Source organism: Schistocerca americana, chromosome 2, assembly GCF_021461395.2.
Source record: "Schistocerca americana isolate TAMUIC-IGC-003095 chromosome 2, iqSchAmer2.1, whole genome shotgun sequence".
Lineage (NCBI taxonomy): Eukaryota > Metazoa > Arthropoda > Insecta > Orthoptera > Acrididae > Schistocerca > Schistocerca americana.
In genome coordinates this window covers 512,215,859-512,504,216 of record NC_060120.1, presented here as the reverse complement: position 1 = coordinate 512,504,216, position 288,358 = coordinate 512,215,859, and positions in this window count along the sequence as shown.

The window sequence follows — 288,358 nt, the reverse complement described above, 5'->3', positions numbered from 1 at the left end:
CACGAAAAAAGCTAAATTATATTGTCCAGTGTTATGGGTGAAGTTAAACAGATCTTTCTCTCAGACCATGCTCTGGAAAAGTCTGTGCCTATTCGGTTACGTACAGTGGCGGATTTAAATTTTGCACCATATTATATGCGCTACCCCCCCCCCCCCCCCCCTCCCAAAAAAAACATGTTTTAAGAAATAACTATTACTCCATCACTTCACAATTGCCGTTTTGGGTGAGAGCACTGTGAGCATTCCATACTCTGCTATTCGTTGTTCTGAAGGACGCATCAGCGGTCTAGTCGCGCTCAATCAAAATACAGGGTGATTCAAAAAGAATACCACAACTTTAGGAATTTAAAACTCTGCAACGACAAAAGGCAGAGCTAAGCACTATCTGTCGGCGAATTAAGGGAGCTATAAAGTTTCATTTAGTTGTACATTTGTTCGCTTGAGGCGCTGTTGACTAGGCGTCAGCGTCAGTTGATGCTAAGATGGCGACCGCTCAACAGAAAGCTTTTTGTCTTATTGAGTACGGCTGAAGTGAATCGACGACAGTTGTTCAGCGTGCATTTCGAACGAAGTATGGTGTTAAACCTCCTGATAGGTGGTGCATTAAACGTTGGTATAAACAGAATGAGATTTTCACTCTGCAGTGGAGTGTGCGCTGATATGAAACTTCCTGGCAGATTAAAACTGTGTGCCCGACCGAGACTCGAACTCGGGACCTTTGCCTTTCGCGGGCAAGTGCTCTACCAACTGAGCTACCGAAGCACGACTCACGCCCGGTACTCACAGCTTTACTTCTGCCAGTACCTCGTCTCCTACCTTCCAAACTTTACAGAAGCTCTCCTGCGAACCATGCAGAACTAGCACTCCTGAAAGAAAGGATATTGCGGAGACATGGCTTAGCCACAGCCTGGGGGATGTTTCCAGAATGAGATTTTCACTCTGCAGCGGAGTGTGCGCTGATATGAAACTTCCTGGCAGATTAAAACTGTGTGCCCGACCGAGACTCGAAAGGCAAAGGTCCCGAGTTCGAGTCTCGGTCGGGCACACAGTTTTAATCTGCCAGGAAGTTTCATATCAGCGCACACTCCGCTGCAGAGTGAAAATCTCATTCTGGAAACATCCCCCAGGCTGTGGCTAAGCCATGTCTCCGCAATATCCTTTCTTTCAGGAGTGCTAGTTCTGCATGGTTCGCAGGAGAGCTTCTGTAAAGTTTGGAAGGTAGGAGACGAGGTACTGGCAGAAGTAAAGCTGTGAGTACCGGGCGTGAGTCGTGCTTCGGTAGCTCAGTTGGTAGAGCACTTGCCCGCGAAAGGCAAAGGTCCCGAGTTCGAGTCTCGGTCGGGCACACAGTTTTAATCTACCAGGAAGTTTCGTTGGTATAAACAGTTTACAGAGAATGGGTGTTTGTGCAAACGGAAAAGTTCTGGACGGCCGAGAATGAGTGATGAAAATGTAGCACGCATCCAGCAAGCATTTGTTCGCAGCCCAGGAAAATCGACTTGCAGAGCTAGCAGAGAGCTGCAAATTCCACAATCAACTGTATGGAGAGTCCACATTGGCAATTATCTGTCCGTAACTACCTGAACGTCAACTACCCAAGGCGATGGATCGGCCGCCAGGCAGCCCGTGACAGAGCACTTCATCACTGGCCTCCAAGAAGCCCTGATCTTACCCCCTGCGATTTTTTCTTATGGGGGTATGTTAAGGATATGGTGTTTCTGCCACCTCTCCCAGCCACCATTGATGATTTGAAACGAGAAATAACAGCAGCTATCCAAACTGTTACGCCTGATATGCTACAGAGAGTGTGGAACGAGTTGGAGTATCGGGGTGATATTGCTCGAATGTATGGAGGGGGCCATATTGAACATCTCTGAACTTGTTTTTGAGTGAAAAAAAACCTTTTTAAATACTCTTTGTAATGATGTATAACAGAAGGTTATATTATGTGTCTTTCATTAAATACACATTTTTAAAGTTGTGGTATTCTTTTTGAATCACCCTGTATAATATGGGTCATGAAATGTATTTGGTGTACGGCAGCGGATAAAACAAACTTAAAACTGCATTGTGTTAACACATTCTTCTGTCGAAAGACAACAGAAACGAACACGAGGAAAATAACTTTTCTTTTATGGCCTAAAAATTCAGTGGAGTGAGTAGGAGACAACTGATTTTTGTTATACATTCACTTTGAATATGTTCTTTTAGCCGAAGCCGCTGAAAATGAAAAAGTTGTATTGCAATCTAAAAATTGAAGCGAACGTGTCATACATGAGAAATTAATTCGTACTTTTACAGGGATGCGTTCAAAATTTAAAATTAAACTGTCGTTTTATGATCTAATAATTTGAATGTGTAGCAGATAAAACAACACGTTCGTTATTAATACATGAATCTATAGGAAAGCGTACCCTCCGATAACGTATATTACCACGATAACTATACATTTCAACAGACGCCAAGACTACGCATCGTTGTGATATACTGCAGTATCAGTATGACTCGACTGCACAGCGTCGAGCGGCCTGGGTCACTCGGGTATTGTTTAGTATTGATGGGCGCCTTCGGTCACATCTGCACGTTTAGTCCCACGTTCTGCCATCGGCAGTTGTAAAATAAAAAGGTAATACGTAGTTTGCAAATCTAATGAATGTGCTCTAAGTTATAATAAAAATCACATTATAATCTTAAATTTTTAAAACTAATCTGAATAAATAAACAAACTCACCAATCAGCAAAATTTTCGTCTGGCTTTGGTAGCAGAAAACTCTTGATCATATCTTCATAGTTCAGACGGTTATCAGTTAGGTGGTCGGCTTCGATATGAACAATGGACAAGGCGTTCAATCTCTCCTCAGACAACGAAGAAGTAGAGACGATTTCAGTCTTTTAAGAGCCGAAAGCTAGCGTTCTGCTGAACAATTTGTAAATGCCATACATAGAAATATTATAATAGAAAATGTCAACATTCGGAAACATGGACTGTAACCTCTCTTTTCGTAAAAATTTACTCATTTCGACTGGTATATCACTAATCGCAGAAAATTTCAAAAGTTCCGCGAAATGTACACATTCACTACGGAAGGAAGGCTCTAAATCTGTGTCATATGACGCTTGAAGTTTTGCTGTGCGTTCAGCAATATCGTCAGGTGTACTGTTCTTAAGGTTACTAAAAACTGTGAAGTAGTCCAACAGTGTTCTATAGCTTTCCTACCTCCTCACTAATTCGGCGCACAAGTTGTCGAGTAGTGGGAGATGTTTCGAATCTAAATTTTTCCCTTCCAGTCAGAAAAACTTCTTCAGAGTCCGCTTCTTCGTCGTCATGAAGTTTGTTTTTGTGATTTTTTATAGGTGCACTCATAGTCTATAGCAGTCACAATATCCATGGATATATTTTCGTAATAGTCGAACATGCCATGAATAGATGCAATAAATCCTACAAGTGATTCATAAAATTCATACACTTTTTTAGACTGTATCCAGTTCCAATCGTACTACGCCACACATGAGCACAAAGCTTTTTTCTTTAAACGCGGCACACGAGCACAAGGATTTTTCCTTTAAACACCGGGAAATGAACTGACCAACTCGGATCACTCGACGCAACTCTGCTAAGAAAGAACGACAATGCAGAGTAATTTAATTTCATAGTCTCCTGTTTCTTTGTTGTCAGCCTGCCTGCCGGATGGAATTCGTCTCGTAAAGAAAACGGGACAGTCCCTTTTTTGGCTTCTGTTTCCCGCGTCGCTGGAATGTTGCCTAGGACGCCAATATGTTCTGAATATTCTTGACACCGTCTTTCTAATTTAAAAAGCAAGTAATTTTTGCAGTTTCTTGCAGTGAGGTGTGCTGGATCGATTTTTATCCCATTTATTCTTATAACATTTTAGCGCTTTCTGTGGGCAGAGAAGACAGACTACAAAGTTTAAGTAGTAGGCTTGCTGGCAGTTGATGTGGTGTGTTGTCGTTAGTGTGAACACTGCTGTTATGTCTGCACGGAAATGCACCTTTTGTTCCAACATAAAATAAAAATAACCTTTCCTCGAAGAAAAAAAAGCTTAGTTAAGAAGTTTAATATAAAATTTGCAATGCCTCGTACTATTCGATTGCACAGAGTGGGAACTTTGATATCGTGCAGGCTGCAGCACAATAAATAAGACAAACGAAATTTGGTTTCTTCTTCTTTTTTCGTCAAAAATGTAACTAAGTAAATAAGTAAATAAAATTTTTAAACTTGTGAAGTTTATTTTGCACATTGTTAGATGTTCTGCTTATGTTCTTTTTGTATGAACGTGTGTTTAAAAATATAAAACATTCCCAGTATCAACATGTTTTGTTAAACGGGTGTCATTAAATCAAAGCCCAGATATTGAAGACCACAGAGCTTTCATATTAATTAGAGTTATGGGGGATTGACTTGTTTCTTCCCCGTAATTTCCACAAGAAATTTAAGTAGAGTCGGGTTTTATATACTGAGACCCAAATTTGTTACAGTATTTAAGAAACTGCTGATTAGTTTATCACAGCTTTTCAGGGGTCCCGGTATTTTCGCGGGAAAATATGATGGGGTTAAGTAGAAGCCGACAACATTCTCGGAATAATAACATTTCAAACATTGTATTGTAGATTGCCGTCCTGACAGCTTACTTCAAAATGTTTTGGACAACCATGAAAGTGATGCCAGACAGAAACCCAATGTTAAATTTCTGTTCAGTCACCAAGTAAACTATGTGTTTTTCCAAGTCGTATTGTCGAATTTCGTTCTTAAGGCTCATTTAAACTAGCAAGTTGTTTAACAATATTAAAAAATTTTGTCGTTTGTAAGCGCAGTTATTTTAAAATGTAAAAGGTTAAAATGAGTACAGAGCAAGAAATGCCATCCCCCTTAAGGTGCCACCCCTAGGCCCGTGCCCAGTGGGCCTATATGTGAATCCGTCACTGGTTACGGACGGAAAGACCCGGCGTGGCTTAACAAAGAAATTCGGAAAATGCTGAGGTAGCAAAGGTTGTTGCCCTCTCGGTTCAAAGGAGAATGCGCAAATGGAGACAGGCAAAGGTTAGTAGAGATTCGAGCTTCTGTGAACAAATCTATGTGCGAAGCAAACAACAACGACCAACGCCATACCTTAGCAAAAGATCTGGCCAAGATCCCGAGCAAGTTGTGCTCATATGTAAAATTGCTAAGTGGTCCTAAGACCAGTTTGGTGTTGCAGTAGAAGATAATAGAAGGAAACTTAGAGTTTTAAATTTCACTTTTAAGGAATCGTTTACCCTGGAGAATCAAAAAAGCGTACCGTCATTTGACCTTCGCATAGAGTCCTGTATGGACCACATAATAATAAGCATCCCTGGCGCAGAGAAACAACTGAAAGATTTGAAAGCAAATAGGTCACCAGGTTTGGATGGAATTTCAGTTCTGTTTTGCAAATAGTACTCTACGCGATTTGCCCCATACTAAGCTTGCATTTATTGTGAATTTCTTGCCCAGCGCAAAGTCCCAAGTGGTTGTAAAAGAGCGCAGGTGACTCCTGTATATAAGAAAGGTAAAAGAACGGACCATCGAGATTACAGGCCAATATCCGAAACTTCAGTTTGCTGCAGAATCCTTGAACATATACTAGTTCGAATACAATAAACTTTCTTGATACGGAGAAGCTATGTCCACGGATCATCATTATTTTAGAAAGCATAGCTCATGCGAAACTCAGCTTGTCCATTTCTCACATGGTATACTACAAACTATGGATGGAGGGCAACAGGCAGATTCCGTATTTCTAGATTTCTGAAAAGAATCTGACACGGTGCCCCACTGCAGATTGTTAATGAAATGAAATGGTCATGTGGCACTGATGGGTAGGTATTGCCACCTGGGGATGTTCAACCACGAAGTGGCAAGTCTTTCCAGTTAATGTTACGTTGGGCGGCTTGCATGTTGATATGATGATGAGCACAACACAACACCCAGTCCCTGAGTGGAGAAAATCTCCGACCACGCCGGGAATCGAAGCATGGCCTGCTGAATGGCAGTCAAACGTGCTGACCACGCAGCTGAGGAAGCGGAGACTGTTAACAAAGGTACGAGCATATGGAATAGACTCCCAGATGTGTGAGTGCCCTGAAGACTTCCAGGGGCTTCTTAAGTAATAGAGCCCTGTATGTTGTTAACGGCGAGTGTTCAGCATGGACAAGGGTTTCGTCAGGAGCGCCCAAGAGAAGTGTGATACGACCGCTACTATTTTCTATATACATAAATGATCTGACGGACAGTGTGGGCAGCAATCTGCTGATGTTTGCTGATGATGCTGCAGTGTACGGGATGGTGCTGAAGTTGAATGATTATAGGAGGATACAAAATGACTTAGACAAAATTTCTAATTGGTGTGATGAATGGCAGTTTGCTCTAACTGTAGCAAATGATAAGTTAACGTAGGTGAGTAGGAAAACCAAACCTGTAACGTTCAAATAAGCATTGGTGGCGTACTGGTTGACACAGTCACGGTATTTAAATATCTGGGCGTAACGCTGAAAACCGATATTCAATTGAACGAGCCTGTGAGGATTGTGGTAGAGAAGGCGATTGCTCGACATTGGTTTATTGAGAGAACTTTGCGGAAGTGTGGTTCATCTGCAAAGGAGCTTGCATATGGGACACCAGCGCGACCTATTCTTGATTGCTGTTCGAATGTTTGGGATCCTCACCATGAGACGTTGAAGACATTGAAGCAATTCAGTGGTGGGCTGCTAGATCTGCTACCGGTAGGTTCAAAAACATGAAAGTCTTATGGAGATGCTTTGAGAACTCAAATCGGAGCGACGTTCTTTTCATGGAACACTATTGAGAAAATTTAGAGCATCAGTATTTGAAGTTAACCGCAGAAAGATTCTACCGCCACCAACATACATTTTGCATAAGGACCTTGAAGGTAAGGTACGAGAAATTAGGACTTGTATGGACGATACAGATGTCATTTTTCTTTCGCTTTATTTATATAAGAAAGGAAATGACTAGTAGTGATACAGGATACCCTCCGCCATGCACCATACAGTGGCTTGTTAAATATGTATATAGATATAGATGGTTATGAGTCTACGGTATCCGAGTGTGTGCATGAAGGGCAGATTGCAGCTTGGCAGCAAGTGAAGTGCTGGTGGAGTCTGAGCACACAGTGTGAACCATGGACTCCCAGACTGAAGTCAGCCATGTAACGGCTAATGGGTAGTTAGACAGGATGATACGCATCTTGTTGACAACTGGCATGGAGTACTTTTCAGAGCCGGCTGTGGATGGTGGCAGACACTGCCTAGCTGGAGAGAGAAGTATATGTGGCCATTTGATCCAGCCCTGTTATGACAATATGTCACCTTTGACGATGCAGGTGCATCATGACAGTCAGACCTTCTTTATATAAAGAGTGTTCCAGCCTCAGCAGCAAGCAGCAGGGTTAGTCTTGTAGCAATCAGACCCTCTCTAGTGCGAGGACAGAGTCTTCAATCATGTCAGCCCGGCATCTTTCAGCTTCTCGTCAAGAAATGCGGTGAAGGTTTCTGTTCACTTATCTGTAGGTTACAGATGTCGTTTTGAAAGTCAGTAGAGCAATTTATTGGGAGAGGATTATCGATAGGACCCCCTCTCACTGGTAGACACCAGAGGGGGATGCCACTACTCTGGCCAGGTGCCTGAAGATGGTACTGCAGGAACTACAAGCGAGGAGGTATAATTCACTTGCGTAACTGCCAGAGGTCAATGTGGAGGGAGTAATGGGAATAAGTACTGGAGATACTGCCGATGATCTGATCACAGTAGTGGCTAAAGTCGTTACCGTTAAGATGAAATAAAAGTGATCATACTTTATCTGAGCTTCAGAACATGAGAGACTGTAAGAGACATTAAGTTACTGGATATTTCTTTCCTGAATTAGGCTATCACATTTCGGTGATAGGGGAAGGTGAGTGCTTCCACAGTTGAAGCAGAAAGGTTGTTGCTGACATGGTGAGTTTTAATGAAGTCTCCACATCCTGGGATTGTCTTACAATAGGAGCCTAATAACTGGAACAATGGGAAGTACCGGGTGTAGATGGGAAGAGATATGCCTGGAATGTTGGCATTTAAAGCACTGGATTGGAGAAGGGAAATTTGGGTTCACACCAGAATGCAGACAATGATTTTAATTTGATCATGAAGCGAAACACTCTCATACGCATGGATAAACGATCCAGTTTTAACTTTTTAATGTTCGGATATTAAGTTGCCGTCTCTTTAATCTAAGAATAGATGATCAATGCAGCTAGCCTCTATTTCCGTGTAATGTCTTGTCTGTGTAGACGTGTATCTGTGTCTTTAAAATCCCTTCACCTTCACACATAAGTCTATACAGTAAAGTAAGGCCCTCCCAGTTCTTGGGTGATCCGTGATAATACAGGCGAAAAATTAGACCAATGGAGGATTATTAGTATTATCTCTGTTTTCATTCGCTCTCTCTCCTTCTCTCCTTTATCTATGTATAGTTTTTAATATAAGATTTCATTACGTGATATGGTGATAAAAAAATCTGCCAAATAGAATCTTTGGTGGAGTACTTCGTCTTGGTAATCAGCGGCTGGCTTGCTGTAAGAGATCTTTACATTTATTATTACTGTTAAACACTGCAGTCAGTCGGGAGAATCAATCGCTTGGACAATTTGTTCCTTTTACGAAAGATTGCGAATTCCAGATGTGTACGAAGCCTTTTTGGACGATTTAACACAGACTCAGTGATTGCAGGCTCTCTTCGAGACAGCTGAAACTTCCCCACTAATTACAGGGCCAACGTGATCAACAAATGATTCAGAAAAAACTCAATCGTTCATTCACTCTAGAACAAAAAAGTCACAAACCTTATTTATGGAGGAAATCGTGTATTAAATCCATCTCCATTACATGTCCAGATCTCCGGTGATTCCACGCCTTAATTATTGTGTACTGACGCATTCAGTTCTGAGAGACAGACGAGTCTCACGGCCACTGGCTGATAAGTTTAATTACGGGCCAAATATCCGCCATGGTGCCACTTACTCCGAACAAGGAATATCCTGCCGGCCGCGGTGATCTAGCGGTTCTAGGCGCTCAGTCCGGAACCGCGCGACTGCTACGGTCGCAGGTTCGAATCCTGCCTCGGGCATGGATGTGTGTGATGTCCTTAGGTTAGTTAGGTTTAAGTAGTTCTAAGTTCTAGGGGACTGATGACCACAGATGTTAAGTCCCATAGTGCTCAGAGCCATTTGAACCATTTTTTTTAAAGGAATATCCTAATTGGCACAGTAAGGTCAGAGCAATGCCAACCTGTCCTGGTGATCATTGCCCAGGATTCCAGTGCTTGCAAATGGACAGGCACCTACTCCTTGGGATGTTTGGAGAGGTAACAGCTCAGGCATCAATAGAGCATTCCCTGTGTAGCCATGGGCTGTCACAATACGAGTATCTGACGACCCCCCACATGGATGGCTACCTTGCTTGTTTTGGTATGAAAAATTGGTGTACGGCGTTTTTCGGCTTTCCTATTTTTCGCATAAACATGCTTCCTGATCTAACCTTAGAACTCCTAGTGTTCTTCGGGGAGTGGGGGTTTGCCACCTGCAGGTGAGGACGTGGTTCCCCTTTTCGGCCTGTGCTAGCTCCTCCAAACAGTCTGGCCAACCCATACTATCTTGTCAAGCCCTAAATCTGTAGTTGGGGATTTAAACACGATAATTTAGCGAAAAACTCCTCTTGTATTGGCAAGGCCTTAGTTTTTCAAGTGAATCTCTGGATATACCAACTGTTCACTGCGCTGAGACATTTTTCGGGTATTCGTAAGGTTTGCAACATAAACACACTGCTCGTACACACTCGCAGATGAGTGGCCAGTGAGACAAGCCTTGTACAACCACAATGATCCCAGATACCTAAAAACAGCAAAATAAAAAAGCTTCCAGATTCCGCTTAGTAATATGGCCCCTGAAGTCTGTTGTGTTACAATACCCGTGTAGAGACTGTACAATGAACACGTATGACATTGGGGATTCTGATGCTGTAGGTTCCTAATGTGTGTGTGTTTACCATGGTCGGCAATGAGTGGATAAGTCTGAGGCATCATTATGCCATGGAGAGGGTGTGATGTAGGTAGGAAAGATGGGCTTCATAGGACGGCTTCCAGTTTGGGTGGCTGTGGATTTCCAGTGGATATCCAAGCTGATGTGTGAGTATTACACATTTATAATTACTGTTGGAAGTTTGGATGTAAAGTGGTTCAAAAATGGTTCAAATGGCTCTGAGCACTATGCGACTTAACTTCTGAGGGCATCAGTCGACTAGAACTTATAACTAATTAAACCTAACTAACTTAAGGACATCACACACATCCATGCTCGAGGCAGGATTCGAACCTGCGACCGTAGCGGTCGCCCGGTTCCAGACTGTAGCGCCTAGAACCGCACGGCCACTCCAGCCGGCTGTAAAGTGGTGTGTAGGGGATTATCAGTAAGGGTGCCATCTAAGGGGGCATTGGTGTCAGACGTGCAATTGGTGTGGAATAGTAACAATGTCTCCTAGCAAGGTAAAACGATGTGTTATATACGATGCAGCCAACGGCCTGGTTCCTGCCAGATCACCGAAATTAACCCCTGTCGGACTTGGGTAGCACTGGGACGGATGGCTATCCGCATCTGCCGAGAGCTGTTGGCAGGTAGGGTGCACTCGACCCTTGTGAGGTCAATTGAGGAGCTACTTGCCTGAGAAACGAAAAAAACAAGCTCGAGAAATATTTATAAGACTGTCGCGGAACTGACTCTTGTTAATGAACGGGAGAAATGCCAATCACAGAAAATGCTGGAAACCGTCATTTCGATGCTCCAGTCGGTTGCTGTCACATGGCTGTGTATGTACATCTCCTTCATACTCTGTTCCGAGTACTTTGCTTTGTCATTACGTTTGAATGAGTGAAAAGAGCAGAAATGTTTAGTGATCAGCGGAACTCTAAACAAACTAGTACTCACGATAGAAACAGGAATGCTCTTTCTCGAGTGTTAGCGAAGTAGAAATCATGGAGAACATGTGCGGAACTGTTTGCTCAAAGTTTAAAATTTTGGCAAAATCTCTAGCAAAGTCTACAATCCAAAACATGGTGTGAAAATGGCACGAAACAGGCTCTGTAACGAACAAAAACCGCAACTATCGGAAAAGAGACCGAACGCCAGAAAACATTCTTCGAGTGAATGAAAACATAAAATAATGTGTGACGAAATCTCATTGCTTTTTATCTGTGAAAGTGGGAATGAAGTGAAAGTCGTGTCGAAACATTATCAAATATTTCCTGAATTGTATCCTTACGTTTTACTGTTGTCCATGAGTTAAAGCGTCCAGATGAATTTTCGTATGTTGAGTGCCATCAACGGTCTGTGAGTGAAGAGGAATGAGAACTTTTGGATCCTCAGTTTTTCATTTCTTCAGAAGCCTGGTTCTGGCTGTCAGGGTACGTGAACTCACAGAACGTACGCCATTATGCATCAGGAAATCCGCATTAGTACTCTGAAGAGCCGGTGCATAAAATATCAAGACTGTTGTCACATGATTCTTTCAGCAAACTATTAATGCTAACCAAACTATTAATGCTAACCAGTAGGCCCAGAAACTGTTTAATCCAAAAGCAGAGCAGCTCCTAGAAGATGAACGACTGTATGGGTTCAGTGACACAGAAACAAGTTTGTCACGAGTGCTTGTTATGAGGCAGCGCAATGTCATGGCCCCATCGATTGCATAATATCTGTACCTGTGACTTTTATCTGTGTGGCAAAGTGAAGGGTCAGCTGCACTCAAATGATCCTGACACACTGGAAGAGGTACACCAGAACAAATGATATTGCTGCTAGCTCTTAGGCAGAGCTGCTACATTTGTCTCACAGTTTGATAAATCGAGCACAGCGCTGCATCGACGTCATTGGCGGCCATTTCCAATATCTTTTGTGATGCTAGATGCTAATTAACGAGAAACAATCCCGTGACAGTCTTGTTGTAAATATTTAACTTGGCCGTTTTATTCGGCTAACGCTGTACATGCCAAAGTTACAATTTAGAACGCGAGCAGGGGATGTTGAGGTTGACAGCAGTTATACGAGGGGAGATTGCGTGAGCTATGTGGTGGGGAAGATATAATGAATATGACGATAAGATCAAATACGTATAGTGGCACTGGCATTCCAAGACGAGACTGAGGTTGAGGTGCTCAATGAGGTTTGTAAGAGAGCTTGGCACTGTAGGGGAATGTTCTCTAAGTAGCAAATACGAAGTTCGCTTGCGGTTATAGTGAGTTTGCAGTCTGTAGAATGTAGAACGTAAACAAATCTATCGACTAGTATACGTGTCATGCAAGAAGGGGAGGGGGACAGAAGGGTTTCGCCAAGCTTGCAGGTATGGACTTGGTGCTGGGAAATAGCGTGCCGGAGCAGATGTCTGTCTGAATGAAAGGAATGGATGTTTTGGAAGGTTGTACTGATGTCGTGCCATTAAACAGAGCAAAAGAGCCAGTTGACATGAGAGAAAGGAAATGTGAGAAAATGGTCTTGTTAAAAGAGAGGGTCTAGGTGACAGAATACAAAACAAAACCAATTGTGGGAGTATGTGGTTTGGAAATTAAGACGAATCATGGTGTCAGTGGCTAGGCTCATTTACTGAAGGAGTTGGCGGTCCCGGAATATGTGTATATTTCTGAGGACGTGTTCATGACGTGAATTATACGAGGGGCTTTCAATAAGTAATGCAACACATTTTTTCTGAAAGCAGGTTGGTTCTGTTCAGGATTCCAGTACACCATATTATTCCCCAATCTTTTGGTTACAAAACGCTGTTTTTAAACGTAATCTCCGTCCAATACGTCGGCCTTACGCCACCTTAATCGGCCTGTATGCCCACATTGTACCACTCTACAGATCGACGTCAAAGACGTCTTGCTGATCAGTACCTCCATATCTTCTGTCTACTGTTACCAGTGGAGTGCATCCTTCATTGGGCAAACAGATGGAAGTTAGAAGGTGCGAGATCCGGGCTGTAGAGTGGGGGAAGAAGAACTGTTCAATGAAGTTTTGTGAACTCCGGTCGTGTGAGGTCTTGTGCTGTCATGGAGAAGGAGAAGTTCGTTTGCATCTTTGTGACGACGAAAACGCTGAAGTCGATTTTTCAGTTTCCTGAGGGTAGCCCAATACACTTCAAAGTTGAACGTTGCACCATCAGGAAAGACAGCAAACAGAGTAACTCTTTAAGGGCCCTGGAAAACCGTCGCCACGATTTTACCGTGTTGTTTACAGTTCGAAGTGATGAACCCATGTTTCGTCACCTGTGACCACGTTACACAGAAAATTGTCATGATCAGCTTCGTAATGCGCAAGCAATTCCGTACACATGGCCCTTCATTTCTCTTCATGGTCTTCTGTTAGGTTTCGAGGAACCCAGCGGGCACACACATTTGAGTACCCAACTGGTGGACGACTGTGTCAACACTACCAACAGACATGTCCAGTTGAGCAGTGAAGTGTTTCATTGTGATAAGTCGATCACCTCGAATGAGAGTGTCCGCCCATTCCAAAATTCCAGGAGTCACCACTGTTTGCGGGCGACTGGCACGTGAGAGACTGGACAGGTTTGCGCGACCTTGTTGCGATACTGACAGCCGTCTCGCCCAACGCCTCACCGTGCTTTTGTTAATTGCCACGTCTCCATAGGCATTCTGCAAGCGCCTGTGAATATCTGTGATGCTCTGGTTTTCTATCAAAAGAAGGTCAATAACAGTCAGTAACAGCTCTCTGCTTGGGAGGCACTTGCGTTACAAACGCCATTTTGAAGTCTACGTACAACTCCGCCACCTATCGGAACTTCATGAAACTATAAGGGCTAAAGTGGAAATATTCCACGAACAAGTTTCGCGTTTGTTTCAATCGAAATTGGGCGAGAAAAAGCGTAGCATTACTTACTGAACGCCCTTGCATCCTCTGCTGTAGGAGTACCACGTACGGTGTTTCACCAATATAGTGGTTCTGCCGACAGGAGGGACAGGAAGTTCAGATTTCGTGGGTCAGTGTTTGGATTTGCATTTTGAAGAGCCTGCGCTGTTGCAGTGATGATGTGTATTAGAAATATAAGAGGAGTTTAAGTTAGTGTAGTGTTTTAGGAAATGGTTTGCTTTGGCTCTAAGCAGTATGGGACTTAACATCTGAGGTCATCAGTCCCCTAGACTTAGAACTACTTAAACCTAACTAACCTAAGGACATCACACACATCCATGCCCGAGGCAGGATTCGAACCTGCGACCGTAGCAGCAGCGCGGTTCCGGACTGAAGCGCCTAGAACCGCTCGGTCACAGCGGCCGGCGGTTTGCTTTGGAATGAAGATAGAAGGTGGGTTTTTACAGTATTCCACCTGTCTGTAATCAACACAGAAGTTCATATTAGGTACTATACGCAAGGGTTTCTTCTAAGCCAAATTGGAGTTATCATCTCACTTTGAAAATTTCATATTTTTAACGTGAAACAATTTGAAATACGTCTGACATACCATGATTTCACAATTATTTTTTTAGCCTTGGGGTGCGATTGTGTCGAATATTCAACCAGCGCCTTATTGCTCCTTGTAAACTTAGTTAAAAGAGCAGATTTGAGAGTACAGTCAGTATATGTAAATAAAGCTATGGCACTGTTGTTCAGTTCTGTTAACAGATTGATTTTTTCTTTATTGATGATGTTCCAACTAGGAATTCAAGACACTTTGATATTTGCCCAAACTTTAAATGCACAAAAAATATTCGACAGAGCGCAAAAGTCGAGATTTGACCGTTGACAGATTTGTTTCTCCTTTAAAGTCCTTAATTCTGCTTTCTTGGAAGTTTTGCCCCTTGTAAAATGTTGCAACAGCTCCGAAGTTTGACGGGAAACTCTTCTGTCTCTGAAAGTCCCTTTATAACTTTGCTCGACGCTATAATGCTTTCACTCCGTTGTGTGAGAAGCGAAAGCCAGCGCTGCAGATAAAGGAATTACGGAGATAAACTTACGCTTCAAAGCTCTCTGGATTCTTACAATAACGCAGAAATGCATATACCTTTATATTCAAGGGAATATTGCTGTAGTTGATAAATGCGATGCGGACTCAGAGTTTCCGATAGCATATCTTTTACTCAGTCTGCAGAAGGTGTAACTTGTGGAGATAAACAGGACACTAAACGTTCTTGCTATGTTTTTAGCTATGTGGAACTACTTTTAGTGGCACTCCTTCGTTTTCTAAAGGCAACGAGAGATTAAAAAAAACAGTAGAATTACATTTGGCTCCAGAATTAATGGAAAAGACGTAGTAGCTATTCTCCAGAAAAAGTCTTAGTTTGCTGTTTTCAACTTCCGTTCATTATATCTCGCTATGATCTTGATTTCCTGGTTCTAAGTCGAGTGGACGACTTGAGCCAGAGACTTAAAAGGATGTATGATATGCTAAGTTATCCACTCCAGATAATTATAGTTCGGGGTCAGGGATTTTCTCTGCCTCGTGATGACTGGGTGTTGTGTGATGTCCTTAGGTTAGTTAGGTTTAAGTAGTTCTAAGTTCTAGGGGACTGATGACCATAGCTGTTAAGTCCCATAGTGCTCAGAGCCATTTGAACCATAATTATAGTTGTAGAAGATTCTGAAGTATTGGTGTAAGATTCAAAATAATTCCCGCCTCTCCTCCTCAGCTCCATATATGAAACAATTAAGATCCTAGTGATCAGCTGAGAAAGCATTCACAACAAAATTGCAGAGTTTGAAAGTTTGAAGCACTCTTATAAAATACCGATAGTAAAGCTCAGATAATGCTAGGCACAGAAAGCTGACTAAAACCAGAAATTGACAACAATGAGTGTTTTGGAATAGTTATGAATGTACGTCGAAGGATAGGCTAACAGGAAATAGAGGTGGTGTAGGCCCTTCTACTCGTTGCAGTAGACAAGAAATTTGAACCCACCATCACGTTTAGAAACTGAAACTGTATGCGAGGTAGTTTGGATACAGCTCAGTATGAAGGGTGGACAAAACCTTATAACCGTATGTCTATAGGCATCACACATACTGAGATGTAACCGCAAATTTTAGAGGAAGCCTCAGTTCGGTAGTACATACTTTTTCCGATCATATAGTAACTACTGGAGAAGATTTCAATCATTGAGACATATGGAATAACCCCAGTTTTGTAAGTGGTGGACGTGACAATACATCGTGCACAACCATACTAAATAATAATTCTGAAAAATACCTCAAGATAATAGTTCTGAAACCGACTTGTGACGGAAATATATTAGCTTTGCTGGTAACTAATAGACTTCGAAGATCTTCACGCTGAAAATTGTATCTGTGCGTATGAGACAGTTATTGAAACAATGATTATCGAGGTACAAAAGCTGTCTAAAACAAGGAGAAAGCTTTTCACGTTCAGGTAAAGAGGCAGTAGCATAATTTTTCATTGGGAAACTTGATACATTTGGCCCTGTGCCGGAGCATTTACAGGAATTATGACTCGAGTTTAGAAGGATAGCTGACCGTGCACTCGGTAGGATATAGTACAACATCTTATGTTGGGAATGACCTTCCATGGTCTTTGTAAAGAAATACCTAAAGAGTGACTACTGCACTATACATTTGGAATAAAATATCGGACTATAGACAGAAAAAACCTAAATGAAACGCGTTTGGCTCTCAAAGGACCATCTGTCATGTCATCAAGGACAACCGTAGCAGAATACTACCGAAAGATCTCACAAAATCAAAAGAATTTATGATCATATGTAAAGGCAAGCAGTAAAGGAAACAAAAGAAAAATTCGAAGTAGGAATTAAAATCCATGGAGAAGAAATAAAAACTTTGAGGTTCGCCGATGACATTGTAATTTTGTCAGAGACAGCAAAGGACCTGGAAGAGCAGCTGAACGAAATGGACAATGTCCTGAAAGGAGGATATTAGATGAACATCAACAAAAGCAAGAGGAGGATAATGGAATGTAGTCGAATTTAATCGGGTGATGCTGAGGGAATTAGATTAGGAAATGAGACACTTAAAGTAGTAAAGGAGTTTTGCTATTTGGGGAGCAAAATAACTGGTGATGGTCGAATTAGAGAGGATATAAAATGTAGACAGGCAATGGCAAGGAAAGCGTCTCTGAAGAAGAGAAATTTGTTAACTTAGAGTATAGATTTAAGTGTCAGGAAGTCGTTTCTGAGAGTATTTGTATGGAGTGTAGCCATGTATGGAATTGAAGCGTGGACGATAAATAGCGCAGACAAGAAGAAAATAGAAGCTTTCGAAATGTGGTGCTACAGAAGAATGCTGAAGATTAGATGGGTAGATCACATACCTAATGAGGAGGTATTGAATAGAATTGGGGAGAAGAGAAATTTGTGGCACAACTTGACTAGAAGAAGGGACCGCTTAGTAGGACATATTCTGAGGCAATTTAATATTGGAGGGCAGCGTGGAGAGCAAAAATCGTAGAGGGAGACCAAGAGATGAATACACTAAAGGGATTCAAAAGGATGTAGTTTGCAGTAGGTACTGGGAGATGAAGAAAGTTGCACAGGATAGAGTAGGATGGAGAGCTGCATCAAACCAGTCTCTGGACTGAAGACCACATCAACAATGTAAAGGCTGTCAGTGGGACCAAAGTCGGTGTGAAGACACTCACGGAAGACACAGGAACTGAAAATGAATGTAGAAAAGCAATAGAAGAAACGCTGAACTTGGTTTCCAAATGTTACTTTACAAACGAAAACCCAGAAGTATTGCCCCAGTTTAATTCTCGTATCACTGCAGGAATGAGTACAGTGTTATTGGTTTCGAATGTGCAGGCTCTCATCAGGAAGTTGAGTAGTCTCTTGTTTAGGGGGCATACTGAGTTTTTGCTAGAACTGATAACAGGAGTAATGGGGGTACCTTCTTTATGGACTTTGAATCTGAGACAATTTTCTCATAAAAGAAACATCTGTGTTGTTCAGTTTCTGCTAGGGGATAAAGTGTAGCATACGTAACGCTTGCAAACCTCAATGGAGTCCTTGAAAGTAGAGTTGTAGCAACTAAATGCATTGTAACATTAATAAATATATCCTGATGTCAATGAAGGCACAGTATGAAACCAACAACGTATTTATATGGATGTATTCGTAATTTGCGTTGAATCATACATTAATTTGTTGTCCCACTGTAATAAATAGTCAGATAAAACCTTAAAAGTGCATGCTGTGACATTAGATACCGATAACGTGATAATCTTCATGCTATATATAAAAACACCGGAGAAAAAAAAATTGTCGTCGCCAGGGAACACCGTGTAACACCACCTACGGGCTTCATGATTGCCTCAGTTCGACGAGGAAGAAAGTCCAGAAGCTTCGTCGGGTATGTCATACCCAGCTGGAGCACTCACTGATGATTAGATCCGGGGATGTTGATTCATACCTTTCAACTGCTGTCTGAAGTAGCCCTAGACATTTGAAGTTCAGCCATTCAGTCGAGGTGCGACAGGGTGCCATAGAGCTGTTTAAACCAGGAACACATGTGAGGAGCACTGTGGAGGTGATTAGCATTATCTTGGGAGATGGGAGTGTTTACAGCATACTCTTAAGGGAGACACAGAAAATAGGGCAACACTTGGTCACCGTGAAACGTCCCCTTTTGATCATTTATACATGACTGTGCTTAACCTGACACACAATATTTTTTAGCGCAACGCAATCTGACTTTCAAAATTCCCTACAAAAGAATGGCCCTGACTAACATTAAACTATACCTTTCACAAATCACTTACCTCACAAAAATCTTCGCTGCTCAAGCTACTGCAATACAGCGAGTGCCACTACTGCCAGCTAAATAAAAGATTCAAACTAAGGAAGGCACTAACTACTGATAGGGATAGTTAGCAAATGAAAGATATTAGTAGAGAACAAACAATGTATTTACCTTGATATCATCATATATAAATATAGCAGTTCATGACAAATTTCAAAACTCCGCCATCTCTCTCCCCACATCCACCACTGCTGGCGGCTCACCTCCAACTGCGCAACGCTACGCGCTGTTCACATCCAGCTGCCGCTGCCCAACACTACAATGGCAGACAACAATGCAAACTACCCACAGACTGCACACAGCACAGCCAGTGATTTTTCATACAGAGGTGGCGTTACCAATAAAAAAAACCTAAACAGCCTACTTACAACCGATAATGATAAAATAAACATTTTGGCTTTCTTGATAACCCAAATTGGTGTGGTGAAGTCAAAACATCACAGAATCATCCCCAGCCCGAGCTAACCAACCACCATTGCGGATTAAATACCTGATTGGGCTGTCGGCTCACTCGATGCCTTGCATCATTTGAAAAAGAGGAAAAACTGTGACTTGAAGGACGACACTTTATACCTGCAGTCTGCTGCTATTGTCTAGTTTAGTGGAGACGTAGAGCTTTATGTGCCACTGTGAGCAGGTGCCTTTTGCGAGGAACCGGTTCCATATATCCATTTCATCTACTGCATGCATGCGTGCATGCATACATTGTATGACCTTCAGCGTGTTTGTTCCTAAAGTGGTAGAGATGGACCGCCTGCATTTTCTGACAGCAGCTATCCCTGTTGTGATTGAAACCTTCGTTGCCGGGAAATCGTGAAACTCTTTCTGGCTCCTGTTGGGTAGGATCAATTTACAACAGTTATTCCTGCGCCGTGTTACATGGTTGCGAGTGGTGCACGTTGGACAGTCTGCGTTGATACACCAACTAATCGAGCAATTTCATTCACGGTCTGGTCATCAGTACGTTCGAACACGGTAGCTTATCTCTGCCGTTGTGTTGCTTTTCCACGTCTACCCATCTTACAACGGACTGTCACATACATACCATTTCACGGCCATGAGCGATGTCAGCTGTAGAGGGTCACGTGACCGTCTGGTGCCAGTTCTATACCATCTACAGCGCTCTATAGCGAACAGCGTACTGTTTTTACAGGGTAACTATTCGTGTGGTGATCGTATGTCATTATGAAACATTTATTACTTTTTCTGCCGGATATCACAACTTGAAGTTTTTCCTGTTACTTAATTTCTTACCCTTCTTAATGTTACAGTTGAACTACTGAATTTTAATCGTCTGTATCTATAACAGTGAAAATGTTGACAGTTTTTTTAATCATAAATAGGCATCATGTGAGCGAAGGCTTCGTCATCTTCAATTTCCCAGTATGTGACCACGTCCTCATGTGTTTTGTTTAGGCTACCAACTGTTTGGACCACTGTGCTGTGCTGTCTGATGGAGGCCGCTTGCAGCGACGTCTGAAAACATAGTTGCACATAACAGTGGCGAGAGGGTCATTTACCCAGAAACATTTTACTGTGTATGTAGTCGTCACGTTTACAAGTCATCACAAAAAGAACACATTTGCCTGTTTTCAGTTTACAATAAAATACTATGAAAACGCTTTTCGGCTTGTCCTACAAGTAACAAGAGACGCATCTCCGGCCAGGTACATATTATGCAGTCCAAGAATCTCTTCAGCTGGCAGCGACTGGCACGCTTTTTTTTATTGAGAAATTCTCTTTTGGAGAAGTAAAAGCTGTTATGTAAAAATGAATTAGTTCTCAATATCGCAACATTAATGGTGAAATGCTAAATAAATCATACTGTGTGGAATTACTTGGTGTCTAGCCACGAGTCAAACAAACATTGCGTCAGCAAATAGACAAACTGGTCCGCTACGATATAGTTTGCATACAAAAGCACATTCCCTTATGATGATTTGCAGACGAGAGTACCAAATCATTTAGATTATTTCCCTCATTACTGTCCTTTGAAATATTCGTTTAGAGTAATTCACCTAAAGTCAATAAAGCGCTTATCCAGCCAAAGCGAGTCTTAAGAATACTGCGTCTTGAATATCACATTTTGAACTACTGAAGAAGTTGTTGTTGTTGTGGTCTTCAGTCCTGAGTCTCGTTTTATGCAGCTCTCCATGCTACTCTATCCTGTGCAAGCTCCTTCATGTCCCAGTACGTACTGCAGCCTACATCCTTCTGAATCTGGTTAGTGTATTTATCTCTTGGTCTCCCTCCACAATTTTTACCCTCCACGCTGCCCTGCAATACCAAATTGGTGATCCCTTGACGCCTCAGAACATGTCCTACCAAACGATTCCTTCTTCTAGTCAAGTTGTGCCACAAACTCCTCTTCTCCCCAATTTTATTCAATACCACCTCATTAGTTATGTGATCTACCCATCTAATCTTCAGCATTCTTCTGTAGCACCACATTTCGAAAGCTTCTATTCTCTTCTTGTCCAAACTACTTATCGTCCTTGTTTCACTTCCATACATGGCTACACTCCATACAAATACTTTCAGAAACGACTCCCTGACACTTAAATCTATACTCGATGTTAACAAATTTCTCTTCTTCAGAAACGCTTTCCTTGCCATCGCCAGTCTACATTTTATATCCTTTCTACTTCGACATCATCAGTTCTTTTGCTCCCCAAATAGCAAAACTCCTTTATTACTTTAAGTGTCTCATTTCCTAATCTAATTCCCTCAGCATCACCTGATTTAATTCGACTACATTCCATTATCCTCGTTTTGCTTTTGTTGATGTTCATCTTACATCCTCCTTTCAAGACCTGTCCATTCCGTTCAACTACTCTTCCAAATCCTTTGCTGTCTCTGAAAGAATTACAATGTCGGTAGCAAACGTCAATGTTTTTATTTCTTTTCCATGGATTGTAATACCTACTCCGAATTTTTCTTTTGTTTCCTGTACTGCTTGCTCAATATATAGATTGAATAACATCGGGGATTGGCTACAGCCCTTTCACACTCCCTTCCCAACCACTGCTACCCTTTCATACCCCTCGACTCTTATAACTGCCATCTGGTTTCTGTACAAATTGTAAATAGCCTTTCGCTCCCTGTATTTGACCCCTGCCACCTTCAGAATTTTAAAGAGACTATTCCAGTCAAATTGTCAAAAGCTTTCTCTAAGTCTATAAATGCTAGAAACGTAGGTTTGCCCTTCCTTAATCTATTTTCTAAGATATGTCGTAGGGTCAGTATTGCCTCAGTGTTCCAACATTTCTACGGAATCCAAACTGATCTTCCCCGAGGTCGGCTTCTATCAGTTTTTCCATTCGTCTGTAAAGAATTCGTGTTAATATTTTGCAGCGGTGACTTATTAAACTGATAGTTCGGTAATTTTCACACCTGTCAGCACCTGCTCTCTTTGGGATTGGAATTTTTATATTCTTCTTGAAGTGTGAGGGTATTTCGCCTGTCTTATACATCTTGCTCATCAGATAGCAGAGTTTTGTCAGGGCTGGCTCTCCTAAGGCTACAGTCGTTCTATTGGAATGTTGTCTACTCCCGGGGTCTCGTCCAGAGGACAGAAACTATGAATTTAGTGACGTTAATAGTGAAGCGAGTGACGGGTATGTTATAAAAATTACACGAAAATGTGACAGTGAATGCAATTTTCCAGTGCGGGCACTACAAAGGCGTGGTTTGGACGTTCATTTCGAGAACAGGTCGTAAGTGCGACACGCGTAGGCCGCCGTGCGGTACTGGCAGCTTCTCTAGTGTTAGAAGATGTTTTCGCAGATTGCGAGTATGATTAGACATCAGCCGTACAACCCACTGGCGACACACGAAACCTTGCGCCGGACCGCGACCCGAACCCAGACCCGGTCCCCCCCCCCCCCCCCCCCCCCCCCCGGCCTCTCTCCCACCTAACGCGAGCCGTCGCCCCACGACCTTAGCCATCCACGCACGACCCCCGGACCGACACAAACCTCCGTATGTCTCTGTGTGCTCACGTCCTGCACTAGCACACTTGCTGTGAATATGGCACAGGGAGAGACTTTATTATTATTGTCGTGGCCTGTCCAGGCATGTATTACTGTTCTGCAATGTCTGTATTTTATGGTCTACCATGTAATGTCCTTACGGAATGACGCAATCACTGGCGCATGTCCAATGTCGTCCGGCGCAGATTCTGATGTGCCATTCCGACTTGGCAGTACAGACCGTACGGAGACCGGGTCACTGCAACCGACTACAACCAATAAATGGCGAAGCGACGAGTTTGTGATTACAGATGGTGCTCATCCTGTCGATGGAAACATTGCTTTGCGGGAAGTCGCAGAAAGGAATTTGAAATACAAATCTGACAAACCTATTGGGGAAGACAAGTAATATACGATATGTATAAGAGCCAAGAAGGAGCAGTAAGAACAGATGATAGGGATCGAAGTGCTCAGATTAAAAAGTGTGTACGACAGATGCAGTCTTTCACCCCTCTTGTTCAGTCTGTTCGTCGAAGAAACAATGATGGAAATAAAAGATAAATTTAGGAGTTAGGTTAAAAATTAAGGTTAAAAAATATCAGTAAGATTCGCTGATGACATTTCTACTTCGATGAAAGCGAGGAAGAAATACAGGACATACTAAAGGGAATGAAGACTCTAGTGAGCACTGAAATCACGAGGTACATGAAATGTAGCAATTCTGCTAACTTGGAAGCAAAACAAAGTATAAGAGGCAAAGCAAGAACAACATAAATGCAGACTTGTATAGAGCACTTGTATAGGGCATTTCGGGCCAGGAAAGGTCTGTTTGTGTCAAATATTGGCGTCAGTTTGAGGAAGAAATTTCTGTGAATGTGCTTCTGCACCACAATGTTGTATAGACATAAGAAAAGTAAAATCGTATGGCTTCGTTGGCTGCGAGACCCTGAAGGGCAGTATAAGTCTCCTAATTGGGTAGGTTGATCATTTACATCGTGCAACTGACACCTTTCCTTCGCAAAGTGTATGAGTGGTGTGTTAAGTTTATCTAATATGTGTCGTTGACTGTAATTGGTTTATGTGTAATGTGGTGTCATGTTTGTGTTGGATGATGATGAGAAAAGGGAGAAACCCAGCGCCACTAAATCGCCTGCTCCTCTTGAGCAGCACCAAGGAGTCTGTCGAGCTTAATGTCACCATCCAATGAACAGTTCATCAGCAACAGTGTCACATGTCCATACTCCATAAGACGCTGAGGAGAGGTCTGGAATTTTATCAGGACATTGGCGCAAGGTCTGGTGATCAGGAATCTTACGCTACCACTCCTCCTTCCATTTGCTGGAAAACAACGGGAAAAGCTGCCAACAGCGCGTGACTCACTGAGACAGTTACTCATGCAAGCAAAATTCTTACCTTCGAAGAATTAACAGGGCCCAGTGCATGCAATGAGACAAGTTCATTGGCTGTATGGAAGTGACTCTCGGACCGTAGGAAAATCGGAAAAGAAGAGCTTGTTGAAGTGTTGTATGATACAGAACTACATCCATACCATTACACATTAACTCAGCACTAGTGGCCAGAAGACCGCATTCAACAAGTACACTTTGGTGAACGGCTTTTGCTAGGTAACGAACATTTTATTAATAACGCGATGGCGAATCTAGCTTCACTCGTGAAAGTATTTTCAACCTGGACAACAGCCATTATTGGTTGGAATGTAAACCACATGTCACCTGTGAAAGTGGCTTTCAGGCATGCTTTGGCATAAACCTGTGGGCTGGAAACATGGGAGGAGTGCTTTTGAGCCCTTATCTATAGCCGGACAAGTTGAATGCACCCCTGTATCGTAAAACGAAGCATTTTCAGGGAAATGGATTGGTCATGGAGGTCCAGTGTTCTGAGCTCCATGATCCCCGGACCTTAATCCACTAGATTTTTATTTGTGGGGACACTTAAAGGAACAAACTTATAGTACACTACCTATGGATGGTCACTATCTAATAGCTCGCATGCATGCCGCTTCGGCAATGGGGGATGAGGGTGGGTTGCGTACGATTCAGCAAAGTATGGTCCAGTGGCTGGTGAAGTGTTTGCAAATAAATGAAATTATAGGGTGTGGCATACACTTAGGTCACAAAAGTTATGGGATAGCGATATGCACATCTACGTCCGGAACCGCGCGACCGCTACGGTCGCAGGTTCGAATCCTGCCTCGGGCATGGATGTGTGTGATGTCCTTAGGTTAGTTAGGTTTAAGTAGTTCTAAGTTCTAGGGGACTGATGACCACAGATGTTAAGTCCCATAGTGCTCAGAGCCATTTTTTTGCACATCTACAGATGGCGGTAGTATCGCGTACACGAGGTGTAGAAGGGCAGTGCATTGGCGGAGCTGTCGTTTGTACTCAGGTGATACATGTGAAAAGGTTTCCGATGTGATTATGGCCGCACGACGGGAATTAACAGACTTTGAAAGCGGAGTGGTAGTTCGAGCTAGACGCATGGGACATTCCATCTCGGAAATCGTTAGGGGATTCCGTATTTCGAGATCCACAATGTTAAAGTGCACACAAAATACTAAATTTCAGGCATTATCTCTCACCACGGACAACGCAGTGGCCGACAGCCTTCACCTAACGACCGAGAGCAGCAGTGTTTGCGTAGAGTTGTCAGTGCTGACAGACGAGCAGTAATGCGAGAAATAACCGCAGAAATCAATGTGGTACGTGCGACGAACGTATAATTCAGGGAAGTTCGGCGAAATTTGGTGTTAATGGGTTATAACAGCAGACCACCGACGCGAGTGCCTTTGGTAACAGCATGACACCGCCTGCAGCTCCCCTACTGGGCTCGCGACCATTCGGTCGGACTCTAGACGACTGGAAAACCGCGGCTTGGTCGGATGAGTCCCGATTTCAATTGGTAAGAGCTGACTGTAGAGTGCGAGAGTGGCGCAGAGCCAACAAAGCCATGGACCCAAGCTGTCAACAGGGCACTGTGCAAGCTTGTGGTGGTTCCATAATGGTGTGGGTTGTCTTTACATGGAACGGACTGTGTCTCCTGATCCAACTCAAACGATCATCGACTGGAAATGATTATGTTCGGCTACCTCTTCCAAAATAACGATGAGAAATTTTTGTGGAAGATATTCTTAATGTATGTGAATTCCTAAGGGACCAAACTGCTGAGGTCATCGGTCCCTAGGCTTACACACTACTTAAACTAACTTTTGCTAACAACAACACACACACCTATCCCTAGGGGAGGACTAGAACCTCTGGCGGGAGAGGCCACGCAATTCGTGACATGGCGTCTCTAACCGCTCGGTCACACCGCGCGGCTTTTGAGGATGACAATGCGGCATGTCACCGAGCCACAATTGTTTGCAGTTGGTTTGAAGAACATTGAGGGCAGCTCGAGCGAATAGTTCAGCCATCCAGATCGCCCAACATGAATCCCACTGAATATTTATGAAGCATAATCGAGAGGTCAGTTCGTGCACAAAATCCTGCACCGACAATACTTTCGCAATTATTGACGGCTATAGAGATAGCATGGCTCAGTACTTCTGCAGGGGCTTCCAACGACTTGTTGAGTCCATGCCATGTCAATTTGCTGCACTATACGCGGCAAAAGGAGGTACGATACTTTATTAGCAGGTGTCCCATGACACTTATTACTTCAGTGTAATGTGTAATTCAATGTACCCTATCTATTCTTTTTTTTTGTGACTCTCTGGGTACAGACCATGATACTGCATTTGTCGGCTTTATTTGTGTCATGGACGAAACAAAGTGCTCGTTTACATCTCTAAGTAGTTCATGTTACGTCTAAATGCTTAAATGAAGGTAACAGTAACAGAAACAAACACACAAGACACCGTATTTTGGAGGTGTAAATCGAGTACAATTTGATGCTTTAACGGAAAAGAATTCGGCGCTAATGCGACTCGAACATTAACGAATCTGCATATCTGTTCCCATGGCATTACCTCGTCTCACTTAGTTAACGGCACAGCTCCAGCACAGCGCAGAGTTCACACTACCTGTTCTTGTCCACTCTACACGCAGTTATAGCGTCGCCAGAGCCGCGTTTTTTAATTGTATTTCTATTAAATCTACTGGCGGGACAAGGTTTTCATACATACACTTTTGTCTTGAAGTGGGATGAGGAATCAACAAGTGCGGAATTTTTTCTTCACCCTGTACATTTTCAACAAAAAACTGGGGACTCTAGGTGCAAGTGCTACTTTGAGATGAAGAGACTGGCAAATGATAGGAGTTCATGACGGGCTGCATCAAATCAGTTGATGACTAATGACGTCCAAAGAAAATAAAACTTAAGCAACCAGTAGAGGAAACTCAAGAGTGGGGATTAATGTTCAGGAGAAGACATAAAAGCTTTGAGTTTTGCTGAGGACGCTGTAATCCAGTCAGATATAGCAAGAGGCTATGGCAGATCAGATGGTACAACTTCAAGCGTAGTATCACCACAACCAGCTGTTGTTGGTTGGTTGGTTAATTCTAAAGCAGTTAAAGGTATGTGTTATGTGTGTTGTCTATCCACATATAATGATGACCATGGCACTTTCGTATAAAATCTATTCACAAGTTTCAAAAGGTTTCACGAATTTGTAGAAAAGCATATGAATTACGAACTGAAAAAAGATGCAGTGGAAAAGTGAAGTAATTACATTAATTTGTTGTGACAAACAAAACTAAGAATAAAGAAGAACTGGTCAGTGAATATCTTGCGAAATTAGAACAAACTAATCGCACTAACTAGAGATCAATTGTTTCTTGCGTAGACTTTTTGTACATTAATTGTATTGCCTTGATGAGGAAAACAAATTCAAATGCTGTTTTTGACGATTTATTATAGTTTGGAAAACGGTTAGGTGACGAAACATCGAAGAAACATTTTGAAAGTGTCTCTAAAAATGCTACCTTCGTTTCACATACATCACAAAATGATTCAGTTGATCCATACTCTGAAGTACTAAGAAATGATTTCATTAATACCACCAATAGTAGCGAGTCATTTTCGATTGCCTCAGACGAAACAATAGACCAATAGATACTTCAGACACAAAAACTTTTTCTTGCTATTGGTTATGTTAATTCTGCAACTAACGTTGTCAAGGGGACTACCTTGAATTTACACATTTAACAAGGATGGATGTGAAACATATTTTGACACGGTAACATGTACTTCATCTGCTTGGGATTTAAATATAAATAAAATGATAGGACAAGGTTACGACAGATACGCTACAAAGGTCAGAATAATTGACGAAGTACAGAAGGCAATTGCTGAGAAAAATCGCAAGGTATGCTTCTATCATTGTTCTAGAAGTAGGTTTAATTTAGTTGTGAATGATTTTAACGCCTTTCCAGAGGTTAGAAATACCACTGGTACTATCGAAGAAACAGTTTCTTTATTCCGAGGGTGGGGGGTTATGCAAAAGGAAGTCCTAGTTGTGAACCTTAAAAATTAAAAATCGATGTCAGACACTATGGTCCAAGAAGCATAAGCCTATAAGATACTTTAATGAACAGTTTCTAGAAATGGCTGCAACATTAACAGTTTTACACAAGAAGGAGATCGCAAAACTAGACAAAAGGCCTGGCAACTCTACTGCCAACTCACTTCTTCAACAACCGTTGCTACCTTAAAAGTCGTAGACAATATTCAGACGAACTATAACCTGTCACCAATATTCTAGAATCAGTAAACAGTAAACAGAAGTTTCGAAATATATCCAAAACATTGTGAAACTATTAATGGGTGACGGAGAAAATGAGGAATCTGAATTTGCAAAGTTCACGAAAAGCGCTGAAAACTAGTTCAGTGCGCCTGGAATAGGTGTCACAGGCATTCAACAACCGTGAGTTGTTGCACGACAAATGCATCGTTCGATTTAGCTGTCAGTTTCTGCCACTCAGTATTACAATGCATCTCTTTTTATTCTGTGTTTGGATTCCTTAGTTCAGCTCTTGCAAGAGCGATTTTAAAAAGAAAACAAGGCATCTACTGAGATCTTCTGACTGCACCCAAAGATAGCGACATCTCAAAGCGACGCAGATATGGAAAGAATAACAGAAAATATCAAAATATTTTATGATGATCTAGATAATTTCACTGAAGAACCAAGCGTGTGGATCAGTATGTGTAAATGCGATGCAGTAACTGAGAGTGATATTGCTCAATTAACCCTCGCAATACCAAGCCATTTTTAGTAACCTGTATTACCAATTTTTTATGGTGGGCACAAATTTAAAAATAATATAATTATTATTATTATTATTATTATTATTAAGCATTACAATCCATGAAGGCTTTTTGCTGCAGAATGGACAATGTTGAACCACTTTGCTCTGTCTTTACAAGTAATTTGCCACTGTCTGTCATGTCCTAGTTTTCTGAGATCGTCTTGAATATTGTCCAAGTATCTCATGCGTGGGCGTCCAAGAGGTCGTCTTCCGGTGGGAATCTCTTCAGTCACTTTCTTGATGGTCCTGTTTGGTGGTGCTCTGATGACATGCCCTATCCATTTCAGTCTTTTGGCTTTAATTTTGGCCACTATATCGGAGTCTTTATATAATTTGTAAATTTCATTGTTATTTAGCAATCTCCATTCATCACTGATCCTATCTCTTATGGGTCCAAATATTTTTCTCAAAATTTTTCGTTCAAATACTCTTAATCTGTTTTCCTCTTTTTTTGTGAGAGTCCAGGTTTCAGATCCATAGGTGAGTACTGGTATAATCAATGATATGTATACTTGTAGTTTGGTGTTCCTAGAAATTAACTTGCTTTTGAAAACTGTCAAGAGACTATAGTAGCATTTGTTAGCCTTCTGAATTCGTGATTCTATTTCAATTTTTATGGAGTTGTCAGAGGTTACTATTGTACCAAGGTAATTAAATTCATTTGTCTTTGTGAAAGCTGTGTTATTAATTTGCAGTACATTATTATTTGATGGATAGCGGGATAAGATAAAGTACATTGTTTTGTCTGTATTCAGCTGGAGGCCTGTGCCATTTGTGGCTTTAATTAATTGTGCTGTAAGAAGCTTCAAATCATTCTCACTGTCAGATAATAATGCAATGTCATCAGCGTATGCTACAATGTTAATTTTGCTTTCCAGTTGTGCTCCAATTTGTAGTAGCTTTACTTTTTGGATTATTCTATTGATTACTATGTTAAAAAGAACTGGTGAGAGTGAATCCCCTTGTTTGACTCCAGTTTTAACCTCAAAGTCTTCAGAAAGTTTGCTAGCTACTTTTATTTTGTATTTTGAGTTTAAAGTGCAAGATTTTATTAAATTTATCAATTTGTTAGGGATGCCAATCTGCCTCATGCACTTCCATAAATATTCCCTGTTGATACTGTCAAAAGCTTTTTTAAAATCAATGAAAAGCATATGTACATTTTGATTGAATTCATATTTCTTTTCACCCAACATCCTTAGGACATATATATTGTCAATAGTCGATCTGTTAGGTCTAAATCCACATTGGGCATCATCTAGGGAGTCTTCAACGTAAGGGCTTATCCTTGCTAACAGTATATTTGTCAGAATTTTATATGTTGTGTTTAGTAACGCAATTCCTCTGTAGTTTCAACAATTTGTTGGGTCCCCCTTCTTGTATATAGGGCACACAAATACTTCTTTCCAATCATGTGGGACCTGTTCCTGCTTCCAGATGTTGGTGATGATTTTGTGTAAGCAGTTTACAAAAGGAAATTTACTGAGCTTCCATATATCTGTGTCTATACCATCACTTCCAGGAGCTTTATGTCTCTTCAGCTTCTTGATGCTTTCTTTAATTTCTGCTAAGCTGGGCTCTTCGTCCGATGGGTCAGCAGTAAGATATTCATTGTCATCTTCCTGAGAGACGCTTATAGTTGGAGCATTTAGTAACTCATTAAAATATTCCTTCCATCTGTTAGCAATGTCACTTCTTTCTGTTAGCAAGGAGCCATCTGGGTCTGTTATGAACTGTCCATAATTTTTTATATTCCCACTTTTAAACATATTTATGCTCTTGAAAAATCCTCTGGAGTCTGTGGTACGGTCATTCTCAGCTCTTTTTAATTTGTAATTCATAAAATCCCTTTTCTTTTTCCTAATGAGTTTCCTGGCAAGTTTCTGTTTCTCTTCAAAAATAAGTTTGTTTTGTGTTATTGGTTTTTGTAGGAATTTTTCCCTTGCTAATTTTCTATCTTCGATAGCGTTCGAGCACTCAGCATCAAACCAGGGGTTCTTAGTTGTAGTAAAATGTCCCAAAACTGAGGTAGTTGCTCGTGTGATATTTTCTTTCAGAGCGTTCCAGGCTTGATTAGTATCATCATTGTTAATTTTACTTTCCACTTCAGGTTTGTGTGTTTCTAATTCTCTAATGTACTGGTTGAGAATGTTTGGGTTTTTCAGTTTCATTGTATTAAACCTAGGAACACCATTTAATTTAGACCATTTATGTCTTGAGAGTGAGATCTTGAACTTGGCTTTTACAAGAAAGTGATCCGAATCACAGTCTGCTCCCCTTTGACTTCTGATATCATGTATGCATTTATGATGTTGTTTTTCGATTAATACATGATCAATTTGATTTTTTGTGATGCCATCTCTTGAAGCCCATGTTTGTTTATGTATATCTTTATGTGCATAATATGTACTTTTGATCAACATGTTTTTGGAAGTGGCAAAGCTAATAAGTTTTGTTCCGTTTTCATTACTCTGCTGATGTAGACTATGAGGTCCAATTGTAGGTTTATAATGATTTTCATGTCCTAACTTGGCATTGAAATCTCCTAGAATTATTTTAATTGAATTTTTCGAGAATGTATCATATACCTGTTCCAATTTGTTGTAAAATTCTTCTTTAATATTGTCCTCTTTATCCTCTGTTGGAGCATGGCAATTTATAACATTTAAAGTCTTATATTTGCATTGAATCGTAATGTGAGATATCCTTTCATTCACTGCCTCAAATTTCCTAATAAAAGGTAACAATTTGTTGTTTATTATAAATCCTGTCCCTAGTGCATGTATTTGTGTATCATTTCCCCCATACATTATTGTATACTTATTTTTGTTTATACTTCCATTACCCGTCCATCTGGTTTCTTGTACTGCAACTAAATCCATTTTATACCTTTCAAGTTCCTGTATGACATTTATCAGTGATCCTGATCTATAGAGACTTAATACATTCCATGTTCCCATATTCATAACCTTTAAATTTTGCAAGTTCGTCATCAAGTTTGGTGGCCCAGCATTCTTGTCATTCTGATTCGTAGCAATCCATTTTCTCCTACAGGATCCTGTGATAGGGTCGCTGGCCCTAAGCACAACCCCCAACCTGGAGGACCAGGGTCTTGATTTCGGGGATGCCTACCCCTAGAGCAGTTGCTTTCACTTCAGCTAACGAACTTGCTCTGCCCGGCCTGTTGGTCCGCGGGAGGTATTTGATTTCCCTCCTACCACCCATATCTGGGAGGCGTTCCCCGATCCGCCACCTGGGGACGCGCCCTCTAGGAGTTACAGGCTCTCCCGAGGGAAAATAATATAATATTGTAATAAAATAATTGTTCTTGAATTACATTAATAACATACTTTTGAAAGATCTATTGATGCACAATTAGGATGCAGAACCTGAATATTTCTTTTAAAACTGTTTTCAAAAATGCATTTTATATCTTTCACTTACTTCATCATCTAAGTTTACTAAGTCTAATTATCTTGAGAAAAATTAGTAGTAAAAGTCGTTATAGTACCACTGAAGTACGTTTTACTATAATTAAAAAATATTACAAAAACTTGAGGTAATATACAAATAGCTTAGGTACATAGCATAGTTTTGTGAGAAGAATTATTCACCACTTTCTTCGGAATCTACTTCACCCTTGGAAAATACAACAGTTTTTTGCTTCCATTTGCCACATGTGTATCTCTTACAATTGTTGCAGATAATTGTTGTTTTCTTCACTTTGTTGTACTTTTCTGCTTTTGAACGGCTTTCACTAACGCACAAATGATGTCTACCTTTACCTTCATGAGCTTCCTCTGCACCGAAGTTCTGCTTGATTTTCCGTCCGAGAATACCCTCCATACTTGAAACTACAGGCTTTGGCAGTCCTGCAATATTTATAGCCCTTTCTTAAATGTATGGTTTCATGAGGTGAAGTCCTAGTTCCAGAAGAAAAAGTCATTGCTTGTTATGTTTTTTTCTTATTCCCGTCCTGGAAGTTCAACAAAAATAGTGTATAACTATTTACTGCTGCTAAGTTCACAAGTGTACAGAAAACAGACAGCGACCACCTTCTTGTAGCCCTCTTAGTTGAATATTTGATCCATCGTGTCAACGCTACCTTTAGTCTCATTATAATATACATTTATAACTGTTTTCGTCTTAGTGTCAGTAGGTGAACCAATTGCACCGTCATAATGTTGAGATGAGAGAAACAGCAAATTGCTTTTGGGTTTCTCACGGGGGATATAAGAAACAATTTTGATTGTATTATTTCCAGTACTAGTATCACTGAAAGCAAATTTACTAGAATGTAATTCTCGTCTTGAGATATATTTCAGTTCTTGAGGTAAATGTTTCCTATTAGCTTGTAATGTTCCCACGGGAGTTAGCTTGTGGTTCCTCCACAGATCTTCGGCCAAATGAATTGAAGTGTGGCGTCTGTCTGTGTTGACGTTTGGCCCTGAGTTAGGTTTAGGAACCACCAGGCGTTTGACCACAGCTGTAGTGGAATTTGATTGTTGTGTACCACTATTTCTTTTCCCAGCATAAGGCTCCATGCTGATAACATATCAGGTTTTAGCGGCTGTGAGCACTCATATAAGTATACAGTGTTTACCAGGTTTTTCCTTCATGAAGACCTTGAAAGGACACCTGCCACGGAACAATGACAACATTTCATCAATAACAGTGTGCATCCCTACAGAATAATGTTTTGGCAGTAATTCATTCTTTCACCAAAAACTTCTCGTATTGCAGCAAACTTATCATGTTTCCTGCGATCGCTTCGCGACTCTCTGTCATCAAATCTTACTATTTTAGTAAGCTGCTGGAAACTGGTTCAGTTCGTAGTAGCAGTATAATCAAACCTTCCTTAAGTAACAGATGACTCACTGTCGTTTTCCTTCCCCATAATAATAAGTAGCCCTAGATATGCCATGAATTCAAGTCTGTCTGTCTTGGGTATTTTCTGCCTCAACACCTCCTCATTGGTATGCTTCATTATGATGTTGACATTTTCTGGAGACAACTTTTCAAATGATTCTCTTATTGTGTCCACTTTACCTTCGTCTTTATGCCTTCTCTTTCAGTCACTATGTTTTGTGCTAATCGTCTTCTAAGGTGAGGAGGTTTGGAGCTATAAATTTTTCCAGTGCTTGTAATATACTTGTCACTAAAATGAGATTTTCACTCTGCAGCGGTGTGTGTGCTGATATGAAACTTCCTGGCAGATTAAAACTGTGTGCCGGACGGAGACCCGAACTCGGGACCTTTGCCTTTCGCGGGAAAGTGCTCTACCAAGAGCAGCTTGCATGCGAAAGGAAAAGGTCCCGAGTTCGAGTATCGGTACGGTATACAGTTTTAATCAGCCAGGAAGTTTTTTACTTGTCACTAACCTCGCAAGCTGCGTCATCAGTTTCACGTGCCCAGAGTTTATATTCAGCGTCTGTAGGTACTCTATCACTGTCCACATCCTCGTGCACTACACATTCCTCTTCGGGTTCACTCACTACATCGTCAGTTTCATCAAATTCAATCTGATAATCTGTAGAGTCTTCCAAAATCTGTGGTATTTCTCTGTCAGTAAGTGAATGTCGATACATTTTTAATCACAGTTGTATCTAACACTGGACTAAGTGCCACTGAACAGGAATCAATAAAGAACCAAAGGAAAATGAATCATTGTTGATGCCATTGTTGCTGTCAACCCGGAGAAACATGATGTCCATGTGTTCTAAGGTCACGTAATGCTATCATTTATGGAGTAAGACGACCAATGGGGGGAGACTTTTATGACCAACTCCCTTAAACTTAAATTTTCCGATTAAGCTTAAACGAAAAATGTAAAACAATCATATAATCTGGAAGAAGACTTCATTAAAGACAATAAATATTTTTTACAAAAGTACACAAGTAAAAAGAAATAAAGTACCTGAGTAGATTTCAATATTTTCAAACAGTGGGCATAAAGTACCCGCCCCCCCCCTCTCCCTTGGTATTACGAGGGTTAAGCTTGATTGACTTACTGAATAATGGCAAATTCCCTTCCTCTTACAGCCCTAAAGATAGCCCTTAGCTTGCCAGCAGCCACGTACCCCGTGGTAAGATCGTTCGGGTACTTTTATCACATTTATATTTTGTTTTGATTGTTATTACTTAATGAGAAACACGTCACACAGTTTCTTAAGTAGGAGCCAAAACGAATTACGAGGCCAATCCGGAAAGAAGGGTTACAAGAATTTTTGAAGTACAAACAGTAAATTTATTTTAATAACATTTACATACATTGTAGTATAGGCGTTGCATTATTTTTCCAAATAATCACCATTTACCTCAAAACGTTTTGTCATCCGCGAGACTAGTTTTTTGATTTCTGTGTCATAGACGTCTCCCGCCGCCCTTTTCAGCCAGTTCTTCACCTAGATTTTCATCTCGTCGTCGTCGTGGGAAAAAGTGTTTTCCACGAAGGTGTTCCTTCAATTTAGTGAACAGATGATAGTCACTAGGTGAGAGATCGGGACTGTGAGAGGGTAGCTTAAAACATCCCAACCAAACGAAGTCAGCATCTCTTGTGTTGAAAGAGCGGTGCGCGGACGGGCGTTGTCATGAAGGAGACAGATTACCTTTGCCTCAGCATCCAGGAACTTTTGTTTTGTATGGATCCCCGAAGTTTCTTCATTGAATCACAATATCTTGCAGCATTATAATTTCAATTCGTTCCAAAAAATCGGCGAGCAGAACCCCGTTTCTGTCCCAAAACACTAACACCAAGATTTTCCTCATTTTCCTCGCTGTTTGCTGAGTTTTTAATTTTTTGGCTGAAGGAGAATGAGTATGGTACCACTGCACTGATTGTCGCTCGCTTTCTAGAGTATGGTGATAAGCCCAAGTTTCATCTCCTGTCACTCTAGAGTTGAGAAAAGCCCCGCCTTCAGTCTCAAAACGGTTAAGAAAGTCGCAAGCGGTACGGACTCTGCTCATTTTCTGTGCTTCGGTAAGTATCTTGGGCACACAACTTGCGATAATTTAGTCGATCAGCTACGATTTCATGAACAACGGTTCGTGAAATGTTTGGACAAACTGCTTGCAGGTCGTCAATTGTCGAACGGTGATCAGAGAGAAGATGTTCTTCAGTTTTCTGCACCACATCATCAATCACAACAGACGGCCTTCCGCTTCGGTCTTCATTTTAAATTTCCAATCTTCCGAAACTGAAATTCCGTACTTTTTTCGTCACATACTGCCTTGACATTATGTCCTCTCGGCAAACTGATGAATCACAGCAGCGTTCATGTCTTTAGCATTTAGGTAGCAAATTGCGGCGCGCACTTCGCACTTGGCGGGAGCTGGAGTGAGGACGCTCATTCCTAACAGTCAACACAACGCTAATTGGGAATGCTTTTTCCTTTCGCTGGCTTCCCGTTACACGGACATTCCATGCTAAAGCTACATGTATTGTAACCTTAGCTTCCGGATAACCCTCATAAGTTTATATTTAAATAATGCAAGGATGTGAGTAGTAAAATTTTGCACGTTATTAATATCAGAACGGATTTCCTTAATCCCATGCTAGTATTTGCTCTTAACATTAAATTGATAACGAAGCTGTAACAGTGTTTCAAACTGCATTTATATTTTAATAAAAAATAAAACAGGCGCATTATCCTTACAATCGAAATTCACAAAATTTGTGACTGACATTTTCTCTAATGAATTTGTCGTGGATTATGGAAATTATTTGTACGCATTTAGTTTATTACTGTGGAGAACAGAAAGCAAATGCCTGTTTTTACGCTTTTCAGGGGACTGCTAGAGAAAAGTGTAAACGGAAAATACAGGAAGTCTCACAATACACAATCAAGCGGAAATGAACGAATTATTCTCACTGACCTTTACTTTACACAACTGAAAAAGACAAAATAAATCAATTGTTATTACTTGTTTTGAACAGATATTAATTCTGCTTGTCTCTCAACAGTGTGCATTTGCTGACACCGCACTGTGCTGTAAAATATGCCTTTCCAAGAGCACACGAGGAATTCCGCCCCACGTAAACTCTTAAATCTCCCCGATATAAACTCCAAATGTTAAACATTAATAGTGGGAAACAAAATGTGTGAAATACAGCAAATGCATTTACAACCGGTGTGGAAGACACTAGAGCGTTTTGCCAATAAGAATGTAGCATTTCAAACGAATCCACCCTTTGAAGAGTTGTCATATTTTATTTCAAGAAAATGCGTTTCTGGTCTGTTTTATTTCCCTCCTATCTGTGACTATGCGCTGTTGCCGCACTGCGACCAAGTGAGAAGTTTCTGTCAGTTTGATTTTACTTCAGTATTGCGCGTCAGAGTATGTGTTAACCACGCGTGCATTGATCGATACGGCATGACGGTAAAGAGGTGGTAACTGATCAGTGACTGATAATTAGCGAGATAATGATCCCTTTGTTGTAATAGTTTGAAATGATAATGGTTTGGAAATGAGTGGCCTCAATCCTTTAGCAGCCAGAAGACTTACCTGTATTTCCAGGCTGTAATCCTATCACATGTCTCAAAATTCCAGATGTGGCACTTACGAGACATTCGACAGGAAAGAGAAAAATTCCTTACCAGGTTGAAGGTTGGGATGCCAGTTTCGCAGCGCAACTATAATGAAATATGGGGCATGTCACATCTCGCTGCAAGGTTATGTTCTGTAGCACCTGCAGTTTCTGTATCTTTCGTGAAGTAGCATAGACACACTCGGGACGTCTGTACTCTAAAATGGGGCCGTATCACTTGAAATAATCATCCCCCAGTCACTGTATAACGTTATTGTAGAACACTATTCTGATGTGTATTCAATGAAGCTTTCATTGCAATCAAAGTAAATTTGACCAACTATACGGAATTGACGTTAATGATGTGTTTTTTGCCAAATTATTAATTTCAATTCAATTGTGTTCACTGCCTGAGGAGTAAATATTATGTAAAGTAGCCGGCCGCGTTGGCCGTGCGGTTCTAGGCGCTCCAGTCCGGAGCCGCGCTGCTGCTACGGTCGCAGGTTCGAATCCTGCCTCGGGCATGGGTGTGTGTGATGTCCTTAGGTTAGTTAGGTTTAAGTAGTTTTAAGTTCTAGGGGACTGATGACCACAGCAGTTGAGTCCCATAGTGCTCAGAGCCATTTTTATGTAAAATAAACATTAAAATTTATTTTTATATACTCAAATAAAACATTACAACTGCTGTTGACTTGTGCTTAATTCATAAAATGATAATGACGGCCTAGTTCATACGTGAAACAGAAATGAAAACACTTACTTTTTTCTTTAGAGCCAAGACATATCCCAATCTGAAGTCGAATCGGCGTAGGAAGATCCCTGACAGTTGCAGAAGGCTGGGCACGATGCTTCGCCCGCCTACCTCAACAAATCACGTCACAGGATTTTACAAACGTCTCTGCGGCAACACCTCAGTGCTGTCACAGATATGAATGACTACTGTTTACGCCTGCAGCCGTAGGCACCAACAGCGCTGCTAGCTGTCAAGAATCTTCACTCGATTGTAGTACCGTTTTCCTGGGATACGCTACAGACACGGGATACGGCAACAGACGTTTTGGCTAACGATATCTACAATTTGTCTCGGATTTGTTGACCAATTTCGTTACACCTCGGCACATGTCAATCCTTTTCATGTTGACGGTGTTCTCTGCACCAGTGCTGCCAACATCAGCGATATAACAGTTGTGGTACCATAGTAGAGTGGAGAAGTCTTATTGTCTTATGTCTGTCACTTTACGAATAAACACAATAACGTCATGAGTGCGATGTAAACACGGATGTCTCTACAATGCGCTTTCACGAATTCTTATGACTTATACCAAAACTGCTGGTCGATACGAAACGTGCACACGCCTGAGTTGTCAGTGGTGCAAGACAGACAAGGAAACATTCCTCCTCTCTCGTCACCTACCTTGCGGCGTCTTCCTTCGCTCCCCGCACGCCATCGGCTAACTAATCTATACAGACACCGTTTTATACTAATAAGCCGAAAAATTATGGCCACGGACGGAGGATCATCCTAGAGAAGATATCGGCTGCAAATATGGAAATCCATTGAGATAGCGACTATGACAAAAGGCAGATTATTATTATGCGGAACCTGTGAGCGAGTGTCTCGAAAACCACGATGCTGGTCGAATGTTCACGTGCGACTGTCGTGAGCATCTACGGGAAGAGGTAGAAGGACAATGAAACTACCACCAAACGCTAAAATGGTTGGAGGTCCACGACTCTTCACAGAATGTGGGGTTCGGAGGTCTGCCTGCTCTGGAAAGTAGGATAGATGGTGATCTTTGGCATCTCTGCTGAAAGAGCACAATACTGGTGCACGTGCACGCATAAGTGATTCGGAGCACATCGTTCATCGTATTTTGTTGAACATGCAGCTCCGCAGCAGACCACCCCCAAGTGATCACATGTTGACCCAACGACATTGCCAGTTACGAATGCAATGGGCACTGGACCATCGGGATTCGACCGTCGATCAACGGAAACGTGCTGTCTCTTCGTGTGGAACACATTTTTGCTACAATAGGTGGATGGTCGTCTCCACAAATCACGTCATCGAAGTGAACGGCGGCTCGAAACATGTAGCACACCACGGACACGGGTTTGTGGGAACAGTATTATTTTGTGGGAGACGTTGTCCTGTCCTTGCACAGGACCTATGGTAGTAAGACATGCTGACGGCTGCGAACCACCTGCATCTCTTCGTACCTGATGTCTCCTCCGACGGCGATGTCATCTTCAGCAGTATGATTGTCCATGTCTCGGAATCAGAACCGTGCTACAGTAGTATGAGCAGCATTATAGTGAACTGGCGTTGACGTCTCGGTCACCAAATTCGCCTGATGTAAATCCTACGGAACGCACCTGGGTAACTGTTGGGCGGCATCAACGAGTACGCAGATCAGCGGCCCGTTATTTACGCGAATTACATGACCTGTGCGTAGACATATAATGTCACATACCCCCACAAACCTACCAACAAATTGTCGGATCCCTGATACGCAGAATCAATGGTGTATGTCGTTCCAAAGATCGAGAGACAAGGTATTAAGCAGATGGTCATAATGTTTTGGCTCATCAGTATATGTTATCCACTATCCTACAGGTCGTGTGTCAGTTTCCACATAAATCGATTTGAAAATCGATGTTGAAACTTGTTGTAGCTGTTCAAAAGCGCAAAATGTGGGAAATGTTGTCAGTACGAAATTTTTAATGGTAAGAAAGCAAATGACAGAGAAGTAGCGCTTACGACGGGACCAAGAGAAAATAACGTAAACGGTGAGAAAGCATAAAATCTGTGAATGTAAAACCGTATTTCACTATAGTTATCATGTTGGATTGTTTGTGTTTGTAACACTGACCAGTTACTTAAAGTGCACGGTAGGAACTAATAGGAGAAAATGATCAGCAGATAATAACGTCCTCAAAATTTCCACATCACATGTAAGAAAAAAACTGTTTTACCCCTAGTAACATGAAAACGAATGTGCATCCCTGGATTAAATCACCGTCTTCTCCGTTCAAAGTATGTCTGTAGTAACTAATTGCGATTTATTTTACATTAGAGACACAGTTTTGATAAATTACTACAGTCTTCAGTAATTTTGATGATTTGTACATAATGTGTAATTTAGTAGGCGTATATGCCACAGCAAACTTCATAGCACGTAGAAAACAATGGTACGTGATACGCCAAAGTCATCCAGAAATTTGCGTGCGATACTTCGTATTTTTAACAGTCACGAGGTCAAATGTGGTATGTTACTGATTCGTTCTACCTTTCTCCGTAATTGTCATCCTCATAAAATCATTCTACAAATAAAAATATAACAATGAAAATCCTGGGTTCACCTGAAAACATGAACGTAGTTAGTTCATAGGGCGCATGTGTCCCACTTCACCGATTTTCAAAGTGAATCAACTAAAAATATTTTTTGGTAGTGAACATGTATGATTGATCATAACAAGAGACAGTTTTTTTGCCCTTTGTTTTTCAAATATATGTGAAATAAATTTTCACTGCGAAAAAGGTATCTAGAAAATAGTGTTTCATAGAAGACAGAAGTACAGAAAATTTCTAAAGGCTGTACGATAGTATTTGTTCATGATAATAAAGCAGTTCTAAAATGTTATGAACTGGAAATTCAGTGAGCACTCCGAGGAGATTTGTTTTCTTCAGAAATCTGCGTTTTATCCTGAGGTTCAACGCATAGTCATTTAGCTAGGCTTTATGGTCCCTGTTTTGGCGTAAAGGATAATCCAGACGGGCAGTCACACAGCAGTCTTTGATATTACTAAAAAAGTTTACTAGCATCTAAGCATAGCAAAGTGTCCAAACGTGTTTCCTATTTTAATTACTATTTACGTGCTACTGCCGACGGTGCTGCTATCTTTTGGTTGCCATCCACTAAGCGATACTGATACTTTAATACAACATGTGAAGCCATCAATTGTGTTCACTGCATGAACAGTAAATATTATAAAAATAAACGTTAAAATTAATTTTTATGCTCTCAAACAAAATTTTAGCGAAACTGGCAATAACAGTATAAAAAAGCATCCTAAATGTCTTTGTTGCTGGTTATGTTCTTCCACAATAAACGTTAGTTGAATTGGTCGCAGATGAAGGAACTGTAATGCCGAGAAAACTAGAAACCAGTATTTTTCATTTATTAAACAATTTTTACGCGTTTCGGCGTTATTCGTCGTCTGAATCCCGGTTCAGGTAAAAACCAGAGGATTACATAGTTAAATGGTGCCTTTCAACGAACGTGAGCATCGCACACCTCTGAAATGGTAGTTGAATAACAACCACGGAGTTCAACAAGATTTAGCATAGGTAAAATAACACTGATAATAAAATTTGCGTTTTCAAATTGTAAGGGAATTTTTGGCGACCTTTACATTTTTCGCCTATATACGGCGCATACCGCTGTGCCGGCATGCGTGGGGCGAGCGGGTTTTTGAAGTGCTTCTGCTTTGTTAGGTCGCGAACCGCACATTTACACACAGACGCACCGATGAGTGGAGGCAGTCTCTCAAGAGGACCAGTGAAAACAGACAACTGTAAATAACAGTGCTGAATATTGCGGCCATTGTAACGGTATACCACTCTGACACAGTAGAGTGCACCCAGAGCGCTGGAAATGCTTCAGTAAATAATTAACTTCGTGAAATAACATTTAAAATTTACTTATGAAAATGAGAGAAGCTCATAATGGTGCTATATTATGAGCAAATTACGCCACATGGAATAAGAGGAATTTAGAGCGTGAAATTTACAGAGAGTGAATAGGACCAAGATCGCCAGACGGTTACCATGAACACGACAAAACTGCTGACGTTGCAACACTACAATGACGTTTGAAATCTCCGAGTTAGGGCTTAAATAGCGGCTCGGTAAGGTAACTATAAAGCAATAGATAACGTTGTGGGTACATTTAAGCACAGCTTGCGATTTATTGGCAGAACGCTTAGAAAATGCAATGGGCCTACTAAAGAGACTGCTTACACTACGCTTGCCCGTCCTCTTCTGGAGAATTGTTGTGCGGTGTGGGGGTCTGCATCAGATAGGATCGATGCAGGATGCTGAAAAATTTCAAAGAAGGGCAGCTTGTTTTGTACTGTCGCCAAATATGGAGGAGAGTGCCACGAATATGATAAGCGAATTGGGGTGGTAGTAATTAAAACAAAGGCGTTTTTTTGCGGCAGGAGTTTCCCATGAAATTCCAACCACCAAATTTGTTCTCAGGGCGCACACTTACATAGCGAGGAATGATAATGATAGTAAAATAAGAGAAATCAGAGCTCGCATGGAAAGATATGTGTTCGTTTTCCGAGCGCTGTTCGATAGTGGAGCAGTAGATAAATAGCTTGACGGTGGTTCGATTAACCCTCTGTCAGGCAATTAATTGTGAACTGCAGAGTAATCAAGTAGACGCAGAATGAAATACTGCAGAATTATTCTTCCTCTTATCAACGAAACGTACACTGTAACGAAATTAGTGGCAAGACTCGAAGCCGGATGTTACCTCTGTGGAACTCTGAAAGTAGGTCAGAGGATTACCTAGATGATGCTATGAAGCTTGTATCTATAATTCTAACGAAAAGAACAGTTCCTGGTTATATTTAAGGTCCGAGTTTTCGCTATGGTTCGAAAGAATTGTTAATCTGTCCGAATTTTTCGTGTGAAATATGCTTTTCGAGTTTTACTATGTCTCTTCTCATTCACAACATATTTCAAGGAACTGATGAATTTCTAAATCAGCACCTCACTGTTCATTAGTACAGCGGAAGCCTCGTATACACTTTACAATGTTGCTGCGGTGCAATACCAACTATAGCGTGAATCACTCCATTGTTTATTTTATGTGGTATATGATGATTAGTGCACTAAACAGATATCGTTTCTCCGTGGAATATCACTAACCAAACTAAGCGACAATTTAAATATGTCTTCTTCTTTTCTTCTAGATCCATACATTGGTCGGCAGTAATTCTTCTTTCCATATCTTCCGGAAGTATCTTCAGTTCAGAATATCCTGTCAGTTGCAGATTATGTTTTATCTGTCTGGTGTACTAAAGTCTTGGTCTTCCTCACGATTCTTCGGAGGAATTTTTCCTTCTGTTAATTTGCAAGGAAGATAAAAGTCCGTAAAAAAATATAATCTACACTACTCAAAAGAATTAAAGCGTCATTTTTTGAAACTCTGTCATTTCTTCTCATGACGATGCAGGTTTGAACATTGGCTTAATGTGGTTTCAAGCTTTTACACCACTAAAGAGGAATGTTGCAGGCGTCCAACATCTACCTGTAATGACGTCAAAACAGGCGCCCTGTGACGTCACTCTCGGGCTCAGCGACGCTTCAAACAGCAAGGTGTCGACACATGAGGGAAAAAAAGCCCAGGGCTCAGGAGTTCATGTGTTAACGGTGGATTAATGAGGCCACATTGGCACCAGGTATCATCACAATTCCGCCCAACGCCACCGTCGACGATTCATATGATGGGAAGGTCGTCACACGACCTCACCACTCCCCCGCCCTTTTTAACATCTCACCCCTTCTATTGACGCATCTGCGATGGAGTTCAGAACCATGACGTCCTACGTGGTTTGTGGGTGGCTAAGGAAAACATTTCAGACACCCCGCCATTCAGAAAAGACACGAAAAGGCCTTAGGGGGTGGTGTATAGGGCGTCAATGAAATCACCCCTTTCCTTGTGGCGTTCATTTCCACTCATTTCGCTGTCGGAAACGACAGTTTGCAATGCAGTGTGCAACAGAACGAAGTTCTTGGTAACCTTTCGCATTTCTGGCAACGCTTTACTAAGGACATTGTCAGGCTGCAACCCCACTGAATGTGTTATGACCCCTTTGGAAGGCAGCGCGACCACAATTTTTACTCTGGTATACAGGGAGGAAATATCAAGAACCATTCAAAACCTTTCGATGAAATGTGAACGCGACCCAAAGCAGCAAAGGGTCTTTATGCTTTTCCAGCCCTCCTATTTCGCGATCTCCTGCGGCATGATCACGGGATGGTGGTCATGGCCTGTATGGGGGGGAGGGGGGTATGGGGAGGAGAACGACATTTTTCATGTGCATGAATAAAACAACATGGGTTCCTCCACAGACCTCTTCATTTCGGCAATTTGATACCAATGTGACCTCACTGATCCATCTCACATGAACTTTCAAGCTCTGGCCTTTTTCTCCTATGTATCGACATAATCGACATTATGCTGTCTGAAGCGCCGCCGAGCCCTAGGGAGAAGTCGCAGGGCGTCACACCTCACACCTTTGCACCACTATAGAGGACGACGGACGGGGGAGGGTGGGGGGCGACTTTGAGCGAAATTTTACGCTTCCCTGTCGCAATGGGTGAAAACAACGAGAGTTCAAAATAAGTGGCCCTTTAATTCTTTTGCGCATTGTAAATATAATATATGTTATAAATACAGAGAGATACTAAAAAAATGCTCGTCACAGACCAGATTTCTAATGCCAAACTATGACTGTACTAAACTGAGTGGCGTACATCTAAGAACAAAGCTAATTATGGGGTACGTTGACACATTGTATAGTGTTCTCTGTGCACTGACGAGCCAAAACATTATGAATTACAGGTATGTTGACACACTGCATAATGTTCTCTACACACTGATGAACCTAAGCATTTTGACCATTGCTCATCGTGAGATTGAATGAAGCTTGGTGACACTGTGGGCACTTGAAGCGGAAAGGAAAGAATAGGGTGACCCAAAAGCCCGTTAACATTTGAAAATTCACCAATTTACAGAATAATGTAAGTAGAGAGGTAAAAGTTGCTAAACACGCCTGAAATGACATGAGGTGTTTTGAAATCAAAAGCAAGTGTACAAATCGGCCGACAGATGGCCCTGGACAGCAACACATCAGTGACACCACATGAGAATCATGTATAAAATGAGCTGTAGTGAGACAGGAAGTCCCAATGTGGCTTCCTACCTTCCTTCTCTGCCAATGATCTCCTCCTCCACCTGACACACCTCCTTTCCACTCTCCTCAATTCCTGTCGCTCCGCCATCTTTGTGTCCCTTGACCTTGAATGTGCCTACGATCGTGTATGGCATCCTGGCCTCCTCTTCAAACTCCAGACTTACAGTCTCCCCATCAACTATATTCGTCTGATAGCTTCCTTCGTCTCTCACCACCTGTCCTATGTTACCATCCACAACTCCAACTCTTACGCCCTCTACCCCTCTGCAGGCATGCCCCAAGGCTCCGTCCTTTCCCTCTCCTCTACCTCTTATACACGATGGACATGCTGCAGCCCCCACCACCCGTCCATCTGCTGCAATATGCCGATGACACCGCCTTCCTTGCTCTCGTCCCCTGCCTCCAATGTTCCCAGCGCCTCCTCCAGTCTCACCTTTACCTGTTCACCCTGTGGTGCAACCAATGGATCCTTAAGATCAATCACTCCAACACCCAGGCAATCATCATAGGCTGGACCATCCCTTCCTTCTGCCTCCTGAATTTCTGCCTTACCACCTATGGCTGCCCCACTGCCCTCACTCCCACCCTCAAGTACCTTGGCATCACCTTCAACTGCTGCTTTTCCTAGACCCCCCCCCCCCCCCATCTCCTCACAGTCCAAGCCAAGGCACGTAACTGTCTCTGTCTCCTGAAACTCCTCTCTGGTCGAACATGGCGATTAGACACTTCCACTATCCTACATACCTATAAGTCCCTCATCTGCCCCATCCTATGTTATGCCCACCCCGCTATGGATCTCCACCCCCCCCCCTCTGACCTATTACAAATCCCTCAAAATCCTTGAGCACCATGCACACCGCCTCACTTATCACATCTGTCTCCCATCTCCCATGTGTGTCATTTATGGTCTGATTCTCTTCCCCCATATCCTCCTGTTCCTTGAATGAATACAGGTCCTACATGTCTCCCACAAACTGGATCCCCCCCTATCTTTTGGTTTCCCCCATCCTCTCCCACCCTAGCCCGCTGGTGCATCTGTACCACAGTGTCCCACCTGGTCTCCATCTCCACACTCTCCATACCCTCGCCCAAGGTGGCTTCTGCAACTCCCCCTCCCAGATGATGTCCTCGTGTCTTCCATCTACCCCTCCTACCAGATCTAATCCCTCCTTCTTCCCCTTCCCCTCCTCAGGGCTCCCTCTCTGCCTCCCTCTCCCTCTTCTCTTCTTCCTCCTTTTCCCCTGCCAATCACCTTCTTTCTCCTCTTCACCCCCCCCCCCCTGGGCTTCCGGCTCCTTTCCTTCTCCCCTCCACCGCCCCCTCCTCCCCCTCCTGGTTTCCCCCTACTGCCTCTCACCCCTCCCTTCTCTTCCCCCCCTCCTACCCTTCACACGGTGGTAGGTCCCCTTCGGTGCAGTGATTTTTAACGTTTTCGTTGTGGTGTCAGTGTTTCTCAGTGCCGTGTGCAATGCTACATTCCACCAGCACAAACAGTGTCGCCAGCTCATTCGTGTTCCCACTGCAGTGTTTCTTTGTTTTCGTGTCGACTCACAGTGTCCATTATATGCATGTGTGTGTGGCTCTCGTCTATATTGTTTTTAAATCTATCATTTATACTCATCTACTTTTGTTCTTGTTTATTCACCATTCTATGTTGTGTGTTCTTTTCTCCTTTGACTGTGTTTTTCTGTAACTCACTTGGCTGAAGAGTGGCGTCTTGTGCTGCTGCCAACCCACCCCGTTTTGGGGAGTGAAATAACAATCAAGGAAACAAAAAGACAGGGAGTGATATGCGCCAGCAATCGCGTATGTTGGCATTAACAGAAAAGACACTGTCAGTGAAGCTTTACTATCAGAATGGACAATCCGCTACTGCAGCTTTAAGAGCCTTAATACTACCGTACAGCATGTTGGTTCAGTTGACGCCGCTTTCATTGGATGTCGTCAATTTTTACGTTTTGATCGACACAAACGAATTCATCCTTTAGAGTTCTGGGATGATTTTGAAAATGTCTCACCTAATGCGATCATGCGATCAGAACGAGAGAAAATTTCTTTCATTAGAAGTCATTTGTGAGGATATGCTTTGCGGTGGTCAGCTGACGTAATGATTAAATGGAAAAGTATTTCTGATTTTAAAACTGCATTTCTTAATGAGTGCTGATCCCACAACAAAGAAAACGAAATTTTGAGAGAGTTTTGGAGTGGTAAAAAGTTTTGTTCTAGGTCGTGAATCAGTAAAGGAGTTCTCTAGAAAGTGGGTTTCGCGGCTGACGAAAAGATGACACCTAAAATGATCTTGGGACTAGAAGGTAAGCCACCTTGTTATTAGGAGAAAAGAATCATTTCCGCTCCTAGAGATAATGTGAATAGGTTCATTGAGTATATGGAGCGAGTAGAAAGAGTAGCTGCTGCTGAAGAGCCGGTGCAAAGTAATAATAGATCTTCTATCAGTCACGTAAACAGCAGAAATACTGACAGTGGGAACGTGAATGTTAGAAGTATGGGGGTTCAGAATACAAAATGTAATTATCGTGATCAAGGCCGTAGTAGAGGAAGACCGGGTAGACAGCCACCTCGCTTTCGCAATAATTATGACGAAAGCGGAAATGTAAATAATGTGCCGTTGAGACAAGACGGAGAGCCAAATACTACCCTATCTGCCTCTGTATCGAATGAACGCAAGAGGCCGCTCTTGGGAAACTTAAGTCCCGACTGTGAGGAAATTGGTGCTCACAATGCGGAAACAAGTAACGCAGCGAGTAACAAGAACACATACCACAGTTAGTCGGCACACGCAAACCGATAACAGGGATGCTGAAATGGCAACAGAAAGTACCAGTGATGTGCTAGACCACTCGCATTATATAGCTGATAGGATTTTGGAAACATTAGAAAAACGGGTCAAAGAGGAGAAAGAAAACGCCACGGATAGCAGAGAGGAACAAATTAATGGGGTTGAATCTGATACGGGCGAAGATAAAATAGAGACTTACATCTTCGACAATGGCGGCAATCTAAAGGCTAAAAGTTTCAGTAGGGGAGTTAGAATCAGTTTTGCAAGAGGGGGTAGCAATAATAATGATGTCAAGGGACCCATTAGCTGTATTGACTTGCCAAAAACTGTAGAAGCTGACGACAGTGTTATGGATAGCAATGTTGCGCAGGTACTCAGTTGCTCAAAGGCAGAGAGTAGTTTAGCTGACGTGGACAGGTGGACCGGTTTGAAAAGGCAGCTGAATAGAGATTGATGACCATGTGAATCTTAGCGTGAATGTACTTGCAACAGAACAAATCTACTTTAGCTGGAAACAGATTGAAAAGGATTTACTAGAAAACTTTTATGAGGAACCTGTTCAAGCTAGGATAACTCACCCTATTACAAAAACTAACATCTTAGGAGTAGCCGTGCGTTGTCTTCTTGATAGTGGCAGTAAAGCAAGTGCTTTATCCTAAGCATTCTTTCATTATTCTCCTAATAAGTGTGAATTAACTGTCATGAGAGTAAGTGGTTTAAGAATAATAGGTATTTCTGGAAAAATTTCCAGACCAGTACAGCACGAAGCTTTAATATCAATTGGTGTAGGTGACATAATAATAGATCATCCATGTTTAATCGTGCTCGGTTTAAAGTCGAGATGTTAATTGGCGCAGATTTCTTGACAAAATATCAGGCAAGGATTCATTTTGATCAGAACAATTTAGTATTAATATTACGTGAATCTCAGGTAGTTAAAGAAACTTTAATAGGAAATTATATAGGCAGTAGTAATGAAGGATGGGAAATGCCTATTACAGTAGTAAGGAATAAAGGATAGTTGCAAGAAGATACTGAATTCGGTAATAATATGCAAGATGCCAATGCGGAAGGAAGTACATCCTGAAAGAAGTTGAGGCTAAGGCACAGTCAACAAATCAAATTTATGATAAAAGAGCCTTAGACAGAAAAAGAAGACATGATGAAAAATCTTCCACCACTAGTTTTAGCATTGGTGAACTAGTGTTAGTCAAAACTAAAGAAAAATCTAAGAATATTTCAGCGGAAACAAAGAAGTTGACGCATGAAATTTTCACTCTACAGCAGAGCGTGCGCTGATATGAAACTTCCAAGCAGATTAAAACTGTGTGCGGACCGAGACTCGAATTCGGGACCTTTGCCTTTCGCGGGCAAGTGCTGTACCAAGTGATTTCCCCAAGCACGACTCACGCCCCGTCCTCACAGCTTTACTTCTGCCAGTACCTCGTCTCCTACATTCCCAACTTCACAGAAGCTCTCCTGCGAATCTTGCAGAACTAGCACTCCTGCAAGAAAGGATATTGCGGAGACATGGCTTAGCCACAGCCTCGGGGATGTTTATAGAATGAAATTTTCACTCTACAGCAGAGTGTGCGCTGATATGAAACTTCCTAGCAGATTAAAACTGTGTGCCGGACCGAGACTCGAACTTGGGGCCTTTGCCTTTCGCGGGCAAGTGCTCTACCAACTGAGCTACCCAAGCACGACTCACGCCCCGTCCTCATAGCCTTAATTCCGCCAGTACCTCGTCTCCTACCTTCCTAACTTCACAGAAGCTCTCCTGCGAACCTTGCAGAACTAGCACTCCTGGAAGAAAGGATATTGCGGAGATATGGCTTAGCCACAGCCTGGGGGATGTTTCTAGAATGAAATTTTCACTCTATAGCGGAGTGTGCGCTGATATGAAACTTCCTAGCAGATCCTTTCTTCCAGGAGTGCTAGTTCTACAAGGTTCGCAGGAGAGCTTCTGTGAAGTTGGGAAGGTAGGAGACGAGGTACTGGCGGAATTAAGGCTGTGAGGACGGGGCCTGAGTTGTGCTTGAGTAGCTCAGTTGGTAGAGCACTTGCCCGCGAAAGGCAAAGGTCCCGAATTCGAGTCTCGGGCCGGCACACAGTTTTAATCTGCTAGGAAGTTTCAAGTTGACGCATGTTTATCAAGGACAATTCAGGATGATAAGTAAGCGTCATGCAAACGCATACCGTTTGGGATACTCGAAAAGTATGAAAGAACTACGTCTACGAAACACTGTAGATCTCAAACGCTTCAGAGACGACAGTAACTAGTTTTGTAGCGAATCTGTGACTCTGGCGGGTACGCAGTTGGGTGTACTATGCGGTCCCATCTGGACAGAATTTTATTTAACTTTCAGGTTTCATTCTCTTCTTCTGTCCTATCATAGTGAGTAAGGAATATATGTCTTCATGTTGTACATATGTCATTAGTTTGTATGTCTTCCTTATAAATAAGAATGATTCCCGAAAATGAGTATACCTGAATGATGACTTACAACAGAATATGAGAGTTAGTTTGCAGTAGTAAATTCTAAATGTTAAAATAACAGTGGGTAACTTTTGAGCACCAATGATAGAAAAATCATGGCTGAAGTAAATACATAATAAATGAGATTCATGAAAAGGAGTAGTAACTGTAAAATACATATACTTTGCGGTAAGAGAAGTAACTGAAACTGAAAATTTCTCAAATCTGGAACAATAAAATCTCCATAAATTAATAATTTTAAGTTGGGAGTAAGGTTGTCTGATGGTAAGAGAGCGTAATGATATGGTGCCACTAGAGGCAAGCCAGAGAGTTTTGGTATTAATGAAAGAAGATGTGTGGAAGTGGTGTGAAGATCACACCAAATACATACGTAAATAATGAGGTCAGTAGGCTGACGAAGATAAAAGGGAGAAAGAAGCGCCAAAAGAAATGGATAAAGGAAACTAGAGAGAAATAGGAATAATGAAATAAGTAGGCTAACATTACGGCTAAGTGGTGAAAAATTGATGAGTAATTCCCGGGTCTCGTAAAAAAGGTTGAGAAACACGTAGACTTGCCTCAGGCAGATGGTCAGTTAACAGATAAATATCGACAAATAAATGCAGACAACAATACAGGTTAACGAACTTGTTAAGAAATGCGGATTGTAGAGTATTGTTATGTTATAATAAAAACAGTTTCGTATTATGTGTGTGACAAAGCGAAGTAACTGCTGTCAAGCAAATGACTTCTTCAGCATACTAGTCCGTACAATAATTGAGCCACATGAATTTGCAAAGGCTACTCGATTTTCTAAGTAAAGCAATATCTAAAGTAATAAAGTAAATTGCAAAATAGCCCAAAAATGTGACTATTTAAGAACATATGTTGACTTTCAGAACATATTTGATATGATATTACTTTTTTTTGCTAAGTTCGTGATTCAGGCTTCATAATGAAGGAAAATGTCGCAATTTTATGACGCAACGTATTGTCAATAATCATTTTGAGAAAGTTAATAATAATTTCCCAAATACTAAGTTGAAAAAAAGAAAAGAAATTCTTTCTAGTAACTTCTCAATTATTTATTTGAACTATAGAAGGAAAATAGCATATAGAATGTGTTCTTTCTTAGATGCAAGTTGAGAACAGAAGCTTAGGCTATGCTATCTGCTTCTCAGGGAAATGGAAGCTTCATGAAAGTCAGGCTACAAGCTGTATTGGAGAAGGAAGCAAGGACAGATCTACAATGAATTCTCCCTTTCCTTATAGTAATAAAATACATATAATGGAAAACGCTATGAAGTGATTTCCCACCCTTTACCTCAAATGTTTTAGTGAAAGCGGTTCGTATGGACGATCAGATTAATGCCTACGATTGTGATTAAATGAGAGAGCACTGTAAAACAAAATGTAGTGGTGTTTCTCTTTCAGGTAAAGACTGAAAAATCTAAATCATAAAAGTAATTTTTATAATAATCGAAAGTTTTGTTTCAACTTTCTATGTAATTTATGTACATGGTTTGTAAAAATCCAATATGTCATCTATTTCTATGTATATGTATATTTGTTTCTATGTATACATATGGTTAAGGAAATTTTTGTTAAAATCAATTTCATTTGAAAGAGATCGCTCATGTTTCTAATATTTAATTCTGTTCAAAAATAAATTTTGCGCAAAAACAAATAAGCTATGATGTGGAGAAACAAGCGCTGTATCATTTGAGTGATACAAAGGCGAGCAAGTGTACCGATACTTTCCCCAGTTCACAGCTAGTAACGCCACATCATCATAACGCGCCTGTGCGTAGCATACAAAGTATTACGTCATAATCTAAGAATGAAATTAAAAATTGAAATAACTTTTCCAAAGTTTGTCACTGTATGCGTCAGTATATTAATATTAAAACTGTTAAATCTCAGAATGATCACATGAATATGTTTCGCCAAATACGTACATTGTTTTAAGAGAAAAATAAGTGGCGCTAAACAATGCAGCTAGAAAGCTAAAAGTTGTTCAGAATGTGCAAATGTGTGTCACAATCAACTGTTACAAGTCTCGACTTGATCGGAGAAATATTTCGTTCAATTCGAAAAACCAATGGTTTGTCACCAGGGTGCACTTCATTATAACTTTCTCAGATTACCAGTATCTCGAGAACGAAGTGAGATCGGGAAAAATTTTCGTTGAAAATCTTGTATGGTTTCTGAACTCTGTCCACTGGTGAAATTTTCGTGAAATTGAAATGGCCTTGATATTCTTCAGTAGGGATTAACCTGAAAGCAAATACCGTTGGCGTTAGCGGAACCCAATGTACACCACTTGGGTGGTGCCGAATCATACACCAGCATTGTGCTTGTGCCGGCACAATCAGAGAAGAGAAGGGTGGAGCTCTGAGGCTAATTAATAATCGTCAGTGCCGGGGAATCTGAAATCCTGACTGGGGTCCAGAGAAATTTTACCTCTGGAGTCTGAAAATGTCTCGTCTGTGCTCACTTAGAATGATTCTTGACTGGCGTGGCTCTCATAAATTCTTCTGATATGGACTTTGAAAAAATTTGTGTTAAGGGATTTCGAAAATTTCCACTTCGTCGAACTCTGACGAATTTCGCCTCGTGGGACCCAGAACAATCTCGTCTCGCGAGATTCTAATTGAGTTCCTGCGATGTGAAATTTTTCCAAATCCGCACAAACAAAATTATTCTCAACACGAATGTTTGGAGCCCATAAGAGAAAAATTTATCTGAGTCCCTTGCCTCGCAGTCGACTGTCTCGGACCCGTCTTTCGTTTCTGCCTTCTCTCCATTTTTGAAAAAAGGACGGATTATCATGGGGTATTTCATTATTTTGTTATTTACGTCAATATCGAGATATGTAAAGGTAACACATCCGTTAGACACCTAATGATTTTCTGAGAGAGCGCTTCGTTCTCGAGATACTGGTAACCTGGGAAAGTTACAATGAAGTGCCCCCTGGCGACAAACCACGGGTTTTTCGAAAAAAATGTTCCATAGAAACAATGCGTATTTTTTCACGTAGAATACGAATATGGAACAAAAAATAGGGGTTACCATTTGCAAAAATGAACTTGATCTTGGTTTGACCTGGAAAACAGGGTTCAAGGTCATTTCGAGGTTTCACATGCAGGATGTAATAATAGGGTAGTGCCAAACTTTCATGAGCATCCCTCGCACGTGGAGGAATAAAATGTGTTACGGGGACATGGGTCCGGAAGGGCTTTGTTTCACGTTAGTGCTCATTTTCTGCTTGTATTCTATAAAGCATTTCCAGATCCATGTCCAAATAATATTTATTTTTCATCCTGTACGTGTCAGGAATATTTCCTGAAAGTTTGGCGACTCCTTTCTGTTACACGCTGTCTAATCGCGTAGACTCTCAGACTCTACATTTCTAATTACTGCTCTACTGCGCCAGCAACCTAACGAAGTATGGTGTTGGGCATTTCTTGTATAGCTCTCACTTTCCCATTTCCTGTTGCGATCGGAAATCGTGCGCGGGAGGATGGCCGTTTTATACCTTCAAAAGTATGAATCAGAAAAATAAAACAGCTTCAGCTGTAAAACACTTTCATTTTTAGGCACTATCGGTTTCGCAGCACTTAGAGCTGCATCTTCAGGTGCAAATCTGTTTATAAGTGGAAAAGCAGTCATGTACAAAAGTACACTGAAGAGCCAAAAAAAACTAGTACACCTGCCTGATATCTTGTAGGGCCCCCGAGAGCACGCAGAAGTGCCGCAACACGATTTGGCATGGACTCGACTAATGTCTGATGTAGTGCTGGAGGGAATTGACACCATGAATCATACAGAGCTGTCCACAAATCCATAAGAATACCAGGGTGTGGAGCTCCCTTCTGAACAGCACGTTGCAAGGCATCTCAGATATGCTCAATAATGTTCATGTCTGGGGAGTTTGGTGGCCAGCGGAAGTGTTTAAACTGAGAAGAGTGTTCCTGGAGACATTCTGTAGCAATTCTGGACATGTGGGGTGTCGCACTGTCCTGCTGGAATTGCCCAAGTCCGTCGGAATGCACAATGGGCAGACATGAAGTTTACGTACGTGTCACCTATCAGAGTCTATCTAGAGATAACAGGGGTCCCATATCATTCCAACTGCACAAGCCCCACACCATTACAGGGCCTCCACTCGCTTGAACAGTCCCCTGCGGACATGTTGGGTCCATGGATTTATGCGGTCGTCTCCATACCCGTACACGTCCATCAGATCAATACAATTTGAAACGAGACTCGTTCGACCAGGCAACAAGTTTCCAGTCATCAACAGTCCAATGTCGGTGTTGACGGGCCCAGGCGAGGGGCAAAGCTTTGTGTCGTGCGGTCATCAAGGGTACACGAGTGGGCCTTCGGCTCCGAAAGCCGGTATCGATGATGTTTCGTTGAATTGTTCGCACGCTGACACCTGTTGATGGCCCAGCATTGGAATCTGCAGCAATTTGCCGAATGGTTGTACTTCTGTCATGTTGAACGATTCTCTTCAGTCGTCTTAGGTCCTATTCTTGCAGCATCTTTCTCCGGCCGCAGCGGTGTCGGAGGTTTGATGTTTTACCGGACTCCTGATATTCACGATACACTCGTGAAATGGTCGTACGGGAAAATCCCCACTTCATCGCTACTTCAGAGATGCTGTGTCCCATCGCTCGTGCGCGGACTATAACACCACGTTCAAACTCACTTATACCGAGCGAGGTGGCGCAGTGGCTAGCACACTGGACTCGCATTCGGGAGGACGACGGTTCAATCCCGTCTCCGGCCATCCTGATTTAGGTTTTCCGTGATTTCCCTAAATCGTTTCAGGCAAATGCCGGGATGGTTCCTTTGAAAGGGCACGGCCGATTTCCTTCCCAATCCTTCCCTAACCCGAGCTTGCGCTCCGTCTCTAATGACCTCGTTGTCGACGGGACGTTAAACACTAACCACCACCACCACCAAACTCACTTAAATCTTGATAACCTGCCATTGTAACAGCAGTAACCGATCTAACAACTGCGCCAGTAACTTGTTGTCTTACATAGGTGTTGCCGAGCGCAGCGCCGTATTCTGCCTGTTTACATATCTCTGTATTTGAATAGGCGTGCCTACACCAGTTTCTTTGGCGCTTCAGATTAAATATTCCCAAAACTAAGATGAAACAGTAATGAGAAAATGTACTCACTGAAGTCAATATATGTTGTAAGCATATCGTATAATATATTGTAAAAAATTAGCTTTGCGAATTATTGTATACAAGAAAAAATAGCGTTGTATTAAAAACACTGTGAGATATGTCATGAAAAATAAGTGGATTTGTAAATAAAAGAAATACTGTTAATAAACAATAAAAATTATTGTAAAAATTGTGTTGCAAGAGAAGAAGTTGTTAATAATAAATCTGAAGTTCATTTGCTATATCACTGTTATTAGTTAGAAAGTCATTCACCATAGAATTATTGCCTGTAAGAAACCTGAAACTCTGCCCATGATGCTAAGACCTCGAGTGAAGAGGCCTACACAAAGCCGTGCTATTTATAAAGGATGATAAGTGGGAGAGGGGAGACCTCGATTCATATTGTTCCCATGGTTTCCCGCCATTCTGTTGCGCTACCATTGGCTGACAGAGATAAGGAGTGGTTTCTCGACAATTTTATGTCATGTGACCATTACCACTGAACCACACAATTTGTGTGGTGGGTTCTTGTGGGTGACATTGATCAATTCCCGGTGGTTCTGCAGGGAGAGCGGAGTTGAAGTGGCCAATTAGATCAAGTGAGTAACCTGTAAAATCCTTTCATTCTTGGGCACGGTTTCGCAGTACTTCGACCTGCATCTTCAGGTGGAAATCTGTCTATAAGTGGAAAAACAATAAATAATCACAAAACTAAGATGAAACATTAATGAAAAATGTACTCACTGGATTCAATATAATCCCAAAACTAAGATGAAACAGAAATGGAAAATGTACAGCCGGCCGGAGCGACCGAGCGGTACTAGGCGTTTCAGTCTGGAACCGCGCGACCGCTACGGTCGCAGGTTCGAATCCTGCCTCTGGCATGGATGTATGTGTCGTACTTAGGTTAGTTAGGTTTAAGTAATTCTAAGTTCTAGGGGACTGATGACCTCAGATGTTAAGTCCCATAGTGCTCAGAGCCATTTGAACCATTTTTGGAAAATGTACTTGGTTCAAAATGGCTCTGAGCACTATGCGACTTAACTTCGGAGGTCATCAGTCGCCTAGATCTTAGAACTAATTAAACCTAACTAACCTAAGGACATCACATACATCCATGCCCGAGGCAGGATTCGAACCTGTGACCGTAGCGGTCGCTCGGTTCCAGATTGTAGCACCTAGAACCGCAGGGACACTCCGGCCGGCGGAAAATGTACTCACTGGAGTAAATATACACTATGTGATCAAAAGTTTCCGGAGACCTTTCTGAAAATGACTTACAACTTCGTGGCGCCCTCCATCCGTAATACTGTCAGAGACATACGTTCAGTCAGGTGCTGGAAGGTTTCTTGGGGAATGGCAATCGATTCTTCACGGAGTGCTGCACTGAGGAGAGGTACCGATGTCGGTCGGCGAGGCCTCGCACGAAGTCGGTGTTCCAAAACATGCCAAAGGTCTTGGATTCATGTCAGGAATCTGTGCAGGCAAGTCCGTTACAGGGATGTTACTGTCGTGTAACCACTCCGCCACAGGCCGTGCATTATGAACAGGTGCTCGATCGTGTTGAAAGATGCAACCGCCATCCCCGGATTGCTCTTCAACAGTGGGAAGCAGGAAGGTGCCTAAAACATCAATATAGGCTTGTGCTTTGATAGGGCCACTCAAGGTCCAATGTTTACTCTCTTTGTACCACGCGAGGCGTCGTTTGGCATTTACCGACGTGATGTGTCGCTTATGAGCAGCCGCTCGACGATGAAATCCAAGTTTTCTCACCTCCCGCCTAACTGTCATAGTGCTTGCAGTGGATCCTGAAGCAGATCGCAATTCCTGTGTGACGGTCTGGATAGATGTCTGCCTATTACATATTACGACCGTTTTCAACAGTCAGCATTCTCTGTCAGTCAACAGACAAGGTCGACCTGTACGCTTTTGTGCTGTATGTGTCCCTTCACGTTTCCACTTCACTATCACATCGGAAACAATGGTACTAGGGAGCTTTAGGAGAGTGGAAATCTCGCGTACAGACGTATGACGCAAGTGACACCCAATCACCCGACTACGTTCGAAGTCCGTGAGTTCCTCGGAGCGCCCCATTCTGCTCTCTCACGCGATTTTGTAACAGGTGGGTGAAGAAAAGATATAATGTTACAGGTGGGTGAAGAAAAGATCTACAACACACGACCGTTCAGAATCGACATGGGAAGCCTCAGGGGGTGGCATAATGGGCGTTAATGAAACCACCCCTTTTGCTCGGAGCGTTGTCCTGTACATTTTCGCTTTATATAGAAAACCTGTGAAATAGCGCTATGTGCTTGCAGGCGGGAGGGAGGGAAGTATGCGTCTGTTGCCGACGTTCTTTGCACGACGTATCGTAAAGGAAAGTACATAATCCGATTTAGGTGTATTGTTTTATTTTAGGGTGCAAAAACAATCAGGGTCATACCAGCTCATGTCAGAAACGTAGAACACAAAGAGAAAAAAGGAGTTACAAACGACTACACGTTAAGCCTATCGTGAGAAGGAAAGACAATTAAAAATAGAGACTTGGAGAAAGGTCCATAAAATACCCCACAGAGAAACGGAGATCCTGAACTAAAGATTAAGTGTCCTTCGCCATATTGCTACTACGGATAAAAAGTAAAACGCAATCGACAGCCCAAGCGTCGTTCGCTGAAACGGCCGATAACTCAAACGGCAAATATAAATGAGAACATAAAAAGTGGTTTAAAAAAGGGCATTCCGTCAGGAAATGGCGAACCGTCAAGGGAAGAGGGCAATGAGCACAAAGTGGTGGAGGAGTACCACTTAACAAATGGCGATGGCTAAAAACTAGTGTTTAGTCAACTCTGTGTAACTTACAGATCTTGAGTGGAGAGTTATCGGTAAATAAAGGTAGATGGTGAAGTATTTGGACAATATATTGGTATGTGCAGATACTAGATACTGCTAATCATGAGGTTTAGTCGTTTCGTCACTCTCGGCTTAGTACGAGGTGCAGATCTTATCATATGACTTAAGCTCTTATAATCTACAAACTGTTAGGCTAATACGTCAGCGAGACGTCATTAAAAGACGTGAGTGTCTGTATACTGGCAGCGCTTCCTTCTGAGTTGGGTTAAAACTTAAGGGAAGAGTTCTGGGTTACTGTCAAGCTATATATAGATAATGAATTGCACGTGGCGCGGTATAGCAGTGGCAGCCGAAAATGACGTGTTCGATGTTCTCCTCCTCCTCAGCAGTCACACAGGTGTGTTTCAGTCAATTGTAGACGACAGAGATGCTGTATGAATCTCCTGTGATTGAAACGGAGGCGAAAAAACTATGATGAGCAGTTTTATGTGATGCATCCCAAAGGTGTACCATTGCTGTGCAGGGATGCAGGTGCCACCTGTTATTCCATCAGTTTAATTTACCGTCACACTTCTTTCTGAAGGTCTGTTTACTGATCATGGACATACGTTTTTCTCCCATGGTGAATAGACCTATTAGTGAGAAAGTTGACCTTTTCATTTTTTCTGATACCATAGTGTCGTGGCGGTGTAATTCTGAAATCCGTTCTCCTAGCTAGTGTTAATGGCTGCATGATTCTGTGTCAGCAGCAACGCTGGGCGCGAGTGAAACTGTGAGCTCCACTCCATAACTTCCTGAGGAAGTTGGTATTGCCCATCGTGGTGTGCCTTTTCGTCGTCGCATGCGTTATCAATGCTATCTGAATTACGTTCTTCTTAAGTATTGAAGCAGAACTGTGCATTACCTCGTTGTCACGTTGGACACTAGGTTAATGTGGCGCCAGCGTAGACAAGGGTTACAGGTACAGCACAGGGGCTATACGTGAGGCAGATATCAGCGAAAATCGTAGGCGCTTGTTTATAGGCAACACATACTTCTGAGCAATATGTCGCTTTGTATTCTCTCTTAAGGGAAACGTTCAGGGCAGGATGTTTATTAGAGACATAGATTAATTAACATGTACTAAAAATCCCTTTCTCTGTACAGGCCGTAGGAGCTTGCGGTAATTATTTTCAATTATCTAGTAGAAACTGGGAGCTCCAAACTTCAGTATATTTCGCATTTGTTTACGGCTATTGCGGTTAGAACAAATGAAATATTCATATTTTTCAGCGTAAATGTTTTTTTTTGCCGGCACTGTGTATTTATAACCCTGAGAAGAAATTCTTTTCCTTCTCTTAGACCAGTATATCTTCCATATGTCTAATGCAATAGCAATTAGTAGAAAATAAGTTCACTTATTTCAGTTTTGTTTTATTATGTTTTATTTACAACTGCATTAATACTGAGTCCAGAAGTTCAGCGAGCGGGCGCGTGACATCATCTACACTCGTCAGGGACACCTCGGTTAGATCGCTCTTCCACCGTCCTGTAATAGACTAAGCAGACAGACGCCACAGTGTACTTCCGCGTCGTTCGCAAACAGCTTCGACGCCGTCATCACCTCAGCTCTTACACTTTCAGAAACTTTTACACGGTAGCAGCGCCGTCTTCATCGTACACAATTAAATGAAAGGCTCCGGGAGGGGAAAAAAAAGAGCATATGAGCAAGAGCTTACTGTGAGTCGTGGGAGCTCGTATGTGCTCAGACACCTTGACATACCTTCGCATCGTTCGCAAACATCTTCCACGCCGCCCCCTTACCAGCTTTTGTACTTGGTGCGACCTATAATGACGTCGTCGTCGTCTTCAGTAGATCAAAGGGCCTGAAAAAGACAAGAGCACATGAGCAAGAGCTTACTGTGAGTCGTGGGAACTTTCATGTGCTGAGACACTACGGCATACCTACGTATCGTTCGCAAACAGCTTCGGCGTCCCACCTCTTCAGCTTTCACTCTTACAGCGACTTGTAATGACAGCGTCGTCGTCTAAATACGTTCTCTTCTGCAGCATACTGTCTACTCGTAGACACCTGTCTCTGAAGCACTGCCTAAACTTTCCAGCGTCTTTCCTTATATAGAAGTACGACAATGCTAAGCTTGGTTTCCGTGGAAATGTGCTCTGACAATATTTCTTCACCCATTGTCCATTACAATACCACATGCATGTATCGATACCACAGCACATTGGTGAAAGATAAAGCGAGGAAATATACACTGGCTCACCAACTGCTCCTATGGTGGATATTTTGACTGAAATCTTGGTGATTGTAATCCCCAGATAGTTTCTACGTAAATGACAGACACTAACCAGTGCACTCCGTTTTTATTGTCCTTGTGCTATGTAGGCTGTACCAATGTGTTCCTCCTTTTAAAAAGGATTAGTCCAACGTGATACACAATATTAAGTATTTTAAATATTACTGAGAGAGGTGGAACAGTTCTTAAGGCATCAGAGTGATATTCGGATGATATTAGGTTCTGTTGTAACTGCGACCAGGACGGTCACGGGGTAGCAATGACGGAAAGCGCGGCGGGACCCGCGGAGAGGCCCGCGAACAACAACACAACGGGAGAGGACGGACACGACCAACGAAGGACAGAACGAATACAACAAGATCGAACAACGGAGTCACAAGGAAACAAACACGTCCGCTCGTACACAGAACAAGGAAGAAAGCTGTCAAGCGCGAAGCGAGGTGTAAACCGACGTACGCGAGATTAGACTGGCTGGCTGAGCTTTTTTTTTTTTTTTTTAAATTTCGATTCCCCCCCGAAGGGGGCGGGCTGGCAGCAGCTTAGTATGCCGCTCTTCAGCCTACAGACTTTATTTTAAAAAGGTGAAGATAATACATGATAAAAAACAGGCGATAAAATCGAAAACTTAATGGGTAACATGGCGAAAAAATCGTGGAACTTAAAACAGAATAAAGGGATGATAATGCTAATAAAAATACATACGAAGCAGACAGGTGAAATAATAGACAGACAAAAAATATAAAAAAACACGGCGACAGTCTGGTTTCTGTTCGCAAAGGACATAAAATTCACACCCGGCGACAGCATGGCTTCTGTTCGCAACACGGGAAAAGATGAAACAACACTGAACAATCACTGGAACACTGCACTAAAATACGACATACCGCAGCCGAGAGCACGTGGGGGGAAACTAGACAGATGAGGGGAAGATAAAAAAGGGGGGAAGGTGAGAAAAAGCGAAGGGGGGGAGGGGGAAAGGTGCCAAAGGAGGATGAGGACCCATAAGAGGGGTGGGGGTGCTGGGCAGACGCGACAGGGAGTGGGGAAGGCAGAGAACAGGAAAATACAAAGGGACTCCGGGGTGGGGGGGGGGGGAGGGAGGTAGGGAGAGGTTAGGCAGGGAGAAACACAGGATGGAAGGGAGAGAAGAGGGAGCCCAGGGAAAGGGTGGAGGAGAGGGTGGAGGGTGAGGATCAGAGTTGATAGGAGGGATAAATGGAGGGAGAGAGGGCATCATCCGGGAGGGGGAGTTGATGGAAGCCACCTTGGGAAAGGAGATGAAGGGTGTAGAGATGGAGGGTACGGGGGACACAACAGTGAAGATGCGGGAGGGGGCGGGGATGGGAGAGGAGAGGAGCAACCAGGGGGTGAGGGGGATCAAGGCGGCGGGAGGTGTAGAGTATACAGATATGTTCGAGGAATAGGAGCAGATGGGGGAAAGGAATGAGGTCATAGAGAATCCGCGTGGGGGACGGGAGCTGGCTGAGCGAGAGGCCGGCGCTTAAGTACGCTAACGGGGGCGCCGCTATTGGCCGCTGGAACCACGTGTTCCACTGTGGCGCCCTCACACTAAAAGTGGGCCAGCTTACGGCGCGATGGTGCAGAGACCTCTATGGGTCTTCGACGTCCATGACGTCTGGCGCGGATTCAAATAAATTCCGCGGCGCGCGGTACCAGAGGTTCAGTTCTCTGGATTGTGGTCTGAATATTCTTATTTCGCGGTTTTTTTCACAGCTTAACACAAACGATTACTCTTCTTTGCTACATTGTCACTCTCTTCCTGTGACTGTTGACAAAGATACATTAAATCCTAAGCTTCCTCTCTCTTAAGTTTCTCTGTATGTTACAAAGCTAGACTTCTGGTACAAGAAGTCATCGTCATTCAGTCAACAGCCTTGTCAAAGAGAGTGGAGAAAATGAAAGAGTTTCAGGAGAACCCTCTTGCTCCTGGGAAATTGTCCCTAAAAGAAAGAATAATTATCAATAGTCACCGATATGGCGAAGCTGAAGCCACGGGAGACCATAGCACTGAAGATGCGCACTGTGTATCTACAAGAAAAGTGTCCTGTTATAAGTGGCGTGTCACATAAAACGAGTCATAAAGCTGATGACCCCCTCCCCCACGAATGAAGTAATTTTCTTCATTTACATAGTAGGCATGAGGCTACTAAACAGACAACTTTGGTTCGATCCTAGCTACTGGGAAACTGTTAACACAGGTTGGAAGACAGCTGCGGAGCTACGTGGCGTCCCTGCAGTACTCATATTCAGAGACTGCTTAAGCAGAAATGAGGATGCAGACAGTCGCTATATCAGTGTCCTATTCGACGTTTCAGCTATAGACTTCACTTTATCGAGATGTCAGTTTCTGCATCGCTTTATAGGCCTGCGTCTTCACGCCCGCATGTACCTGTGAGGGAGAAGGAATAGGTGTGTAGCCTTACTAACACCTTTAACGAGATGCACTGACAGAAAAAGTAAAGCACCTGGAAGACCTGGCCGGATGTCAGCGTAACTGCGTACGCGTGCACACCATCGGCGGGTATATAAATGATTAGACTAGCAATTCTCTGTGACAGGTAGAACAGGCACCAAAGTACGTTAGTCCTCTTCGTGTTTAGTGATTTTACCAGGCCTGGCAGGGTAAAATACACGGGTGTGCACAGCTAAAGAAGTTGCGTGATTACTATGGCGGACACGGAGACGCCGTATACTCGTGTGAAACAGTGTTATCAATAACAGTTTGAAAGTGACGTCATTGTGATTCTCCATTTGGCTGGCTAGTCGAATTGTGCAATATTCTTATTTGTGAGGGAATTGCATGTGACAGTGGCCCGATGGTTGACTGCAAAGAAAGTGAGAGCAGGAATACTCTTCATCAAGGTTCCAGTCGATTATGTAAGACGATCACAAGGGAGGATCGCTGTATTTTGCAGCAACCACACGTAACATCTTCACATCTGTGCCAGTCATCGAAAACAAGTAAAGGGCTCCCAGCAACTGTCTGTGTCCTCCCACATCATTTGCCAGAGACTAGGAAGCAGCCAGACTAGAGAATTACCACCGCAATAATAGCTTACCCTTAACAAGACAACACGTTTGGAGTGTGCTGCGACCGAGCAGAATGAACTGTTGATGAATGGTATTGCATTGTGTTCAGAATCAATATTCTGTACGGCCCTTGCTGACCATCGCCGAGAAATATGGCGGCGACCAGGGGAGAGGTCCCATTCTTCCCAAGGTTTTGGAGAGGCACATCGGTGTTACTCCACATTCACATCTACATACATACTTGCAAGCCACTGTATGGTACACGGCGGAAGATATTTTTACCACTACTCGTCATTTCCTATCCTGTTCCAACGCAAATAGAGCGAGGGAAAGACGATTGCCAATGTGCCTTCGCGCGAACCCTAATTTCTCTTATTTTCTCTTTGCGTTCCGTATGCGAAATATACTTTGGCGACAGTAGATGCGTTCTTAATCAGCTGAAAATGCCTGTTCTCTAAATAGTGTTTCGCGAAAAGGACATTGTCTTTCTTTCGGAATTTGCATTTGAGTTCACTAAGCACCTCTGTAACACTTGCGTCTTGTCGAACCCAGCGGTAACAAATCTGGCAAAACGCCTCTGCATTGCTTCGTTGTCTTCCTTTAATCCGACATGGTGGGGATCTCAAAACTCGACAAAATCCACAAGTATTCTATACGTGGTACCTTTTGTAGATGGGCTAAACTTTCCTAAAACTCTCCCGGTAAACCGTAGTCGACCATTCGCTTTCCCTGTTACCGTCCTTATTTGCTCGTTCCGTTACATATTGCTCTGCAGCGTTACTCCTAGATAGTTAATCAACATGACTGTGTCCAGCAGTATACCACAAATAGCATATTCGTATATTACATGATTGTTTTTCCTACTCATTAGTTGTAACTGACATTTTTGTACAGTTAGAGCAAGATGCCCTTCACCTCACCAAACAAAAGTTCTGTCTAATGTCATCCTTCTACAGTCACTCAAAGTCATCCTTCTACAGTCACTCAATAAAAATCCTTTCGCATACAGTATACTGTCATCAGCCAACAGTCGCAGATAGCTGCTCACCCCATACTTCAGATAGTTTGTATGTATAAAGAACAAGAGTTATTCTATCAAATTTCCGCTGGTCAGTCCTGATTATACCCCAGTCTGTGATGAACATTCACTGTCTAGGACAACGAACTGGGTTCTGTTACTTAATAAGTCTTCCGTCCACTCAAATATGTGAAAACCTATTCCGTAGCAGGCCGCGGTGGCCGAGCGGCTCTAGGCGCTTCAGTCCGGAACCACGCGGCTGCTACGGTCGCAGGTTCGAAATATGCCTCGGGAATGGATGTGTGTGACGTCCTTAGGTTAGTTAGGTTTAAGTAGTTCTAAGTCAAGGGGACTGATGACCTCAGATGTTAAGTCCCATAGTGCTTAGAGCCATTTGACCCATCTGAACCTATTCCATATGCTCAGCAGACTTTCGTTAACAATCTGCAGTGTGGCACCGTGTCAAACGAATTCCGGAAATACAGGGACAAATGGATCAGCTAGCAGGCCGGAATGATAGGCGTAATTACGACCTAATCAAAATGAAATGCAGGAGCAGAGGACAGGTAGCCAGATGAATGATTGGCAGATGGAGGAAGGAAGTTCTTTATTAGATTACAGTCAATAAGAACAGACCGAAGCGACATCGCACTGGATGTCAGGTAGATGACATAAGAAAACATGCAGACGCATGACAGATGCGTGCAACCAAAGACAATAATACTTGGAAAAGCATAGAGGGAGAGACGGGCTTTTATCCATCATTATAACTTTGTTTGATAAACCTGTTCATTCAATTCGAGAAAATTACACACTACTTGACAAAAAATTCGAAGCACCCAGGAAAGATGAAACTTCAGGTTTCTTGACAGTGTAATTGATGTAACTTCATGATAGATTAACACTGTGTGCCAGACCGATTCTCGAGGTCGAAATGTTGAGAGATTGCAGGGCACTCTCACTTCTGATACGGTGTCGTGCCGCTTAGTGTTCTTAGGGAAGATGATCTTTATTATTTGTTTGCGATACCTGGATACGATCTGACTTCATTCATATGATGAAATGGTTGGCAGTATTTAACGCTCTTGCTTGTGTGCTCTAGTGAAGGAACCGTGGTAAGCTTTACCTGCCTTCCAAGGAAGAGTGTGCCGATTTAAACGACTGCAGTAAAAGGGTATGGCGGCCGAGGGCTGAGGGGAGCGTATTTTCTACGGAACCTGGGTGAAAACATTTGTGAACTGACGAGTTCCTTGGTCTCATTGTGCCGCTTCGTGGTAGGCTGACAAGCGCCGAGGAGTCGCTGCAACTATGTGCAATGTGTGACCAGCAATAAAGCAGAGGTTGGGCCATTGTTACGCTTGAAGCCGATGAGTCACTGTGTGTTTCTTTAATTTCCGTGGGGCAGGTCAGTGGCACCCAGACGTACAGACTCTGCTGCAAAACGTATTTGTGAAGGCACGAAGGTCTTGGCGAGTTTATGGCCTTTCTTTGGACAGTTCGAAATGGACGCAACAGGGCAAATAACGATCTTTTTATGGAGGGCTGTGGTTCCATCCAAGTCATGTTTTTAGGAAAAGACACGGCGTAAACGTTTGGGAAAGAGACTGAGAAGATGAATCTTTTTTTCTTTACTCCCAATTAATTTTTAAAGTCGCTGTGTGGTCAAATCTGTGCATGCAGAGCAGGGGGGCTCTCTGCCAGCTTCGAATGCCGCGCTCCAGCTCGTGATTGGCTTGTGCTAAAGTGGGAGTGGCCTAAGATGTAAATGTGCTCTGCTACGGAGCTGGCGAGGAAAGCTGAGAGAAAGAGAAGAAGTCCTCTTGAACTGGCGCTTCGCTAGTAAAGAACCGCAGGTCTTTACCTAAATGGTGAGACTTGTATCCTTTTCTAATGTGCCGCTTAGAGCGTGTGCCAGTCACCATCTGATCCATCAGAGGTACTGCTTCTAGCATCACGCACACAACGAGTGGTGCGTGGGTGTACTTATTTGTTTTGAGTCGGCCGTCTAAACAGTTGACATATTCCATCACGCATAGCCATTACGCGCAGTCAGATTGGTTTGGCAGACCAACAAATGGGTCCACCTGCACACTGGAATCCACCGGGGCTTCAGAGGCTCATAGGGAAGTACCTGCGTTCCGAATTATCTGAACGTGAGACCGCGTGCTTGAATTTCTCGGGCGCGCATAATTAATAACAGATTGCTGCCGTCCATGACTCCAGTCGCCGAGCGCATGATAGTGTGCCGGCCTGACCAGCAGGAAGGTAAATTATTAGTTGTTATGGCGTATCGCTCCAATATATGCTTCTCAGCACCCTGTTCTTTAGAGCCATATTTTTCGTTATGGAATAATAGAGTATAGATGTTTGATGGTAGTGTAGTTTTTGGGCCATACCACGGATTCACGTGTATGAAGTCAGATAAAGCGATTAGTGTTCTGGTTAGTGTCGCGTGTCGATCCCCAGCTGAACACTTTGTTCACCATAGACTGCATATCATTGAAAGCGTTTGTCCAAATAAAAAAAAAAATGATTGTGCCGTTTCTTTAGCCATTTTTTTGTCTTGTGATGTTAAGAATGAATAAATCTATTGTTTTTTAGACCACAAGTCCTCCTAGTGTTCTGATTAACATTACCTTACCATTTTCATAAAAATATTGATTACAATTAGGTTAGTTAGGTTTAAGTAGTTCTAAGTTCTAGGGGACTGATGACCTCAGAAGTTAAGTCCCATAGAGCTCAGAGCCATTTGAACCACTTTTTTGAAGTAAACACGAAAAACACTAATGCACTCTGGTGGTCTATTACTAGTCACAGAGAATCATTTACATACCCGCTAGTGGTGTATGCGAGTGCGATGTTACATTCACATCCGGCTATGTCTTCCAGGTGCTTCAATTCTTTTACGGGCAGTGAATCTGAGTGATTTCCTTGTCTGTTCAGGATTGATTTTGTACTGAGCTGTTCATTAACATTAATTGCCAGTGATCAAAGGAGTTCCGTCTCAGACATACAGAGAGTGCCTATTATATCGATTTACGAGAAGGACTATGAAACGAACTCAGAGAATCAGCGGTCTTAAAAGTAATCCCTTATGACACTGTTGTCTGAAAGACAGCAATAATAAATATTTTCTTTCTCCATGGGACAAAGGTGCTTAAAATATCTGTTCACCGTAAATGTCAGTGCTGAATGTGTATGGAGTTCTATTTTATGATTGTGTTGTCAATAACAATAAGGGGAAGTCGAGCTTGACATCCACGTTCGAATGAGACATCTGAAAGGTTTGCAGTTTAACCCGGGTCACTGGTGCAAACCCTGGTGAGGGGGAACAATACGAAACCACTCCTCGTCGCCTTGTGTGTCAAATACTGCTGGTGAAAAGTTCTTTCACCTCCAGGATTTGAAAGGACTACCTGCTAGTCGACCGCCACCGCAAAAGCGTAGGTTAGCAGCTTTGGCTACAAACGGAGTAGGGTTGCTATTATTCACTCTGTGTAACTTGTACCTTGATTGTATCTAGGAAAGCGCCCTGATATCAATCCAAGTTTCGCAATATCAGGTGATATTCCACTACTGGATTTTCCCCCTGCTTTCACTAAACGTAATTTTCACGTCTGTCAGTAACTCGTGTACCAAGAAATGTCAAATACCACCCTGGCCCGAATTCCACGGTAAACTGTCAACTACACTGACGGAAAAAAATCGCAACACCAAAAGATGGTTAATGTGGAGTAACGAGATTTCGTGAATACATTTGTGTAGGTAGTATATTTAAGTGATTAGTTTTGTATCCCGCCTGGGAGGCGGCGCGTGGGTAAGGAACAGGAAAAGGAAAAGGTACTAATCTCTCGGTACTGCAGATACAGTTAAGGCTCCTTTACTAGCGGATAACATACGCAAACATATTAACATAACTTGCAAGGTAGTGCGAAGTTGAAGCGAAGTGTCCTGGCTGTCTGCACCTGATCAAATGGGCTGAAGGAGTCGCGGAGCTCGTAGACCTCGACAGCACCGGCTAGAGGGCGCTGTCGTCTGTGTCTCTCGTAGTGCCAACTTGAGAAACTATTCTGTGGTATCGTTGCTATCGATACCACAATTAGCATTGTAGATTAAAGTAAGCACGAAATAAGGCATTGAAAACGTGAAATGCTGGTACATTAAATACCAGTGTAACCATCAGAATGTTGAATGCAAGCATGGTAATGACCAGAAGTCAATTTGTGGCATGCAGCTCCGTGCCTGTTGCACTTGGCCGGTCAATACAAGGAAGATCAGTGCTGGTTGTGGATGACGTTGTAATGTGATGATGTCCCATTTGTGTTCGATTGGAAACAGATCTGCTGATCGAGTAGGCCAAGGCAATATGTCGAAACTCTGTAGAACATTTTGTCTTACAACAGCGGTATGTGGGCGAGCGTTACCCTGTTGGAAAACACCCCTGGAATACTGTTCATGAATAGCAGCACAATAGGTCGAGTCACCAGATTGACGATTTGCAGTCAGGGTGAGTGGATAAACCACGAGAGTGCTCCAGCTGTCGAACGAAATCGCACCCTAGACTATAACCCCACGTGTAGGTCCAGGGACTCTAGCATGCAGTCAGGTTGGTTGGAGGCCCTCAACTGGTTTCCTTGTAACAAACACACGGCCATCACGGACACCGAAACAGAAGCGACTTTCATCAGAAAACACGACCTCCATCCTGCCCTCGAACGAGCTCCCCCTTGACGTCACTGAAGTCGCACAAGACGGTGGTTTGGAGTCAGTGGAACGCACGCTACAGGGCGTCTGGCTCGAAACTGTCCTTGAAGTAACCGATTTGTAACAGTTCGTTGCGTCGCTGTGGTGCCAACTCCTGCTCAGATTGTTGATATATGTGCAGTACGATACGCCGGAGCCATACGCCGATCACGAGGGTCTTTCCTCACGATAGTGCCACGTGGTCGTCCGGAGCCCCGTCTTCTAGCGACCTTATATTCCCGTGACCACCGCTGCCGACAGTCATGTACTGTGGCTACATTCCTGCCAAGCCTCTCTGCAGTATCGCCTCGGCCTTGTTCTATCATCTCACCAGGTCCAATCTCAAGGGTAACTGACGCTCATGAACGTTACAGTGTGCATTTAAAGCAAATCTAATGTCCATCCTCATAGTGGTGCTGCTGGGGCCACTCTTTTGCGACTGGCGCGAAATTTGAATAGACAACATCTCCCAGGTATAGAAACGCGCCTGCCACCTTTCCATTATGGCGTACATCTCCTTGCTGTTGCGATTTTTTTCCCGTCAGTTTAATAGCGCAAGGAACATTCATTGCGATTTAACGTTCTGTGCCCAATCACGTCGTTAGAGGGTGAGCACCGTCTAGGACAGGACAATGTGGGAAAGCGAACCGGTCAAGACGTTTTCATGGGAACCATCTCGCCAACAGGCAGGGCCGTCATCGTTGGGATACTGGGTTTGTTTCGTGAGGGAACAGAGTTTTAATCCGTACATGACTATCCTGTTTACATAAACCACATCAAGAAAATTTCACACATGCTCAATGGAATATAAGTCGGGGAAAAGGTGGGGCAGTCCATTCACCGCTTATCCTCTCGTTCCAAGAGCTCCCCTACCTGTGCAGTTAGATGCGATCGCTCATTGCCATTCATAAAAATGAAATCAGTACCGAATACACTCCTGAAAAGACGCACATGGGGCAGGAGTATAGTGTCAAATAACGCTAAGTGCTGGTCGAACAATGTTCAGAGATTTGGAGGTCAGTACGTCTTTGCAACATAAGACCTGTACCATTCGAACGATCTTGTTAGACATTGCTGGACGTACCTTCATATGGTGATAGTGGTAACACGTAATGCACCCAGGGACCATGAGCAAATGTGTTCGTTTTGGTGGTGTAGGTGTTACGGCGTGGGGAGGCATAATGTTGCAATGGCTCACTGACATCCAAATGTTTGAATACGGCACACTCGCAGGTCAACGTTATTGCGACACTAGTCCTTCCCCATGCGCGTCTTTTCAGGGGTGGATTCAGTACTGACTTTATTTTTATGAATGACAATGCGTGATCACATCTAACTAGGCAGGCGGGGGAGCCCTTGGGGCGAGAGGATATTTGGCGAATGAACTGGCCTGCCCATTCCCCCGACTTAAGCCGCATCGAGTAAGTATGGGACATGTTGGGAAGACGTACTGCAACACTTCCGTATGCACCGACGACCATCCTGCAGTTGTCAAACGTACTGTGGAGGATTGGAACACCCCACCACAAGAACGCCGTGCCAACCCTGTGGCCAGTTGCAGAGAATGCATTGCCGTCCGTGTTGATCACGCTCTCTATTAAGAACCATGTCTCGCTATTTGTAATATTCATGGGGCCATCATGAATGACGCTGACTTCAATGTAATTGTTGTCTGTGGATAATAAAATCATTTCCGTTCGTCTCGCTGCGTATGTCTTTCAGTTACCTACTGCAAAATACAGTCGCAGCTCTTTCTGTGCGTGGTCCAAGTTTCATAAAGCTATTATACTTGGCAGTGACACATCATGTGAAAGTTACTGTCACCCTTAAGTTTTGCACACCTGTGCACAGTCACAGTAATTATTATGAAGCGAAGTATTATTATGAAGTGCATGGCGAAGAGCACTTTTCATCGTACCACGTACTGGGGCAACTTTCCGATCTATTCGCATAAGGAGCGGGGAAGTATGATTTCTTAAACGCCTCTCCGGGAATTGCAATTAGTGTAACTTTGTCCTCGCGATCCGTATGGGAGCGATACTGAAGGGGTCGTAATAAATTGCCAAGTTCCTCATTCCTGAAATCTTGCAATTAGGCTTGCGCAGAATAGTTGCCTTCTATTTCCAAGTATCTACCTGTTCCCTGTTCAGGTTTTTCAGCGTTTCCGTGATGCTCTCGCGTGGGTCAAATAGACCTATCACCTTTGGTACTGTCTTTATTTTTACAGGTTCAATATTCTCTATTAGACCTATTTCGTGTATTACCCATACATTTGAATAGTATTTTGGAATTGGTCGCACGAGTGTTCAGTAAATAGTATCCATTCCATCGTAGACTGCATTTTCCCAGTACCCTATCAATGAACGGAAGTCTGCCATCTACCTTCCATACGACTGAGATTCTGTGACCATTCCGTTTCATTAAATGTAACTCCATTTTGGGATCAGAAGCGTGGAACAGCGGTTGGGCGATGAAATGTAATAATGCAGCACCAATTGATATTGTTTTACTGGGCAACCAGTGACGACGTGAAACTTGGATCAGTTTGAAACCTGATAATCGCAGACAACTTGTTTGGAGACACATCGAACCCCTCCAACACTGTGTCTTACATGTGCAATAATGGTGGAGTGATGTTCTGGGGTGGCATTACGTGAGGTGACTGTACACCCCTCGTGCTTGTTGAGCGCATTATCACTGCTCTGCGGAATAGGGATGAGAATGTGCTAGCAATAGTGACAACGTATCACCAACATTTCGGTGACAATTTTATCCCGATGAATGATGATAATTTGCATGCTCATCGTGCTGTTCTCGCAAACACGCTCCCTCAACATGCCACGCTCTCCAGAATGGCATGGCCTGTCTGTTCCCTAGACATGAGCATGTGTCGAATAGACGGAACTGTTTTTGGACGCCGACAATGACCACTGACTTTGTGAGACTTTCGCAGAATTACCATTGACTACTGGGACAATCTGGACCAAGGCTGGCTTGCCAACTGCAGCGATGGTATGCTATGCCTATCATCAGGTTAGCGGCCACTAAAGGCCTTCACCCGATCAAGAGAACATTTTACAATGTGTTGACATTGCTGAGATGTGCTGTGAACCCCCCCTCCCCGTCCTCCAAATTGGAAGTAGACGATTATTTCGTCACACACTTTTTTTTGTTTGGTGATTGAAACACACTACAGATGAACATATACGTAGGCTTTCGTTAATGTGTGTATTTGGGCTACAATCTAGTGAGCCCAAGGGAACATGGACTCCACATTGGGCAGATCTAACCAATTACGTTCTGCATTCTTCTACGATCTACAGTTCGACGTGGTGCTAACTTTGTGGATACCGACATTGGACGCAATGGAGAAGTGTGACTCGACCGAGATGGCACCACCTCCGTGATGGTTCCAGTGGGCACTGGCTGCAAGCGCAAGCTTTGGTCCAGTGGCGAAGTGTGCTCCTCCTACTGGAGGATCCGTCTCCTTTCGAGAGAGAGTTTCTCCTCCCGCTAATACCAACTGCAGTAGGTATCAGCAAGTGCCTATCACCTGGTTATCGGGCACTAGAAGTATGTAAATACTAACTTCTGCGAAGACCGAATCTGCTTCATAACTGATGTTGACCCACAAGCCGAAAGTGCTTATCTGTGTTCTTTAAATGTATTGTTATTTGTAGGAACAAAGTCCTGAAGAAACGTGGAGAACAAACACTGATGCCTGTCGCCTAAGTCAGCTGCAAACAATCAGGCAGGCCATTACAGGGGTCGCACTGCTATTGAATAGCGCGTATGACGTCATCAGGAATACTGTTCTACTGCGAAAGTTTAAGACCAACCTCATGAACTGTTTGTTATTAAGCGCAAACACATTATTAAGCATCACTTAAATCTAAAATTATAAGACATAAACACTTGTACGTTATAATAATAGCCAAATTCAGAAATTCAATGCAAAGAGTTTAAACATTTTACTCCATTCATAAATACTCACTGTAGCTCAGGAAGATGACAATGCAAACAACTGAAGATTTCTCTTTCTTGCAAGCGTTTTTACGCTTTCTGTTTCAGCTTTTGTGTTCAAGTGCCTTATTCTAATGAAGGCTCTTGTCCTTAAGCAGAGAGAAACCGCTTTGTGATGAATTTCAGGAAACTCTAAGGATATTGTAGAAATTAAGTTTTGTGCCGCTCCGTGACACTGACTTACATCTCACCTATGAAAACAAAATTTCACTTGAAACTCCTTTATTTTTTTGAAGAGTCAGTTGAACGAGAGGTGAACCCGCATCTGGAGGTTACGGAGATCCAGTATTACCGGTGATGTAACTAGAATCCAGAGGAAGTTTCTGAGACTGGACCCAACGAACTGTGGATGTGCTTGCATTTAAATGCTATGTACCTCTCAAGATATTTGAGAGCATCCTGGAAGACATAGTCATTTGTGATTCCCGGTTACTGCAACAGATCTAGTTCCCTGAAATTTGTGCATTCCAGTTCAACTGTCGTATTTCTAGTAATGTTAATACACAATTCGCATGTGATGAACTTGATGAAGTACTGTTCAGTTTCTTCTGTTGGAGAAACATGTGACGGCACTTAACTAGTACTCTCCATAGTGGATGTACTTGCCATCTGTTGTGTACATAGATCCGCGTAGTCAGCGCGTACACAACTTTCCCAATAGAGCGCGCCCCGCTAAGCACAACAGCGCAGGTGCAGCGCTCGTCCATCTTCGCACTACGAGATGGCGCTGTCTTAGAGACAGACCAAATCCTGCTTCCGCCGATCCGCGAATTAATATGTAACGCAGCCAATGAGAATGCTGCTAATGTAGAACCTTTTCTCCTCGCGGATCACACTCGCGCAGTGATACCTGAATGCTCGAGGTATTATAACGAGTGTACAGACCTCTGATTAGTCAGTCTGCATTAGTCTGCATCAGTCTGTAGCCAAGTTTCAGTCTGCGCCTAATAAGATTATCATATTCCTGTACATAGCCATGAAGAGAAATGTATGGACCCTTTGTCAGGTATCAGAGATATGTGAGAATAAGATTAACGTACCAAGACCAAGGAAACTTCAGATTGTCAATTGTAAATAGCATCCAGAATCAAGTTAAGTAAGGTTTATGATTGTTATTATTTTAATAAATGTGTATGAAAATTAATCAAGTTCTGTTTAAAGTTGGTCACCGTCAATCTGCTACTCTAAGTGTGCAAATGGCATTTCTATCGTCTGACTTAACGGCAGAAGATAAAAACGCCACGATAAGACCACGAGACATATTGCTGACACTCGCCTACTTCGCTAGAGCGACAAGTCAAATAATCTGATGGTGTGTGTACCGAAGGTCTTACAGTACGCAAACCACACCAACAAGGGGATATCTTCTGTATTTCCAGCATTTCCAGCCATTATTAGAAGCCACATTCTATTTTTCACTTCTGAAGGTGTTGGGCTGTTAGTAAAATGTACAAGCAGCTGTGTGCTATTCGTACATTCTGTCGAGCCCATCCTTTTACTTCTGCGTGAGCCTCCGTAATGTGATGTGGTATGCTCAGATCCGTGCTCCGTGTTCCTAATTTGTTTCCAGAAAGCTTCTTGTTGAGGACTGATATTCGGCAGAATTTCTCCATCCTCAGAATCTCAGAAGCTCATTTTTAAGTCCAGTACGTAATCTTTGGGACGGAAATGATCCGAATAAATCCTTGTGTTATTCACATTAACAGGGCCAGCTCTATCACAGCGTGACATTCATTTGCGCTGTTGTTCTCTATCTTTCGGAAATCGATGATAAACGAAATCTATAGTTTTATACGAAGCATTTTTACATTCATCAATAGCACAATTATTTCTTATTTTCTTCACAGTACTATAAAACGGCCAGCAACAAGCATAGCTAAGAAGCTACTGGATTTTATTTATTTTAGAAGAGGAATTTGGGAATTTGCTTGCATAAAGAAGGTGCATCATATTTCACGTGTAGTGTGTGCTCACCTGTCGCTTCCCATATTGCTAATGACGCCACGCCGTTTCGCCAGCAGTCAGCGTGGGAAGCTAGTGTGGTTCAAATGGCTCTGAGCACTATGGGACTTAACATCTAAGGTCATCTGTCCCCTAGAACATAGAACTACTTAAACCTAACTAACCTAGGACATCACACACATCCATGCCCGAGGCAGGATTCGAACCGGTGACCGTAGCGGTCGCGCGGTTCCAGACTGAAGCGCCTAGAACCGCTCGGCCACACCAGCCGGCTAGGTAGTGTGGCATGCCCCGCCTGTCGATATTCTTATGAAATGGAGGAAATAGTCCGTAGAGAGAAGAATTTCGTTTGAAAAAATGAAAACCTTAAATATGAGTGACTGGGCGTTAGTATGAATTACTCTCTAATAAGAATTCAGTCGGAAGATAAGGACTTGTTAATGGAGTTTAACACTAACAAGTAAAAGTAAGAAAGGTGAGTTCATGTTCAGCCTGAAGGACTTACTTTGTTTGTTCAAATGGTTCAAATGGCTCTGAGCACTATGGGACTTAACATCTTAGGTCATCAGTCCCCTAGAACTTAGAACTACTTAAACCTAACTAACCTAAGGACATCACACACATCCATGCCCGAGGTAGGATTCGAACCTGCGACCGTAGCAGTCCCACGGTTGCGGACTGCAGTGCCTAGAACCGCACGGCCACCGCGGCCGGCCTTACTTTGTTTGTCATAGATCTCTTGCCGTATACTTTGCGAATGCCCCGAAACCTAATTAAAACCTTTTTTAGTTTTGTAAATATCGGTTGAAAGCAGCCTGCTTAAAACAGTCTGTCCAAGATCAGGGCTACGACGAGGAAGTAACATAAATCTCATGTTCCTCAGCGGCTACGTTGCATTATCTTATTTCGTAATAAGAATCTCTTGTTTGGTTATAACGAGGTCGGAAAATGAATAGGTTCTGCTAATGAGCACCTCCTGGCGTGAAGTTGCATGTCTCCTTTGTGCTGCACTGCAAAAGGTACTAGTGTTGTTGCGAAGCCGTACAAATGAAATAATGACGAACAGTATGCCACTGTAAGAGTCCTTCACGTAACGATGAAGTACAGCCTGGACTATGCTCTAGATATCTGAAGGTGGTCTGTTTAATGTCTTTCTCTGCATCTAGTTCTTATGTTCCTAGATACTGTGAGAAGTACACGTACCTCCTGCTTCACTTGCCTTTTTCCTCAAACCTGAATTTTACCTTGCATACTCTGTGCCACCATGTTGGCTTACAATACGGTTCGGCTTCATATGATGATGCTTTAAGCAAATAAAGAAATGATTTCATTGAGACTTTAGTTGCTAAACTTAAGCCATCACACTGATATACGAGTTGGGTAAGTGCCGTCGTTAAAAAATCAAAAGAATCAGCAGAAAATAATTAATGTAGAGTAATGGAATTTTTGGAATAAATTTACCGGATAACATATTCAAGTGGTGGCCGGGCCTATATGGTGAGCTGGAGCCAATAGAAACCCGGCGTAGGAATCAGTGGTTAACATTGCAAGATCACAGGTTAGTGTAAGCGCGAGATAAGCCATTGCAAATGTAAAATGCTGGTGCGTTAATAACATGCGTAACCGCCAGAATGTTGCATGCAAGCATGCAAAGGTGCATGCATTATGTTGTTCAGGTGCTGAATGTAAATTTGCGGGATGGAGTTCTATGCCTGTTGCGCTATGTCGGTCAATACAGGGACGGATAATGCTGGTTGTGGATGTCGCTGGAGTTGTCGTCTGATGATGCCACAGATATGCTCGACTGGAGACAGATGTGGTGATCCAACAGGTCAAAGCAACGTATCGACACTCTGTAGAGCATGTTGGGTTGCGACAGCAGTATGTGGGCACAGATTAGGGATTTGTAGGTCTTGTATTGTCCAACAGTTTATTGAACGTAACTTCTTCTACAATACAATAGCTGGCTGTACAATAGATGTAGACGTCCGTCGATCTAGCCGGAGATGTGGTTCCTCTCGGTCGGGTGGTACTTCGATCGGCGGTGCAGTACAGCGGCTTCGGTGATATCTTCTCGGAGACTCTGCTATAGCGGTGTCTATTAGCAGCGGACGAAGACTGGTCTGCCTTCGACCGTCCGGGCCTATATAGTGAGCTGGAGACAATAGAAACCCGGCGTAGGAATCCGTGGCCGGATATGTCGCGGCGACCTCTGCAAGGAAAGGTTCTTATTAATCGACTGGAATCTTCGGCGTGTTTACCTTACCTGATGTCTTCGCCTGTTTGGCTGTTGGTTTGTTTCCCTCATAGCGTGGCTATTATGCGGTGCTGCCTGCCAGTTAGGGGAACCCGATGGCAGACAGTACAGTAGGTGTGGAGGATGGTAGAGAGGTTCAACCCCCATGCCGGCCAGAGAGGAGTTTGAGGAGTCGTAGTTGGTTGTGGGCTTTGGATTGGATAGAGGATTGATTTTCAGGAGCCACTGATTAGAAGATGCGGCAAAAAGATCAAGGTGGTTCTGCAAAAGGCTTTGGGACCGTTGAAGGGTAGGAGGCGTGGGCAAGGAAGGCGGTGTCATTGGCATACTGCAGGAGGTATACTGGAAGGGGGGGGGGGGAGAGCTGCTGTAAATCTCTGTGCCCCATATAGAGAAGTCATGTAGCACCAGCATTGGGGAATGAAACACAATTGTGTATATTTATGAATAGCAAGTCGCATTGTAGCCAACAGGAACGTGGGAAATACATCGTAAGATATTTTTTATGAAAGTAGTAGGTGGTATGCGACTAGAAATCCGAATTTCTCGACGAAAAATTATATGCGCTAACTCGGAACGATAGCTTGATCACCTACAGGTCTTCGCACGAACTGCTGTATCGCGCAAGCCAGTGTGCTATAGCGGCGATTGGCGGCATCGTTGACAGTAGTGTGTTTCGTGATTCTCTATCTTCGTTCTCGAAGCCTCTAGTCTGTCCCGCACACCACTCCTGGGACATGACACTGCCGCCGCATCGGACCGAACACTGGTCAGACGTTCCCATAGGATCCAACGCAAGTGTGTGGTTGAATTTATCACGTCCGATTCCAAGTCGCAGAGAAAATTTCTGAGATCAGTGGTGAGTCAACTGTAGGATTTTGTAGCATGTTTTGTATATGAATTGGTGATCATCCATGGTTCGGATCGAATGTCCGTCTGCCGTTTCATCCAAGGATTTACCGAGGAGTAACAAGTATTTAGGCGCACTTGTACTTTGAAATTCGTGGCATATGAAGTATTAGTTGTATATGACATAAAGATATACTTCCACATACATACAATCGTACAGTGAAAACACAATAAACAGCTATTGCGCGTTTGTACTTTCACTAAATTTTAATAAAGTCTATTTTACCATCTCTGATTTTAAATTGTTTGATTCTCCTTCACATTATGAACAAGTTTTTTTGCTGTGATTGCCCGATCTATAAGGTAATTCGTAGAAAACTGTATTAAGTCTTAAAAGTTCTGGTCAGGTAGCAGCTGGAAAATTTAGCCCAATTACCTTATTAAATTCTGATTACAGGATTACGTTGCTGGAGAAAGTTGTTGCTGACCATACAAGTTACATTCCTAATCGTAGTATTCTGTCTGCTGTAGCTAAAAAGTTGTCATGTTGTATGAGTGTCCGATGCTACTTCTCTTCTTTATGCTCTGGCTTTTCTGGATTTCGACAAGGCTTTCGACCATGACAGCCATGGCTTTCTGTTTCATGTACTGGAAGTCGTTGGGTTCACTACTGCCGCACTAAGGGTCTTGTCTAATTTGTTTATGGGTATCCAAGCTTTGGTGGCTGTCATTGGCCAACTGACATCCCCGGTTAACGTCCGTAGGGGGTTTCCTCAGGGAAGGCCATTTTCAAGTCTTTGTCTGTTCTGCCACTTCTTCAAAGGATAGCCACTCATTTACAAGGATGGACAGGAGAGACGATCTCGGTGTCGCATACGCGGATGATGTGATGGTATTACTCCGCCCTGCTGGTGAGAATACTTTTCACCTTGTATCTCGAGCCAGCATCAAATGTCGGTTGATGAATTTATGCTGCCATTTCGTGGACAATGGTAATCAATTGACATAAATCTTTGGGGGTCATAATTGACCGTTCTCTAATTAAAATGGCTTCACTTAAATGGAAGTTGGTTACGGGAAGATACAAAGTGTAGTCCTGCAACATGAACTGTGTTTCCTTAACCTGCTTCAGAAATTTTGATCCTGGATACCTATCTCTTGTGCAAAGCATATTATCTATCTCAGGTCTTTCCCCCTCCCGCGATGATGGCTAGGAAAAGGAAACGACTGCACAGGCGCCGACTCCATAAGGCCTGAGGGGACCCGAGCCCCCTCAAAAATTCGTTTGGGGGGGGGGGCAGTGACCCCCGAGTAATTTAAGAAAGTCATTAGTTATATTATACTTTGTAATATCACAAAATTATGTTGGTATTTTTTATTTTCGATTGACGATAGTTTCCATTTAAAATACATTCAGTAACGAGCTAAAACAAATAATTATTACGGTATTAAGTAGGTTAACTAAAAACGAGTGGTGTGAATCATGATAGTGTTACGGTGCTGTGGGCACACCTAGAATTTGTCCAGGTGCGCGAATCTTCAGGTAAAGTCTGGCGCTGGCAGGCCAGTGCTGCGGCCGCGGCAACATCAAAAGGACTGGAGCAGAAGCACCTGGAAGCCTCTGCCTCGCGTCGCCTTGACGCTTTGAGACGTTACGACGCCGCGTCTATATAAAGCCCAACCTGCTGTCGCAGTCATTCAATGGGGATAGTTTTGTTCAGTGCATGCTGCAGATGTGTTTAGTGTTCCGACTTTAGTGACTAGTTGATTATTTATATGACTATATTTTATTCGTTACTTTAGTCTCTTAGTGTATTGTGAATTAAGTTTGCAATGGATAAATTTGTTACCAAAAAGGCACGCTTGGAAGTTGATGATACTGCAAGTGAACCTCCAACAGTTATCGTGTCGTCAATTGCTTTACCGTCGTCAGACGAGAACCGTTCACAGCCGAAACCTGAACAATCCGGTAAAGGAAGATCTTTTCAGAAGTCTTGGTTGATCAAATATACATGGCTAGAATATGAAGCATCTACCGAAAAAGCTTTTTGCAAAACCTGCAAAGAGGCAGATGCTAAAAATATATTACAATTTTCTCCAAAAAAAGAAAATGCATTTACTTCCGTAGGGTTTTCGAACTGGAAAAAGACTTTGGAAAAATTCTGTCTTCATCAAAATACGTTTACGCATAAATAAGGTGTTCTGAAACTAAATTCTATCACTAACCGAAATGTGGCCTCCCAATTGAATGAACAGATAGATAGTGACATGAAGAAAGGTCGTTTAGCTCTTGAGACAATTTTTACTACCGTGTAAATTCTATGCAGACAACGACTAGCAATTCGAGGGCTTGAAGATGTAAACTCAATTTTTTTTCAATTCTTGGAACTTTGAAAGAATGACATACCCGAGTTTAAAGATTGGTTAGGGTGTTCGTGGTATAAGTGGACCTCCCACGATATTCAAAACGAGATCATTGATCTACTGGGAAAGTCTGTGTTGAGAAAGGTATTGGCTTCAATCAAGAAGATTGAACATTTTTCTTTTATGTTTGACGAAACAAGTGATTCTCCGATTCACGAACAAGTGTCATTTTGTATTCGTACTGTCGATGATTCCTTATCATCAACGAATACTTTACTGGCTTATATGAGACCTCCAACACTGAAGCACAAACTCAGTTTAGTATTTTAAAGACGTTTTGCTTGTCTTTATTTGTCAATGGATAACTTAAGAGGACAGTGCTATGATGGTGCCTCGAATATGAGAGGTAAGTTCAAAGGACTAAAAAAGTTAGTTTTGGATATACAACCAAAAGCACGTTATGTGCACTGCACTGCTCACAGTGGTTAGACTTGGCAGTTGCAGACAGTCTCCGCCATCTTACGTCTATGAGGGATATTATGGCTTTAGCCAAGGACTTAATGAACACTGTAAGGGAGTCCAACGTAAGGATGGGACTTTTCAGAAGCATACGTTGTGAGAGCGCCAACGACCAAGGTGGTCTACGACACCTTTGCCCGACTCGATGGACTATGCTAGCTTCTAGTATCTTGAGAATACTGAAAAACTTTGAAGAACTTCTAGAGTTTTTTGAAACATTTTCTGCAGAGGACAAAACAGAGGCAGGTTACAAATGTGCAGGCTACGTTGAGTCAATGTTACAATTCAAGACTTATTTATGTTTACGTCTTTATTGCCATGCAGTGAATCCAGTAGAGGATGTCAATGAAAAAATTCAATGCCCTCATCTAAGTGTTGTTGATCTGGAAAAAATAAATGACGGCTTGATTTGTATATTGAATGGAGGGCGTGATAGTTTTGAACACTTTTGGGAATTGTGGTGATCCTTCGCTTCCTCGGAACCGAAGTATACCAGAGAAGTATGAAAACGATGAAGCCAGCTCACCGCACACTTTAAAAACCCCAAAGCAATACTACAAAGCTATTTACATTGAAGTTTGTGAAAAGGTGCAATCTTGCATTACTGAGCGGTCTGATTCAACTGGACTGACAGAGATCATTGCAGTTGAACAAGAGTGCTTGCTTTTAGTAAATAGAGAAAAAAATTTAGAAAAATAAACTGAGTTTTTCAAAAATGACCTAGACATTGAGAGACTGCGCTTACACTTGAATATGTTATCCGATAACACTAATAAAAAACAACTGGTCATAAAAAACTTGTGTGATTTAAGGAAGTACATTACACAAGAGCCTGCAGTTGGAGAAATGTTATGTGAAGTAGTGAAGTGCATTAAGCTTCTCCAAGTAGCTCCAATCACGATAGCAACAGCAGAACGGTCATTTAGCGCCCGAAGATGTCTGAAGTCCTATTTCCGATCTACAATGGGACAGAAGCGATTGAACAACTTGGCTGTTATTCATGCCCATCGAGATGTTTTGGATGAATTGGATATCCGACCAGTCATCAAAGACTTCCTATTCAGTAATCCAGTCAAACTGTCAACATTTACACCTTTCTTTCATTTAGAGCAATATTAAAAATCTTAATAAAATAAAGAATTAAATGCATACACAATGTTAAATTTTCAGTTTCGGAATATTAGTAGTAGTTTAGTACCGTATTACTATATTAATATAGTACTGTATTAGTTATTCTCAAATACTTAAATTTTTTAGGGTGTAAGACCCAATTAAAACCCTCTATTTACATACTTTTTGACTGAAAGTATTACGCATATTGTGTTAACTTTATTAACTGTATTAAAGCATTAACTTTGAGATATTGTTTTTATTTAATGATCCCTGAGCCTTATTCAGAATAAGCTTAAATTAGCTATTTCACTTATTAATCAAAGTGCTATTACTGTGCGACAGCAATATTTTATGTTTTATTCTTTTAATGATAGTTTACGATTTATTTAAATATAATTTCAGTCTTTTCAGAGCTATATATTCACTGCTCTGTAATAATCTACAAGCATGATTATTACTGTAAATTAAATTATCTTTTTACGAAAATACCATGTGTGTTTATGTTTTGTTTCCCTTTTCAATGCCAAAAAAATGTGTCAGGCTTGGCGAGTTTCCCGGAGTGTCGAGTTGTCGAGAGCCCATTTTCTCGGGGTTCTAGTGCTGATCACATGACTCTAAAATGCTTAAAAAACTTTAAAACTCACTATTTTTCATCTAAAATATAGCAACTTTTGCGGGGCAAGACCCCCAGTATGCCCCCCCCCCCCCAATATTTTTTATAAGTCGGCGCCTCTGCCTGTAACTTCTTCGAAGGATCGCTGCTCATTTACGAGGATGGACACTCTTAGGAGAGACGATCTCGTTGCCGCATACGCGGACGATGTGATGGTATTACTCCGCCCTCTTGGTGAGATTCCGTTGCTCAAGGCTACCGTGAATACCTTTCACCTCTTATCTCGAGCCAGCATCAAATGTCGGTTGATGAATGTATGGGGTTATTATAATGCTGCCGTTTCGTGGACAATGGTGATCAATCGACATAAATCTTTGGGGGTCATAACTGACCGTTCTCCAACTAAAATGGCTACACATAATTCGAAGTCGGTTACGGGGAAGATACAAAGTGCAGTCCTGTAACACGAACTGAGTTTCCTTAACCTGTTTAAAAAATTTTGATCCTGGATATCTACCTCTTGTACAAAGCATACTATCTATCTCAGGCCTTTCCCTTCCAGCTAGGAAAATGAAACAACTGTCCAGTCGTTTGTTTTGGAAGCATTCCAATTTTAGAATAGGCTATGAGGTGGTTGCGTGTGCACGTCGCCTCGGGGCTTGGGACATTCCGATATTCAAAGGAAAGCGTCTGTGTTATTTGTTCCCCGACGGTTGCTTTAGTGACTGCAGTCGGACAGTCTGCCGGCCGCGGTGGCCGTGAGGTTCTAGGCGCTGCAGTCCGGAACCGCGGGACTGCTACGGTCGCACGTTCGAATCCTGCATCGGGGATGGATATGTGTGATGTCCTTAGGTTAGTTAGGTTTAAGTAGTTCTAAGTTCTAGGGGACTGATGACCTCAGATGTTAAGTCTCATAGTGCTCAGAGCCATTTGAACCATTTTTTTCGGACAGTATTGGGCTTCCTGTTGATGTCGGTCGACTGAACTTTCAGTGAAAATACGTCCACAAATTTTATATTACTGTCAGTTACTTGGTAACTGATATGCCACAAAGGCCGCATCTCGCTTACAAATTTTTGTTAACGCACGGCGCCTGTTGAGAGAGCATTGCCGCAAACGTCTTGGAAAATTGTGGGATTTCATCTTAGCCTTCCTGATCTACAATTGGCGATAGCGTCCACGTGGTATCACGTGGTACAGGATGTGCTGTATGCCATTGAGCGCCTATTTCGTATTCGACTTAGTGGCATGTATCAATGCAGTCGCTGTCCCGCCAGAGACACGTTGCAACATAGATGTACCTGTCGTGGTCACGAAGCGAATTGGCACTGGCTTAAAAGACAAATTTCTTTTTTGAGTCATCAGTCTTCTGACTGGTTTGATGCGGCCCGCCACGAATTTCTCTCCTATGCCAACCTCTTCATCTCCGACTAAGACTTGCAATCTAGATCCTCAATTACTTCCTGTGTGTATTCCTGTCTCTTTCTTCCTCTACAGTTTTTGCTCTTTACAGCTAACCTCTAGTACCATGGAAGTCATTCCCTGATGTCTTAACAGATGTCTTATCATCCTGTCCCTTCCCGTCAGTGTTTTCTAAATATCCCTTTCCTCTCCGATTTTTCGCAGAACCTCCCCATTCCTTATTCTATCAGTCCACCTCATTTTCAACATTCGTCTGTAGCATCACATCTTAAATGCTTCCATTCTCGTCTGTTCGGGTTTTCCCACGGTCACTACCATAATATGCTGTACTCCAAACGTACATTCTCACAAATTTCTTCCTCAAATTAAGGCCTACGTTTGATACTAGTAGACTTCTCTTGGCCAGGGATGCCCTTTTTGCCAGTGCTACTCTGATTTTGATGTCGTCTTTGCTCCGTCCACCATTGTTTATTTTGCTGCCTAGGTAGTAGAATTCCTTAACTTCATCTTCTCTGTGACCATCAATCCTGACGTTAAGTTTCTCACTTTTCTGCTACTTCTCATTACTTTTGTCTTTCTTCGATATGCTCTCAGTCCATATTCTGTATTTATTACACTGTTCATTCCATCCAGCAGATCATACAATCCTTTTCCACTTTCACTCAGGATACCAGTATCATCAGCGATTCGTATCATTGATATCCTTTCACCTTGACTTTTAATTCCACTTATGAACCTTTCTTTTGTTTCCATCATCACTTCTTCGATGTGCAGAGTGAACAGCAGGAGCAAAAGACAATATCCTTGTCTTACACCCTTTTTAATCCGAGCACTTCGTACTTGTCGTCTACTGTTATTATTCCCTCTTGGCTCTTGTACGTATTGTATATTAACCGTCTCTCCCTGTATCTTGTCCCTATTTTTCTCATCTTGCGCCATTTTACATTGTCGAACTATTTTTCTAGATCGACAGATCCTATGAACGTGTCTTCATTTTTATTTAGTCTTGCAACGTCAGATTTGGCTCCCTGGTGCTTTTACCTTTCCTAAAGCCAGACTGTTCGTCATCTAATACATCCTCAGTTTTCTTTTCCACTCTTCTGTATATGATTCTTAGGGATGCATGAGATGTTAAGCTGATTGTACCATAATTCTCTCAACTGTCAGCTTTTGCAGTCACCGGCATTGTGTGGATGATATTTTTCCGAAAGTCAGATGGTATGTCGTCAGACTCATACGTTCTACACACTAAATTGAAAAATCGTTTTGTTGCCGCTTCCCCCGGTGATTTTAGAAATTCTGATGGAATATTCTGTATCCCTTCTGCCTTATTTGCTCTTACGCTCTCCAAATCTCTCTTAAATTCTGATTCTAGTACTGGATCCCGTATCTCTTCTAAATCGACTCCTGTTTCTTCTTATATCACATCAGCCACATCTTCCCCCTCAGACAGACATTCCATGTACACCTATCCGACCTCTCCTTTACAGTGGAATTCCCGTTGCACTCCTACGTTACCACCGTTGCTTTTAATGTCACCAAAGGTTGTTTTGACTTTCCTGTATGCTGAGTCAGTCCTTCCGATTACCATTTCTTTTTTGATTTCTTCACATTTTACATGTAGCCATTTCGCTTTAGCTTCTCTGCAGTTCCTATTTATTTCATTTCTCAGCGACTTGTATTTCGGTGTTCCTGAATTTCCCTGAACATTTTTGTACTTCCTTCTTTCATCGATCAGCTGAAGTATTTCTTCTGTTACCCATGGCTTCGTCGCAGTAATCTTCTTTGTACCTACGTTTTTCTTACCAACTTCTGTGATGGCCGTTTATAGAAATGTCCGCTCCTCTTCAACTGTACTGCCTACTGAGCTATTTATCATTGCTGCATTTATAGCCTTGAGAACTTCAAGCGTATCTTGTCATTCCTTAGTACTTGCGTGTCCCACCTCTTTGCATATTGATTCTTCCTGACTAATCTCTTAAATTCCGGCCTACTCTTCATCACAACTACATTGTGATCTGAGTATGTATCTGCTCCTGGGTATGCCTTACAATCCAGTATCTAATTGCGAAATCTCTGCCTGATCATGGTGTAATCTAACTGAAATCTTCCAGTATCACCCGGCCTTTTCCAAGTATACCTCCTTCTATTGTAACTCTTGAACAGAGTACTCGGTATTACTAGCTGAAATATATTACAGTACTCAATTAGTATTCCTCCTCTCTCATTCCTTGTTCCAAGCCCATATTCTACTGTAAGCTTTTCTTCTACTCCTTCCCCTACAGCTGTATTCCAGTCCCTCGTGCCTGTTGGATTTTCATCTTCCTTTACGTACTGTATTAGCTTTTCAATAGCCTCATATACTTTCTCTATTTCTCCATCTTCTGCTTGCAACGTCGCCATGTATACCTGAAGTGTCGTTCTCGGTGCTTCTTTGCTGTCGATTCTGATAAGAACAACCTTATCACTGAACTTTTCACGGTAAGACTCTTTCTTCCTTACCTTCCTATTCATAACGAATCATACGTCCGTTATACTATCTTCTGCTGCGCCGGCCGATGTGGCCGAGCGGTTCTAGGCGCTTCAGTCTGGAACGGCGCTGCTGCTACGGTCGCAGGTTCGAATACTGCCTGGCATGGCTGTGTGTGACGTCCTTAGGTTAGTTAGGTTTAAGAAGTTCTAAGTCCTAGGGGACTGATGACCTCAGATGTTAAGTCCCATAGTGCTCAGAGCCATATCTTCTGCTGCTGTTGATATTACCCTATGCTAATCTGACCAGAATTCCTTGTCTTCATTCAATTTCACTTTACTGGCACCTACTATGTCCAGTTGAGCCTTTGCATTTCCTTTTCCAAATTTTCTAGCTTCCTTACCACGTCCAAGCTTCTGACATTCCAGTTAGAGTTTCTAATTCGATCGGGTGAGGCTGCCTTTTTGGCTGATATCCTGTTGCGTAAAATACAATTGCATGGCTGCTGGGTCTCTATGCTCATTGCATTGTTGATGGAGAACCAACTCGCATTTCGCTAATATCTGGCATTGCATGCTAGAAGTGTCTGCGCCTGCTACAGCATCGCTACTCATTCGACAATGTGTTGAACCTAATACACTGAAGAGCCAAAGAAACTGGTACATCTGCCTAATATCGCTTAGGCCCGTGCGAGCAAGCAGAAATGCTACAACACGACATGGTATGGACTCAAGCAATATCTGAAGTAGTGCTGGACCATGAATCCTGCAGGGCTGTCCACAAATCCATAAGAATGCCAGGGCGTGGAGATCCCTTCTAAACAGTATGTTGCAAGGCATCCTAGATATGCTCAATAATGTTCATGTCTACGGAGTTTGGTGGCCAGCGGAAGTGTTTAAAATCAGAAGAGTGTTCCTGGAGCTACTCTGTAGCAATTCTGGATATGTGGAGTGTCACATTGTCCTGCTGGAATTGCCCGAGTCACTCGGAATGCACAATGCAAATGAATGGCTGCAGTTAATCATAAATTATACTTACGTACGTATTACCTGTCAGAGTCGCATCTAGACGTACCAGGGATCCCATATCACTCCAACTGCGCACACCCCACACCATTACAGAGCCTCCACCAGCATGAACAGCTCCATATGCTGACATGCAGGGTCCATGGATTCATGAGGTTGTCGCCATACCCGTACATTCCATCTGATCGATACAATTTGGAACGAGACTCGTCCGACTAGGCAACATGTTTCCAGTCGTCAACAGTCCAGTGTCGGTGTTGACGGGCCCAGGCGAGACGTAAAGCCAAGGGTACACGAGTGGGCCTTCGGCTTCTAATGCCCATATTGATGATGTTTCGTTGAATGGTTCACACGCTGACACTCGCTGATGGCCCAGCATTGAAATCTCTAGCAATCTGCAGAAGGGCTGCACTTCTGGCACGTTGAACGATTCTCTTCAGTCGTCGTTGGTCACGTTCTTGCAGGACGTTTTTCCGGCCGCAGCGATGTCGGAGATTTGATGGTTTACCGTATTACGGAGATTTGATGTTTTACCAGAACACTCGTGAAATGATCGTACGGGAAAATCCTCACTTCATCTCTACCTCGGGGATGCTGTTTCCCATCGCTCGTGCACCGACTATAACACCACGTTCAATCTCACTTAAATCTTGATAACCTGCCATTGTAGCAGCAATAACCGATCTAACAACTGCGTCAGACACTTGTCTTATGTAGGCTGTGCAGCGCCGTGTTCTGACTTTTTACATATCTCTATGTTTGAATTGTTTGAATATGCATGCCCATACGAGTTTCTTCGGCGATTCAGTGTATTTCGTCGTCAAGGTATCAGTTGAGTTAGTCGGTCCTTGTGTTTTTTTAGTCATGGCCCCTTTTGGGGTAAACTGTTTCGCAGTTTTTTTCATTTTTGTAGCCCTGCTGATCTTGTTAAAAAGACGAATAAGTGCCTCGTTTCCTGGGGGCAGGGTCGCTTGGTCGAGTCTCGCTGACAGTATTTTTTTTCTTTTTTCGTTATCGTTTGCCTTTCTCTTGAATCGAGGAACAAAACAAATTTTTCCTCTCTCAAGCATGGTTTCAACTTTCTGCTAGAAATTTCTTCTATAATGCCATAAAAACGAGGAAAAATAGGTGATTAAGGAGACAACTCACGTAGGGGGAGAAATCCGGGTTCGACTCTTAATCTGGCAAAAATTTTCATTTGTCACCGGTGAGTTAGCTCAATTCCCAACTGCACCTAAATGTCTGCTATTTCTATCGTCATATTTTGGATTTAACTGACGTCATCGTATTTCAAACGTTTTGCTTTAATATATTTTTGTCTGATTTGAAGAGTTCTGTGTGTGATAATCTGCATACGCTTTCGAAAAGGTGTATGTAGAAGTACATTTTTTGTGTATGGTAATCAAGGAATGAGGTAGCGAATTGACAAAGCATTCCTTTCTGAGTTTCTCATACTAAAATGCGACACTGGAAACTTCGGTGCAATACCCAGCTTTAGGTACTACCAGCCGCCATAAGTGATTTGAATTGCGCATTCGCCTTCTAGTGTTTTTAAAGATAAACAAATTCTTTAGTGAAGTGACGACGATATAATCTGATAGCAGGTAGTCCAGCAGGTTTTGCTCGACATACCAACAGTGCTTCCCAGCGAGATTTTACTCGTTTGCTGTGGGAGGTCATTATGCGGAGTTCCACAAGTGCTTCATCACCGTGGTCCCCTCTGATTAATGGCTGCCCACAATTTGCCAGATACTTGCATACCACGCCGCTTTTAATGATTCTTTCTCGAAAGAGAAAGTCACACAGTAGAAGTCTTTGACAATGCCCGAATGAGGTCACCATTGTTTTATATGGAGCTGCTGAAATTCAAATTCTTTTCTCACCTTCGAACCGGACGACGCTTCCAGAATAAAAACAGTCTTGGTTGCGAAGTTATTTAATATCAGTGACGCGTTGCACCCTTTTGGGGCATTATCAGATAGTGTTTAAGCAGCTGGATGTAAAACCTATTCTATGGGTTACATATCCAGCTACTGTAAAACTATCTGATGATGCTCCAAAGGGTGAAACGTGTCATTGGTATTAAATAATTTCACAACCAAGACTGTTTTTATCCTGGAAAAAATCTAAACTGATTTCTGTAGCACCTGGACACAATGGAATGGGATAATGTTTGCTGTAACGATTCTTTACAAACAAAGGAGAGTGACCTAGTCATTCGTCCTTTTCTGATTTTCCCGTCAGTATTTAGGAATCCTTTACTTTCCTATGTAGCACGCACGTCCGCATTATCGTATTTTATACGTTTCTGTCTGGCACATAGGGATCGACTTAATGGCTCAGCTCTTTCGAACACTCACCCCGACATTGACTGTCCTATTGACGACGTAATTAACCAATTAGCCAGAAAGAATAGGCGAATAGAATTCATCATTTTAGGAAGAGAACCATAATTGTAACCTTTTTACATCATAAAATGGCATTGTATTGTGTATGCGTATAATCAGTTTAAATAAAGCTTTCATAAACTTTGCATGTGACTTGATTATTTTTTATTACGGTAAAAGTAAACGTAGCTCAAGATACTTTAGCGACTCGTCCTTTAGGTTTTTCTGTATCCGCCACTGCTTCAACGTAAATAATGAAGCGACGAGGTGGAAACCTCGCTAACATGGAATATTTTAGGCATCTCTTGCAGCTGTACATCTACTTCCATATCCAACATCGGTACTTTGTGCCAGGAAGGGCTCTCAGTAAGTGTGCAGGAGTCTCGGAGTGAACCAAAGCGATGCTGTTCGGCAAATCAGTATGGAAAGACGGTAGGGGGGTTAGAGTGTGGCATATTCTAAGCTTATTTCTGTTCCATTCATCGAAAGAGTGTGGCAAGAATGGCTGCTTGTTCATCTCTGCACGAATTGTTATTTCTGCATTTTTTCTTATTGTTCTTTGAATCCGACAGCACCTACTCTAAAAAGCTACCCTAAAGTACATTGTAAAGTTCACAAAGAAAAACAATTTCCAATTTAATAATTTCTTCTGTCTACAAATGGAAGGCATTCTAATGTGAAGCACAATTTCATGTAAGTGCTGACAACCGCTATTTCCATTAATCAAATTGAAAATGAAATTTTTGCAGAAATAACTGAAGCAGAGAGAATTTGAAGTCTTTTACTGATATAAATACAGATTTTGTATGTCTCCACGGTGACTGAGATGAACAAATAAATAATTTATGTGTGACTTTTAACAGCATAAAAACACAAGATTTATTATGGAAATGGAAACAGCAGAAACCACACATTACCTCAACTTCAAAGCCACAAAATCTAACGCCAACCCAGCTTCATTATCTTATAAAAATCAACAACTATACGTATGTGAGTAGACATAAAAGGAAGAAAAAATGTCCCAAGATGATCAAAAGAATGGAAGCAAGATATTCACACTCACACATAACTTACCATATACATTAGAAGTATACATTATTATTTCATTATGTTCATTATATTGTGTTTAATATTTAAACACACATACGAACTTGAGCCTAGAAGTGCTAAGATAAGATTAATGGATATACATAAAACGTAATAAGTAATCAGTCTTCATCCTTTACTTATAAATAATGTGAATACGATGTTAACCTGAAAGTACTGCTATCACATACGCTGGTGTGCTGAATTTAACAACAAAGTATCTTTCGCGCTATGTGCCACTGCCAAGTAACATAACTCGATGAAACTCGGGCCATACATCGAAAGAACTGCTACAATATGGTACAATGAACACGCAACGAGACGAACAGAGACGCCACTATTATTAAAACAATTACACTGAAGTCGCCGCAGTTAATGATGGTCCCCTGGGCATTGCAAAAGGCGATACGTGGTTCTTAGCGGGCGTGTTATCAACACTAACGGGAATGCATGCTCAGCAACATGCTCTCATGCTTGCTACAAAGATGATAAGGAGCTCTTATGGCAGGACTACCCGTTGATCCGTCGGTACTGTTGTCACCTGCTGGATGGTCGTTGGTGCACGTGGATGTGCCGCAGCATGTCTCTTCAAAGTGTCCTACGCATGATGGTTAGGATTTAAGACAGGGGGACGAGCAGCTCAATCCATTCGATGAATATCAGATTTCGGGAGTCCCTCTACACGTTTAGTTAAATGCAGCCGCGCACTATCGTTCATAAAAATGAAATCTGAGCCGAATGCACCCCTATAAAGACGCACATGGGGAAGGTGTGCAGTGTCAGAATAGCGTTAACCGCTGAATGTATCGTGGTCAAAAATCTGGAGGTCATTATGGCCATGCCACGTTATGTCACCCACACCCTATCAGATGCACCACCAAAACCATCATGTTCGACAATGTTAAATGGTTCAAATGGCTCTGAGCACTATGGGACTTAACATCTGTGGTCATCAGTCCCCTAGAACTTAGAACTATTTAAACCTAACTAACCTGAGGACAGCACACACATCCATGCCCGAGGCAGGATTCGAACCTGCGACCGTAGCAGTCGCGCGGTTCCGTACTGAGCGCCTAGAACCGCTAGACCACCGCGGCCGGCTCCAACAATGTTATTTGGTGCATTATGTGTTACCTCCTCTCGCCATATGAGAGTACGTCCAACATTGTCTAACATGGTGGCACAGGTGTCATGGATTAGAGTGGCACAATGTTGCATGGCTGTACTAACATCCCATCTTTGAACGCGGCACACTACGCGGTCAGCATTAGTGTGATTCTTCACTCCTTCCCCAGTGGGTGTCTCCAGTGAGTCTGTGGATGAATGGCAGGCCATTCTTCTTCAAAAGCCGAAAACAGAGAAGGAAGCAATGTTGAACGCTGAGACCTGAAGCGGAGTCGACGCTCTAACTCATGCCACAGGTATTACAACAAAGAATTTGTATCCAAAGTTGCTGGTCCAGTACTAACTGCATGTTTGAAGTACGCAGGTGTTACACTGTGTTCAGGTGGGTACTCTGGACATGAGAGTGAACTTCAGGAATTTTGATATTTGGAAACCATTGCTTCACAGGTGCTACATTATGACAAGGTGCATTGTCATGGTGATTCAATCAGTCATCGTCTCCGAAATGTTCCTCCGCTGTAATACTGTAAAATGTATTCATATCATTCCGCGTTTATTGTTTTATTAAGAACAATAAGAGGACCACATGCTGACTACGAAAAACACCTCCATACCGTAACACCACCTTCTACACACTATACTGTTGGCATTACACATGGTGGCAGGTCTCCAGTCATTTGCCAACCGCAAATGCTCCGATCGGATATCCACTGGTTATAGTATGATTCATCACTCCAAATCACTGGATTCCAGTCAAAAAGTGTCTAGTGGCGTCGCTATTTACCCCAACTAAAGTGTCGCTTAAGGTTCACCATAAATGTGTGGCTTGTGAGGAGCTGCTCGCCCATTGTCCTTATGCACGATCAATGTGCTAGCTGGACTACTGGTAGCAACTTGGAGCTCACGAGAGCTCTTTCCGCAATGCTCGACGGTCCCTGTCCCTTAGTACATAAAGTCTGCCTGATCTCGGTTTAGCTGTGGTCGTTCCTTCGCGTTTGCACTTTACAATCGCAACGATAGACTTGAGCGGCCTTACATCTACATCTACATCCACACTCCGCAAGCCACCTGACGGTGTGTGGCGGAGGGTACTTTGCGTACCTCTATCGGTTCTCCCTTCTATTCCAGTCTCGTATTGTTCGTGGAAAGAAGGATTGTCGGTATGCCTCTGTGTGGGCTCTAATCTCTTTGATTTTATCCACATGGTCTCTTCGCGAGATATACGCAGGAGGGAGCAACATACTGCTTGACTCCTCGGTGAAGGTATGTTCTCGAAACTTCAACAAAAGCCCGTACCGAGCTACTGAGCGTCTCTCTTGCAGAGCCTTCCACTGGAGTTTATCTACCACTATAACTATATGATCCTGTGACGAAGCGCGCTGCTCTCCGTTGGATCTTCTCTATCTCTTCTATCAACCCTATTTGGTACGGATCCCACACCGGTGAGCAGAATTCAACCAGTGGGCAAACAAGTGTACTGTAACCTACCTCCTTTGTTTCCGGATTGCATTTCCTTAGCATTCTTCCAATGAATCTCAGTCTGGCATCTGCTTTACCGACGATTAATTTTATATGGTCATTCCATGTTAAATCACTCCTAATGCCTACTCCCAGATAATTTATGGAATTAACTGCTTCCAGTTGCTGACCTGCTATATTGTAGCTAAATGATAAGGGATCTTTCTTTCTATGTATTCGCAGCACATTACACTTGTCTACATTGAGATTCAATTGCCATTCCCTGCACCATCCATTAACTCGTTGCAGATCCTCCTGCATTTAAGTACAATTTTCCATTATTACAAGCTCTCGATATACTACAGCATTATCCGCAAAAAGCCTCAGTGAACTTTCGATGTTACCCATAAGGTCATTTACGTACATTGTGAATAGAAACGGTCGTACTACACTCCCCTGCGACACACCTGAAATCACTCTTACTTCGGAAGACTTCTCCCCATTGAGAATGACGTGCTGCGTTCTGTTATCTAGGAACTCTTCAACCCAATCACACAATTGGTCTGATAGTCCATATGCTCTTACTTTGTTCATTAAACGACTGTGGGGAACTGTATCAAACGCCTTGCAAAAGTCAAGAAACACGACATCTACCTGGGAACCCGTGTCTATGGCCTTTTGAGTCTCGTGGACGAATAGCGCGAGCTGGGTTTCATACGATCGTCTTTTTCGAAACCCATGCTGAAACCTACAGAGAGATTTCTAGTCTCCAGAAAAGTCATTATACTCGAACCTAATACCTGTTCCAAAATTCAACAACTGATCGACGTTAGAGATATAGGTCTATAGTTAGTTAGAATGGTTGAACTGTCTCTGACGGATTAGTTACTTAGGTATCATCCAACGACTAGTCCAATGACTACCAACCGAAGCACACTGGCGTTACTGCTTCTCTACTGACAGCGCAATGCTCGCCGTCTCCTTTTATACTGGCAAGTCTATCCCTCCGCATTACGTAGTGGTGTCCGGATACTTTCGTTCAGACAGTGTAGCTCTCTGAAATTTCTAATTGTCTTCTTCGCCAGTTTGGCCGTAGAGTGATAGCCTGTCTTGCGAACTGTAACAGGACACACTGGTTTCTCAGTGAGGGAAGTTGATGAGCATTCGGTCTGTGTAGTGGTGCAGCAGCATTGTCCGCTGGGGTGGTGGGAGGAAGCAGCCCGCATTGTTCAGCCCACTGCAATAACAGACAGCGGGCTTCAGAGGCGCTGTCATCTGTGACGTCCGTATAGAGCGGCTTCACATGCTGCTCTGTAATGTAGCCAGGCATTTACCTGTCGGCCTGCTGTTCCTCTCAGATCGAACCGTGTGTCCACAGGGACACAAGGTACAATCATACTGCCATGACAACCTTGTCGATAGATGTGATTCTTCAATTTCTCCAGGCGTATTTCATGACGAAATAAACCTCAGCTGCAAAAATAGGCAATAACAGAAAAATATCTGACCAAGAAAAGAAGTGCTGTGGTTCACAGAACCCGTATCCAGTCTTCCAGAAAGCGAAAAATAGTGTCGAACAGAACTGGCAGTTTACGTAACACAGAATTTGTGTTGAAAAAAAGAATAATAAAAAACCGAGACAGTAAAGGGCTATTTGAAATTGGTTGAAAATAAGTGAGTATTACATGAAGAGGTATAAAAAACAACAAGCAAATAAAGAAATGTGTAAAACTGATGAATAATCGCAGAAGAGAGGATAATATTACCATTGGGGACGCCAGAGTTGCAGTACCGAAAGAGTTCTATTCGGGAAGTATGCTCACATAAAATGGTCGAAACGATGAACTCAGGTTGAGCAATTTGTCGACAGAATGAAAAGCTTGCGACGAAAGAAGTCTGTCACTATCAAATATTAAAATAAGGCCGAGAAAACAATTTGTAAAACTCTATATGGGGGCACGACATTTTATTAATTAAGCTGTATTATGTGGTGAGCGATGAAATTGTGCCTGTTTAAGGAATGTCTTGCGAAAGGCGCTACCGCTCGTAGCGCCTGAAATGAAATTATCTTTTGTGGTATTTACTGGGCGATTTAGTTAATCCTGAAGAGGGAATGGAGATATTATCCTGCGTCCGTAACATTACAGCAGCATATTACGAGGCCATTACGATCGCTTACTTACGTCCTACATTCGAAGGATATTTACGATATGTCCAGGTGCCACGCACACCAAAAGACATTCTCTTTATTATATGGTGGCTTGCATTCTGAACACTCGAAGACTGTTCCGGAATACCGACACTGGACCGAAAGCGAGAGAGTCGCAACGATACTTCCTTTCTGTTTCTCAGTGTACAAGAATCTGTTTTTCTTCATAAAAGTCTCGCTCATCTGTCAGGAAGTGTGGCTGCGACACTGCAGGTTGCCATAAAAGCAAAGGAACACCACAGCTGTGCAAAACTGACATCGAGTCATACCAGAGACAAGGAACCCGATAATATCTGATAACAAGATGAAATGTGAACTGTTGAAGCTAATCACATTTTGTAAATAACTAAGAGACAGTGCTGTAGAGTATCTCCTTGTCTTACAACTGTGAAGTAATACGGGAAAACGTGTATGGACACCAATCTCGTAGTCTTGCAGCTGTGAAGTACCATGGCTAAATGTATCCGGATATGTTTAGCCATGGCACTTCACTGTTGGAAGAATACGAGATCTGCGCATTCGTCGGTAACATCACAACGATAAATTTCGTGGAGATGCTTTCAAGTCTTCCATTTAGTATCATGTGAATGCTTACATGTCCCATTAACTCTTCAATTTCCAACTTTTGGACCATCAATTATATCTTACCCAGGAAAATTGATCAGGGTACTATTAACAGAAATTGGAACATGGCGATTAATAATATTCGCTTTGCACAATAGCGGAACGCCCGAAGGCATAACTATCGTAAGCGCTCATTTCATTGTGAATTAATGAACTTACCTATGTAAAGAATTTGGGTCCACATGAAGGGAATAGTAAAATTTTTTGCTAAACTCGTGGTGCGTTTTGTTAGACCGTGTCAGATTCTAAAGGTGCCCACCCTGACTGGTCTCCCAGTTTAAAATTTATCTACTGGTAAACTGCATAGCGTTCATCTTAGGTAAAGGTTGGTGCATCGTATGATAACTGTGACATCAGTGGAGCTCAATAAAAAATAAAAAAACAAGAAAGGGTAAGGTACTCTGGCCGAATTTACTTATCCCCCCCACCAAAGGTTTAACTTTTTTGGGGGGAGGGTGATTGGGAATTGGGCCGTGCGAGCTTTCAGTATGTAACAGAAAACTCAATTCAGCCAATTTGCCTGTGGCTAAGCAGCAGCCTGCTTAGTGTTCCACCAGAGGGTACATAAGCGGTCTGTTTGCGTCGCCATATCGCCACGCCAGATCATCACGGCTTCAGTTGTTGCCGACAGATAACAGGAGATTGTCCCACTGGCCATTGGCGGTTATGAGGGACATGGACGCTGCAAGCGACTGCTGGAACTGAACAACACTTCGAGGGATGGTCCGTACTGCCAATATGTCAGCTGACATGCCTGAGAAACACGTCGCTCGAATCTGGTGGAACACGGGCTTGGTACTACGTCTGTTGTTTCATATCTGCGGAAACTGCAGGCAGTGTTGAATGACTTAGCCATATAGACTTGCTTAGTGAGTATTTTAATGTGTAGACTGTACGAGAAGCTAGTTGGAGTTATCTGCTGTACCGTGGTGTCGCCATACTGTGCGATTTATGCTTCACTTATCCCCAGTGTTGCCTACAACAGCGATAGTTATATTCCTTTGTTTTGCTTCACGTTTGTGACTGTTACCTATATGCTCTGTGAATAACTCGTGAATAGTAAAACTTGTGCTTGTAATGTCTATTCTGCACAAATACAAGTTCAGTTTTTCTGTCATGGTTGAAACCGTGTGAACGTTCTGGTTCAAATTATATTTCACTTTTAGATGAATTTTTAAAAAGGCAAGCTATGTACAATGCTGAGGGTTTGTCTGATTTTGTTAAAAATATTTCCGGTTAATGGATTCGAGCCCTATTTGTAATTTAGGAGTCTTGTTTGGGCTGGTTTGTGTACGCAAGGTTAAATATGTTACTATTATTTGTAATGAGCTGGGTGTTGTCTCTTAAATTTATTTGTGAATGTTTTATCGTCAATTTATTTTATAGTGTTCTTTAATAATGGGTTATTGCCCGTTCCGAACTAATAAGCAAATGTCTAAATGTTCATTTGTGTTAGCTTACAGGTACGCAACATCTGCTAATAGAAATAATTTTCTCTGTGTTTTAATTGATACTGTGCTTGTTAATCTGAGGTGAAACAAGACCATGTGGGTGTGATCAAGCTTAATATTTCGCTGCCTTCCATTAAACTGTTCAATTTCTGATTCTAAAATTCTATTGTTCATTGCTTTGCATTCCTTGAATCCTCGTAGTTTACTGTCTCCAGTTCAGAAAATGGTTCAAATGGCTCTGAGCACTATGGGACTTAACATCTTAGGTCATCAGTCCCCTAGAACTTAGAACTACTTAAACCTAACTAACCTAAGGACATCACACAACACCCAGCCATCACGAGGCAGAGAAAATCCATGACCCCGCCGGGAATCGAACCCGGGAACCCGGGCGTGGGAAGCGAGAACGCTACCGCACGACCACGAGATGCGGGCTGTCTCCAGTTAAACTGTTCTACTTCTAATTCTAAAATTGTACTGTTCATTTGCTTGCATTTATTGAAGTTTCTCAGAGCTACTAAAGATGTAAATAAATGGTCTTTCCGGTCCAAATTATTTTGGAATCTGGCATCGAAGCACTCCCGGCTTCTCGCTAGCTCATTTCTTTATAGATAGCTGCGCTCTCCGTTGGAAGGTCAGTTCTGTTCTGACTGTACGTTGGTGTCAGTAACAAACATGCTTGCAATTGTAAGCCGGCCGGAGTGGCCGAGCAGTTCTAGGCGCTTCAGTCTGGAACCGCGCGACCGCTACGGCCGCAGGTTCGAATCCTGCCTCGGGCATGGATGTGTGTGATGTCCTTAGGTTAGTTAGGTTTAAGTAGTTCTAAGTTTTAGGGGACTGATGACGTCAGATGTTAAGTCCCATAGTGCACAGAGTCATTTGAACCATTTGCAATTGTAAGTGGTGTACTTCACTGGCGACCTTGCCTTTGAATTTGAACTGAATTGTGGTTTTGACGTGACAATATGCTTATTCCAGTTCAAGTTTTCATCAATACATACACCCAAAAATTTGGAACATTCTATTGCCGGCTTCTGTTTACTGTCTCTTGCTTATGTGGTGCATCCATTTTTGGTATGCATCTAGTTTTTGTGTCGAACAGGATGTTTTGAGTTTTCTCAAAATTAAGGGGCAGTCATTTTTCAGAGAATCACTTCATAGTTCTTTGAATAACAATACCTTCTACTGATTGTTCTGTAATGGGATTTTTTGTAACGGCGTATCATATACCTGGAGTACCAATTCTGCTTGATGACTGTTAAGTGGAAGGTAACTCATGTATATAAGAAATATAAGTGGGCCAATAATGAACTCTACAGGACTTCCTTCGTGATTTCTCCCCTGTCACTAATATTTTCTCTCCGTGGAACATCTTTTGAACTACTGAGGACAATTCTGTTTGCTAAGTACGATGCTCAAGAAATGGTTAAAATGGCTCTGAGCACTATGGAACTTAACGTCTGAGGTCTCCAGTCACCTAGACTTAGTACTACTTAAACCTAGCTATCCTAGGGACATCACACACATCCATGCCCGAGGCAGGATTCAAACCTGCGACCGTAGCAGTCGCGCAAGTTTGATGCAAATTAATTGTTTGTAAAGCTATCAGTTCCATAAACTTAAGTTTTTCAAAATCAGTAACGTGATCGACTCAGTCAAACATATTGGAAAAAGCAAAAAAAAAAAAAAAAAAAAAAAAAAGTCGTCTGTGGATATCTTATTATTTATGACTTGTTATATTTTGTGGCTGGATCCATAAATAGCATTTTCAATCTAGCTACCGTTCTGGAATCCAAACTGTGGTGTACTAACTGAATTGTTTGTACTTAAATATGAAGAATTCCTTTTCCAGAAACAGATGATTCAGGGATGTGTAAATAGGTAAGCTCGGTGAAGAGGTTTGGACGACAGGTAGACAGCGAAGCATCCTTCCCAACAAATATAGTTAACAGTAACATACTTTACCAAAGTACAAGAAATGGGAGACCAGTACCAACGTTTCGCTTTCACCTACGACTGTTCAGGGAAGACAGTCCTTAAATAAAGCTGGTGTCAGCTGACGGACGTGTTACGTAGTTTAAAGGACTCTGCAGGCGACAGCTGCATCCGAAGGGAGGTAAGCGCTGACGCAAAGCGCGTTTAGCGCAGTGCGGGGTTCTTCTGTCTCGGGTCGCCTTACTGTCGGCTGCAGTGCACCCCGTTTCATTAGCCAGAGTACTGACCTTTCTCCTTCTATACAGTTACTAGTACTGAGGATTAATGTGCTTTCCGTTGCAGAGACACGGCAACGCCATTTTAATCCACTTCGCATACGTGGAAAAAAGTCGCACGTTTCTCGTGGCCGAGGACAGCAATTACTCTGCTCGAGACGTGTACCATAGCTGCCTTAGAAACATTAAACTGTGCACCAGTACCGCTACAGGCAGTAGAACGGCTCATACCAGTTCATTGTTTTTCTCTTTTTCTGAGCGAAGCAGATCATCCCATTTGTTCTTGTTTTTCTCAGGACCACGTTTAACCTACTACGTTAGTAAATGAAAACGGCGGTATTGTGTATGTTCTACAGAATTCATTGATAGCTTTATGCAGACTCCAATGCTTCATCTTCCGCTTTTTCCTCCCTCTTTCTTTTTTGCTCTCCATTTTCTTCCATGTGTTTTTGGAGCTTTTTTTTGCCTTGGGAAATTTTCCACCACTTTGGTTCTCTATCTTACGCTGTCTTCAATTTATTGCTTATTTATGTCAGTTTCTTCTAGGTCTTCGTGTAATGTCTTAAACCAGTGTGGTTTGCCTTTTGTATTTTGAACGTGCTGTTCAGCTAGGACTCATTCTTTGAATGTCTCCAGACAAGATTACTCGTCTTTCTCTAATTTCGCCTGTATTTTTTGCTGCGTGATTGCACACTTCTAAGTTCCTTCTTTAATTTAAATATTTCCACCATTGTAACGTTTCCTAATAACTGCCATACAATCTTTCCCTTTACCTGATTCCTTCGTTTTTACTGATCCTGAACTTAGAGATTCTAATTCATATGTGCTTTCTGGTCGAAATACATTCTTTTAATATGTACATTTGCATTTCTAGAGAATGACTTTTCAGTATAAAGTCCTTTTGCCAAGTGAAATGCCGAGTCCATATTTATAATCCAATAATCCAGTAATTTATAATCTTTCTCTGATGGTTTGTTTCTTTATCACGACAACCTGTTGTAAAGGGGAAATACAGTTCATCCAATCATAAACATACGACTCAGGACGCACAGGTGGCGGCTAAGATCGGGTCGTATACATTTGGACAGCTGAAATCAGCTTGACAGGAGCACGTGGAGGGCCAGTTTCACACTATGCTCCATAGAAAGTGTTGTCTCTGGTATTCAGCCGATCGCTAAGGTAACTGCGTGACCGAGAAAACCCTTCCGTTGGGGAGCACAATTCTCATGACCGCTTTTCATGTCCAGTACAAAATTAAAACTTACCCCAAAATTAATAAATATTGAACCATATGTGTTACTGAATAGCCAGTAGACTCATTTGAGGCGGAAAACATGGGCGATTACGCATGTGAAGACGCGCCTTGGATATCGGCATTAGTCTATACGTTACTGAAAATTAAATGTTATAAATAATTCCTGAATTCTAAAAGTGGGTACCTCGGCAGTACGTTATGCGATTGCAACAAACGAGAGGTGTACGGATACATCTCGTAAAACTGTATCGCACTGTGACAGTTGATTCGCTGAAAATATTCATATATTTAAATAAGAGGCCGAAAAATGGATTTCGCACAATTGAAAACAGCTTTTCCTAGAACATTAAAAGGAACGATACTGCTGGAAACTTCAGATTTATAGAAAATTATTTAATGTATAATTCAAACTGTTTGTTAATATTTACACTTACAAATCCGAGAACGGAGGAAAACTGTAGAAATCACTGTTTGGAAACCAACTATGGTATGTAAAAGAAATCTGATAAAAGCATAATATTCCTCACAGAATTTTCGTATGATCTGATTTAACTTGTGTGCATAAAAGGTTAAAATTAAGAACTTCAGCAATTTTCACTTTCAGTAGTTTAACTGCCTTCAATAGCGCTTGACCAAGGTTTCCTGGGTGATCAGTGACTAGGTTCGGACGCCGTTGGAGGCGGTCAGACTGTGTTAGTTAGTGCCAGGAGAAAGTTTTATCTGATGAGGGATGGAATAGCCGCTAATTCGCTTGTATGAGTTATTCAGAGTTCCTACTTTCGGACATAGATATTTTTCATCATCTGATCACTTGTTACTTTTAGAGCTGCGTGTGATACAAGCCGCACTTAAAAGTTTTCATTGTGTAGCCATTGTGGAATTTGTAGTTTGATATACTGTGTAACTTTAACGGTTTTCTGAAGATAGCTCACGCAATAATTCGTGGCCTCCAAGATCTTAAGAAACTCGGTCAGGTTCCGAAATTAATTTATTAATAACTGTGACTTCCGATTTTCCTTTATTGTTATTGGAAATAAACTCGAATTGGTGAAACTTTAAAAAAAATACGTGAGTGCGTACATAAATTTTTCATAGCAAATCCTCCCTGCATTTATATTAAATAGTTTGGTGGAACATTGGGTACATTGCGACGAATGTGAATCGGCGCCCCATGGACGAAACGTAGCCGAACTTGTAAGTCCAGCCACATTTACGGCGACCTATTGAAATTTTTCTGCTGTGTAACGTGTGGATAAATCGTTTCATGTAGTAGCACATGGTGGCTCCGAGCTATACATGACTTGTGGGTGGTTTAGAACTTTGATTTTTGGCTAGTTGATGAGAGAGGTTATATTATATTTCGTCATCCACTCTATATGCACATTCCCATACAACCCGCAGAGTCACATTTCAGCCTTTAATTAGGCTGGGTTACTCTTGCTAGATACTGATGTTCAAAAAATTTGTAAAATCTTTAGTACAAAATCATTTTAACTATCTAGAGCGCAAACAACATGCAGCATTAAATTTGATAACTAGTTTTAACTGTTCAAGCAATCATCCTCAGGTCTGAAAGGACAAGCAGATGTTTTCATACCTTGTGATTAAGTTTTATGGTACAGTTTTATTGAAGGAAATTCGTACTAAATATTATTTATAGTAACTGAACTTCGTCGGATGAGAAATACTTCATTTCATCACAGAGATGTGGATTTTCACTTTGTACCACTTTTATTCAATCTTTCGGATATCCCCTACTCCCAAAATAAATTGTATTTTCTCTCTCTCTTCTGATTTATCGCCGCATAACAAAGAAGCCGTTTTACGGTAAAGGAAAGCGTTGTACCTTGAGGATAATGTACCTAGGAATGTACAATGTTTCCTGATCGATGTTTGAATATAGAGACCGATTTTAGACTCACATACCGGGATGCGCACTAGAGGCCGCCATAAGCAATTTCCTAAATTTCTACCTCTTTGATTCTTATGGGACGTGAGGCTGTGTTTTGTACAGAATTTGTAAATAAGAGGGTATTTTCAAAACTTCTCCACAGGGCACATGGGCATTAGTGGAACGATTCCTACGCACCACGCCTTAGTTGCGAGACAGACTTTCAGCTATCACTACATGTTGTCACTGCAGTAATAATTTGAGTTTTGAATGAGATATTCCGATTTCAGATGAGAGAAAATCCCACGTAGTAACCAGCGATCTTACATCAAAATTGAAGGATTCCGGGGAAAAACACATATCGAAATTCACAATGCTCAAGTTTCAGTTTGTGGGGATAGTGTACTGGATAGAAGCACGGTTTCACGGTTGGCTTCTCGTTTCCGTGAAGGCCAGACAAGTAGTGAAGACAGCCCAGGCAGTGAGCGGCCGGTAACTGCAACAGACTGCACTTCCGCTGTCGCTAATGACAACATTTTGCAACAAGATCAACGAAAAACATATGAAGACATTGCAAATGAAGCAAATGAGTCTGTATCTTCGGTGCTCAGAATCATAAGCGAGAAACTAGACGAATGAAATGTCGCTGCAAAATGGGTTCCTCACGAGATGAATGAAGAGCAAAAAGCAAATCGCAAGAGAATCGCACAACAGTTGCTTCAACGCTATGAAACAGAAGAAGATCAATTTTTAAATAGGACTGTTGCAATTGGCGGAATATGGATTCGAGGTTCTGAGCTATAACTGAAATTTCAGTCTTCTCAGTAGGAACATTCTGACTCCCTTAGACCAACTGTCCAAGTCAAGCTGATGATGATTATGGCTTATGACAAGATTTGAATGGTAGCAACAGACAGTGCCACAGGAACCACCGCAACGGGTTGATACTATAAAGACTTTCTGCTAAATGTTTTGCGGCGAAAGATACAGTAAAGATTGTCCGATACTTTCACAGGTCTATTTCTAAACCCTCGTGATAGTGTACGACTGCATACTACCGAACCAGTAAGCAGAGGTTTGAAGAATTTTGGATGGGAAATCTTTAACCATCTACCCTATAGTCTTGATATGACTACACCAGCCTTAGATTTGTTTCCAAAGCTAAAGAAACCATTCCGATGCAAACGTTTTCAAACCATTGAGGAGGTTTCTGAAGCAGTGACCCGAGTAATCAGACTGATCAACAAAAATGGCTTGCTAACGGGAATACAAGACTTGCCGAAATGCTGGACCGCTGTTATTGAGAAGAATGGGAATTACATGAAGACTCTAAAATCATTTTGTGAAATAAAAAAAAAACAATTGAAGTATAGTTTATGAACTGTCCCTTGTAAATATATGTATATATTATTTGGAGAGAACTGAGTTTTCTCAGTGTTTTACATGTCTTGAAAACGAAAATCTTGTTACTAGGTTTTTATAATACTTGTACTTAACTTGCTTTCGCTGATTGGCCTTTGGTGTGTAGTAGAGAAAGTAATAGACTATTAAATACAGTAGTGGAAAGATTTTTTCGACTGCAACGCTTTTAATTTCAATAAAACATTTGTTCCTATGTGCATGAACATTTCATATTTGGAAAAATCTTACTTTTCGGAAGTATTTTTTGTAACTTCAGATAAAGAAAGCAGCAGACAAAAAAAATGAAGATTATCTTTTAAAAATGGAGTAAGAAAATATATTGAATTTCTATTAAAAAGCTGGTTAGAAGCAAAAGTCTGAAAAGTCTTCCAAGTTAAAACACATTTGTGTCTGTGCTGAGAAAGAAGGCGAAAAGGATCAGTGTTCGTAGGTTCGCATATAATGATTAAACAAAAATAAATGAAAGCTAACGGAATGACTGGACCGGTATTCATACCATATTTTCTGAGGACGGATGTGGGTTAATCATATTTTAATCTCCTGTCAACATGGACATGTTAAAGCCCGCAGATTTCCGAACATGATATTTTATTGACAAGCAGATCATAGAGAAACTTAATAGATTTATATATTTAGTGTGCAGTATTACACATGGAGCAAACAATGAAATAAAAAATAAGTTAGATTCATTTAACTATCTCAGTGGAACTTTACGCTGGACACTGGAAAAGGAAGTACACAGAGATACCATACTGAAGTCCTATAAGGCTGTGACTGCAGCAGCGCTGCTCTATGGATGCGAAAACTGGACCCTTAAGAAGAGAGAAAAAAGAGAATAGATGCATGTGAACTGAATTTCCTTAGATACGTGACTGAATATACTTCGATTGATAAAAGAGATATGACATCCGAACTGAACTGAATGTGCAAATCACATTTGACGTAATGAAACAATATCAGTCAAGAAGTAAATAACATATAAACCGTATGCCAGATGCAAGAATCACTAAAGCCATAAAACAATACAAAACAAGAGGTAAAAGATTTTTACGAAGACCAGTGAAGAGAAGGCTTCACTAATTTTGAACGGATGAAAAGGCCCAATTCTTGATGTAGACGACGATAATGATGATGATGATGTTTTATTTATTTATGCATTTATTCCACCCGGTGAGATTAGGGCCATCATGCAGTCTTCCACATCTAACCAGATCTCATGAGTGAGACAACTTTACAATATGCGTAGTACGCGAGCAGAACATATAATAGAAACGGTAAACCTAATGATTTTAATGAATTAAGAAATGTCTGTCTTAGTAAGATGATATTAAGCAATTTCTCACTGTGTTCTTGACGAAGGCGATGATGAAATCTAACAGAAATGTATGGCAGCAGTACTGGAGGAATAAAATGTAGAGAAGTTGACCGGTCAGGGAAAGAGTATGAACAGTAAGGTTAGTAGAAGAGCTGCAAGGAACAAAACGATATAGATATGGATGAGTGAAGAATGTTGAGAATGTGATAGATACTGGTTTACTGCTGGACAGAAGAACAACTTGGATATGCCAAGAGGGAAATTCCTCCGATTGCAATAGATATAGCTTTAAACTGCTCTTGAATGGTGCAGCAGAGGTTTGGGTAAGACTCCGTTTACGGGATAGTTTGTTTCAGAGTCGTATGACTCCAAAGGAGAAGACGACAGAAAAATGTTTAGTGTTATGCTTAGGTTTTAAAATGGTTCAAATGGCTCTGAACACTATGGGACTTAACTTCTAAGGTCATCAGTCCCCTAGAACTTAGAACTACTTAAACCTAACTAACCTAAGGACACCACAAACATCCATGCCCGAGGCAGGATTCGAACCTGCGACCGTAGCGGTCGCGCGGTTCCGGTCTGTAGCGCCTAGAACCTCTTTGCCACCCAGGCCGGCTGCTTAGGTTTTACAACGTAGCTCATTACACGACATTTTCTACAGTAAGAAAAGTTATGGAAGTTGTTTTCACGTTGCAGAGAAGACAACATGTCACAGCTTCTGAACTGTAGGCAAAAAATTTCAGGTGATTTTTCCCAAATAAGAGCTCGTAGCATCATGAACTATGGGACATAATGTCTCCGGTCTTTCACTGCTATTATTTAAAATATGCCATCCATATAGCTAATGGTGTGCAGGGCTGATAGCCACAACTGTTAAATCTGGTCAACATGTTATCATGAGCAGGTGAATAAACCAGTGTTATACCGCAGTTTAAAAAAGATAAATACCAGAATTAGAGGGACTGGTTTACTGGACACAGCATACAAGTTTTCACTAGGACCCTGAAGAGCAATATCAGAGAGCTGATTAAGTGAGGGAAGTCATTTTCCTGTGTAGGCGGTTTTTATTTTTGAAATAATCATTTCACCCTTGGCGCCGGCCGCTGTGGCCGAGCGGTACTAGGTGCTACAGCCTGGAACGGCGCTGCTGCTACGGTCGTAGGTTCGAATCCTGCCTCGGGTATGGATTTGTGTGATGTCTTTAGGTTAGTTATGTTTAAGTAGTTCTAAGTTCTAGGGGACTGATGACCTCAGATGTTAAGTCCCATAGTGCTTAGAGCCATTGATTCATCCTTGGCTGTTAGGTACTTTCGCACCCTTCGGCATTTTCAAGCTACCTCTGTCACTTGCATCACAGTGAAAATTATAAGGTGCCGTATGATTACAGTTTCTCACTTTGACGCCAGTAACAGCGGTAGCTAAATTGCCGAAGGTGCTAAATTAGCTAATCGTTAAGCATGAAATGAACTATTTCTTTTAAACATAAAAGCTTCCTACCCTGGAAAGGGGCCCTTAAGAAATTTACATCTGCTGTGGATCTATGTATACAAAAGCCTTTGGTTCTTATTAGATGAAGAGCAAGTGAGTGGAGTAAGATCTACAACAGATGCAGTATTTGTGACGAAGCAGATCACTGAAAAACATGCAGAATTAAACTGAGAGAGCCACTTAGAATTTGTTGACCTGAAAAGGTCTTTGATAAGGCTAATGTATTACTACAAAAAACTTAGTCGTAAGTAGCTCTCGCATGATGTGTAATTGCCAAGTAATATAGCTCGATGAAACTTGGACCATAAGTAGAAAGAATTGAAGGTGGTGCAGAAGGTAACTGAAAGGAATCATCGACGACACGAACAGAAATTTCACAGCCCGGTCCATTTGCAGAGTATCCCCTCGTTCTAAGAGCTGCTCCACTTGCGCTGTTCGGTGCGATGCGCATTGTCATCCATAAAAATTAATTTATTACATAATAGACGCACGTGGGAATGGAATGCGGTGTCAGAATTACATTCACCTGTGAGTGCACTGTGTTCAGAGATTTGGAGATCAAAATGGTTTAAATGGCTCTGAGCACTATGCGACTTAACTTCTGAGGTCATCAGTCGCCTAGAACTTAGAACTAATTAAATCTAACTAACCTAAGGACATCACACACATCCATGCCCGAGGCAGGATTCGAACCTGCGACCGTAGCAGACGCTCGGTTCCAGACTGTAGCGCCTAGAACCGCACGGCCACTCCGGCCGGCTTTGGAGGTCAGTGCGTCCATGGAACATTATGGCTCCCTACACCTTAAACCTGGGCTATCGAAAACATCATGTTAAACAGTGTTACTGGGTGCATAAGGCGCTCCCAGCTCACGGCATATGAGAGCATGTCCAGTACTGGCGAACATGATTGTTTTGCTGGTCCATATGCTATGGTTTGGAGAGACATAATATTGCATTAGCGGATTGACCCCCAAATCTCTGAAAAAGGTGCACTCAGCGATCTGAGCTATTGTGACTTTGCGATCCTTCCCAGTGTGCATCTTTTGAGGGATGTATTCCACCCTGACGTCATTTTCATGGTTGACAGTTCGTGACCGCATTGAACAGCGCAGGCAGACGAGATGATGTACGTGGCGAATGAACCAGCCTGCCCGGTCCCCCAACTTAAATCGCATTGAGTCTGTGTGAGATGCATTGGGGGGGGGGGGGGGGGGGGGACGACGACTACAACGATGACATAATGAAGCACGTCTACGTCCACCAACGACCATCCAACGGTTTTCAACCGTGATGGTGGAGGAATGGAACGTGCTACCTCAAGAACTTCTTTTCAAACTTGTGATCAGGATGTAGGCACACTGCAGACAAACCATTGCAGTTTGTGATGATCACACACCCAACTGAGAATCATATCACACCTTTGGACCATCATAATTTCCGGTGACTTCAGTGTAACTATTTTCATGGAGTAAAAGTGTCATTTCTATTCGACACACTGCGTATTTCTGTCAATTATCTTCTGTAGTCTATTGTAGTAGTTCTTTCCATGTATGATCCAAGTTTAATCGAGCTATGTTACGTGACAATAATACTTCGCGCGAAAAGTTACGTTCGTCCTTAAGACTTACACAATTGTGTAGATGATGTGACAGCGAGTCGCATGGTCGCTGCTTCACCTGAAAGTTACACTTCCCTTTAGAAACTCAAGGTGTACGCGAGTCCGATAGCAATGGCCACCACGTAATTAGACGCCACAGGGCTACACCAACTGCCTGCAGTCTATGGGACCTAACCGCTGTGATTCGCCTGCCTCATAGCTTTGTCGCCTCATACACACTGTTAACAATGAAGTAGGTCAGCGCCAGCTGAATGTTCAGAGTTTATGTGCGATATCATGTGTTAACGTGTGGTTTTAGTCTTACGCGGAAGAGTGCATTTATGTGTGTTTGGTAGCGAGCGAAATGTAGGAGCAAGGGCCTTCGTGTACAACTACTCCAGTCGCTGTGTGTAAAGGGCGAAAAGATATTATAAAACAATCTGAAATTGTCGTATCGAACCACTGAAGTTTTTTACTGTTGTGGCCATCAGTGAAGAAGCCAGGAATAACATAAATTTTGTGCGATTTCGTTAAATGACAACAAAACATTGTGGTATTCGGAGTCTTCTATGTTCCATATTAACAGTGCACTAACATCGGTAGGATATCTAGATGTGAGCATGTTTCCAAGAAAGGGATGTAAATGAAAACGGAAATCTACTGAACTGGACGATTGTGACAAAAAAGATAGTCTGTAGAGGAGAGTATCCAACAGCTAGAAAAATGTAGGTTGATCTCTGTGAAGAAAGTTATTCTGTCTCAGAGAGACGTCCGTTCTTTGTATTCTCCGCTCACTTGGTTCTTAATTCAGAAATGTAATGATGGCCGAAAATTATTAAGAGAACATAGAGACATTGCAACAGCTAGAACGAAGTTTTGCAAGCTGAAAACAAAACTCTTGTAGTATATGGTTTAAATGGCTCTGAGCACTATAGGACTTAACATCTGAGGTCATCAGTCCCCTAGATCTTAGAACTACTTAAACCTAAGTAACCTAAGGACATCACACACATCCATGCCCAAGGCAGGATTCGAACCTGCGACCGTAGCGGTCGCGTGATTCCAGACTGAAGCGCCTAGAACCGCTCGGCCACACTGGCCGTCTCTTGTAGTATACTTCGATAAAACTTGGGTTTCACAGCATCGTACCTACAAATATATTTCTCTCGACTTTAAACAGAAATATTGTCCTGGAAGTACCTACAGTTGCTTCTGTATAGCGATTATCGGCGATGTGCGTGATGGATGCAGTAGCGGAGGGTCAGTAACAGCTGCAAATAAAATATTTTCCAGAGGTAGGGAACGTTCTCGATCGCATTAAGGCGACCGTCGGAAGTAAACTTGTAAGGGGTCCGTAGGCCCTTACTATAACCTTGCACTCGGCACAGGTCGATAGGACGAACAATCGATTGTGATGTGTTGCGAGAGCGAGTGTCGAGTTGCGCCAGTGTGGTTGGCGGGTATGTGTGTGTGTGAAGACCATTGTTGAAATACAGGGCTTTAACGGAGAAGGGTGTCGCCATCGCCGTGGTTAGACCCCTATGTAATAGATTAATACCGGGAAAGTGAAGAAGTATCATTACAAAAGTGATCAGTGACGTTACTAGTGCCGATATTTGGTTTCGCGTCTACCGCGGCGGCCTAACATTGGATTGCAGTGTTGGATGCAGTGATGGATTAGTGTGTGACGATAATGGAAAATGAAGAAAGCCTGTGCTGAGATTAGCCTTAATTAGATATGTATGACGAAGGCAGTGGCTGTCTCCTTTTTTGTGTTTTGGGAAGAATATAAGTTCGTAATTAGTAAAACTGTGTTGGTGTTCCTCATTACCAGACATTCAGAATTATAGTATTGAGCAGAACTAATTGGAAAGTAACAACTTCCGTAGCAGTCAATTCCGATTACCAGTCCCATTAGGTTCACGGTCATGTTAATAATGAATATTGGCCTGCTATTCGATCAGATCAGGTCGGGATGAAAACGGAGGTGTTACGAACTCCTGATGGCAGCGTGCGCATGGGATCTCGCAAATGAAATATTTCATAGATGATACGAACAATGATGACGTTCCAGATGTCATCAAAGTTAATTTTACAATTTTCTTCATAACTGTATCTCTTGTAGTTTCTATAAGGTCCAACAAAACGCAAATTCATCAGCGACTACATTTTTCGTTACGCCAGCGCAACAGTTACACACATCTTAATGTATTTTATTTTTTTAAATCTCGGAACAGTACTAAGTTTTCACGATAAAATATACAAAAAATGGTTCAGATGGCTCTGAGCACTATGAGACTTAACTTCTGAGGTCATCAGTCCCGTAGAACTTAGAACTACTTAAACTACTTAAACCTAACTAACATAAGGACATCACACACATGTATGTCCGAGGGAGGATTCGAACCAGCGACCGTAGCGGTCGCGCGGTTCCAGACTGTAGCGCCTAGAACCGCTCGGCCACTTCGGCCGGCTAAAATATACATCATATGTGTCCGTAAACATTCAGGAATTTTTTAAAATGCAAATGTTAGTGATTCTGTTTTTTTTTTTCAATGGGTTGAACTAAAATATTACTTTTCTTCACAGGTTTTGTAATGCTAGTTTTTATTTATTTTTTTGTTTCATAGCAGCTGCAAAGAATTTTCTTTTGGACAGTGCTCCATCAGATTCTAGACCAACAATAAAGATGTCTAATATTTTGTTCGGAATTTTTACTAACATCTGAAATTATTCTAAATGGCAATGTTTTAAGACGGTGAGATGACCTTGAGATGCTTACCGTTATAGCGACAAGAGCTGCAGAGATCGTCAGCATAACGGAATTTTGTCGCACGTCAGCTGTCATGTGAAACCAACAGTGCGTAGTTGCGTATCACTGCGCAAACTGGGAAATAGGCCTCGCTCCGCTGTTTAACTAAAAACTGCAGTAGCAGCTCCGGTTCATCGCACGTCACATGCGGACGAGCACTGAGCCGTCCAGCGAAGGACCCGCCACGCTCGCCAACGACGACGACGGATCAGCAGAACAGCGACAACGCAAGACATTACAACGGAACAGTGTCTCTGACGGAGTGCAGGCGGTAGTGTTCACTGGCTTGGACTTTGTCTCTGAACACGACTGGCATAGGCTAGGACTACTTCTACAACGAACACGTCAGAGTTGAGTGCGTGTGTTACCAGGACTTGAGGAATTGGATTTAGGCATTTGTAACAATATTAGTTGTTGTGTGTTATGTGTATGCGCGCCTATTACTGTTAGTTGGGTATAACGTCCCTGTTCACACAGACATGTTGGTGGCACCTCGTGGTCTGTTGTTAACGTACAGAAGTCACAGTAGCCACATCAACCGACGAGGAACCGAAGTCAGAAAAACAAAGAAAACTGTGGAACAAAATGAAGTAAGGAGGGTACCTTAAGATCGTATGAAAACACAACAGTGCTTTAGATGTAGAGCGGAAAGCATTATTCACCCTTACATGACATGCAAGAAGGAACTGACCGTCACGTGTATGTGCTTGTGTGTGTGTGTGTGTGTGTGTGTGTGTGTTCGGTGGGGAAGGGTGATGGGCGCTCAACGACGAGGTTATCAGTGTCCTTCCAAAATCAGCATGTGGTTGAAACGGAGAAAAACAAGAAAATAGATGAAAATTAATCTGAAATAAAATCACATTCGCTCTCACCCAATCTCACCCGTGATGGCCCGCACAATCATACTATCCCACATCATAGAAGATATCACTGAAAGTGTTCAGATGTTCTAAAACTGTTAAGTAAAGCCGCGCGGTTAAAGGCGCTTCAGTCTGGAACCGCATGACCGCTACGGTCGCAGGTTCGAATCCTGCCTCGGGCATGGATGTGTGTGATGTCCTTAGGTTAGTTAGGTTTAAGTAGTTCTAAGTTCTAGGGGACTTATGACCACAGCAGTTGAGTCCCATAGTGCTCAGAGCCATTTGAACCATTTTTTTGTTAAGTAAAACTAAGAAAGACAAGACGAGAACTAAAATAGATTCACAGCAGTATGTGTCTTGCTGGTCACTCACCAAGAACACGGATGAGCCAGCCACCCTGAGAACGCATTAAAAACGTTCCACTAAAATTTTATCGAACAAGTCCGACAGTTCACAAAATTTTAGAAATCATACCATATTCGTTAGTCAGCTACAACAGACGGCAAATCTGTCGGCAGATAAGCTGTCACCCTTTAGACCGAAGATAAAATACAGTCTAGTAAACTATCACGCACTGTGACCTGCACACATTGGATGATCCTAGGAGGAGGCACACTGAACTAACTGAGGATCTTGATACTTTCCCTCGGCTGCTACATCCGCCTTTTGTTCCCCGCAGTACCCATGTGCCCTGGCGCTCACTGGAAACAGATCTCCTTCCCTAGCCTTTGCAGTTGGACGACAGTGTCCAGGATATTTTGGACTACCTTAAAAATAGCCGAACTCTGCAACATGACTATATTCACAAGAAAATAAAACTATTGTTTTTAAAAGAGGGGAACACAGAAGAACAAAAATAGTGGTGAAAAATGCAGCAGTAGAACAGGTCGCCCATTTTCGTTATCAGGAGTGTGATACTACATACGAGTATAGAAAAGGTAGACAAGGAAAAAGCAGAATTTGGAAATATATCAAGAGTGGAAATGAAAACATTTTAAGTATGAAAGATCACATTTGCCAGGAGCATAAAAAAACATGTACATTTTTTGTTCATAACTTACTTGTTTCCAAAAAAGTTGAGAAGTTATGCTCACCTCATCCGTGCATTACATCACATTACGTTAATACTTGTTCCTTAGATTGTGAATACGTCATTTCATAATGATGTGGAATGTGTCAGTTTAACATAATGTTTCTTTATATGATATCATTAATTTTTTTTACAAGCACTACTTTCTATTTAAAAATTCATTTATTGAGTAGAAGTATTTATCATTAACAAATTCCTTTGTTCTCAAGTGCTGGTTGGCTATCTGTCACGCTTTTAATGCTATCTGTTATATGACCAAAGACTTTCGCGGCAGCATAATTTACCCCTTTCTGTGCCAAAGTCAGATTTAACCCAGAATAGCGAAGATCATACTTTCTTCTAGTGTTGTAGCTATGCGCTTTGCTATTATTTTTGAATTGGAATGGGTTATTAACAACAAATTTGATAAGCAAATATATGTGTCGTGAAGTCACTGTGAATATAACTAGTTTCTTAAATAAATGTCTGCAAGGTGATCTTGGGTGGGCTCCAGCTATTTTTCCGATTGCACGCTTTTATGCAATGAATACTTTCTCTCCTAATGACGAATTACCACAAAATATGATGCTATACGAAAGCAGTGAATGAAAATAGGCATAGTAGCCTAACTGACTGATATATTTATCACAAAAATTTTCGATAACACTAATAGCATAAGGGGCTGAACTCAAACATTTCAGCAGATCATCAATGTGTTTCTTCCAATTCAGTTTCTCATCAGTGCATGCACCAAGAAATTTCGAAAATTCTTCCTTAGCAACAGACTTCTGTTCAAAGTCTACATTTATCGGTGGTGTTATGCCGTTTACTGTACAGAACTGTATATACTGTGTTTCCCCAAAATTAGTGAGTGTCCATTTGCAGAGAACCACTTAACATTTTTCTGAAGGACATTAATTACAATTTCCTCAGCTAATTCTTGTTTGCTGGATGTGATTACTGAGCCGTGCACGGCTCGTGTTCATGGCATTTATTGTCTGTCATCATCTATTACGGTACTGCCACCTCGTTTTCTTATTCCATTTACTGGCGTCACTAACTTCCTGCCTAACTTGCCCGTGATCGGCAGCAGCAGCGCGTATCGATAAGTGCACCGTCGTACCATCTCTGGAGCCACCGATAGTATTTCCGGGTCGTCGTGTGTCTGGCAGTCAGTTCGAGACGGATCAGCAGTGCAGTCTGGGACACAGCCCAAGTGAGGTCGGCACAGCCAGTACCAGCGGGGACGACAGTTGGTTGGTCGTTCGGTCGGTCGTCTCAGCGACGACGTGTATTTGGGTCGGTTCCTTCGTGTGCAGAGACGTCGGTTGAGTTACCTCTGCATGGTAGGGTCGGAGCCAGTGTCTCCGGGGCGTCGTCCGTCCGAAGGAAGAAAGTCAGTTGGAGACGCACCAGAAGTGGAGTCGCGACAGAGCAGCAGTCGCGGACGGACCAGCAGTCCAGTTGTCGGTTGGCGTGGAGCAGCAAGCAAGCCCCCGTCGCGCGGTGTCGGGCTGGAGCCGCTGGCAGCGTGCACGCGTGGTTGGAGTATGAGGTGCTGCTTGCGAGTGCTACGAAGTTCGTCGCCCACAGAACTTGGACATGAAAGTTGAGTCCTCACTTAACTTACTATCGAGTCTCAACTGCTTATATTTCTTCGTTTGATCCTGGTTGTCGCTTTTGGGATATTCTCGTGGGAACAACGTGTGTATATTTAAGTCGGCTAAGATTCCAGCCGTCTTCCCGTGGAATTTAACTTAATTAGTCCCTGTTATTGAAGTTCACCAGCGGTACCTTCTGCCTTGCGGCCATTGACGTTTTGGTTAACTGCCCTGATTGTTGACGTAATTTTCGGTGGTGCATTTTCCTCGTGTTGTTTCTGTCCAGCGCGGCATGTAGTTAGATGGCTGAGGTGTTGTTGGTCGTTGTAGGCGCCAATATTCTGTGCGTCATTGTATTGAAATCTTGTGCTCGTTTTGCTGGTTGCGTCGAGCGGAACTGATTTGCTGATTGGTCTGTTGGCTGTCTGTCGGTTGGGTTGCCTTCCGATAGAGAGGCTGCCTGTCAGTTACATAGTAACTTCACTGTTTGAGTTTTAGTTATTTGGTTGATGTGTGGCCTTCAGCCGAGTTTTATATATCCTCAATTAATGTTTTTGTCTTGCACTTAAGGCATGAGATTGTTGTACCTATAGGGGCCTTCAGCCGAATTTTACATCAAATCTTTTAAGGCCTTAAGCTGTTAAATTATTGTGCTGATTTGTGGCCTTCAGCCGAGTTTTAATGTCTCTTGGATTAATGGTTCTTATCTTGCCCTTAAGGCATACGGTTGTGATGTTTTTGTACGGGGCCTTCAGCCGAATTTTCTTCAATTGTTTTAAGCTTAGGCCTTCTGCCGTTGGATTGAAACACTTCTTATTGCTTAATAATCGGCCTCCAGCCGAGTTCCATTAAAATTAAAGTGCTAAGGCCTTCAGCCTGTTTAGACAGAAGATTTAGAAAACATTTTTGGCTGACACCTCCAGAAGAACCTTCTGTGTCAATTTCTTACTTAGGCCTTGCGTCTTGGATTTTGAGTGTGGCCTTCAGCAGATCTAAAGTTAATCAAAGGAGATCCATTTCAACTTTGAGTGTTTTGCATTCTTGTGTAATTTTGTTTGTGGACAAATAAAGTTTGTATGTTGTGTGCAACTGACAGCTACCTCATTCTGGCCCCTTTCCACAACCTAACCCGCTCTGGCCTGCTAGCCCAGGCATTTCAATTACTTTACATGTGTCATCAGAAAAAAGAACTAGCTTTGCATCTTCATGAACATAACGTGGCAAGTCATTAACATACATTAAGAAAAATAAGGGCCGGCCGGAGTGGCCGTGCGGTTCTAGGGGCTACAGTCTGGAACCGAGCGACCGCTACGATCGCAGGTTCGAATCCTGCCTCGGGCATGGATGTGTGTGATGTTCTTAGGTTAGTTAGGTTTAATTAGTTCTAAGTTCTAGGCGACTGATAACCTCAGAAGTTAAGTCGCAAAGTGAAAAAAAAAGAAGAAAAGGAATCCAGAAGTGAATCCCGTGGGATACCGTTCTTGATGCCCCCCAGTTAGAGCATTCTGCTGATTTTTGCAAACTATCTGTACTGTTAATTTCAAATTTCTACATTCTTCCAGTTAAATACGAATTAAACCATTTGTGCACTCTGTATGTCCATCCTTTTAGCGATGGTCGCGGGACCCGGCTGTTCGATTGAGGATGTCAAAGTAAACACCTTTGAGCCATCAATTTTCAACCTTATTTAATCAGGCAACCAGTTTCGGCGCTTTATTACGCCATCTTCAGGCCACTGACCGACGCGTAGAAATAATCTGAGTATGGGGCATTGCAGTAATTGCACCGTGAATCAGGTCCAGGAGGGAAAAGGTGGTGTACTGGTTTTTCATCAGTTGACAATCTGTGGAAGAAGGTAGCCCATACTGCCTGCTTCATTTTCAACAAATCCTCGGTATTATTTCTAATGGCCATCCCATAATACTGCTGTAGATCATCAATCATTTTGTCTGTCAGCCTGCCTCTTATGGTTTTACCATGAGAAAGTTTCTTGTCCCTCAAACTTTATTTCATCGAAAGAAAGCGAAGACGAGGGAGCAGCAGTTTCAAACGTGGCGCCTGCCCCTGGCTCCACCTGACGTCATCGGTGCTGCCACGAGCAATAGCTCCGCTAGCTGCCCGGGTCGATTTACGCGCGCGCGCCACATTGGGTCGATCTGATTGGCTGCTGATGATGTCATCATGCCTATATAAGCGAGAAACCGTAGGCGCAAGAGAAGACACTAAAGTGACAACAAGAGGACGAATCTAACAGAGAGGACCACACACCAACTGTGATCTACGACGCAGGAACAGCAGGTCCTGCTTAAACTGCTCCAAACGTGCACAGAATGCTCGCTAGTCACGCACGCAAGCAGCCCCGGCAGTCAGTGAACTCCTGACGACGATGGCGGAGATGGCCATCGAAAGCTCGAGGATTTTATCCTAACTGACGTGGCTGGAAAACCGAGAACGTTTTATTTATTTCATGTTCTTCAACCTGGTGCCCAACCTCTTCTGGATATGACCAGTACATTCCAGTTTCGTGATAGTCTTCTCATCATGTTTGAGCGGCTACTACATTGTTATATGCTTTTGAGTCTCCACCACCTAAGAACTTAGTGTAACACACTATTACTATTATCTTCTTTCCGTTACTTACGAGTACATTTTACATCTGATAACTTGTCTGTTCTTCGTAAACCTTTAGTTTCTTATCATTCGAGGAGTCGTCACTAAGCTCATATACTTTTATAATTGCAGTACTATACCACCTTGAAAGAACCAAATTTTTTCCTCTGTTCCTTTTCTTCTTTTTTCCTGCCTGTTAGAATGTTCAAGTGTGTGAATTCCTAAGGGACCAAACTGCTGAGATCATCGGTCTCTAGACTTACACACTTGTTTTAAACTAACTTAATCTAACTTATGATAAGAACAACACACACACCCATGTCCGAGGGAGGACTCGATCCTCCGGTGGGAGGGGCCGCGCAATCCGTGACATGGCACCCTAAACCACGCGGCCACTCCGCCCGGCTCTTCTGTTAGACCTTAAAAGGTGGTAGAGGTGCTTGGAGCAGAGAACGGTAAGGTAATGGGCTCTAGAAAGCAAAGTTATTAGAGAATAAAAACATATTTTATTTAACAGAGATGTCCAAAATGGAAATTTGGCAGAGTTTAAAAAGAGAATCTTTACGTAAACTTTAACACTGGTTAAAAAACAATTTACAAGCAAGAGTCAGTTAATCTTATCACGATTAAAACAAACAATATTAAATCCAGCTGTTAATGTTGCAAAAGCAATCTTCAAGAAAATTTAACACAGTTAAAGAAGGGAAACGCTCTTCAGTTCGAAGTTGAAGCTGCTTTACCATTTACAAGGTAAACAGCTGGAATAAAATTCAAAGATTAAAAGTAATAACAATAAGGTCGCTGATTCAATACATCGACCAAAGTCGGCTTCTTAAAAGTAAGGATGTAGCTTACAAATCAGGAAGGCCACTCGTGCTAAATCAGCAATTTTACTAGACATAAAGAAATCAAAGTCGTACACGTCCATATAAATAAAAGAAAATACCCCAGTCAACGAAGCATGAAACATGACATCCGTGCCGAAAATATTTACAGGCTAAGAATACTCAACACACCCTGAGGCATGAAAGTCATAATATACATCCATTATCATATGCTGTACAAAGGAGACATTCAGGTAACATCACACAGAAGAGCTGGGGAGTGGCCATAAAAGTAATGAGTTTCTGGAGAGGTAACCAAATACAAGGTGGCCTCACCAAATGAAAAACCTCTTGTAAAACACGTTGGTAGCCTTCAACACTTTTACTTTTATTTCGACAAAGCGCGACCAGGGACATTTAATAGAATAGCTCTCCGATGAATCATCATTAATACAGGTTTAACAAATGAAGGCTGAACAGATATAACATAATACCGTTGCGTAGACTAAATTCGGTGCAATGTGCCTAAGTAATTTGCAGCCAGGAGGTATAGGGCTGTCCGGCGATAATCTTCCTTCCATTGCGATGCACCACATACAGGGGCGGATACTGATCAAATGACACACTTCCTTACGGTCCATCACATTCCATCCCATGTGTGGCTATCAATAATGGGTACGATCCGTCCGTCGCCAAGCTCACCGATTCAGAACCCAGGTGTCATCCACCAGGCAGCACACCGAGCAAGACAAACTCGCGAAGGCGCGTCTAATCCTGAATTTACTCCGCCGCCTCTTCATGTGCCCCCTATCGGGACGCCTCGAAATCCCTCACACAACGATGAAGTTACTATGTATTTGGCTGCACCCTTAACTCGACATACAAGCTGACGCGTGGTTCAGACCTATTATATTCATCCCTGTTTTTCCTCTTTCTTCAAGACCATTTTATATAGTTTCGATCCCATGTAAATATGATGTATTTGTAATCATCGTCCATTTTGTAAACAATTTCCGTCTTCTGTTACATCAATTCAGGCCCGAGGAGCATTTCTGAGCTTCTGCATTCCAACATTTGTATGATGGACGAACTTTAGGGCCATATCATCAAAACCTAGTTTGCAGGACCAGGATCTGCAATGGCTTCATTCCGCCTAATAAGACGCTCGTTTCCTCGACAGACTCTGCACCGTTATGGATTGTATTTCGCTTCCTTCGCTTCTTAATGATTGGCGTATGTTATTTCTTCATTTCTCTGTCTGTCTTCTGCATCCTTATAACTTTCATATAAACAATTTGAAATATTTTATTATTATTCCATATAAACTACATAATTGTGTACCAGGGCGCTTCTGACTTAAGACTTAAACAAACATAATGATAAAATACTTCTTTGGTGTTAATAACACAGAAGAAACAGAATAACTTTTCAAATTACACTAGTGTTCTCATTTTCCTTGGTTCATAACGATATTCCCAATATGCACTTGCATTTAAACATATTTCTTCTCTCACAGTAATGTACACAGCCGGTTTCATATCCATTCTTGTAACCGTGGATATCTGATGATAGACAACCGGTTAAGAAAAAAAGTCTTCTTGCTTCCAGTGATGAACTAGTGTGAAATGCTCTGGCACCATCTCCATCTGCAAAAAGGCAGACCAAAAAATATACACAGAATAATTCGAACCTGTGCCCCTCTGTATCTTAGGTGGTAAAATTATTTCATATTTAGATGTCAATATGATTTATTATTTCTTTGAGGGTAGAAAAAACCTGAGATACTACATAAGCTGACATAGATTTCCCTGGCTAATCGTTTGGTTCATTGGTACTGAGCACCTCCACTAGTGATACCTCAGTAATCCCTGGTGGAGGGGGAGGACTAACAATTTCTTTGCTTTTCATTACACACTCATCTGTAACAACAAATGTTACGTTGCGGAAGTACTCATCACAGTCATCCTTACTATGCAGCCACGTACGTGACACAACATGTACCAGTTATATATCATAAAGCAACTCATTTAACACCCTACCAAGGGAATTACGCGGTATTTACAAGTTGCTCAAATATTCAGTACAGAATATTAGACTTTTCTTTCGACAACCAAGTCTTGAATGCTCTCTTTACACCATACGTTTACTACTTCACATCTGCTGCAGGGACGGAGCTGAATCGGTATTGCTTGACGCAATACGTAAAGCTGAAACAACTCTCTTGGATGATCTGAATGCCGATACCTTCTGCCCTGCTAAAGTAACGGGAAAATTTTTTAACCTTTCATTATATGGGTCGACAATAGCTTGGCCACAATTATAGATTCCACAAAAGCACACTAAACGAAAATGGCTGAAATATTCAGAGAGGGAAACATAAAACATGCATTACTGACGCTGTACTGTAATACGATGTATTTACGAGACAAGCGACCTGGACGTTTGTATAATTTTCTTACTTCCACGTACGGGATCAGCTTCAGCTTTCGTTCGAGCTGCAGAGCATTTTGAAAGGCCGTGTAAAGACAAATAAAAAACGTGATTCCCCACCTCCTCTCCAAGCATTCCGCTCCATTTCATGATTTGGTAATTATTGCTTCATATTCATTCAGAGCACTTTGTGCATACTGCTAACTTTCTGAAGTTGTTCGTAATGGGAGATACGGAAGGAGGAAAAGATAATGTTGTCGCTTTTTTGTGAAACTCAAGAATTTGTAGTGACATTATATTATTGTTGTGAACATTTTTAACGTGGCTTATCATGTCCCTGCTCCCTAGCATGCAAAGTCTGAAAAAGTGATGTTATTCACAGATGAGATTATATTTCTTTTCCTGTTTAATTTATCTATTGACGTTTTTCTTCATGATGATTCTTAATGTATTTTAGAATTGCTCTTAACTTAATGTCACAATAAAATCATTACACATTTTATAATAGAGGGGATCATTTGTGTTAATACTTTAATGCTAACATATTAAGTACACTATTAAATATTTTTAAAAAAATCTCTGGAAATGACGTTGTCGTCAGTTTAAGAATTGATAGGGACAGGAAACATCTAATTTAATTCATGGGTTTCTTTCCTCTTTCAAAAGTAGTGAAGAGAAACTCCTGTGTAGAAGTAAATTAGATTATTGTGTAAAGATTTTTATCGACGAACTATTAATGAAGAGAGTTTTTGTTCTTTTAGTCAATATGAAGTACCATTTTTGACCTCATTTCTTCGACATTTAAGATTTACTTTTCGCTTCTTCATAACATTCTCTCTCAGTATTTCGATACTGTTTCTTCTCCTATTTGTAATTTGTAGCTTGCGCTTGCCAAACTTCCATGTTTTACAGCTGCATTAAGAGCTATGAGACTTATGCTTACAACATCTACTTTTATCGAGATTTCTTTATTTCAAATTTAATGACCCAGGTTTCTATCGTAGCGTACACACAGGACGTTACAAAAAACTTCGAGGGCTTGGTGGGTGTCACAGGGTACAAATTGAGGAAAGGAACCTCCTGTGTCTGGAAACGTCAGCTAACGACGCTATAGTTGCTGGCGCCTGCTGCTAGGCCGCCCCTTCGGCAGCAAACGTGACCTGGTACGCTGACGGACCATAGGCGGAGTGTCTCGCAGTGCTGTTCATTATTCAGCGATCGCGACCGATTGTCACGATCGTCAGTGGAGAAGCTGGAGGTAGCTGCTGCGATGCTCTGTTACCTTGACAGCTGACGGTCTTGGACAAGGGATTCCATCCACTGAGGTAACAGAGCATCGCATTCAAAGGAGACAACAGCTGCCTACACAGCAGCCAGCTCAATCTTCTCCACTACCGACCGTGGCAATCAGTGGCGATCACTGAACAACAAAGAACATTGCGAGACGTTCTGCCTGTGGTCTGTCAGTGTGTCAAGTCACGTTTGCTGCAGAAGGCGTGCCCTGGCGGCGTTCGCTGGCTCCTATAAATTTGACGCTCTGTAGTGCCGGCAGCTGACATGTCCATAAACGAGCGCCTATCCTGATTTTATTCCTCACGACACCCTCTAAAACACTTCCGAGTTCGTCTACAGCTTCCTGTAATGTCTTTTATATTAAATGAAATTTGCTATTGATACACAGAGTTTCATTACATGGTATCACCACATCTCTTAAAATCTGGAAATATCCTTAGGAAATGACTCGTAGCATTGCACATTCCTGTTAAACGGAAGAAACTATTTCACGATCTTTTGTGTAATTAGTTTTGGGCAGGGTCGTTAGAATTATAGGAAATAAAAGAGGATGTGTGATAAAAACTACAATTCTCTTGAGTCTTGTTCATAGTATGTAGCTTTTGATGCTATTATTGCTTTTGATGCTATTATTGAAGCCAACTGGTTTCCATTACAAGTCTTAGAATCTGTAATTGGCTTAATTGTGGCATAATTGAAAGGAAATATTCTTTATCGGATTCATCACTTCTGTGTACATGTGTGGGACCTAAGTTATTTAATTTCAAATACTATAATGATCTGGTAAAAATTTGCGTTGATATCCATTTTCTATTTAAATAAATAGCTCTTTCCCGTTACCTTTGCAGTTTCACTGTTAACCTAGAAAGTGCAAAACACATTTCTTACGATTCTTATTCGTCTATGAGCGTTTGATATTCTTAGCTTAAGAAGCTACCAAAAACTAATTTGTTTCTATGTTGCAATACTTCGTGTCTACCTTTCATTATGAAACTTACTTTTTGATTGTTTGTTACCAGTGATACTCTTAAGATCAAATTCACTGATCGTCTGGCATATTGTCTATATTTGACCTTCCATGTGACATACTGAGTCAAGACAAACAGAAGCGATCGCTTGATTCTTCCAACCAGTAGATGATATTAGCTCTGGATTGTACTGTATAATGAAGCGTCTCCTGCAGCCGCGCATATGCTGAATGTCTAATCAGTTATCGACTAGGTACTGGGCGGGGCGACGAATTGTGTACATGACGGATCAGGCAGTAAATGGGTCATGTTACCGACAGTGGCGCGTTGAAGAAAGGTTCTCCGGACACTTTCATTTAAACGTATAAACATCCTACTGTGATGTCGTTCGTTTTCGACAACATCTAGATACAGCAAGTATCGTATTTTTACTGGAACATACACTCTAAGAAAAAAAACCAACGCACCACGATGGAATTACCCAAAAGGGACGGTAATCGTTAGATGTGATGTACATGAAGAGGCAAACAAATAGTTATAATTCCAGAAACATTGGATGACTTAATTAAGAGAAACAGCTTCACAAAGTGAGCAAGCAAATAAAGCTTCAGTCGACCTCTGGCCCTTATGCAACCAGATATTCGGGTTGGTATTGATTGCCAGAGTTGTTGGATGTCCTCTTGAGGGATATCGTCTCAAATAATGTCCAGTTGACATATTACATCGTCAAATTCCCGAGGTTGTTGGAGGGCCCTGCACATAATGCTCCAAATGTTCTAGATTGGGGAGAGATCCATCGGCCTTACTGACCAAGAAAGGATTTGGCAAGCACGAATACCAGTACTAGAAACGTATCTTACTGAAATGTAAGCCAGAATGGCTTGCCATGAACGGCACCAAAACAGGACGTAGAATTTCGTCGACGTACAACTGTGCTGTAATACTTCCGCGGATGACAACCAAAGGGGTCTTTCTGTGACACGAAATGGCAGGCGACAGTCAGATTGGTATACCACTGGTGTCTGGGGCGTCTCCAGACAGGTCTACCAGCTGGACTCTCATTGACTGGAGAAGAATTGTATTAATTCATGATTCCCGCTTACAACTGAAAACCGCATACCGAGGCATTCCTGATACCATACGAAAATTAACTAATGAACAAACTCATATAAAACAGTCTGTTTTAAGCCAAGTACAAAGGTAGATAATTTTATTGCCAAACAACAGTTTAAGATAAGGGAACAATTTGGCGCACAGAGGGGAAGTTTCTCACAGGATTTTTCAAAGTGGATTTTGCATGACACCTAGGTTAATGAAAAATTACATTCAGAATTATCACTTGTTATACAGTTGTTAGTGAAGTGTTGTCTCAGAGAGGCACCTTAGAAGACTGATTTGAAACAGAATTAAATCAAATCAAAACTACTTTAAGCGAAGACTGGCCTGAATGGAATGATTTTTGTCATTCTTCAGATTAGTAGTATGCAGCAGGAATTGTCCGCTGTCAAACAAATAGTATATAACAAGCAATCCTTTATTACTAGGGCAAGTGGTGACTGTAGTAATCACACACCGCATAATGCAATGTGTAGAGATGATATGGATCATGCTGTCTGTCACCTTAGTGCTTATATTCTGGGCTTGGCAGCTTCTTCCTTGTCATTCCTTTTTGATAACTGTCGAAACACCGGCAGTTCCAGATGTGCACACCCCGTACGTAAAATGTTCATCCTGTCGTGTTCATAACATCCTTTAAGGGAGTATCACCTTGATCTTGGTCAGATCAACAAAAAATACACTCGTGTTCACAAAGTAACAGAACATCTTGAACGACTAGAGACAGGACGCTCATATTCACACGACATGTACATTAATATGTCCTGAAGAAATGAATAGCATTTCAGTCACCTCGGTTCTGCATGGTCCGTCATGGGCCCTGATAGCTTGTTCCATGCACGACGGCGCTCGACGAGTACAAGACACGAACAGCGTCCTGTGGTATAGTTATCCACTAATAATGCCGAAAGTAGGTCTTCCTCCGCTGCACTTCAGATACGCTGGTATGCAAAACTTAGAGAAGAAAGTAACTTCCGCATGACGTGTCGCTGTCAAGTAACATCTGAGGATTTTGGCATTCGGTCATAGCGCTGCAGCGTCGTTTCACCATTTCCCACACATTTTCAACAGACGGCAAGTCTGGAGATCTAACAGGCCAGGGCAAAAGGCTGACATCCTGCGACACCAAGAAGGCACGTGTTCGTGCAGCAACATGTGGTCGTGCATTGTCTTGCTGAAAAATGGCGTCTGGGATGTTGAGCAGAAAGGATATGGCTACGGGTTGCAGTATGTCATTCACGTAGGTCACATTGCCCTGGACATGAACCAACTGTGATTTGGGTTGTACGCAATAACACCTCACACCTTAAGCCTTGAGTTGGCACTGTATACCTTGAGCGAAGGCAGTCACTGTGTTGCCGCTAATCCCTATCTGCTCCGGACCAAAATGTGGTCATCATTTTCAAACAAACAGAACCTGCATTCGTCCTAAAACCCTATTTGATGCCATTCCTGTCTTCAGTAACGTCGTTTCGCACACCATTCCTGTCCAGCATGTTTGTACACTTCCGTCAAAGGTAGGTGGAGAAGCGGACGACTTGCATGTAACCCATGCGTAGTAAACGGCGGCGAACTGTCACTCCTGATACTGAACGAGGTGTTCCACTGTTGCACTAGAGCGACGCAGATCTGTCCTGCAATCTCATTCGGATGAGGTGTCGATCTTCCCGGGAGGGGGGGGGGGGGGGGGTAGTCTGGGCGGGGCGACCTGACCATCACGTTGTGTTCTACGACCTTCCATGATTTCCCAGATGCATCGATCACATTACCTCATGCCAATAATGTGCCCTCTTTTCGAACTCACTGATTCGACGATACGATTCGCGGATATTTCTGCGAGGCATCCTGCATGTCTGCCCAAGTAGCACTGATCCATTACCTTCGAAACTGCAAGGTATGCAGGAGAGCCTCTGTGAAGTTTGGAAGGTAGGAGACGAGGTACTGGCGGAATTAACGCTGTGGGGACGGGTCGTGAGTTGTGCTTGGGTAGCCTAGTTGGTAGAGCACTTGCCCGCGAAAGGTAAAGATTCCGAGTCCGAGTCTCGGTCCGGCACACAGTTTTTATTTACCAGGAAGTTTTGTATCTCTTATTTTGCTCTACACTACGACATATTCAAACCCGATCAAAATCGAAGCGTATCCCTTGGGTAGGTTTCTTGGGACTATAATGGATGACAGCCAGGCAGAAGCTACAACAGGAATACCCAGTCCTCGTCATGACTATATAGCCACGCACCTAAGTGGGAAAGTTTCCCAGCGACATGTATTATACAAATCCATGGATTTTGGCAAGTGGTGAGTGGCACCAACTTTCGACACTCAGGTCTGTCGTTTCACCTTTATCCACCATAATTAAAAAAATGGAAACAGTTTCTTATTTCAGACTTTTATAATTTAATGGAAAACATTCTGCAAGGAACAGAGGCTGTATTGCAGTAGTACAAGACGGAAAACGGAAACACCTAAGGCCAGTACATAATGCACCAAATCTGCATCGCGCACCGATGAGGAACTTCGTATTGGGCTATCAGTCATTGTAAATGTGCCACGAAGGCGTCGACGAACAAATCGGTTGAACTAATTTAAATTCAGAGATGTTGTATCGCAGGTCTATGGGAGGCTGATCGGTCCACCTGAAGAATTTCCTACACGTCGGCCTTTAGATGTAACCCGTGTTTTACCGGTGATATAAAGATAAACATTAAAAAAACCCATGATCTAACGGCTGTGACTAAGAGGCTCACACCTAGGTTACGACATCAGACAAGTAGCACGTCGACCTCATAGCAAACTAGAGCTAAAGCTGTGCGGCAGGGACCTTTGGTGAAAGCTGAGCTAAGGACAAGGAGTTTGATAGCCAGGCATCTCCTAGCGCACCCTGTACAATACATTGCACGGGGCCTCCGATAGAACCATTTTCTTCCTTCATTCCATCATAAATTTGAATAAAGCAATCCCGGAAAATTAAACTCTATAATAATGCCGAAAGTAGGCTTTCTTCTGCTGCACTTCAGATATGCTGGTATGCAAAACTTAGAGAAGAAAGTAACTTCCGCATGACGTGTCGCTGACAAGTAACATAGCTCGATGAATCATGGACCATACGTAGAAAGAACTGTCGTATTATAGTACAGAAATAACTGAAATAAATACACAATGAGACGAATAGAAATTAAACTTTTAGTTAAAGGCAACAATTACACTGACGTTATCTTGATAGTTACTTGGGCATTACAAAATGTTCTTAATAGAGTGTGCGTACCATCACTATACGGCAATGAATGCTCTGCAGAGAGATCCCATGCTGGGCACAAGATTGATAAGGAGTTCTTGTGGTAGACCGTTGCCTTCCACCACTAGCATGCTTGACACCTGCTGGTTACCAGGAAAATATGACCAAAGAAATATGACAGGTGTTAAAGTGTAAAATTAAAGAACCATGACTGTCAACTTATTGCAGTCCTTTATTTGCAGGAGGTAACCCGGTGATAATTTCCACCTTGTACTTAGATGCGCTATACATACTAGACCATAAAATCTAGATGAACAACTACAAAAATTTCGTGATGTTACGTTCCTTACAAGTACTAATACGAGGCCTTCATACTGGCAGGTGAGCCTCTCAGAAGACGCTAGAAAAGATACAGTATTCCTAATAGTGGGAGTAGCTGATGAAAGACAATATTTCATGGACATGTGTAGGATAAGAACAGTTCAATAAAGAATTTTCCAAATTTAAGAACTAGAAAACATTTTGAGACATCCTACGATTATATTCTTTAAACAGTTATTCATTATTGAGCTTGTTAAAGAAAAATGCACCCTGGAGTTGGTCAAAGAACTGTCAGGAGAACTCTGATGCAACATGCGCTACTGAACTTTGAAATTTTGTGTCACTCTGTCATGTCAAAAGATTTCTGTACTGTCACTGTGGCCTCTTTCTGAGGATTGGGGGCATCTCTGTGTCAATTTCATGGGAAAAATGGTAAATTTGATGTATATGTAATACGTTTTGGTAGCCGTAACAAAACTGGAAAGTCTATCCATAGTCTGGGCTTATAAGAAGTTAATTACCTTATTTATGGTAAACATTTTAAAGTTTTCTGTGACCACCAAGCTTTAAGTTTCTCGTGATATGTAAGTTGCTTAATGCGCACCTAGCCCTTTGGTTATTGTCCTTACAGGATACGATTTTTAAAGAGTACACGTTTGTGGAAAGCACAAAGTAGTAGCAGATGCTTTGTCTTAGTTGCCACAAGATTTATCAGAATTCTCAAAACTTGTAGAGCAAACGTCAGATTATAGAGTGTTACTAATGAAAGACAAAAATTACAGACAACATTTCTTGGACTTGTGTAGGAATGTGGCAGCTGTAAAGGATGCTAACCATTGGTGGAAGGGAGTTAAATTGCTTATTTCACACGACCACTACAAAACTAATCCACGCCTATAAAATACTTAATGGTGCACTATTCTATAGGCGAAGTGTACAGACCGATGTTTGGTGTAATTGTATTTCCACTGCACATCAAGAAGCTTTGATTTGATACACACATCAATCGTGGGGGCATTTCGGTGCAGCGATGTGGCCCACAGAGATAAATCTTTACTTTTACTTCCCCAGCATGTGGAGGTGAATGCAGCAGCTATTCTGTGTGATATTTCAGAAAGCGAAGCTATCAAACAAATGTTGTTGCACAGAGCTGCACTAAATACTATCAACCAAACCACTGCAAATCTTATCTGTTTATATCGCCAGACATCTGTCTTAAACTAGGGATGGAATCAAATATCTAATAGCGCTTTATGATATTTTTCAAAACATGTCAGTTAATGTGCCACAAAATCTACCACAGCAGCTCTGATTATTACAAGAATTCTATACATACCAGCTGTTTAGAATCCCACTGCCTCCCTCTCTGATAACAGATCAGCTTTAACCAGTAGAAAATGGAGAACGTTATTACATGAACACAGAATTAATCAAATTTTAGTATCTATATTTCATCCATAAATAAATCCAGTGGAGAGAATTCTTTGTGAGTTTAACAGATTCACGCACAATTATGCTGCTAGCCAACACATTCGCTGGGTAGAACATCTTTAACTATTCGAGAAAATAGTAAACAGTCTGCCACTTTATACTGCATAATATACACCAGCTGAAATGGTATGTATGGCAAAGGAAACGAAAGAGTGTATAGATCCTCTCCCACAACTTCCAAGACATGAACATTCTTGGGAAAATAAAGTATAAAGAACTTTAGTCGAGCTTACAGAACAAGCACACTTGAGAAAAACTTAGTGTTATCAGAGGTTAGTTGGTTGTTTGGTTTGGGGAAGGAGACCAGACAGCGTGGTCATCGGTCTCATCGGATTAGGGAAGGATGGGGAAGGAAGTCGGCCGTGCCCTTTCAGAGGAACCATCCCGGCATTTGCCTGGAGCGATTTAGGGAAATCACGGAAAACCTAAATCAGGATGGCCGGACGCGGGATTGAACCGTCGTCCTCCCGAATGCGAGTCATCAGAGGTTAGGTCATGTGCAAAGATAACAGGGAAGAGACTGTATTCTTTTGAACCATCCACAATAATAACTGTATATGGCTATTCCTTCACATGTCCTTATAAAATAATCACGATTTATCACGAAGGGAGCTACTTGTTAGCCTATCCTAGAACCAACGACATAATGAAGTTATATTCCTATCATGATCTTAAGGAGTAGTTACGCTGATAATTAATCTCGTTTTTCTTTTACTAACGCTCATAAGTAAGTGAATAACTGGTTGTGTGTTAGTAACTAACTTAATTTGTGTTCTTTGCAGAAAATCTTAAAATTATGCTTACACACAGAGTCCACAGAGACTGGGAGAAGGCTATGTCAGCAGTGTTGTTAATATTTGGACGCTTATTGTTTGTGGATGACTTAGATGCCTAGCGTGCAGATTAAGCAATCTTTAGCACAGTATTTTCTCTCATCACATGGATTAAGTACTAGTCATTAGTCTGGCAGTGTCTCATAGTGCCTGACTGAAATGCGTATATGTAAATACCAATTAGCTGAAACACAAAGCAAAGAGACAGTCTTAGTGTGTACCTTTTATGGACTATAAATTATGATATAGCATTTCAGGCGGCCTATGTACAGAATAATTATATGAACAAAGAATTCCCACTACTTTTGTTAGTTTAGTAGAGTTACTGTGATGTTATCTTATTTAAAGTTACTGTACTTACTTTTTCAAAAGAATGGAAAGATGTGTAAAGCTAGATCCGTTACTGTATAAATAATTTATTCTCTCTCTTTTCATAGCATTAAGTATTTAACTGTAAGAATTATTTGTCAGTCTTTTCTTATTCCTCTGAGCTAAATGTGGTTAGAGGGTGGTCCGTGAAGGAAATGCCTTCAGTATTAACCGTTTGTATATATGTAATACAAATGTTACCATGATACCCAGATAAAGTTTTGAGTTTGTATTAATACAGTTGAAAGTCGTATGACGTCAGCTTGAACGATTACATTTGATTTGGCACTTTGCAGATTCTGAGTAAATATTCTGCTCTGATTTGAACTTTGTTTCTGTTCTTTATGTATTTTGTTTGATTTCAAGTTTGGATTTGACTCTAAGGAAAATGCACAAGGGCTAATTTTGTACTTTAAATAAATAATTTATGTTGTCCTGGCCCACATGAATGGCAAGGTACAAAGGGATATCAATGTTTAATAGCTCAAGCCAGAGTCGTAAAAAGCTATGCCTTATGTGGAGTGATTCCCACTGAAATATGTACACATTCATCCTAAAATATTTTGTCCATATTCTGTTGCACCAAAATATTGTGCTCCTTGAGGGTGACGTTAAATGCACGTGTCTATGAAATATGTACTGAAAGACTATGGTACAATGAACTCAGTTTTAAGAACTTTATGTATTAGTGAATGATTGGTGAAAATATAAGATCTTAGTGAAAAAGTTTGGTTCTAGTGCATGTTGAAATGGAAACCAGATTAGTACACTAACAAAACCCCACAAAGAATTTTGCTTTTACCTGAGTCGGGATCAGCGAAACTATTAACCTGCTCGTGTTGCTGTGTCGAAGATTAAAATTTTTACTGAATCTAGTGACACGCTTTTATTAGCATAGCTCTCACTGAGTGACTCTGATGGACGTGTAACGAACACTGCGTTCTAGCACTGAGCAGCCGACAGTTCCGTCTGCCTCCTGATTTTTGACTTGAAGGGAGGTGCACACTGTCATGTTTGATTTAAACTGCAAAGTAAACATAAATGAAAAGTTCCTAACAGAGACAGTTTCTCAGTGCATGTTGTGGGCGTTAACCATACAAGACTGATATTGACCTCAGCTGCTGATTCAAAGCGATATTTAACTTTTAAATCGCAGTATATTGATCACTGAACAATGTTTCAAACATAAAATGTGGGACGTCCGCCCCTCCCTTTCCCAAGCTAAAAATGGATCCTTTTCATGTATTTAAGTAAATTTCTGTTATTATTATCCATGTGGAAGATTACTTGTATGTTAACAATGTTCTTCTTTTCAGCAAGTAAGGCGTACATTACGTACTTCTGGTTCCGTTGTTCAACTGTTACATGAAGCTGTATTACGAGGGGCTACCAGATGACTCTTTGAGATGTAACCAAACTACGCTGAATGATCCCATCTGGTGTTCCGTTCATCAATCTCACTCCTCAGATCCTAGCCATCACTACGGGTCTTTATGCAGCCAACAGCCGCTGCCTACATCCTGTCCTTCGGTCCATCTCATCTCGTCTTCGTCAGATGAACTGTCCAACCGTCACCGTATTCCAGTATCTCCAACTTATGATTTTCATTGTCATTAGATATGAACTGAGATTATTTTGAAAGTGTTCTTATACTGCTCGTTGTATATTTATAGTGATTTCTCAAAATGAATAATATTTAAACAAATATAAACTGCTCTTGTAGAGACTGTTGAAATGTACGTTAAATGCGACTCTCCTAGGCAGTATATTTTGTTAAACTATCACGAGAGAACACCTAAAAGACTCAGTCTTTGTACTGGATTTCGTACAGAATTCTGCGTGAATATAAATTCACTTGAAATGAAGGTCCTGTCACAGTTCTGAGGAGGGGGTTGGGGGGCGGAGGAGGGAAAATTCACTTAAATATGGCTCTGAACGTAGAAATAAATCAAGACTTTAGCTCTAAGTCGTGACATCTAGTATTCTACTGCGAAGTCCGATTGTAATTTTTATTACTATACAAGCTATTTCTTTGCAGTTAACAATGAATAATAACACGGTTTTCGATCATCAAGTTTACAGCTTTCGAGCGACGACTTGTAGGCCTGTAGCCAAAATCACATGAGGAAAGAAATACTCTCTTGCATAGTTATTTTACGTCGCAAGAACAGTGTAATGTTCAATGGTGTCCTCTAATTCTTCGCTCGTCAGGGCCGTACATCATTCCCGGTGGCTAACGTAATGTTATCTGAATATTAGACTGAAATCTGGTGCCATTATGTGCCGTACCATTCTGCAGTGCCATCGCGAGGGACGCCATTCTTAATGTTGCCACCCGACAGACGGATCACAATCAACGTTAACACATGTGAACACTTGATGACAAAACGACGGAGGTGTTTTGTGGGCTAACTCAGAACACTGACACACAGGATTGAGATCATGAACGGAGTGAAACGTACTCTCTTTCCCTCGCTTCACAGACACTGTTGAAACAAATTTGTTAAAGTATCACGACAAAACGCCTAAAAGACTCAGTCTTTGTACTGGATTTCGTACAGAATTCTGCGTGAATATAAATTCACTTGAAATGAAGGTCCTGTCACTGTTCTGAGGAGGGGGTTGGGGGGCGGAGGAGGGAAAATTCACTTATATATGGCTCTGATCGTAGAAATAAATCAAGACTTTTCTCTTCTTGCCGTCAATGTGAAGTTTGCTTCCTTTGCCAAAATTTTACGTTTAAAAGCACAAAAATTAACGCTCTGAGGAGGACGTAAAATTACATGCACACCGAAAATTTAAGAATCCTTTGAGCGGGAATATTATAGATTCACCGTTTTGTGTAGTCGTATGGTGGTAGACAGACCTGCTGTGGTTCACAAGGTAGATTACGCAAGCTAGTGTGACTGCCGGCGACCCACAAGTAGTCGGCTCTAAACCTAATGACAAAATAAATTTGTTTCAACAGTGTCTGTGAAGCGAGGGAAAGAGAGTACGTTTCACACCGTTCCTGATCTCAATCCTATGTGTCAGTGTTCTGAGTTAACCCACAAAACACCTCCGTCGTTTTGTCATCAAGTGTTCACAGGTGTTAACGTTGATTGTGACCCGTCTGTCGGGTGGCAACATTAAGAATGGCGTCCCTCACGATGGCACTGCAGAATGGCACCAGATTTCAGTCTAATATTCAGATAACATTACGTTAGCCACCAGGAATGATGCACGGGCCTGACGAGCGAAGCCTTAAATAGAGAGTCAAATGGTGCGCGACCTGTGCCTGTTCTGTTCGAGTATTAAACGCTGTGTCCCAGTCAGTTTATTGTTTAGTGTGTGACTCGTCCTGTTGATGTCCTATAGCGAGCCGTGATAAAAAAACAAAACAAAAAAATTGGACATAAGAGGGACGGCAACTAATGTCAACTGTAGTAATCCGCTTCCATCACCACCAACCATATACGACATAGTCTCCCCAACGTGTTCTTGCGACCCAGAACAAGGTAACCTAAATCACATATACTTTTCGTGTGGGTGGTATGCTATCAGTAAGTCACTATGTATATGTAAAAACGATATTGAAACACCAACAGCCTCTGACAGCGTTGTACGCTGTCTTCAACGTATCGTAGTCCTCGATAGCGCCAACCTCCGTGCCAGCGATAATCCACTTAAACAGTATTTTGTAGTTTACGACTTCGTCACTTGTGTTGTTACAAGTGCTGATCAGACTTTAACACTGGGCGCACAAAACCTTCTTCGCACTGTATTTTACACTTATCCTTTTGGTGGGCCTCTTCGCCATATGTCATTTTCTGTGCAAAACCTTGAGATGTTTCCAAGGTTACAACAACGGAAGTTCCTAGGAACTACACTCCTGGCGACTAAATTTCATCACCAGAAAGGGTAGCAAATAAAGAAATTTTACTTATTGAGCGTATACATTACAGTAGGAAGAACAGAGGATGAAATTTGTAGGTGATTTAAAGTGTACACGTTGCGAAATTTGGTACACAGCCTTACACCCCCCTCCCCCCCCCCCCCCCCAACCGTTCAGCGACAACGGCACTAACGCGGCTGGGGACCTGTATTACAAAACAGTTAACACGGTGCATGATGCAGTGTCCTAGTTGCATACTGCCTATCTGACGGCTTCAAGGGCAAAAAAAATTTGGTTTTCGGCATTTCATTTAATTAAAAATACTGTCGTAATCTACTCATTAATAGGTATAATCTTACGTTAAAAGTTTAACACTGTAAAACAATTATCACAGACAGAAACTGTATGTGTATCGAACCCATGTAATTCATTCCATACAAATTACCCAGAACATTTTCATCTAGTATCCGAGAACGAGAGTACTCAGTGAGTTCCAACAAACTTTATTCACAGTTTCAAATCTTTACGAAACTCATACAGTGTAGGCTTTCACGGCCGGTATTTGCGTTAATGCTGATATTTGATTTGTGGGCATGAGACCGTCGACTAAGGCATAATTATCTGCCCAACGTTTCACTGATGGAGACCCAGAGGCTTTAACGATTGAAAAAGATGTTACAGACTCAAAACAATCTTAGCGAGCTGAACTTTTTGTATGTATTCACGCAACGGTCGATTCGTGCCAGAGATGGCACAGTTGCGCCGAAGTGTGCTATGGAGATTGTAGAGTGTAAGAGTTGGTACTGTTTGTTTTATTTGGCACTGGGGCCTACAGCTTGTCTAAATTCAGTCCTTCTTCTTTTCTGTTGAAATTGTTTTTGTGTTTTTGAATTTCTATGGCCCCTCTGTACATGCTAGAGTAATAATTACTAGATTTTTCTAAAACCACTGTGTCAGTGAAACGGATGTGGTGGTTTATCGGACCTAGTGCATGATCTGCTACTGCTCCTTTATCCATCTTGCCCAGTCAGAAACGAGCAATGATCAAAACATTAGCAGACCGGGTTAAAAGTATCTGTGAACGAAACTACTTGGAGGAAGACTCGATCATTTAAGAACGGCCTTCGAAAGAAACGGCTGCTCTGACAAACAGATAAATAGGGCGTTACATCCTTCTGCTGTGTTGTAGAAAGAATGAAGAAAGTCACTGTTGAGTCAGTCTGAAATTTAAAAAAATCCTTAAGTAAAGGCAGTTGGATTATTTACAGTACTTTGTAAACAAGTACTGAAATACGGAAACCATTCACCAATATAACGTGCTGTGTAATACCAATCGGACCCAATTTATAGATCTTTGTAGCGTACCATAATTTTTAGTTGTGTCTTATAGCCATACTTCCCTATTTTTTGCCATAATTCGACAAGAGACGGCTATTCCTTGTAAGAACCTTTAAGTACTTCGGAGCCAAATTTTTCAAGGTGTGAATTTGTACCAATTTAGTGGCATGATTTATTTTAATTAATTTCACTCTAGTTCTTACACAAGAATGAAAAAACCATTACAACTTACTGTGTTACTAAGTAAGCGTTGAAAATCCTAATTGTAGTTTTAAGACTGTAACTGTGATAAAAATGCATTACAGCGCTTACGAGTTTTTTTTTTTTTTTTATTTTTTTTTTATAAGGCTTCTACTGTTATGAAAGTTGTCTTCTCGTTGCACTAGCGGCGGCCTCGAAGCGAGAGCGCAGCTAGGAGCTTCGTGCAAGAGAATGAGCGATAAGTGTGACTTACGACGTCTACGGACGTGTTCTATCCCAGAAAAAACATTCGCCAGCGTGTAGACTCGAGCAGCGGCGTGAGATGAACGGTATTCATTTCAGCGGAAAGTCACTCTGCAATATTTTTGAGGTAAGACACTTTTATGATCCTTCTTTCATCAGGATCCCGCTAGAGGGAAGTCATTTCTCCACCGGATTTTAGCCAATAAGCGCTTACATGAAATGTGCTCGCTCGATCGTGTAATTTGGCAATAGAACATTTGGGAGGAAATATTACTTACTGAAGATTTACGAGTACCTTCTTCGTATTCTGTACGTCAAGTAAGTTTTGGAGCCTTGAAAAGTGAGATTAAGGAGATGAGTTTCAGCTCTTTTATTACAGTCCTCTTTGAGTGACACTTCAATTATGCAGATGTAAATTTCTTTCGCCCTGTAAGAGACAGACCGTACGAAAATGAGATACTCAGAAGTCTGAGATGGTTTCTTTTTGCGGGCGTGTTATTAGCAGATATTCTTTCATTGAGGCACAAGAAACTTCGTTAACAAGTTTTACACGTTGCTACTTAGTCCAATTCTGTGCTCTTTATTAAATGCTTAATCATCGACACTAATAAGTATCTGATAACATAGCTTGCAGGAGGTAGAAAATATCGCACCACTATAATAGGGTGTTGTATTAACTTTAATTGCTATTTTCTGGGGTTGCAATGAAATGTATTTCCTTAAGAGAATATTAAAATGAATTGCTGATTTCAAGTACAAAACAGAAGGCACTTTCAGTCAGGATGCGTTGTTAGAATTCAACGACCACAGTGAGAGCTACAAATACCGTTTATAAAAATGTAAGCCTTCTACACAACACAATATTTTCCTTTTTCTTATTGTTTATCCATTTACCTGTACATGTTTCGACATCTACTTATTGTGCTTTTGTATGTCCTTTTAGCAGGAGGTCTCTGGGACGACGGCCGTTTACTATCGTGACAAGTAAGTAAAACACCTACAGCCGTCCTTATGATTTTATTTTGTTTTGTCGCTACCAGTTTCAACGCATGGGGATCATATCAACCTGTATCGCATCAAAAACAGCCTGAAGATGACGCACTGAAGCGTTGAAACTGGTAGCGACAAAATACAATAAAATAAAGTCATAAGGACGGCTGCAGGTGTTTTTATTTACTTGTCTACTTATTATCTTCAGTGAGTCTTGTTTTTATTTCTGGAGGCGCATCACTTGAAGTTAGGATTGTAGAGGGTGGCCCGTTGTTATGTACTTTACGTGACACCATGTCATCTTTTTCTTCATGTTGTGTATGATTTCTGGATTTTGTGGGATGTAATATTACGCGCATTAGATTTCACACTACTTTTTTACAACTCACTGCTGCCTAGTACTATAAGTTTTCAGTAAGAAAATGAATCCTGGAAGAATCATAGTTTCATCATCGAGACGTGATCACTGCAGCTGAAAAGACTAAATGAGAAGGTAACACCTTCAATAAGTGAGAGTCGGCATTCTTGTCAGGATCCGTATAAGTGAAGTCACCTGGCCTTCCAGCTCCATAAGCGAGAGTGGAAGTACTTTCTTTACGTGCCAAAATTACCAGTAAGGTACAACAGGTGGAACAGGCAGTGTACGCATTTTTAAACATTATCATCGCGGGTAAGTATCTCACGAAACACATTATGACCGGTCTGGACAAGGACACTGTCTATGACATAGATGTGTTCTTTGGCATTACATTCGTTAGGAGAGCTTGGCTGATAGTAAGCGACATTACTATAAATCTCTGTCTTATAAATAAATTTAAAAAAAAAGACTGAGTTTCGGACCGGCGCACGCCTACAGGATTATAAGCTGGAGCAAAATGAGACTAAAGTTCGGTATAGCGACGATGCCCAGGAAAATTTTGTTTTCCACGAAACAAGAATGTTTGCGCCCACATTCTAAGACTTCGTAGGGACTGAGGAAGACGTAGCGGTTGTCGGATAGTGGCATGGTTGCAGATTATACCAACACGTCCTACGACAAATACGGCAGCGACGTGGAAGACAGCTAGACACACAGTTTTTTGGCGAGGAGTTTTTTTTTTTCGACTGATACTAATCAGTACTGGGCAGCAAAGTATTTCATAGTGGTCATCATAGAGAGAATATAAAATTCTGAACTAACAAGGAAATCGTTTCTGAAAAAAAAAGAAATTCATTAAAATCTATACATACACTACTGGCCATTAACATTGCTACACCAAGAAGAAATGCAGATGATAAACGGGTATTCATTGGACAAATATATTATACTAGAACTGACATGTGATTACATTTTCACGTAATTTGGGTGCATAGATCCTGAGAAATCAGTACTCGGAACAACCACGTCTGGCCGTAATAAAGGCCTTGATACGCCTGGGCATTGAGTCAAACAGAGCTTGGATGGCGTGTACAGGTACAGCTGCTCATGCAGCTTCAACACGATACCACAATTCATCAAAAGTAGTGACTGGCATATTGTGACGAGCCATTTGCTCGGCCAATCGAATGAATGGTAGAGCCACAGGTCGTAACACATCTGAAATGTAACATCCACTGTTCAAAGTGCCGTCAGTGCGAACAAGAGGTGACGGAGACGTGTAACCAATGGCACCCCATACCGTCACCCGTTTGATACGCCAGTATGGTGATGACGAATACCCGCTTCCAATGTGCGTTCACCGCGATGTCGCCAAACACGGATGCGACCATCATGATGCTGTAAACAGAATCTGGATTCATCCGAAGAAATGACGTTTTGCCATTCGTCGACCCAGGTTCGTCGTTGAGTACACCATCGCAGGCGCTCCTGTCTGTGATGCAGCGTCAAGGATAACCGCAGCCATGGTCTCCGAGCTGATAGTCCATGCTGCTGCAAACGTCGTCGAACTGTTCGTGTAGATGGTTGTTGTCTTGCAAACGTCCCCATCTGTTGACTCAGGGATCGAGACGTGGTTGCACGACCCTTTACAGCCATGCGGATAAGATGCCTGTCATCTCGACTGCTAGTGATACGAGGCCGTTGGGATCCAGCACGGCGTTCGTATTATGCTCCTGAACCGACCGATTCCATATTCTGCTAACAGTCATTGGATATCGACCAACGCGATCAGCAATGTCGCGATACGATAAACCGCAATCTCGATAGGCTACAATCCGACCTTTATCAAAGTCGGATACGTGATGGTACGCATTTCTCCGCCTTACACGAGGCATCACAACAACGTTTCGCCAGGCAACGCCGGTCAACTGCTGTTTGTGTATGAGAAATCGTTGGAAATTTTCCTCATGTCAGCACGTTGTAGGTGTCGCCACCGGCGCCGACCTTGTGTGAATGCTCTGAAAAGCTAATCATTTGCATATCACAGCATCTTCTTCCTGTCGGTTAAATGTCGCGTCTGTAACACTTCATCTTCGTGGTGTAGGAATTTTAATGGCCATTAGTGTATTTAAGTGTCAGAAAGTTTCTTACGAATGCATTTGTCTGAAGTGTAACGCCGTACGGAAGTGAAACGTGGGCATATACGGTTCAGATAACAATACAGTAGAGACCTTAGATACCTGATGCTACAGGAAAATGCTGAAGATTAGATGGATAGATAGGATGATTAATGAAGACGTAATGAATCGGTACAAATCGACTGAAAGAAGGGTTAGGTTGGTAGGACGTGTCCTGAAGCATTACGGTATCGTCAGTTTGGTAACGGAGGAAACGTAAGGACTTTAGATTGTAGAAGGAGAGCAGGAAGTTACATTCAGTAGAGTCAACTCTCCCATTGGACACTGCATTGTCGAAAGCATCTTCAGTGTGCTGGGCGGAAAGGTTTGCGCGCTGCGATGAAGTCTATAGCCATTCCGGCAGCAACGCTGCTAACGTCGGGGCCGCTGCAGCCAGGCAGGCCTTGGCAGAGGAGCCAAACGCAGTGAGTCGCACAGAAAGGGGCAGAGAGGGCTGTAGAGGACTAACGAAGCCAAATTCTCCCACGGACTAAACTCTGAAAGTACATCCTTCTTCTGCGGAAGCAGTAAAGTGGCAACCCTTCTACTCGGACATCCCTGCGCACCGCTAGTAACGCGTCCAGGGGAAATTAATATTACCATCAAACTTCAGATTAACTCGGAAGCCGGACAGATGTAATGGTAACGATATCCGCAACATTGGAGGACAAAGGGCTTAGTATATCAGAACATGCAAATGCAAGTACATGGAATGTGCGTGGCTTCGCCCATAAGGGACATGAGTTACTCAGAGAAGCTAAGATTGCCCAGCTGGACTTGGTTACGTTGTCGGAGACTATGAAGAAGCAGAAGGGAACATGCGATCTGTGGAACTGTACGTTAATTTGTAGTGGTGTAACACACGAGCAGATATTCTAGCAAATGAAAAATGGCGGTACAAGATCACGTCTTACAGTTGGGTAAACGAAAGATGTAACATGCAGACTGAAAACAGCTAGAGATTATATGAGCATTTTATCATTGTATGCTCCTAAAAAAAGAGAGAATGAATCTGAAAGATTTATAAGAGCCTACAAGGTGCCCTTAGTTACATAAATAAGAATGACTATATTGTAGTGGGATGATAGTAGAATGCTAGAATAGGGCAACGTCTCATTAAGTACCTAACTGGATCACATGGAGAAGCAAAAATGAATCAATATGAAAAAGTATTACGACACTTTGTGAACTTCAATTAGTTGTAAATAAAATGTCCTTTTTTTTAAACGTGGAGAGGTTCATCATTTTATCCAGGTATCCCACAGATGTAGATCAATCACAGGTTGTTCAATATCAAATGAAACGTCGGGAAAATTATTGTAGGATGTGAGGGATGAGAGGAATGAATTTAAACTCTAATGTTTTCCTAGTAAGAGGGAAAGTAACGCATAAAAGTAAATGAGCAAGAACAGCACAAAACACAGATCACAATGCAAACGGTGTTGAAAACTACATTTGGAAATTTATATCAAGTGGCTCTGAGCACTATGGAAATTAACTTCTGAGGTCATCGGTCCCCTAGAACTTAGAAGTACTTAAACCTAACTAACCTAAGGACATCACACACATCCATGCCCGAGGCAGGATTCTGACCTGCGACCGTATCGGTCGCGCGGTTCCAGACTGTAGTGCCGAGAACCGCTCGGCCATCCCGGCCGGCAAATCTATATCAATCAAGTATAAATGGTAATGGAGTCTATGGGTATAAACATTGGAATTAAAATGTAAAAACTAACTAATCTGATTGAAAGGCTACCTTTCGGCATTCCGTGCAAAAGAAGAAAAAATACAAAGCAAAAAAAGGGACTTACTTTTTCAAATGAAGAATTAAAACGTCCTGATCAACGAAAAAAGCAGCTGAATTTAAACTGGTTCATGACGAAAACTCTGCAGACATTGGACGACTATAAAACACAAGGAAAGAAACAAAGACATTAGTTAGAGATCGTATAAAGAAAATTGGGAAAGATATACAGGGTGTCTCTCCAGAAAGTCGACAGGGGCTTTATCTCTGGTGTTTCGGCAGGTATTTCGAATTTCATTTTTTAGCTGTGTAGCTGGAGTCAGTCCAAACAAATACTGCTCATCACGTCTTTCATACGACGTTCACAGTGGATAGAAAGCGTCGCTTTGTTTGCCGTAACAAACGTTACGATTTTTAAAGCGGAGTTTTATGTAATATATAAGAAACTACCAGCCTCGATTGCGGTAATGAAACCAACCTTTAACTGGGTTTAAGCCCAAGTAATTGAGCCTTCTTCAGAAGATAAACCTGATTATATAATATGTCTAAGAGATCATGGTCTAGAAATAAAACTAAAACAGCCTGAATAGGCGTAGTTTTATGTGACCATTCGATAGAGCGGTCACAAACATGAAGAACCAACAGAACTCCGGCAGTGACTGAGCAGCGCTTTTCCATGGCGGAAGCAGTCAGTGCGGTCCGAGGCAGCGCCGTCGCTGCTAGAGTACTGACTATTCTCCATATTTTATTGTTCCTGTTAATACATACAGATAAGACGAGGCCGCTGTGACCGAGCGGTTCTAGGCGCTTCAGTCCGGAACCGCGCTGCTGCTACGGTCGCAGGTTTGAATCCTGCCTCGGGCATGGATGTGTGTGATGTCCTTAGGTTAGTTCGGTTTAAGTAGCTCTAAGTTCTAGGAGACTGATGACCTCAGATGTTAAGTCCCATAATGCTTAGAGCCATTTGAACCATTTGATAAAACGAATATCCCGCTAGACTAGTTTGGGACCGCTCTATCGAATGGGCATCTAAAATTCCACTTTAAAAATCATTTCTTTTGTTCCTGGAAACAAACCGACGCTTTCTATCCACACTGGACGTCGCACAAAAGACGTGATAAGCAGTATTTGTGTGGAATGACTCCAGGTATACATTGAAAAAACTAAATTCGAAATATCTGCCGAAACACCGGAGAAAATACGCCTGACGGCTTCCCGGAGATACACCCTGTATGTCTAATATTGAAAGGCATATACATGATGTAAGTGTCTTATACTTTTCTTTCACACCCGGGACTTGATTTTCTATTAAAATGGGTATTATCATACCTTTCTTACATCCCATTGGTATTTTCTTTTGATGCCATTATTGACTTTAAAAGATCTAAAAGCCTATACGTAGCGTCTTCCCTTATGTATTTGAAATGTTCTATACTTATCTTATTCATTCCAGAAGCTTTTCGGTTTCAGGAGCTCTTTAGTTCCTTAAATTCTATTTTATCAACTTCCGAAAGACGTACGTTTATTTTTTCACTTCGTCATTCTCCTTTTCGACCTTTTTTCGAACCACAAATTTTTATAGAACTTCACTCAGTCTTCTCTGTTTATAAGATGTAAATTTGCCGTATCCTTTTCTTGTTTGGGTGTTTCATTATTTTGAATGCAATAGACTGACGACTGTGTATATCCCTTTCAATATTAGACATATAGTGTGTCTCTCCGGGAAGTCGTCAGGAGTATTTTCTCCGGTGTGTCGGCGGATATTTCGAATTTGGTTTTTTCAATGTATAGCTGGGGTCAGTCGACACAAATACTGCTTATCACATCTTTTGCGCGACGTGTGTGGATAGAAAGCTTCGGTTTGTTTCCAGAAACAAACGAAATATGTGAAGATAAAAGAAAATAGTTTGAGAAAGATCGTAGACAGGATATTACTTGAAGAACAAGCAGACTTTGGGGAAGTGTCAGGCCCCGTTGTGGGTCGTGTACGCAACTGATGATTAGACGTTCCCAGGTAGCCACGAACAACACATCAAGTAAAGTTCAACATGTGGCAGATTCTGAAATAACACAGCTAAAAGATCGTCCAGACCTGTGAGGATAGTGACACAATACAGGGTGATTCGAAAAGAAATTGTTTATTTCAGACAAACAATGAAAGATAGAAACACGTTGTGCATGTCACTGGATAGATGAAGGTTCAAAGTTTTATGTTCGCACATACATTATGCACATGAACACTATGTGTTGTTCGAGAAATATCGAAACGGTAGTCCATTTCATTCCACACACGAATCACTATTTATTGAATCGACGGCTTCAACAACTCGCTTTCTGAGCTCTTGAACAGTAGTTACTGTAGGTGGGCAAAGACTCTGGCTTTTATGTACCCCCAAAGACAAAAATCGCTCGGTGAACGTCACTGGCCTGAACCCCACAATGTACTAAGCTTTTTCTGAATGAAACTCTGAGGATGTGGTGTAGTGGTTAGTACTAGGCCCAGAAGACCGTGACCTGTGAACTCTCGTAGTCGACTGGCAGACGTCGACTGCCGGAGAGCGGCCGGTCGGAGCCCTTAATAGGGACTAAACTAAACTAAATTAATAAACCCGTCTGGCGGTGGAATACAACAAAGCGTGATGGCGGCACGTGGCTCACGGAGGTAAGACAATGCCAACATCAGCAGCACAGCGTGCCGCTATCGTAGGCCGACCCGGTACCGTAGTGGCTGCTGGATGTCGGATCTCTGCGGTTGTGTTGCTGGTGCACTGGAAGGGCGGCAACTCGCGGTACAGCGCTGTGTGGATGGCAGTTGGGCCGTAGGTGCCAGCCGATGTCAGTGTAGAAAGGTTTGCTCAGATAACACTTTCTCGTTAAAACAAACAATAGGAACAAAGAAGAAAATACAATTTAAATACCTACATGCTATTAACAGAATGTAGTAAAGCTTTTGATAATGTCCACAGAGGAAGATAATGTAATATTATGGAAAAAAGAGGAATACCACCACACCTATCCGAAGTACACAGAATTTTTCCAGGAGTAAGGCTCAATATTCAGGGACATTTCAAGGAAGACCATTCGAAGTCTAGTAAACATGCGCTCCAAAACGCATAGCTTAAGAGCTATGAGCACTTGTTCATCGTCGTTACTGTGCAACTCGTCTCTGCTACTGAAGAAGTACCCATAGCTTTTAAGGTACACATTTTACAGCAGATGTTTACGAGACAAGTTTATCTTGTCCTTATCGATGCTACCTTCTCCAAAAATATGAAAGGCAAAGGTCTTGAAGTACAGGAAATTTGTTTTAGAGCCCAAGTTTACTAAACTTTTATTGAACACTGACCGTTCCTCCTGGGACACTTTGTATACAGTGTATTTCAAAATTACTGCTACGAATTTTGGGGGCAAGTTATTTCTACCAAATTAAGAAAAAAATTTGGTAAATATGGGCACTAAAATACACACCTTATGAGCTGTGGGCACTTGTTCAATAGAAGAGATATGTGTCACAGTAGCGAAAATGAAGAAATACTCAGAGCACCCGTGTTTAACAGACATTTTTTCCTTGTTTTGGTGTAAGATACATGATCCCTTGCTAAAATATGGAAATGCCACGCAAGAAAATATTACTAAAGGAGTCAGACGAGGATGCTGATACTTTTTAATTTATATTTAGATGACGTTTTGAAAGAAAGGAAACAACTGATTTTAAAATTTAATGTTGAGAAGTATCAAAAAAAAAAAAAAAAAAAAAAAAAAAAAAAGAAAAGAAAGAAATGTTATGAAAACTCTTATGTTAGTTGACGATCAGATTCTAGCTGCAGATAACAAAGATAGCTTATACGGAACACTGTAAAATAGCAAAGCAACTTAATTTAAGCTCATCGACAAATAAAAGTCAATGGATTTCCAATGTTCGTAAGTTTTAATACGTAAGTCAGTATCAGATAACAAAACTATTGAAAAAGTTAACATCTTCCGGTTCCTGAGCTGTGACATAATACAGCTCGAATGTGATACTGAAAAAGAATAGAGATTCAGAATTAAGTGTAGCGCCATCAAAATAAACCCCATGGGAGCAGTACGAAAGCACATAATGCCAAAATTGTGTAAAGTAAGGGCAATTTTCTGTGGACTATATGGAAGTGAAAACTGAACTATGAACTCTAAAACACATTATAGACTCCAAGTAGCCAAAATTAGACATTTTAGAACAGTCCAGGGAGAAACGAGGAGAGACAGATTAAAAAATGAGGACATCTAGAAGAATGTATGTATTTACAGCCTAAAAAATTAAAGAATACAAAAAAGTATAGAAAGAACAAGCAGGAAGAATAGGCAAAAAACGTATTCCAAAACAACGGCTACAGTATATGCCTAAAATACCATCGGTACTGATAAAGAAGTCACAACGGACCAGCTTATATAACGTGCAAGGGAGTAGGAAAAAGTAACGGAAGAAAGAAGAAGCAGATTCAAATGGATGTATGTTGCAGTAGTTTATATAGATGAAAAGATTTATCGAAAATAGACCAACAAGCTAAATATATTCAGCTGCTGCCGTATCGTCCGTGGTCCTCAGTCAGTCCCTTCTTGTGATACCTATAAGAGACTTTTAATTTTTCCATACTGGATTTTGCCTTTCCCTTTCTATTTTGTTATTCACTGTCACAGCACAAATATTTTGCTACGTAGCCGCTGAGGAGTGAATATCCTCGAGTGTGCTAAGTGGGAAAGGATGTAAAGGAGCATCTCCGTTGCCTCATAACTAGTGAAGAAAAAGAAAACCAGCACATAATCGGTTGGCTCAGATGGTCGCAATACGGTAGCCATAACCAGTCACTCGACGACCGACCTTCTAGTTGGGGGAAAACTTACATTCGTCACTGGGAAATGGATAATTTTCAAGTAACTGGACACCTGACACAGATTGCGAATAAGAACAGTACACGGATCTATCATTTTTATTAGGGTCGAAATTGAATGTGGGCTAATAACTGGTGGGCGCCCATGCCTCCACATTGCCCAGATAATTTGTGAAACGTAGACGTACTTAGCTCTGTTTCTCATGCGACAGCACACCATTCCGTCGTTGACCCTCTTGTACAAAAGGAAGAAAGACGCGAACGGTGGCGGGCAGCTCTTAGCGATCTGATATGCTCAATCACGGCGGCGCCGTGGCCATGCATAATTCATGCCTGCGATAATAATAACACCTCCGCCGCCTTGCATCCTCCCTCTATCTTTATGTCCCGCCGCTACTTATGCGAGGCGAGTAATTTATGACAGCCGCGCGGAAATTTATTCTAATGGAAATCACATTTCGCGTCTCACTCGTTGGTCCTCCTCGTACCGACAGCGCTATTAATCACCAAGGAGACGGTAGCGCGGAGCCAGGAGGAGGACGGGTGGAGATCGACAAATCAGACGAATATGAAGTCGATTTCCGTAGTTGATGGGCTTGTGTGGTGTATTAGCTTTTGTCTGGAAGAAGTGGACTAGGTATTCCGAGTATTGGGAATAACTATGGGACTGACTGGAAACTGCAGTATGTCATCGAGAAAGTAAGTCACTTCATGAATCCTGGAAGTACTGCATCAAGCTAACGTTCTTCATGTGCACTACTATTTATCTTTTCTATAGCCTGGGAGTATATCTACATCGCCGGCCGGGGTGGCCGAGCCGTTCACCGGCACGGTAGCTCAGCGTGTTCGACCAGAGAGCCGGTTGGCCTCTGTAATAAAAAACTGAGTGGAAGGATCAACCACTGAACTTGAACAGGATGTCTTGCGACGTCCGCAACGACCAAACACAACGATTAAAAAAAAAATGCGGGTCCAAGCGATACAGTCTGGAACCGCGCGACCGCTAACGGTCGCAGGTTCGATTCCTACCTCGGGCATGGATGTGTGTGATGTCCTTAGGTTAGTTAGGTTTAAGTAGTTCTAAGTTCTAGGGGACTGATGGCCTTAGAAGTTAAGCCCCATTGCGCTCAGAGCCATTTGAACCATTTTTATATCTACATCTACAACTACATGGTTACTCTGCAATTCACACTTAAGTGCCTGGCAGAGGGTTCATCGAACCATTTTCATACTACTTCTCTGCCATTCCACTCTCGAATGGCATGTGGGATAAAGTAATGCCTAAATCTTTCCGTTCGAGCTCTGATTTCTCTTATTTTATTATGATGATTTTTTTCTCCCTACTTAGGAAGGTGTCAACAAAATATTTTCGCATTTGGAAGAGAAAATTGGTGCCTGAAATTTCGTAAATCTCGCCTCAAAGAAAAACGCCGTTGTTTCATTGACTGCCACCCCAACTCGCGTATTGTATCAGTGACACTCTCACCCCTATTGCGCTTTAACGCGAAACGAGCTACCTTTCTTTGCACTTTTTTGATGTCCTCCGTTAATCCTACCTGGTAAGGATTCCACACCGCGCACCAATATTCCAGCAGAGGACGAGCAAGAGTAATGTAGGCTGTCTCTTTAGTGGGTTTGTCGCATTCTCTAAGTGTTCTGCCAACAAAGTGCAGTCTTTGTTTCGCCTTCCCGACAATATTATCTATGTGGTCTTTCCAATTTAAGTTGCTCGTAATTGTAATTCCTAGGTATTTAGTTGAATTGATACCCCTTAGATTCGTGCGAATTATCGTATACCCAAAATTTATCGGATTTCTTTTAGTACCCATGTGGATGATCTCTCACTTTTCTTTGTTTAGTGCCCATTGCCACTTTTCGCACCATACAGAAATTCTCTCTAGATCATTTTGTAATTGGAATTGATCGTCTGATGATTTTACTAGACGGTAAATTACAGCGTCATCTGCAAACAATCTAAGGGGGTTGCTCAGATTATCACCTAGATAATTTATGTAAATCAGGAACATCAGAGGGTCTATGACACTACCTTGCGGAACACCAGATATCACTTTTATTCTACTCGATGATTTACCGTCTATCACTATAGCGTGATGGTCCATCAATGGGACAAAACGTAGCAGAGATTCTTCGTGGCATCGATTCGAAAAATACTTGGTACGTTCCCGGAGATATGTGCCACCAGATGTCTACGAATAGATCATACAATTCCCATGCATTACGGTCCGGTGATCTGTCACCGCGGAGCTGCCGCTCACTAGGTTCGCAGGTGTGTTTCATCACTTACAATCCAGGCGAATCCGGAGGCCAAGGCATCAACATGAGTTCATATTATTGTTCTCCAAACCACTGTAGCTCAGTTCTGACCATGTGATTCGGACGCTGACCCCGCTGGAAATGCCATTGCCGTCGGGAAGGACATCAAACATGAAGTAGGTGATCCGCAATGACTTCACGTAGTCCGCAGGTGTCATGATTCCATCTGTTACTGCTGTAGGTCCTATGGAAGGCCAGTGTATGTCTTCCAGAAGATAATACTGCCACCACCTACCTGCGTCTGTGGTTCATCCGACTAGGCGACGCGTTTACATAGACTCACAATCGAATCTCAATGATTCAGTGCCTACTGCTATCGTAACTGACGAGGTCGTCAGGCTAACACGTAGTTGTCGTCTGCCATGGAGTCCTATGTTCAGTGATGTGTGTTGAATGGTGTGCTCTAGAACGTTTAGGCCCGACTCAGAACTGTACTCTGTCGTCAAATCTGCCCCAGATTGCCGTCTATCGTGCTTTAAAGAGCGGGCAACCTCCGCGTCTAACGAGCAGCCGACATTTTGATCCTTTAACCACTTTCAGAGATGCTCACTGCAGCAGCAGTAGCACAACCGTCAATCTTCGCTGTTTTAGAGATCTCGTCCCAAGAGCCAGTAACAATCTGTCCTTAGTCGAAGTCGCGTATGTGGATCTTCCCATCTGTGGCCCGTATCATCGCTAGAATGATTCCCCTTTCGCATATGCTCCGCTTACAGACACGTTGTTTATAAAACGAAATCTGTAGCTGTGGAAAAGGTAAGTAACCTGCTGAAAAGTTTGATACAGAACTGAACTCCTCAAGTTTTATTACCGCCACCACGATCAGCTGATTTAGCTACATCAAATTCCAGAGTAAGGAACTACGCAAAACACAGAGTGTTTGTTCCTTCGCTTCTGGGAAACGTCGATAAGCTGTGACTACGGATAAACAAGCTGTTGCCATCATACGTCAAGACTTATTTCTTAGGATTTGGCAAGAACTGATTGCAGCTGGGATATTTGTCACGTTACAAAACGTAGCGATATTGAACATTTGTAAATAAAACTTGAAGATATACTACATTCAGTGCTATGTCAAACATTTCTGTAAGTTATTTATCTTTTTTACAACTGAAGGTTACTATTGTATAACTAACACACTCGGAGAGCAACGTTTATAGTGTTCTGACTCATCATTATACTTCGTTTACATTTCATTTTTAGTTGTGTGTAAGTGCTGAAAGGTAGCTAACGAATGGTTTTGAAATGATCAACACGTGTGAGATTGGGATACCTATTCTCTTTTTATACAGCAGCGATATAGGACAGCAGCAGAATTGTGTCAGGATTTGGAGTGCCAGTAGAACTCAAATACGGCAGCGTTGAATTGATGCCTGGAATCGCAGTAGAACTCAAAGGACATGAGTGGAAGTCGAGTCGCACGGGTACGCTGGTATGCACAGCATTATCGTAGCCAAGATAGACACGAAGCTCACACCTAGCACAGCAGTAAGACTTTATAAGCCAGGTAGCTCCACAGATGATATGTACCGTGTAGATTTGTACGATGAGTTTAAAGAAATTATGCAAATAGTTAAGGAATCGAAAATTTAATTGTGATGGGGGTCTGTATTTCGACATTAGGAAAAGGACGAGAAACAAAAACAGTAGGTGAGTACTTACTGGGTTAAATAAATGAAAGGGAAAGCAGACTGGTACAACTCTGCAAAGAATCATGAAAGACGGTAGAGTATGTAGAAGAGAACTGGAGGCACTGGAATGTTTCAGTCACATATAATCATAGCACAAAAATTTACGAACCAGGTTTTAAGTTCTACGACATTTCCAGAGGTAGATGTGGTCTCAGACTAAAATTTATTGGTTGTGAACTCTAGATTAAAACTGAAGAAATTGCAAAAAGTTAGGAAATTAATGGGATGGGACCTGGATAAGTTGAAAGAAAGAAAGGTTGTTGAGAGTTTCAGAAGGAGCATTAGGTAACGATTGACTAGAACAGGCGAATGGAATATAGTAGGTGATGAGCGAGTAGGTTCGAGAAATGAAATAGTGAAATCAGCAGAGGATCAGATAGGTAAAAAGGCAAGATCTAGTAAAAGTGCATGAATATCCCAGGAGATATTGAATTTTAACTGATGAAAGGAGAAAATATAAAAATATATAAAAAAGCAGCAAATGAAGCAGTCGAAAGGGAATACAAACGTCTAAAAAATGACATTGACAGGAGGTGTAAAATGGCGTAAGTATTTAGAAGCACGTTTCACTAGGGGAAAGATAGACACAACTTACAGCAAAATTAAAGAGGCCTTTGGATGAAACGGAAGCAGTTGTATGAATATCTAGAGCTGGAAAAGAAGGGAGAGGTGAAATGAGCAAGGAATATGAAGGGAAATGAACTTAAAGACAATATTACATAAAGGGAAGAGGACGTAGATCAAGATGGGCGATATGACACTGCGAGAAGAATATCACGTAGCAGTGAAAGATCTAAGTCGAAACAAGGCCCTTGGAGTAAACGACGTTCCGTCAGAACTACTCTGAGACATAAAGGGATGACCAATTTCGTATTGAAGTTAAGTTTGGATGGTAAAAATCGTGGAGGTAGACCAGCAGATGAATGCAATAAGCAGATTGAGAAAGATGTAGCTATTCGGAGACGAAGAGGCTTGCCTAGGATAGAGTAACACGGAGAGCTGCATCAAACCAGTCTTCGAAAGACCACAACAGTAAGAAATTCGAACCGTATAGAGTCTAGTATACAAACATGAGGGTAAATCGAACCTGGGACACCAGTGGGATCGAAATCTCCAACCACAGCGTGACTTGTAACTAGTGTACCAGTTGGAGTCGATCCCACGATCACTGCAGGATTCTCAAACGAAACTCAACCTTTACCCACTGTGGGACTGGAAGCTGGATTTCCATCTGGATTGAAATCTCTAACCCAGTGTGAATTCGAGTGATAGCTGTATTTTTCATGAAAGCGCGATATATGACACTGGTAGCCATTCACCATCAAATGATTAATATTTAAGGAGATGAAGTGACTGAATCATTTAGCCAAACATAGCTCTGAATGTACAAGGGGGTTATCACACTGAATAGCGAAATGTGCAACCGTCAAAAGCGACTGTTTTTCTTATTGGTATCACGATGTCGGTGACGAATTGCAAGAAACTGTCACTACTGCTTAGCATATCTATGGCGATGGTATGTTTCTTCATGCCATGTGTGTATGATGAATAAAACAAATAACTAATGATGAGTACTCAGTTTTGAGACACAGCGATTATTAAAATCTTACGACTATGCTACCAGAGACTTATTGGCTCTCTTCTGCGCGGAAAACATATAATCACTTACAAACAGAATTTTTATATTAACTCCCCTCAGTTTACCTGATACGGAATAGTTAAAGCCACACTAATCCGGTTCAAAATTATATTTGTTCAACAAAATGTATAACATGGATGTGACGCAGGCAATCGCTTATTTACGGCACTGATACTGCTCAGATGCTTTCTATTGCGGTTTGAACGCGCACGTATGCCACAGACCATCTAAATTGCTGTGTCGATTAATATAGCGCAGGAACAGACGCTGTATACTGCTTACTTGAATCTCATTAGCAACTTCTGTTCACACCGACAGCTGTTGAGGGCTCTCTCCTGTCAGCAACACGATCACTCCTTTCTGTCGTTAATGTTTCAAATCTTGCTTATCCCAAATATTTAAACCTATGACGAAGCGTGTTATTGATGCTGTATACATAGTACTTCGTTATAGAGTGAAGATATTCGCTAATTTTATTTCAGCTGTATGACAGAAAACCTGGGTGTCTTCCTCAGCTATGTGCATCGTAAAAGATTCTAGAAAATGATTCGGTGTACTGCAGATTACCCTGAAAAGTACTCCTGCCTGCAAATTATCCATTCTGTCTATATGGATCTTTATACAGACATGAAAGTGACAAGATAGACTTAAACAATTGTTGTCCAGTTTCCTTAATAATATTTTTCCCCAAAATATTAGAAAAAGTAATGTGCTCAAGAGTAGTCGCACACTTATGTGGAAAAACTTCACGTAACAAATCACAATTTGGATTCCGGAAGGGTTGCTCGACTGAGAATATTAAATAAAAATATATTACCAGTAGATATTTTTGTGATATTTGTGGTGTCACCGCCAGACACTACACTTGCTAGGTGGTAGCCTTTAAATCGGCCGCGGTCCGTTAGTATAAGTCGGACCCGCGTGTCGCCAGTATCAGTGATTGCAGACCGGGCGCCGCCACACGGCAGGTCTAGTCTAGAGAGACTCCCTAGCACTCGCCCCAGTTGTACAGACGACTTTGCTAGCGATGGTTCACTGTCTACATACGCTCTCCTTTGCAGAGACGACAGTTTAGCATAGCCTTCAGCTACGTCATTTGCTACGACCTAGCAAGACGCCATATTCCGTTACTATAATTACTTCTGAACAGATAATATTGTGAATCATGTACCGTCAAGAGCGACGTTCTTCATTAATGGATTAGAGTTAAGTATCAAACTAATTATGTCCGCTTTCTGGATTCTCATCTCTTGTCATGTTCCAGACCTTACGCAGTATAGTTCTTCCCTCTTCACGCCAGCCTGCGTGAGCTAAAACGCGTGCATTTCGGCCTCCACTCGTAACACGGTGTTGGCTTTTCTGCTAACACAAAAATCTTTCTAAGGCGTTTGATTGTGTAGATCACGTTACTTTCTCAGAAAAACTCAAGTTTTATGGACCTGATGGCTTTATGCACAACAGAGTTGAATCATACTTAACAAACACAATGAAAAAAGATGTGCTGAATAATTCAGACAGTGTTGGGAAGGTAGGAATTTCTTTGGGACTGGGAAAATAGTTACAATGGGAGTCTCACAGGGTTCAATTGGGGTTCATTCCCATTCTTATATATGAGGTTGACCTTCCATTTAACATTTAACAAGTAAAGTTGGTACATTTACAGATTATTCTAGTGTTATAATAAAACCCATGAGAGAGAAAGAGTTGGTAATTGATATTTTTCAAAGAATTACTTAATGATTCTCTGGAAAATGGACTCTACCTAAATTACAAAAAAAAAAAAAAAGAAACACTATATTCAGTTTTGCACAACAGAGTCAAGCCAATAATTGATGTAGCACATGAGAATGAGTCAGTCATCATGGAAACAAACCTATCAGATTTCCGACATATTTTGCACTATTTCGTCTCAATAATATCTTACGGAAATTTTTTTTTGAGGTAACTCATGACTTAAAAAGAAAGTATTGATTGCACAAGAGCTAGCGGTAAAAATAATACGCGTTGTTCACTCACGAACGAGATGGCTAGGAACCAGGAATTTTAACTGCGCCGTCACAATACGTATATTCGCTAATGAAATTCGACATAAATAATCGATCAGAATTTGAGGACAGTGGCGTTCATACCTACAATAGCAGAGAGAAAAATGACCTTTATTACCCAACGTCAAAGCTGTCAGGGGCATAGAGAGGAATTCAGTATGCAGCAATAAAAAATTTTGATCATTTGCCCAGTAACTTAAAATGACTGACAGGTAGTGAGCCAGGTTTAAAATCCAATTTAAAATCATTTCTACTGGACAAATCCTTCTATTCGACTGACTGATTTCTACGTAAAAACTGTTAGCCAGTAAATAAATGTGTAGTTGCATGAGTAGGTCCAAAAATACTATGTGATCATTAATGTTAACACCAATCATGAATACATATCCTGTAAACTGACTCGTTCTACATCATTTCGGTTCAAATGCTCCATGGAGCATGTAACTAACTAACTATTGACTTTGTGCCTAGTAAATGTAATAAATAATATTACTATCTTCCCAGTGAGCACAGTGGCTTTAGAATACACAGAATACAACAGACCGGCTTGCCTTCGTTTTATTGAAAGAGAAGGCTATCTATAGGATTCAGTTAACACATGTGGTAAATCTGCTCTTCAATAGGAGTATTCCTTCCAACTTAATAAAAGTAACTGAAGTCATTTATTCCAACAACTACATACAGGTGAAAACTGATTCCAGGTTAATTACCCGTATATCAGTGAACAGTGGTATTAGACAAGCCCGCTACTACTTCTTAATATGGTGACTGACGAGGTGATAATAAAGAAATTGTCTCGTAGTGGCCCACAATGCGGACCTTTATATAAAGGTCCGCATTGTGGGCGTAGACGGGTCATTCTGTCCCTGCAAATCGCTGTGTCATCATCTGCCAATGGCGTCATTGTTGGGATACGTGATCGCACCGCTCTCCCGGCCGATGTCTCGTTTCTTGACCTTGGAACCGCTACTGATCACTCGAGTAGCTCTTCTGTTGGCCTGACAAGGCTGAGTGCAACCCGCAACAGTCTTCCCAGCAAGGAAAATCTCTGGCCGTACCAGGAATCGAACCTGGGTTCCCCATACAGTAATCAGCAGCTCTAATCACACAGCTGTGGAGGCGGGCGTGTTATAAAATTGGGGACGAAGAAATAAAAATCATTTAATTGTCATGCTGATGCAGTTCTGCTAGCAAAAAGTCTAGATAACGTGCAGAAATTTTTATATATATTTAAAGTGGCAATCAAACACGTAAATATGGTCGTATCCACTCAAAAAACCACACTTATGACTAAACCTGTAGAACCCATTAGATGCAAGCTGAGTAATTTGAAAAATCATTGAACAGGTGATGTTGTTTAAATACCTTGGCATTGATTTGCCCGGCAGTGAAAATGTCGAAAAGGTTAGGGAACAAGAAGTAAAACAACAAAGAGACGACGTTTTTAAACGATACAATTTGGAAAAAATTAAAAAATCTAGGGAAATATCCAAAGGCAAGAATTTACGATACGATAGTGAGAGACTAGTTACGATACACACAGCTGAAACAAGACCTGCAAAGCCACAAAATAGAAAACTTTTGGAAACAACGGAAATGGAAATGCTGCGAAGTATTGCGAGGAACACATTGACACACGGAGAGAGAAGTGATAGCATTAGAAAATTATGTAAATCGGATTCCAATAATAACTGAGTACATAAGAGAAAGCATAAATGGAACGATCACACAGGCAGGATGGAGGAACGAGGGATTGTAAAAATCACAAGAAGTAAATCACCAGCTGGTAAACAAAAGGTAGGAGATTCGCAGGAAAGATGAGGTGTCAATGGTTCAAATGGCTTTGAGCACTATGGGACTTAACATCTATGGTCATCAGTCCCCTAGAACTTAGAACAACTTAAACCTAACTAACCTAAGGACAGCACACAACACCCAGCCATCACGAGGCAGAGAAAATCCCTAACCCCGCCGGGAATCGAACCCGGGAACCCGGGCGTAGGAAGCGAGAACGCTACCGCACGACCACGAGATGCGGGCGATGAGGTGTCATCCTCAAGATATATTGAGGCGTACTGGGGCAACGGGCTTTAACCTAGGAAGAAAGGTGGGAAGTCACTGTTCTCTTTGCTATGATAGAGTATGTTGTGGGCTACAAGTATGAGTTAATTTGTAAATATGACAGATGTTCTCAAGCCTTGTAGTATTGCTTTATAATTGTACTCTTTGGAACTACGATCGAGATCAGAGATGTTGGTCAGAGAGGTCAGCTTTACTTTGTCCGAGTAGCATCAGTGTGTGTTAGTAGCAGCTGTGTGATGTGTACTTGGTCTGAAATGGACGGAAATTGGCCTGACCTGGAGCGGAGGCAGCACTATTTGCAGCAATGTTTGTAATATGATGTTTAAAGGGAGATATTAGGAATTATAACAAGTTTGTTTGTGTGACCATCCTCCGCAGCAAGCATATAAATACTTGTTTTGTAAATAAAACTGGCTTTTCCTGCTGCTACCAGGAAAAGGCAGTTTAATTCACAAAACAAGTACTTAGTAGAATTATAATATTGGATGAATGAGAAAAGGTAACATTTAAAGGTAATGTGGTTTGTAATATTTGTATTAACTTAGTATGCTGATTGTTATAACAGTGCTTATGGTTTAGATTTTCTGTAAGGTTTTTCTAATGAAGTTACATGGTTCTGTCTTTCACTGCAGTGATAGATGCTAAAGAGACATTTTGCGAATTAGTTTATGTGTGAAAAGTCTGGAACCTTGTATTGTTGCTATGAGTTAATGGAATTCAGCTAAAACTTCCAGTGTCGATTCAATTATTTCTTTGTTGATGAGATTAGTACCTGATTATTCATTAGCATTCATGGGTTTATTTGACTGCGCATTCACAGTGCACATACCTAGTTGTGTGCTGAGTAACAGTTTTGAATATTGATGAAATTCCGTCTCGCATTGCACATCGCGAGTACGGTGAGTGAAACTTAATTTTGACAGTCAGATCATTATTTTATTAAAAAAAAAACAAGGTTGCAGAGCAGACGAGCCGCCCACTGCACACAGGTAAACAACAAATTTCATTATCATTGTAGTTCATATTCAGTCAGGCACAGTGTATTTGCGAGACTAACGTCAGTACAAGTTCAGAGGTTAATTGAGAGAAATATTTTATGAAAGTGTTACTATGTGATTTCAAACAGATTTAACGGATAAAGTCAGATGCATTTTATTCAGCGATCATTTTTGTGTAGTTACTATAATACTTCTGGTACAGAAATTCTATTCTAAACTAAGATCCACAACATTCAGGGCCAACATTTAACACAAAGTCATTTTCTCAGAGTCAGATAGCGTACGTAAATTTTATTGGGAACAAATTCCTTTCTCGCAGACATTGTTTGATAGACCGGTTACTCTCGATTTCACATCGTGTTAGTGAGCCGCACATATTTCCCATCTCAAATAAGCTTCAGATATTTTCCGTCAACATTTCTCCATTATTCATCTTTTCAAATTTTACCGTCTGACTTCACAATAATGCGATTGTTCAAACGTTTTCAAGGATTCTTTCAAAGGAGGAGGAAGAAGAATAAGAAGAAGAAGGAGGAGCAGATTACGTATGTTTAAATCCTCGTGAACAAAACCATTGGTACTGCTAGCATCCAGTTAAAAGTCTTTCAGCTTGAACAATGCTTCAAACATCAGGAAAAAAGACTATGCGGTCCGACAGATCTGCACAACTGATTAATACAAGAGGCGTACATCTTAATAGCCTTTTTGTTTTCACACGGAACTGATGCTGTTAGAAATTTAGCGAACGTATTGTACTGTATAAGGTGAAGGAATTCATGCTACCACCATAAGCTGTTATTGATGAATTATGCTTTATTGACGAATAGTTTCGGAAGGAAGTGCGATTTTGAAGAAGACATTATAATTAAAACATGTTGAAAACCCCATAAAAACGCCACATCCAAGCTGTTATCTTGATAACGAAAATTTACCTCAAATATTCCTTTAATGATGTCAAATGTTGTCCGTATGACATAATAACACAGGTTTGTGGTGTAATGCATTCTATCAATTTTTCGAAACCATCATGGCATTCCTCCTTTAAACCATCGCATCTACAGTTATTCCATTCAAATACTGTATATTTTATTCACTGGGGGCTTCTGTCACCAAGCCAGACACCAATGCCAAACGGTCTGTGGTATATGCCACGTTAGTTAGTTTCCGTATGAAAATAGCCGTTCCTTTATCGGAAACTGTTTCCAGTTTATCAACTAAAAACATGAAGTCTGTATATAAGTCCGCGATCATTTTATTTATAGCACTTTTATTTTCACAAGTCCCTCTTGATCACATAGATTTCTTTGCACTTTGTGACCGGTTTTGGCTTATCGCCATCTTCAGATCTGTTGTAAATATAAATATTGTGTAGGCGACAGGCCTGAAGGCAGCGATAAGCCGAAACCGATCATAAAGTGTAAAGAAATCTACGTAATCAAGACGGACTTGTGAAAATAAAGTGTTTCCAGTTTATCGTTGAACAATATGTTCGAAGTCTCTGGCTACAAAAATGCAAGAGACTTTTTTTAAACTGACGACAATAAAAACTTTTGTCTTTATTTCACTGATCTGAACAACTGAAAGCGTAGGCTCCTTATTAAAGGGTGAATGAGCAGTGTAGCATGTTTTTAAAAGCATTTCTCTATCTGCGAAAAAGAAAAGTGGTTTTTATTAATTGTTGTGGGCAACCCTTTCATAAGTTTTGAAGTGCCTACGGAACAGTTATGAAAATAATTTGCCTTGAAGGTACGAATTGTGGTGCGATTTAGCACCAGCAGCTCGTTACTTGACACGTGTGATTAATGGTCTCGAGAGCACGGGTTATTTTTCCCGGTAGCAGATAAATGGGAAAAAGTCACGAATACACGGTAGTCTGGGAAAGTGCAATGAACTTAAACGTTTAGGTGTTAAAATGGTAGCTTTAGACGTGTAGTAAGTGTGTTCTGATGGGCAACATGAATTCACAGCTCTCAGTATGTATTTTTTGTTTTGTTTTTGTTTTAAAAGGGAGAGATGCGAATTATCCAGGAAGCACTGGTCTGCTGGGCAGTTTCATATGCGCAATGAATTATTTACAACTTCAGGAAATAGAAAATAATTCACGAGGACTCGTATTATAATGAGGGCCGGCGTGAACAATATGGACTGCCTCCACGTTGCTCCGTGTTTTCGTGAGCGTGCTTGCGTCGACTTTAATGAATGAATGTAGAAGGTGAATTACGTACTGTGCGACAAGAAACAGGCTTTAAAATTAGCATCTAGATGGAGTTGTATTTTGCCCGCAGTTAAGCTCCGAGGTTTCAGGCACCGGCAACCCAGCTGTGATGATAACTGAACGTTAGTTTTGAAATGTTGCTCGAATTACTCTGTAGACGTACCACTGATTTGTTTTGCTGTGCCTACGTTTTTAATTATTTTGTTGAATCGTACATTGTCTCAAAATAAGACTCTCAAACGATACAAATCTCCTACTGGGAGGGACATAGCACCTAGTAGGAAATCACCACGACACAGAAAAGGGTGATAATGCATCAACAGAGCTTATAATACTTGCAAAGACAACCACGCACAAATTTTGCAACTATACAGCGGTGTACAAATTTTACAACTACCATTCTATATGATGGCAGGACAATGAATTTTATCTGTTTTCTTTAATTTTTCGTTCAACTGTGGTTTGGTTAAACGAAGGAAATGTATAAAAAAAATTTCATAGCAATTTCTTCTGAAAATGGTCTTCATTCCGACGAAACGAACTCAAATTTTATACATCTAAACGGAGATGTACATTTAAATGCCGTATAGTGTGGCCTTGTGTGTCAAGACAAGTTGGGGATAGTATCTAGCCTGATCGATAAAGGGGGACGACGAAAATGACATAGAGGGACTACAAGCTGAGTACTGATGATGTTTTGAAATGAAATGAAATGTGACTGGTCGAAATAATAGTTCTGTGTATCTTTGGATGACGTCATAACGAATGTACTATTTGTAAGACGTTGACGTCATACAAGTATTACAGAAACAAACATTTCAGTGCCTTTCGCTTTAACTGAAAACATGAGCTTAACAATTTAATTATAATTTTTATTTATGTCCATACCATTACAATTTAGCAAGGAATCTACTGCAAAAAACTTAAATACAAATCCAATCTGATAGATAAATCAGTCAGTAGTTTCACTGTGATCAAATATGAACTGAAATTGGGTTTCTAGTATAGGCTAGGTGTCAGTTCGCCTGATTTCAGTGGGAAAAATTTCATTGGTTGAAATCAGGAAGAAAGGCAATAAGAGGGAGATGTGTACAGTTCCAGATTTCGATCCTTTGAATCAAAGTTCCGGGGTAAAGTTTTGATAAGACGTTTCGTTAACAACATTCCTTTTAGTAGCAAAACATGCCTGCCATGCGTACATGTAATTACGAGAGAGTCACTTTGCTTTGAAATTTTGAATCGCTGGCCTAAACGAACGTATAGATTGCGTTGTGATACTTTTTATCTCAGTTTCGCACAGAAATATTAGTTATTTGCTCATGGATGGTCTGAGAGTACTATTTTTTGGGTCTTCATTCTTTTTATTGTTTCGATAAGGCACGCCGAGAATTCCTCTCCTGGGCCAACTACTTCGTCTCAAAGTAGCATTTACATCCAGCATCTCCAGTAATTTGTTGGAAGCACTCAGATCTGCCTCTTCGCCTACGGTTTTCACCTTCTAGAGCTGCTCAAGTACCCTAAAAAGTTATTCCTTGATGTCTTAATACGTGTCCTATCATCCTGCCTCATCATGCCATTATTTTCCACGTGTTGCGTCCTCGACGTTTCAGCGCAGGGCCTTCTCATTTCCTATCTTATCAGTCCACATGGTTTTCATCATCCCTCTGCAGCACCGCACGTCAAACGCTCCGATTTATTTTTCCTGAGAGTACTACTCCGCTGCAGACAGTCATTTTTTTCTAACTACTCAGTTTTCGGGTGCTCTTCGTAGCAATCGTAGAGGGTATTTCGTCCTCACTGACGTTATTAACGTGTTTTTGCAAAGATCTGCGGTAGCCTATTGTGTTACACCACCATACAATAAGATAAATTAACAGATCCAACTTGCAACACTCGAGAGTTACTCGATGTAAGTATCGGGGCTGTGCATAGCGTCGCTGTTGTACATAAAATGAAGTAAGCTAATTGTGTACAGTTGACGTTATGAAAATGCTCGCATTAGTCGAGTGAAAGACGTAAAATAAAGAAAAAATTACATGCAACTTGTGCCGGCTGTAAAATTTTAGTTTATAACGGTTGGTATTCCTCTGCAGGCAAATGCTTGGGCTAGCTAAGAATGGTTTGACACGTACTGCGAAACAATAGTCGTGCAAAAGGCGTACTCATAGCGAATAGTGCAGATATTTTCAGTAAAAGTCCTCTGGGGCCCGAGAAATGAGTTTTATGAGCCACCGAAGAGTGCTGTACCAATAAATACGTCGGTCACAAGAGTCGCTATCCCTGCAGTTTCAGTGGAAACTCATCACTTCCGCAGGCAGAAATGGACACGTCTGTCTGTTTCAATAAAATCAAAGAGCTGCTCGCCTAACTGAGACACGGCTCGTAGTTCCTTAATGCCACTTTAAAGGACTGTAGAGTGAGAAGCACAACGTGTTAGCAGATTGTTTCCTTCGCTCTGAACCTTGAATTATAAAGGAATGTAAGATTCGCTTACGCTGCTGAAACAGCAGTGACAAAAGTGGAGGGCTGATTGTGGGAAAACCACGACTACCATTATCGTATTGCGGAAGACAATGGTGCACAGCTGGCTCTTTGTCTACGAGCATGCTTGGCTGAACTGTGCCGAAATGCATTCCCGTCAGATGGTGAGCAATCACTCTGATGACGCCGAGAAAAGGTATCCACACCACAAAAAAAAAGCACGCTGCTCGTGAATATGCCGCATTTTCCCTTACCCGGGTCAACAGTCTGCGGAGACTGCGGTGCGATGAACTTGAAAAAGGGCCTCTGGCGGCAACTGCAGCAGCTCCACAGCTACAAGAGCTTTCAGACTAGGCACTGAAGCATTGTCTGGAAGCTAGTCTTCTGAATGGTTTGATGTGGCCCGTCACTGATTCCTTCCCTGTGCTAACCTCTTCAGCTCAGAGTAGCACATGCAACCTACATCCTCAATTATTTGCTGAATGTATTCCAGTATTTGTCTTCCTTTACGGTTTTTGTCCTCTACAGCTCCCTCTAGTACCATGGAAGTCATTCCTTCATGTCTTAACAGATGTCCTTTCATCCTGTCCCTTCTCCTTAGCAGTGTCTTCCATATATTCCTTTTCTCTCCTATTCTGTGTTGAACTTTCTCATTCCTCACCCTATCAGTCCACCTAATTTTCAACTTTCGTCTGTAGCACCACATCTCAACACTACGATACACTGCTGTACTCCAGACGTACATTCTCAGAAATTTCTTCCTCAAATTAAGGCCGATATTTGATACTAGTAGACTTGATTTCAGTCAGTTGGGGTGCATATAGAGTATCGTCTCAGTTGTGCAACTGGATTCGAATTTCTGTCAGAAAGGCCACAGCGAATAGAAATTGACGGGTAATCATCTAGTGAAACCGAAGTACTATTGGTGTTCCCCAGGAACATTTCATGCGCCCTCCATATCGATACAAACGATTTAGGAGACATTGTGAGCAGCCCTCTTAGACTGATTTGCGGATGATGCTTTGGTGTACCGTCTAGTACAGTCATCAGAAGATGAAAATGAAACGAACAGCAAGACAAGAGTCTGCATTGTGCGGAGTCTTAACAATAAGAAGGGTGAAGTCCGCCACGTGAGTACTAGAAGGAATCCGTTAAATTTCGGTTACGTGCTAAATCACAAGAATTTGAAGGTTGTCGATTCAGCTAAGTACCTAAGGATTACAATTACGAACGACTTAAATGAGAACTATAAAACAGAAAATGTTGTGGTCAAGATAGCGTCTTGATGGTAGAATAATAGTAGATGCTACAAATTTGCTAAAGAGACTGCCCACACTACGCTTCTCCATCCTCTTACTGCTAGGTATGGGATCCGTACCAGGTAGGGTTGACGGAAGACACCGAAAAAGATGAAATGGGACGAGCTTGTTTTGCGTTATCACGAAACAGAGGCCAATGAGTCTCGGATATAATAAGCAAACTGGGGGGCGGCACTCATTAAAAGAAAGGCGTTTATCGTTGCGACTACATCTGTTCTCGAAATTTCCATGTCCAACTCCGATTGCCAGGACATTTTGCTGACTCTCACATAGGTCGAGATGACTACAGTGATAAAACAAGAGGAATCAAGGAACGCAAGGTATTAATTTCATTCGAGAAATAGTCTGAAAATTGTGATTTGAATCACCTTCCGAACACTTAAGTGTGAACTGCAGAGTAGTCATTTTGATGTAGATTTACAGTAACTAGACACTATCAGTTCTCTTGCAGGAGCCTCAATGAAATGATGATTCCTAGCATGTTTTGCTGCACCTTTCAGCCTAAGCAATATTTATGGTATCACTGTGAAATTTTATGTATTTCGGTTAGGTTTTCTTAACTTGTTAATGTAATAAGGGCTATCTTCACACATGTTTTTATGTATTTTTTTATTTTTCTAGCGCTATTGATAATGACGAAGTAGAAACCGATATAACCACGAAATAATGTCGTATTAGACAATTAAACTTTACAGTGAAAAGTAATGTGGTCACTGATTCTCTCAACTAATAACATGAAGAAATAAATATGAAGATATCTTACTGAGTTGTGTTTGTAAAGTGGGCTACCTTGATTAGCGTAAGAAGCTCAATTGTCAATTATCTGGGAGAAAACTAAATGGTAGAATACCAAATACCGAAAGGAAATTGACTTCTAAAATTTTAATTCCCACAAGGGGATGACAGGGAACGTAGAGGACTGTGAATGAAGCAGATTCGCTGTTACTACCCTAAAGCGACCCGTCCGTCTAGCCGCGCGGTCCAACGCGCTGCTTCCCGAGCAGGAAGGCGTGCCGGTTCCCGGCCAGCGGATTAGTGTCGAGGTGCGGTGTGCCGGCCAGCCTGTGGATGGTTTTTAAGGCGGTTTTCCATCTGCCTCGGCTAATGCGGGCTGGTTCCCCTTATTGTGACTCAGTTACACTATGTCGGCGATTCCTGCGCAAACACTGTCTCTACATACGCGTACACCATAATTTCCCTACCACGCAAACATTTGGGGTTACACTCCTCTGGTATGAGACGTTCCCCGGGGCGGGGGGGGGGAGGGGGTGTCCACTGGGGGCACAATAACATTGGAATCGGTGTGCGGCGGCGGTGGGGTGGGTGGACTGCTGTGGCCTGTTGTGGGGTTGTGAACCACCGAGGGCTACGGCGGGACGAAGCCTCTTCGTGGTTTCTAGGTCCCCAGTTCAGTACACAATACACACACCCTAAAGTGAAACATAATATTATTCTTAGTGCATCGTTCACTTGTAAAAAAAAAAAAAAAAAAAAAAAAAAGTCTGATTTTTTTGAGCTTGTGACGCTCGGTTTGATATCCAGGGTGATCCATAATTCAATCAACCAACTTTTAAAAGTTCTTTGCGGATATATTCTGAGTATTTAGTTACAGTGGACCCATTGTCGCCGGCAGCTCGTTGCAGAGGTATTACATTGCGTTTGTTTCGTTACTTTATTCTTGCTTTGTATGTATATTACGCTGAAAATAGTGCATAACACTGCAGATGTCGAACGTACTACTCAGTCACGCTTTTATTGCATTTGGGTTACCGTTGCCGTTATCGAAATCACGCAGTGACTTACAGTCAACTAGTACAGTGCCGACTAAGGAAAGCACATCGCTCTGTGAATAATTTCAAGACAGTTGTGAGTATACAATCAAGTGACTCAGCGTTTCCTCGTGAAATATGAAGGTAAAAACTCGCGGTAAGCCGACCGAGGAGCCCTCACCCGCAGGTGCAATAATGTTGTGGTCGACTAATATATGCTGTCTTATTTGGAAACGAAGTTGTTCCATTAACTCACTTTAGCTGCTGTTGACAACGGTAATGCCAACGTTAGTCTACGCGCTCAAGCTTGCATTCAGTACGGCCCGGTTTTGTGTCGGATCTGTTTTTCAGCCAGCCGCTGTGGCCGGCCACTGTGCCAGAGCGGTTCTAGGCGCTTCAGTCTGGAACCGCGCCACCGCTACGGTCGCAGGTTCGAATCCCGCCTCGGGTATGGATGTGTGTGATGTCCTTAGGTTAGTTGGATTTAAGTAGTTCTAAGTCCTAGGGGACTGATGACCTAAGATGTTAAGTATCATAGTGCTCAGAGTCATTTGAACCATTTCTGTTTGTCAGGTGTTGTTAGTTTTACGTTGACAGTGATTCACAGCGGTAAGAATATATTTACTGATGAAGTATAGGCCTCGTGTGTGGTTTTACAGAGTAGAATGGAAGAGCCACACAAGGCCGCTGTGGTGATCTACTCGACAGAGGCGGCAACCTCATCGAAGTACCTCTGTGTCTGTACATAAACGCTTACTAGAAACGCGATCCTGTCGTGTTAGAATGATTGCATACTTCAGTAATTTTCATTGATATGAGGGTATTTTCACAGAAACAAACGTGAGTGGTGTAACAAACAGAATAAATCATTATTACGGCATTACTTTGTTACGAGTCGCAGGGGAACGTGGATCCCTTATACCTAAATACTCAGAAGGTAACACTGAAAAACCTCTGAAAGATTATCGGTGGAATTCTGGTTCACCCTGACTGTTGCGAGACTCAGACAACATTAAAAACAAAGAGTCAACTACTCATTACGCCAAAACATTATTATTGCAAAATGTAGGTGCACCAACGAGTAAATGTTAAGAGCAATACGATCAAATACAAGAAAACATATACATAATACGACATTGCAGTGTCTACAAAATTGTAAAGGCTTTCGTGGCCACTTGTTGACAAACTGCCTATTGGCTTCTGTCTCGGGTTCTTCGGCTGACGTTCATCTAATTATTTTTCTGACGTTTTGGCAGCATGAGTGGCTGGCATTGTCAAAGCTTCACCCTCCATTGCCGGTGGTGAACTGGAGCCGATCTCGCGGCCGCAGACTGTATGTACCTGGCGCGCCAACGTCCGAGGGCTTCTCCTCGGTCATTTCCGGTGCGGTTCTCCTCTTGCTACCCTCGACGGTCGTTGGCTGCAGTACGGGAAGCCAGGATCCGTTTACCTTAAGGCTTTCCTCTATCTTGCTGAAACTGTTCCCGTGTTTTTGTGTTTCTACAGCTTCTCTGAACAAGCGCGTGTGATAGTGCTTCTCTACAGCCAGAACTTCCGTGTCGGCGAATTTTATTACTTGGTCGGTCTCATTCAGTGCGTGCTCTGCCACGGCCGATTTCTCCGCCTGCCCCAACCTGCAATGTCGCTTATGCTCTTTGATCCTGGTGTTAATTAATCGTCCAGTCTTTCCGACATCAACTTTTCTGCATGTGCGTGGTATACGGTATATTCCCGACATTGCAAGTGGGTCTCTTTTCTCCTTCGCCGATCTAAGACACTCTTTGATCTTCCTTGTCGGTTTGAAAATCGTTTTTACGCCATGTTTGCGCAATATATATATATATATATATATATATATATATATATATATATATATATATATATATACAAAATCATTAGATGAACGTCGGCCGAAGAACCCGAGACAGAAGCCAATAGGCAGTTTGAATTGCATTGTCTGTTTGTTAAGTAGTACGATACAATGTTCCATCGTACCACTTAACAAACAGGCAATGCAATATCGTATTTATCCGCCGATAACATGCAGCGACTTTCAATTAAAACGTCTCGCCCCCCCCCCCCCCCCGCCCCCCTCCATCCCCGTCCGGGAATTACAGTAACGTGTACGAGTGCAGGTTGTGAGGCGTGGTAATCGACATAGGGGGGCCCGGGTCTAGCCGTTCGTCGTGACGGATATCCGAAGAGGTTAAGGCTACCGTCGGCTTGAAGCCGGAAATCCGGGTTCGAATCCCGGACCCGCAGAAATTTTCGTTGTGGTCATTCCATTATACAGCGGATGGTTGTCCGCATTCGCAGCTGCGAATACATTTCACGTACAACTGCATAAAACTGCCACAAAATCACTTTAGCAGCGGATTTATTGGATGATATCTTTGTGAGCTAAAGCCCTATATTAATGCAGGCGAACAGTGTGGTTTCGAAATGAAAGATGGAAAGTCGATGCCGTGTTAATTAATTTATGCCGGAAAATCCACTACCACAATTTGGCGACTTTCAAATGAGCATACGTTGTCTGGGAAATGGACTGGAATTTTTGCAGTGGTTCCTGCTTTGTGCCACACTGATTAAAATGCTGAATTGGCCGCTTTCTTATCTCAGTTTCACTCGCAGTTAACATTTTCGATGGACTGGGGACAAGTGCGAGCCTGCTGCCGATTATAAGAAGGGTAAAAAGTAGATAAATCAATGAAACAGCAATATGTCTTTTGTGCTATACCTGAACGTATTGAACACTCGAATACAGTGACGCTCTTGCAGAGATGACGGCTCTCAAAAACTTGACGAATATGGGAAATGCTATATACGTCAACAGATACTCGCGCTATTTTATACACGAGTTGCTGATTGTGAATGAAAGGAGATAGATTTCCAAACCAGGATCGAAACGCCACCGCACTGTCACTGTTAACAAACGCATTCTTTTAGACCTGAAGAAGCCTGTGAGGCGAATGATCACAAAAAAAGTCCGTTGAAAGTGTGCTAAGTGACTGTGATAAATCATCTAATGAGCAGAGAAATTAATTTTGTATTGCCGAAAGAAATATGGTGAAAGGGCTCTGAGCACTATGCGGCTTAACTTCTGAAGTCATCAGTCGCCTAGAACTTAGAACTAATTAAACCTAACTAACCTAAGGACATCACACACATCCATGCCCGAGGCAGGATTCGAACCTGCGACCTGTAGCGGTCTCTCGGCTCCAGACTGTAGCGCCTAGAACCGCACGACCACTCCGGCCGGCTATGGTGATCTAACTGGAAAAGGATAGATGGTAGGTTTGGACAACCAGTACATGAAACAATATGCGAAATAATACCTTCATGCTATATTTCACATAATGACCATTCAAACAAGAATGAGTAGGGTAATTCACAGGCCGTTTCCATTTCTCTTCATTCACGAATTGGACCGGAATGACCAATAACGGTGTGAAGCACCCTCTGCCATGCACTGCATACTGGCTTGTGGAGTATACTGCCTATGAGCTATATTGCGTGAGGGAGTGCTGTCATTACTATCTGTGGAATGACCGCGTTTGATTAACGTCTGTTCCTATAGCACTCCGGAGATCTCGCGTATAATTTTAGGTAATGTCAGAGGTAATTGCACCGAGCGAGTACTCACTTATTTTTTTGTTTAAAAAATGTTTTAACTGGAACACGCACATAAATGACAAGCTATATGTTTAATAAAGATACCACTTACGTATCTTTCTTATCCAGTAAAATCTAAGATCAGTGAGAACTAATTTATTTGTTTTTTGTTTTTCTGTTTTGTTTTTATAACAGCTGATTATTTCAAACTCAGTGAGCTCACCTTCAGAAAGTGAATACACTTATAAAACTTTAGCAGTGACAAAATATGTTTGACATTGTGTCACCACATTCTTCCCACATAGAATCATCTTAGTTTATTTGTATATTGTTAAGGAATATCTGTATTTCAATATTATTTCAAACCTGACTTCATGATATATCTACTGTTGGGCCTGTTATTAACTAAGCCTCGAGTACTGTAACAAACGTAAACCTCGAGCACCGAATCACACATTAACCTTTGAGCTCTACATTTGTTAATCTTATGTTGAATGGGATCATGAACTATACACGAATGTACTATGATTGCATTATTCTGACTGCAATATTCTGGCAGCGTATTAATCTCACTTCACCAATATTTCTTAAATGGACATGTTCGTACGTAGACTTCGAGCACATCATCATTTGCGTATATGATTTTCTTTGTAGTTTATTTTGTGTGGTGTGACGATTACTTTTATGTAAACTTAACACTTTGTTATAGAATGATTATCTAAGAACGATCGTGTTCATTGTCATACCGTGCATCTATTTGAATGACTTTGGTTCTGAATGAAATGTTGAACAGACATCAGGCATCATATCGCCTCGAGATCCGCAGTATACTGTATTCAATCCACTGTGCGGGTGTACTTAAACCTCAAGCCAATGGTCTAAATCTAATGACTATTAATTTATGTGCAATTACCATGGTGAATTATTTCTATCAACTGTTGTCGATGCATATAGTGTGTGTAGATAAATAATCCGAACTATATCTTTATCGTAAATTTATATTTTGAAAATTAAACTGTATTTTTTCGAAATACAATTTATCGTCAATTTGTAATTGAAAAATGTTACCTAATTCTGCCAAAAGTAATTTTAATGAAATTAGAGCGAATAAAAAATTTGTATTGTGACACATGTAGTTTGAAATTTATGCGAGTGCATGCCGTCGAGTACATACCGTCGAGTACAGCAATGTAAACAACTGTATACTGACTCACCTCCGCAAATATCGTACTGGCACAGTCGCCATTGTTGTGGTAAGTGAACTAGTGCCCTAGGACATCAGCACAGTATGATTTGTGTTTTATATCTGTGTTATTTTATGTTTGACATGCTAAAGTTCCTTGCTACGTTTTATTGTAAAACGTCGCAATACCACTATGTGGCTTGTAAGTTTGTAAAAAATCATGAACTTCTGTTAATATGTTACAAGATACGTTCTAACGCTTTAGTAATGTGTAGTATTTATACGAAATCATATATGTATTAGCTAACTTGACTTAGAATATTTGTTTATTAAACTTTCAGATCCGATGATAACAGTACAGATCTGTCGAAACTGGTAATCAATAAAATTATTTACAAGGGCTCTTGGCTGACCTGTTTTTTTGAAAATAAAGTGAGAGACTAATCAACGAGATATAGTCGGCCTTTGGTGTCAAAAGGGCAAAATATTTTGTCGAACGATCCTGTCACCATCATCACGTGACTGAATCGGTCTTCAGCAGCCGGGGATTATTTTGTCATCAGATACATCTTGAGAAACTGCAGAACCACACCATATACCTCTACGGGGAGGAAATCAATCCCAGTATCAACAAATGATGATCGTGAGGGTATCATTTACTTCGGACACCAGCATAAGGCAGTAGAGCGATCGATCATTTTGTCACGGAATACACACGGAGAAACTGAGAACCCCAACTTTAGTAACATTTAACCTGTGTATGTTTTGTAACCCCCCCATGAACCACGGACCTTGCCGTTGGTGGGGAGGCTTGCGTGCCTCAGCGATACAGATAGCCGTACCGTAGGTGCAACCACAACGGAGGGGTATCTGTTGAGAGGCCAGACAAACGTGTGGTTCCTGAAGAGGGGCAGCAGCCTTTTCAGTAGTTGCAAGGGCAACAGTCTGGATGATTGACTGATCTGGCCTTGTAACAATAACCAAAACGGCCTTGCTGTGCTGGTACTGCGAACGGCTGAAAGCAAGGGGAAACTACAGCCGTAATTTTTCCCGAGGGCATGCAGCTTTACTGTATGATTACATGATGATGGCGTCCTCTTGGGTAAAATATTCCGGAGGTAAAATAGTCCCCCATTCGGATCTCCGGGCGGGGACTACTCAAGAGGATGTCGTTATCAGGAGAAAGAAAACTGGCGTTCTACGGATCGGAGCGTGGAATGTCAGATCCCTTAATCGGGCAGGTAGGTTAGAAAATTTAAAAAGGGAAATGGATAGGTTGAAGTTAGATATAGTGGGAATTAGTGAAGTTCGGTGGCAGGAGGAACAAGACTTCTGGTCAGGTGACTACAGGGTTATAAACACAAAATCAAATAGGGGTAATGCAGGAGTAGGTTTAATAATGAATAGGAAAATAGGAATGCGGGTAAGCTACTACAAACAGCATAGTGAACGCATTATTGTGGCCAAGATAGATACGAAGCCCACACCTACTACAGTAGTACAAGTTTATATGCCAACTAGCTCTGCAGATGACGAAGAAATTGAAGAAATGTATGATGAAATAAAAGAAATTATTCAGATTGTGAAGGGAGACGAAAATTTAATAGTCATGGGTGACTGGAATTCGAGTGTAGGAAAAGGGAGAGAAGGAAACATAGTAGGTGAATATGGATTGGGGGACAGAAATGAAAGAGGAAGCCGCCTGGTAGAATTTTGCACAGAGCACAACATAATCATAACTAACACTTGGTTTAAGAATCATGAAAGAAGGTTGTATACATGGAAGAACCCTGGAGATACTAAAAGGTATCAGATAGATTATATAATGGTAAGACAGAGATTTAGGAACCAGGTTTTAAATTGTAAGACATTTCCAGGGGCAGATGTGGACTCTGACCACAATCTATTGGTTATGACCTGTAGATTAAAACTGAAGAAACTGCAAAAAGGTGGGAATTTAAGGGGATGGGACCTGGATAAACTGAAAGAACCAGAGGTTGTACAGAGATTCAGGGAGAGCATAAGGGAGCAATTGACAGGAATGGGGGAAATAAATACAGTAGAAGAAGAATGGGTAGCTTTGAGGGATGAAGTAGTGAAGGCAGCAGAGGATCAAGTAGGTAAAAAGACGAGGGCTAGTAGAAATCCTTGGGTAACAGAAGAAATATTGAATTTAATTGATGAAAGGAGAAAATATAAAAATGCAGTAAGTGAAACAGGCAAAAAGGAATACAAACGTCTCAAAAATGAGATCGACAGGAAGTGCAAAATGGCTAAACAGGGATGGCTAGAGGACAAATGTAAGGATGTAGAGGCCTATCTCACTAGGGGTAAGATAGATACCGCCTACAGGAAAATTAAAGAGACCTTTGGAGATAAGAGAACGACTTGTATGAATATCAAGAGCTCAGATGGAAACCCAGTTCTAAGCAAAGAAGGGAAAGCAGAAAGGTGGAAGGAGTATATAGAGGGTCTATACAAGGGCGATGTACTTGAGGACAATATTATGGAAATGGAAGAGGATGTAGATGAAGATGAAATGGGAGATACGATACTGCGTGAAGAGTTTGACAGAGCACTGAAGGACCTGAGTCGAAACAAGGCCCCCGGAGTAGACAATATTCCATTGGAACTACTGACGGCCGTGGGAGAGCCAGTCCTGACAAAACTCTACCATCTGGTGAGCAAGATGTATGAAACAGGCGAAATACCCTCAGACTTCAAGAAGAATATAATAATTCCAATCCCGAAGAAAGCAGGTGTTGACAGATGTGAAAATTACCGAACTATCAGCTTAATAAGTCACAGCTGCAAAATACTAACACGAATTCTTTACAGACGAATGGAAAAACTAGTAGAAGCCAAGCTCGGGGAAGATCAGTTTGGATTCCGTAGAAACACTGGAACACGTGAGGCAATACTGACCTTACGACTTATCTTAGAAGAAAGATTAAGGAAAGGCAAACCTACGTTTCTAGCATTTGTAGACTTAGAGAAAGCTTTTGACAATGTTGACTGGAATACTCTCTTTCAAATTCTAAAGGTGGCAGGGGTAAAATACAGGGAGCGAAAGGCTATTTACAATTTGTACAGAAACCAGATGGCAGTTATAAGAGTCGAGGGACATGAAAGGGAAGCAGTGGTTGGGAAGGGAGTAAGACAGGGTTGTAGCCTCTCCCCGATGTTGTTCAATCTGTATATTGAGCAAGCAGTAAAGGAAACAAAAGAAAAATTCGGGGTAGGTATTAAAATTCATGGAGAAGAAATAAAAACTTTGAGGTTCGCCGATGACATTGTAATTCTGTCAGAGACAGCAAAGGACTTGGAAGAGCAGTTGAATGGAATGGACAGTGTCTTGAAAGGAGGATATAAGATTAACATCAACAAAAGCAAAACGAGAGTAATGGAATGTAGTCTAATTAAGTCGGGTGATGCTGAGGGAATTAGATTAGGAAATGAGGCACTTAAAGTAGTAAAGGAGTTTCGCTATTTGGGGAGCAAAATAACTGATGATGGTCGAAGTAGAGAGGATATAAAATGTAGGCTGGCAATGGCAAGGAAAGCGTTTCTGAAGAAGAGGAATTTGTTAACATCCAGTATTGATTTAAGTGTCAGGAAGTCATTTCTGAAAGTATTCGTATGGAGTGTAGCCATGTATGGAAGTGAAACATGGACGATAAATAGTTTGGACAAGAAGAGAATAGAAGCTTTCGAAATGTGGTGCTACAGAAGAATGCTGAAGATTAGATGGGTAGATCACATAACTAATGAGGAAGTATTGAATAGGATTTGGGAGAAGAGAAGTTTGTGGCACAACTTGACCAGAAGAAGGGATCGGTTGGTAGGACATGTTCTGAGGCATCAAGGGATCACCAATTTAGTATTGGAGGGCAGCGTGGAGGGTAAAAATCGTAGAGGGAGACCAAGAGATGAATACACTAAGCAGATTCAGAAGGATGTAAGTTGCAGTAGGTACTGGGAGATGAAAAAGCTTGCACAGGATAGAGTAGCATGGAGAGCTGCATCAAACCAGTCTCAGGACTGAAGACCACAACAACAACAACAACAACAACATGTTTTGTAACATCGTTGACTCTTGGTGGGTGGAGATGGCATTTGGCGCTGACGTTGCAAAATTTTGGCCCACTGCTCCACACGTCAGGTAAAAGTTTGAACGTTTTATCGTAGTACCTCTTGTCATTATGGTTGTGTAGTGGCATTGACAGAGGTGTTACTCAACATTTCCGAGAATATTCCTGTAAAAATCAGGAATGAAACGTGCGTATGGCATATTTGGCCAAATCTCCCCTTCAAGGGAGGTTGTCCCTCTAGAGCAAAAATCTCCGCGTCGAGGGAGTTTGTCCCTCTAGAGCAAGTCTTTATTTGAAGCAACTTCGGCAATGTGCCAATGAATGATGAAGGTGGTGGTGATGATGATGACAGGAGAAACACACACCCAGTCTCGAAAGGAGAAAACCACCGACCCGTTCGGAAATTAAACCTGGGGCCCCGTGATCGAGAGTTAGCAACGCTATCCACAAGACCATGATCAGCTGACATAAAATCAGCAAACTTTCCTTCGTTGGCTTCAAATATAGTTTTCCCGACCTTATGTGAAACGCTTCGAGAAATGTTTTGATTGTTGGAAGAAGTGCTGGAAGTCTGCTGACTTAATCGTGTTTAGCTGCTGGTAAACCTTTCGGGATGTGAAGTCGTAGTGCAAGAATTCTGTTCCTGACGTTTCATCCAGGACAGGGCTGGACATCCTCAGAGGCGCTCCTCCGTTGAGTCTTCCCGACTGACCGGTCGGGCGTCCGAGATTGACACAAATACTGTAGGAACGGGGGCGTGGTCAAAGCAACACGTGAGGAGCAGGGATAAAACTTAAATATCGATTGTCGTCGAAGATAAAACTGTCTAGCGGCTCTGCAGAGCTACTGTCAATGTGTCGCTAAGTTTTATTGCCTCCGCTCTCCTATTAAATTAACCGTGTTTAAAATTAGTTACGATTCCTCTTGAATCTCTTCTATGGAGTCAAAACGCCGCACTTTCAACTTCATTTTCAGTAATTGTAAGAAACCGCAAGGGGCTAGATCGGGTAAGTAGGGTTGGCGGAGGACAGTCGCCATGTTTTTTGCCAGGAATTCCCTCGTAAGAAGCGTGATTTGTGCAGGTGCTTTGTTGTGATACAGCCACCAGTCTTTGATCTCCCATCTCAGGCCGTTTCTGTCTAACATCTTCCCTCAGTCTCGTCAAAACATCGCAGTATAACTTCCTTGAGAGTGTCTGACCACATGGAAAAAAATTCCTTCTGGAAGTTTCCACGAATGAAAGAAAAGAGCAATGAATTGATGTTGCTGTGAACTTGGCGCTTCTTTCTGGGCCACGGACAGAATGGCGTCTTCAAAACTGGGGTCTTCGACTACGAACGTTGCTCTTTCGTTTAATGATCATAAATGTACACCCATGAGTCATCGCCAGTTACGACTCTGGGTAGGTAACTTTGATCATCTCGAATTGTTGCTTGTGTTTAGGTACACATCTAAACCCAATGGGTCTAAGTGATCGGCATCCAAAAGACGAGAAAAGAATTTCACTGCAATTCGTATCACGTTCATCGGCTAGAATGGGTTAGGATACCCCATATAAAATATAAACGATTTCAAAACATCGTAACATAGTAGATTGTATGCCTTCTGTTCTTGTGGGGCTATTTTCACGATCGTTTTCGCAGCTGTGTATGATAACAACCGGCCCTAGCGTTTGTCAGCTCCCACAGACTCCCGGCCGTTTTTAAATCGCTTAAAGCACTCGACTGGTCCTGATTGACTCAACGCTTGCTCATCATTAGGGTTCCTTAGCATTCGGTTGGTTCTTCTTAACGAAGATGCTTTGTTCCCTCAATTTAACCATTTTGAGATTTGTTGACATATTGCAGTACGGTGCAAAGAAATCAGCAATAACCTTCTGACCCATGTACACACTACCACGGCGCATGACATTCTGGCAGTTGAGAGACACAACTAAAGGCGTGTAACGTTGGACATTTGTACCAAATTCTTCGAAATTTTGAAGTAGTTTAAATGAGCGCTGCTCACTTCTTCTTGTATTGGAGGGTAGGAAGGATGAGAGAAAACAATGTGAATTCTACTTCACAATGGTCGAACTTAGTACTGAGTGGTCCTCTTCAATAAGGGTCCAGAGTTTCAATCACTGTGTCTTTCCCCTCGTTCACGACAACCAGACGAAATCTAATTTTTACCCTCAGGTACGACTGGGCCTCAGGTCCAACGCCAGCCATCCTTAGATACGTGATCTATCGGTTTCAAATAGCGGTATTTGTACTCGTTATTACAAAAACTCCATCTTTAATGCGTAAGCCACTGTACGGTGTGTGGTAGATGGTACATAGTGTGCCAGATTCATCCTCTCTTTTGCCTACCCCCTTTCCCGTCTTCCGTTCGCGCATGTCGCGCGAGAAAAACATCGCGGATAACACTATGTGAGCATATCGGATTTTCTCTAATTTTACCGTCGTCGTCATTACGTTACATGTATGATGGAGGAATGGTATGCTTCTTCATTCTGTTTGCGACGAGGACTCTTAAAAAGATTAAGGTTGTGCGCCATATAGAACGACTTTCTCACACTCTCTAATCAAAAGTATCCGGACACCACTATGCAACTTGGAGTCGATTATCAGATGTCAAGAGATGCGGATCCGCCAATACAAAAGCCGGTGGGGAGGGTATTGAGTTGTCAGTAAAGAAACGCCAACAGAAGACTGGTTTTGTATGTCCGTCCTTTTGACTGAAGGCCTGTGGGACTACGGGCGTTCACTATTGCAAGAAAACGAAACACCAAGGGCTGTCCTTGAGTTGGCTGTTGATGGTTGGCGAGACATCACAGTTACGGTCTGCGTAAGCCAGCTGTATTGGCCACCAATGCATCATACATATGGATCGTGATAACCAGCATCAACTAGGGCCTGAAGATGGTTCACCAAACCGCCGAAACTAGTAGCTATACAATAAATGGCATCATAAGGACGGCTGTTGGTTTTTCATTTCCTTACTACAGCAGAATGGGATGGTCAAGAGAGCTCATTGACTTCGAACGTGAACTTGTCATTGGATGCCACCAAAGTAACATTTCCATCAGGGATATTTGAACCCTTTTAAAGTAGCCCAAATCGACTGTTGGTGATGTGATTATGGTTTGGAAGCGCGAAGAAATAGGCACAGCTAAATTAAGACCAGGAAGACCTAATGTACTGACCGACAGGGACCGTCGCTCATTGGGGAGGGTTGCCGTAAAAAATGCTATAAGTCAACTGAAGGAATCACTCGTGAGTTCCAAAAAGCTACCAGCAGTCTAGCTTGTACGATGACTGGTCGTAGGAAGTCAGATACGAATTAAAGACAATGTAATTAAATGAAACACCTGAAGCCGTCGTTTTGATGCTATTTTTTCATATTGCAACCAATTTTGGTGACTCAGTACACCGAAACAGACCGCAATATCATAAAATAACATCAAAACGACGACTGCAGGTATTGTATTGTATTACGTAGGAGAACTTCCAAAGTCACACGGACCATCGATCATAAGGACGGACTAAAAAAACTTGAAATACAATGTTCATGCAGCATATATTTCTTAAGTCAGTACTAACTGTAAGCGACGCTTGAGGCGGTCAGTGGATGATTGGAAACGAGTGATCTGGAGTGACGAATCGCAGTGTATCCTATGGATTTGGTGAATGACCCGTGCCTTCACGTGTAGTGCCAACCGTGAAGCATGGGGGACATGTTGTTAAGGTACTGATCCCACGCTTACGAAAACGCTAAATGCCGAAGGATATGAATACATTTTACAGCACTCTATACTGCGTACGGTGGAGGAAGAATTCGGAGACTATGTATCGGCATGGGAATGCACCCTGTCATAAATCAGCGTCTGTGAGTCAATGGTTTGTTGACAATAACATTCAAATGGTTCATATGGCCCTGAGCACTATATGACTTAACATCTGAGGTCATCAGTCCCCTAGAACTTACAACTACTTGAACCTAACTAACCTAAGGACATCACACACATTCATGCCCTAGGCAGGATTGGAACCTGCGACTGTAGCGGTCGCGCGCTGCCACACTGAAGCGCCTAGAACCGCTCGGTCACAGCGGCCGGCGACGATGACATTCATTTGACAACAAAAGGAACAGCTTTCCCAGAGTCCCGACCTTTGGGATGAATAAGAACGTAAATTTCTCTCCAGACCTTGTGTCGAACAACTGGTTTCGGCCGTTGAGAAAGAATCGACTGTCCTTCCTTCACAGATATTTAGTTACCTTATTGAAAGTGTCCGCAGCAAGATTAGAGTTGTGCCGACCGGAAGGGTGTCTCACCACCCTCTATCACAAGCAATGCCAAATACAGAAGATATGACCGCGAAACGAAGTATAGTACCAGTGTGAGCCATATTTCTGCTGGACTGTAACAGATCAACTAGATCTGCAAGGAGCTTTCTTAGGAGGGTGCCGAGCTCATGCCCTGATATTGACTCTGGTTCTGTTGAATCTCTTTGGTTGCGCTACCAACTTACGGCTTCAAGATCGCCTCTGTGACGTTATTTTTCAACAAGATAACACAACACCGGATGTTGTCTTCAGTATCCTGCCTCACCTCGACCGAGCCGTAGCCAGCAAGTTCTCTAGATCTTTAGGTTAGGTTAGTGTTATCTAACGTCCCTTAGACAACGAGGTCATCAGAGACGGAGCGCAAGCTCGGGTCAGGGAAGGATGGGGAAGGAAATCGGCCGTGCCCTTTCAAAGGAACCATCCCGGCATTTGCCTGAAACAATTTAGGGAAATCACGGAAAACCTAAATCAGGATGGCTGGAGACGGGATTGAACCGTCGTCCTCCCGAATGCGAGTCCAGTGTGCTAACCACTGCGCCACCTCGCTCGGTTCTAGATCTTTTACCGAAGGAAAAAATCGCTTATGGCTTTCCGAGAGACTAGCATGCCATCAATAGGCAGCCAGTACGATTGATGAAATCTGGCATAGTGTTTATCAAGCGTGAAATGACATAACTATATCAGTTCCACTATATCAGTTCCACTCGATGCTCGGCTAGTCTGGAGCCATTGTTGCGTCAAGAGATGGTACTTCTGTGTTCTAAACTTCGCCTTTTCTGTATCCCCTAATCATTTACAGATCCAAGTTTTCTTTTCCTATACAGTATACGCACAATAAGTACGAGTACATTTACATTACTTAGTATCATTATTTGTATTGCGCTTTTAAGGCGCTCCGGAAAGGCTCAAAATCATGAAAAGTTCAATTTTTACTTTTTTGCGTTTTCTGAATCTGCAGACTATTACCTTTTAATAGATATATAATTTATTCAATTCCGAAGACTGCAACTATTTTTAAATTTTTTTGAAATGTGTTCTGTGGTGTCACCGCCAGACACCACACTTGCTAGGTGGTAGCTTAAATCGGCCGCGGTCCATTTAGTACATGTCGGACCCGCGTGTCGCCACTGTGTGATCGCAGACCGAGCGCCACCACAAGGCAGGTCTCGAGATACGGGATAGCACTTGCCCCAGTCGTACGGACGACATTGCTAGCGACAATACGGACGAAGCCTTCCTCTCATTTGCCGAGAGACAGTTAGAATAGCCTTCTGCTAAGTCCATGGCTACGACCTAGCAAGGCGCCATTAGCCTTACCTACTTTGAGAGTTATCGTATAAATGTCTCAAGAAGAACGTTGTAAACCAACAAAGATTAAAAGTTAAGTATAAAGCAGCTACGTACTTTTCTTGCTACCATTCAATAGTTATCCTGTTCCAGACTTGACGTCAGTCGGCGTGTGTGTACGCATGCCTTTCGGCTCCCTTCTCAATGTGGCGTAGCTAGCTTGTTACGCCACAACATGTTCTACATGGGCGTGACCCACTGTGGCGCTGTTAAACTGCTGTCAAATGGTGTTACTTTTAACGTCCGTGTTCATCAGGTACATTTTAGTGATGTGAGATAAAGTATGTGTTGTGGCTAACTTGTGATGGTTCAATATATATCGCTGGTGTGATTGTCGATTGTTTCATGTTTATTTACTCTGTCGTTATCTCGAAAATATTCGTAATTAATTCTGTTTCTTGAGTCTCTGTTTTGTTGAAGTATAATAATGAGTAAAAGTAAAGTTATTAGAAATCCTCTGAAGGCTTTTAAGAAAAGGAGAAATGTTGGAAAGCCAAAGGTATGTGTTATTACTGTAAACAATAAAGATGATAACCAAGTGAGTGAACCTAACCTCTCAAGTACACCTGCCCATAGCAGTTAAAGTGGGAAAGAAAATATTTCACAGAAGAAGCTTGGTTCAATGAGTGAAAACTATGAATGTTTTATGGGCGAATCGGATGTGAATGAAATATTTGATATGTCGGTTCTCAAAGGAATTTTTTCAAACTGTGTAAGATGTATTCATTGTAGTGAAGTTGGTCTGGAACTCTCCATAATAAAGCACGTAGGACTTGGTAGTGAAATACAACTGAAATGTGATAAGTGTTCATACATGACCACCTTTTGGAACAGTGTTGCAGTAACTGCAACTGAAGAAAATGGTAGCAAAATCTACGAACACAACAACGAGCGATGCTTGCTTTAGACAAGGAACGCCTTCGGGCTGCAGACAGGGCTGTAAAGAGTCTAGAAATACAAGCAAGAGTAAACAGGAGGAGGAACAAGAGGAAGCTGGAGGAGGAGTTTGCAGAGGATGAAGATAATCCATCCTATGGACCTGGAATGCACTAAAAAGTTAATCCAATCTTTGTCGCTCGATTCCCAAAACTTTTATTTTCTCATACTAATTACATGTTTTCTAAGGATCTTCCAAACATATTTCTTTCAAACTTTCAGTAAATGTTACACAGTACCTTCTGCATAATTTAACACAGCCTTTTTCCAAAAAACTGTATATTTTTGAATATATAAATAAAAAATTGCAAAAAAATATTGTGAAATTTCATTACAATTGAAAAAAAATCATCTTTAATAACTAAACTAAAATTTTGTAAAATCCCTGTGTTGAGTTGTAGCCCATACTCCAATAAATAATCTGTAAAAAGTTCAACTTCCTACCTCAAATACTTTGTGAGGAAAGATGTAATTTATAAGCGTTATTTTAACATTGCAAGTATAGGGCGTTCCGGAGCCCCTTAATAGCCGGCAGTAGCAGAGCGTGTACCGCGAAGTGGTAGGTGGTTTGAAGGGTTGAAAACTCTTGATTTCACATGGCTGTATTACTCTAAAATTTATTACGCCTCTCGTAAGTGAGTGACGAAGTAATTGACTAAACAGCATTACACGCTCTCCTTAGTACTGAATACATCGTCAAAGATGTTCCACAGGAAAAGAGCCTACACCGTACCAAAGAGCAGTCATAAATTTTCAAACACAGGGAACTCTTGATCTCAATATTATTGACTCAATAACAAAACGAAAAACAATGAGTGGAAAAGACAAGAAATAAATTTTTGGGATATGACCTCTGGTCATAGCAAATAGAAACATTGTATAAAATAAAGTAGAATGTTACTTAACATCATCAGAACAAGTGGAAACATGAACGTCTTTGTGTCAAGAAGGCCTTGAACATCTCATATTGCCAAAATGTTAACAATATTTTCCTTGAAACCATTTGTCGTAGTACAGTTGCCTTAGAGCTAAATGGAGATGCTCACTTGTGCCATGATAATTTTTGATGATTTTGAATTATATCAAATCTGATTATGATTTCAAAGTGTAAGTTCTCATTAGGTTGTATATGTTGATTACAGTTTTTACCTCTGTTTTTTTTTGATGACGCATTGTTCCTTATTTTGATCTTCTGATGCATGCAGACAGCAGAAAGAAGGTCTGTTATCGACTGAAACCGGTTGTCTGCCAAATTTCTAGGGTAATGCAGCTACGTGCAATAACGATTTTTCAGGATTTCGTGAAAGCTCCTCAGCGCCTCCTCAAAATAAGAATGAATGATGAGCAAGGAAATGAGCTATGGAGCTTTATTGCCACCCGGTCGTCAAGTGATGTGCCCGCCAGTAGGGGTGTAAAAAGAGGAAATTATGACCATTATGCCAGCAATCGGTCGGTGGGAACTTTTTACACGCGTCGTAACGTCACACCCTGAGCGTAAAGTACAGGTCTTCCATCTGAGCGAGCAGCTCGCGAGCTGTTCTCGATACGTCGAACATCCGACCGTGAACCGGCAGTGAGTCACGGCCCGAAACGGCAGCCGGGCGGGTAACGACGTGCCGGGATATTGCAGTGCGTTACTCGCGCCTCGGAATTGCGTGCGGTGCCGCCTAACGAATGTGTAATTTCGCCGGCGGCCCGAGATTTACACGCGGCCGCCTCCTCCGCCTCCGCGGAAGAAAAGGCGAGGGAGAGCGGGCGGCGGCGACCGGGCTCTTCCTCCCGCCCTCCGGCTGATCTGCGGATGATCTAGAGGGGCCGCTAAAATAACTCCACATCTCGCAATTTCGTTCCGCCTGAGGTCGGCAATCGAGTTACGGCGCCGTCGGTGCTGCAGTGCGAGCGGGCACTGCAGCCGAATCCAGCCGACCGGAGGTGTGTTTCCGCTGCTGCTTGGTCGCCCCGGGGCGCCGAGTCGAGATAGGAAATTTCCTGATCACGTTGCGGACTCGATCGACGCTTTAAATGCAGCAAACTCCAGTCTCTATAAACTCCCACCTAAATCACATCACTCACAACCGAATGATGTCTGTACATCCTCAGTACCGCGTTCGTCATCTATATCATGTCATGTGACTCACGGGCTGGTGCTTGGCTTGCAATCTGAGATAGTGTGAAGACGTGCACTTCATTCACCATTCTGTGCTCGTATATCATATTTCTAATCCCAGCATTCTGGTACTCGGTAAAGTATTAATTTAGGGTAATATTAAAAATTTCTATGGGTTGCCTGATTTACGTGACGATTTTTACAGCTTGTCTCAACCTGATCTGTGAGAGGAGCTTGGCGCTAGAAATTTTCTTTATTTATGGGGGAGGGAAGCAGTCTTCCTAACAGCCATGATGGCTTCCCGTTTCCCATCCTTTTTCCGATCGCCAGGGTAGCACGTGGTGTCGTTTGAACAATCAGTAGTGGCCAAAGTTTCTCCTGTTCTGTTCCCGAACCTGCCTTACCAACATTGTAACTACTATTTCTTTTCGATTTTAACGTAGCGAGGTCGCCTCCCTGTGGAATTCCGGCCCTATGATTGGCCAGTTCAGGTGCGCCCCCGTTTTTCGCGGGTAGACACCAACCGCCCTCCGCCGGTGGATAGTGGACAAAGGGACAGTAGAGGCAGTTCTAGTGTGACCGTGCCGGAGACCGGAGGTGCCGCTTCCAGGAGATGAAGTTCGGTAAGCATGAGCGCCGACGTGCACTGTAGACTCGCGCCCTGCTGCCCAGAGGGAACCTTATAGGTCATTGTGAATAGTTTCGCATCTTGCGGGTTTTGTTGCTTTAGTACGGGAGGCTACCGAGCGATTCACGCACAGTAGCATCTTCTTAGTCTTGGCTAATTCCTAGTGGTGGTCGTTGCACGCCTGCAACCCCTTCCATTACTAAATGGGATTCTACACTCCTGGAAATGGAAAAAAGAACACATTGACACCGGTGTGTCAGACCCACCATACTTGCTCCGGACACTGCGAGAGGGCTGTACAAGCAATGATCACACGCACGGCACAGCGGACACACCAGGAACCGCGGTGTTGGCCGTCGAATGGCGCTAGCTGCGCAGCATTTGTGCACCGCCGCCGTCAGTGTCAGCCAGTTTGCCGTGGCATACGGAGCTCCATCGCAGTCTTTAACACTGGTAGCATGCCGCGACAGCATGGACGTGAACCGTATGTGCAGTTGACGGACTTTGAGCGAGGGCGTATAGTGGGTATGCGGGAGGCCGGGTGGACGTACCGCCGAATTGCTCAACACGTGGGGCGTGAGGTCTCCACAGTACATCGATGTTGTCGCCAGTGGTCGGCGGAAGGTGCACGTGCCCGTCGACCTGGGACCGGACCGCAGCGACGCACGGATGCACGCCAAGACCGTAGGATCCTACGCAGTGCCGTAGGGGACCGCACCGCCACTTCCCAGCAAATTAGGGACACTGTTGCTCCTGGGGTATCGGCGAGGACCATTCGCAACCGTCTCCATGAAGCTGGGCTACGGTCCCGCACACCGTTAGGCCGTCTTCCGCTCACGCCCCAACATTGCTGCGAAAGGTGGATATACACTGTACTAGTGCCGACATTGTGCAAGCTCTGTTGCCTGTGTCTATGTGCCTGTGGTTCTGTCAGTGTGATCATGTGATGTATCTGACCCCAGGAATGTGTCAATAAAGTTTCCCCTTCCTGGGACAATGAATTCACGGTGTTCTTATTTCAATTTCCAGGAGTGTATTTGAGAATACGGCGATCGCTACTAAAATTCCTTTCCACCTGCTATCGTGGCGTGTTACGAACGTACTTTAGGGCAGGATGCTCAACTCGAATCTTTCTTCCCCCCACCCCCATTTGGTTGTATTATTGTTCGATTCTCAACTGTTTAATAAATGAGTCCGTAAATCTTACATTCTCTCTCTTTCTTTACGGGAACTCACCCCTAGTGTAACAGAATAATGCAGAACTACAACGGTTGCTATAAGGTCGTGCAGGTCTCCCGCCATTAACGATTGTATGAAGTTTCAATATCGCACGCCTGGCACGACCATTGCACGCATGGCACCGATAACAGTAGTAATCATGTTCAAGTGTTCCCCATTGACAAACTGGGAAGTGTTCACGGCTCAGCGTAAGTACGTGAGCTCTAAATCGACTTGATGTAGTGGAAGTAGTGGACTGACTTTCGCCTTGCTGGTTTAGACAAAAAATATCAAAAAATCACAGCCCCTACAGGAAGGAATAATAACCTGTAAAATAAAACGAGCCACCGCTTTTAATAGCTTCGGTGACTTCTGCGCCGTGTTAAATACTTTATTCAGGTATGTATCCAATTCTGTGGGAGCTGAGCGAATAGCATCCTAGATCTTTCGAGACCAGCAAAATGTGACTTAGCCACAGGACATTTACTCCGATGGAGGACGACTTCTTTAAATGGATTGTGCGTGAGTTTTAAAGTGGCCTCTGTCGGGAATCATGTAGGTAATTTCGGCAGCATGCAAAGGTAGTGTTATGCGGCCAGTATAAGGTGAATATAAACGACCTAGTGGATAAAGTCTGAAACTGACGATGCTGTTGTCAAAAGGATGGTTTCAGCAGCAGAAGGATGGAGCGGAATGCAGAAAGACCACAGAGGACCGACGATGGGAGCAGGGACATGCTATTAACCCTCAAACGGAAATAAACGACACAAACTGCGATAACTAGGCGAAGAGATCCAGTACTGCTTCATTACACTACTTGAAGCAAACCACTGGAAACTACCGTAAGGTTCAAATGGTTCAAATGGCTCTGAGCACTATGGGACTCAACTGCGAGGGTCATTAGTCCCCTAGAACTTAGAACTAGTTAAACCTAACTAACCTAAGGACATCACAAACAGCCATGCCCGAGGCAGGATTCAAACCTGCGACCGTAGCGGTCTTGCGGTTCCAGACTGCAGCGCCTTTAACCGCACGGCCACTTCGGCAGGCGAAACTACCGTAAGGCACACATCAAGAACTCAAAAGTGGAAACATTACACAAAACAAATGATAGGAAGAGCAGACGTAAGGCTGAGATTTATTGTCAGTAAAGGAAATGTTGGCAGAATATAGCAACATTTGTACGACGCCACCCGGCTTAATAGCTGATGACATTACGGAATTATCGTACGACAGAAAAGCCTTAAGTGACACTAAAGGAAATGCAATTAATCCACAAAAGAGGTGGCTTACAAAACACTTGTACAACCGATTATTGAGCAGTAGTCGTTAGTCTGGATCCTTATCAAGTTTCATTTATAGAAGAGACAAAGAATATCCAACGAAGAGCGGCACGTTTCATCGCGGTATTGTTAACCCAAGAATACGGAGGGAGGGGGGTTAATGTTACATTGCTACTAAACAATAGTAAATTTTACTACTCCAAATGTTCTTCAAATGAACCATAATTTGTAGGTTATGGTTTAATTGATTACAATCATTAGATCTCCAATGGTATTTTACATAGCAATTTAGTACAAAATGTCCTGTTTTATACCCTACTGCAATCGTAAGTTTTACTAGGGTGTAGAAATCTAGGGTTTGTAAGCAGTGGATCGTTTCGTAGATGCTCACAAAACTCCAGTGTCGGATGTTAGAAGAGGCATTGTGCATGATGGAGAGGTTTACTGTTGCGAACTCCGTGGGAATACGATCGTAGAAGTGTCCTGCAATGTGTTACTTTACCCCGCACACGTTTCCTGAAATGGCCACGACGGCAAAAATCAATGAAATTAGACCACGTACGGTTGTTTACTGACAGCCATACTGCACAAGTACCATTCACGAAAACAACAGGGAAAAGGATGAGGGGGGGGGGGGAGGAGGGGGAGGAGGGAAACACTGGAACCCTTCGCTACGCTTCGTTTCGTGACATGGCTTGCGAAGTACACATGCAGAAGTGGAAAATATACAGTGTGTGATGAATTTCTATCTAGCCTACGTTCTTTCTCTCCTTTTTCTCCTAAGACAGAAAAAATATGGTCAAGTCATCATTTTCCGTGCTTTTTGTCTATACGCATTCACACCAAAATCGGCTTACGAACTATTATGTAATGTAGCTAGGGGACTAGTTTTATTTTTATAATTTGTATTTATTCTTCTTCAGATTTAAATATAATTAGATATTATTTTGATACTGACTGCTTTTCTTTTAGTTTAGCTTAGTTAAGCTTTTTATTTTGATCTGTAATGTCGTGGTTCCCACCATATTGTGTTGCTCTCGCTATAATTCTACATTTTTAAGATAGAATATTTGTTTGTTTAAGCAGCTGCTACTTTCACGTTATGAGGAATATTTGATTGTGATGTATAAGGTGATTCCGACCATATTGCGTTTGAAGTGCTCTGTAGCACCATTTTTGAACTGAAGTAATTCCTTGTTAGAGTGAACTCTTTTGAGCGATTATGTCACATAATTGTTCTCTTTTACTCATTTACTCGTCATTTCAAACCCTCTTGCGGGATCGTATTTGCATGTCTTTGTCTGTTTTCTTTACATAGGGTGTCCATTATTAAACATTCGGTTTAAAAACGCTGTAGAAAGAGAACCATTGCTCAGAACATCGTGGAATTAGAACAGCATATTATTGACGCAGGGGGAAACCTCATGAAGAAAAGAAAACAAGAGAAAAGAAAAAAAAGATTAACAAATTTTATTAATAGCCTGCGCTCTAAGCATTTTAACGTAGATGGAGTCGGCTACAGATGGCATATGAATCGCAGTACGACGACTATGTTTTGAGTTGCACATTACACCATCCGTACTGTTTAATATGCATGACTGGACAAATTCAGCAGACAGCAGTTGCGGCACTGTTAGTTAGGTGAGCCCATCCACCAAGGCAAAGTCGCACGACATCTGATGGCAAAAATCGGTTGTTAATTGACCTGGCGCACACAGCAAGAAAAGCAAAATGACATTGGTTTTTAATTTTCGTGGAGCCAAAAACCGCATAAAGACGCTTAAAAAAGCAAAATGACATCAATTTATAACTGTCGCGAGACTGGCACAAGACATGTTCAGTATTCTGTCCACCGTCTGCAGCTACAAGGTTAGGTCGCGAAAGATGATGTTCCACAGCAGATCGGAATATTTTCGGGGTCACGTTCAGAATGCGTCGCGCAGTGCGTGCCTACGATTCAATTACACTCGTAATTGGAACACTGAACGCAACGTCTTTCAGATACGCACATATCCAGAAGTCACATGGATCGAAATCACGTGATCTGGACGGCCAGACTGTAGGAAAATGACGACCGATAATTCTAGAGTGTCTGAAATGCCTCTACAGCAGCCACTTCACTGGCTGTATAATGTGCGTAGGAGCGCCATCTTGCATAAAAATCATACTACCCCCATCTTCAGCGTTGAAGGGTTGGAATGATGGTGTGTGAAAGACTCTCACAGCGTTTACCAGTGACAGTACGGATAACAGAACCCGCACAACTCATCTCCTCGAAAAAATACGGCCCTAAACGATGCCCTAAACGATGCCATCAGCCCACATCATAGCCACCTTTTCAGAATGAAGTGATATCGGTTGATGTGCGGATTTTCCGTTGCCCATATTCTGCAATTCTGCGTATTAACATGTCATTTGAGATAGAAGTGGGCTTCGTCTATCCACATAATGTTCCATGGCCATTCATTGTCCACTTCCAAGTGAACAAGAAACACCATTGTCTTGCTGGCAGGTTGGCAACTCCTGAATATGGGTGATTTTATATAGATAGCACTGCAGGATGCATCGTAGGATTTTACGCACCATGCTCGCAGGCGTGACCAACGTTCGTGCAATTACCCATGCACTTCATGTTCGCCACACCGCGGCTTGACCCCTCCAGCAATGCTGTAACCACGTCGTCGACAGACATCGGATCAACTGCTTTCCTTCCTCTACCACACTGCCCTTCAAAAGAACCTGTCTTTTCGAATTTTGTAACCACCGTCTTGAGACCCTTAGCAGACATCAGACCAATCCCTTGTTTTCATATCCTTGAGTGTACGGAACTTCTGCAGGGCTATTGGCCCACTGTTATCGTTATTGTAAAAGAGCTTTACCAGCAGTGCGCAATCCTTTCTGGAGACATTCATGTTGGGCGTCTTATTTTTTACCTCATGATGTCTCCCCCCTGCGTCATTAACATGCTGTTCAGATTTGACGTCACTGTGAGCAGTGGCTCCCTTCCTACCGCGTTTTGAAACTGGAACTTTAATTGTGGACACCCTGTATTTGTATGCATATTACAGCCAACAGCTGGACTCGCTGCATTTCACCTGTCTCAATAACGTTTCATTTACTGAAACTACCTCTGTGTCATTAGCGACCAACCGTTGTAGCCGAGCGGTTCTAGGCGCTTCAGTCCGGAGGCACGCGGCTGCTACGGTCGCAGGTTCGAATCCTGCCTCGGGCATGGATGTATGTGATGTTCGTAGGTTAGTTACGTTTACTTAGTTCTAAGTCTAGGGCACTGATGACCTCCGATGTTAAGTCCCATAGTGCTTAGAGCAATTTGAACAATTTTTTGTCTTTAGCGAACGTGTGTTGCTACATCTCGCCTGATCCTCTCTTCTTCTGATAAGTGGAACCCAAATTAGGTGATGCCGTACACTGTGGCCTTCCAAGCATCTCACTCGATATTGCATACCGGCGCCACTTAATCAGTGCTTCTATTGAGTATTCACAAAGGGCCAGAAAGGTCCATATCACAATGATAACAATGGGAAGAAATAAAATCTGAATTAATTGAATCCTACGCTTCAGATTTATATAGAAACGGGAAACCGAGTATTAAGTGCACCAATCAGGACAAAAGAGTGCATTAGTACTGGATATCAGTGAGCCGTGTCGGCTCATTCTGTGTTCTTACACTTTTGCCTACTGGCGAGATCCGTTTCTGTCTAGTCGCCGGGTGGCGCTTCGGTCGCCTGTTAGTTTCTTGGAGCGGGTTGTTGATCACATGGGGAGGCCGTCGGTCGCACAGAAAGGAGGCACAAGTGACGTTCGGTGAGCTGTTCACATTGCTACATAGCTTAAGCGCGCGCAATTGTCTAAGCGGCCGGTGGTCAGTAGAGATGTGTTGGTCTGCACTACACGCGCCTAATGTCGACGCAGCCGGTTTCTCCTGGATTTAGGAGGCATAGTTGCTAATGTCGATGTTGGAGTGTTGTTCATTTTCTGGTACCGTCTATTCTGCCCTTTGAAAGTAAGGCACTCATTACTGGATTGACATAATGTGCTCTCGCGTTGGAGTTGCTCCCGTTACACTGAATTGCCTATGGTTCTCTCTCACTTTCTCTCAGGTATTAAATTTACTCTCTTGTACCTGTGTTTGAAATTACGTGAGTGCCTTGGAACTGTAGTCTTTAGCGTCATTGCTGTTATTTTTTCCGGGCTCCAAGCTAGTGTTTGAGTTCCAGTTGATTGTGCTACTTTCTAAATCTCATTCGTTTGAATTAAATAATTAACCACCAATTGGGTTCATAGCAGAAATTTTGGAGTACCTGCTTGAATGCCTTTCCTTAATTATTTTATCTAATTTTCTGCTGAAATTTGAACTGCTGTTAACATTTCAAATCTGTTGTTGGCGCTAATTATTGTCACTCATTAGTTGCTCCTTCTTAATTACGTTCTATGCAAGCAGCTATTAACAATTGTATTTTATTAGGGTTTTTGGTATCTGTGCAATAACAGATTGTAGGACTCTTGTGAAGTAACAAATGACTTGTGATAAACTGCCTGCAGCTTTCCCATGCCCGTTGTTGTTGCTTTATCCTGGGGCGTCCATTGACACTTCATCCAGGTTTCACGTACGATCAAGCATCAGTTAAAATAATAGTTGCAAAATGATATCAAGGAGGCCGCTGTAGGATTGAGACGAGCGAGGGGGGCTTGTTACCTAGCCTGCGGGCTGTAGAATTTCGACATGTTATGCAAATGACGGCCTGCGATTGTCTTTCGATAGTGTGTATCGCTTAGATCATTACATCTCCCGAATGGAAAACGTCATACTCGATTTTCAAAGCTTCTCGCTACTGCTGTAATAGGTCCCAGAGGCAGACTTTTGCTAACATGGCACACATCTGTGATCGACACTGGGTACGCGTGGAGTGCTCACGGACATCGGCAAAAGTGGGGCTGAGGGAGCCTGATGGGTGCTGCCTTAAAAACTCAGTCCCAGCATGTCATGGTAGGCAGTATTTTCTGCAGCCACACTAAGCTGCTTTCCTACAAAAAGGTATGTCCGTCTTAAGGAGAATTCTGAGAGAAGTCACCAAATCTGTTAGGCTACCATTACACGCTGATCCTGCCAGCCATCTACCAGGAAGGTATCTTAGCGCTCCTGGTTTCCTTTCTTAAGCCAAGAAGTCTTTCTAACAGTCACTGCCATATTGATGACTACCAATAATTACGCCGGCCGGTGTGGCCGAGTGGTTCTAGGCGCTACAGTCTGGAGCTGCGCGACCGCTACGGTCGCAGGTTCGAATCCTGCCTCGGGCATGGATGTATCTGATGTCCTTAGGTTAGTTAGGTTTAAGTAGTTCTAAGTTCTAGGGGACTGATGACCACAGCAGTTAAGTCCCATAGTGCTCAGAGCCATTTGAACCATTTTTGAACCAATAATTACACCTGAAGGTGAATCACTAAATTTAGTATGGCCTAAAATCACTCATATAAAGAGAGGTTAATTATATATGTTTTCGTCTCACTTGCGTTCGGACATCACACAAAATCTGGACGCAAGGTTTTTTAAAACTTCATTTCACAATTTAACTCATGGCCTAGGGTAGCGTCTTTAATTGTTAAGCAAAACATTATAGTTCCCAGGTTCGAGCCCCACCACCGCTTTAATTTTGAATGAAAATTATCAGCAGTGGCGGCTGAAGACTTCCGGCACAAAAAGTCCCCTTTCATTCAGCCAAAGGCCTTGTCAAACAGGGCGGAGGAGCGGACAGAGGATCAGGACACTCTCTTATCCTTGGGGTGGTAAACTGCCCCTAAAGGAGGAAGAAACTGCATTCTTCAAAGCGTGAGGATGCAGAAGACAATGGAAACCACCGCATTAACGGCACACAAAGTATATCCACAGGACATATAGCCCGTAATTGAAAAGTGTCATGCTAAGCTCTCCATTGGCAAAAGATTCTGGACTAGCCCCACATTCGGATCTGGGGAGGGGTCTGCCAATGGGGAGGAGACCACGAGAAAAAGATTGAATAAGCATTGAAACGATATTGAACGGGTAATTCAGCACGTAAAGGGAGAAAAGAATCTAACAGTCATTGGGGACTGGAATGTGGTTGTTGGGGGAGGAGAGGAAGAAAGGGCTACGCTAGAATATGGGATTGGTAAAAGGAATGAGAGAGGAGAAAGATTAATCGAGTTCTGCAATAAATTTCAGTTAGTGATAGCGAATACTCTGTTCAAGAATCACAAGAGGAGGAGGTATAATTGGAAAAGGACAGGCGATGTGGGGAGGTATCAGTTAGATTACATCATGGTCAGTAAGGCGTACCTAGGAGCTGATATCGACTCAGATCACAATTCAGAAGTAGACTGAAATTTAAGAGACCAGAAGTGTGATACAGAAGTACTAAGCAATAACGACATACTTTTGAAGCCCTCTGAGGCTGTAGATACTGCGATTGCAGTAGGCAATTTAGCTGAAAAGGAATGGACGTCTCTGAAAAGGCAATCACAGAAGTTGAAAAGAAAATCGTTAGTACATAGAAGGTAAATGGGATACAGAAGAAATACTTCAGTTCATCGATGAAAGAAGGAAGTAAAAAAACGTTAAGGAGAATTCAGGAATACAGAAAATTAAGTCACTTAGGAATGAAACAAACAGAAACTGCAGGGAAGCTAAGGCGAAATGCCTGCATGTAAAATGTGAAGAAATCGAAAACGGAATGATTGTCGGAAGGACTGACGCAGCATACAGGAAAGTCAAAACAACTTTCGGCGAAATTAAAAGCAAGGGTGGTAACATTAAGAGTGCAACGGGAATTCCACTGTTAAATGCAGAGGTGAGGGCGGATATGTGGAAAGAATACACTGAAGGTCTATATGAGGTGGAGGATTTCTCTGATGACGTGGTAGAAGAAGAGTCGATATAAAAGAGATAGAGGATCCAATATTAGAATCAGAATTTAAAAGACTTCTCGAAGACTTAAAGTCAAAAAATCATTGGGGGAAGTGGCAAAAAAAGGACTATTCACGTCGGCGTTTGGTATGTGAGTCTGGCGATATACAATGACTTTCGGAATGATATCCACACAATTCCGAAGACTGGAAGAATTGACAACTACGAGAATTATCATGCAGTAAGATTAACTCCTCGTGCATCTAATTCGCTGACAAGAATTATATACTGAAGAACGGAGAAGAGAATTCAGGATTTATTAGATGACGAACAGTTTGATTTTAGGAACGGTAAAGGCACCAGAGAGGCAATTCTGACTTTGCGGTTGATACTAGAAGCAAGACTAAATAAAAATCAAGACACGTCATAGGATTTGTCAACCTGGAAGAAGCTTTCGACAGTGTACAAATTCTGAGAAAAATAAGGATAAGCTATTGGGAAAGATGGGTAATATACAGTATGTACAAGCACCCAGAGGGAACAATAAGAGTGGAAGACCAAGAACGAAGTGTTCGGATTAAAACGTGTGTAAGAAAGTGATGTAGTCTTCCGCCCTCACTGTTCAATCTATATATCGATGAAGCAATGAAGGAAATGAAAGAAAGATTCAAGAGTGGAATTAAAATTCAAGGTGAAAGAATATCATTGATAAGATTTTCTGATGACGCTACTATCCTGATTGAAAGTGAAGAAGAATTACAGAGTTGATGAATGGAATGGACAGCCCAAGCAGTGCAAAATATAGATTGAGAGTAAATCGAAGAAAGACGAAAATAATGAGACGTAACAGAAATAAGGACAGCGAGAAAATAAACATCTAGCTTGGTGATCACGAAGTAGTTGAAGTTAAGAAATTCTGCTACATAGGCATTCCTGCCAAAGAGGAGTCTACTAGTATCAAACACAGATCTTTATTTGAGGAAGAACTTTCTGAGAATGTACATTTGGAGCACAGCATTGTATGGTAATGTAACATGGACTGTGGGAAAACTGGAAAAGAAGAGACTCGATGCATTTGCGTTGAGGTGTTACAGAATGTTGCTGAAAATTAGGTGGACTGATAAGTTCTCCTCAGAATCGGTGAGGAAAAGAATATATGGAAAACCTGACAAGAAGATCAAGATGGTAGGTCATCAGTTCAAGAACCAGGGAATAACTTCCATGATGCTAAAGGGAGTTACAGAGGGTAAAAATTGTAGAGGAAGGTAGAGACTGGAATACATTCACGAAATAATTGAGGACGTAGTTTGCAAATGTTACTCTGAGATGAAGAGGTTGACACAGGAGAGGAACTCCTGGCGGACCTCATCAAACCAGTCAAAAGACTGATGACTAGAAAAAAAAATCCTTAATAAAATTACTGTGGTATAAAAAAGTATAATTCTGGTTTTATGTAAGTCAGCCAGTTCCATGTCATTGCCCCTTCATTGTACGTATTAAATATGTGGTGGCAACGAGAAAACCTACCTTACACCTCTCCTAATTTTGGCCTAATTTTGTTGGCATCATATAAAGATAACTTTATACCTAAGTTGCTACCACACTGCGTAAAACATAAATTATCTATTACTGCAGTCTACTTTATGAACAACCTTCTCCAATGCTATTGATGCAGTCTACACTGACGAGCGAAAACGTTATGACTGCACGCCACCAAGAGACTGAATGCCGCCTGTTGGCGTTGCGGGTACGTCACACGGTAAGGAAAATAAATGAGCTGAGCAGAGAGGAATGGTGAATCATTCTAGCTACGATACAGGCCGCAAAGAGGAAGGCAGATTGTTGTAGCCTGGCGTGTAGGAACGAGAATCGGCAATGTCTGTTCCCATGATACGTTTGTGAGCTTCTACGGAAAGCAGATGAAGGGTGGTGAAACTACGCAACGGGAATAAGATATTGAACGTCCACGCCTTATCACAGAAAGTAGACGTCGGAGGCTTAACCGCACTGTAAAGCAGGACAGATGGCGATTTGTGGCAGTACTGACGACAGAGTATAGTGGTGGTATACAGGCCCAGGTGTTATTGTTGAACATAGTGCTCCACCGCACACGACATTTACATGTTCCCTTGTTGACCTAATGGCATCGTCATTTGTGATTAGAGTAGGCACGGTATCATTGAGATTGGATTGTAGATCTATGGAGACGTGTAGCCTACTTGAATATATTGACATGCTGGCCTGGGTACGCCATGTAGTGTTGTAAACCTTCTGGCGACATTCGTTTTTCCGTGGCTGCAAATCCAGTGTATGAGTAAAGTAGTGATTTCATCGTTTCATGTGTTTCAAAGTAGGAATGTCGTCCATATTCCTGTGGTAACTACAAGAAAGCTGATCTTTTGCTTCGTGTCGTGACCGAGTACAGGGAGAATGAGTGACGTCTTTGCCAATCAAGCCAGGTCGACCTGGACGCTTGCTGCCCATGCATCAACGGCAGTCGCTCCAAGAAGAAGGTTCACGCATTGTACCAGAAGTTCCAAGAACTAAACTGAAAGCTATTCTATGGATTCTGTTATTAGCCAAAAGATTATTGTCTTTTTGATGTAATAACTATGAGATACGAAGCGATTCTGTCGGTTTTAATGTTTTGAAGCCGGCAGAATAACGTCACCAATTAATCTTTACGCAGCAAAATTGCGACGAGGGATTTATTTATGCTTGAAGAGTCTGACGAGGTTAAAAATCGATTTATTTCCTTCAACTGAAGTATCAGATAATATTTTTACCGGGAGAGAATTTTCATGATATTTTGTCCGTGCCTTCGGTTTGTGGCTACGAGAGGCGGAGTCCTATTGCTTCGACAACAGCATTACGACAGATGTTGATCACTGTGTTTACGCCTCATCAGTTCCTACAGTCTGACCTCTTGATCTCTTTCGTATTGCGAAGCGTCGTACATGCAGCCTCTACTAACAGCTTACTGGAGAACATCACCGTAAAATCTCTGGTGTCTCAGTTCCGTGGCGGGAGTAAGTATCAACGCATAATATCGCAGCCATTATCCCGGCGTACAGCTTGGTCGAAACAAACAACTCGCTATGGGCACAGGTCCATAGGGACTGTAACATGCTGTACTGAACATTCACCTGGCTTTCTTAGCACCTGTCGTAACATGTCCGAAAGAACAGACTCCATATCCATATCAGTATATAGTTCTGGCAAATCCGGCCATGGCCTTCTTCTCCTGTGCGGATGCACACATATTACCCGAACCCTCAGAGACTTGGTAAGAATGTCTTCCACGATTAATGAGAGTGTTGGCTACGGACACCACGAATGTAGTGTGTGGACATATAAGGTGAGAATGTGGGTCTCGCGGGAGGCGTGCGCGAGATAGTCCCTGCAGTCGCACTATCCTCTGTGCCCTCGGTGGCTCTGGTGGATAGAGCGTCTGCCATGTAAGCAGGAGATCCCGGGTTCGAGTCCCTGTCGGGGCACACATTTTCACCTGTCCCCGTTGATATATATCAACGCCCGTCAGCTGATGAAGGTATTAATATAATTCTAATACATCTTTTCATGCTGGATGCCTTTTCCGAAGGCGATAGTATCTCCCAGCAGGATAACTGTCCGTGTCAAAAGACAAGACTGTGGTTTTAGGAGCATGGTAATGAACTCACGGCTCGGACACCATAATCGCCTGGTCTGGACCCCATGGAACACATCTTAGAGTTTATAGTGAGCCTGCACCGTGCGCACAAACGACCGGTCTGTAGTTTACGAGAAGTGAGTGACCTCTGCGTGGACACCTGGTGCCACCAACTTCCGGAAACCTCCCAGGGACTTGGCGAATCCACGCCACACAGAATCGTTGCTACTCGTCTATTGCGTTTCAAATGCGGGGTAACATGCCATTAAGCAGCGGGTCACAAGGTTTAAGCTCGTAAGTGTATGGTAACATTTCCTGAGCTCAAAGACCGTCGCATTTATCCGTTTGTGATGTTTTTCACATCGGAACACATTAAGATTTGGGACTAAGTGACTTGGCTGAGGTCAGTGGACGAATTAAAACAATACAGTTAAAGTAGGAGTATTTTGAAAATATTTGACACTAAGCAAAATGGAGCCTTAACAATGAACTGGAAGAATTTACAGCTAAATGTGAAGGTCATCTACAGAGTACAATAACACTGATTATTTCGATTACTGTCCTGTGAAACGCAGCATTATATTAATAATCTACAGGGTGTATTGGGAATACTTTTCTTAAACACCAACACCAGGCTCCTCACTTAAAAATAAGGGAAAAAGTCCATACAACCCAGAAGTCACTGCTTTTTAAGTTATTACAATGCTGTAACATATAAACTCACAAAAATGTGAAAATGTCCTTTACCTGCATCTACAGACGCTTCCTCTCATCGGATTATCGACTTTCGTATCCCTTCCAACATCGACCATCGGTGTTGAATGGTTTCACAATCTTCCAGGGCATGCTGATGAAGCATGTATTAGGAGTAGCTTGCGTAAACCAGTTGTTTTAGAGGGCAACACGAATCAATTTATTATTTTATTATTTACACGTCAAGTTCCGTAGGACCAAATTGAGGAGCAAATCTCCAAGGTCATGGAACGTGTCAGTACATGAAATGACAACATAAAACTAATAACAGATAAAAATAAATGTTCATGAACCTTAAAAAAGTCAGTTCACAAGTTTAAGTAAACGCTATCAGCAATACAATAAGAATCAGCTTAATTTTTCAAGGAACTCCTCGACAGAATAGAAGGAGCGACCTATGAGGAAACTCTTCAGTTTCAATTTGAAAGCGCGTGGATTACTGCTAAGATTTTTGAATTCGAGTGGCAGCTTATTGAAAACGGATGTAGTAATATACTGCACACCTTTTTGCATTAGAGTTAAGGAAGTCCGATCAAAATGCAGGTTTGATTTCTGCCGAGTTCACAGTAAATGATGACAGCCAAAACAGTTGCAGGATAAAGATTTATTAAAATTCTTGACCACGGTCTCGGTATATCTAAATATAGTATATCTAAATATAGTTTTAACTACTGAAGACGCCTTTGGCACAATTGTTTTATGAATCTCCATTGCAGGATGTAATTTTAGTATATTTTACTTCTGATGAAGATATATTTAGATATACCTAAACCGTGGTCAAGAATTTTAATAAATCTTTATCCTGCAACTGTTTAGGCTGTCATCATTTACCGTGAAGAATTTCAACAGTTGCTGTTTCAGCCATCTTTAAAATCTTTCTGCCGAGTATTAACCGAGTGAGAGGTGCTTATTCTTGGGAATAAACTAATAATGGTAACAAGAAACGACAGTAAGGAATATATATATATATTGAGAAGCCAATGTCAAAACACCCAGACTCGTGAACAAAGGTCGACAAGAGGTTCGTGAACTCACACCATTTATTGCCTGAACGGCCCGTTTCTGAGCAAAAAATATCCTTGTAGAATGGGAAGAGTTATCACAAAATATAATACCATACAACATGAGCGAATGAAAATAAGCAAAGTAGACTAATTTTCTGATACCGTTCTAATAGTAAAAATAGCAGTATTAAGTCTTTGAACAAGATCCTGAATGTGGGCTTTCCATGACAGCTTACTATCTATCTGAACACCTAGAAATTTGAACAGTTCAGTTGCACTAATCATATGCCCGTTCTGTGAAATAAAATGTCAGGTTTTGTTGAATTGTGTGTTAGAAACTGTAAAAACTGAGTCTTACTGTGATTTAACGTTAGTTTATTTTCTACAGGCCATGAACTGAGGTCATGTACTGCACTATTTGAAGCCGAGCCAATGTTGCACACAACATCCTTTACTACCAAGCTAGTGTCATAAGCAAACAGAAATATTTTAGAGCTACCTGTAATACTGGAGGGCATACCATTTTTATAAATAAGGAACAGGAGTGGCCCCAACACTGATCCCTGGGGCACCCCCCCCCCCCCCCCACTTGACAGTACCCCACTCAGATCCCACATCACAGCCGTTATCAACATTGTGAATAATGACCTTTTGCTGCCTGTTGCTAAAGTAATAGGTGAACCAATTGTAAGCTACTCCCCGTATTCCGTAATGGTCCAACTTCTGGAGCAATATTTTGTGATCAACACAATCAAATGCCTTAGTTAAATAAAAAAAAATACGCCAAGCGTTCGAAACTTTTTGTTTAGCCCATCCAGTAACTCACAGGGAAAAGAGAATATAGCATTTTCAGTTGTTAAACGACTTCTAAAGCCGAACTATACATTTGATAGCAAATCGTATGATATAAAATGATCAATTATCCTTACATACACAGCCTTTTCAATAACTTTAGCAAACAGTGATGGCATAGAAATAGGTCTAAAATTCTCTACATTATCCCTTTCTCCCTCTTTATAAAGCGGCTTTGTTAGTGAGTACTTTCATCGCTCAGGAAACTGACCAATCCTAAAGGAAAAATTACAAATATGGCTAAATATAGGGCTAACATGTGCAACACAGTACTTTAATATTCTGCTAGACACTCCATCATAACCACGTGAGTCCTTAGTCTTCAGTGATTTAATTACTAACTCAATCTCCCTCTTGCCTGTATCACAGACGAGTATTTCAGACATCAATCTCGGAAAGGCATTTGCCAAGGAAGTTATATAATTTCCTGCAGAAACTAAATTTTTACTTAATTCACCAGCAATGTTCAGGAAATGATTGTTAAATACTGTACATATATCTGATTTATCAGTAACAGAAATATTTTTACTGCGAACTGACTTTATATCGTCGACCTTGTGCTGCTGACCATACACTTCCTTCACAACTGACCATATGGTTTTATTTTTATCCTGTGAATTAGCTATTCTATTTGCATACCACATACTCTTTGCCTTCCTAATAACATTTTTAAGCACCTTAAAATACTGTTTGTAATGGGCTACTGTAGCTTGATTGTGACTACTTCTAACATTTTGATATAATTCCTGCTTTGTTCTACATGATATCCTTATCCCACTAATCAGCCACCCGGGCTGCCCATTTCTGTTAGTACCCCATTTAGAATGTTCTAATGGAAAGCAACTCTCAAAGAGCATGAGAAATGTGTTAAGGAAAGCATTGTATTTATCATCTATGTTATCGACACTATAAACATCCTGCCACTCTTGCTCCTTGACAAGTTTTAAAAAACTTTCTATTGCTGTTGGATTAACTTTCCTACATAGTTTGTAATTAAATATGACATTCGTTTGAGTACAAAAGCCTTTTAGTGTCAAAATTTGTGCATCATGCTCAAAAAGGCCATTCATGCTTTTACTAACTGAATGCCCATCTAGTAATGAATAATGAATAAATATATTGTCTATGACTGTGCTACTGTTCCCCTGCACCCTAGTTGGAAAAAACACAGTTTGCATCAGTTCATAATAATTTAGGAGATCTACCAACAGCCTTTTTCTTGCACAATCATATACAAAATTAATACTGAAGTCACCACATATAACTAGTTTCTGGTACTTCCTACAAAGTGAATCAAGAACCCTCTCTAGCTTGAGCAGAAATGATCTGATGTTGGAGTTAGGGGACCTATAAACAACAACAATTAGAAGTTTAGTTTCACTAAATTCAACTAACGCTGCACAACATTCAAATATCTGTTCAGTGCAGTGTCGTGATATGTCTATGGACTCAAATGAAATAATGTTTTTTACGTACAGAGCCACTCCGCCACCCTGCAAGGAACTCCTTGAGAAACAGCTAGCTAACCTGTAGCCTGGTAAAGGAAGCCTCTGAATTGTCAAATTATTTAAGTGGTGCTCTGATATACGAATAATTTCAAACATCAATTATCAGTTCACTAACTTTATTTCTAATACCTCTTATATTTTGATGAAATATGCTAATTCCTTCTCTGCTTGGAAACATTACATCCTCTGAAGGTGAGCCCTTAGTTAGAGGGACTTCCTTTAAGCAGGTATACGTATCAGCTGACTTCAGTCTAAAAAAGGTGCAGCTGTAACAGCAACTATTACAGGAATTTTTCCATGAGTACACCACCACCACTACTACCCACTACACTGTCATCTATAAGCTTAGACAGCCTCCCCTTCCCATACCTATTGAGGTGCGGGCCATGCCTAGTGAAACCCGATCTACTGATAGACCCAACTGGCACCACTGTGATGTGACCCATGCCCTCTGCCATCAGTGCCCTCCCCAGCCCCACGTTAACGAGCCTAACAGCTGAATTCAGGTGAGGCCGATCATGACGCTGAAACAGTTGCACGAAATGCACATTAGTGCCACCAGTTTGAGTAGTTATATTAACCAAGTCACCACCGACATCATATTCCCCGTCCCTTTCGAGACTGTTTCCTGCTTCACCCACTATCACTACCTGATCATTCTCTTTAAAATTCTTACATAACTCCCCTATGCTTTCAGTCACCTGAGCCAACTCTGCACTAGGCTTCACAATGCTGGTGACCTGGTACTCAGTCCCCAACACTTCCTGCAACTGCTGGCCCACACCTCTACCGTGGGAACTACCTAGCAGCAGAAGCTTCTTTCTGCTAGACTTCGCAACTAACCTAGGCCTCCTAATTGCTGAGGACTGCTGCAAGTTCCCTACATCTACAGCTACACGAGGCTCCTCTCCACTCAAATCTGACAGTTGGTCATATCTATTGCATGTATGCAAAGTAAAACTGTCTGAATACCTCGTCTTCGTAGCTACCTTCTTGCCAACTGCCAGTTCCCATTCCCCACCACCCTTTACGCTCCTCAACCTATCTAGTTCCTCCTTTGCGCATTGTAACTGCACCTGAAGGGCACAGATCTTACGCTCCTGCTCCTCTCTCAACTTATTTCTACTACAGATTCTGCATTCCCAGGAGAGGATCTCATTAAAATGACCACTGGCTTCCCCACTGCATTCCCCCCAATGAAAATACTTTGAACAAATCCCACACCGTAATCCACTATTCACAAACCTACGATAGAGTCCGCACTTCTCACTCATGGTGAAATTTTACATTTACTGAAAAAAACTATATGTCTACGTTACCAAAGTTCAGTTACACCAGTAGAACTATTTAAGAACTAACAATAATAGTCTCGAAATTATCTGCCGACTAAGAAAGTAACTACTTGTATTAATGCTACTACACCACAGCTAATACCAATACCAACAAAACTTCACAAAATTACTAGCTAAAACCAAATTGATGATAACAAAAATACAGATGATTTTGGCAAAGTAGTCCGATGGCGGCTAAGTATGCACCTGTCCAGGCAGACACGAACTAGTGTATCTTGTCCAAGGAGACGGGCAAGAGCTCCATAAAGTATCACTCACATCCTTCCTTTCGTGTTATAGCAAGACTGGAAGAGTTTACTGATAAAGTACTTGTAGATATATATGGTGATATTTTTCCACCGTGTACAATGTCTAGGGATTGAACGATGAGAGCATATGGAACAAAAATGTCTAATGAACTTATTGATGATTCGAAGGGTTATTTGGCTGCTGCATGATGGTGCTCCAGCCCACTTCGCCGTTAACATCCGGATGCATCTCAATCGTGTCTTCCCTGCTCGATGGATTGGACGAGGGAGTCCAGTTGCGTGGCCTGCTCGTTCACCGGAACTCAAAACATGAGATTTCTGGTTATGGGGCGGTTTCAAAATCATCGTGTATATAGAGCCCATTTTAGATGTGGAGACACTGGAGCAGCATATTCACGATGCCTTTGACACTGTTCGGATGCAGCCTGGCCGACGTGAACGTGTGAGGCAGAACACGCTACGGCGCGTACACGCATGCGTTGAGGCACGTGGAAACCATTTTCAACACTTGCTGTAAATGAGGCTGCATGGTCCAGTGCGTCTCTGCAATAATGTATAGCTGAATAAATGATATATAGCTTGGAAACCGTGAATTCCCGGACATACGTTCACTAGACCTTTTTTGTTCAGTATCCTCTCATTGATCAAAAACGCCTCTGAGCATTATGGGACTTGACTTCTGAGATCATCAGTCCCCTAGAACGTAGAAATACTTAAACCTAACTGAGCTAAGCCGGCCGGTGTGGCCGTGCGGTTCTAAGCGCGTCAGTTTGGAACCGCGTGACCGCTACGGTCGCAGGTTCGAATCCTGCCTCGGGCATGGATGTGTGTGATGTCCTTAGTTAGGTTTAAGTAGTTCTAAGTTCTAGGGGACTGATGACCTCAGTAGTTAAGTCCCATAGTGCTCAGAGCCATTTGAACCATCTAACTGAGCTAAGGACATCACACACATCCATGCCCGAGGCAGGATTCGAACCTGCGACCGTAGCGGTCGCGCGGTTCCAGACTGAAGCGCCAAGAACCGCTCGGTCACACCGGCCGTCCATTGATCAATTCCTAGAGTTTGTACTCGGTGGCCTGTATAGGCCTCACAATCATCTACCACACCACACATTAATCTCAAGCTGTGCAATGTGGATATGGCCACATAAGCTGAATTTGTAAAAATTCACTATTCCCTTTTTAATAATTGTTGGCTCAGATATAAACAAGGCTGAAGATACAGACAGACAGACCGCGGAGAAGCCCTCGGACGTTGGCGCGCCAGGTACATATAGTCTGCGCCCGCGAGCTCGGCTCCAGTTCACCACCGGCAATGGAGGGTGAAGCTTTGACAATGCCAGCCACTCGTGCTGGCGAAACGTCAGAAAAATCATTAGATGAACGTCGGCCGAAGAACCCGAGACAGAAGCCAATAGACCGTTTGTACTCAAACCATCAGAAAAAGTTCTTCCACGGTCGTGATTAGTAACCCAATGACCCTGTGGTATTTCTGGCGTTTGAGTCATAAGATTCTTTCCCAAGAGTCACTCCATAATTTTGCTGACATGAGAGCGGATGTTGCATGGCCTAAGAGACAGAGTGAGAGGAAGACAACAGATTTTACTGGGAGTACCAGTTCTGTGAGAAATTGTGCAAGTTTAGTGGGGGATAACCTGACTGGCTGCCAGCACAGAAGGCCAGCGGACCGAATTTCTTAGATTCATTTATTAATATTTTATAAAATATAATTCAGATTTTATTGTCTATCATACTGAATACACACTTAATAGCAAACTTTAATTCACTTATTCCAGATCTCAGTTTTATAACAATTTTCACTAACATAACGATATTCAGATGAAGCACTTAGTGCGCCATCGGCTCCCTTCAAGAGTTCACTACATAGCAGAGTGATTCGGGCTGTCTGGTCAGTCTGGAGTGAGGGGTTGAACAGTACGGTTCGTGTTACCGAGGGTAAAAATAAGATCTCGGATGCACGCCAGATAATGTTGTGTGTAGATAACGTGACACTTGAGTGCAAAGCAAATACGAATATAACTTTTGTGTGTTTTCTACACGACTATATGCAATAGAATCGTGATTGGTTCGAATATGATCTGCGATACGTGTGGCTTTGTAATGGAACATATGCAAAATGTCTTATTAGAAGTTTATGGGTTAATCTCCTTCGTTTGTTATCGATAAAGAAAGCTACTGGCATCCCCAGTTTGGAACTATGACAACATTTATTAGAATAGAGAACCTTAGCCACCTCGCTAGTTTTGTTGCAGCCTCACTTCAAGAACAACTCGCGACTCGAGCACTACAACAGCGCCGGGACAACCACATCTATACAGGGTACCAGTGTTACAGAATTCTCTGAATTTGAATCTGCAGGACATGACTAGGGCCTTTGGATATCCTGCATTTACAGTGCGAATAGAGACATATCTTATTCGTGGCAACACAGAGGAGGCTAAGTGAAGGAAGAATTAAAAGGTGTATGAGTGTTGATTTGGACACAGATTAAAATCATCATATTTGACACTTACCTCAATTAACAGTTTGCTTGGGGGAAACTCCATAAAATCTCTCATTTACATCCATGCTCATTTCTCAAAACCACTGCCTCACTATTTTTCCTCTCGTACCACCGCACGTGACATACTTTGCGGGGATATCGTTGTGGATTTTGTTCTTTGGAAAACGTTTTATCTAAGAAGTGAGGCTAAAAAGCTGATGGTGAGGACCGTGAACTATCGAAACGATAGTAGTGAACAGTGTTGAGGCTATATTATATTGATATTTGAACTGTGATTGAATTAGTAGTGCACTGCACTTGAACTGTACTAGAACTGTATCCGAAATGCGCTGAAAGCAGCGTCGCAACGGGTGATTCAGCAGACCTGAAAGCAGCCTGTTACACCAACTTCGGTAACGGCAGCAGAGAACCTCGGCGGCAGCTCGCAGAATAAAGCAGATTAGAATATGTGTTACCTCTTCGTAGTGTAGTTTAAAGGGAGTAGTGGCCAGCAGAGAAACCTATAGTACTGGACTGACAAGCTACGTTAGTGAATATTGTATAGGGGAAGTGTTGTAAAGGAAAATCTTCAACCATTGCCATTGAAGGCATCAGTAATGCAAACGTATAGACTAACAAACCGCAGAGAAAAGGGAAGCTGATCAAAAGTTAGCAAAAACAGAAACACAGGCAGAGATGAAGATAGCAACAGAAAAATACTCCAAAGTCAATGAAATTTATAACACCTGTCAGATACGTGAGACATGCGTTGAAATTAGAGATAATGTTCATGAAAATGTAGATTCCGTAGTGAATGACTGAGTTGGAGATTCTGTCGTACTTGACCATACTCACATGGTATATTTGTATGAAGACACCGATGACATATACCCTGACGTCAACATTTCAAACGAAACGACAGAAGGCTTAGATATGTTAAGCAATAACCTGTCATATGCTGACAACTTGCCAAATGAAAACAGCAGCAGCGAGGAAAATAATGTTGCAACAAAGCGAAACCAGTCTGTCGCCAGAAAAAGGAGTTGGGCATGTCGCTGAATGTCGGGATTCAATACCAGATGAAAACAAAACGAAGAAATTCAAGCTTATAATGACGTAAACAACAGCTGTGATGAGCATCTCGAAACTCACGCAGTTGTAGTAAATAGCAGTAAGTTCGATTCCGAAATCAGTGCCGTTGCTAATATGAAAAGTTAATATAGTAAACTCACAGGTTAGATTACAAACATTCGTTGTTGAGCTACTCCACACAGAAGTTAGTAGTGCTATTGATACTAGTGAATTCAGAAGTGCTGAACATACGCTTGAAGACGTACAGATAAAATAAATGTTTAAAGAAACATTTGAACGCAATAATAATATTTCCAACGTAGAATACATTTGTAAAGACAGTAAAACTGTGATTCATATCAATTTGAGAGAAGTTACAGAAAAAGCTAAGAAATTTAATGAAGTAGCTAACAAAACTGTGGCCAGTAATGCAAATAAACTTATCAGAAGGATTCAGTTCTAAAGTGTACTCAAATGTAAATGGGAAAAGAGAATAAGTAACATTAGTGAATGCGGCAAAGTACACTGCGCCACCGTAGGCAAAGATTTCGCTCTGTAAACAGAAAATAAATGTGCGTTCACTTACCTTCATGCATCGCCTAGACATAAACATTATGTGGACACAACTATAAAATTTCATTAGTGACGTAGTCAGATAAGAACAGTGGCTAGCAAAAGTGCACATAATGTTGTCGAGTTGCATATAAAAGCAACAGATGGCAAAATAAAAGGCGATGTTTTAGAACTGCCGAAAATGAAGTGGGCAAATCTCAGAGGGCATTGCTAGGTGACTAACGACCAACAGTCACTCAAGTTGTTGACAGTGTTATTTAATTTCCTTTTCATACTGCCAATCTTCCTCTTAATTCATTCAGAACTAAATCTATCAGCTTTATCACTCATCACTATTATAAACGAAATAGGGAGTTGTAACATGTGGGCGAAGCTTAAAGCGTAGTAATTAAGGTAAGTGGAACTAAGTACAGAGTATAGTAAACTGACGTGAAGTAACGTGTTATCTCTTAAATGGGAGACATTAGGTGAAAATGAAATGAGTATATTACCACATGATGATATTATGTCAAAATGTGACACTAATCGACGATGAAAACATACACCTAGAATCGAAACAATCTGTGTAACCAAGTTACATAGAACTGGAAAAACAGCAAGTAATAGCAGATATTGGTTAAAGAGAACAATTAATCTCTTTGCATTGGCAATAAACACTGTACAGCTGATGGAAACAAGATTAAAATATTAATACTCCAAAGAACATTGTGGAACATATTTCTTATTGTATCAACATATACAAGGAGAATATACTCGTAGTTGTGTTTTAAGGTTAATGAGAAAACGTTGCAGACGAATACATTTAAGGTAATAAACTGAGTTGGAAATCATGATGAGACTTGATGAAAGAATGGCGCAGTAAACACTATATTGTGTGTTTCATAAGACTGCCGCTGCCTGCAGAAGAAGTGGATTAAGCAAAACAAGGCAAATGAACATATTAAGATAACGACTGTAATTTACCGGCGGTATCAGAAACTGACGAAGGTAATACGCAATATCGTAGTCATAACAGGGAAGCATGGCTTGAGTATAAACAATGATAAACCGAGAAAAATAGAATGAATTAGGTGGGGTGCATTTCTGCCAAAGTTGATTATGTTGGGCATTAATGTAGACGAGGGATTGTCCCGCCAATGAAGCTCATGGTGCTATAAGGAGATTTATACGGTGACAGGTAAGTCAGCCAAAAGGATCTGTGCCACGTATAAGTCGGTCAATGAGGGTATTAAGAGGTTTGAGGTGATGTGGTTCCCTGCAATGTGAAACGAAATCTTAGGGAGCAGGCATATACATTTGGATAAATGCAAAATACAGTGTTAGCAATGAAGTCCATAGATGAGACTAGATACGATACGTAAAAGTTTCAGTTTCATGCCACCACATATAGCATACATACGGATACGTAATGCACTTAACAAGGTTCACATCTGCTCCACAAATGGATTAATTCGGCGACAAATAATTCACTTAGTCTCATGAGGAGTATCATACTCTCATACGTGAAGGTTTTACTGCCACTGAAAATAATATAACAAGGAGAAATAGTTTGAGAAGTTGGACCATGTGCATACAAACAGAAAACTACATAATTTATAAATGCAGTTCCATAACTTTTCGTGTAAGGTAAAGCCATAAATACATCTGGGACAATAATTATGCACCAAAAATAATAACTGCGTAAGGAATGGACCTCTGACTTCGAGTGAGAGCAATAACAAACGATGCTGATAACTAATTTTTCATTTCTTTGGATTATAATGAATTTCATCGAAGCTCATTTTACGTACAGAATAAAGTGCTCTTTCAGAATAACTATGAATCAGCTTTGTATGTCTAAATAATTCCTGAAACGAACTGCTGTTGTTAAAGAAAAATACACCGACTAAGATGTAAGAAATTATGTAAAAAATGAAAGACATGCCAAAAGGTGAAGTTTATAATTATCTATAACAAGAGTAACGTAATCAAAAATAGATATTAAACATTGTATTTCGATGTATGGAATAACTGGAGCAGTAAAATGTACGATGCGAAATGTGAGGCTAGTAAATTATGGTGACAGGCTGTAAGACGGATTTAAAGCACACACTAGGTGCAGGTAGAACAATGAACTCGCATGTTTCATGAGCTGCTGGTGGCACTGGAATCAGCTGTCAGCTGAAACACCGACTCGGACGAAGCTACGTGCTTTATACGCGAGAATGAAACAGACATTTACTCTCCTAATTTAGATTGCAAGCTTAAAACTATATATGAAAGACAGTATTATAGTGGTTTATTTCACTGGATAATGGAGATATCGGTGGACAAATGTATTAAAAGGTGTTATCGTAATTTATTTCAGGTTTACAATTTTTTATAAAAAGTAAATAACTAAATAATACTCTGTTATATTTTTCATGCAACTATCTACGAGTACTCTATGGTGACGTTCGAGTTGAGAGGAAGAAGTCAGAATGATCAATTTGGCTACAGCCTGGGAAAAACGGACGTCAATCAGCAATTCATGACGCTGCAGATGAGGGGATCATATCAGTCGCCGCTGTCTCCGGTCTGTACAACTCAGTTCCCAGTAACTGCGTGAATTAAAAATCCTTCATCTTCGCGTCCGTGAATCGTGATTGTGCGTAAAAGTCCACTGCAGCGGGAGGTTAAAGAAAAGTGTGCAAAACTTTTAATAATCTGTTTAAGTGTGGTGTCTGACGTAAAATTCGAACGTCAAACGACAAAAATCTGATAACTTTGAGAGGAAAGCATCGTGGTTAGGAAATATTGTTTAACAATCTGTTTAAATATAGAATTTTACGAAAAATAGATCGTTAAAGAGGGTAATTATAAATGATAATGTAAAGAGAAGACACTGTAGTCATGAAAACATGGTGTATAATAAATTCACGAGCTATCTTTCTATTGTGCAATGTAATAAGAAGACTGCTAATGACTTATTCGAGCGGAAATAGGTAAGAAAAAAGCTTTAGTTTTAGGATTTGCAAAACGAATGAACTAGTTCATGAAGTCATGCAACCTTGAAAGTTTTTTCTCTTAAAAACTGGGACGTTGCGCTTTAGAAATAGTAGTGTATTTGTAATAAGACAGTCAAAAAGTCACTTTATAGAAACATTGCCTTCAGTAATAAAATATTCCTAGTTTATGAACTAATTAAAATGAGAAAGTTAAAATTGGTAAATATATGTTATCCATTTTATTAACATTTTTTTCGTATTGTACATTAGATTCAATGGTACAAATTAAGTTTGAGGATGACATCGAAGCAGAGTCTTAATGGGATGACACTGCTATTGAGAGGCCTTGTTCGGTTTTGATGGTTTTGTTTACAAATACAGTGTGTTTACGAATGAAGGGTACGGTTTTATAAATTAATAATAAATCGAGTTAGTACTTTGTAAGTCCTCTGGACATTACAAAGCGTGAGGTATTGTCCTTAATAAGGCGTATGATTATCACGAGCAGCAATGCATGCTTTGTAACATGCACCCACAAGGCTCGTAAAGCGTTCTTTTGGTAGGGAGTTTCATTCTTCCACTTGTGCTGTTGTCAACTGCTGGATGCTCGTCAGTGCAGGTGGCCGTGCTGCAATACATCTTCCCGACCCATCACACTGGCGCTCGACTTGATTTAAGTCGGTGGAACGGAAAGGCCAGTCCATTACCCGAATATCCTCTCGTTTCAAACACCTGAGCTGTTCGATGCGGTCGCTCGTTGCCGTCCATAAATGGGAAGTCAGGGCCCAATGCGTATCACACGGTACGTGTGTATATGTGTGTGGGTATGGGCACTTGTCACGGGATAGTTACATATTTTTACTTTTATAATTATATTTTATGATTTTGGTTGGGGTGGCTTGAAATATTTTGGACTAGCATGAAACTTTTAATTAACTTATACCGTGACAACACTGGTACGGACATCGGCTGCCCCGAAATACGTACGATATAATACTTTTTTAAACACAACGTGCGACTCACCGCCTTCTAATAAATAGTTTGCGTGAGCGCTGCTATTTAGGAAAGACAATATGCGTATTCTTACGCAAACTGTAATTATTAATATGGGTCTCAGGGGCTACTGGTTATTTCTGTACCAAATGTCACAAAGCTTAACTGAGATATTGCGGAGCTTATTGAATTGAATGATTTTCAATATTTCTTGTTCATTATTAGCAAGGCAAAACTGGAGAGAATCTCATCTGCTGTTAGGCGCCCAAAATGAAACATACTCAATTCATTCAGCGCTGTGGATTTTAGTAAATGAAATTTATCACTACGCTTTTTAACTTTGAAATTAATGAAAGATCAAAATTGAGAAGTCTCTCGCATTTAAATTTACTATTAATTTACTATTAAATAATACAGTCAGCGTAATGGCCGACTAAATCCTGCTAGAGGAGATGAGCTCCCCGCACTACGAAGTTCTGTAAAAACTTGGCTAATGAGAATTAATGGTTGCGATCATGAAAAGTGACAACAAAGTCAATAATACACACTTTCTAATAATAATTTATATTTTGTAAAAATACAGAAAAACGTACATTAATTATTATCCAGCGCTACAATGGCGGCCTATCTCTAGACGAAACAAAAAACAGGAGCGCTTTCAATAAATCAATAGTCTCTGATCTTCATGGCCTATGTTACACAGAGATTATACAAAAAACTGTGTTTTGTTAATTACATCGATATTTGTGTTTTTATAATAATAATGTACAATCTTTAGTATTTGTTAACCATCGCGCAGACGTCCTTAATCTTTAGACAATTTATGGTTCACACGTCGTCTCATAACAAAACTTCTTTTCCCTTCCTCCAAATGCCCATTTATGTGACGTACCGTCACATGCGGTCTTGGAAAGACGCACTTGGGGAAGGTGTGGTGTTGTCACAATAACGTAGACCAGTAAGTGAACCGTTTCAAAGATTTTGGGGTCAGTACGCCCATGAAACATAATGCCTCTCCACCCCCTAACACCTGAAGCACGAACACCATCATGTTCGACAACCCTTAAGCTACCGTCATCTGGCGAGAGGTGAGTACACGTAATGCACACAGCAACGCTACTGAAATGATCGTTTCGGTGGTGCAGGTGTTATGGTACGGCTACGCATAGTGTTGCATGGGCTTACTGACTTCCAAATCTTTGAACACAGTACATTTACCAGTCAAGGTTATTGTGACACTGTACTGCTTCGCAACATGTGTCTTTTCTTGGGTGCAATTGGCTCCGACTTCACTTTATGGATGACAATACGCGATAGCATCGAATGACGCATGTTGAGGAGCTCTTGGAATTCAGGCGAATGATGTGGCCTGCGCGGTCTGCCGGCTCAAATCCTATCGACTTGTTCAGAAGACGTAACTCAGCACGTCCACATACTCGTACACCAACGACCATCCAGCAACTGTCAGCCGCACTGGTGGTGGAATGGTCCACCTTACTACTAGAACTCCTTACGAACTTTGTGGCCAGCATGGGAGCATGTTAAAGAGCATATACTGACGTCCGTGGGGATCACACACCCTATTAAGAACCATGCTCCGCCTTTTGTGAACATCTGGGGACCGTCATAAATCGCCGTGATGTCAGGGTAATTTTTGTCTTTAATGACCGTCATATATCGCCGTGATGTCAGCGTAAATTTTATCTTTAATAAAAGTGCCATTTCTTTTCGTCTCACTACGTCTTTATTTCAGTTACCTTTTGTACCATATTGTGGCAGTTCTTCCTGTTTATGTTCCATGCTTCATCGAACAATGTCACTTCGCAGTGACGCATCATGAGAAAGTTAATTTCTTTCTTATGTTTTGAATAATAGCGTATTTTCGTAGAATTAGGTTTTATTTATTCCAGTTTCTTACCTTGAACAAGGGAACAATAGTGTATAGCTAAATAAGTGTTCCCTACACGATAACTGGAAGGATTATGCTACTGCCAAATTTCCTTGCTGTGCTAAATTCTATTGTAGCTCCTGTCGCGGAGGTGGCAGCGTAGTTGCCATGCAGATTGAGACATGGTGGGTTAATTTGCTGTTAGTGCTTCACTCTGATTGGACAGTTTGATTAGGGTCAGGACTAGACATTACGAATATTGGAATAGTCAGCAATTTAGCACTAATCAGGAGTTTGACATTTTACATGCGCTAGTTAAGAAATTTTAGAATTCGATGTTCACACTTTCCAACACTGTGACGTCTACGTATCTAACCTCATGAGTTCGAAAGAGTAATTGGAAGAGCTACAAGCGCTTCGAATCATCGGGTCACTGCTTGACGACAGTGGGGTAATTAGTTAAAGACCCCGTGCGGAAACGCTAGTTTTTTCGTAAACATGTTCTGCCACAAAGGATGCGGTAGAACATTTTCAATAACTTTTACTTTCGGGTATACTAAATAATCATAAAGAGCCTGAACCGATTGTACAAACAGGCTTTCTGATAATCACAGTTTCTACATGTAATAATTTTGAATAACAATAAAATAAGAAAAGTACACCTCGATAGTGAACATAAGAATGCAAATCACGTCAAAATAGTCACATTCTAAGGCTGAAATTGAGGAAGTAATGTTTCTTTATATCAAGGAAAAACTCTACTCTTGGTTCTCTTCAGAAGAATAAAAAAGGATTTAATAATTAATGGGTTAGGGTTAGTCTAAATGTTTCAAAAAGATAAATGTAGGATGAATTCAAAATACCTGAAAAGAGCAAACAAGTACCATATTGTCATTGTTACTACCAACCTAAATGGCCGGTCAGAGTGGCCGAGCTGTTCTAGGCGCTTCAGTCTGGAACCGCGCGACCGCTATGGTCGCAGGTTCGAATCCTGCCTCGGGGATGGATGTGGGTGATGTCGTTAGGTTAGTTAGGTTTAAGTAGTTCTAAGTTCTAGGGGACTGATGACCTCAGAAGTCAAGTCCCATAGTGCTCAGATCCATTTGAATCCAACCTAAATAATGTCTAATACAACGGCAAGGATATTTTAACAACCATATATCACAATAAAGAACCAACTACGTTGCGGCAGTGGTAACACCAGGTCCCGTCAGGTCATCGAAGTTAAACTACTGTCGGACTTGGCTAACATTTGGATGAGTGACTGTACGGGTCTACCGAGCGCTGTTGACAAGCAGGTTGGACTCAGCCCTTGTGAGGCCAATTGCAGAGCTACATGATAGAGAAATAGCGGTCTCGGTCACGAAAACTGACAACGGCCGAGAGAGCGGTGTACTGACATGTCACTCCACATCCGCATCCAGTGACGCGTATAGGCTAAGGACGACACGGCTCTCGGTCAGTATCGCTGGGCCTTCCGGGGCCTGTTCGGACAGAGGTTGTCACAATAAACGAGTTCAGATGAAGCATGAAGCTGTTATTACTGCGTTGGTGCATACGTTCGTAACGTTTATGTTCTGCATGTTGGTATTCCGGTTGGTACAGATTTATTTATTGATTGTCATTATTTATTTGTAGTTCACTGTTGCTATTTACGTTTACATATTGTCATTTCCTCATTTAGTATAATAAGTGGAACTGCAGACGCTAGAAAATGGAGTGTCGAGTGAAGAAATTAGAATATTTCCGACATATTCTTCCGTTTGAGTTCAGTAGAGGAGTAACAGCAGTGGAAGCAGCCAGAAACATTTGCGCCGTTTATAGGGATAGGGTCACTGGACAGAGCACGGCAAGAAAATGGTTTTTCTCGTTGTAACGAGGATCGTTTAGACATTAGTGACTCTCCACGTTCAGGAAGACCTTTAGGGATTGATGAAAATCATTTAAACGAATTAATCCACTATGATCCACGCCAATCATTCCACCATCGTACGACATTTGCATGCAATGGGGGGCGTTCGGAAAGCGGATATATAAGTATTGCCTGCTCTAAGCCAAAATTACAAAACTCAGTGGATAATCATATGTGCATCTCTATTTGCTTGCCATCAGCTGGCTCGTAAACAACACCGACCATACCTATCCTGTATCCCGTATCGTTACAAGTGAAGAGAAATGGTGTTTTTATGCCAATATAAGGAAAAGAAAGGAATGATTGATCCCCAAAAAAGCAGCAGCTCCCCGTACAAAGACCTGCGCGCATCCACAAAAGATAATGTTATGTATCAGGTGGTCCAAAAAAAAAAATGGCTCTGAGCACTATGGGACTTAACATCTACGGTCATCAGTCCCCTAGAACTTAGAGCTACTTAAACCTAACTAACCTAAGGACATCACACAACACCCAGCCATCACGAGGCAGAGAAAATCCCTGATCCCGCCGGTGCATCAGGTGGAACAGCGACGGTGTGGTGTACTACGAATTGCTTCTCCGAGGTGTAGCCAGCACTGCTGACGTTTATTGTTAACAACTGAGATGTTTTGCGGTCGCGATCCAAGAACAACAACGAGAAAGACTGCGCAAAGTGATGCTACTCCACAATAACGCCCGCCTGCATTCTGCTAGATTGGCAAAAAGCACTATACGGAACTTGGGTTGGGAAGTCATTTACATCCACCTTGTTCACCTAATCTTGCACCCTCAGATTTTTACCTTTTCCTTTTTCTGTCGATAACCTTCAAGAAACTCCTTTTCTGGATGAAAATGCCCTCCGAATATGGCACGACGAGTTCTTCGTCTTAAAACTACGTGATTTCTACAATCGCGGAGTCGGAAGGTTACCGCAGGCTGTTGTAAACAGTGAAGGAGAATATGCTGTATTATTGATGACTAAAGTCTCTGTTATCTGTGTCCGTTGCGTTTATTAAACACATGGAAAAACGCTACTAACTTACGTACCAACCCAACAGAATTTGTACTGTAAATTTTAATATAAGAAAACTTGAGTATGGTTGGCTTATAAATAGGCCTACTTCAGCTTAAGAAGGTAATGTCTGTGGCGTTTCAAGTGCCCGTGCTATTGGCCTGACTGCAGGTGGGAAGGGTGACCCGGTCACCTTTTGTGCTTGATACTCATTTGTTAACAGGCTAAGTGGACGTGGGGCCGTTGTGGAAGGACTCGATTCAGGAAAAAATCGCCGCTTCGATACGAGAGTGAACTCGGAGCCTCGAGGACTGAAGACTGGTCCTCTATCCACTACACCACCACGGTCACTGTAAATCAGTCGAGAGTATCAAAAATGCAGGCATCAAACCCTACCAGTTGAAAGTCATTTGTCTGAAACAGAATTCAAGTTTTAAGAAACGAATAAATCCTAATGAACAAAGAAATGCATATTTAACACAAATGCGTAAGGTTATCGAGAATGATGCCAGTCTTGGTAGGAATATTTCGTGGCAGTTTTGCCCCTCGAAACTTATTACAAGGGTGGACAAACATATGGAAACACCACAAACATAACGTATTACCGTGCCCAAAACGGTGTAGGAGACCTGTTGACATTCAAAGTAGCTTCCATTCGTCTCGGGAAGGATAAATATTGGTTCTGCGTGTTTCCTTACCCATATCAGTAGCCGCAGTCAGTGTATGAACAGGCCCTATGCTTGATTACACAAGCAAAGAGAAAAATTCCTCTGCTAATCTGGAAAGAAACATTCGCAAGGCAAGTTTCTGTCCTCTTGTCTCTCTGTAAAGGATCGTGCACTGATTTCGGCAAGGTCTAGCACGCTGAAAGAAATGTCCAGGGGCCATCTGTGGCAGCCATGCTGATAATGTTCAGAAGAGGAATCTGGTCCAGGAAATTAGTTCCAAATTTTAAGGAATTGTAGATGCCAATCTGATTGCAAACACAGATGCTCCGTAATAATGAGAGTCACCAAACTACCGCAAAGCATAACAGTACATTGACAGAGCAGAACAACTAAAGTATGATCACTGTCCCACTAAATAAAGTAAAATTTAAAGAACAAGAGGGAATGAGATCACAACAGTGAAATAAAATAAGCTAAGCAGACGTAAAAATCCATTTTTATACACTTAAAATACAAGAAACCTAAAAAATATCACACTGGTCAAAATAACCGGCTGTTGTCCTTTAATGTAAAAATTTTTGTAATTCGTTCAGCTTTTGTAACGAATGTTTGTCTTTTACATAAATCATAAACCACAAAAATATATTAAAAGTCATGAAATACAAGCCATCTAAATTAAAACTTACGGTATTTATTAACTAACAAACAACTTTCACCGGTCAGATTGGCCTGTCCGTTCCTTGTATAGTGTTAACAGTTATTTCGCAGCACAACCTACGCTGCAACGCCCTTACAAGCTTTTCATACCGTTTCTGAGCATCCTGTATAGACTGCTAGCTAGCATAACGTCGAATCAAATAAAGTGAATAAAGAGACACATCCGAAATTATACGGAGCCTCGGCAATCTTCCCGGTCTGCTAGAATGTAATTATGCATTAAGCCGTGTGGAAGCAAAACGTAGGTAATTAGAGTAAAACAGAAGCACAAATTCCAATCAGAGGAAATTTTATAGCCAATAACAGCACTCACGAGACAACAGAATACGAAATGTATCGATACATAGAAAACTATTTGTATTCGTAACGAGACCTCACGATGCAGAGGAAAATGGAAATAATGCAGACCGTTTGAAAGATATATGGCTAGGCTGATGACAAATGAGAGAGCCTGTGAATGACCACGTTCATCCGGAGAAAGTGAGAAAAAGGTCACATGTGTAATACTTAAATGAAGAAATCAACAGGTAAATGAATTAATCTGCATAATATTCAGTGAAGAATGGGAATCTACTGTTTAGGCGCAGAGAGACTTAGTAACGCGTCACTGCTGAGTTATCTCATTTTTATGCAATGCATGTGAGTTTCGGACACTGGTACCTGTTATCAAATGTATCGTACTGCTGTTAGAGCACGTGCCTGTGTAGGAGGATGTGCTGAAAATCAATGCCTCCGAATTTTTTGTGTGAAAACGCTTAAAGCTTTTTAAATAAAACAAAATTTATTAAATTGCTACATCGGTATCCATGCTGCAGCATGCGCTAATCAATATGTTCCAAAACGCCGCGCATAAAAACACGATTCTTCCTGGACTTATACCTCGGATTGTTTTGGGAACTATTTTTATACCCAACAGAAGGATCATCTTAGTGCTTATCCCACAGTACAGGATCAAAGTATGAACATTACACTCTTCCCCCTGATTGGACAAATGGAGGTAATACGTAGTTCTTTTTGCATTTGATGTGGTCTCCAGTGGGCCTTAAGGGCCTGTGGAGCACCGTTAGTTCATGGGTGGTTGCTTAGAAAACCCCCCAAAAGTTACTTTTCCCATCTTTTCGTACCAAAACTGAGCCGCTGATTCCAAAAGGCCTATGCTTAGAAAATGGCTGAAATGTTTACGATATATTCCTCAGATATCGATATCGAACAACCTTGAAAATTTTATTGATATCTTCATCCAGTCCCGAGATACAAAGTCACATTACATGTACTCGTAAACTACGGACGAAAACTTCGGTGTGAGGCGAAATCTAAGCAGTAAATAACAGACAGCAAATTGCTCAAATTTTAACTTATGTTCTCTAGAGAAGTGCCATATTTATATGTTGCGGAGAAAAAATTCCAAAACATGTTTTTTTTTACCCAAAACTCATATTTTTGAGCCGCAGATTGCAAGATGACTACGCACAGCAAATGGGTGTAATTTTTACTATATATTCCTAATTCTGATCTCGAATAATACTGAAAATTTTCTTGATATCTTTAACTGTTTCCGAGATACTGAGGTTTAAGGCTACTTGTATATGTAAAATACGCACGTAAAATCCGGTGTGAGGCGGAAACGTAGTTTATAAAGTGATGGAGCATGTAGAAATGTGCTGCAAAGTGTCTCCAATTTGGAAACCCCATGTTGTAGTACTGAAGCACATACAAATTTTTGTGCTTATAAATTCCGGCCTGAAATGTGAAATTAGCTTTGCCTTATTTGTTAGGTAAACTATCAAAATTTTACCGGCCCATGAAGTTCTTTACATATTAGTGAGATGCCGTGTTGCAGCAAAGAAAAGAAGGGAACCAGCGGAAAAATGTTACACGCTGCCGTCTAACACGCTAAAATTCGGAGACCTCTAGCGGCAGAGAGCAACAAATATGTAGACGTGAAAAATAAGGATGTATAATGTTGGTAACATTTGCTTTATTTAAAAGGTTTAAGAGTCTTCACATGAAAAACTCTGAGGCTTTATTTTTCGGTACGCCCTCCTAAATAAGTATTTGGAAAGCACGAGATAGCGGATATTAGTGCAAGTGTCGGCATCGTGTGTCTTCCAGAAATAAGTTAATTATGAACCACAATTTTTAATTTCATTGTTTCACTTGACTGAAATACAATTGCCTGCGAACTGTGGTCGAAGCAGTATGGTCTTCCTTTTAGATTATTCGTTTGTGGTTTTAGTTAGGAGACAAATTCAAATTCAGATTGGTACATGTATGCGTCATATAATTTGATAGATTACATCACAAGGATTATATCCCATACAGGGGAGTCTCTGAGGCATGAATAAATGTCAAATATATATGTTTTATTCAAATGTAATATTTTAAAATTATTTGAAATACTATTTGAAATACTCCTATGAACTGTTTGCTGACTTAAACATTGGCTTAAAAATGAATCTTTAAAAATACTTTTGTACGCGATGAGTTCGGTTTCAGTTCCCGGCATGGTCGAAGATTTTCTCTGCCTGGGGACTGGGTACTGTGCTGTCATCATGTTCTGCTGTCATCATCATCATCATTTCATCAGTACCGACATGCCGAAGTAGAGTCAAATAAAAAGATTTGCACAATGTGGCGGAACTCCCCGAAAGGGGGCTCCCAGCCAAATACGCCATTCACATATTTGAATACAATCCCTGAATAAGATAGCTAACAGAGATTTTTAATTCACTCTTATTCCACTTATTACCTACAAGATATTTAACAGACCTTGCCAGGTGCTTGATTACGTGTGACCTACACTTTTGCTCTACCACCCGCTAGTGTTAAACCCTTTATGTAGGTAGTGCTTACACTTTTCAGGACCTTCTAAGCCCAACGGCAAAAATGATTTTTGTAACATGATTCTGTCTTCTGATAAAGATTACTGTGAATCGAGTTCCATAAAAATATTTAAATACCTAATCGATGAACAGAAAAGAACAGCAAAAAATTGTTTTTCTTCACCTTTACGTCGTCAGTTGTTGTTCATATCCCAAATGCATATGAAGTAATTGCTTAATTAGTCTAGGATGTGGATTTTCAAGTCCAATTGAAAGAGGTTCGCAATTTTTTGAATTTTAATTTGATGTATATATTCTGACTTTTATTCAATAATTATTCTTCTGGAAAGCTCTTGCGCCAGATACCATGAACTTTTAAAGTGATTTATAGCTTTTAGAATTTGGGGGGAAATAGCATTTTATTCTCCCATTGTAGTCCCTTTGCAGGTCCAATGTCGTATGAAGACCCGCTACAATTTATTTTGTGACTCTGTAGACAGATTATAAAGCGCATCAGATGTGATTTTTGCTAAACATTTCCCAACGGCGTTTTTGTTCTAATCGGCGATTTTGCACGGAGTATAGGGAAATTGTGAATCACAGGTGGTATTGAGAGACACATTGATTCATATTTTATGAAATGGACATTTATTACAAAGGACAACCTTTCACGCTCACAGCATACATCATGCATAAAGAAAAACACCCGATCGTAATGGTTCTTTAACATGTGTGAGAGATTAATTCCAACAAAACTTTACCTTCAACATCAGCATGTGAAGAAATCATTAGTGTGGGTGTATAGGAAGCGAATGACTCTTGAGTCTCGCTCTGTAGGGAACTATGGAAGGAATGACAAAATGTATTCGTGTTAAAAAACTTAACTCCATCCGAATAGGTATCGGAAGGCCCGATGATACCAACCGACTTCTGTGTCGTCCTCAGCGGTCTGGGGTCATCGAATGGGAATTTGGGGGGCGTGGGGTCAGCGCATCGCTGCTTCTCAATGAAGCAGTTCCTCAATTGGCCCCACATGTCCTGAGTGAATCCCGCTTGCCGACATCGCACGGCAGATCCGCACTGTCAGCCATCGAAGTGCTAGCCACACCCTACGGTGCTTTCAACATCAGTGATCCGATGTGAACCGGTGTATCCACCGCCACACAGTTGTTGAGGTGTATTCAGATGGGGTGGCGACACTGTCTCAGAGAGGTTCCAAAGGACGGAAATCCAAGTCAACTATTTGTAATAAAAGCTCGATAACTTCAGTAAATCCCAACTTGTCGAAACGTTCCCAAATATGTGGGCATTCATTCTGTTCAGATAGTTAAGCTTGATGCAGCTATATCGTCGTATTGTGGATGGACAGAAGTTTCTGACCAAAGCCACTAAAAGTATTATAGAATCCGTTAAGTTCGACTTTCACAGATCTGGATACACTAATAGGTATTTCTTGAGCTACGTTAGATGAATATTATTTGATTTGTCAGTCTCCTAGTGGGAGCAACCGTACTCAAAACACCCAGCAGTACAAGTTTAAACACTAAACAGAATTGTTATTAGAATGACCAGAATAGAAAACAGAAGTTACAGATAATTCGCTGAACGCGTTGAACAAACTGGATGACTTGAGAACTTTATGCAACGGTAACTCGGTACAAAAGTAACACTCATAGCTTGCGAAAACAAGGGAAAATGAATTAAAATATTCATTTCGCACAATGCAAATATGCATGAATAATCCAGTAAGCACGGAAGCAAGTTCTGAATTCAACTAACGATCTTGCTCAAGGCACGGGTTAAGCATCGGGCACAGTACAAAGCGTGAATACTAAAGTTCACATCCAACTGAGAAAGTTTTTAGAATAAAAATGCTGCCTTTCCGAGACAAATCTTTTGACTGTTAATTGAAGCGTAATCTGTAATTAGGTATATTTCAAAACAAAAATCTAAGTAATTCCGAAGAACTGACACTCACGATTAGCGCGCTACGAGGAGCTCGACGTACCCACGACGGCGTCCACTTGAGGGCGTCCAGAAAGACTTTCTAAACGCCGGCCATTAGCTGCCGAGGTCTGCTGTCTTTTAACGGGTGTGGGAGTGCTGGATCAATCTAAAGACTGCAAAAATAGCCTGTCAAACGTCTGACAGTCGAAAGACATTAAAAAAGACTGGATGGCCGTTGCTCTGCACCAGCCGTGTTAGATGACATGTGAGAACAGGGCTCAACAGAAAATTTCCACGACTTTACACAGAAGAGAAGGAATCTGCTCTGATTTCTACCGGTACATGTTCATACTCATCTATCCACACATTCGCACATTACAGAACTTACTTGTGATGCGGATTAAGAAAAGGAAAGAGACTGCTGGCGCGAGACACAAATAAAACAAACTGGTCACTTCGAATCCTTTCGTCAAGAATAGGACAGGAGTAGGATAAAAGAGCAAAAAACTAAGGTACTACGCTGATTCTAGCGGAAAAAGTGTAATGAATGACATTTATGTGAAAGAGAGAAGTTTTCTCTGAGTAATCTTATTGCCATAAACGTCATACACACTCTCAGTTATGTATACTGTGTGCCATATACTGCCATCTTGGTCCGTATACAATATGAGTGTTCATTGCCCTTAACTTTGTTCATTGTTCCATTTAAAATTGATCTGCTTCTTAGTTTTATCTGTTATTGCCGTATTCCACATGATTTCACTTATTATTTGTATTACAGACATATATGATTCATTTAAATAGGTTTACTGCAGTGCTATTGGCATGGAGTTTTCCTGTGAGCCCGAGCTTGCTCGTTGCTCTAAACTGGGCACACATCACTGTTGTTGATTAACAGATCTGTTCTCTGCTCTACATGACGTTTCAAGCCTTTTGGGTGAAACCAAAACAGGCGATAACATGCCCACAAGTGATTAACTGAGACAGGGAACCAATGGTCGGGAGTGCATATCTATTGCGTTACAGACACTCACAGCGTATACAGCATAACAACAGCGTAGCTCGCAGTAATTATTCGAAGTGACGATTATTAGCCTCAATACATGCATGGCAAAGGAACTTGAAGTTCTGCTACACTAACGTCCATTGTGTTCGTTGTACCAGGAGACGGGCAGCTTGGACCCTAGTAAACAGGTCTTCGCCCTTCGGGGGTTTCATAAACTAACGTCTTGACGTAATCCCAGAAAAAAAAATCCAGAGGTGTGAGATCTGGCGATCGCGTTGAGCATGGGACACGACCTCCCCATACAATACAGTCATGAGGGTACACGTTCTTCAGGTGCTCTCAGATATTAACATTGAAGTGGGCTGGTGCACTGTCGTGTTGAGATCACATCCTTTTGCATACAATAAGGGGCACAGGCTTCAAGAACTGTGGCAGCACATCTCGCAGGAACAACAGGTACAAAGGACAGTCAAGCTAGATGCTGTTAGGTGATCTTGGACTATACGCGGCCATACGTTGACTGAGAATCGTTGCTTGTGGCCACCGACTTGCGTGGCCTGGGGATTGTCGTCACTCCGGACATTGGTGTTGTGGCTCTTGAAAACAGCATCGTGGGTGAATAAAGCCTCATCCGCGAACAATACAAATTGCAAGCAGTTTGGCATTGCGCCACAGAAGAATAAAATCCGTTGACAGGAGTGAACGTGGGGATCAAAATCTGTTGGCCCCAGTGCTTGCACGCGTTCTTTGTGACGTAATGTGACACATGTGCTATGAATTAAGTTGTATATCGTATATCTGTTTCGCAGTCAGGGGTTTCCACTGTTTATCACCCGCAGCTTGTTCCTATGTACAATTAACACGCGGATCTTTGCGAGAGTGCCATAGAACTGCGAACGCCATTGCAATACATGTACTGAGACTGGCATTCGTCGCTCTGAACAATTAAAATCTTCAAATGTGTGTGAAATTCTAAGGGACTAAACTGCTAAGGTCAACGGTCCATAGACTTACACACTACTTAAAATAACTTAAACTAACTTACGCTAAAGACAGCACACACACCCATGCCCGAAGGAAGATCTGAACAATTACTATAAGCTACACTGTTGTTATGCGGTGTAGCCTACGCTGTGTATGTTCGTAACACAATTAATATGCGTTTTCGACAATTTCCTCCCTATTTCAATGTAATCAGTTATGGACCCACAGTCTTTCAGTTTGACCCAAAATGTTTGACGCACCCTGTGTAATGGGCACATAACACATGTTGTTATTAAATAGTGCCGTGTTACTATACAGTGTCTATGACGATATTCGTGTCTGGTAAGAAAGATTTGTCTTCTTATACTTACACGGTGTAATGACGCATTATTTCATGCTTTTTACTAACTGGTTTATTTACATTTTGTAGTTAGTGCTTACGTGATGTTTGATACGCTTGTAACAAGCTAAACTTCATCAGACATCATTTTCACGCGCAAGCACATATTATTTTGAGTCCTCGGAGCCTTTCGTGGCAGCATACATGAATAAAACGTTCTCGGTTTTCAAGATGCGTCAATTCGAATAAAATCCGGAACTCCTGAAGACGATTGCGGGGATGGTCATCGAAAGCTCGAGGATTTTATTCGAATTGACGCCGCTTGAAAAGCGAGATCGTTTTATTCATATAGTATACTGATGATAATGTGTATCATCCCATCTTGCAATTAGACACTGCACTCACTTTATTGACTGGTACGTATTTGCAGTCATTTGCCTCTTGTTCAACATTCCAGTGTGCTTTACACTATTTTTCCCTTTATATGCAATTTTGTTTACTATTTCAGATCAGAAGTTACCTGATTGCTCATCCGAAACGAATAATCAATTATTGATAAAATATTTCTATCTGGGCTATTAAAGGATATTATATAATTTTTTTAATATCTAATATTTCCACAGACTGCTAATGTCCACCCTGGCCATCTGTTGAGGTACGTTTGTCGGTACAGCTACTGTCGAGTTCAGTGAAAAAATCTGTTTAGAGGGATTATGAGGCCTACATCGTGACGGCCGGTGCCCGGGGCAGCATTAGCATTGTCGCGACTACTCGCAGAGTGTCAATACAGACCAGAGGATAGCCATACAGTGCTCGCTACGCCTGATGAGTCGCGGCGGCTCTCCCGCCAGTAATTTGGAGAGGTCTTCAGGGACCGAGACGTCCCGTCCTATTCCGGGTTATATTCGTCGTTCCATTAAGGGCAACGTCGATGCGGCGGAAGAGATTGATTTATCGAGCCTTTTAGGCGCGACATGCAAAGCTGGAAAGCTTTCAGCGGGGCAGCGGCCCGGCCGGCGCTGGCTGGAGTATTAGCGCAGAGCACACTGGCGGCCGACGCGTCACGCCATGCGGCGCTCAGCGGCCGCCGACATCGACCTGCCGGCAGCGCCAGCACCAGTGCCAGCGACTGGGTCCGCACTGCTCTCTTCCGCGGTGTCTCGTCCAGTGGGCGTCGTGTCGGCGAGAAACCGGCAAGGCTTCCACAATGCTAAATCCTACAATTGTGGAGGGCTCTTACTGTAGCCATACTGTGCCGGGGCTCGTCGAAAGCAGGTTGCTGCATCGGTGGTTGTGGTGCCAATAGCTGATTATAGTGACAATCTATAGATAATTGAAGTGAAACTTTCACGACAGGTTAGAGAGCCGAAGGAAACCTTTGAACCAGGTCAGACCTGAACACAATGATAAGGAAGTGGACAGCCCCTGAACAGCTTGGTACAATGTTTGTTTAACAGCTCTGTTTTCTTACACAGGAACCCAAGAAAATCCAGTGAGATACTCTTAGACACAGGGCTTGAGCCCCTTTCGTACACTGTTGGCAGCTCACAATTATGCAGCAAAATATTTGGCAAATTTGGAGTTACAGCCGATACGGCCTCTCATTAATTGAGAGGACACAATAAAAAGGTTTAATGCAAGTACTAGATAACAAATTCAAAATCGTTTGTTCCTTTAAATTAATATCTGCATAAATTTACTACTAGAATACAGCAAACCAATGTATTAGAGATTTGCATAAGTTGCTGTTTTTTGGCAATAAACACTCACTAACTCCAAAAATGAAAACAATGAGAATCAGAGTTTTGAACTGTGTTCCAAAAGTATTACAAAAAGCAGTTTACTAATTTCAGACATTAAATCCTTTCATACATTAAATCCTTTCATACTAAAACAGTACAACTTTACAGGAAGGCTTATTTATACTAAGAAACAAAATTTGCGTTGTATTCCAAAAGCCTTACAAGAAACAGTTTACTAGTTTCAGGCATTAAGACGTTTCTTACTAAAACAGTGCAGCTGTACAAGAAAGTTCACTTACATTATGAAACCAAATTTGCGTTATGTTCCAAAGCACTACAAAAGCAGATTACTCGTTTCAGGCACTGAATCTTTTCTTGTTAAGAGTGCAATATATATATATATATATATATATATATATATATATATATATATATATATATATATATATATATATATATATATACTGTTGTCTAATACGTGCTGTACCATGCCACCGCAGCCACGGTATGTGTCGAAAATGCTTTGCATGTGCCTGCCTCAACGCATGCGTGTACGTGCCGAAGCAGAAGCATTTTCTGTCTCACACCCGCACATCGCAACGCTGCATCCGAACAGTGTCAAAGGGAGCACGAATACGCTACTCCAGTGTCTGCACATCTGGAATGGACTCTAAATACACCATAATTTTGAAATGACTCCATAACCAGGAGTCCCACGGGTTGAGATCCGGCGAACGAGCAGGCCGTCCAACTGGAGCCCCTAGTACGATCCACTGGACGGGGAAGACACGATTGAGATGTGTCCGGACGTTAACGACCAAGAGGGCTGGAGCACGATCGTGCAGCAGCCACATAACCCTTCAAATCGTCAATGGCGCTTCTTCCAGCAGGACAGCCAAAGTCACGCGTAAGAGAAGTCGATAGTTCCGGCCTGTTAGGTGGCATGGAAGAAAGACTGGTCCAAAATACGGTCACCGATTCTGCCGGCCCACAAATTCCAGCTGCACAGATCCCAAACCATGTGAGTTCTGCACACTATCCCACATATGACTGTTATAAAAGTTGAAGACGCCACTCCGAATAAAGGTGGCCTCTTCTGTGAACAGAGTGGGTGGCATAAATCCTTGAATCGTGGTTGCCTGGGGAAGAAACCAGTTCAAAATGGTTCAAATGGTTCTGAGCACTATGCGACTTAACTTCTGAGGTCATCAGTCGCCTAGAACTTAGAACTAATTAAACCTAACTAACCTAAGGACATCACACACATCCATGCCCGAGGCAGGATTCGAACCTGCGACCGTAGCGGTCACGCGGTTCCAGACTGAAGCGCCTTTAACCGCACGGCCACACCGGCCGGCGAAGAAACCAGTGACAAAACTGCTCCTGACTTGGAAAATCTGTCGCTAGTAAGCCCTGCACACGCTGTGAGTGATAAGGACAGTAACCATTATTATGAAGAATGTTCCACACGGTCGTCTGGCTTACCCTGTGTTGCCTGGAAGCGACACGGCGCTCGCCTTCCACAGTGTTAGTCACATTTCCCTCCAAGTCTTGTGTCCGAACATTTCGGGTACGCCCTTCATGATTTCCTTCTTCCTGAAACGTCCCTATCTCCGACAAACGGCGAAACACTTTTGCAGACATTGAACGCTGTGTTTGGTGTCGGCAGGGATAGGTCTTCCGACGCAACCTTACTGCCCACCGCCCGTTGCCATTTGCCTTACGGTAAGTAAACACCATGTCGGCAAGCTATCGAATCGAATACGGAACCATTGTGTACGACGCTGTATAACAATCCCTACAAGGTGAGTGAGCAAGAGAAGTGAATCGGACACAATATTACCAATTACTATGGCAGGAGAGGGCGCTAGGGGATGAGATATCAGGAACAGTACCACCCTCTAGGAGGAAACCATGCACATTGTAAAAAAAGTAGCACCCTCTAGGAGGAAACCATGCACATTGTAAAAAAAGTAGCACCCTCTAGGAGGAAACCATGCATATTGTAACTGTGGCAGCATAATACAGAGCGTATTAGACCGCAGTCTCTGTAACAAAGTATGATTAAATAAATGGTCTCTGGCACTGAAACCATGCATTTCCGGACATAAGTCCATTATACACCGTGTCTTTATGATCCCAAATTTCAAGCAAAGCGAATTACTCAAGACGTTCCTTAGACCACACTAAATTATGAGGAATCGGCCCGATTTGAGAACAGGGTGCAAGACCGCGGATGGCACGTTTCACTCCAAGGTATATCTTGGGTGCTGGATCCGCGGCGCCAGGGCGCGAAGTTAACGCTGGCCCAACTACAACACATATACAACTTCTCATAAATAAAGCAAGGAGAAAACAACAGTTCATTGGGCCATGTCCAAAAAACATAGTACTCAAGGCTAGAGCAGAAGCCGGCACGAGAAATTTAACAGGATCATAATACGAACAATTAATCTAAAAAAAATTCATATTAAAGTTAATTAAGCGTGCCAAACAACCAAACAATGCAAGGTCCGTTATCAGAGTGCATCGCACCTCCTACTGGTTACCTCAACCGTGAACAAATGCTCGGCTAGAGAATTTAAGAAAAATGTTCAAATGTGTGTGAAATCCTGTGGGACTTAACTGGTAAGATCATCAGTCCCTAAGCTTACACACTACTTAACCCAAATTATCCTAAGGACAAACACACACACCCATGCCCGAGGGAGGACTCGAACCTCCGCCGGGACCAGCCGCACAGTCCAAGACTGCAGCGCCTTAGACCGCTCGGCTAATCCCGCGCGGCATTATTAAAACTTAAAAACTTTAGCAAATACTATTAACTATGAAATTGGCCCAAGGAACGAGTATAGCTCGCGACTAAATTTAGCCCAGACCCAGGGCACTGCACCTTTTGTGAAATTATTTACACGGTTAAGAATATAAAAATAGACAACGAAAAGCAAACTTAACATTTAGTCACGGGCAGAAGCCCTTTTAGCAAAAATACTACTAGCTCTCAAGTTGGTCGGCGGAGAGAGTGTAGCTACCATTTGAAATTTATCCAGACCTCGGGCACTGCCCCTTTCTGAAACGGTGTATAGAGTTAAATAGTCCAATACAGAGAAACACACAGAATTAATGAACCTAAGCAAAACATATAACCCTCTAACTACTGAGCGGTTCAAGGCGCTTCAGTCCGGAGCCGCGCGACCGCTATTGTTGCAGGTTCGAATCCTGCCTCGGGCATGGATGCATATGATGTTCTTAGGTTAGTTAGGTTTAAGTAGTTCTAAGATCTAGGGGACTAATGACCTCAGATGTTAAGTCCCATAGTTCTCAGAGCCATTTGAACCAAATTTTAATCTCTAACTAGTAAAACTTCTGAATCTGCTACACTACTCACCATTAAAATCGCTACACCACGAAGATGACGTGATACAGACGCGAAATTTAACCGACAGGAAGAAGATGCTGTGATATCCAAATGATTAGCTTTTCAGAGCACTCACACAAGGTTGGCGCCGGTGGCGACACTTGCAACGTGCTGACATGAGGAAAGTTTCCAACCGATTTCTCATACACAAACAGCAGTTGACCGGCGTTGCCTGATGAAACGTTGTTGTGATGCCTCGTGTAAGGAGGGGAAATGCGTACCATCACGATTACGACTTTGATAAAGGTCGGATTGTAGCCTATCCCTACTGCGGTTTATCGTATCGCGACCTTGCTGCTCGCGTTGGTCGAGATCCAATGACTGAGCTGAATATGGAATCGCCGTGCTGGATCCCAACGGCCTGGTATCACTAGCAGTCGAGATGACAGGCATCTTATCCGCATGGCTGTAACGGATAGTGCAGCCACATCTCGATCCCTGAGTCAACGGATGGGGACGTTTGCAAGACAACAACCATCTGCACGAACAGTTCGACGACGTTTGCAGCAGCATGGACTATCAGCTCGGAGACCATGGCTGCGGTTACCCTTGACGCTGCATCACAGACAGGAGCGCCTGCGATGGTGTACTCAACGACGAACCTGGGTGCACGAATGGCAAAACGTCATTTTTTCGGATGAATTCAGGTTCTGTTTACAGCATTATGATGGTCGCATCCGCGTTTGGCGACATCGCGTTGAACGCACATTGGAAGCGTGTATTCGTCATCGCCATACTGGCGTGTCACCCGGAGTGGTGGTATGGGGTGCCATTGGTTACACGTCCCGGTCACCTCTTGTTCGCATTGACGGCATTGTGAACAGTGGACGTTACATTTCAGATGTGTTACGACCCGTGGCTCTACCCTTCATTCGATCCCTGCAAAACCCTACATTTCAGCAGGATAATGCACGACCGCATGTTTCAGGTCCTGTCCGGGCCTTTCTGGATACAGAAAATGTTCGACTGCTGCCCTGGCCAGCACATTCTCCAGATCCTTTAACAATTGAAAACGTCTGGTCAATGGTGTCCGAGCAACTGGCTCATCACAATATGCCAGTTACTCTTGATGAACTGTGAAATCGTGTTGAGGCTGCATGGGCAGCTGTACGTGTACACGCCAACCAATCTCTGTTTGACTCAATGCCCAGGCGTATCTAGGCCGCTATTACGGCCAGAGGCGGTTGTTATGGGTACTGATTTCTCAGGATCTACGCACCCAAATTGCGTGAAAATGTAATCACATGTCAGTTGTAGTATAATATATTTGTCCAATGAATACGCGTTTATCAATGGCATTTCTTTTTGGTGTAGCAATTTTAATGGCCAGTAGAGTATATATTAAGCAAATAAGGAGGTGTCGCGCTTTTTTAAGACATATAGTCCACACAACGCTAGGTATCGGGCACTGTCCTATTTTAAGAAAAATAACCACAGCAATAGGTTGAGTTGCTATGGTTCACGTTGAACAAGTAATTAACAGGTTGGGTTGGGTTGATTTGGTGGAAGAGACAAAACAGCGAGGTCATCGGTCTCATCGGATTATGGAGTCCGCCCCCGGTAGCTGACTGGTCAGCGCGACAGAATGTCAATCCTAAGGGCCCGGGTTAGATTCCGGCTGGGTCGGAGATTTTCTCCGCTCAGGGACTGGGTGTTGTGTTGTCCTAATCATCATCATTTCATCACTATAGACGCGCAAGTCGCCGAAGTGGCGTCAAATCGAGACTTGCACCAGGCGAACGGTCTAACCGACGGGAGGCCCTAGTCACACGGCTTCATTCATTCATCGGAATATGGAAGGATGGGAAAGGAAGTCAGCCGTGCCCTTTCAAAGGACCCGTCCCAACACTTGCCTGAAGCGATTTAGAGAAATCACGGAAAACCTGAACCAGGATGGCCGGACGCGGGATCGAACCGTCGTCCTCCTGAAAGCGAGTCCAGTGTGCTAACCACTGCGCCACTCGCTCGGTAATTAACACGCAAGTAGGTAATGAGTTTTCACGAGTGTCACCCAGCACAATGGGAGGAAACTCAGGGAAATTAGATCATGTTACAGAATGGGTTTTACCAGTTGGTCGCTGAGTACATACACACGTAAGTCGTTACGAGCTGTCCTGAAGTTGGGCAAGGGCTTTAAACACAGCACCAACGGTCTGCAGGGAACCACACGCACGCACAACCGCAAGACTTATACCTCACCAATTCCAATCAATTTTCACAGTTAAAACTATGCAACTTACGTTCCTTGAGGGCACCCCATCTACGTTAGGCACACAACTAACTGCCTTTAATAATTACACCATGCGCACACGGCACTCGCGCTCCCGTTTTTAAAAAACGACACAAGCGGGCGCATGCAATACTGCAGAATCATAAGGAATACCCAAACAAATGTAGTCTGACAGTGAGGAATCCAAGGAGACTCAGCCCAAACAAACGGAACGAATAGGTTCATCGAAATCAGAAAGAAGTCCACTACACAAGTCCCCAGGATCATTTTCTCTCTTCACTTCCGAGCAGAAAGCGGCGCAACGACCTGCCCATCCACAAGCAACTCGACACACCGTCGGCCCGATTCAGAACTGGCTTGCTTGACAATACTGGACCAGCGATCCACTGCTTGACCTCAGGGATACCAAAACGCTTGTTGCCCAGCTTAGGATCAACGCCCGCTGTGTCCTGTGACCGACCTCTTGCTTGATCGGCGATGCCTTAACAAGTTTCCACAGGTGAGCACGCGCTTACTAACCAGCAGGAGGCTAAAATCTTTGCGTCAACGACGCGCCACTAGAAAGTATCGGTACGGCTGTATCAGGAAGGAAAGCTAGTAAACATTTTACTCTGTGCTGATGACTGACAATGGACCGGAAGAGGATCACTGCACCGCCCAGATCATGTGCATGAAGAAAACGTTCAGAGGACTTCTAAACAAAATGTAATTATTGAGAACATGCCTCTCTGGAGTATAACGGTTTATTTATTATTTAAAATTGAAAAGAAACAATCACAACAGCAATAAAATTTACTTTTATATAACGCTACAGGTTTCGGTTTGTTTTAGACCATCTTCAGACCCACACTGTGATGGTAGATGGTGACTGTGAACGGAGAAGACGCTACACCTCCACGAGCATCTGGCGTTCCTGGAGGTGTAGTGCCTGCTCCGTTAACAGTCACCTTCTACCATCACGCTGCGGGTCTGAAGATGGTCTAAAACAAACCGAAACCGGTAACCTTGTATTAAAAAAATTTGTTGCGTTTGTGACTGTCTACATTCAGTTCTACAGAGAAGCCTGGAGTGTTTGCTTACTGAGGATACAGTGAATATTACAACACGATGAGTGAAGCTCTGCTTTGTTTGGTGGCTGGCTCTGAGCATTATGCGACTTAACTTCTTAGGCCATCAGTCGCCTAGAACTTAGAACTAATTAAACCTAACTAACCTAAGGACATCACACACATCCATGCCCGAGGCAGGATTCGAACCTGCGACCGTAGCGGTCGCTCGGTTCCAGACTGTAGCGCCCAGAACCGCACGGCCACTCCGGCCGGTCTTTGTTTGGTAGTGAATCTTAAATGTACTTACAACATGCATAGTACGGCAAACCATCAGTATCTAAAAAAAAGTCCATTGCAGTATCTGAGTTTCGAATGGAATAGGGCTTCCCTAAACGCACGTTTGAGAGTAAGGTGTTGTTGTATGATTACGCGATTGGCGAACAAGCTTTGGAAGCACTTACATTCGTTAAATATCTGGGAGTAGGTGTACGAAGAGATTTAAAGTGGAATGACCAAATGAAACTGATCTTAGCAAAGTTGGATTTCAGACAGATTCATTGAAAAAATTCTCAGAAAATTTAGTCCAACCTGTAGTTTGGACGATACTTGACTATGTTCGTCACTCAAGGTTCCTTAACAGAAACGATTAACAGAAGGAAGAGACCCAAAGAAGAGCAGCGCGTTTCGCCATCTTCGTTTAGTAAGCACGAAAGCGTCAACGATATCCTCCTCCGACTTCTGTGACACATACTGCGAGTGAGAGGAGTTCTGAATCACGTTGTGACTTTCTGTTGTAGTTCGGATAGCGTACGTTTCTACATTTATCTCGTGAGATGAACATTTCTTCTTCTTCGCCTCAAAGTTTAGGCAGTATGCCTCTTCTGAATTCACATTTTTAAGACCATCTTCTTCTCAGTCTTGCAAAGTCTATTTTTCCTCGGAGTCTATACCTGTTGACAGTAAATGGAATTCTGCCATCATACATACCTTTAAGATATGGCCTCCTTTCCTCATATATTCTTCCAATTTGTCGTTTTAAGTTAAATATTTCCAATTTTTCTCGTATATTCGCCTTTCTTATACGATCTCCTTTCTTGAGGAACCTTTGACAAAAATCATATGTCTGCACTTGCATACCGCTTTCGTTTCCGTTTTTACAGTCCGAGATTCACTGCCACAGAACAAGGGAGGCACAGTCTTTGTTTTACAAAATTTTAATTTGGTGGCTTGCCTCATCTTGTTCTTTAAGTTTTCTTTGCCTTTCCTCACGTTGTTCTTTAAGGTTTTGTTTAAATCAGTGTTGAATACATTTGTCACAGGAACGTATTCCCGTCACTTATTTATACAAATATGCTTATTTTCTGTATGTCGATAGCTATTTTTACACTGAAGAGCCAAAGAAACTGGTACACCTGACTAATACCGTTTACGGTCCCCACGAGCACGCAGAAGTCAAGCAACACGACATGGCATGGACTCGAATAATGTTTGAAGTAGTGCTGGAGGGAACTGACACCATGAATCTTGCAGAGCTGTCCATAAATCCTTAACAGTACGAGGGGTGGAGACCTCTTCTGAACAGCACGGTGCAAGGCATCCCAAAATTGCTCAATAACGTTCATTTCTGGGGAGTTTGGTGACCAGCGTAAGTGTTGAAACTCAGAAGAATGTTCCTGGAGCCATTCTATGGCAATTATGGACGTATGGGGCGTCGCATTGTCCTGCTATAATTACCAAAGTCCGTCGGAATGCACAATGGATCTGAATTATGCCCTGCATAATCAGTCAGGATGATTACGTACGTGTCACCAGTCAGATTCGTATCTAGACGTATGAGGGGTCCCATATCACTCTAATTGCAAACGCCTCACACCATTACAGAGCCTCCACCAGCTCTAACAACTCCCTGCTGACATGCAGGGTCGATGGACCCATGAGGTTGTCTCCATACCCGTACACGTCCATCAGCTTCATACAATTTGAAATGAGACTCGTCCGACCAGGCAACATGTTTCCAGTCATCTACGGTCCAATGTCGGTGTTGACGGGCCCAGGCGAGGCGTAAAGCTTTGTGTCGCGCAGTCGTCAAGGGTACACGAGTGGACATTCGGCTCCGAAAGCCCGTATCGATGATGTTTCGTTGAATGGTTCCCACGCTGGCACTTGCTGATGGCGCAGCATTGAAATCTGCAGCAGTTTGCGGAAGGGATCTATTTCTGTCACGTTGAACGATTCTCTTCAGTCGTCTTTGGTCCTATTCTTGCAGGATCTTTTTCCGGCCGCAGCGTTGTCGGAGATTTGATGTTTTGCCGGATTCCTGATATTCACGGTACACTCGTGTAATGGTCATACGGGAAAATCCCCACATTATCGCGACCTCGGAGATGCTTTGTCCTGTCGCTCGGGCGCCGACTATAACAGTCCGCAGGTCACTGGTCTGTCGGTCGCGTTCTCGCTTCCCGAGCACGGGGTCCCAGGTTCGATTCCCGGCGGGGTCAGGGATTTTCACCTGCCTCGAGATGACTGGGTGTTTGTGTTGTCCTCATCATTTCATCATCATTCGTGAAAGTGGCGAGATTGGACTGAGCAAATGTTGGGCATTTGTACGGGCGCTGATAACCTCGCAGCTGAGAACCCCTCAAACCAAAGATCATCATCATCCGACTACAACATCACGTTCGAACTCACATAAATCTTGAGAACCTGCCATTGTAGCAGCAGTAACCGATCTGACAACTGCGACACATCCTTGTTGCCTCATACAGGCGTTGCCGACCGCAGCGCCGTACTGTGCCTGTGTACATATCTCTGTATATGAATAAGAATTCCTATACCAGTTTCTTTGGCGCTTCAGTTTATTCCGAAACGACCTGTTTTCGGGCATCGTCGCACATTTTTACGTCTTATCCCGTACTTACAGCCGATCTGTTCTAATTGAAGAATTTTCCTTTTAGGACGGGTTATTCTGTATCCGCGAGATAAGGTCTGAAGATGGGCGACAGTGCTGGAAACCGGTCATTTTGAAATAAAAGTAACTATCGACAGACGCAAAATAAACCTCTTTTGTTTTATTTATAGTTCCAAATATGTGATTAAATTTGTTGATATTATTATTTATATTATTATTTTTATTGAAGTTGATATCGCATTATAAATATCTAAAACTTGAGACCTGTACCAGTACCTTGTCTTCAATAACAATTTTTAATCGAACTATGTGTTTTCTGTAGTGAACCATAACTTTATAGGTTTAGTGATGCATATTTTATGTAGCATTGTGTTTCCGGTTCATATAACCATGTTGTAAAATTGCCTCATTATTTTGTATTGAGACCAATTATTCCGTATATAACATAGCTCTTAGACAGTAGTTTCTTTCCAGTTCTATACTTCGATATGCTTCATTCTTTCGTTTTGTAATGAAATAGTGTCACTGAAAGCTACATACCTGCCTGACGCTTTGGTTTATGATTATCGCTTCCGTTTTTGACCTTCCTGTGTTTTAATTATATTGGAATCTTCGTATAAATTTTCGATTGTCTGCGTAAGACGAATGGAATACCTTCTTTCTTCCATTATTGTCCATAATCTGTTTCTAATGACCGTCAAAATCTTTCTCGAAGTCAACAAAAGTAACATGTGTTTCGAGATTGACTTCGCGCCGTTATTCTAGAATTCTAATGCTGAAAATAGTATCGTACGGGGAGCGTTGCTTCCCGAATCCACTTTGTTCTTCTCCCGGGAATACATTCATCGAATAAATACAAAGGCTTAACTCACACAGAGTCCTTCCATACTTAGTAAGTTCTATATTTATTCGGTCTGGACATCACGCTTTACGATTTCCTCAGAATTTTAAAACCTGTTGGAGCTCATATGATGTTACTGGGTCAATCGTCTCGTTGTTTTAGGGTGACATGTGTTGCTTCTTTATTGCAACAGTTTCATTACAACATAGCTTCTTGTAATGTTTTATTGAATGTTCCTTATAGATTATATTAATTCTAGCGTTGTCTCTTTCTGATTAGGTTTTTCAGTATTTTATACGCAGAATTCTGCCTTGTGTGTATGACATATTCAATGCTTGTAATCAATTTATCTCATGAATCTTCATGTGCTTTTCTTATTACTTGTTTAACTTGTTTTTTATTACTTGTGTACTGCTGCTCTGTTTCTTGAGTCCTGTTTTGTGGCAGAACTTCAAATTTACTTTGTTTTCGTTTCACGGATTCCTATATTTCTGAGTTTCATACCCTCAAACGCATTTTTCTTCTTATTTTCTTCTTCTTACGATTACTTCTAGTGTTGCTTTTTGTATGTAGTCTTTATTTCACTCAGTCTGTATATCATCAGCTTTTGAAGTGCTTAATACATACTGCTGTAACCTGTGTTAGAATAACTTTCTGATATTTTACTCCTGCAATAAATATAGTTCCTATGAAGAATTCTCCTTCTTTTTATAGCATTCCTTCCATTTGTCCATGGTAAATAGATCTGAAGATGGCCTAGACTAGCTGAAGCAGATTATCCAAAATAAATAATATTATCCTCTAGACGATGTTGCTCAGTTTTAATATAGTTGACGGCATAATTATTTATGGGACCACTGAAGTAATAATGGCTCACCAGCGCCGTAGTGGTCGTGTTCGTACTGGTTGCTGTCTGTCCCTCTCAATACTTACTAGAATTATGCTCCACTGATATGTAACATCAGGAAATTAAGTTTGTTAGCTTGGATATAAATATACAGATATGACGCAGAAATAACGTCACCCAACAGCTTGATTAATAATTAAAACTTCCAATATTTGTTAATCAATGTCATAAATTCAGGAGTGGATTGTCGTAATTTCGACCTAACTACGGCTCGAGCTCCACTCTAAATTTGAGTAAATACTTTTTGTATCTGCTATTGAAACTCAAAGCAACGTTGATCCGCGCTTCACGGATCTGGAAGGTCAAAAAAATGTAAGAAATTGCTTTTAGCTCAGGCCAAGTTCATGGACATGAATTCTAAGTGCAGACAATTCTACAAGCTAAAAACAGAGTCCAACCCTTCCGCCTGGTAAGCACTGCCCTGCCAGAGGTATGTCCCGACACACACTGTTCACAGAAAATCGCGACTATCCACACGGGCAAAAAAAGTCCGAAACTCAAGTGGCTAAATTACCGCCCAAAGTGACACAGATCTTACCTCTTCAAGCGCTTCCAGGGCACTGACACTGGGACAATATGACTGTCATCTTTTATACGAATACATGAAATGTATTTGCATAATAGGAATAAGGATAATCATCTGCTTTATAATGGAATGACGACAATGAAAATTTATTGCGGCCTGGAACTCGAACCTGCGTTTCTGGCTTACCGTGAGCAGTTGCCTTACCAAGAGGCAATCCGAGGAGGCTCCACGGCCGCTCCCAATCTTCCATACGTCGTCAGTCCTGTCCGAAGGAACATTTTATCGTAATTCTTAATAACACAAGCACTGCAATATTGTATCTTTCATGGATGATATATGGACCTGCTGTTAACTGCGACAGGAGTCTAGTAAGACCACGAAAAGTTGGAATTACAATCTTTTATCTTTATGCGATACCTTAAAACTAAATCCATCACACTGAGACACTGATTTAAATAATATGTTGTAATAAATTTTTGGTAGTGTAATTCGCCTGCAGCCGAAATCAAACTGGCAGCAATTTTCACATCATTAGAATTACAGTTAATATAGTGAGCTGTACCTTGAATACTTACAGCATGCATATAAGTGGCGTCAGTATTATAGGAAATGAGCTGCTCTTTCCACTGCTGTCACGTTAATTTATTTATCTTTGATAGGATTTTCATATGGGCAAAACTATGAAAAATCTATTTAATTAATTAAAAGTTAATTAAACACTGAAAGCTTACAATATAAATATTGTTTCTAATGTGTAGCTCCGTTTTCCAACACATATTTTTTGTATAATTAATTATTCCGATTTTAATTAATTACTTAATTCAGCCACTTCTCGTCTACTAATGAAGTGCATCAAATACGAGTAGCTCATTCAATCTGCCTCGATGAGCGTTTCCACATAGTATGTAAATTTTCGCTCAGGCTTAATTAGTATAAATGTTAATTCAGCTACTGCAGAAAGTTATTACAGATGTTTTTTCATTCATTAACTAATTAAATACCTCACTTTCATAGTCAGTCTATACCTCAAAATAGTAGTCGTTGAGCTTTTTAATTTGATGTGTTCTCACGTATGTTTAGTGACTTACGCTCCACGTGCGTAAATATGTATTACGATGACTGTGTTTGTGCGAACTGCTAACGAAGTTCGTGTCGTCACTTTCGGACAATGGCGAATCTAACATATGCATGTAAGTCCGCCTTTGCCGCGACGACCTGATAGCACGTCCACCAGTCCCCCATCAAACTTCAAGAGTCGAGCGCAGACGTGCGCCAGTGTTCAAACCAAAACAAGCCACTTCGGAGCTCTTTTCAGTCGGTTGTGTCACAAGATTACTGTGTTGTCTCCTCCACAGCATAACAACTCCTTTTAGAAGTCACCTGATTGATGACTAGTAACGGAAAGCTGATATACTACTTCTGTTATTATTTTTCACCAAGCGAGGTGGCGCAGTGGTAGCACACTGGAATCCCGTTCGGGAGGACGACGGTTCAATCCCGCGTCCGGCCATCCTGATTGAGGTTTCCCGTGATTTCCCTAAATTGCTCCAGGGAGAAGCTGGGATGGTTCCTTTGAAAGGGCACGGCCGATTTCCTTCCCCATCCTTCCCTAATCAGATGAGACCGATGACCTCGCTGTTTGGTCTCTTTCCCCAAACAACCCAACCCATTATTTTTCTTTGACGTTTTTGCATCGCCGCAGTTCCCGTGAGGGCACAACTATAGTCAAACGATCGAACCCTAAAGTTAATCACCATTTTCACACGTGGTTTTGTGACGTACTGCACTACTTTTTCCAACATATTTTATCAGGGGTGTCTACTAGTGTCTTGTGGATACCTATGGGAATGTTGTGTAGTGTTATCGTGAGTGATTTTGGAGATGGACAGAGGAACACGGTTAGGGATGAGAGATAAGAGCATTTCTCGTACACAACGATTCTTCAGATTTTCGAGAAGATCCTCACCTTAATGTGGACTTTTGTGTTCATGCTTTTCGCTAGGTCTGATGCTGAACGCGAGCCTTTAGCTTGATTATTAAGTGAGTTCAGAACTTCCTTCCAAGGTTAATAATTGACAGATGCATACTTGTATCGTGGAAAGTGAATATTTGAATAAATTTTCTCTTATTTTCAGTAATTCAGAGTGGAACGTTGGCACCGGTTTACTACTGTGTAAAGTTCTCAAGTTATTCAGTTTATTGATCGCATTCACCAAATTATCGGCGGTATAGTAACACATGCATTGTTCATGTCAGGAAAATGCTGAAGCAATTAGAACCATTTAAATTAGGGCTTTGAGAGGCTCCGCAGTACAGCTTCGTTAAACAGTGATAAATCAGTTCTGACCTACCTTAGGAGTACTCAATATGCAAGTAAACAGTGTTAAGTACTCACTGGAGAATTTTTAAAAATAAAATTTTGATAGAATTTACAGTGTCGTTACTGTAGATATATTTGAAAACAGTAACATTTGAATGAAAAAAGCACAATGAATGTGCTTGAAACATCTGTTAATGAGATTTCATTGAATACTGCGCAGTTTCTTAAAACAGTTTGTCCCATACAATTGCTTACAGCGAGGTCTTCCATTTTTGTACACTTTATGTGATAAAATAAAATAAATTCTGACATCGGCAGAGGTCAGGCACTGAAATCAATTAAAGGCCAAGTGAAAATCTATGTTTGACCGGGACTCAATTCCGATTTCCAGCTTTATGTGAGTGGTCGCTTTAACCACTTCGGCTATCCGTGAACGCTTTCCGTCCACCTTTAAGTCCCAACTTGTCACTCACTACTTACGTAGCGAACCCTGTCTACCATACTTACTGCTGGCCGCGTAACGCTCGATTTCCGCAAGAGTTCAGGAGAAACAGTATACCTGCACTGAAAGGAACTTAGTAGCCGTCAAGCCGTACATGTAACACGGTATACAGGGTGGTGTATTGACGTGACCGGGACAAATATCTCACGAAATAAGCGTCAAACGAAAAAACTACAAACAACGAATCTTGTCTAGCTTGAAGGGGGAAACCAGATGGCGCTATGGTTGGCCCGCTAGATGGCGCTGCCACAGGTGAAACGGATATCAACTGCGATTTTTAAAAATAGGAACCCCCATTTTTATTACATATTCGCGTAGTACGGAAAGAAATATGAATGCTTTATTTGGACCACTTTTTTCGCTTTGTGACAGATGGCGCTGTAATAGTCACAAACATATGGCTCACAATTTTAGACGAACAGTTGGTAAGAGGTACGTTTTTAAATTAAAATACAGATCGTAGGTAGGTTTGAACATTTTATTTAGTTTGTTCCAATGTGATACATCTACCTTTGTGAACTTATCATGTATGAGAACGCATGCTGTTACAGCGTGATTACCTGTAAAATCCACATTAAAGCAATAAATGCTCAAATTGATGTTCGTCAACCTCAATGCCTTTGGGAAAGCGTGTAACGACATTCCTCTCCACAACGAGTAGTTGGCCTTCCGTAATGTTCGCACATGCATTGACAATGCGCTGACGTATGTTCAAAAATGGTTCAAATGGCACTGAGCACTATGGGACTTAACTTCTGAGGTCATAAGTCCGCTAGAACTTAGAACTACTTAAACCTAACTAACATAAGGACATCAGACACATCCAAGCCTGAGGCAGGATTCAAACCTGCGACCATAGCGGTCGCACGGTTCCAGACTGTAGCGCCTAGAGCCGCGAGGCCACCCCGGTCGGCTGCTGACGTATGTTGTCAGGAGCTGTCGGTGGATCATGATAGCAAATATCCTTCAACTTTCCCCACAGAAGGAAATCCGGGGACGTCAGATCCGGTGAACGTGCGGGCCATGGTATGGTGCTTCGACGAGCAATCCACCTGTCATGAAATATGCTATTCAATACCGCTTCAACCGCATGCGAGCTATGTGCCGGACATCCATCATGTTGGAAGTACATCGTCATTCTGTCATGCAGTGAAACATCTTGTAGTAACATCGGTAGAACATTACGTAGGAAATCAGCATACATTGCACCATTTAGATTGCCATCGATAAAATGGGGACCAATTATCCTTCCTCCCATAATGCCGCACCATACATTAACCCGCCAAGGTCGCTGATGTTCCATTTGTAGCAGCCATCGTGGATTTTTCGTTGCCCAGTAGTGCATATTACGCCGGTTTACGTTACCGCTTTTGGTGAATGACGCTTCGTCGCTAAATAGAACGAGTGCAAAAACTTTGTCATCGTCCCGTAATTTCTGTTGTGCCCAGTGTCAGAACTGTACAAGACGTTGGAAGTCGTCGCCATGCAATTTCTGGTGCATAGAAATGTGGCACGGGTGCAATCAATGATGGGTAGGATTCCCAACACCGACGTTTTTGAGGTTCCCGATTCTCGCGCAATTTTTCTGCTACTCATGTGCGGAATAGCCGTGACAGCAGCTAAAACACCTACTTGGGCATCATCATTTGTTGCAGGTCGTGGTTGGCGTTTCACATGTGACTGAAGACTTCCTGTTTCTTTAAATAACATAACTATCCGGCGAACGGTCCGGACACTTGGATGATGTCGTCCAGGATACCGAGGACCATACATAGTACACGCCCGTTGGGCATTTTGATCACAATAGCCATAGATCAACACGATATCGACCTTTTCCGCAATTGGTAAACGGTTCATTTTAACACGAGTAATGGATCACGAAGCAAATACCGTCCGCACTGGCGGAATGTTATGTGATACCTGTGCTTACACGTTTGTGACTATTACAGCACCACCTATCACAAAGCGGAAAAAGTGGTCCAACTAAAACATTCATATTTATTTACGTATTACACGAATATGTAATAAAAATGGGGGTTCCTATTTTAGAAAACGCAGTTGATATCTGTTTGACATATGGCAGCGCCATCTAGCGGGCCAACCATACCGCCATCTGGTTTCCCCCTTCAAGGTAGACGAGTTTCGTTCTTTGTAGTTTTTTCGTTTGATGCTTATTTTGTGAGATATTTGTCCCGGTCACTTTCAACGGACCACCCTGTATAGTGCTCCTCGAGGTTCGATCATTCCAGTGTACACACACAAGCGCACACACACACACACACACACACACACACACACACACACACACGCACATACAAGCACACACTCCCCTGCACTAGTGCGAGAATCCAACGTGTTGCGGAGAGCAATGAGTATGGTATGTTGGAGAGGGGCGCATGTATGTAGAGTGCTATTAGTTGGGAATTTGATTCAGGCGGAAAGTGCGCTTGGATAGCAGTAGAGAGTAAGGCAATCGGTTTCCTAAAGCAGGAACTCGGGGTTCCAGTCCCGATCCGGCATAGATTTCACACGTCGCCATTGAATCCATTTCAGTGCCCATTTGCGGCCGATGTTAGAATTTGTTTCATTTCATCGTGTATACAGGGTGTTCCAAATGGTACGGCCAAATTTTCAGGAAACATTCCTCACACACAAATAAAGAAAATGTGTTACGTGGACAGTGTCCGGAAACGCATAATTTCCATGTTAGAGCTCATTTTAGTTTCATCAGTATGTACTGTACTTACTCGATTCACCGCCATGATTTCATACGGGATACTCTACCTGTGCTGCTAGAACATGTGCCTTTAAAAGCACGGCACAACATGTGGTTCATGCACGATGGAGCTCCTGCACATTTCAGTCGAAGTATTCGTACGCTTCTCAACAACAGATTCGGTGACCGATGGATTGGTAGAGGTGGACCAATTCCATGGCCTCCACGCTCTCCTCGCCTCAACCCTCTTGACTTTCATTTATGGGGCCATTTGAAAGCTCTTGTCTACGCAACCGCCGGCCGTGGTGGCCAAGCGGTTAAAGGCGCTACAGTCTGGAACCGCGCGGCCGCTACGGTCGCAGGCTCGAATCCTGCCTCGGGCATGGATGTGTGTGATGTCCTTAGTTTAGTTAAGTTTAAGTAGTTCTAAGTTCTAGGGGACTGATGACCTTAGAAGTTAAGTCCCATAGTGCTCAGAGCAATTTGAACCATTTTTCTACGCAACCCCGGTACCAAATGTAGAGACTGTTCGTTCTCGTATTGTGGACGGCTGTGATACAATACGCCATACTCCAGGGCTGCATCAGCGCATCAGGGATTCCATGCGACGGAGGGTGGTTGCATGTATCCTCGCTAACTGAAGACATTTTGAACATTTCCTGTAACAAAGTGTTTGAAGTCACGCTGGTACGTTCTGTTGCTGTGTGTTTCCATTCCATGATTAATGTGATTTGAAGAGAAGTAATAAAATGAGCTCTAACATGGAAAGTAAGCGTTTCCGGACGCATGTCCACATAACATATTTTCTTTCTTTGTGTGTGAGGAATGTTTCCTGAAAGTTTGGCCGTACCTTCTTGTAACACCCTGTATATACGGCTGTGGAGTCAAGAATTGTGTCGCCACACATGTATAAAGTAATACACTTTCTCAGTGAAAAATATAGTAATGATATGGCCATTTACGCGACTGTCGTAAGCTACCATATTATTCTGTTATCAGCGATTAACGTACATTCAATCTGGTAGGTCAGCGGCGCCATACGACACATGTGTCATTCGTTTGGGGCAGCTGTACAAAACGCAATACTTGCATTCATTGTCGATGCTAATGACTAGGAAACCACTGGACTGACAATTCTTGACGTATGTTACAGAAAATAATGAACAACGTCGTATTTGCTGAAATGCAGTGGACATAATTCACATTTTGAAGCACCAAAGAAAGTTTCATGTCAGACATCAACTAATAACTCTTCTTCTTCTTCGCAGGTTACCAGTGCAAACATGACTAATATAACTACACTATGTTCCGATTTTACAGGGATGAAAGATTTTTAAATGTACGTTGGGGATAAAACACGGTATGTATTCAATATGATTTTTCTTGTAGCAACTTTTTGTAGTTATTGCCTTACTGACCTACCACTGCACGATCTTCATGTAAAAGGATATTTTGTCTTTGGTGGTTGTTTATGAGACGAATGACGGTGTTAGCAAGAAAGTGCACCTCACATTGTAAGTACTGGAGTATTTACTTTGCAAATGACGTACGCAAAACAATAAACAATGAATCATTTTATCAAATAAAATAAAACTTTAAACTCTAATCTATTATTTCGACACTTTTGGTGTATTTGTTTCTTTAAATATTTCCTCTGATAAAATTTGATTACTGAAATAAATTGACCGTGTCTGCGAACTAAAAAAACAGTGCTCTGGATTGTCGTTGAATATTGAGAATGGATGAATTTCTGCCGCTGAATATTCAGAGTGTAACTTATTAACAAATACAAGAACATAACAATAAGAATGAACCAGACAGTGAGCACACATTTTGTCATATTAAATGCTATCATAAACTGATATCGCCGGCCGGAGTGGCCGTGCGGTTCTAGGCGCTACAGTCTGGAACCGCGCGACCGCTACGGTCGCAGGTTCGAATCCTGCCTCGGGCATGGATGTGTGTGATGTCCTTAGGTTAGTTAGGTTTAAGTAGTTCTAAGTTCTAGGGGACTGATGACCACAGCAGTTAAGTCCCATAGTGCTCAGAGCCATTTGAGCCATAAACTGATATCTAGTTTCTTTCTCGGCAGTGCTCTCTGGAAGCATTTTTCGACTGACTATCCGTTTCGATGTCTTCACTATTGATGTTTTGCTTCCAGGCTTCTGGAAGTGACGTCGTAACAACTCTTCTAGTTTCAAATCACATTTAGTTTAGTGCAGGGTTCTAAGACGTTCTACAAACGTTTAAAACATGTTAATGAAGGACCTTCTGTGTCGTCAGCTTTTTTGAAGTGTTGTACAGGAACAACATTATGGTATCTGTCATAATATACTAGGTAAATTACTCCTAGAAAATATGGAAAATTTGGGCAACGTTAAAGTGAATTTCTCGAGAAAATCTAGTCACGAAAGAGGCTGAAAATAGTCTTTAAAAGAGCTCATGCTTCTAGTAATATGTTAGACCGTTTCTATGGGATCACAAGGTCCCAAGAAAGGCAAAATCTGTGACGTGTAAGAGCTACTTCAAACCTATCGAAACACATGCCATAGAAAAAACACATCCTCGAAAAGTAACTCTACACGACCTCAGGCGTCAGACAGCGAATTCTTGGACAAATTAAGAAATGAAGAGATGAGAGAGATGATTAGGAATAAGGTAGCACTATTAGAGCAGGTCAGAATATATGGACTCTATTATTTTAGATATATAATAATAACAGAACCAACGAGGATAGCTTAAGTAAATCTGGAGAGGACAAAGGACACGCTGTATAGGTCTTGTAAAGAGGAGGAACTACGAAAGATGTGATAAACAGCACGAAGTATCATAAGAAGATATGGAGGATATTCATGCTAATAAATGATGATGGTGATGACAGTTAAAGCAATCTAGATAGAATCAAGAAGTGTCTTAGCTGATTAAAGACTACTAAAGTAGAATTATAGATCAAAAATCAGAAAGTTATAAGAAATTTGTGCCATCGTTATTTTCATAGGTCAAGCGAAGCGCAATTTTCACAGATCAAGTGAAGCATTATTGCGGTTATGACACTGGACTTATATCCGAGAAAAGCTGGATCAAAATTGCAGTCCAGCCATACTGATTAACGTTTTATATTGTTTGGGAGTGCAGTAAACTAAAATATCTCCTTCATATTAAAGTGAGACCTAAATTTTAAGAACGCTGCGAAGGCCCGTGTCGGAGAAATACCATTCGCGGAAAACGAACATTCGCACCAGCCTTATATGGTGACATTGTCATTGGGATTGAAATATTGTTAGTAATATACATGAAACTGCCTCGATTGCAAAATATTTTTACTAATATTGCTTGTTTCAATCCTATGCACCTGAAGCATTAACTCAGTTGTGCCTAGTATCAGGATTGAAGTGTGCAGTCGCATGCCTCACGTGAGGATCCCTGTTGGAATTTGAAGTAGTTCGAGTTCAATGGGTTTGCGTAATACAAAACACAGCCGGAACGGCACGGCCGCAGAGTGTGCCCTTTCCTCTCATCCGATGGCTGCTTGTTTTTCATTCGCGGCGGCCTGCTTCATTGTGTAACATGGCCTGTCCTCATGCCCCAACTCCAAGTTCACTGGCATGTGTTGGTCTGCGGTTTACATGTCGGCTATCCACGATGCAAATTCACGATTCACTTTCGCCAGAGCAGCACACGATCAGTTCACAACTTCATCTTTTTATGTATATAGCAAACCTCGGCCACGAACTTGGTAATCAATCATTAATGTCATAAAGGATGACAGAGGGGGGATGTGTGAAGGTGGACTGTTGTACTTCTCTTATACTTGGCACTTATCTAGGACAGTAGTAGTATAGCACACATGGATTATACAGGGTGGTCCATTGATAGTGACCGGGCCAAATATCTCACAAAATAAGCATCAAACGAGAAAACTACAAAGAACGAAACTCGTCTAGCTTGAAGGGGGAAACCAGATGGCGCTATGGTTGGTCCGCTAGATGGCGCTGCCATAGGTAAAACGGATATCAACTGCGTTTTTTAAAAATAGGAACCCCATTTTTATTACATATTCGTGTAGTATGTGAAGAAATTTGAATGTTTTAGTTGGACAACTATTTTCACTTTGTGACAGATGGTGCTGTAATAGTCACAAACGTATAAGTATGTGGTATCACGTAACATTCCGCCAGTGCGGACGGTAGCCTATTTGTTTCGTGATACATTACCCGTGTTAAAATGAACCGTTTACCAATTGCGGAAAAGGTCGATATCGTGTTGATGTATGGTTATTGTGATCAAAATGCGTGTGCTATGTATGCTGCTCGGTATCCTGGACGACATCATCCCAGTGTCCGGACCGTTCGCCGGATGGTTACGTTAGTTAAGGAAACAGGAAGTGTTCAGCCATATGTGAAACGTCAACCACGACCTGCAACAAATGATGATTCCAAAGTAGGTGTTTCAGCTGCTGTCGCGGCTAATCCGCACATCAGTAGCACACAAAATGCGCGAGAATCGGGAATCTCAAAAACGTCGGTGTTGAGAATGCTACATCAACATCGACTGCACCCGTACCATATTTCTATGCACCAGGAATTGCAAGGCGACGACTTCGAACGTCTTGTACAGTTCTGACACTGGGCGCAAGAGAAATTTCGGGACGATGACACATTTTTTGCACTCGTTCTATTTATCGACGAAGCGTCATTCACCAGCAGCGAAAACGTAAATCGGCGTAATATGCAATACTGGGCAACGGAAAATCCACGATTGCTGCGACAACTGGAACATCAGCGACCTTGGTGGGCTAATGTATGGTGCGGCATTATGGGAGGAAGGATAATTGGCCCTCATTTTATCGATGGCAATCTAAATGGTGCAATGTATGCTGATTTCCTACGTAATGTTCTACCGATGTTGCTGCAAGATGTTTTACTGCATGACAGAATGACGATGTACTTCCAACATCGTGGATGTCCGGCACATAGCTCGCATGCGGTTGAAGCGGTATTGAATAGCATATTTCATGACATGTGGATTGGTCGTCGAAGCACCATTCTCTGCCCCGTACGTTCACCGGATCCGATGTCCTCGGATTTCTTTTTGTGGGGAACGTTGAAGGATATTTGCTATCGCGATCCACCAACAACTCCTGAAAACATGCGTCAGCGCATTGTCAGTGCATGTGCGAACATTACGGAAGGCCAACTACTCGCTGTTTAAAGGACTGTCGTTACAGGTATTGCCAAATGCATTGAGTTTGACGGACATCATTTTGAGCATTTATTGCATTAATGTGGTATTTACAGGTAATCACGCTGTAACAGCATGCTTTCTCAGGAGTGATAAGTTCACAAAGGTGTCACATTGGAAAAACCGAAATAAAATGTTCAAACGTACCTACGTTTTGTATTTTAATTTAATAAACGTACCTCTTACCAAATGTTCGTCTAGAATTGTTAGCCATATGTTTGTGACTATTACAGCGTCATCTGTCACAAAGCGAAAGAAGTGGTCCAACTACAACATTCATATTTCTTTACGTACTACACGAATATGTAATAAAAATGGGGGTTCCTATTTAAAAAAACGCAGTTGATATCCGTGTGACCTATGGCAGCGCCATCTAGCGGGCCAACCATAGCGCCATCTGGTTTCCCTCTTCAAGCTAGAAAAGTTTCGTTCTTTGCAGTTTTTTCGCTTGACGCATATTTCGTGAGATATTTGGCCCGGTCGCGATCAATAGACCACCCTGTATAACGATACATAATTTTTTTGAAGTCGCCTCATCGCGTATGTCTGTATGTGCAAGCTGATCTCAGGAACTGCTGGGGTTTTGACTATTAAATACACTCAGTCAGGAGGAATATATTTGTACGTGATTTATAAATATTTCGTACAAATTGTCTAAATTATGGTGAATTAAATTTTACTTGCGAAAGCTGCGCCATTGGGACCTACGAGCAGCCACCTAACTCGAGAGAGTAGCCACCTGAGACAACGGAAGGCAAAACAATTTTCACATGTGGTGTGATGGTCTAGCGGTAAAGCGTCTGGGATTAAACTGTAGGACTGCATAATTGAATCCCATCTGCGGCTCTTTTTTGACTCTGTCTTTTAAACTAACTTTACTTTGTTTGTATAAAGAAAGCTTTACACTATAGGAGCATATGACTCACCTTTCAGCTTTCTGCTTTCCTTGAGTCAAACATAGATCCAAACATGATTCTCTGTGCGGTGGGGGGAAAGATATTATTTATTTGGACGTTTCAAGTTATACAGACTAGTGGTAAAGGAATATACTCTGGCGAGAAAGAGATTTAGGCCTTTTAAAGATCATTCAGTTATGGGCACAATGTTCTTGAATGGGATTAACAAATTTCTTGCTGATGAATACACAAACTTTCGAATTACTTCTACAGATGGAGAAGGGCACATTTTGAAATACGACGACAACTTCAGACTGCCAGTTTCGGCTTCCCTGATATTAGCAGTCGTAATTCGCACCTATCCCACTGCAAATTCTTCTAACAGTTAATCGGATTTGAAGTTCTAATAAATATGACCAATAAAGAAGAGATAACTCTGACGTGAGACAATTCGAAATAATCAAATTTTTAACTAATAGCTTCCCTGAGTCGTTTGAGAGCAACTGCATAGCGTAAAAGTATGCGAATCTAAAATATGTGGTGTTTTATTTTTTTATGTTTCATGTAAAACGTTTCCGAAAAACTGCTTCAAATTTGCTTCGTTTACGTGGAGTACTTTCTTTCAGCAGAGCAGGAGATGATTCAACTCAGAGCTTTTTGCTTTCGTTGAATCAAACCTAGATGTCGGCGGGATTCTTTGCGTGGCACAATGAAGCAGTCGGCCATGAAGAGTCCATGATAAAATTTACGGAAAGACTCTTAACAGTGTATCATAGTGCGCACTATGATTGTACTGTAACTCGATCTGAACATGTACGTCATGAATATTCCTTTTAAAAAAAATTTCGTTTATTTGTGCCACCTCACTAGCCTCCAAGAAAAATTGAATCACTCAGACACATACACTCATGATTCGCATACAGTATTCCTATTGATTGCAAACTTACTACTCATGCTTACCAGGCCGCGCGGGGTGGCCCTGCGGTCTCAGGCGCCTTGCCACGGTTCGCGCGGCTCCTACCGTCGGAGGTTCGAGTCCTGCCTCGGGCATGGCTGTATGTGTTATCCTTAGTTAGTTTAAGTTAGATTAGGTAGTGTGTAAGACTAGGGACCGATGACCCCAGCAGTTTGGTCCCGTAGGAACTTACCACAAATTTCCAAATTTTCATGCTTACGTCTGGATGTGCGTTCAATAATTGCCGTGGGATGTCACCACAAACGCCCATTCTTTATGGAACGCATAACAGTCATGCCTCCACACGATGTTCCTGCCATGCTCTGCTTACATCACGTAATTTATGTGAAGGTGATTGTATTCACTTACTTAGCGTTGTTCTATTCGTGGCCCTTAGACAGAATACGCCACGCCAATGTAGTCGTCCGGCCGTAGATATTTAACGCTAGCCGTGCGAAGCCGGGCTGGCAAGCAAGTTATTCATAAAATAATTAAATGGACACTCATTTTTAAGTGGTGAAAAAACGTAATTATGTTATTAAAATTGCAGCGTTAGGAGAATATAAAATAACAAAGGATTACTTACTGTGTGTGTATACAGTATAGCAGGAAGGATATGCCTACATGATTAAATTTGTAGGTGATCTAGCGTCACTGGATGCAAAATTTAGTACTAAATCTTCCACCTGTACCAGCATCAATGCTTTTAACGCAGCTGGGCTTTGATGACAGGCACAGGTACGTCATTCCAGACATACATGAGAGCAGTAATTGATGTGGCAGATGCCAGACTCTAGAACCTAAGACCACATGTTTCGAGGGTTGAGAGATCTGGAGAATGTATAGTCCAGGGCAATTGTGAGTCAGGCAACACCGACAAGAAGTATAACGTCACAGATACCTTGCAGATAGTGCAAAGCCACAGGGTTTAAGGTATCAGAAACGTAAAGGCTGCTATCCAAATTACCGACCATGTGAACCAGAGATGATCGTATTATGCAGCCCTTAGCACCTCATACTATCACACTAGATTCTAGGCTCAGAATGACCTTAGCGAATGCAATTTGGCAACGTTCGTTCTCCTCGGATCTTCCACATGTCCATCGAAATGCCGTATGCAGAAGCGAACTAGTCTGAAGAGACTGTGTGGAGCCACCCCTGAGCACGTGTTGACGTCAGGCGCACACTGTCGGCGAGCCGCTCTCTATTTCCGCGCCAGGGAAACAAGCAACAATGATCGCCATACAGACAACTGACGCTACTCTACTGTGCGTGTGGGTACTTGTCTTATTGCAAATACGTCAATTTTCTAACGTGGCTGTAAGATGCTGTGCAACCAGGCCAGCTATATGTCTGCCCTCTCAGGCACTAGTCGAGTGGAGCCTATATGGAATTCAGTATGGCTCTCTTGAACTCGTCTGTTCCACATATGCGTGACGGTTGGGAGATTCTGAGCGAATCGTACAGCACTTAGTCTTGATAGGCCGCGATCCTGCAGCAGGTGAATTGCAGCACATTATAGTAAACGGTCCTATTTTTTACACGAGGCGTAACTATGTTTTGTCCAGACAACCCATATTCAGATTATATTTTTGATTGAGAATCCCGCTGCTATGCACAGAATGCAGACGGCGTTACCGTTACTAGCGTTGTGCTGTTGCGTTCAAATCTCAGTCATTTGCACATTCAACCAAGGGTTACACTTCATGTCAGTTTGACGTTTGTTGCATGTAGTCGTCGTGGTGTGATTGTAATGGCCATTAGCCTAAAGGACACACGAGAGCTCGAAACGAATAACAACATGATATATCGCTTCTGAATATTCAAACCGTTTGCACATTTGGCTAATGCAGTGACAGTGTCTCCTACTTACGCTAAGAAAAAACTATGTTTGCAATAAGACTTGAAAAGCTTATAACTTGTATGTTTTCACTTGACAGTGTAATGACAGGAAACGTGTAGAAGAATTTAGTGTCTTTCGTAAATATTTAGACGTGTCAAAAGAAAATAATATATCTGAAGGCGTTTTCTTGCCTCACGAATAGTGAACGGAAAATGTTTGCAGCACAGAGAACGTGGACTATTGCAGCAAATAACCCTTTTCGTATACAAAGTATTTCTGTAACGCCTCTGGCTTGATCCATTTGTTTCTAGTTTATCAGAGTTTAAGGACTCAACTGAAAATCGAAAGAAATTACTGCACTAATCTGTCAAGAAACTTAATCCTTCACTAAAACGAACAGACTCGCTTCCTTTGTGACGAGAAAAAAGATACTACTTACGAATCTACTATCAGTAAAGTTTCGTCAAGGGGAGATTCTGTGAATGACAGGGTAGAAAAAAAAGGTCTTCAAAAAGTATTGAGAAGAGGGAGACCTAACTCGCCAGTTCATAATATTTGAGGTGAAAGTTTTAACGACGACGACTGAAAAGTACTCAGTGGCCCAAATAAATGCATACACTGTTTAATTTTCCACAACTTCCAAATTAATTGACGGATACGTCTCATTATCGGTAGTATAACAGTTTATTACTCTGGAAGGGGGCAGTTACCACAGGAGCGTAGTTTCATTTTGTTACGTGATAGTCGCCACATTTTTTTTTCGTCATAACAGTTTATTACTCTGGAAGGGGGCAGTTACCACAGGAGCGTAGTTTCATTTTGTTACGTGATAGTCGCCACATTTTTTTTTTCGTCTTCTGTGCCAACCTCGAATAGCACTTGCAAACTGTGTCCTCAATTATTTGCTTAATGTATTCCCACTTCTGTCTTCCTCTGCAGTTTTACCCTCTGCAACTCCCTGTAGTACAATAGAGGTTATTTCTGATGTCTTAACACAGGTCCTATCATCATGTTCATTGTTCTTGTCAGTATTTTCCCTATATTCCCTTCCTTCGCCAACTCTGGAGAACCTCCTCATTTCTTACTTTACCACTCCACCTAATTTTCAACGTACTTCTGTAGCGCCACACCGCATATACTTCGAGTATCTTCTTTTCCGGTTTTCCCGCAGTCTATGTTTGATTACCATACAGCGCTTTACTCCAAAAGTTCATTCTCAGAATTCATTCATTAGATTAAGGTCTGTGTTTGATACTAGTAGCCTTCTCTTGGCCACGAATGCTCCTTCTGCCTGCGCTAGTTTGCTTTTTATGTATCCATGCTCCGTCCTTCATGGGTTATTTTGCTGCCTGGGCAACAGAATTTCTAAACTTCATCTACTGCGTGACCACCAATTTAGATGTTTAGTTTCTCTCTGTCCTCATTTCTGCTACTTCTCTTTACTTTTGTCTTTCTTCGATTTATTGTCAAACCATATTTTTTTCTTATACTCTAATCAGGACATCCTGTAATTGTTCTTCTTCAGTTTCATTGAGGATATCAATGTCATCAGCGTCTCTTATCAATGATAATCCTTTCACCTTGAATTTTAATCCCATTCTTGCATCTTCATTTTATTTCCGTCATTGCTTCTTCGATATAAAGATGGAACAGCAGGGGCGAAATAATGGGCCCTGTCTTAAACCTTTGTCAATCTGAGTAATTCATTTTAGATCTTTCAGTCTTATTCTTCCAATCTTACCACTGGCAATTGTTTCTCTACAGTTTACCTCAATTTTTCTCAGTATGTCGAACAGCTTGCACCATTTTAGGTTATCGAAAGCTTTTTCCAGGTCGATAAATCATTTTAACATACCTTCATTTTTCTCCGGTCTTGCTTCGAGACGTTAGAACTGCTTCTGCGGGGTCATTACCTTTCCTAAAGCCAAACTGATCTCATCTAACAGACATTCAGTTTTCTTTCCACTCTTCTTTATGTTATCCTTCTGGATGCATGAGCGGTTAAACTGATTGTGTGATAATTCTCGCGCTTGTCCACTCTTGCTATCTTCGGAATTTTGTGGATGAACTTCTTCCGAAAGTCAGATGGTGTGTCGCCGGACTCACAAATTCTACTCACCAACGTGAACAATCGTTTGTTGCCGCATCTCCCAAAGATTTTGCAAAGTCTGATGGAATGTTATCTATTCTTTCTGCCTTAGTTGATCTTAAGTCGTCAAAAGCTCCTGTCGACTCCTGTTTCTTCTTCTATCATGTCATCAGAAAAGTGCTTCCCCTCATAGAGGTCTACAATGTACTATTTCCACCTACGTGCTCTCTCCTATGCATTTAAAAATGTAATTCCAATTCCATTCTGAATGTTACCCCTTCACTTTTATTTGCATCGAAGTTTGTTCTGACTTTTTTATACGCTGAGTCAGTCCTTCCGACAATCATTTCTTTTCCCATTTGTCACATAACCGTTGTTTCGTTTCGTTTTCAGTTACATGAGTAAACACTGCTGGTGTAAGACTGACATTCGATAAACGGAAGGCAGTTCTGAAGTTGTACATTAAGTACGAAAACATTATTCAGGTTCAATGCCAGTGGCGAATAGAGATTTAACAGTACTGACTCGTGTAACAATTACAAATTCTGTGTTACAGATGTACACAAAGAACAATCTGAACGACCTGTATCATAGCAACTCCAGTGAACATCTATGACGTGTTATTGCAATTCACTCGCTCACCACGGAAGTGTGTGACACAGTATGCCCGTGAAACAAGAATAGGTCTCTCAAGAATTCAGCTCATTTTGAAGTCTCGGTAGTTCTCAAGATCGGCCGGGTCGGAGATTTTCTACACTTGGGGACTGGGTGTTTTGATATCCTTACATTATCATCGTCGTAACTGACATTACACTATTGAGATGGCTGCGTGGGCACGTCCCGAGAGCCTATAAAGTTTTTAAAAAGTAGTTTCCAAGATTGCTACACGCAATGAACGAGGTCGATCCAGACCGTAGAATGGAATACTGCGACTGGTATAAAGACAAGATGCCCAACGGTGAAGTGTTTGCAGAGAAGACTGTGTGGTCTGGCAGAACGCAGTTTAATCCCAGTGGTACAGTAAACGGCCACAATTGTGTCTATTGGATTGCCACAAATCTGGACGGCAGTGTGGACAAAATCTTGAATTTAACGGGAGTGAATGTGTGATGAGGATTATCGTATCGTGGTTTCATTGGACCGTTCATCTTTAACACATAGTTACTTAGTGAGGTGTAGCTAGAGAAGCTTGGGATATTCACTTTACCTGCCATCTGTGAGTTGTAAGAAAGGTTATACTTTTAATAAGCTGGTGCGCCACCCCATTACCATTATCGTGTCAGGATGTAAGTCGAAGAGGTGCTGCCGACAAAAACCATGCACATCATATGAATTTCGAAAATGCACTGAACATTCGTGTGCAGGTACCCACTGCACAAGTTTATGTCGGTAGTTTATGCAGGAGTTCAGCGGCATCACCTCTGGATGGACGTTAATGATGACCACTTCCAACACTACACTGTTTTCAACAAATTACACTTTAAGCTACACTTTCACCGTTATTATCAGTTAATATCCATTTTATGATCAATTAAACAGTGCATATATATATATATATATGCCACTCTGTATAATACGCTAGACAACAATGGACGGCCGGCCGGAGTGGCCGAGCGGTTCTAGGCGCTACAGTCTGGAACCGCGCGCCCACTACGGTCGCAGGTTCGGATCCTGCCTCGGGCATGGATGTGTGTGATGTCCTTAGGTTAGACAGGTTTAAGTAGTTCTAAGTTCTAGGGGACTGAAGACCTGAGACGTTAAGTCCCATAGTGCTCAGAGCCATTTGAACCAACAATGGACGCCATCAGAACCTGTTTTCACTTGTCCTGACACGTAAAGTTACGTTGTGTAACAATGATTGTTCACGATAACTACAATCAACAGGTGTCACCTTTCCTTGCGAAACTGGAGGTCTGCTGTTTGAAAAAAGTTTATAGAAAGAAATCCACGTACAGAGAAAAGGTTAATGCACTTCTAATGCATAGCGGATACAGCACGAACGGCATTCAAATGTCAAACTATATACTGTAGTTTATCCTAACCGGAAACCTGTTTAATGGAAAATGTGTCCGGCTTTGTGTCAATATGTGCATAGGCATTCGCAGTTCCGCAGTTGGGGTGGTTGAGGGGATTAGGACGAGGCAAGAGGAGGCACTTGCTCCCTACTGAAATCTGTTTTTCTTTCTTTGTTTCTGAGTCATCAGTCTTCTGACTGGTTTGATGCGTCACGCCACAAATTTCTCTCCTGTGCCAACCTCTTCACCTCAGGGTAGCACTTGCAACCCATGCCCTCAATTATTTGCTGCATGTATTCAAATCTCTGTCTTCCGCTACAGTTTTTGCCCTCTACAGCTCCCTCTAGTACCATGGAAGTCATTCCCTGATGTCTTAACAGTTGTCCTATCGTCCTATCCCTTCTTCTTGTCAGTGTTTTTCACATGTTCCTTTTCTCTCCGACTCTGCGCAGAACCTCCTCATTCCTTACCTTATCAGTCCACCTAATTTTCAACATTGGCCTGTAACACTAAATCTCAAATGCTTCGATCTGGTTTTCCCATAGTCCATGTTTCACTGCCATACATTACTGCGCTGTGTTTCTGGGTGCAGACTTTTTATTCATTACAGACTTCTCCAGGAGAGCAGTCACTGTCTGCGACTCCAACACACTGCAGATTTAATATTGCCGACAGCGGTGGGACATACTGCAGCTTTAGCAATCGCTATATACTTTGGGTTTTCATAGTTGTCACTCTGTTCGTGGAAAATTAAGCCGATTTCTTGGCGCGGCTGTGGTGTCGGCACTGATGTGCAGGCAATATGGCTACGAATATTTACAGAACAATACCAAAGTATGTAGTAACATCTTCAATCTTTTTTCTGTCGCAACATCATTTAGCCCTTACAGACATAACTTGAAAAAGAAAATACATTCTTTGCGCTAGAAGAGAGGGAAAGAATGAAATTTTGAAAACACGTGCTCTGGTATTGAGAGCATCTGTGCGTGTAACTCAGTGCCACATGCATTCAGTAATACGGCAAACTGAAGAGACGATGATTACCTTGGTGCAGTCCTAGGCTATTAAAAGTTGATTCTACCGGCCAATTTAGGAATGATTTTACGAGGTTTCCCTCGTTCATAGAGTAACATATCGGTCCTGGACTACACCTTACCCAATAAGTAAAAAAAGTGGCTTTCAAGACACATTTTCTTGAAATTTATTTGTGAAAATCGCTAATAAAAGAATAGAAATTCTGAAAGCAGTGTAATACATCCTTTAACATGAACAGGTATGAATTTTCATAAGCAAACTCTTGTCGGTGTCAACAGAATTGAATAAGTCTTTTTTTTAAGCTTGTACCCTGTTTCTCCACTTCGAGGGTAATAATGTGCCTTTGTTGTTGATATCCAGTAGAACATTCTCATTCATTCTGATTTCTTCTTTGTTCCGACGTTTCATTTTCAGTTTCACTCTAAGAGTGTAGGCGTGTAAATAAATTATTTTTATGAATATTTTTTACCTTTATTTCAGAACCGACTGGGTACCCTGGATTTAATCGCATGTAGATAGAGTTTCAGAAGATTGACTCATACAGATACATAATAATAATAAAATAAATAGACTGAGTTGCGCTTGCTGTACAGATACAATAGTAATTTACCTCAAAAATACTACGTGGATAACTATCACTATTTTTAGATACTAAACGTTTTGTGTACCTCTTGTCACATTTAGTTCATAGCGCGCGACACGGTTTCAAACTACCAGATCAACTGTAATAAAACAAATATGTTTTGGATCCGGCCCCTCTAGCAAAAATTTCTGCAGATGCAAATGAATATGTGACTGACTTCCCAGAAAACGAACGGTAAAAGAATCACCATATGAGGAATGGAACTGGGAACTGTCCTTGTCTGTTATTCAGTTTTCTCGTTAAGTTTTTGCCTGTTATCAAATAAACCGCACTAATAAGACAAGCGTCCTTCAGATATCGAAACAGCAACTTGTTTCTGCATCAAACAGACACGCGATGAAAATTTTCGGCAATGTGTCTCCTTTTCCAAAAATTAATTAATATCTTTAAAAGAACTACAGATTTCTTGAATGAAATTTTCAGAGAAGTATATCGCAACATTCTGTAACCATAGTAGCGTGAGTTCATGATAGAAGTATCTAACAAACTGGGAATCAGGAAACGTATACGTTGAGAATCCCTCAGTGTTCGATATTCAACCAGATTCTGTTTCCGGGACATTTATGTGTAGTATTTACATTTCCTCGACGAAACCTTACCCGGAGATCCAGGAAAAAGAAATCAATACGTGCACTTTAACACGCTGGCGCTGGCGCTGAGAACTGTGTTTCTCACTGTGGAGTGGAAAACGTATTCTTGCTTCCTTTCATCTCGCTCCGGTGCTTTCTCTTTCTAGCTGTGGGGCGGCGGCCGTATTCAACACCCCAACGTAAGACCATTCCTTTTTTTTATAAAAAAAGATAGCTCACATAAAGTAATTTGTGATTAATCTAGTGTAACATTTTGTGCTATCTCATTTGTTAAGAACGCTCTCTCACAGAAGAATCATATAAAATTTTATTCATAGCTGTTGGTTGCGTCTGGATGATGGATGATACAACGTACGTTAGTATATTGCTGGTGGTATAAATGCAGAGTTGGACGTGAGTCACCAGTGGCACACAAAGCCATGAACGTGCTAATACACACATCAAAAAAAGTTGTGGATCACCTCGGATCCGAGAGTTCCGGAACATGTACAGAAAACTGGAATAGAGTTCAACATAAACATCATTTCCGCCCTTTTTATTGCTCATGAAAAACACACATTGCATGTTGTACCACCATACAGTGAGACTTTCAGATTGCTGTACACACCGGTACCTCTAATACCCTCTTGCATTGATGTATACTTGTATTCATCGTGGCATACTATCCACAACCTCATCAAGGCACTGTTGGTCCAGATTGCCCCACTCCTCAAAGGCGATTCGGCGTAGATCCCTCAGAGTGGTTGGTGGGTCACGTCGTCCATAAACAGTCCTTTTCAATCCATCCCAGGCATGTTCGACAGGGTTCACGTCTGGAGAACAAGCTGGCCACTCTAGTCGAGCGATGTCGTTATCCTGAAGGAAGTCATTCACAAAATGTGCACGATGGAGGCGGGAATTGTCGTCCATGAATACGAATGTCTCGCCAATATGCTGCCGATATGGTTGCAATATCGGTCGGAGAATGGCATTCACGTATCGTACAGCCGTTACGGCCCCTTCCATGTCCACGAACGGCGTACGTCGGCCCCACATAATGCCACCCCAAAACTTCAAGGAGCCTCCACCTTATTGCACTCGCAAGACAGTGTGTCTAAGGCGTTCAGCCTGCATAGTGTCGTGGTTGCAAAGGTGGACCTCGCCGTAGACGTCGGGAGTGAAGTTGCGCATCATGCAGCCTATTGAACTCAGTTTGAGTCGTAACACGACGTCCTGTGGCTGCACGAAAAGCAGTATTCAACATGGTGGCGTTGCTGTCGGGATTCCTCCGAGCCATAATCCATAGGTTGCGGTCATCCACTGCAGTAGTAGCCCTTGGACGGCCTGAGCGAGGCATGTCATCGACAGTTCCTGTCTCTCTGTATCTCCTCCATGTCCGAACAATATCGCATTGGTTCACTCCTAGACGCCTGGACACTTCCCTTGTTGAGAGCCCTTCCTGGCACAAAGTAAGAATGCGGACGAGATCGAACCGCGGTATTGACTGTCTAGGAGGCATGGTTGAACTACAGACAACACGTACCATGTACCTCCTTCCTGGTGGAATGACTGGAACTGATCGGCTGTAGGACCCCCTCTGTCTAATAGGCGCTGCTCATGCATGGTTGTCTACATCTTTGGGCGGGTTTAGTGACATCTCTGACAAGTCAAAGGGACTATGTCTGTTATACAATATCCATAGATAACGACTATCTTCAGGAGATCCGGGAACCGGGGTGATGGAAAACTCTTTTAGATGTGTGTGTGATATATCGGCATATTGCCTGTTTGGCACATGTATGATTTCAGGAATAGACGCTGAAGGTATCCAGAATGGTGAACAGGATGTTATTGTGTCTTTACTTCCTGCGATCTATCCCGACCTCACGACTGTAGTTTACTTTTTATTTTGGGAAACACATGAAAGCATGATGTAAAAGATTCCAGTGTGTATGGAAATGGAGTGTGCTTGGGTCGGAACTCAAAGCGCGAAACAATTTAACATGTTTTTTCACTGTAAGGACACCGCTTTTTCTTGTTGCACAGACCGGACAAAGAGGCGCAGTGGTTAACACAATGGACTCGCAGTCGGGACGAAGAAGGTTCAAACCCGCGTCCGGTCATCTACACTTAGGTTTTCCGTGATTTTCCTAAATCCCTCCAGTCAAATGTCGGCATGGTTCCTCTGAAAGGGCACCGCCGATTTCCTTTCCCATCCTTGACACATTCCGAGTTTTTTTTTCTTCTTCTTCTTCTTTTTCTTCTTGTACTGAGTGGTAGTTTCATTGAAGTTTCTAATACTGTGAAAATGCCAGGTGTGATATACAACTTGAGAAAACTTCTTATAGCCAAGATCACATTAATTAATAAATATTATTGACGACCGGCTTCGATAATTCGAACTGTCATCTTCTGATCTGACATAATGCATTAACATAGAATACTTCTACCGTCATGATTTGTGAACTTTTTGTTCTTCTTTCTTTTTGATGGTAGAGGTAAGGAAATGGAACTGTACATTTCGTATCTTCAAAAAACGTTTCCTTATAAATCGTCTTCCATTATGAGTTTGTCACTCACGCCAAGTCGTCATTAAGCCATATGTAGCATCTTGTAGCATCTTGTGCAAATGGAGACGCTCACGCGCGGATCATTCCACTGATGCCTGTTGATTCTCACAACGCACGATATACCGTAAAAATGGACGTTTGTACAAGTGTTTACGTTCATATGACGTGTTGTGTATAACGTGGATACATCTCAGTTGCAATGTACTGCACAACTGGAAGGTAGTGAGGCACAGAAAGGCATGCAGATAGTTGCAACCACTATATGGCGCTTAGGTAGATATTTTGAAACCAGAACATAAATTATTTTCTTTTTACATTTAAATTTACGTATTGTTTGATACTTGTCCTTTAACATTACAAGATTTGAGAAAGAATCCTGTTTTTTGTCTAAGAAATACTTTTACATTTTTCACAATACCTCGGAAGTTCATATTACAACATGTTTTACGTTAAAAAGAATTGCTGGTTGTGCGATTGCATACGGATAGCCGCTCCCCTGCCGCCCTTCGGCAGTGGCATCAGTTCCTTCCCACGATCCAAGGTGACCTTGTTCCCCTTCCCCAGCACACTAGTCCCGAAAGTGACATCACCCCCGATGTTGTCATTGCATCCGCCAACCTCCTTGGGCGTATCGTCGTCGACATCCTTCACCCCACAGTTAGAGACCACCTCCCCGTCCTTCTCACCATAACGTCTGCCCACTGCCCCCCTCCGGCACTCCGCCCTGCACCCCCAACATGCCAACTGGGATGCCTACCGGGAATCCATCGCCACCCAGGGCGAAAGCCATCCTCTTACCTATCACCATCCTGACGACATCATCCATGCCTCCTCCTTCCTTCAGAAGGCCATTACTGACGCCATAGAGGCCCTTATTCCTACTAAAACCATCCCACTCTCCCTCCACAGGCTGTCCTCCTCCCCCTCCGCGAATCCCGCCGCCTCTATCGCTTCTTCCTGCGCACTCGTGACAGGGGCACACTCCAACTCCACCAGCAAATACAGCGACACGTACGGAACCATATTAAAACAAAGAAACGCCGAGACTGGTGCCAAACCTGTACATGACTCAACGTCACCCTCCCTATCAACTCCTCCAAGTACTGGTCTGCCTTCCATCGCCTTACTGGTTCCCATTCCGCACCTCATTACCCTCTTCTCCATAACGACTGCCCCCTTCCTGACAACCTCAGTAAGGCCAACCACGTCGCTTCCCACTTTTCTGAGGTCTTCTCCATCCCTGATAATCCCCACTTTGATTATTCTCTTTTCCCCACCATCATGGAATGTGCTGATACCTTGGTCACTCCACTTGCTCCCAGTCTCCACTACTTTGGGCAGTTTCCCCCCTCGGACATCAAAACTCCAATCACAGCACAAGACATTAAACTTGTCCTAGGGTCAAAGCACAACACGGCCATTAGTCATGACTGTCCCTGCCAATCTATACAACTCTCTGCCAGCTTCTACCCCAACCTGTGGAAGACTTCCCACATCCTCTTATTCAACCCAGCAAACACCCTTCTGTCGCTTCTTCCTATCGTCCCATCTCCCTCACCTCCATCTTCAGTAAGATATTTGAATCCCTCTGCCATCAGATCCATCAGGACCTTAACCAACACCATCTCCTCCCCTTTTCCCAGTGTGGTTTCCTACACTCCTTCTCAACTGAAGACCAAATCCTTAACCTTGTCCACCTTCTCTCCCTCCAGCTTAACTCCTGTCACTCCACTATTTTTGTTTCCCTTGACCTCCAAAACGCCTACAACCACATATGGCATCCTGGTCTCCTCTTTAAACTCCAAACCTACTTCTGTATCTTTTATCCCACCGCTGGCGTCCCCCAGGGCTCCATCCTCTCCCCTCTCCTCTATCTCCTGTACACTACTGATATGACCAAGTCACCCCCTCCTGTCCACTCTCCCAATATGCTGATGACACTGACTTCAACGGTCCCAACGCACCCTCCAAACCCACCTAGATCAGTTCACCTTGGTGTAACCAGTGGTTCCTTCGTATGAACCCCTCCAAAACCCAGGTTATCATCATAGGCCACACCACCCACTCCTTCCGTCTCCATGATTTCTACCTCACCATTTATGGTAGTCCCATCCAGCTCACCCCCATCCTGAGATACCTTGGCCCCACCCTTGACCATCACCTCACCTGGACCCCTCATCTCCTGACCATCCAGCAGAAAGCCCTTTCCTGCCTCTGCCAGCTGAAACTCCTGTCTGGCCGGACATGGAGATTGCATCCTCCCACCAGCCTCCACAGCTACAAATCCCTCATCTGTCTTATCCTCTGTTATGCCAGCATTGCCTGGATCTCTGCCCGACCTCCCCCAAATTTTATAAGACACTCCAAATCCTAGAATGCCACGCACTCTGCCTTGCCTTCCATATTCACCTTCCTTCCCCCAAACGACTCCTGTATGACCTGACCTCATCCCCTTTCCCTACCTCCTCCTTTACCTCTAAAATCTCCACATCGTTTACACTGTCTGCTGGCTTGATCCGCCTACCCTCTGCTTTCCTCCTTCCTCTCCATCCCCTGCCCATTGTCGCGCCCATATCGCTGTATCCCTCCCTCTCTCCACCTCCACACCTTCCACTCATTCATCAGGGCAACTCCCAACACCTCCCCCTCTCGGATGTTGAACTTCGCCATGACATCTGCCCTTCCCACCCCTCCTGAGGGCCCTCCTTTTCCTCTCCCCTCCTTCTCCCAGAGCGGATTTTTCTCCTTCCCCTCTGAGTCCCTGCACCTCCTCCTCGACTGATTACCTCCCACATCCTTCCCTCCCTGGCCCTCTTTGGTTTGCCCCTCGCCCGTCTTCCCCTCTCTTCCCCTCCTTCCCTTCTTCCCTTCTCCCTCGCCTTTATGCTCCTGGCAGATCCTCTGTTTGCTCAACATCATCAGTGTGCTATGTCAGTGTTGTGTTTGGTGCTGTTCTACCGTGTGGCAAGAGCTATGACTTTAATTGTGTGCTGGACTTGTACATAGTGTTACTGTTTGTGATTGTTATGTGCTATGCCGTCTGTCGATCCTTTTATGCCCTGGTCATATTTGGCCTTGTGTTCTTTAATCGTCGTAGTGCGTGATTTTCTGTGTGCGCTACTTTTTTACGGTTTTTATCTCCACTTTACAGTCGCCCCCCTTTTTGTCTGTTCTCTTCCGTACTGTTCCCCCTTTATACATCTATGTACGCCATATTTTCTCCTTTCTGTTATTTTAAATGTCTTCCTTTGTATAATTACTGTATTTCGGCTGAAGAGCAGCGCATATGCTGCTGCCAGCCCGCCCCAGAAGGGGCACTGAAATACAACAAAGGAAAAAAAATGCATATGGATGTAAGGATTTTCGTGAAAACACCACAATGAAACTGAAGTATACAGCAACGGAACAAACGCCAGAAACCTACCTACGGTTCACTAGTTTCATTGTAAAGCAATTTCTAATGACAGCATGATGTTTTGTGGTTTCGTTTTTAGCTACATTAATTTGATCACGATTTGTGCCTTAGGGTTACACATTTAACGTTACTCCACAACGTCATGTAAACAGTGTTGACCATTTGTCTTCCCGAAAAAGGAGTCTTTAAACACATCGAAACCAAGGTTTTCAATAAACCTTGTACTACGACAACTGATCAGACTTTTTTTCACCTTTTCCTACACGAACAGAAGACTTCCTGTATTGGGTGTCACAAAATCCTATTGATTTGACAATTAAAAAGGCTGGGAAAAATAACTAGGAACTAACTGGGGACTAACAGTGCGGTTCCCGCAGAAACCGTTCGACGTTAGATCATTTATTCACTCTAAGACATATTACTGAGAAAGCATGGAAATTTAATGTAGATATCTACATATTTTTTCTAGATTTTAAAAACTACTATGAGAAACGCTTCTAAATATAATGAGGGAATCTGAACTATTCTTAATCAGATTAGTGAAAATGTATACAGTATGGAAATGGAAATGAGCGTTTGGCGTCATTGGCCGGGAGGCCCCTCGCGGGGCAGGTCCGGCCGCCATATCGCAGGTCTTATTACATTCGGCGCCACATTGGGCGACCTGCACGCCGGATGGGGATGAAATGATGATGAACACAACACAACACCCAGTCCCTGAGCGGAGAAAATCTCCGACCCAGCCAGGAATCGAACCCGGGCCCAGAGGACGGCAATCCGTCACGCTGACCACTCAGCTACTGGGGCGGACATGTATACAGTAAAAATTATATGAAGTTCAAACTGCCCGAGGTGAACTTCGCTTAGCTAGATTTACTTACGCGGATCTGTAGTATTAATAGGTAGTTCCAAAAATGAATTTATCACAATGATGCAAAACTATTAATAAATTACTGAGAAAACCGGATTACGTGTTAATTAAGGAAAGACAGAATGCCAGGTCGTAAGTAAGAAAATCAGAAGTGATACACCTTTGACTGAAAATGAATTCGCAGAACAAGAGAGAAAGAGGAAGACACAGAATTATGTGGCGAGATAACATCCGGGAAGACACAGCCATGATGAACGTTACTACCAAATGGACAAACTGTGCAATCAAGAGGCTCGTAGAGCAGGCGTATACTCGAGGAGGCCCGTGCTACATTTAAAGTAAAGTAAGTAAAGACAGGAGCGGACGTGTTTAATGCTCGAATACGATTCAAAATCGTGCTCACGATAAAATTGCATCTGTTGATTGTCACATGTTACGCGAAGCACAATCAGTGGAAAACGTGTGGGAAACTATTTGCGAAAGGGTTTAAGACTGAAGGTGTTTTGGCAAAACCTCCAGCAAAACGTAGTTGCAAAATGGCGCGACACGGAATTTGCAGCGAATAAAATCGTGATTATCCGAAAATGACTTCGAACACAGAAAACATTGGTCGAATGAAGGAATGCGTCGAAGATAGTACCACGAAAGCTTAGTGCAGTCTGTCTATGCGAACTGGAACTAAGAGATCACCGTATCGATCATTATTAAAAATTACGTGTATCTGTACTGCTGAGCGTTAGCTGAGGTGGCAAGACGAAGTTTCACGTGTTGAATTCTGCCGGCGTTTTCTGAGTGAAGTGCCATCAGGACTTATGGATAACCAGTTTCCCGTTCCTTCAGATGAGGCCTGGATCACCCTGTCAAGCTATCTGAACTGACAGAAAGTGCGCCATTGTGTATCAGACGTAAGACGATTCTTTCATCGAAGTGTTCACGCTATTTAATCTGTTTAATTCACATGTAGATGAATTACTGTATGGATATTTTTAGCGAGATGGAGCAGTACTACATATCGCATCGACAGCCTTGTCACAAGTGCATCAGATGTTCAGTGAGGAGAGGGCTGTCAGCATAGGCAGTGTACTCTCATTGCCACCTTGCTCCTCCGACCTCTATCTCCTGCGATTTTTACTGTGGGGAAAATTGAAGGTTCAGGTATACTGAAGTAATCCACACTGGAAGAGCTACAACAAACCACTGAATACTCTGTTGCTGATACGCCTCAGTCAGAGCTGTAACGCATGTCTTGCAGTTTGAAAACTCGAGTACAGCGCTGAATCGATGACAACACTGACCATTTGCAGCATCGCCTGTGATGGTTATTAACGTGGGTTAGTCCCGCGTCAGTCTTGCTGTAAACATTTCCAGAATCAGTTTTGTTTCGCACACTCTGTAGAAAACCTTTTAGGGAGACAAAGTGAATAAAACAAACTGTTGTGTGAAAAAAATAGTAAATGGAACAGTAATTATTTCATTAAAAGTCGCGATGGTCGATTACGCATTCAGAGGACAGTCCAGCTGATGCTGCCTCGCGCCCTCACCATAGAATGTTTTGTGTTCTTGTAGCGGTGTTTGCTGCAGGACGCCCACTTTCGATGCCACCGGTGGCCAGTGTACGGCGGTCCTGCTGCGACGCACGACACTGTTCACACTAGCAAGTAAAATCAAATGGTTCAAATGGCTCTGAGCACTATGCGACTTAACTTCTGTGGTCATCAGTCGCCTAGAACTTAGAACTAATTAAACCTAATTAACCTAAGGACATCACAAACATCCATGCCCGAGGCAGGATTCGAACCTGCGACCGGAGCGGTCGCTCGGCTCCAGACTGTAGCGCCTAGAACCGCACGGCCACTCCGGCCGGCACTAGCAAGTACCTCAGTACTCTTGTTAACTGAATCTTCCGTTGGTTCTCGGCAGAACATCATTATAGTAAATGAAAAGCGCTGGTTTGCTTTTGTTCTACAGTATTTATTTATTTGGTTAACCGGTTTACAGTTTACAAGGCCATCATCACACATTTACTGTGCCAGTAAACGTTTGATGATGTCCTTGTAAGCCGAAAACCGGTTAACGCAATAAATTATTACTGTATAACAAAAGAAAACTAGCGCTTTTCATTTATTAAACTCCCTGTCTTCGTTAAGCAGCAACTCCGGTTCCGTTGTGTATGTAGGTAACTCTCCATTTCCTCCAGTAGGTATAATGATTGCCCTTTCAGTGTTCTTTGTGACAGTTTTAAATTGTATAATGTTGGAAATACAATCTTAACTTACTTTTTGCCGGAAGCTTGTGGAACTCGATCGAGGAATGCGTCATTGTATGACATGGCAACAAACAACTTATTGGTTTGACCTGTTTTCTGGCTCTTTTCGTGTATTTTTAACTTTATATTACTACATATCGAAGTTACATCCTGGTCCCTGTATCTGTTCGCCATAGCAACTTGTTATGTTAAACTCTTCCACTTCGTCATTTTGATAGAGCAGCAGTTTTAACATCCTGTCAATTATTGCTGTAAAATATTCCCCTCTTTTAGGGTGAAGGCATTTCGCATTTTTGGCCGTGTCAGTTTCTTTCTCAATTGCCACCGTAAACTTTATTTTCCGTGCAACACACTCATTCTTTCTGCTGTTTTTTAAATTTCTTTCTCACCATTTTAATTCTGTGCTATGATGCCCGCATATTGCCTGTCATAAGTTTCTTGCAGATGTGTTATATTCCAAGATTTATTTTGTACTTTGTTTATGAAGATTTCTGCTAGAGATCCTGCCGAATTATTGCCATTCATCAGCCCATTCATTTGGTAAAAGAATATTACTGTTGTATCTGAAATAATTACGTAATGATAACAGTTATAGACCTCCATGAATTCACTATGTACCCTTGATTAATCTTCTGCTGGGTTATCAAGTTTCGTTTTAAGATATGCAGCATTTAACTTGTTGGAATTTTAGTGTATCAAGTTTCTTTTTATGATATGCAACATTTAACTTCCTGGAATGTTAGTGTATAAATTAACAATACCTAAGAAAGCCGTTGTTAGTCCAGCTGGAATTGATGTATTGTAATATGTCCAACAGATTGTTAGCTATATGTAACATTTATACGTTGTTCTGTGTTTTGTTGCAATCACAAGACATGAGATGTTTGCTATTGATCTTGTTGATTCACCTATCTTGAGCAGTGTAATTCGTGCCCAAAGATTCATAATTTTTATGTTCCTCTTTATCATTACTAGGTAAAAGCCACTGCTTTCAATTTTGTTGTCATTTCTGATACAAATTTATGCGATTCTACTTGACTTTGTCTATCTTCTGCCTACTATTAGTACTTTTTCGTTTGGATAGTACTATTGCATAATTTCCAATATTCCCAGTTTTGGCTTCTGGCCATTATCAGATTATGATAGGTCAAATACACTGAAAGAATCGCAATACGAAAAAGTAATTAATGTAGAGTAATGAAATTACGGGAATACATTTGTAGTGGTGACATACGTAGTGATTAACATTACAACATCACAGGTTAATGTAAGCACGAGATAAGGCACTGCAAATGTAAAATTATGATACTTTAATAACCAGTGTAACCGCCAGAATATTGAATGGAAGCATGGAAAAGTGTGTGCATTGTGCTGTACAGGTGCCAGATGTACATGGAGCTCCATGCCTGCTGTACTTGGTTAGTCAGTACACGGACGGTTAACGCTGAATGTGTGTGACGCTGGAATTGTCGTCCAACGATGTCCATGTGCGCTCGACTGGAGACAGATTCGGTGACTGAGAAGGACAAGCAACATATCGACACTCGGTAGCGTATGATGGGTTACAGTAACGCTATGTGGGCGAGCATTGCCCTGTTGGAAAACACCCACTGGAATGCTGTTCATTAATGGCAGCACGACAGGTCGAATCACCAGACTGACGTTCAAATTTTCAGCCAGATGCCCACAGTCGATGCTTGATTACATCACCGATAAAATTCTTCTTATTCGTATCCAAGGTGTCAAATGTGATTAAAGCACCAAAGAACTGGGATGAAACAGCCAGATAGCCACTAGCACTGATAGTGGCTATTTGGCTGTTTCGTCCCAGTTCTTTGAGGCTCTTAATCACTTTTGACACCTCGGTTACGAGTAGGAGGAATTTTATCGTTGATGTAATGAAGCATCGACTGTGGCTATCTGGCTGTTATCTCCCGGTTCTATGGGGCTTTTAATTACATTCGACGCCTCGTTCACAATTAGCAAGAGTTTTTATCGAATATCTGATGATGCCTAGAACAGGTGAAACCTATATTGTGCAGCCAAAGGCTGTTTTTTCTGCATCTAAAGATTTATTATTGTTGTGCCAGTGCTACCGCGGTAGTTATGAAGTGGAGTGATTTTAGTTATACGAGTTTTTGTCGAAAATATAAATAAGGGACTACCTACAGTCAAATTTTCAGCAACTCATTATCAGTATACTGCCAAAGAAGGCGCATGTGGATAACTATGAAAGCTATAGACGATTATAAGTTGCTGACAAGAACAAGAATGACAATAAAAATTTAAATCGTGCTAGAGGGAGATAAGTTTCGTTTCAGGAAGGGAAAATATACCAGAAAAGCACTTAGTAGTGAAAGATACAGGATAAAGATCACGATACATTCCTCGTATCTGTGAACCTAAGTCTTCGACTGCGCGAGGTGGAGAAAGACGATTATAGTCCTAAGCCCAGCGACAGAATACTGAGAGAGACAAATAACATACAACACATACATAATCCAGGTGCAAGCAAAAATAAAGTGAAAGGGCCATGAAGTCAAGCTCGTAGTAAGAAGGTTGTAGGCCAAGGTGGCAGATTGTCACCTCTTTGATTTAACTTGTACGCTGAAGACACTATGGAGGAAGTAAAGAAAATTGCGGAAGAGGAATGAAAGCAAAGTGAAACAGACAGCAATACCAAAGCTAGCGTACGATACATATCCTCCAGACGGATGAAAGTAGTGGAAGGTTTACTTAGGAGAAAATATGGCTTGGGAATAAGTAAAACAAAGCCGAAGATAATCAGATTAACATAAAGGGAAAGGACTGTCGTATCTAGAAAGTAAGCTTATACAAGATGGCCAAAAGATGGAATCCATCGAAAACAGATAGACAAAAGGGAAGAAAGATTTCTTCAGTGGGGGTAAAGAGGTACAAATTAGGGATCAGCAGAAAGTATACGAATGATGCCTAGCTTTGCATGGAACTGAAACGTGGAGAATCGAATATCCGAAGAAGAAGAAACTGGAAGCATCTGGTACGCGGTGCTCTTGAAATAAGTTAAACATGAAGTGTACAGGAGAAGTATAAAATGATGAGTCGACGAGAAAAGAAATCTATGGAGCAAGTGAGAGGTTAGAGGGATGTAATTGGCCGTGGAAGGAGTAGTACCAAAAGAAAAAAATAGTATGTGCGGACAAAGACTAAAACATACAAAATAAGTGTTGAAAGTTGAGCGTTGTTGTTACGTGGAGGCGAAAAGGCTGGTACAAGGTCGGAAAAGATTGAACTCACTGTTATAGCGAAAGTAATTACTTTAAAAAAAACTGGTTCACTTGAAACGTGCATCTCTCATTAATTGAAAAATGATTTGCATTAGGGTCAAATTTCCTTGATCAACTTACGGGAAGGTGTGAACTTCTCTGCTGATGTCATTTTCAAAAGGCTCATATTACGCCAGAAAAAGTGTTGACAAACCCTACACTTTCAAAGTTACACTAAAAGGATTTCGCGCGACATATCCCTTTTATTCTGAACAGCAGCAGGTTACAGTAAAGAAGAGACGGTCGTTGAGAAGCGTTTTTTGTTTATTCTATCGTAAATCTCACATATTTGTAATTTTTGTGTTTTTTCAGTAATATTGTATTCATTATTTAGTGACTCACTGGATTGGTAAGTAACTTCGTTTCACTTCGTCCCATAATAATCTACCTAGCGTTCGCAGATGACCTAGCTATTTTTCTCAGACTCAGTGAAAACAGGTACTAAAGAGATAGAATTACACAAAGAAGCAGCTGAAAAAACGAGCCTACAGGCCTCCTTTGAGAAAACCAAATTTATGGTAAGAAATTAAGAGAGCCCCAAGACAATGCAAACTAAATACGGCTAAATTGAGAGAGCTAATATGTTCAGTTATCTAGCTGGAGTAACTGAAGGACACATTCCGGAGAAAAAAGCAATTAAAAGAAGTGTTAATAAGGTGAAAACAGCGCTCTACCTTGCTGAGGATGTCTCTAATAAGAAATCAATATCCCTCAACAATAAACTTCATCCAGAAGCATTTTATGCAGCAAAATGTATGAAACCAAACATAAAGGACATGATGGAAGCACTGGAAATGACAGAAAGAAAAATACTAAGGAAAACTCTGGGCGAATCAGGGAGCAGTCACAAAACAGAAGATATAATGATAATGTTTATGCACAGACTGAAATAAAATTACAGACCTGATTAAAAAAAAGAATCCCTTTATATGACCACATGCAATGGATGAATTGCAGCATACTGACAAAAGGACTGTACACTTATTTCGACAAATTAACAATGGAAAACAAATGGGACAAAGAAACCGGAAAGGACATGAACGAGTTCTTATTTACTCCAAAAGATATTTAGTAACGACTGCAATTAAGAAAGAAATTGCAAGATTTCAAGGATTTCAAGAAGACTAGAACTGTTATTTCGGTAAATTAACAATAGAAAACAAATGGGGCAAAGAAGTTGGAAAGGACATGAACGAATTCTGATTTAAGCCCTAGATATTTAGTAACGACTGCAGAATTTCAAAAGATTTCAAGAAAACTGGAGCTGTTTGGACAGAAGAAAGCTGAAAAAAACTTCGAGGAATGTTGAGAGAGACGGGAAGAAAAGAGAGGAGTAACATTTGAAATAACCCTATTACGCCGTGGCTCATACGTAAAAGAATAATAATAAAAAGAATAGGAATCGTCCAACCAGCTTTTTAGCTTGTTATTTTTTTCTTAAGAAAACTCTCAGTCTGATATTTAACATGTGCACACAATTTGTAATTATTTTATGATAAGCTTCCCTATAGACGAGAAAAGTTATTAGTCACTAGAAAGTCATTCGAACGTATATATTTTTTGCCTACATATTTATTTGGCAGATGTCTAACAGCGTTTGGGAGTAATTTGCGTTTTGATAAGACACTCGAAATGAATTACCACATCACGGTGTCAAAGTATATGATATTTAGCAAGACACGAAGGCCAAGGAGAAGATTATACAAGCTTTACGTATGGAAATTTCGCCTTTTTACTACATGAGTAGCAAGTTAAATTTCACAACTTTCGTGTTTGCTATGGATCCAATTTCATGTTGTAAATCTGGAAAGGTTTACGAGGAAATGAGTTCTGTCGTACACGGCCAGGACCGGGCACATATTCAGATTGGGAAATGAAGTGCTACGATGCTTGTATTCTTCTAACAAATCCGCAGTTGCGCTCAAACGATTCGGAGGTGTGGCATACATAATGCAGCAGCTAGGAATTAGTCGGCTTCATATAAAATGCGTAACATGCAGGGCCATAAAATTCAGCACGTGGTTCATAAAAACCCGCGCAAAGTCCAGTTACCCGCAGCTGGTTAATAAACATGTCCGCTCGGGCTTGATAAACGTGTGAGGTAATTCTTTGAGATAAATGTTCCATTACCTCGAGTGATACATTACCGCGAGACGTAAAGCACTTTTAATTCCCGAGGCGGGGGCAGCAGTTAAACCTCGAAGTCGTTAAAATGAAGTGTTTAAAATACTGAGAGGTTGCCATCTGTTGAAAAGGGCACACGGCAGAGGTGGGAACACAGCGAAGAAATTATTTGTGTGAGACGGATGTGATCATTACTTAAACACCGGTCTGATAAAAAATGATTGCAACACACTAACACAGACGTTTTACTGTAAGTCTGGAAGATTGGAAATAGTCGATCTGGGGAAGATCGTGTAGAACATGCGATGTAATATGAATTATTATAGTAGACTCATTAAAGGAAGACTTACGTACGCTTATAGCATTTGTAAGTGTAGGAAAAGTGTTTATAATGTTGAATGATGTACCGTCTTTGAAATTCTGTAATTATCAAGCTCAGACTGTTCGGACGAGCGAAAACTGCAGACATACGCAACATTCTGAGACATGGTGGCTGTCAGCCTATGCTTGACTCATGCAATGGCCTCCCTTTAGCCCAGACAACACACGAAAAGAGCAGGAATGGTACTGGCTGTGCCATGAGGAAGCACCCTCGCTATTCAATGGGTCCAAAGAAGAAGATCCGTAACTGATGCATTACTTCAAGCAACCGCTTTCACTAGCGCACATAGAACGAAACAGCGTACAATTATTCTTCCATCCAGATCAAGTGTTCTGAGATAGTAAGGAGTAATTAAAACAATGAAAATTTTCTAATGTTGGCTGCTGATGGCTTAGCCTCAGCAGTCCGTTGGAGGTAATAATTAAAACGTCTAATATATTCGTAGACTTCAGTTCATCAATCCAGTCAAAGGAACTGGCAGCTCGTCTGTTCTTCTCGAATAGGCCGCTACTGGTGAGGACCTCAACCAGTAACTTGATACACAGTACAGTGGCTCAGATCCTCCCTCTTTCAGGCTGTGTAGAGATAGATGGAACGGGTGACAGTGGCACAAGGTCAACGAACATGAATTTTGGACATCAAAATTTCTTTGACCACCAGATTTCGAGCCGACTCTTTTGTATTACACGGCATTACTACCTGCTTACAAACATTTTTTGCTGATGTCCCGAATACAAATAATTTTTTTTTCTTATGGCCCGCAGCCTGACGACTTGAGTTACTGAAGCTGTCTGCTGTAGCCTGTCTCGCACTAGTCTCTTCATCTTTGCATAATTACTGGACCCTAAACTCATTTACTTTACGCAAACCTTGCCTCTGTTTACAATTACACTACTAGCCATTAAAATTGCTACACCAAGAAGAAATACAGATGATAAACGGGTATTCATTGGACAAATATATTATACTAGAACTGACATGCGATAACATTTTCACTCAATTTGGGTGCATAGATCCTGAGAAATCAGTACCCAGAACAACCACCTCTGGTCATAATAAAGGCCTTGATACGCCTGGGCATTGAGTCAAACAGAGCTTGGATGGCGTGTACAGGTACAGCTTCAACACGATACCGCAGTTCATCAAGAGTGTGACTGGCGTATTGTGACGAGCCAGTTGCTCGGCCACCATTGACCAGACGTTTCCAGTTGGTGAGAGGTCTGGAGAATGTGCTGGCCAAGGCAGCAGTCGAACATTTTCTGTATCCAGAAAGGCCCGCACATGACCTGAAACATGCGGTCGTGGATTATCGTGCTGAAATGTAGGGTTTCGTAGGGATCGAATGAAGGGTAGAGCCAAGGGTCGTAACACATCTGAAATGTAACGTCCACTGTTCAAAGTGCCGTCAATGCGAACAAGAGGTGACCGAGACGTGTAACCAATGGCACCCCATACCATCACACCGGTTGATACGCCAGTATGGCGATGACGAATACACACTTCCAATGTGCGTTCACCGCGATGTCACCAAACACGGATGCGACCATCATGATGCTGTAAACAGAATCTTGATTCACCCGAAAAAATGACGTTTCCCCATTCGTGCACCCAGGTACTTCGTTGAGTACACCATCGCAGGTGCTCCTATCTGTGATGCAGCCTCAAGGGTAACCGCCGCCATGGTCTCCGAGCGGATAGTCCATGCTGCTGCAAACGTCGTCGAACTGTTCCTGCAGATGGTTGTTGTCTTGCAAACGTCTCCATCTGTTGACTGAGGGATCGAGACGTGGCTGCACGATCCGTTACAGCCATGCGGACAAGATGCCTGTCATCTCGACTGCTTGTGATACGAGGCCGTTGGGATCCAGCGCGGCGTTCCGTATTACCCTTCTGAATCCACCGATTCCATATTCTGCCAACAGTCATTGGATCTCGACCAACGCGAGCAGCTATGTCGCGATACGATAAGCCGCAATCGCGATAGGCTACAATCCGACCTTTATCAAAGTCGGAAACGTGATGGTATGCATTTCTCCTCCTTACACGAGGCATCACAACAACGTTTCATCAGGCAACGCCGGTCAACTGCTGTTTGTGTATGAGAAATCGGTTTGAAACTTCCTGTTGGCACGTTGTAGGTGTCGCCACGGGCGTCAAGTTTGTGTGAATGTTCTGAAAAGCTTCTTCTTTCTGTCGATTAAATTTCGCGTCTGTAGCACGTCATCTTCGTGGTGTAGCAAAATTAATGGTCAGTAGTGTATTATCTCAGACGCCTACCTTTGGAACTAAATTAATTACTCCTTGCGTTTTCAGAATATGTCATACCAACGTGCTTTCAATCAAGTTGTGCTTCCAATTTCTGTTCTTTCCGATATGATAGTACCTCTTCATTAGTTTTCCAGTCTACCCACCTAATATTCAGTATTCTATTGCAACACCAAATTTCAATTGCTGCTGTTGTAACCCCGTCTGTACTAATTACCGCCAACATTTTTTCATTTCTTAATTATTTTTTTCAAAGCAGCTTTATGACAACAAGTACGTGCTATCCGGTGAACTATTGCGCGATGTAAAGCTCCACAAAGACCTCTTAGCCAGTATCCACGACCGGTACCACGCAACAAAACAGCGTTACGCAGTTGAGGCCAAAGGCATTGTTGCTCATGCCATACCACGTCGAGCTGGGGCTGCATGGAGTTCTTTAGGCTGCTGTTTTATATTATCTGTTATTTACCTACAGAAATGTATGAAATTGGAAACAGTTCAACTTTAAAAAGAGAAAAAAATAGACAATAAATACAAGAAATAGTTATCCCTACACCAACGTCACGTGGGGAAGAGGACTTGGTACTGTAGTTCAAGTCCAACGTCCCCGAGCGATGGCACCCTTGTTCGCATTGCCTACATGAACATCACACATCGAAAAAAGTCTAGCAGGTCCATACGATATCGCAGTGCCCGTATGCATACGTGTCCGAAGGAACTTTACATCGTAAATCGGAACAACACAGGCACTGCAATATCGTATTTATCCTCCGACACCGGGCAAGCGACTTTCAAGGGAAACGTCTCTCCTGCACGGGAATAAAACGGTTCATAGATATTGGCCACTGATGAATCTTGTATTCGATTGGATCTAAACCCCTCAGCGTCAGTTAAAGCCTAAAGAGGTCCCACAGAAGCACCAAAACTGGTAGCCATATAATAAAAAACATCATAAGGACGGCTACAGGCCTTCCATTTTGTTACACAAGTGAACGGCCGAAATCCTTCAAACCCCCAACGAAAAGGATGTATAAACAAAAACTTATCACTTTGTTTTTTTTTTGTCAGCTGTCCACTCGCCAAGTTTTCACTTGACATCTATCTTTTATGTCTTGCTCAGTGATCTGCAACACTACTTCAGGTCTATCCATCTTCAGCCCGTATCTTGAGCCTGATATATGATGGTTATATTGTTTGGTTATATTGTTTGGTTATATTCCGTGCACCACATACAGCGAATCGACTGATATGATGCCGAACGCCCCACATAGTCTTACTAGCACACTCCTCTTCCTCTCACCTAAAGTGGCGCTGTTCATGACGTCCACCCCACATAAGGCTGTCCATCGCAGCGTTTTTGGCATGCAGAGGACCCGGGTTAGAATCTCGTTAGTGCCAGGAATTTTTTCTTCGCAGGATAACTTGACCAGGCTACGCTCAGCCTAGTGATTCCAATTCAAGAGCCACTTGTGTTAAAGCAGTGTCTCCAATTTCAAGCAAGCCGCCAACAACTGGTGGTGCGGTGTGCTGGATCCCCTACCCTCCATAAGCTTCCACATGATGCCACTGCTACAGGCTGACACGCCAGAGTGTGGATCTTTCTTGTCTGCTTCGCGCTATAGGGGTATACTGCAGATTAATACCTCCAGAAAATATTTCTTAACGCTTCAATTTACGTTAAGTATTAAAATGAGTATCTTTTAAAAAATCTTTTCTTACTGTTACCAGTCTACATTTTATAATCTTCTACTTCCTGTCTTCGTCTTTTATCTTCTGCCGAAGTAGAAAAACTAGTCAGCTACGTTTAATGTATTTTTACTAATATAATACCCTCAGAGTCACCTGCTTTGATTTTCCTATGGGCAGCGTCTATCATTCCCCTTGTTATCCATATTTCTACAGCCTTACATTTGCGCTCTAGCCATTCTTGCTTAGCCATTTTGCACTTTCTTCAGTTCGTGTTTTAGATGCCTGCATTCCCTTTCGCTTGCTTCATTCGTTGCACTTCTATATTTTCCACTTTAGTCAATTAAAATCAATATCTCCCGTGTTATCGAGGATATTCTGCTGTGCCTTGTCTTTTTACCTAAGTGATCCTCTGCTGCATACCCTGTTTCAACTTTCAGAGCTAACCATTCGTCTTCTGTTGTATCCCTTTCCCCTATTTCAATGCAACGTAGCATTTGCTCCTTCTGACACTCTCAACAGCCTTTGATTCTTTCAGCTTATCCAGGTCCAACCTCCTTAATTTACTAGTTTTTCATTTTCCTCAGTTTTAAGCTACTGCTCACGGTCAAAATATTAGACTAACAGAACCACAATTTTCTTTACCGTTCTTCTCTTTATTGTTTTTGTCATCAACTTGGTTACATGAGCCGTTAAGCTAACTGTGTGGTAATTCTCCCACTTGTTGGCTCTTGCAGTCTCATGTGTGGATGCTGTTATCCGAAAGTCTAATGGAATATCGGCAGTTCTCATACATTCTACACACCAACGTGAATAGTCATTTTGTAGCCACTTCCCCCTATGCTTTTAGAAACTGCCACACAATGTTATCTATCTCTTCTGCCTTATTTGTTTTAAAGATTTCCAAAGCTCTCCTAATTCTCATTCTAAAACAGAATCCTTTATCTCTTCGCTATCGACTCCTCTTTTATTCTTCTATCACGCCAACAGGTAAGTCCTTCCCCTCATACTGGCCTTCAATGTACTCTTACCACCTATCCGCTCTCTCCTTTACATTTAACAGTGGAATTCCTACTGCAATCTTAATGTTACCGCCCCTGCATTTTATTACATCGAAGGTTGTTTACACTTTTCTATGTGCTGAGCCAGTCCTTCCGACAATCATTTCTTTTTCGATTTCTTCAATTTCGATTAGCGTCCCTGCACTTCCTGTCTTGTTTTATACCTGTATTTCTGATTTTTTCTGAACTTTTTGTACTTCCTTCTTTCGTCGATCAGCTGAAGTATTTCTTCTTTACTCGTGGTTTCTTCGCAGTTACCTTCCTTGAACTTACTTTTCTCTATCCAACTTCTTTGATAGCCCTTTTTAGAGACGTCTATTCGAGCTATCCATTACCGCAGTCTCTAGAGCCTCAGAGAGCTTTAAGTGTATTGCTTCATACCTTAGTGCTTGCGGATCTCACTTATTTGAGCATTGATTCTTCCTGACTAACCCTTTACTCTTCATCTTACTCTTCATCAATACCAAATTGTGAACTGAGTATTTATGTGCGCCCGGGGTACGCCTTATAATCCTTTATCTGATTTAGGAATTTACCGTGATGTAATCTAATTGAAATCTTTCTGTATCTCCCGGCTTTCTCAAAGGCTACAATACTTTTACAGAATAGTATAAAATAATTAACAATATGCAGTAGTATAAAAATAGATATACAGTACATTACAATGTTTTATACGTAAAAATGAACATACTATAGTATCATCTGGCGTCCGGCATTGTACGTTAAAAATTTGCATATAGTTCTATGTATAGCACTAAAGGAACGTCAGCCTTTATCACCTAAGCCATCCACTGACTCCCTGTCTGTGCAGATTTCATATTTTTGTGTATAAAAGATTATAAAGTACTCTCTCCCTTTGACCTGCGGTATATGGTTTAATATTTTATATTCTTTTGTGAATTATACCATATTTACTGAACTGTACCTGGTTCCAGCCTCAGAGACTCAGAAGTTGATATTCACAATATCGGTCAGTCTGTCTGATGCTGTCAGCTGGATAGTTTCATCCGATACCGTTTTACTCATAAGAGGCTCGTTATGTTGTCTTATTATATCACAATGATGTGTTGTTAAAGTACACAATGAAATGACTTGTATCGTGTGCAATGCCTTTACACTGTAACTACAGTTTTTCAGGTCGTATTATTCAAACAATCCTTCTGTACCTAATTTTGACCAACGTCTATGGATTATTTCAGTACATTTCATTCGACCTTATGTTACAATTTGAAATTGTAAACATGATTGTGACAAAGTGTTTTACGTCAGTAGTCGATGTAGACACTGCTTTCCATTATGTGTTATGTACTAGCACAGCTATTGTGAAACCATGAATTTCGTTCTATTCTTTGTACGAGGGCTATTCAGAAAATAAGGAACGATGGATCGCAAAATGGCAACCACAGTGAAAATCAAAACTGTTTTATATGTGACAGATAGCTACACCTTCCAGCTACTTCTCTACATAGTCGCCGCAACGACTTCGAAATCTGTCGTAACGTTGTACCAACTTTCCAATACCCTAGTCGTAGAAGGCAGCCTCTTGTGCTTTCCGAAAATTTACTTCGCTGGACTGCAGCACGTTGCCTATGCCAAAATCTTGTCTACATAGCCAGTGGTTTATTTACGCAGAGATGAAAATCAGAGGAAGCGAAGTCTGTATAATGGGTGATCAAACACATCCCATCGAAAACGTTGCAGGAGCGTCCTCATTTCCCCTGCAGAGTGCCGGCCGAGAACTGTGATGGAGAAGGAAATGGACAACAGTTACGTTATGTGGGGTTGCAGGAAATCAGGCGAATTCTCACTGCAAGAACCCATACTTGGCGGGAGACATTATTTTATAGGCATGTTAACGCTCTCACTGTATGCTCAGAACTGAGAAGAGCCACGTAACGCTATCTACGAGCATAGCAGAAAGTCTGCTGAAAACATCTGTGCGAAGCTTCTCCGGATTTTTATTGTGGATTCCATTTTCCGACCTATTGTTCCTAACCCTCGTATCATGAATACTGCCCTGTAGCATTCCGTATACTTTCAGATCCGAAGATGGCCATTTAACTGACGGAAACTAGTAACCGATGTGCTTTTCGTTTCAATCTTGACAAATAAGTTTTCCTAATGAAGACAACTTCACTGTAAAGTTCGTGAAAATGTACCTCTGGAGTACAAACGGTATACACGTAAAAATGATCCAAGGAAACAAGAACTGAAAAGTTTTCATGCATTTAGAAACATGGATACATTCTGTGGTCTAACACCCACACATAATACGAATAATGGTAGGCTGCACAGAGAGGGTAATGATTTTTATTGAGTACCATATCGTTGCTAATTTGATGTTTGAAGGTATGTGCATGAATGAGATGAGGTAACGCAGCTAACCCGCTAAGTTTTCTTTTCCAATAGTTGTTTATATGTGGTGCTCTGCAAGAGCACGGTACACGAGTTCGTTGCTGTAACGCGTTACAGAGGGGAGAGAGTCAATGGAACAGAAGCTCACCATGTCTAGGATTATATTTCCTAACAGCGGATTGGCACACCACATCATCATTACTGCCCTTTATCAATGTCTTCGAAATACAGTAAATACTCGGATTAAGCATGCTGGTAATGAAAGATGGGTTGTGAGAAAGCATATTTTGATGCTGGTATGGTGGAGAGGTTTAGTATTGGATTACCTCCAACTTGCAAGAATATCACGGGCTGTGGCATGTGCTGAGGGAACAACTTACACAACTGTTGAGATGGTACTCACGCTGTGTGACCTTCACGTATACCCTTCTTCTGAAGGTGCAGATACAAGCATCATCCATTTTCACACCTCCACGTATCCATTTTCACAGCCCCACGTATACCCTTTTTCAGAAGGCGCAGATACAAGCATCATCCATTTCCACACCTCGTTTCGTAAGGAGTTTGTGTAGAGGTTTCTCCATGAAGATGCTGATGGTACTGCCTTACACACACACACACACACACACACACACACACACACACACACACACACACTTTTTCTTTTTAACAATTTGTGCAATCACACTTGGGACAAATAGAATTCACATGCTATTGCTATTCTATTTGCGAAACTAAGGCTTTCCATGAACATTTAGACTGATATTGCTGGAAAAAAACCTTTTAAGATCTTTGCTTCAGGCAGGACGCTGACTTGCAGCAGTTTAACAGCAGCAGCTGCATACACTTAAAGAACTGCTGGACCCTTCTGCTTGCCCTGCGCAGCAATTTATTTATTTATTTATTTATGCATTTATTTTACCTGGCAAGATTAGGGCCTTCAGGCCCTCTCTTACACCTAACCAGGCATACTCAGATTCAACAAATTTCAGTTTCTACAGAACATTAAGGACGTATAACATGTTATACAGTATTTATGTTAAAGAAAGAAATAGAGATTATAAACGTAGTACAAGGATAATTATAAGAATCAAAAAATAATTATAACAATCGAGAATAATAATAATAATAATAGTAGTGACTATGCATATGAAAGTAAACATATTTTTCTTTTATGAATGTCAGTCCTATTGCTAGTTGGGAATTTTCTCGTTATATTCTAGCAGCTTGTGAGTTATTCTCATCAAGCAGAGTCGTAAGACGATAGAATGGGGTGAAAGAGATATAGAAGAGGTACATAGGTTAGAGGAAGAGAAATAGAGTGGTAAAATTCGAAGCTATGATGGAGACGAGAAAGAATGAGATGAGAGAGGCACAACAATGGTGGCTATACCGTCCCTAATATGTAAGTCTTGAGTTCCCTCTTGAATGTTGAGTGGTTCTGGATAAGACGCAGATCACAGGGGAGCGCATTCCATAGTCTTATGGCTGAGATGGAGAATGACACGGAGAAAGATTTTGTGTTATGTAAAGGTACAGCCAAGATGCTAGACGTATCCGTCTAGTATTGCGGTTGTGGAATGATGATAGGCATTTAATGCGAGAAGATAAGTATTGGGGGCACCAGTGGCTAAGAAATCGATGAAGTAAGCACATCGTGTGGAGATCGCATGCCTTATGTGGGCGTATCCAACGTAGCTGGGAGTATGAAGGACTAATATGATCATACAACCGTATATTGCATACGTATCTAACGCAAGCATTCATCACTAGCTCGAGGCATCTCGAATTTTCACTAGTTGTGCCGTGTTGAACTACATCACAGTAGTAAAGATTAAGCAAGACTAGTGTTTGGACTAATTTTTATTTAAAATGGGTTGGAAATATTTTTCTACATTTTTGAATTACATGTTGGGAGGAGAGCGATTTCCGGCAAGCTGTGACTGTTTGCTCTTCCCAGTTTAGGTGTTCATCCAAGATTATTCCAAGGTCTTTTACTGTTTTTTGGTATGGTAGTTGGGTACCATTGAGGAGTATTTGAGGGACTGTTTCGCGAAAGTACCGACTGATTAACTTTGGATGAGATATAAGTATGACCTGGGATTTCTTGGGGTTTAGTTTCAGACCTAGGTTCTGTGCCCATCGAGAAACAGAGCAAAGATCTGCGTTCATACTCGCTACTGCGTCAGCAATGTTCTTGGAGCTTGCACTTATGTACAGTTGGATGTCGTCGGCATATAGATGGTAGTTGCAGGAGTGAATCACTGAAGAAATATCATTAATGTACAGTGAGAAGAGTAATGGACCAAGGACGGAGCCTTGGGGAACTCCAGAGCGCACGTTTTTCCATGATGACTTTTCCGACCCACAAATGACTTGTTGACCGCTGTTTTTGAGGTAGCTGTCGAACCAGTGTATTGCGCTGTTTGAGAAATTCAGCTGCTTCATTTTAATCAGTAATATATCAAAGTCAACTGTATCAAAAGCATTGCTAAAGTCAAGCAGTGTTAGGATGGTAGCTTCACGTCTGTCCATAGCATGTTTAATGTCATCAGTTACTTTGATTAATGCAGTTGCTGTACTATGGTGCTTTCGAAAGCCCGACTGATATTTGTCGTGGATGTTATGAGTTTTGTGGTAATCCGTCAACTGTTCATGGACGATGTATTCTAGGGCTTTAGATATTGCAGGTAGTATGCTGATCGGCCTGTAGTCACCAGGCGACTTAGGGTTGTCAGTCTTGGGTATAGGTTGAATTAAACTTTCCTTCCTTTCAGTGGGATATGTACTACTGACAAGAGACAGGTTGAAGGTGTCTGTGATAACTGGAGTAATAGTGTCTACGACGTTCTTAATCATGCCAATGCTCACTCCATCATTTCCTACTGTCTCGGAAGAGATTCTCATAATTGCCTTGTGTACTGTGCCGGTAGTGACATGTTTTAGGAATAGCTTGTCTCTCGAGAGATTGATATCTTGGGGCTGGTAATTTGTCGCTGCATGGCAGTTTGCAGCTGTTGAGAAGAAATCGTTTAATTCTTCTGCAGACGCTTGATAAACAGCGTCAGCTCTTCGCTTCCCTATACCGAAACTGCGCAGCTTTTTCCACAGTGCAGCAGGTTTTGATATGCCGCATACGACAGAGCGGGCATGTCTGATTTTGGCATTCCTCACGCTTTGCTTGGTTCTATTCCGGAGTCTCCTATAAGCTTCGTACGCCTCGGGAGTTGGGTTACGTTTGAAGGCCCTATGTGCAGCATCACGTTTATTCATTAACTGGCGTAATGCAGTGGTGAGCCACGGAGCGGGAGCTCTCTTTACCTTGACAGTGCGTTGAGGAGCAGGTTTATCATACAGTGCAATAATTTTGCGACGTAATTACCGAATTTTTCCGTCTAAAGTCGGTTCATTGCTTATATCATGCCAAGGGATGTCTGAGCAATCCTTTTGAAAAGCGTCATGGTTAACATGTTTTAGGTTTCTGGTACCAGAGAGATGGAGTCCCACAACTTCTCAGTGCTGATCAACGAACCGAGCAGACAGTCAACTTTGGCGACCAATGAACAAACTGAGTAGTGACTTTTGGGTTCCCCTGACTTAAAGCAAAGTATTTCGTTTTTTGATTATTTATTTGTCAAAAGAGTGGCGCACAGAATTTCAACTGCCATCAGAACTGAGATGCTTACTCAAATCAGTTATACATCTCACGATAAGAAACAGACAAATTCGGTAGAGGGATTCACTAACGTTTACGCTTCAAACATATACGAGAGGCGTTCAATAAGTAATGCAGTACATATTTTTTTTCCTGGAAGCAGGTTGGTTTTACTCAGAATTCCAATACAGCATATTATTCCCCACTCTTTTGGCAACAAAAACCTATTTGTCAACATAATCTCCGTTCGATGCTACGCCCTTACGCCACCCTACGGGGAGGGCCTGTATGCCTGCATCGTATTACTCTTTACTGGTCAATGTCGGAGATAACGTGTTGCCGGCCACTGTGGCCGAGCGGTTCTACGCGCTTCAGTTCGGAACCGTGCTGCTGCTACGGTCGCAGGTTCGAATCCTGCCTCGGGCATGGATGTATATGATGTCTTTAGGTTAGTTAGGTTTAAGTAGTTCTAAGTCTAGGGGACTGATGACCTCAGATGTTAGCGCCATTTGAACCATTTTTTAGATAACGTGTTGCTACACAACAACCTTCCCCTCCTCATAGTACTTCCCGTGGAGTACATCCTTCACTGGGCCAAACAGATGGAAGTCGGCATGTGCAAAACTGGGAACTGTAGAATGGATGTGGAAGAACAGTCCAATGGTGTTACGTGAACTCCTCTCGGGTGCACAGACTTGTCACGATCAGCCTAGTAACGCGCAAGCAATTCTGCACACATGGTCTTTATGATCTGTTGGGCGGAGAGGAACACTGCGGGCACACACCTCTGAATACCGCAACTGGTGGACAACTAATTCACCACTAACAACTGAGATATACAGTTGTGCAGTGAGGTGTTAGATTGTGATCCATCGGTCACCTCGCATGAGAGTGTTCACACCTGCCAACATTACAGGATTACAGCTGTGTGCGACAGGCCGGCAATGGGGAGGTCGGACAGGTTTGCGCGACCTTGTTGCGATGATGATAGACACCACACGCAGCGACTCACCGTGCATTTGTTCACTGCTAACCCTCCATAGACATTTTGTAAGCGTCTATGAATATCTGCGATGCCCTGGTATACCGCCAAAATGAACTCAACGACAGCTCTGTGCTTGAGACGCACCTCCGTTACAGAAGCCATTTTGAAGGCTATGTACAGCGCCATCAGCTAACGGAACTTTATAAAACTCTAGGGGCCGAAGATGGAATATTCCACAATGTCCCACAACAAATTCCGAATTTTTTCAACCGAAACTGGCCGAAAAAAGTGTATAGTATTATTTACTGAACGCCCCACCCCTCCTAAGCTAGAAAGATCTGCTGGAAATTTATTGGAACACACCTTTCATAAAACATAATTTACGTTCAGCTGTTATTATTAATTCCCAGAACCTTACAGAAGCCACATGCTTATAACATAAACGATCGAATAAAACATAAGATGTGTACCTTCATTAAAAATTATTCCCTACGCATGATCTACAGTTGTTCAAAGACCATCGAGTCGATTCTACAGCATGCTGTAGAAGGATATTCAAAAAAACTAAGTCGTCAAATACACTACAAAATTAAAATAAAAATGAAAATACTAAAAATAATAGGTAAAATAAGAAGTATAAGGAGGAACCGTACTGATTACAATGGCTGGGGTTACATTTCTGTTGTTTCTAATGCATATACATAAGCCCTAGACCTTTAACGAAACTTCTGAACACCAGATTTATAGTCGGACATTGTTGCCACCCTACGAACATTATAAATACTAACCAGTAACTCCTGGTCCCCTCTGTTTTAACTGCCTGCTATCTATCAATTGTATTTCCTTTTTTTTTTTTTTTTGCAACACAAAATTGCTCCATAATGCAACAATAAACCACAACAGTATGTAATATAAGCCATTACCACAAAAATCTGTTCTCTTCCCTGTGTAGCTTTACTTATGTGGTACAAGGATTGGTACTGTTATTTATTATGGTGAAACAAAGTTGCTTGCTACATCACTGATATATACAAATCTTAGATTTCTCTAGACAGTTTTGGTTGTAAAATCTTATGCAGTACATACAATGAATCACAAAAAATATAGTTTGCTGAGGTATTGTGTGTAACAATATAGTGTGGAGGGTAAAACTCTCCTCGTGCAAATCGGGGTAGTTCATCTCACACTGAAGCTTGTGTTATTGTAGGAATGTTGCTCATCGATGTCTGGCACAATTCACGTCAGACTATGATATAGGATTACTTTTGAATAATTAAATTCTGTTTCCTTTTCTCGAATATAAATTTCTTGTTGTTTGTGTAGCGTCACCACCAATTAAGATGGGAAAAGGTTAGCTTTGGTGCAACATTTACAAGTGCAGAAGTTACAGCCAGGTGCAGGCCTGTTGACAGGTAGTTACACTACCAGCGATTGCGAAGTAGAATGGAGGACACAGGACCATAGACCCGCTGAAAAGAGTGAACGCAGTGGTGTGCATGGTGCAGTTACAGGCAGAAGGGGCCCACTGGCCCAACCCAGGTGTTAGGAATATATGACTTGGAGCAGCGCATTAGCAAAACAGCAGCCCACATCCATGTATAAATAAGTGCGTATAAATAAGTGCCGGTTCACTATCAAGGCATTCAAGTGTGACAGCTCTCCTGGGCGGTGGGGTGTGTCACACCGCCGGCTACACACAGCAGCAGATAGGGCGCCAGCATTCCAGTCCACAATAGGCCAACGTGGGGTCCACAGCCAGCCAGTGAGGGGCCATGCCATGACTCACTACTGTGGGCAGTCTTGTCAGCTCTCAACAAATGCCAGAGGCATCCTCAGGCAAGGGCTGTAGATTTGGACGCCGGATCACGGGCACTTGTTGTTGCCACGATCTTAGCACACCGCAGGCCACTTTGCAGCTCCCAGCAGGCGGTGCTGAGGTGGCAGGGATGAAGACTGCTGAGTCGACAGTGAGCGCATCCTGACATCATTACGACTCTGCAGCCGTCTGAGGCTGACACACTGCAGTGCACAGCACAGGTCGCTGAGGCAGCCATTCTGCGCCAAGCCATTTTGCAGACAGCAAAGTGGTGTCCTCAGCATTGCAGGACCTGGTGACGCAGACCGAGAGGAGTGGGGGCAATGTAGCTGGAAATAATAAAACACTTGGAAAACTCAGATGAGTTTTAATACGGCGCATC